Consider the following 288,358-nt stretch of genomic DNA (forward strand, 5'->3'; position numbering starts at 1 on the left):
CTTGTAGGTTTTTTAGATAAATAATTAACTTGCAGTTAAATTGTTTGTTTTCGTTATTCCCATAAACTTTTCTAGCTACAACTTATATTGGTGCAGTGGACATATGACATGAACTGCTGTTTGAAGTTTAAAATCGCAAGGCTTCCACACGGTAGCCTTTGCCATTTGTCATGGGAAAATATATATTTATAGGTGAAAAAGCCACGAAAGTTTACATAATTCCTTTCCAATTGCATTTTCCAGAGAATTTTTCAAGCAACCATTACAGATATATCTTTGTAAAAAAAGTGGGAAAAAAATAGAAAGCATATGAATTTTAATTAGTTGGAAGACCATTTTGGGAAAAAAAAAGAAAAAAGATTATGAAAGACCTAGCTAACCAAAGCCTAATTTTTCTGGGCCATCTAGGCCATGAAAAGTCAAGAAGATTTTAACCCCTATTTATAGATGTAGGCTTGAAGATGCAAAAAAAAAAAAAAAAAAAAAAGATCGACCATAGTGGTTTCTCCCTTTTTTTTGAACATGATAATTGCTAATCTACTTCTACTCTAGGGATGGACTCAAAGGGGTCGATCTCCCAAGTTTAGAGTCCCTGATTTGGCCAACTACACCTAAACGAGTTGGTTTCTTGCAGAAACCTAAGAACTTGATTAATTTTGGACAGACATATATGGTTCAGATTTTGGATAACTTACCTTTGTAAACCATATCATAGATATGGGGAAGCTCTGCAAGATACATTAAGACAATGTAAGAGATGCACTTGCTGCTTCGTAACTGGGAAGCATTAAACTCACAATATAAACACCAATCTCGGAGTTGGACATGGAATTGGCGTTCTCGTCCAGGAGGGTGCGAGACAATACGTCCGAACCGGCTCTTTCCTTGTTCTCCAAAACAGTCTTTTTCTTTTCCGCAATGATATTCAAGAATTGCTGCTTTAGTGTTTTGGTCTCTTTCAAAGCACGATTGTATGTGGTGCCAGGCAAATTGATTGGAATTGAGAACAACCCTTGCATTACGAGACTGAAAGAATCATATATCCTTCGAGTTTGGTCAGCATCTTCAACACCAAGGAGCAATCTGCAGGCCTATGAAAGTGTGTACTTTTGGGAAAGGGGATAAACTTTTACCACTTGGGAAGGATCCCAATAAGTGTTTATATGTTGCCTTGCCAAGGAATCCATGATGGTTATGTACTGCCTCAAGATTTCTGGTTTGAGCATTTCTTTATTAAGAAAAATGCGACCTCCTGAGAGGGATTGTTTGTATGACTGTCCAGCAGAATCCATCCAATTCAATAATTTGAAAGTTGCAGAAGGAATCCAAGGAGTAAGCTGATGGTTTGCAGTGTAGAGCAAAAATTTGTTCCCAGCGGCGCCGCAAACTACAGCCACTTTTTCTCCAAACAATGAAGTTGTGAATATATCTCCCGAGTATTTTTCCATTCTCCTATGAAAAAATTTTTCTGGGCCACTTGCCAAAAACTGGATTGTCTCTCCAATTAATGGGAATCCAAATGTGCCTGGTGGAACTTTGGATCTGTTTGAGTTATAACGCTGACTAAGAATGCCAAGGAAGATGAAGGAGACTAAGACGACTGCAAGGGAGAGGAGATATAGAGAAAACGTCTCCATATTCCACATTTTCAAATCGTACTAAGGAAGAATGATGAACAACTTATAGTATAGTCCTTTCAGCTGGGGCTTTACATATATATTGCGGACAGGTCATGTTGGTTTTGGATTCCGGGATGAAAGGCCTGAATTGTTCGTGTTTGGTGAACTGAGTAAGAAAGAAAGCCAAAAAATAAGCAGATAAATAAAAGCTGTGTGAACTTATTAACTTGCTCTTTTAGTACATTATTGAGTGGAAAACCATATAGGTGGAGAATCTCTACCTAGATTCGTATATGTAAGTTTATTAATATCCGAAAGGCTTATTTAGTAAGTTATGGATCTAGTACAGTTTACATTAGTCCACTATGAAATTATGATTTCCAAGGAAAAAAATTTTGTGGACGAATGTTTTAGATTGTAGAGTTAGAGGTATAAAGGTGGCAGAATATTGCTTTTACTGTAAAACTCAACTTAAATTGTAGAAAAATAATTTCATATTGCCTAATAGGATCTTTCTTTCCGGTGGTATTACATTTTATGGGTGTGAAATATGAACATTTTATTATAGAAAAAGTCCGAATTTGAAAAACTATTTGGAGTTTCAATTACTTTATTTGTCTTGCGCTCTACATGAATAGGAATAAATAAATAAAGTTGTGAAAGACCAAAAAAGGGAAAAAATAAAAAGAACTTGCAGTTATCCTTCTCCAAATGCATTGAATATTTCATTGATTAAATCCTATATTTCATTGACATTTGTAATTCAATTATACATGCATACATATATATATATATATATATATATATATATATATATATATATATATATATATATGTATGTATGTTTGTATAGACGTTGTTAAAGAAAAGTAGGAAATTTAAAGAAAAAAACCAAATTAAGAAAATTTAAATATGAGGGTATTATTGACAATTCATCACCTTTGATATTAGTATATGGCCCTACTATCACTTCAAGGGAGCTAAGTGAGATTTTGAAAAGTTTAGGAGAGCTAGGTGATATTTCATGAAACCTCAAGGGAGGTTTCTGAAATTATCCCTTAAGAAATACCCAATCACCAACTTCGAAAGTTCTCTCAGTACACCTCTGGTCTGCGAAATACTTTATCCTTTGCTGAGCTTTTGCCAGGTGATCTCTGATGCTGCTAGAAATCCTCATCTTTTCTTGGAGCAGTTGAGATGCTGCTAGTATAATGGTATCGAGATGAGGGCCTAGAGGTAAAGGGTTGGGTTTGTAACCATAGAGGGCCTCAAAAGGAGTCATTTGTAAGCTGGAGTGGTAGGAGGAGTTGTACCACCATTCTGCTAAAGGCAGCCATTTCCTCCAATTGTGGGGAAACTCCCGAGTCATGCACCTTAAATTGGCTTCCAAGCATTGATTGAGCCTTTCGCTTTGCCCATCTGACTAAGGATGATAAGCAGAGCTATACCTTAGTTCTGTCCCTGCGAGTTTGAACAATTCCTGCCAGAAAGCACTAGTGAAAATTCTGTCCCTGTCAGTCACTATAGACTCTGGAAGTCCATGCAGTTTGAAAATGTTGTCAAGGAAGAGTTGAGCCACTTGCTTGGCGGTGAAGGGATGTGTTAATACAAAGAAGTGCCCCACTTTGGACAGCCTATCAATTACCACCATCACTGTATTATATTTCTGAGATTCTAGCAGGCCTTCTATGAAATCCATTGTAAGGTGAGTCCAGGCCAAACGAGGAATAGGTAATGGTTGCAGTAATCCGGGATATGGTACATGCTCTGACTTAAATCTCTGGCATACATCACAAGCTTGAATAAACATGATGACATCTTGCTTCATGTTGGGCCAGTAAAATAAAGTTTTCAGCCTCTGCCAGCACCCCTTTTGGCCAGAATGTCCACCAAGAGCAGAACCATGTAGTGCTTGGATCAACTTGTCCCTTAAGCCCTTAGATGACCCTACATAAAGTTTGCCACTGTACTTTAATAGTCCACTGTTCCACGTATATTGTGGTTGAGCAGCTGGATCCAGCAATAGTTAAGAGATGATGTCCTGACACTGAGGGTCAGAGTTGTAACTCTCTTGAAGTTCCTGGATCCATAATGGCTTAGCAGTGGAAATGGCTAAGCAGGACCCCATTGGAACTGTTTGAGTTGTACTCCTTGCATGCAGTCTAGATAGTGCATCAACTACTTTATTTTCTGCTCCTTTTTTTGTACTGAATCTCATAGTCCAAGCCAAGCAACTTTGCCAACCATTTATGTTGTAATGCAGTGGTGAGCTTCTGGTCCAGCAAATATTTCAGGGACTGATGGTCTGTTTTAATAATGAAATGATATCCTATCAAGTAGTGCTTCCTCTTGGTCACTGCCATCACCAATGCAGTAGTTCTTTTTCATAGGTTGATAACCCCAAATTCTTAGGTGATAAGGCCTTACTTAGAAAGGCTATAGGATGACCCTCCTGCATCAGTACTGCTCCAATTCCTCCTCCACTGGTGTCAGTTTCAATAGTGAAAGTTTTGTGGAAATCCGGTAGTTTAAGCACAGGAACCTTGCACATGATGATTTTTAGTGACCTGAAGGCCTCCTCTGCTTCACAGTTCCAAACAAAGTTATCCTTCTTGAGTAATTCTGTGAGTGGTTTGCAGGTGATCCCATAGTGTTTGATGAACCTCCTGTAGTATCCAGTCAATCCCAAAAATCCTCTTAATTCCTTCACTGTTTTAGGCGTAGGCCAGGTCAGGATACTCTCAATCTTGGACTAGTCCATTGAGACTTCATTCTCAGTTATGGTATGGCCAAGGTAGTCTACCTTCTCCTGTGCAAAGAAGCATTTGGATTTCTTTGCAAATAGCTGATATTGCCTCAGGACAGATAACACTATTTTTAGGTGCTCTAAATGCAATTCCAGCGTGGGACTGTAAATCAGGATGTCATCAAAGAACACCAGTACAAACTTTCTTAAGTATGGTTGAAATGTCTGATTCATAAGGGACTGAAATGTTGCAGGTGCATTGGTTAATTCGAATGGCATCACTAGGAACTCATAATGTCCACAGTGAGTCTGGAAAGCAGTCTTATGAGTATCCTTTGGCTTAACTCTAATCTAGTGGTAGCCTGAGGTGAGGTCCAACTTGGTTTTGTACTTTGATCCTGCTAATTCATTGATCAGCTCATCCACATTTGGTATGGGGTACCTGTCCTTGATGGTCATCTCATTTAAACGCCTGTAGTCCACACAAAAACGCCACGTTCCTTCTTTCTTTTTGACTAATAAAATTGGTGAGGCAAAAGGACTATTGCTATTGCTAATGATCCCATGCTGTAACATATATGTGACCTGCTTTTCTATTTCACCTTTCTGGGAGTGAGGTACCTGTAAGGCTTCATTTTGAAAGCTTGGGAGTCAGGTTTTAAGGGAATCTCATGATCTATTTCTCTTGTGGGGGGTAACTCAATAGGAGTCTAGAAGACATCATCAAATTCTGCAATGATCTGCTGCATCTCAGTAGGCAGAAGCACTTCTTTAGACAACTTATTCTGCTCTATTCTCAAAGCCAAACACATCTGTTTATTGTACTCAATGAAACTTCTCAGGTCATTGCCCCTAATGAGATCCAAGTCACAATTTTCTGGTTGTCCCCTTCTTGATGGTGCAGGGAGATATTCAGCTGATGGAAGTCAAACGTAATGGGGCTGAAATAAGTCATTCAATCTACTCCTAATATGATATCCCTGCCACTTAGGTCCATCATCTTGAGATAAAAACAAAACTTATGTTGGGCAATTTCCCATGAAGCCCTGGGACAGATGGCCTTGCTGGTAACACAGGCACCATTTCCTACAACCACAGAGAATGGCTCAACTAACTGATATGGTATATCAAATGCAATCACCTTCTCGCTGCTGAAGTAGCTGTCTGAACTCCCTGTATCAACTAAGATGAGCATATCCTCTCTATCCAACTTCCCTATCAGGGTTATAGTCTCTCTTTAGGGCCTCTGATAATGCATGTAATGATATTTCCATGGTTTGTCCTGGATTTCCAGTAGCCTCATCTTGTTCTCCCAATGCATCATCAAACTCAGATTCCTCCTCTTCATCAGTAACCAAAAGGTTTAGGTGACCAGATTTACACCGATGACCCTACCCAAATTTCTCTCTGCACTTGAAACACAGTCCATGAGTCCTCCTGTATTGCATCTCTTGGGTTGAGATTCTCCAAGGCTCAGGCCCTGGAGTAGGCATTGCCCTGCCTTTGAATGGCGTGTTCCTAAAGGTACTGGTAGAGGGAACTCTATAGTGAGGATTGTGGTTCTGGTGTGGAGAAGAACTCCTGGAAATACCAAATCTGTCTTTAGGCATAGTTTTCCCTCCTTCTTTGAATGTCCTTGTTTGTAGCATTAATGCTTCTTCCTAGAGTGCAGCCAATTCAAAGGCCTCTGACAGAGTTGCAGGTTTAACCATCTTTATCATAGTTTTGATTTCGTCCTTAAGTCCACTAATGAAGCTGGACACAAAATACTCCTCATCTAAATGTTGATTCCTAATCATCATGTGTGTTTTAAGTTCCTCAAACCTCTCTTGGTACTCCTTTACCTTTCCAGACTGCCTCAATTTATTAAATTCCTCCACTACATCCTTACCACTTCTGCTATCAAATCTTTTAAACAGTAAGTCTTCAAATGTTCTCCAAGTCATCCCTGGTTTTTCCAATTTAATTCCCTGAAATCAGTTGTCTACCCTCCCTTCCAAATACATTTCCACTACTTCTATCTTTTGATCCTCAGGGATCTGGTAATTTAGGCAGTACTTATTGCATTTGCGGATCCACTCCCTAGGATTTTCACCAGAAAACATAGGTAAATCAATTCTGGGAGGATTTGGTATCAGAATCTTACCCGCGTCCTTCCTTATTGTCCTGCTATTTTCAAATCCTATCTGTAGCCTTTGATTTAGTGGAGGTGTTGGCAGTAGAGGTGCCTAATCTGTCCTCGGTCTGTCCTCCTCTGGAATCAGTCTTTCTTTGCTGATCATTGCTCTCATGAAGGTACTTAACTCCTACCTCATTTCAGCTACCAAGCTTTCCATCCTTTTGTTGTTTTCTTCTAACTCAGTACAGAATTCACTTTGCATCTGTTGTTGTTGCGTCTGTGAAGCTTGTAGGCCTTCCATTACTTCTTGGAGTCGAACTTCTTGTCTCCTGATTTGTGCCTCAAGTGTCTTGAATCTGGTACTTTCTACCATTGATTCTTGGTATCGTCCAAGGATTCAGCCTGCTCTGATACCAATTGTCAGGCTACTGGCTCCATTGTTGCCCTGATCTGGAGAATTGACCGAGAATTGAGGAAGAAAGTTGCAGAGAGTTGAAGAGGGGAAGAGAGAATGGGGAGCGAGGGAAAGTAGAGAGAGAAAGTGAGAAAGAAGAAAATGAATCCTGTTATTCTGTTATGATACCTTCTTGCCCAATCACATGTGTACAAATAGGATAGACAACAGACTCACTTAATTCTTTGTAACTAAATTTGTTAATGCCTTGCGCGACGTCGTTCCACTAATTCTCAGCTCATATGAGGCCGTCACACTTATTTCTATTACTATCAGATCTAATTTTTTCAATTGAATGAAACGTCATCGTTTTCTACAATTTGGGTGAATTATTGCTTCCTGACAAAGGCCATCACCTTTTGACTACCAGCCTGAACCATTATTATGTTACCAAGTTAACAGTGATCCCTAATCTGAGCCATTATTTTTAAGATCCAAAACTATCCCAAATCTAGAGTGAATAACCCATTTCATAATGGGTCTTTTATTTGTCTATAGCTTGACATGGACTCTATTTTCAGCCCATATTAAAATCAAGGTTAAGTTGAAATCTTATTTAGTTTCAGATTCGGCCAAATGCCCTAATAGGCTTCCAATCAATCTGCCCTTACATGATGACACCAACAGTAATATATTAGAATAAAGGGAACATAATAAAAAGTTTTTTTCATTCATTAGTCATTGGTCGAGAATCAACCACCACTACAAGAAATATATTTTTCAGTGACAAAAATTTATGTGACAACAAAAATCTTGTCACAGATAACCTAATTCAGTGACGACATTAGGTGTCATCACAGATGAGTACAGCACAAGCATAATCAGTGACAACATTGGAAGTTGTCATTCTCAACTCGTCACGAAATAGTTGGCGCGCATCTCATTTGATGCCGCGGGAAATGATTTTATGACAACTCAAGTAAAGTCGTCACAAACGCTCTCTCTACAGTGACAACATAACTTCTTGTCATTGAAAGTCTACCCGGTTCCAATTTTGTGACAACTTTTTGCATCACTGTATACTACAGTATTTTCATCAACTTTCACTAATTGTACTATGACACCCTAATTTTATTTTTTAGCCCCCAATTCTTTTATATTAGCAAAAGCACCGAAGATATGACACCCTAATTTTATAATTTAGCCCCTATTCATTATGTATTAACAAAATGCAAATGATATAATAACAAACTATTTTTAAATATTTGTAATTTTTGCTAAGTTGACATAATAGACATGTCTGAGCATAAAATTTTTTTCATGAATTGTTTATTATTACTTATAACAACCCCCAAAAATCAATAACTGAAATAATTTGAAAATGTGTAATTGAATATAATTTGTAGTCTAATGTTAGCACTGTGAAAGATTAGTATAACGTGTAATACATCGTAAGTAATAATTATTTTCATATGGAATGGGTATATACGAAATTAAAATTATTCAGTAAAATATCTGTCGTGCAATAAGATTGAGAGTTGTAACACATTTAACAGAATATTTGATTACATGTTTCTTTTAATTTATTATAAAAACTAAGTAATAGACAAAGAGTAGGATAAGCATGAGTAAGAAGTGCTATACTGTATATAAGCAATTCTATGCATGTTAAATTTTTGAAACATGTTTTATTGTGTAAGTTTTATTGTAAGGTAATTTCTTAAATAATTTGTATATTGAGTTGTCCAAACCCAAAAAGATGTATATAGACACAAACAAGCACACATATATATACATGCACAAAAAAGAAACCAATATCAAATAATTTATTTGATATTTATAGATGAGATTAAGGAAAAAAAAAGAGATTAAGAATGAAAAAAGAAACCTGAAAAAAAAATTTTGACCAGGGAAAAAAAAAAGAAAAAAGATGTATGAAGCTAAAGGCGCGAATCCTGGAATCTCAAAGACGTGCTTAGATGCCAAAAAAAAAAAAGAGCGCCAGTCTGAAATCTGAAAGAGGCGCGAGGCGGGTGGCTGAAATCTCTACAAAACGACGTCGTTTTTGGTTGTTCACAGACAAACAAAAGTCTCGCCGCTTCTCTCTTCCAACACTTAGACAAATTTCATTCTCAGTATTTCCTTCCTATGGTGAACACCGAAAAACTCTGGACCTCAAACACCTTCTGCTTCCGCAAAATGCTCCTCTAAAGCACCATTGACGAGTGCCAATCTTCAGGTCAAGCTCGCCGAAGAAGCGAAGTCAAAACACTTCCAAGCTCCCTCCTCGTTCCGCGACTTCAGCTTAGACTTTTCTCCGACCCCCTCTTCAGCTAATTGTGCGGTATGTGTTTTTTTTTTTTTTTTGCTTTCAAAAGCTGCTCAGCCTTCTATTGTAAAGACTAATTTATGAACTAGATTGTTAATTAGCAGTGGGGAAGGTAATACTCTTGGCCAAATCGCATCCGAAACAATTGCGATCTGGAGTATGAACAGTGTTAGGGCATTGTGAGTTAAATTTTCTTCTAGACCTTGTGTATTATGTTGTGGAAGTAAAGCTAGCTTATGGCTTACTGTTGACCCACATTTGACATATATGACATATGATATATCTACATGGGCATTTTAGGAGGCGTGAGGTTTTGGGAGGCTGGCAAGGGGTTTGAAGTGCGCAAATCAAAGGGAGGGCTTTATAACTATATCTGGAACTTTATTAACTTAACCAGATCGAGAAAGGAGTTTGTAGCACTTATCTAATAAATTACATGGCTATGATACTTAAGAAGACATGCTTAATATACAAAGTTATTTTATCTAAGGGTTTGGAGCTGAAATTGTAGATATATCTTAAATTTTAGTCATGAAGAATCATGTGGTTAGTTGAGATTGAATGATACATTTTAGAAATGCACTCTTATCATCTGCAATTGAGTTGGATATTTGAGCTATCTGCTTCGCTTGAGAGCAGATTACTGTTCTTGTTCCTCATGTTATCGGCTTCAATACCATCTATGAGAGTCAAGGAACTTCATCAATGATAAGAATATAATGCCTTAATTTTCCTCCTTACTAGAGTTAAATGCAACAACATTTTAAGTGAACATAACTTTTCAAGGCCATGGTAATTAGACCTCTGGAGAGGTCACAAGTATTAAGGAACTACTCTTTTGCTCGCTGCCGCAAGAACCAAATTTATGAGCTTGATATCCATCTCGTAAGCTAATTCCTCTATGTATAAGCTCATATTATCATGCATGTCATGCTTTCCATCTTGTATTACACAAATTTGGAAGCAAAGCTAGAAGCAACATTGGTGCCTGATCTCCATTTTGTTTTTTAGATGTATATAAGCGGCTTGTCCAGGATGGTAAGAAAGCTGGTTTCTTTCAGTTGCTGGCTACGCAAACTGTCAGTGCTGTATGGCATGTAAGTATGAGCTATAGTTTTTTTCTTTCATTTCCTTTCTTTTGAGAAGACATGGTTTCATTAGTTTAGTATTATATTTCTGATCATATATCACTATCGGAATTGGTAGTAGTTGTATTCATGGAAGTTAAACATTTATGTTCCTAACAGGTGCATGGGTCCTTATTGTAAAATATATATTAATTAGCTAAATACAGGTTCTCTTCTTGGTTTCTTAAAATCAGCTAATTATAGTTTCTTTTAAGCTAAAAGCATCTGAGTAACAGAATCGATTTTATGCAGAAAGGCTATTTATGAGGAGCAGTCTTCTAGTTAGTTTTGAAAACAGCTTTTTAGGTTGGAGAAATTTTAAAAGTGAAACGTAATTCCAAATTTTTGGAGTTCACCTTTTGGATGATCACCTTTTCTAATCAGCTTCAGAAAAGCTGAATCGAACAAGGGCAGCTTATTTTTCTTGCATGGTCTAATTAGTTTTGATAACCTGTGCATGCTAACAATTTCAACAACATGATTCTGTAGGGTACTGGCAAATAAAACTTGATTGCTTGTGTTGGCCATCTTCTATGATTTGGCTATATACTTGGCTTTCCTGAATCAGGAATATTGGTCGATGCAATATGTTGTTGTTTCTTGAGCTGCATGGAGCACATTTTGGTGCCATCCATTTGGTCCTATTTACTGATTTTATTGTGATATAAGAAAAGAATATAGTTGTTATCTTTGGAAGATAACTTAACAAATTGATATGGAAATCCGGATGTTTCCATACAATCAAAAGTTGCAATGTTGGAAAGAGTTATAGGACGACAATTGCAGGCTCGAGGAAAAGATGGACTAAAACCACAGTGGAATGTTAGTAATTTAATTAATATATGGTCTTGCTGCTTATGGAAGAGCATGACCAAAAAGGGTAGAATAGAAGTAAAGGGCGGATGTACAAGGGTGAGATTGAATGGGATAAAGTCTTGGTTGTGTTCTTGGCTTCCTGATTATCACCATGTTTAACATCATGGAAAATTTGTCAAATGCAATAAAGAGAAGAAGGCATGTTTTCAATTTATATTTGTATTTAATATGTGTTTCCACATTCCTTTATATCTTTGATGCTCTGATCTCGGGCTGTTATGATGACCTGTGTTTGATGCTTATATTCTTTGATAATAGTCCCCAGGTCATTTTCTTCCTAATTGCATTATCCTTTGTATTATTGCCATCTGAAAGCAAATGCATCTTTGTTACCCCAATTTTGGTGATAATACTTCTCCCTTCCCTTGAGACGCAACATGTCCACTAGCCATATGACCTTTCATTTTCCCCCTTTTTTTAGATAATAAATAATCTGAATATCACCTCATTACATAATAAAATGTATCTGTTGTGTCGCAGGGATTGTATCCTGGGTACATGATTTTCTTTGTTCAGTCTGCTTTGTTTATTGCTGGTTCAAGAGGTATGAATATGGTCTTTACTTTGGCATATTGTGCTTAGGAATGTATTTCATCATTTGCCTGGATGTCTAATTTCTTTTGTGGTATAAATAAATTGTTTGCTCTTCATAGTTATTACAATTCAGGCACTTGAATTCTGGTTCTACAAAATAGAGATTCATTTTTAATACAATTGGGTTGCTTGATGTCAATTTAGTTGCTTGATGGCACTTGAAATCTGGTTCCACCAAATCTGATTCCACCAAATCTGATTCCTGTTTAATGCAATTGAGTTGCTTGAGGCTGATTTAGGTGCTTGAAATCTTGTTCATGTTTAATTACAGCCATTGAGGTGCTGGATGTTGCAACCAAAACTTTAGTGTTTTTAATGCAAATGTGTTTGAACGTTGGGATGTATTCCACTTTTTTCTTTGTCGAACTCATCTAAATTTTTCTGTATCAGAATTTTTTTTTGTGCTAAGGAAAAAGAGGCACCTGTGATTGTGTGTGTGTGTGTGTTTTTTTTTCTTGATATACTGTGTGGTTCACGATCATCTAGGCTCTCAATGATTTTAGGATTTCATTGTTGTTATTGTTATTGTTATTGCATATATATTTGTGAACATGCAGATATTTATTGTGTTTGTATTGTTATTCTATATTTCACAGAATATACATTCAATGTCTTATTTGCTATAATTTCACTTTATTTTTGTGTTAATCAATTTACTTAGATTGCTATAATTTCAAATTAGAGTGACATTAGTTTTTATAATATGGTGCCTATCTAGAAGTGTAGTTCCAGTTTTAACACCAGTGCTCATTGCTTCAATTTTGGTAACGTGTAGGTTCTAACACGATTCCCAAGAAGAAGAAGCCAGTCATTGCTGTGAAGATGGTTTTTGAATTCAAGACTACAAGGCCTATCGTGCTCATGTTTTGTTCTAGATGGGAATCGTGCTCATATTTTTGTATAGAACTTTACTACTCTCTATTGTGGATGGGAAATCACTAGTATTGTAACTGAATGGCTTATTTTGGATGGTGCATGGTTTATGACTCATTTGAGGCAACATTTACATATATATGTATTTGGGTTGATCTTCTATTGGAAATGAATGTTGGCTTTCTTTTCGTATGTTGGCTTTTTTTTTCTCCTTGCTACTCAATGAACGTTTTGTGATTGTTGGCAGCTATGTTGCGTAATTAACATTAGATTATTGCTTTTTACAAAAAAATAAATGACAATAAAAAAGTTGTCACCGCCAACAAGTTTCACTAGTGACACCAGAAAGTCGTCACTTTTTATGGATGGAAAACAATGACAACAAAAGTTGTCACTGAACGGAAGCATAATGTGACAACTCCAAGGGTTGACTATGACAAGAATTTAGCTAGCTTAGTGACAATAAAAGTCGTCACACAATGTACAACAATGAGTGACGACAAGAGTCATCACAAAAGCAAAATCGTTTGTGACGACTTTCAACAGTCGTCACATGGACCCCCTTTTGTGACATAGAACTAGTGACAGCTCTGTAACAACAGTAAAAGTCGTCACTGACTTGTTTTGTGACGACTTCTGAATTTTTAGTGACGACTTTCGCCTGTCACAGAAACGCAATTTTCTTGTAGTATGCACCTTTAGCCCAGCTTTTCACGTACATGCTGAACTATAGAATGAAAAGAGTCAATACATCCCTAGATTGACAAAGGGAAAACCAAAATAGAGTTAAGAAACAAAACATATTTTTTTAAGATGATATGCTCAGTACATGTAAGTTTTCTTTGTGTATGATATGCTGCAACTCTTTGTAGCAGAAAATTTAAAAATTTCGCAAGGATTCTTGGTCATGATACAAGAATAGATGTGCTTAGACTTGGAGCTTTGATTAAAAAAAAAAAGAAATTACAATTCATATCGTACTTTTTTGAACCGTTGAAATGCGTAGAGAAAACGTAATTTTGTCTTTCAGAAAAAGAGTGTGCAGCAGCTATTATAGGAGATAAAATAGTTTAATGATAAAGGAAAATACAAGATAAGATATATGACCAGAAAACGTCCATTATAAAACGTGACACTTCCGTTAATTTCTTGTTAGAAGTTTTACCGGGTAAAAGGAGTACAAGAAAATTAGTAAAATTGTTCCTTGTGTGTGGTTATCCCACCTTGTGTGCTTCATTGTTAAGATAAAGTATTATTTCAAATAATTATTTAGAATAATTACTATAGCACTTTTTGTGATGTGATGTATGTGAGATAAAAAATGATTGGGAATATAAAAAGGTTGATTAGAAAAATGTATTTTTATGATGCAAGAGAAAATTTTATTTGGAAAAATTTACTATCCAAACATAAGATAAAAAAGAAGGAAGAGAAGCAAACTGCCAGTTAAGTTTTCAAATTTCAATTGTGTTAATCTAGTCCTCAAATTTAGAAGGAAGCATTTTGTTCTATGTCCCGCTATGGATATATGCCAATCCGTCCTTATGCATATACCTCAATAGGTAGGCTGAGAGTAAAGGTGTCAAAATGGGTGACTTATGTGGGTTTGAATTAGTTAAAATAGGTAATACATATAAATAAGTTAACTCATTTATACTCATTTAATTAGATAGGTATAAATGGGTAAGTCAAAAATTGAATTGGGTAATCCAATTACTCATTTATAACCCATTTATTTTAACTTTTTGTAAACTCATTTAAATTCATTTTTGCAAACTAAATTATCAATTTACACCACATTTTGCACCCATCATTAGTTTTAAATATATACTTATAATAATCAATAAGTCTAATTACCAATTTTTTCCCGTCCGTACTCTATGTAGTAAAATTACATATTATTTAATGATTGAACAATAATAATATAAAAATTGAACTAAGTACTATAAAAGTTAATATAAAAACATTAAAAAATCTTGAAACCCTAGCATTTTTTTGTGTGTAAATTTAAAATTTGATTTTGGAAAGGTAAGAAAAGAGGCTAAAACTTGTCATAAATTGATAATGCTGAAAAATGAGCAAGTTAATAAACTAAGAGAAAATAAAATGATAAGATAAAACCAACAAATAATAATAATAATAATAATAATGAAACAAAAGTAGTTAACATCATAATAAAATGAAAAATCTGAAAAACAAAGGTGGGGAAAGAGAGGAGGTTTGATGGGTTACAATTCTAAATGGGTTATTGGGTTTGATAGATTAGCCAATAATACCCATTTAAATGGGTATTATTGGGCAATGACGGAGCCAAGGGGGGGTTGAGCCTAAGTTGTGAAAATTTTAATTCATAATATGTAAATATATGTATAAAACAAAGTTGGTCCCCCCTAATTTTTTACAATTTTAGTTTATATTATGAGACTTTATATATATATATATGTGTGTGTGTGTGTGTGTGTGTGTGTGTGTGTATGTATATGAATTAGCCACCTTTGATTTAATTTTTTCTTCAAAAAAGTTATTTATTATATATATATATATATATATATATATATATATATATATATATATATCTATGTGTGTCTATATATATATATATATATCTATGTGTGTCTATGAATTAGCAACCTTTGATTTAATTTTTTCTTCAAAAAAGTTACTTATTTTTTATTGTACTAATTATTTAACATTCAAAAAATTAAACATATAATTTGATGATCCATAGTAAATTGACCCAATTTGATGTGTTATAATAAAAGACTCAATTCATAATTATCAATGGACTAAAACAAAAATAATTACTTTAGTGGTCCATATACAAATATACAACTTAGCCTCATTGATAAAAATTAAAAATTAGTGATCTATCCTCTTGTTAACCCATACACAAATATACAAATAATTATTTGAAGGCCTGGTGAAGACAAGAAATTGAGTGATATATTTTGTTGCTGACAAATTGATTATATTCGTTCTCACTTTTCCTATATCAACTGCAACTATAGAACATGCATTTTCAATTATGAATATAATCAAAACAAAGGTCTAAAACAAGATAAAAGATAATTTCTTGGATGATTGTCTAACAATGAACATAAAAAAAGGAAGTTGTTCAAACATTTAGCACTGATTCAATTATAGGTGAATTTAGTTCTATGAAAGAACGTAAAACTCAATTTACTTTTAAGAAAAGAGGTTGAAATTTCAAGGTATGCTAACATAACTTTTATTTTTTATTAATTGAAAATAGTTATATTATATTGTATAGTTATATTTTTGTTTTTGCACAAGTGGCATATTAGAGCATCTTCTCATAATGTAAAATTTGGGTAGTTTGTGATGTTATAAGATATTTAATCAAAGGTTATTTCTTGTCCTAATTTTTGTTATGATTATGCTGCATATTTATGAAATAGACATACCTTTATAATTAAAATTAAAATTTGATATTTTAAGATGTCATATATTTAAATAAATGAAAATTATTTTGAACATAACATATTAAGATAATTTTGTTCAGAAAAATTTTGGCCTCCCTCCCAAGGAAAATATCTTGGCTTCATTCTATAGTTTATAGAATGGACATTTTCAATTATGAAGATAATCAAAACAAAGTTCCAAAACAAGATAAAAGATCATTTCTTGAATGATTGCCTAACAATGTACATAAAAAAAGGAAATTGTTTGAAAATTTAGTATTAATTCAATTTTAGATAAATTTAGTTCTATGAAAGAACATAAAACTCAATTTACTTTTAATAAAAGAGGATGAAATTTCAAGGTATGTTAACATAACTTTTATCTTTTTTTAACTGAAAATAGTTATATTTATATTGTATAGTTAGATTTTTGTTTTTGCACAAGCAACATATTGGAGCATATTCTCATAATATGCAACTTAGATGGTCTGTGATGTTATAAGATATTTAATAAAATGTTATTTTTTGTCTTAATTTTAGTTATGACTATGCTACATATTTATGAAATAGACATACCTTTATAGTTAAAGTTAATATTTGATATTTTAAGATAGCATATTTTTAAATAAATAAAAATTATTTTAAACATAACATATTAAGATAATTTTGTTCGAAAAAATTTTGGCCCTCCAAGGAAAAAATCCTGGCTCTGTCACTGTTTACACGCTTGATAAAATTGTGAACTGTGTCAGAGGTAAACAAAGTCTTTCACCTTTTTACATAGCTAATGTAGACACCAAATTTTGATTATTTCATTTTTTATCATTTATTTTTTTTTAATTAATTGGGTTAGATTCATCATTTTCATTTTTGTAAGATGTTAAAAGTGGCTTTAATTCTCTTAAAATTTGGTTTGAAAATTGTTAATTTATTTTCAATTGATTTTTGAAGAAAAATGAAAATGAAAAAGAAAGGAAAAATGAGTGGATAGGTGGAAGTGTGCATGTTGGACAAGTGTACAAAATAATCATTAGACAAGTGTCTAAGGAATTATAGGACAAGTGTATAGGAGGGTAGGTGTCAAGGACACTTGGTGGGCTGAGGGATTTTTTTGAAACAAAAAACAAAAAAAGAAGAAACAAGCTACGGGGAAGTGGAACGGAAAAAGGGGGGCAGAAACAAAAAGGAGGAAAATAGTGAAGGCTTGGGAGAGGAAGGAAGAAAACTGAAAGAGAATGGCGGCGGACGGCTGCTAAAGGGTAAGAAACTAAAAGAAAAAAAATCGAAAAGGCTTTGGGGGTTTTTAGGCTGAGAAATAGGGGGGGCTTGGTCTGAAAAGGAAGATGAGAGCTTCGTGAGGAGGTAGCGGACAAAGGGCTTTCGAAAAAGGAAAGAAACAGAGGGGCGGCGGAGGCTGGATGAAAAACAGAAGAAAAGAAAGAAACCGAGGGAGATGGCCGATTAAAAAACAAGGGGGCTAAAAACAGAGGGGCGGCGGAGGCTGGATGAAAAACAGAAGAAAAGAAAGAAACCGAGGGAGATGGCCGATTAAAAAACAAGGGGGCTAAAAACAGAGGGGATGTCTACGGAGGCTTTTGGCCAAGAGGAAACACAGAGGAAAGAAAACAGAAATGGCGGCCAAAAGGAAAAGAGAGAGAGGTCTGAAACGAAACAGAGGGGAAATGAAACAAGCTGAGGGCGGCTGGGGTTCTTGGCAATGAAAGCTTCAGCGAAGTGTAAAGGAAAAGAAACTGGGCAAGAAACAGAGGAGCCACCGCTACCCGGAGTCGTCATCACTGGAATTTTCCGCTGCCGCCGTCGGAATCCATCGCCATCACCTCATCTGAATTCAGCACCGCCACTGGCAGCTCACTGTAAGTTATCCCTTTCATTTGTATTTCAATTTTTCCTCGAGCATAAGTTTTGGAAAGTTTCAAATGGGTCTGCCGTGACTTTGTGGTTGCGTTTTCCTTGCTGATAATCTGTAATTCTTTGTTTGCATATGCTTCCTGTGTTTGATTGGGCTGAACCCTTTGCTTTTCTGATAATTTTGGGGCCAGTTACAACATAAATTGAGCGAAAATCTGTTGAATTTTTTAATGCCTTTAACCTGTTCGACAAAATGCCTGACTGAAATTCCTTATTGAAAGAACCGGCTAAGATTTCGATGTGTTGCAGTCTTGCATTTTTCTGTTGCTTTATGCTTCCCACCGTATGAATTTGAATTGAAATGGCATGTGAAGGAGCTTGTGTGATTTTTGTTTTGATTGGGAATGGTCAGACTCAAGTTTTTTTTTTGATGTTCTGTCCGCAAGGAAGGACGAAAATGGCCACTGACGTTGAATCTGTTTGGGGAAGATGACTACTTGTCTCAATTTTTAAATTTCAGTACCTCCATTTTCTTTTGGTTTGTGATTTCGCCCCAAAGCTTTTAGAACTTACTGTTTCGGCCCCCCAAACCTTCATAATTCATTCAATTAAGTCCCTATTTTGTTATGATTGAACCCCAAGTTCCCCCCTTATTCTGGTATGGCCCAAAATCTGGGAAAATTGAACTAATTTTATCCTTTTAAGTTTAATCCTCTGTTTGCATATTTTATGCGATTGTTGGATAGATTAATTCTAGGTATTTAATTCATAACCAAAGCTTAATCATTTTTAGCTGGGTTGTATCTTGTTGGGTTTAGTATTATGGTTTAGGTTGTGGGTCATAACTTTTGTTTGGGTTTAATTAATATTTGTTTGGGTTTTTTGGGCTTAAGAAGGTTAAAATTCAAAACTTTTGGTTGGGTTGTTGTTTCATTTGGTTGGGCTTTATTTGGTAAAAAGTGGGTTGACTCATTTCAATATCTTGGACTTCTAATTGGGCCAAGTGGTCTTGGCCCAAGAAAAGTAATAAAATGACCCATTCCTTTTTGTTTTGGACTTCCGTTGGGCCTGGAAGGTTTTAGCCCAAGCAAATGAGGAAAAACGGCCCAAGTGGCTTGATCCATTAAGAAACCAGAGAACGAATTTGCAGATCAGCCCCTGTACTTTTCTTCAATTTCACTAGGGCCCTACAAACTTTCAATGCTGTCAATTGGGTCCCTAAATTAATTGCAAATAGGTCCCTGAACTTTATTTTTCTTTAATGTTGACCTCCAAACTTTGTTAATTATTGCAATCAAGTCCTCCATTGTTTTAATTTCTTGCATGTAGATTGTTTATATGATTTAATTCATTTAATTTCATGATTCATTTTTATCTTTTGTGATTATTTTCTTGATTAAAGTGATGCCTTGATGCTTTTATTATTTTGGAGGGTAAGTAAGTTGATTTCACTCCATTAGAGCTTCATTTCAAGGGAGGTATAATTTCTTTTATCCCTTTTGTCTCTCCTATATGGTCCAATGTGCTAAGTGTGAATCGCATGCCTAATTTGCTCTCATTACCATTCTTTAGTTCCATTATTTCATTCATTCTTGCTTTTATTAAATTATTCTTTTAAATGGGGTATGTGTACACCTCTTGGCTTGTAATAGATAGGGCTGTGGCGAGCAATTTGGTCCATTTTCCCCTTCCCCTTTTTGTTTTAGTTAGTGAATGTAATAGGTTCATTAGTTGGTTGCATGCCTACGTGTTAAGTGTTTAATCGCTTTATTAGGTCCTTGCATCTAGTCGAGCATGCTAAATGTTACGTGCTACGTGTTTATGAGTATTTAGTATGTCTACTTGCTTTCCATAGTGTGGATGAATGGAATGGATGAATGTACGTCACCACACTAGTCCAACGCTAGTTGTGGCTTCTTTTATCGTTTCCACTAGTCCAACGCTAGTCGGAATTCATAGAATGGGCTAGTCCAACGCTAGACCCTTAGGGATTTTCCCTCGATAGTACATCATTTGCTTGTTCACCACATATCACGCATTTTCCTTAGTTTTATCATTTGGCATGATCCTCGAACCCCTTTTCCTCTCATTTTAGGTTTTGCATCCCATACTAGCTATAGGGTTCATTTTGCTTGAGTGTCCCCTTCCGATAAGGGAAACGAGCGAGTGTGGCTACTCGATAGCCTTAGCACGCTAGTTTTGCCTTCTAATCAAAGGGAAAATTGAAGTCGAAAAAGTTAGGAGTCATTCCCATACCCGACCTGATGCATTCCTTTAGGTTCATTCATTCTCATTTATCACTTACTCATTTTTTTCCAATTCACATTTCCTCGTCACTTTTCCTTTCCTTATTGTTCAATTTGATTTCTACTTCACAAAATTGCACCTAATTACACCTATATGCACTTATCACTATATTTCATACACTTGCACACAAACACTTGGATTTTTTCATACAATTTCACACGTTCACCTTTTTATACACTTGCACACTTGCACTTTAGCCATCATTTGCATTAATCGACCTCTATAAGGTTTTCCTTTATTGGCCGCCACAATTCATGTGGTTGGGACCAAAAACCTTACAAGAGACATTTTAGAATGTAGGTTTGCATTTTTCCTTCATTGTACATTCATGTAGTGCATCCAAATGTAATAAATTCTTTGGTTAAAACAAGAAAATCTTTGATTAAATCATGCAACTAGCCTTGGCTAGGTCAAAGGGGTGCCTTGGATTTTATCCTTGCCTTCCCCTTTGTCAAATGTGACTCCCGAACCTTTTTTTTTTTTTTTTGGTTTACGTAGACTAGGAGTCGTTTAAAAAGGGTTTCTCACGCTTTTTCCTATTTTTCTTAAAAAATACATTTTTTAGGTGACTTGGTACACCTTAACTCATTACCAAGTGGCGACTCCGTATTTAGTTTTAAAAACCCTTTTTAAACTATAATTTTGGGTCAAATCGTCGCATTCTCAAAACCCCATTTAGACCCATTTTTCTTTTAAATCACGATTCATTTTCCAATCACAAAATACATTTTTTTAAAAACCATTTTATTTATTTATCAAAAAATGGGGCGCGACAGCTAACTGAACTATTTTTTCTTTATAATTAACTCACAGAATTCCTGAAACAAATAACATTACATTACACCCCATTCCGTCTACTTTTTCATCAGTTCAAAGGGATGGAAGTCATGATAACCTATGTAACGTAGCAATGCATCAGGGACAATGACAACATTTTAGTTACATCAATTATTGCTCAAATCAATTCTGTGGGTTAAGTGAGATTTTGAAATAGGTTGGAGATCTTTGGAACAGTTTACCGGCATAAAATTTTGAAATTTATTTTTTATTTAAAATGTTATGCACAGCCCAATCCCACAATGAAAAATATAAAAATATTTCAATCATGACTATTCTTTTAAGCATGCGGGCCATAACAAACAATCAGAGTAGGGTACACTCAAATTGGTATCGTTCTTTACTTATTTTTTTTCTTCTAAAAATTGTCTTGGTATGCAATTGGAGTAGAACATAGTACTAAGTTAAGTTGACAATTATTATAATTTACTATAAATAATCATTATTATATGAATAAGAGAAGATTAGATGTGCAATTTCTTGATAACAATTTCACAAGGGGAGAAAAAATTTGAAGCCCGAAAATATTAGACACTGATAAATAGAAAGACAAATATTAAAGTAGATGAAGTCCTTTCATGATGAAATTGGTTGTACATAAAATTTTAAATTAAAAAAGGGAATTTTAAATTCAGGGTAAAGTACGCGAGAGGTTAACGAACTATTTCAAAATGTTACATAACCCAGTGAATTCATTTAAGGAAGAGGAATATAGCAAAATATCAAAATTGCTCCTACTAAGCTGGTGGTCTTGGCTTCAAAGATCTTCAAAGCTTTAACAAAGCTTTGCTAGGCAAACAGATTTGGAGGCTCCTCACATGCCCCAATTTGTTGCTTAGCAAAGTTTTGAAAGCCAGGTACTACCCTAAAACAACCCTCTTCAACTGCGAAATCAAAGGAAATGCATCATGGATATGGAAAAGTTTAATGTCCGCAAGAGAGGTGGTGCAATGCGGAGCTAGGAAACAGATTGGAAATGGGAACAACACCAGAATTTGGGAAGATGCTTGGTTGTTGGAAGGAAAGGGTGGTAAGATTGAATCCACAAAACCCCCTGGTTGCAATATCACAACAGTTAGTGAATTGATAGCCTCCTTTAGGTGGAAATCAACTCTCATCTTCAGGCTCTTTAGTTCACAAAATTGCACCTAATTACACCTATATGCACTTATCACTATATTTCATACACTTGCACACAAACACTTGGATTTTTTCATACAATTTCACACGTTCACCTTTTTATACACTTGCACACTTGCACTTTAGCCATCATTTGCATTAATCGACCTCTATAAGGTTTTCCTTTATTGGCCGCCACAATTCATGTGGTTGGGACCAAAAACCTTACAAGAGACATTTTAGAATGTAGGTTTGCATTTTTCCTTCATTGTACATTCATGTAGTGCATCCAAATGTAATAAATTCTTTGGTTAAAACAAGAAAATCTTTGATTAAATCATGCAACTAGCCTTGGCTAGGTCAAAGGGGTGCCTTGGATTTTATCCTTGCCTTCCCCTTTGTCAAATGTGACTCCCGAACCTTTTTTTTTTTTTTTTGGTTTACGTAGACTAGGAGTCGTTTAAAAAGGGTTTCTCACGCTTTTTCCTATTTTTCTTAAAAAATACATTTTTTAGGTGACTTGGTACACCTTAACTCATTACCAAGTGGCGACTCCGTATTTAGTTTTAAAAACCCTTTTTAAACTATAATTTTGGGTCAAATCGTCGCATTCTCAAAACCCCATTTAGACCCATTTTTCTTTTAAATCACGATTCATTTTCCAATCACAAAATACATTTTTTTAAAAACCATTTTATTTATTTATCAAAAAATGGGGCGCGACAGCTAACTGAACTATTTTTTCTTTATAATTAACTCACAGAATTCCTGAAACAAATAACATTACATTACACCCCATTCCGTCTACTTTTTCATCAGTTCAAAGGGATGGAAGTCATGATAACCTATGTAACGTAGCAATGCATCAGGGACAATGACAACATTTTAGTTACATCAATTATTGCTCAAATCAATTCTGTGGGTTAAGTGAGATTTTGAAATAGGTTGGAGATCTTTGGAACAGTTTACCGGCATAAAATTTTGAAATTTATTTTTTATTTAAAATGTTATGCACAGCCCAATCCCACAATGAAAAATATAAAAATATTTCAATCATGACTATTCTTTTAAGCATGCGGGCCATAACAAACAATCAGAGTAGGGTACACTCAAATTGGTATCGTTCTTTACTTATTTTTTTTCTTCTAAAAATTGTCTTGGTATGCAATTGGAGTAGAACATAGTACTAAGTTAAGTTGACAATTATTATAATTTACTATAAATAATCATTATTATATGAATAAGAGAAGATTAGATGTGCAATTTCTTGATAACAATTTCACAAGGGGAGAAAAAATTTGAAGCCCGAAAATATTAGACACTGATAAATAGAAAGACAAATATTAAAGTAGATGAAGTCCTTTCATGATGAAATTGGTTGTACATAAAATTTTAAATTAAAAAAGGGAATTTTAAATTCAGGGTAAAGTACGCGAGAGGTTAACGAACTATTTCAAAATGTTACATAACCCAGTGAATTCATTTAAGGAAGAGGAATATAGCAAAATATCAAAATTGCTCCTACTAAGCTGGTGGTCTTGGCTTCAAAGATCTTCAAAGCTTTAACAAAGCTTTGCTAGGCAAACAGATTTGGAGGCTCCTCACATGCCCCAATTTGTTGCTTAGCAAAGTTTTGAAAGCCAGGTACTACCCTAAAACAACCCTCTTCAACTGCGAAATCAAAGGAAATGCATCATGGATATGGAAAAGTTTAATGTCCGCAAGAGAGGTGGTGCAATGCGGAGCTAGGAAACAGATTGGAAATGGGAACAACACCAGAATTTGGGAAGATGCTTGGTTGTTGGAAGGAAAGGGTGGTAAGATTGAATCCACAAAACCCCCTGGTTGCAATATCACAACAGTTAGTGAATTGATAGCCTCCTTTAGGTGGAAATCAACTCTCATCTTCAGGCTCTTTAGTTCACATGAAGCTGCTCATATACTCAAAACACCTATAAGCTCGACAGGGAGACCAAATTGCTACTTTTGGACTTATAGCAAAAAAGGAAACTACACGGTCAGCTCGGCATATGCAGCACTCACAAGTCTTGCCACGCAGCCTATGGGGCAATTATATGGCAAGGGGGAAACAAGCTGGTCAGGGGGAAATAAGAAAATCTGGAAACAGCTATGGGGTCTTCCAGTAAAGCACAAACACAAGGTGTTTTCATGGAAGTGTCTCCATCAAGTGCTACTAGGTCGAGAGGCAATCTTTCGGAGAACGGGAAAAGGTGACCTAATGTGTAAGCAATGTGGTGAAAACAGGGAGACAGTGGAGCACATTTTCTTCCAGTGCAGGACCGCAAGGATGATCTGGAAGATGGCTCCGTTGCAATGGGATGGTCTGCAGCAGTTTACAAGTGACTTCAGGAAATGGTGGAGTACGTTAATGGAAGTCACAGATAGGAAGGAAGGAAGGGAACATATAGCATTAACAGTGGACATTCTTTGGCAAATTTGGAAGGCCAGGAATACAGTAGAGTTCGAGGACAAAGAAAGACATCCAATGAAAGTGATTACAAAGGCAGTTATGGAATGGGAGGAATATTTGAAATCCCAACAGACTGAACAACAAGTGAGCATCTCAGAAACAGATATAGCTGATGCACAAGAGCAGAGGGTGGTCGAAGATACCAACACACTGACCATTAGTGTACATGTGGGACAGCATCTCGAGGGTTTGAACATGGGAATCGGCATTACGGCAAAAAACAGATTGCATCAACTAAGTGCAGTGTGGCTGATGAAAGAAAGAAGCACTGGATCACCAGTACTGGACAACCTTGTGGCTATACGGTTGGCACTTTGCAAGCTTCAGGAACTTGGCTGCTTCAGTATCAAACTTCAGACACCAAGCCTACAGGTTTACAAGCTTCTCAACTGTCAAGTTTCATGCAACATGCTACTAGCAGCCCACATACAAGACATAACAGATCTTAGCTTAATGTTTACGATATGCTCATTTGAGTTTCAGTCCGCTAATGATAGCATTAATCGTCTCAGTCATAAACTGAGTCAGCAGGCAATGCATTTACATTTTGATGAGGAATTCTTCAATCCTCAGTGTTTCAGTACACTTTTGTGAAGAAAAACTTGAGCCTTTGCTCGAATAGTGTAATTTCTCTATTAGTAGAAATAAAAACTTCTACCGTTTCGGGAAAAAAAAAAGTTGGTGTGTTTCGCGAATTTAACTAAGGATCCCTTTTGTCCTATGAATATATGATCAATTTCGCAAGTTTAGCGGGTTAATTGGAATGAAGAAAATAATTCAGCGGATCAAGTGATGCTTTGAAATAGTTTAGTAAGACTCTGTAACCACAAAATATTTTTAAACCAATTGGGCTATGTAGCATTAATGCCTCCATCACCATTACGCTTAACAGCATTTAATCAGTAAGCCAAATATTCTATCAAAAAAATTAGTAAGCCAAATAACTTAACAAATTACCTCGAGCATCAAGAGAGACATATAAAAATAATTTAATAAAATTTGAACCGACATCTCTCCTGGTGTAAAGGGTTTGCGAATAAAAAAAAATGACATGCAAAAATAATTACTTGTACATGAAAGGCCCATTTTTTGCAACTATAAAATACTTGTGATTACAGAATACTATTGCAAGTTTTCTCTTTCTTTTTTTTTTCTTTTTTCTCTTTTGGATTTATCGATAACATCAAATATTACTTCATCTCCCACTCTTACTCTTGGTCATCTGAATTCTGGCATGATATATACGACTTGTATGTAAATAGTTTTCTCTTTTATATTCTTATTGTTCAATAATTAAATATGTAATTTTGCGACATAGAATACAGATGAAAAAAAATTGGTAATTAGGTTTATTAAACATTACAAATAAATATTTAAAACTAATAATAGGTGCAAAGGGTGGTATAAATTGATAACTTAGGTTGCAAAAATGAATTCAAATGAAATTACAAAAAGTTAAAATAAATGGATTATAAATGGTTAATTGGGTAATCCAATTCATTTTTGACTTACCCATTTATATCCATTGTCGCGCCCCATTTTTGATAAGAAAGATAAATGGTTTGAGAAAGATGTTTTTGATTCAATTTTGATTGGAAAATGATTTTTGTGAGTTGAAAAGACATGGGTCTCAATGGGACTTGGGAAGCGACGATTCGACCCAAAAAATAGTTTTTAAAAAGGGTTTTGAATGAGAAATTGGAGTCGCCACTTGGTAATGATTAAGGTGTACCAAGTCACCTAAAAATAAATTTTTAAAGACAAAGTAGTAAAACCCTTTTAAAAACGACTCTTAGTCCACGTAAGCCAAAGAAAAAGATTCGGGAGTCACGTTTGACAAAGGGGAAGGCAAGGATAGAATCCAAGGCACCCCTTTGACCTAGCCAAGGCTAGTTGCGCGACTTAACCTTACCTTTCCTAATTTTCTACCCAATGTATGTTCGCACGTTGGATATGACTATATGAATGCAAAACGGAAAGGAAAATGCAATCCTAAATTCTACGATGTCTCTTGTGAGGCTTTTGGTCCCAAACCACATGAATTGTGGCGGCCAACAAAGGAAAACCTCATAGAGGTCGATTAATGCAAATGAGAGTTCAAATTCAAGTGTGCAAGTGTATGAAAGATGCAAGAAATGTAAGTGCAAGTGTGCGAATGTATAAAAATGTGCATGTGTGAAATTGCATAAAATTCAAGTGTTTTTTGTGTGCAAGTGTGTGAAAATAGAATAATAGATATATAAGGTAAAGTGGAATTCCATTTGTGAGGTGGAAATGAGCACGTGATAGGAAAAATGTAGTGAGAAAGTATGGTTTTGAGAAATGTGAAAAATTGTGGTTAAAAGTATGTAGGTGATAAAAATGAAAGTATGACCCTAGAGGAATGCAACAAGTCGGGTACGGGGGTTGACTCCTAACTTTTCGACTTCGATTTTCCCTTTGATTAGAAGGCGAAACTAGCGTGCTAAGGCTATCGAGTAGCCACACTCGCTCGTTTCCCTTATCGGAAGGGATTTTCACGCAAATGAACCCTAACTAGCATGAGATGCAAGTCCTAAAATGAAGGGGAAGGGGTTTGAGGAACATACCAAATGACAAACTAAGGAAAAATGCGTGATATGTGGTGATCATGCACTTAATGAAAAAGGAAAAAAAAGAACCTATTGGGTCTAGCATTGGACTAGCCCATTCTATGAATTCCGACTAGCGTTGGACTAGTGGAAACGATAAAAGAAGCCACAACTAGCGTTGGACTAGTGTGGTGACGTACATTCATCCATTCCATTCATCTATACTACAAAAAGCGAGTAGACATGCGAATCACTTATAAACACGTAGCACATAACACTTAGCATGCTTGACTAGATGCAAAATCCTAATAAAGCATTTAACATATAACACATAGGCATGCAACCATTACATTTGCTAACTAAAACAAAAGGGAAAGGGAAAATGGACCAAATTACTTGCTATGCCCTATCTATTACAAGCCAAGAGGTGTACACATACCCCATAATGAACAATTTAAATAAAAGTAAAAGTAAATGAAATAAATGCAAGGAATTAAGAAAGCCAAGTAGACATGCATATTCGCGTAACACGTAGGAACATGTAAGAGAGAAGTAAAGAGGATAAAAGAAAGTTATACCTTCCCCCGCTTGTGAAGCTAGTAAATGGAAAAGGTTCTAATTTGGGCTAAAACCATTAAACAGAGGATTAATGCACCAATTTAATAGTAAATCAAACAACACAAATTCTTCAAAAACAAAACTTAAGGAACCCCTAGGAGCTATAAAATTGAACCATTAAGTCCTTCAAATAATCAAACAAATCCATATTCATCAAATGGGATTCCAATTTGGAAAGAAAAGGAACTTTGAAGGATTAAATCGATTAATCTTTTCAATTGCTGGGGCCATAATAGAATAAGAAGGGACTTGAGGGGTCAAGGCGAAATTTGTGAAAATTATTTCATGCATGCAAACCAACATTCACGGCCAAAGCTTCTGCAATTCCATTTTCTTTCTACAATTTCTGATATGCGTAAGTTGCAGCAATTCATCACTAGTGAACTATAACACATTTCTCAAGTAAAATCCAAGCAAACTATCACACATTTCTCTACTTTGCAAACATGAAACTTGTAAATTTACATTTCTTAAACTAAAGACACAGCCATGGTAGTTCAAAAAGGAAACAGCAACAAGAAAAGAATGGGTTATGGCCGGAAAACCAAAACTGCGGCAGAATTTCTTGAGTGAACTTTGCAGCTTGTTTCATGTGGTTGGGTCCTAAATAAACTCTATCAATGCCACAAATCCAATAACGGATGCAAGACTCTCACTCATGTTGTTCACTTTACTCAAACACAACCATCTATTACCCGCAAAAGATTTAAACAAATCACCCAAATACAAAGTGCAGCCAAGTAATGCAAGGATTTGTGGCTACTTCATTAGACCAGAAATTCACTCTCAAGTGTTGTTAGCAACACACAAATGCACATGTTCACTCTCAACTGGTCCCATGAGGCTACTTCATACGGAAGAAAGAAATAAACAAACAACCTATATGCCAAGCAATAAGGTGATCACTGCTGCAACAAGGATGAAGCAAAACCTGTTGTTCAAAACAGTTTTGCTCAAGAAGGAAAATTCAGATTTTAGATGTAAACACGCAGCTTTTGTTCAACAAATTTCGACCAAAACCATAACCTATAACTAAACAACAAGATATATAACTAAAAAAAAACAAATCAGCAAAACACATAAGCAAGACTGATGCAAAGCTGGGGACACATTTAAACACTTTCTTTGGGGAACGAACACAGCTGCAACCAAACCAAAAGTTTCGACATTACTATGAAACCAGCAACTTGACACTCACGGGTTTCTTTCTGTGCAAATTCAGCTTTCATATGTGCAGGGAGACAACAAAACAGATTCCTTAAACCTCAACCAAGGTCTAGCAATACAAAGGCGTTCGAACATCAACTAACTTCAAATCAAACAAAATTCAAGAAAAAGCATCCTAAGGTCCCAAATTAAAAGAACAAACACAATGCAAAGAATCCCCTGCAACCTGCCGGCCTCACTCATTCAGCTTCAAAGAAGAAAAAAAAAACAAAACAAACGAAGAAGCCAACAGTTTTTTGATTCACAGGTTTTGCAACCAGAAAATTCCAATCAAAATTTTGATAGCAAACAGATTCATATAGTAAACCATTTCAGATGCTTTGACAACTAGCAACTTCATATAGCCATAACAAAAATTCAACCAGCAGTAAAGATTCAACCAAGACCGAACCAAAAAAAGTCTTTGTATTATCAGTTATCATTCAAGACAGAATCACTGATCACATTCATCAAATTTCTGGTACCGAAAATGCAAAGCTGACCGCCTTTTTTCCGATTCACCAATTTTCACAAGACAAATTCAAAAACACAGCTCATGCATATCCACAAGACTTGATTTTTCATTCATAAACAAAGAAAACAGAATCTTGGGGACATGAAACAGAAAAAAGGCAGAAAGAAAGACGAAAAAAAAAAAACAAAATTTTCCGTAAGCTAAATCTCGACACTCACGTAATTCTCGCTGGTTTCTTGATGAAAATCAGAGCTGATGATGGGGTTGGGCTCTTTCTTTGATTCTCCTCAGGATCTTCCCCTTCCTCCTGGTCCTTTCTTACGCTGCTTCCCCCTTTGGCTTTTCTTGCTCTCAGCTTTTTCCCAAGAAAAACTCCCTCAATCTCTCGGTCCTCTTCGGATTTTCAGCCGCCAATCCTCTCTATTTTCTCCCCAGATTTTTCAGCCGTTCCCCTCTCTAAAAACCTCCCCTCCGGCTGAACCTTCTTGTTGCCTTTTATATGGAACCCCAGGCCACTAAACCCTCACCCCAATGGTGAGGATGAAGGCTTGTCCTTCCCTTTCCATCCAGCCATCCGATGGCTATCCGTGGCTGTCCTTTGCACGTTGCAAAAAATTGCAGCGTGCATGCTCCGCTATTTTTTTTTTTTTGAAACTAATTAATTAATTAAACAACAAAAAAGATAATAATAAAACAATAATGATTAATAACGAAAACAACTTAATTAACGTTAGATAAAAATAAACTAGAAACAACAAAAACGCAACTTTCCATTTTTTCATTTTTCTCAGTTTTTCGCTATTTTTCTTTTTTCCTTTCTTTTCAAAATAAATTAACAAAATAAATCAAAATGCCAAAAGATTGAATTTGAACGTATTTTTGTGACCAATTTTCCCTTTTCTTTCTTTCCATTTTTCCAAGCCAACTAAAGCCTATTTTTTTTTAAATTTTTCTTCTTTTTCCTCTTTTTTTTTTTCTTTTTTATGATTTTTCATTTCATTTTTCCTTCAAGAAAGCATTGAATAAAAGCAAAAATGACTAAAACATGTTTTTGATGTTTTCCTTTTCTTTTTTCTAAAAACTTCTATGCTAATCTTAAACTTAAAAGCTAAAACTAAAAACTAAAAGTAGATAAGAATAAATAGCAAATGAAAACAAGTCAACTAAAAGGGCGAAAATGAATAAAACTAAAATATCATAACAACTAATAGTGCAAAACACACAATAACGAACTAAAATGCAAGCAATCTAAAATGAAAATCATGAAATAGATGCTACATAAAATTATTCAAAATTTGGTGTCTACAGTTTGCCCCTCTTTGTCTGAGTTTTGAAAAAACTTGAGACAAAGAAGTAGACACCAAATACTTGCCTGTGTTATTGGGCTGCAAAAGATTCCAACGAACAGGAATTCTAATTCGGGACTGACCCGAACATGAAAAATAAAACGGGACTGACCCGAACCAGAATTTAAAACGGGACTGACCCGAACAGAAATTTAAAACGGGACTGACCCGAACAGGAATTTAAACGGGACTGACCCGAACAGAATTTAAACGGGACTGACCCGAATAGAATTTAAACGGGACTGACCCGAACAGAATTTAAAACGGGACCGACCCGAACAGAATTTAAAACGGGACCGACCCGAACAGAATTTAAAACGGGACCGATCCGAACAGAAATTTAAAACGGGACCGACCCGAACAGAAATTTAAAACGGGACCGACCCGAACAGAATTTAAACGGGACTGACCCGAACAGGAATTTAAACGGGACTGACCCGAACAGAATTTAAACGGGACTGACCCGAACAGAAATTTAAACAGAAATTTAAACGGGACTGACCCGAACAGAAATTTAAACGGGATTGACCCGAACAGAATTTAAACGGGACTGACCCGAACAGAAATTTAAACGGGACTGACCCGAACAGAATTTAAACGGGACTGACCCGAACAGAATTTAAACGGGACTGATCCGAACAGGAATTTAAACGGGACTGACCCGAACAGAATTTAAACGGGACTGACCCGAACAGGAATTTAAACGGGACTGACCCGAACAGAATTTAAAACGGGACTGACTTGAACAGAATTTAAAAAAGGACTTCACTAATGAATTGAGTGTTTTTTTTTTTTTTACCTGAGAATAGTTCAACTTTTACACCAAGAAGGAAATTTGGATCTTTGTGATTGAAGTGAGAGCTGATGTTGTTTCTTGTGATCGAATTTTGCAAATAACATCGATCCTTGCTTACTGGGAAGCTTTGTCTGTCATTGATTTAGGCGCCAAAGAGAGAGCGGCTGCTTTTGTTTGTAAATGCAACATTCCTGCAAGAAAAGAAGAAATAATGGACTTGCCACCATTATTTGATCCGGTTTGCCTTGAGAATCGTGTAAACATGAGTCTTGTGATGCTTTTACTTCTGCTTTGCGACGTTTGCCTTAGTCGAACTTGAAACCTTTCAAATTCTGAGACTGATAAAATACGGATTTACCACGTCATCCAATCCAGGTGGTAGCTTTGTTGCATGTTACTCACTGTAGCTGATGATTGAATCCCTTATCTTTGCCCAAACCTTAGGGTTTATCATTCATTTGAATTCAATGGTGAAAGAATGATGCGTGAAAATTTATCACATAACAATCAATGTATATGCAAGATTATTTCCTATGTCAGGCAAAGATGAACATGCAAAAGAATGCAGACAACCATAGATAGTAGAATGCAAATGAATTAAAGAAACCAGGAGATTTACATTTTGTAAAAAGGTGTTTATACAGAAAATACAAGTTTAGCCAATGAATATCATATTCAAGACTTCGGATATTTTCGCTTCGGAATCCGATACTGGCAGAAGTTTCACAAATATGAGGAAAACCCTCAATGAACCAGGTCACCAACTGTCCTTTCTCGAGCTTGACTGTGAAAACCTACCTTGGCGCCCTTTCGGGTTTTCACCAAGGTTGCCCCTACCCTTTTATTTTTGCTTTTGTTGTTTTTCTTTTCTCTTTTCCTTTTTCTTTTCTTTCTTTCTTTCTTTTTTCCTTTTTTTCCTTTTTTTTTCTTTTTTTTCTTTCTTTCGCTTTTCTTTTTCTTTCGAGGTGCCCTTTCGGGTTTTCACCTAAAGAAGACTGAAATATCTCGACCATGATCGACTCAGAAACATGAATTAAAGATTTCTGGCATCAGTAAAATGTACTTCCCTTGTAAAATTAGGCGAAGACATTACGGACATCACCTGCCAGTTGGTTAACAAATTTTCTAATAGAAATGCAGCAAGTGACGAAAGCCAGGACTTTGGGCTTTTATAATGAGGTCAGGTGGGGTGTTTTTCAAGAAAAGTTGAGACTTGAAAGCAAATTTTGATATAAGAGGTGAAATAACTTGAGATTGCACTTTTTTGAAAACAACTCCAAAACTGAGGAAAATTTGCCCCGGTTTGATCGAATTTTCTCTCTTTGCATTTTTCATCACTTTTGCATTTTTCTTTGAAAACTAAATTTGCCCCAGTGTAGGGTTTTCTCTTCCCCTTTTTTTTTGTTTTTTTTTTGTTTTTTTTTCTTTTTTTTTTTTGAAATAAATTTGTCCCAGTGTGGGGTTTGCAATTCTCAAGGGTTATCAAACGAAATTTGTCAATTCTGATGGCTCAAAGGGGACAAGTAGAGATAAAATATTTTTAGTGTAAAAGAAGATGGTCTGACTTGCATTTCGCCATTTGCATGAATTTCTAAAGAAAATTTGCATGATCAAATAAAAAACTTTTTGCACATATCTGAGTTGATGGGTTGAGGGAATGCCCGTCCATCCATTTCCGCCAAGATGAGCGCTCCGCCAGGTAATACCTTTTGGACAATGAACGGCCCTTGCCAATTTGGAGCAAATTTGCCTTTAGCTTCATCTTGCATTGACAGAATCCGCTTCAGTACCTTATCACCTTCTTCAAATGTCCGCTGATGGACCTTTTTGTTATAAGCCCGGGCCACACGTTTCTGATAGCACTGACCATGACAGATGGCGTTGAATCGCTTTTCATCTATCAAAGTCAATTGCTCATGGCGCTGCTTGTTCCAATCAGCCTCTTCCAATTTAGCTTCCATAAGGATTCGTAGCGACGGAATTTCAACCTCAGCTGGTAATACAGCTTCCATCCCATACATGAGTGAATACGGCGTTGCCCCAGTTGATGTCCGGATAGAAGTCCGATACGCCATTAATGTATAAGGCAACTTTTCATGCCAATCGCGATGCTTTTCTGTCATTTTGCGAATAATTTTCTTCAGATTCTTATTTGCGGCTTCTACAGCTCCATTCATCTGAGGCCTATAAATGGCAGAATTGCGATGTTTGATTTTGAATTGCTCACATAGTCCATCTACCATGTCATTGTTCAGATTCCTGGCATTGTCTGTGATAAGTGTTTCGGGTACTCCAAATCGACAAATGTATGATCTCTCAAGAAATTGGCAACCACCTTCTTCGTGACATGTTTGAATGACTCCGCTTCAACCCATTTGGTAAAGTACTCGATCGCCACCAATATAAATCGATGTCCATTTGAAGCAGGAGGATCGATTGTACCAATCACGTCCATACCCCACATTGAACAGGGCCACGGGGCGGTCATGCTATGCAACTCAGTGGGTGGAGCGCGTATAATGTCACCGTGCATTTGGCATTTGATACATCTCCGGACAAAGTCTATACAATCATGCTCCATAGTAAGCCAGAAGTATCCGTTTCTCATGATTTTCTTTGCTAGCAAATGGCCATTCATATGAGATCCACAAACGCCACTATGCACTTCTTTCATCATGTATTGAGTTTCGCCTTCATCAATGCACCTTAAAAGGTTCAAATCTGAGGTTCTTTTGTACAACACTTCACCATTCAAGAAATATTTTGAAGCCATTCTACGCAGAAAATTCTTGTCTTTTGTACCAGCATGCAGAAGGTAAGACCCAGTTTTAAGAAACTCTTTAAGATCATTAAACCAAGGAATAGTATCCGAGGACTCGTTTGCAACCCAGCAGTGGGCAGGCTTATCTTGAAGTTGAATTTGGATTGGTTCGATCTTCAATTCATCTGGATATTGGATCATGGAAGCCAAGGTGGCCAAAGCATCAGCAAATGCGTTTCGGGCTCTCGGGAGATGTCTAAACTCCAAATTTTGAAACTGCTTGGCCAAGGTGAGCAGACTACAATGGTAGGGTAGAATTTTCGAATCTTTGGTTATCCATTGCTTCAAAGTTTGGTGCACGAGCAAATCTGAATCACTAAAAGCTATCAACTCCTTGATTTCCATCTCTAAAGCCATTTTGAGACCAAAAATGCAGGCTTCATATTCAGCCATGTTATTCGTGCAAGCGAATTGCAATTTGGCAGCGGCAGGGTAGTGCTTCCCTTCGGGTGACACCAAAACAGCTCCAATTCCAGCTCCGAGAGAATTCGAAGCTCCATCGAAGAAAAGCCTCCATTCAGGACTTTGTTCACTTATATCATCTGCAGCGCCTACAAATAGGACCCTCTCGTCAGGGAAATAAGTACGGAGTGGTTGATAATCATCATCCCTTGGATTTTCCACCAAATGATCAGCTATAGCTTGCCCCTTGACAGCTTTCTGTGAAGTGAAAACAATATCGAATTCTGAGAGAATTATCTGCCATTTCGCCAAATGCCCAGTCAACATCGGATTCTCCAAAAGATACTTCAAAGGATCAGACCGGGAAATAAGATACGTGGTATGGCTCAACAGATAGTGTCTCAACTTCTGGGCTGCCCAGGCCAATGCACAACAGCTTTTCTCAATGAATGAATAATTAGCCTCGTACTGCGTGAACTTCTTGCTTAGATAGTAAATGGCTTGTTCTTTCCTTCCAGAGTCATCGTGCTGACCTAGAACACACCCTACTGCTCCATCGAGTACGGATAAATACATAATCAAAGGTCGGCCCGGTTTGGGCGGCACTAAGACTGGTGGATGCAACAAATAATCTTTAATCTTGTCGAAAGCCTGTTGACACTCCTCATTCCAATACAACGGCACATTCTTTCTCAATAATTTGAACAACGGCTCGCATGTGGCAGTTAGTTGGCCGATGAACCTCCCAATGAAATTGATCTTCCCTAAGAAGCTTTTAACGTCCTTCTGAGTTTTCGGCACTGGCATATCTCGAATTGCTTTGATTTTCGCCGGATCTATTTCTATGCCCTTCTTGCTAACAATGAATCCCAACAGCTTACCCGCAGGTGCTCCGAAGGCGCATTTTGCAGGATTTAGCTTCAAATTGTACTTCCGTAACCTCTCGAACAATTTCTTCAGATCAACCAAGTGGTCCTCTGCCCTTTTAGACTTGATTATAATGTCATCCACGTAGACCTCCATTTCTCGGTGGATCATATCATGAAATAGGGTTGTCATGGTCCTCTGATATGTTGCTCCGGCATTCTTTAAACCGAAAGGCATGACTCGGTAGCAAAAGGTGCCCCAAGGGGTAATGAAAGCAGTCTTCTCCCTATCCTCCTCTGCCATCAAAATTTGGTGGTAGCCAGCAAAACAATCGCAAAAGGTTTCAATCTCATGTCCGGCCGTATTGTCTAAGAGAATGTGAATATTTGGTAGAGGGAAATCATCTTTAGGACTGGCTTTATTGAAGTCTCTATAATCAACACAAACTCGCACCTCTCCACTCTTTTTTGGAACAGGGACTGGATTTGAAAGCCAAATTGGGTAATGGGAAACAATGATAATGTTGGTTTTGAGTTGTTTTTCAATTTGCTCTTTTATTTTGAGGCTTATATCTGGTCTGAATTTTCTGGGTTTTTGTTTTACGGGTGGAAAAGAAGGGTCTGTGGGTAACCTATGCACCACCACATCAGTTGAAATGCCAGTCATATCATCATAGGACCACGCAAATACATCCTGGAACATGGTCAAGAATTCAAGCATCTCCTTTCTCTGCCTTTCATTCAAATGAATACTTATTTGCACCTCCTTAACTTCATCCTCAGTGCCAATGTTAACCTTTTCTATTTCTTCCAGGTTCGGTTTTGGTTTTTCCTCATATTGTTCAAGGTCCTTTGCAAAAGAATCGAATACCTCCTCATTATCACTCTCGCTTTGGAGTTCGGATTCACAGACCTCCAAGTCGTGAGTGATATAGAAATTGCCATTATCGTATTCCAGAATTGTGATATCCAAAGGGTCAAATAATTTTATTTTTGGCCATCTGAAAGAATTAACGAATGTGGGATGATAAGCAAATAAGCATACAACAAACAAATGAACAAGCAATATGAATATAAACAAGCGAATAAACAACACAACATGACAGGAACAACTTGTGCATTTTCATAAAGACCTTTGATTTGAAAGCAAATTGAAATGAAAACTTAACAACATTTACATGCGCAAATGTTAGTCAAAAAGTAAAATTATTTTCATTGGCTATTTACAGATGCAAAAGTATTTTCATGAATTCACATGAATGATAAACCCCTTTCATTTTACCGAAACTCCTTCCGAACGGGCAGAAAATCAACTGTCCAATTGGGAATTGATCCTTCGGGGATGTCAGGAAATTCAGCTTCGCCTGGAACACTATCTTCAAATGTTGCCCCAACGAACAATTGGGCCAAACTTGCTTCAATTTCATCGACTGGATTAACCTCTGATGTGATAACCTCTGTTGGTCGTGGAAAAGTATACCGCAGTGGTGGAATGTCAAAAACCCTTTGCCTGTCCTCTTTCTCTGCTCTTTTGCGCTCCTTCATCTCTTTGATGTCCTTGGCGGTTGGTTGGAAACCCAAACCGAATGTATCCCTTTTTTCCATAATCTCCACTGGCTTCAGGATCCCTTGCAGTTCACGCCCCAATCCTCTGTCTAATTTGTATCCTCCACGAATCATTTCCTTAGTCATCATTACACTTGCTTTTGAGAGAGCTTGTTCCTCCGTTGTGATCCAACTTACGGAGACTATATCGGATGTGCTATGAGGGGACATGGTGGCACTTCGACTTCCCTCCTCTTTAGATCCAGAATCGGTGATTACCAGGCAGTCCTCTTCGGCAAAGATAGTGATTAGTTTGTCATTTACTACGAATTTCAGCAATTGATGCAACGAAGATGGCACAGCCCCAGACTTGTGAATCCATGGCCTTCCAAGTAAAATATTGTAAATGCTCGGGAAGTGCATTACTTGGCAAGTTATTTGAAATTGGGCGGGCCCCATCTCGATTACTAAATCTGCCTCTCCTATCGGCTCCCTTTGAGCTCCATCAAACCCTCGAACGATAGTCCCTGAAGGCCTCAGCTTAATGTCTTGCAATCCTAGCTTCTCCAAGGTACTCCAAGGACAGATATTAAGCGCGGACCCGTTGTCAATTAGCACCTTCGGCAGCATTTTCCCGTTGCACCTCACTGTTATGTACAACGCCCTATTATGTCCAATGCCCTCTGTCGGCAATTCATCGTCAGAAAAAGCAATTTGTTTGTTGAATAATACGCTCCCAACCACGTTTGAAAAATTATCAACAGAAATGTCCCTCGGAATTTGAGCTTTAGTTAATACGTCGATCAATGCATCCCTATGCACGTCTGAAGAGAAAAGTAAATTCAATAGTAGTTTCAAATGGACTTACAGTTTTCCCCGATCTGGATTTACTTTTCTGTATGGTAGGTGGACTTACAGTCTTCCCCGATCTGGACCTACCATACAGTTTTCCCCGATCTGTATGGTAGGTTCATCGTAATTCCACGGTACTTGTTGCAGACTCAAAACGGGCTCCTGCTCAGGGAATTCGATGAATACCGGCTTCAAAGCTTCACTTTCTGCTGGCGTAAGATCCAAGACAAAAGGTTTGTTATCTTCTCCGAATGGTAATTCTATGACGAATGGTTGGTCTGTGACCCCAAATACTTCAGCTTCCCTCGCCAATTTTTTGACTTGTTCTTTGTACTCCGCATCGTCCAGAATGACCCCAACGTGCTCTGGCAAGGGGTTTTGATTTACGTTCGGCCCTTGTGGCTCCCTTTTCCGGATTACAATCTCCCCGGCTTCAACCATATCTTGGATTTTATGCTTAAGCGCCTTGCAATCAAAGGTGGCATGTCCGGGGGCCCCAGAATGATAAGCACAGACAGCTTGTGGATTATACCACGCGGGCATGCCATATGGGTAGGTAGGAGGGGGTACCGTACCAATTTTCCCGGCGGCCTTTAATTGGTCATACAATTGGTCTAAAGGCCTACCTAAATTGGTAAATGTACGGCTAGGGGGTCGGTTGTAAGGTTCAGAAGGTTGTAAACAGGTCTACTTGGAGGCGAAAATCTTGGGTTATATGGAGGGCGTGGTCGGTTTTGGGGTGGATTTGGTTGAGAAATTTGAAAAGGGGCTGAAGGTGGGTTTGGATAGCTTGGGCGAGGTCGAGGGTGGTGGATGTTGGTAGTATATACAGGGTACGGGTTCGAATAGTAATGATAAGGTGGTTGGTAAGTTGGATTGTGTTGATATCGGGGTCTAGGCGAAGGGTTTTGGTTCCAAATAAAGGTTGCGTCCCCCTCCTTCTTTTTGAACGGTGACTTTTTCGCATTGCTTCCTTGCCCTTGTAAAGCGTCCAACTGAGATTTGAGGGCGGAGACATTGACAATCTTCCCAGCTCTCACAAAGTCATCAAACTCCTCAAGTTTATTTACAATTGCAGCAAACGAACATCCGGTCATACGGAAAATCTCTTCGAAGTACGGCGGATCATGGGCTTTTATGAAAGTACGTATGATTTCATCCTCGGTCATTGGTGGCTCGACCTTTGCAGCTATTTTTCTCCACCTCTTGGCATAGGTCTTGTGGTCCTCAGAAGGCTTCCTTTTCGTTCCTTCTAACGTAGTTCGGGTCGGAGCCAACTCGCAGTTGTACTCGTACTGTCTCACAAATGCATTAGACAAATCAATCCAGGTTTTCACGTCTTCAAGCTTCAGGTTAGAATACCAGTCCAGCGCATCCCCTTCCAGACTCTCGGGGAACAACCTTAAAGGCAAATTCTCATCGTCTACGGGCTTTCCCAATTTGTTGGCAAATAGTCGGAGATGTGTCTTGGGATTACCCGTCCCATCATATTTGTTAAATTTAGGAGTTTTGAACCCCTCAGGCAGTTGCACGCTCGGAAACAGGCACAAATCATCATAATCCAACACCCCTTGCTTGCTTAAACCTTGGCTTTTCCGGATAAATTCATCAAAACGATCCAAGCGTTTAAGTAACTTCATATCAATCTGGGCAGACGACTCTCCCATTTCTGGCTTATTTTGAAAAGTGTGCTCCGGCACCACGGGCTCCGCGGCAGTCTGATAAAAAACTGGTGGGTTCAAATGCATGGTCGGATCGCCTTGAGGCTGAAATCCTTGACCATAAGGAGGGTAGAAAGGAGGATTTTGAGTAAAAGCATATTGCGGGTTAAAAGTTCCCTCAAACGTGGTTTGAAATGGAGGAATAACAAATGGTTCGGATTGTGGTTGTGTAGTGGGTACAGGCTCAGGTTGCACTCCGCTACTAACGAGCTCGTCAATCAACTTCTTCTGAGCGGCCATTTCCGATGCCATTTCCCCAAATTTTGTGAGTAACTCTGTCAACTGAACCCCAGGACTTGCAGCTTCCGGTTGGGTAGTTGCAACGGCCTTATCGGATGATTCTGGTTGAGTACTCATGTCTACACGATTCCTTTGGGCTTTACTTCGGGATCGCGTAATAATGGGGCTTTTTCGAAGAGCTATTTTGAAATTTTTACCTGAGAATGCAAAAGATTGCTTTAGATAAACCAATCGTTACTGAATTTCTGCAATTTATTCAAAAGAGAAAAAGAAAAGGAAAAAGACATGAGTTAGTAACTATTTGAACAATTTGGATGCATGTCCTATTTGGGGAACCCTTTTTGTGCCAAGGGTAGGCCTAGCATGATGCAACACCTTCGAAATGGGACCCGTAATACAAACCTGTTTTTGACAATAATCCAAAATGAGAGCAAAAGAAAAATCCTTTTCATTGATAAACTTGCCAATATTTACATTATGTCACGAAGACGATTCCGTACAAGATTGCCAAAACTTCTGAACCTATCTAATACAGAGTCCTTTGTTTCCCTAGCATATGGAATTCTAACACATTCAGTTTGGTCATATAATTCTGCACATTTCCTTTTCAGCTCTTGACGCCTTCCTCGTTCATTTTCATACAATTGCTTGTTTTGCTCGGCCATCCCTTTGTATGCTTCGACAGACTTACTTAACTGCAGAATTTCCTTATCCTTTGCTTCGATAATGGCTTTCAACTTTTTTCACCTCCTCAGATGGCTCATCTTGTGTTTCTTGTGCAACGGATTCTCTTACCCAGTCTTCGTATTGCGGAGTGGTCAGTCCCCTTTGTTTGAGTTCCGGAACGTACTTGATGCGTTTGTCGTCGGACAACGTCTCCCAGGCCTCATTAAGAAGGAACTTCATCGGAATTTCTCTCGGACATATCCCTTTGTCGAAAATGATTGTGAATGTAGTCAATTCAACTGCAGATGGCACATCTTGAACTCGCCCTAATTGTCGGAGGAACCTTCTTGGATTGTATGCCATGATACCCTGAGTACCCAATAAAGGAACAAGCTCGGATGCCTTGGTGCGAAGAACTGGCTTGACACAATTGGTCCAATCCAATACCCATCTCACATTTTGATTAGTCACATTTGTCAAAAAGTGCACAAACTCGGATGCATTACATGGCAAACTACTGCTATTGATCCTCTTGTGATGTGTGATTACCCAATTATATTCGGCCATTGGTAGACTCTCGGGAATAGACGGTCGTCTCATGAAATGCTCCATCCCCCACACATGTAAAATCAAATTTGAACCACAAAAGAACTTTTCCCCTCTCTGACAGGTAGTGCAAGCTACGAAGATGTTGGCCAAAATAGTTGGAACAATGGAACACTGTTTATCTTTTATTCCAAGAAACAAGTCATACAAGATTTTAGTGAGCTTGAAGGCTATCTTTTTGTCTTTCCTAGGGAAAAAGTAGGTTCCAGTCATGACCAATCCATATACCCAAACTCTCTTTCGCTCCCATATTTCCTTGGAAGTAAACGAGAAATCTCCCTGGTACCTTTCAAAACCATCCCTTAATGCGAATCGATCAAATAAGAACTTTGCCTCTATATTTTGGCCCGACCCTTGAACTACTGATTCCTTTAATCCGGTAAAACGACAAAATTCGGCTTTGTTAGATGCTAGTGGAAATATCACGGCAGCTCCCTGAATTGGCAAATTAAGAAATCCGGCAACCTCTTCAATGGTTATGGTCATTTCCTTTTCACCAAGTCGAAATGCGGAACAAGTGGAATCCCACAAATGCACCAAGGCTTCCACCAAGTAGCCATCGGATTTAATGTCTTTGAAATCCCCAACGGGTCCTAATCGATCGGCTATTTGGTTAAGCTCACTGGGTGAAAGTAACGTGGGCCATCTTTGTACCTCCGGCGACACTACTAACATCTGTTGCACTCGGCGAGGACTTTCCATCTAGAAACCAAAACCTGGGTCAAATACCTTACCTACAGGTCCCATTTCTCAGGTTAACAGGAATTTAAACATGCATATCCCAAAAATTGGGTTAAATACCCATGGGATTAAGGTTGGCTTGTTCCTAATGTGGGATTCCCTAAGTGGCATTCCCTTTCTATGGTTTATGCGTGATGCCAGTTTATTAAAGCAGTAAAATATGCAGTTTGAAACGAAACATAACCTAATGGACCCTTCATTTGCCAGGGTAGGCCTAAAATGATATGACATTATTAACTTATGAATGAATTATACCAAAACTTTTAAAATGTGCAATATCCTATCTAAACGGGTAGGCCCTAAAAGAAAGTCATGCCAGACTTCTTATTTCCTAATGTTTGTGAATGCAAAAGACAAAAGACAAGGAAAGTTAGTTCAACACATAATCACATAACACGTTGGTCAATAAAACAATAAAAAGCAACAAAGATAGATAAGGAAAAAGGGGTGGGACCCCTTCCCTCGTGAATAGTGTCCCTAGTTCAGGATAAGGCCGACTCTACCCTAGGCAATTCTATCATGGATGCATGAGGTTAGGGCTCACTAATGCATCTAGACTCGATAGGTCATAGGTCCCCGAGCCTTCAGACTTAGAAACCAAGGGTCATCAATCCCAAGGTTCTTTGTCGGTGGCTCGAGCGATTCCCCAGACATTGCTACGCACACGTCGTGTCACGGCCACATGTCTGAGTGAATCTATCAAAAATCCTCAATCTTCGACTAAAAGCTATAGGCTATTAACCCGAAGCTTAAAGCGGAAGATTAAGTGACCCCTCGGATCGTGCTACGCACACGTCGTGTCACGATCACACGTCCAAGTAGGTCGCCTAAAATCCTAACAGGGTGGAGTGGCGTGACAAGCCACTAAAGAAAAATAAAAGGGATAAAAGAAGTAAAGCGTATGCTCGTATGCTAGTGCTCGTTTGGAGGGGAAGGGTCAAGAACCAACGCGAGGCTCTAGGGTGACCCATACCTCCCAAAAATGCTATGCAAGCGCGAGATAACAAGTAAACATTCATTCAAGCATACATTCGTGAGTCGAGGGATTTGTTTGATTATGTACATAAGACAAAAGGTCCTAAAATGAAAAATGCAATCCTAATATCCACATGCCATGCATAGAAAGGGTAGAAAGAGGAAACGAATGGTTAAGTCAAAATGCTTGGACCCACTTAAGAAGTCCCCAGTGGAGTCGCCAACTGTCGCGCCCCATTTTTGATAAGAAAGATAAATGGTTTGAGAAAGATGTTTTTGATTCAATTTTGATTGGAAAATGATTTTTGTGAGTTGAAAAGACATGGGTCTCAATGGGACTTGGGAAGCGACGATTCGACCCAAAAAATAGTTTTTAAAAAGGGTTTTGAATGAGAAATTGGAGTCGCCACTTGGTAATGATTAAGGTGTACCAAGTCACCTAAAAATAAATTTTTAAAGACAAAGTAGTAAAACCCTTTTAAAAACGACTCTTAGTCCACGTAAGCCAAAGAAAAAGATTCGGGAGTCACGTTTGACAAAGGGGAAGGCAAGGATAGAATCCAAGGCACCCCTTTGACCTAGCCAAGGCTAGTTGCGCGACTTAACCTTACCTTTCCTAATTTTCTACCCAATGTATGTTCGCACGTTGGATATGACTATATGAATGCAAAACGGAAAGGAAAATGCAATCCTAAATTCTACGATGTCTCTTGTGAGGCTTTTGGTCCCAAACCACATGAATTGTGGCGGCCAACAAAGGAAAACCTCATAGAGGTCGATTAATGCAAATGAGAGTTCAAATTCAAGTGTGCAAGTGTATGAAAGATGCAAGAAATGTAAGTGCAAGTGTGCGAATGTATAAAAATGTGCATGTGTAAAATTGCATAAAATTCAAGTGTTTTTTGTGTGCAAGTGTGTGAAAATAGAATAATAGATATATAAGGTAAAGTGGAATTCCATTTGTGAGGTGGAAATGAGCACGTGATAGGAAAAATGTAGTGAGAAAGTATGGTTTTGAGAAATGTGAAAAATTGTGGTTAAAAGTATGTAGGTGATAAAAATGAAAGTATGACCCTAGAGGAATGCAACAAGTCGGGTACGGGGGTTGACTCCTAACTTTTCGACTTCGATTTTCCCTTTGATTAGAAGGCGAAACTAGCGTGCTAAGGCTATCGAGTAGCCACACTCGCTCGTTTCCCTTATCGGAAGGGATTTTCACGCAAATGAACCCTAACTAGCATGAGATGCAAGTCCTAAAATGAAGGGGAAGGGGTTTGAGGAACATACCAAATGACAAACTAAGGAAAAATGCGTGATATGTGGTGATCATGCACTTAATGAAAAAGGAAAAAAAAGAACCTATTGGGTCTAGCATTGGACTAGCCCATTCTATGAATTCCGACTAGCGTTGGACTAGTGGAAACGATAAAAGAAGCCACAACTAGCGTTGGACTAGTGTGGTGACGTACATTCATCCATTCCATTCATCTATACTACAAAAAGCGAGTAGACATGCGAATCACTTATAAACACGTAGCACATAACACTTAGCATGCTTGACTAGATGCAAAATCCTAATAAAGCATTTAACATATAACACATAGGCATGCAACCATTACATTTGCTAACTAAAACAAAAGGGAAAGGGAAAATGGACCAAATTACTTGCTATGCCCTATCTATTATAAGCCAAGAGGTGTACACATACCCCATAATGAACAATTTAAATAAAAGTAAAAGTAAATGAAATAAATGCAAGGAATTAAGAAAGCCAAGTAGACATGCATATTCGCGTAACACGTAGGAACACGTAAGAGAGAAGTAAAGAGGATAAAAGAAAGTTATACCTTCCCCCGCTTGTGAAGCTAGTAAATGGAAAAGGTTCTAATTTGGGCTAAAACCATTAAACAGAGGATTAATGCACCAATTTAATAGTAAATCAAACAACACAAATTCTTCAAAAACAAAACTTAAGGAACCCCTAGGAGCTATAAAATTGAACCATTAAGTCCTTCAAATAATCAAACAAATCCATATTCATCAAATGGGATTCCAATTTGGAAAGAAAAGGAACTTTGAAGGATTAAATCGATTAATCTTTTCAATTGCTGGGGCCATAATAGAATAAGAAGGGACTTGAGGGGTCAAGGCGAAATTTGTGAAAATTATTTCATGCATGCAAACAAACATTCACGGCCAAAGCTTCTGCAATTCCATTTTCTTTCTACAATTTCTGATATGCGTAAGTTGCAGCAATTCATCACTAGTGAACTATAACACATTTCTCAAGTAAAATCCAAGCAAACTATCACACATTTCTCTACTTTGCAAACATGAAACTTGTAAATTTACATTTCTTAAACTAAAGACACAGCCATGGTAGTTCAAAAAGGAAACAGCAACAAGAAAAGAAATGGGTTATGGCCGGAAAACCAAAACTGCGGCAGAATTTCTTGAGTGAACTTTGCAGCTTGTTTCATGTGGTTGGGTCCTAAATAAACTCTATCAATGCCACAAATCCAATAACGGATGCAAGACTCTCACTCATGTTGTTCACTTTACTCAAACACAACCATCTATTACCCGCAAAAGATTTAAACAAATCACCCAAATACAAAGTGCAGCCAAGTAATGCAAGGATTTGTGGCTACTTCATTAGACCAGAAATTCACTCTCAAGTGTTGTTAGCAACACACAAATGCACATGTTCACTCTCAACTGGTCCCATGAGGCTACTTCATACGGAAGAAAGAAATAAACAAACAACCTATATGCCAAGCAATAAGGTGATCACTGCTGCAACAAGGATGAAGCAAAACCTGTTGTTCAAAACAGTTTTGCTCAAGAAGGAAAATTCAGATTTTAGATGTAAACACGCAGCTTTTGTTCAACAAATTTCGACCAAAACCATAACCTATAACTAAACAACAAGATATATAACTAAAAAAAAACAAATCAGCAAAACACATAAGCAAGACTGATGCAAAGCTGGGGACACATTTAAACACTTTCTTTGGGGAACGAACACAGCTGCAACCAAACCAAAAGTTTCGACATTACTATGAAACCAGCAACTTGACACTCACGGGTTTCTTTCTGTGCAAATTCAGCTTTCATATGTGCAGGGAGACAACAAAACAGATTCCTTAAACCTCAACCAAGGTCTAGCAATACAAAGGCGTTCGAACATCAACTAACTTCAAATCAAACAAAATTCAAGAAAAAGCATCCTAAGGTCCCAAATTAAAAGAACAAACACAATGCAAAGAATCCCCTGCAACCTGCCGGCCTCACTCATTCAGCTTCAAAGAAGAAAAAAAAAACAAAACAAACGAAGAAGCCAACAGTTTTTTGATTCACAGGTTTTGCAACCAGAAAATTCCAATCAAAATTTTGATAGCAAACAGATTCATATAGTAAACCATTTCAGATGCTTTGACAACTAGCAACTTCATATAGCCATAACAAAAATTCAACCAGCAGTAAAGATTCAACCAAGACCGAACCAAAAAAAGTCTTTGTATTATCAGTTATCATTCAAGACAGAATCACTGATCACATTCATCAAATTTCTGGTACCGAAAATGCAAAGCTGACTGCCTTTTTTCCGATTCACCAATTTTCACAAGACAAATTCAAAAACACAGCTCATGCATATCCACAAGACTTGATTTTTCATTCATAAACAAAGAAAACAGAATCTTGGGGACATGAAACAGAAAAAAGGCAGAAAGAAAGACGAAAAAAAAAAAACAAAATTTTCCGTAAGCTAAATCTCGACACTCACGTAATTCTCGCTGGTTTCTTGATGAAAATCAGAGCTGATGATGGGGTTGGGCTCTTTCTTTGATTCTCCTCAGGATCTTCCCCTTCCTCCTGGTCCTTTCTTACGCTGCTTCCCCCTTTGGCTTTTCTTGCTCTCAGCTTTTTCCCAAGAAAAACTCCCTCAATCTCTCGGTCCTCTTCGGATTTTCAGCCGCCAATCCTCTCTATTTTCTCCCCAGATTTTTCAGCCGTTCCCCTCTCTAAAAACCTCCCCTCCGGCTGAACCTTCTTGTTGCCTTTTATATGGAACCCCAGGCCACTAAACCCTCACCCCAATGGTGAGGATGAAGGCTTGTCCTTCCCTTTCCATCCAGCCATCCGATGGCTATCCGTGGCTGTCCTTTGCACGCTGCAAAAAATTGCAGCGTGCATGCTCCGCAATTTTTTTTTTTTGAAACTAATTAATTAATTAAACAACAAAAAAGATAATAATAAAACAATAATGATTAATAACGAAAACAACTTAATTAACGTTAGATAAAAATAAACTAGAAACAACAAAAACGCAACTTTCCATTTTTTCATTTTTCTCAGTTTTTCGCTATTTTTCTTTTTTCCTTTCTTTTCAAAATAAATTAACAAAATAAATCAAAATGCCAAAAGATTGAATTTGAACGTATTTTTGTGACCAATTTTCCCTTTTCTTTCTTTCCATTTTTCCAAGCCAACTAAAGCTTATTTTTTTTTGAATTTTTCTTCTTTTTCCTTTTTTTTTCTTTTTTATGATTTTTCATTTCATTTTTCCTTCAAGAAAGCATTGAATAAAAGCAAAAATGACTAAAACATGTTTTTGATGTTTTCCTTTTCTTTTTTCTAAAAACTTCTATGCTAATCTTAAACTTAAAAGCTAAAACTAAAAACTAAAAGTAGATAAGAATAAATAGCAAATGAAAACAAGTCAACTAAAAGGGCGAAAATGAATAAAACTAAAATATCATAACAACTAATAGTGCAAAACACACAATAACGAACTAAAATGCAAGCAATCTAAAATGAAAATCATGAAATAGATGCTACATAAAATTATTCAAAATTTGGTGTCTACATCCATCAAATTAAATGGGTATAAATATGTTGGTTCACTTATACTCATTACCTATTTTAACTAATCCAAATCCATTCTTTTTTTTCAACAAACGATAATAGCTTTATAAATATTAACACTTGATACTTCAAGGATTACTTACAAAAGGGGCAAAAGCCTTTTCATCTAATCTATTTGCCTCTATCAACCAACTTGGGAAGTGTCTTTCCCAACCTATGTCATTAACTAGCTTTGATGCAATATCAGCTAGCCTATGACTTGCTGTATTAACCATTCTTGGCACCCAAGAAATTGTGCAATAGTCAAAATCTAATGTTAGATCCTCAATGTCTTCCAAGATGGTTGCTAGTATTCCATCTTGTACATTGTTGCCTTTGATATCCAAATTCATTCAAATCACCCATTTTGATACCTTTATATACCTTTATTAGGAGGGAGTGCCCGCGCATCGTTCGGGTGTTTGGTCCTTGTGGGGAAGGAGGTTTTTTTGTTGAACAAACAATAGTACATTGTAAGAAAAAATAAAACTTAGTATGAAAAGATAAACGATATAATCAATCAATTCACACAACGTTACAATAAAACTGTGTCAAATTGAAGGTCGTTGATAATGCAGAAAGGCAGAGCAACACAGAAACCTAACTTTATTCCAGAATCTCCATCGAGAGCTCTTACTTGCTATTGCTGCAAACCTATAAGATTATAACCAATCCAGACCAATTGGGGTTAGGCAACGCGATAAGAGTCGCTAATTGTAGGTACTTAGAACACACAGACAAAATTAAGGGAGAAACTGAAGAATTGGGGCGGTGAAATCTAACTTCACGCTGAACCACCAGGAGTAGCTGGGACTGAAAAATATTCTGAGCTGATTAGTATGAAACCAGGTAGAATTATCCCAATCCTAGAATGCGAATAGGGAGAAACTGATAATCAATCGTTTAGGCATTAACATTAGGGGTGGCAATTTCTGACACGACCTGAAAACATGACACGAACCTAACATGAAATTAATAGATTTGGGTTAAGGTGTCGCTGGTTTGGGTCAGAATCGGGTCGAACCCGATGGACCCAAAAAGAAAATGGGTCGAATTTGGGTCAACCCGTGGGTGACCTGATATGACTCGATAACCAGTTTTATGAATTAAAAATAATTTCATAAACATAAAAATTATTTTATCTAACTAAACTAAGTTATTCTTTTTTTCCAAAGGCATTAATCTCTTAGTCCAAAATGAATTTATTTAACTTATGTGAAGTTGAAATTATTATATTTGGACAAATAATGTATTATATTATTTTTTCCTTTTATACTATTTTAATTTATTTTATATTTGGTTTGGGATAAAACACTTTTACAGTGTTTTAATTTATTTTAGATTAGGTTTGGGATTATTTATTTAAATTTTTATTACTTGATTATGTAATTAGTCTTGTACAAAATTGATTTTATTAGAAATTACAGTGATAAATTAATAAATCAAAATTAAGTTTCGAGTCATTTCGAGTCAATCCGCCAACCTGCCAATCCGAAATTTTTGGAGTTCGTGTTAGGTATTCTGACCTCTTTCGGGTTGGCAGGTTAGGTTCAAGTCAGCAGGTTTTCTGTTATACCCGAGTTTCAACCTGACCCGTCAACCCGAAACGGACCCGATTGCCACCCCTAATTAACATACCAACGATTGGACAATTAAATTGGATGTAATTAATGACGAAATAATAGGTAATTTCAGAGTTGATCTCGGATGGAAGAGAAAATGATAAGGCAAATCGTTGTAGACAAAAGCAAAAAGGGAAAACTTAACTCCTGAAACTGAAAGGGGATAAACTGACCAACATTTGTGGCTCATAAATGCAGATTATAAATGATAGAGAAATGGGGTTCCTACTACTGATAGAGAAATTGTTAGCTCATTTCCTAAATCGGATTGCCATTCAAACGCTTCAGACAAAGCAACATCTCTAACGGTTATTTGCGGCTGAAAAGGGGAATTATTGGTAGTTAAGGGATATTTCGGTAATTACACCAATACACAAGCATATATGGGTTGTACAAAATGCAAAAACGGTTATACACTAATTAAACATTCCATCAATACCCAAATGGCTCATTAATGACAACTTTAAATGTATTAAAATGTGGTCATTTCAGTAAACATACCCAAATACATGATTCCTTAACTTGTACCTAAAGCTTTTAAACTAATACACAATATTTCACATTTTCAGAAATCTCCCACCTATACGGTTGAAATTCAACCTATTCTTTGACCAAAACTTAATCTTATATAATATAAGGATATACGAATAAAGTGAAGATATGGATTCGCATTGTGTTGTAACCATGTTAGATTGAAATTAATATCAATAACATCCATAGATTAATTATCTTTATCCTTGCCTTTTGGTTACTCAAATTCTCCACTAGTCTACTAGCTAGTCATCAATTATTTTGCGCCGTAACCACCAAATATTTTTAAATCAATTGGGCCAGCTAATATTAATGCCTCCATCACTATTGCGATTAAGAATGTTTAATTAATCAGCAGGCTAAATAACTCAACTTTAATGATTGTAGGTTAACTTTAATGATTGCGCTTAAGAATATTTAATCAGCCGGCTAAATAACTCAAATTTAATGATTGTGGGTTAACTAATGTTTATACCCCAAAAAAAAAAAGGAAAAAGTCACAGCTAACCTTTCCACTTCTCTGGTATATCTTCAACTCTGTGGAATCATTGAGCACCCCATATTTTCAGGTTAAACTTCTTCGATTTCTGCCATTTACATCTGATCATGTGATTATGCATATCTTTCCATGCATGCAAGTTTCATGTTGTCATTAGAACATTTCTGTGTAATCTTTTCCGGGCTCCCTAATAGAGGCTTTCTTTCTTGTTTACTTCTTGATTGATATGTGATTGTGCTGTTTTTCAATTTCCGGTATTTGGGGTTTCCATGTTTCGCTTTGTGAGTTCTTGTACTATTCTTCTTGATTATTTTTGGAAGTTTCGTTTTCTTGTTCTTATTGCTTGCAAGTTTGATTCTGATGCCTAACATAATTGCTAGTGAATGTGAGAGAAGGCTTTTGTCGATTGAGTTTTTGGAGATGATTGAATTTAGTATGTTGCCTTATTGTATTTCATTCTAATCTACTACTCTTACTTTCAAGTGTATGCAACACTTTGGTTTGAATTATTGTTTTTTTGGTGTCAAATTCTACCAAATTGTATTTCATGGTCAACTATTAGTTTTGTTGGGTGCAGACGAGATAATAAGAGTGATAGCTATAACTTTGATTGTTCAGATAATACAGCATTTTATGAACTGCGGTTCTTAATGCCTGGTTTCATGTTTCCTCTTGGACAATCAAATGAGTGCACAATACATAAAATATGGTATCCAAGGCTTCAAAAATTATGTTATTTATAGTTGCTTCTCCATTTTTGTGCAGGAAAGAATGTCTGTAATTGGTTCTGATAATGGAGAAGGAGAATCACATGATTCTCAGAAAGCGAAGGTAAAATATCTGAAGCATTGAAGATAATGTGATGTAACGTTGAAAACCTCATATTTGACTTAGTTATTGAACCTATGCTTTCACCCTTTCTGAGGCGTCAGATTTCTACTTTTCCATGGCATAGTTATCTTATTATCCTGCTATTTTTTCCTAGTTCAAGGTTGATCCTGCAAAGCCTGCATCTCTTACTTGGCAACGAAAACTAAATACAGAGGAGATTGCGCTTTCCCAAGTTGATTTGACTATGAAAGACCTGATCAGTATGGTAAAGTTTTCCCTACATATATGCTGCTCCATCTATCCGCATTTTTTCGAAATTAGCCAGTCTGTGGACTTTGTGGATGGGAATAAATGGTGATGAAATGTAAGAAAACTGCTATGCTTTTCCATAACCAAATCATGTCTGTTGATCAATCATGTAGTTCCTAGAAGTTTTAGTCTCAATAAAAATGTTAGTGTGACTTTTTTTTTCTTTTTTGTGGGCAGTCTTATTCACTGGGGAAAGCAAAGGGGGATGGGGAGGAGGGGCCCTGTCCTTCAAGACTTATAAATCTTCTTGTAGCCCCTTAAATAGTTAGAAGTTTACATTTATTTTGTCCATGTAGTAATTAGAATTTCCCTTCCGTACCAACACCCCCCCCAGCAGGGGCACCCAAGATTTTGGAAATCCTATATATACCCTTTAAACATTGAATATTTTCACATATATCCTTGAAAAAATTAGACTTTGCCTCCCAATGTTTTACAAAAATGTAAAAGCACTCCTTCTATGTGTACATCTTGACTAGTTTGGCCTCCCCCCTCCCCTCAAATCCCAACTTCTAGTTCTGCTAGTGCTCTTACTGATTCTTATGCATCGATAATAGAATCCAGTTGTATCTAAAACATGTTAAGTATCCAAGTGTCAGCTAGTGATTTTTACCCAAAACCAAATATGGGAACCTGATGCTTTGTTGCTAAGGAAAAGTAAGTATGTCAATGTTTGATGTCCTGTTTTCTTGATTTTATGATACAATATACTACACACTTGCCAGACAAAAAACATCGAATGGTTGGTTGATCAGTCATGTCGATGAAATCCAAGATTTAGTCATTATTATTATTATTATTTTTGGATACAAAGGAGAGGCAACTGCCTTTTAACACGGTCTTGAACGTGGGGCTGTAACCCCAATTACATCGGCTCCTAATAACTCCCTAAGTCCAATTGGTGGTTCTTCTATCAGTCCATTTGGTAGCCGTAGCTGGATTGCTTCCTTTGCTAGCCAGTCTGCACATCTGTTTCCTTCCCTCCAAATGTGTTGCAGTTTGCATGACCATTCTCTGCTCTTCATGGTTCTTATCTGCTTAACCAAATTATAGTAAGGTGATGTTGCCGCTGCTTCTACTATCAGGTCCAGTCCCACTTTTGAATCCGACTCTATGATTACATCTCTATGTCCTTTCCCCCAAGCCAGTTGCATTGCATTGAGGATTCCCCAAAGCTCTGCTGCTATGTTGGTTGCTGTCCCTATACTCTCTGCGAAACCTCCCAACCATATCCTTTTCTCATCCCTAATGAGCCCTCCTACTCCTGCTCTTCCAGGGCTTCTTTCTGAGACACCATCTACATTGACTTTGATAACTCCTTCAATTGGTGGGATCTATCTTATAAAACATTCCTGTTTGAGGAATCTGCCTCTCCCGTTGATTAGTATCTGCTTTGCTTGTTCTGCCATTTTCCTCAAAGCTGATGGGGAGATCTTAAGGGAGTAGCTCTCTTCTTCAATAGCAAATTTGTTTGTAGCCTTTCAAGCATGGTATACAGTCAATTGGAAAATCAGCTGCCACATCACTCTCCCCCAGCTCCTATACCATCTTGCGTTAAGTTTCAATCTAACCAATCAGTCGTGCTTTTGCACAAAAAATCCTCCCAATAATGTGGGAACACCAAACTTTTCCAGATGGATTTAATCCAAGTACAGTCCCTGAGTGCATGAAGTGTGGTTTCAGCATACTCTTTGCATATTGGGCATTTATCTTCCAGTGTCAGATGCCTTCTTTTCTTTTCTCTTTGTGCAAGTAATCTGCCATGTCGAACCAGCCACATCAGGAATTGCCACCTTTCTGGACCTTTGTATTTCCAAGTCCTCTCCCGCCCTTTGTTTCTCTGATCCAATTCTTCTTCTTCCAATGTGAGCTCATATGCTGAAGCTGATGTGAAGTTTTCTCTTACTTCTGGGCTCCAGCTCGTCGTATCTAGATTGTCCTCACCTTGTTCCACACAGTAGCCTTTGAGTTTGGCTAGGGTTTCTTGTGTTAAGACTGCCTCCAGCTCTTCCCATTTCCATCCTACTCCTGTCCTCCAGTACTCCCCTACCTTCCTTTCCCGAGTCTCTTGGTTCAACTCCACTTCCACTTCTTCCATCAGTGGTATATCTTTCAGCCATCTATCTGTCCAAAAGTCAACAGATTCTCCATTTCCGATCCTCCGCTTCCTTCCTTTAATTGTAACTTTACTAGCTTCACAAATGCTCTTCCAAATGTGAGATTCACCTGCTTTCTTTGGGAAGAGATCTCTCTGGCCACCGCAATATTTCTCCCTCAATACTTCCTTCCAAAGCGTTTCCTCTCTTTCCAGAAATCTCCAGCTTGTTTTTGCTAGTAGCGCCCTATTCACTCTGCTCAATCTTCGGATACCTAATCCTCCTCTGTCTTTAGGTTGTGTCACCTTCTCCCACCCCACATAGTGAATTTTTCTTGCATCTGGCCTATTCCCCCAGAGAAACCCTCTAGCTATTTTTTCAACCTCCTCCACCACTGAGCTTGGGAGCAAGCTTGTTTGCATAAAGTAGTTTGGTATTGCCGTTATTACTGACTTAATTAGAGTTGCTCGGCCTGCAAAGGACAGGTGTTTCCTTTGCCATCCTGCCAATCTACCCCTTACCTTGTCTAGCAGTTCTGTATAGGTCTTCTTAGTCACCCTTTTATGCAGAATTGGCATGCCCAAGCACTTCCCAAGGTCCTGTGTTTCTTTAATCCCTGTCAATCTACACATTTCCCTTACTATCTGTCGTGGGACATTTGAGGATGCAAACAGCTTTGATTTGCTTACATTCACTTTTTGCCCAGATATGGTACAGAACTCCTGCAAAACGTTTCCCACTTCCACTGCTTGTTCTACACTTGCTTCTGCGAAGAGAAAAAGGTCATCCGCAAACATGAAATGAGTGATTTTCTGGCCCTGATCTTGATGCCTTCATCCCTTTCCATCTCTTGTCACCTGCTGCTTTGTTTATTAGGTGGCTCAGTCTCTCTATACATAGTATGAATAAGTAAGGGGAAATGGTATCCTCTTGCCTAATCCCTCTATTTGGGGTGAACGGTTCTGATCTTTGTCCATTCCACAGTATCTTCATGTTTTCCGCCTGCACACAATTCATGATTAAGGCAACCATATCTTGGGGAAGTCCCACAAATTCCAAAGTTTGCTATAGAATATCCCATCTCACACGGTCATAAGCTTTTTCCAAGTCCACCTTTATTGCAGCATAACCTTTTTTCCCTTTCCTTCTCCTCATTGAGTGGATCATTTCCTGGGTGATTATTATATTATCTTATTGTGAATCTTCCAGGACAAAAACTTACTTGACCAGGGCCAACCAAGTTTTTTAGCAAGGGTCCCAGGTTGTATACAATAATCTTGGTAATGACTTTATAGCACACATTGCACAAAGAGATTGGTCTCAGATGAGCCACTATTCTGGATAGGGCACTTTAGGTATTAATGCAATATAAGTGAAATTCATGCCCACTGGAAGTTTTTTCTCTCTAAAGACTTGCTGAATGCGCTTAACGAACAAGCCACTTACTTGATTCCAACACCTCTGGTAAAAACTCGTAGGTATCCCATCCGGGCTTGGTGATTTATCTCCCTTTAGCTCAAATAACGCCCTTATTATCTTCCCTTCATCTACTGATCTGGCCAGCCTTCTCACCTCTCTACTTGACAAAGTTGCGAAGCTATGAAATTGACTGACATTGCCATGTTGGTCTCTATCACTGTACAGTTCCTTGAAGAATTTACCACAATACTTCTCACAGTATCAGGGTCCTCCTGCCATCTTTCTTGTTTATCCCTCAGACTCTGTATTGTATTCTTTCTCCTGCGGATGATAGTTGACAAATGAAAGAACCTTGTATTTCCATCCCCATATTTTAACCACTTAACCTTTGCCCTTTGATGGCACATGATCGCTTCTTGTTCCAGGATAGTATTATACTCCACAATTAGTTCCTTTTCAAGTTTTTGCAAGTGGGCAGATGGTGCCAATGAAAGGCTCCTCTGGATTCCTTTAAATCTAGCCTGACATCTTTTCCTCCTAAAAATATTACCAAATACTTCCCTGTTCCGGTTCTTGATTCTTTCCGTAAAGGTCTTCACATTTTTCAGTAGATCCTCATTATTATTCCAGTTTTGATCCACTTGAGTATAGATATCATGGTGAGTGTACCAGGCATTCTCCACCCAAAATGGACTACTACCCCACTGAACATTCTCTTTCTTAGTATCCACTCTTATAGGATGATGGTCTTGTAAGGCCCAAAGACAACCTAAGAGGGGGGTGAATTAGGTTGATTAAAAATACTTTATTGAGTTTATGTACTTTTTCTTTAATAAAAATTTACCTTCTTTTCTAGTAGTGATCAGCCAAGTAAATTTAAAGAAGAGAGCAATGTTGATCAGAAATAAGAGTGTATATAAGCAATGAGAATTTTATTAAACAAAAGGAATAAGATAGAGTATCAAACCGATTGTCTACCAAGCTTTCCTCAAACTTGAAGACCAATCACAAAGATGAGCACCTTCTCTTTGATGAAAAAAAATCAACTCAATGTACAACGGAGGGATCACTTCCTCCTTGCCCTAAGCCTCACTTAGTCAAACTAGAAAGTTTTACTATCACTCAGATAACCCTCAACAAAGCTACACTATTGAAAATTTCAAACACAAGAGAAATGCTTACAAGAATTTCACACTACTTGGAGAACAAATCTTGCTTAGGAGACAATTTTCTAGCTAAAATATCTCTTGAGATCTTGTAAACGAAGTATGCAAAAGTCGCTCGCTGGTTCAGAATCGTTTGTATTTAAAGGGGACCAAAAATGGGCTTCATTATTGCTTCCAACGGATAGAAGGCAGATGAAGAGTCAGCTAGCCGTTAGGACTGTCGGACATCCGACAGCTTAATCATCGTCCGATCCCATCGTCCGAAAATCAGTCAAGTTGTCGTTCGGACGTCCAATAGGATTTTATCGTCTGACAGTTTCTGCGTCCGAACGTCGTCAGAGAGTCATCAGAACTTTGTGAAATTTTTCGGACGTCCGACGTGATCGATGTGCCTCCGAAGCGTGCGTCCGATCCTCCCGGATGTCCGATGCTTCCTCACGAGCGTCCGACATAGTTTCCTTCTTGATGTTCTTCATCCTTTCGGACGTCCGACATGAGTGCCCTGTTTTTGCTTCTTCTTTTGGTTGATTTTCTTTCGTTGACACCTTTGTACCTGATTCTCTAAAAAATAAAACACTTATATTTGAAGAGAATTATATAAACATTTCAAAGTGCTTTGTGATTATCAAAATCAAGAATAACATTCTTCCCCTTTTTGATGATGACAAAGCAATGATTTGAAATGAAATTTGATGATTACAAATAGGCTCCCCCTTTCTCATTTGACAAAAGCTCCCCCTTATTTAGTCAATCGTAGAACAAAAATTGAAAAACTCCCCCTCACTTGGCTACTTCACAGATTTATTCAATCATCCAAAAACAGTTAAGCAACCGACATTCTACCAACTGTTCAGCCAATTCAACGCATCCCGCACATATCCATATTCATATCTTCATATCTCTCCCCTTTTTTGTCATCACAAAAGTCAAAAGGCAAAGAGACATTACAAGAATCAGTAACATGAAAAGGAACTAAACATTCATAGCAAAATAGCTTACGAGCATCACAAACATTACATCCACATATCCAGTTTTGAACATTACAAGCACTAGAATCAAGGAAACAAAAAAAGTCCGAGGCAGCCATCTAACATCCAACAAATAGAAAACAGTCAAACAGAATGCAAATGATCCTAATAGGTCTAGTGATCCTAAATGGTAAACTAAGAGGACCCAAGCGTCCTTCGAGTAAGCAGATACTGAGAGAGATCCTCCTCCTCAGTGTCTTCATCATCTTCAGCATCTTCACCAACTGGTTTCTTGCCTTTGTCAGATGTGGAAGGATCATGAGGTGCCACGGGAGTAGAGGTGAGGTCGATGGGAGCAGGACTCATAGAGCGAATAGGAGCTAATGAACTGGGATCAGTAGAGCGTGGCACTTTGCCATGAGAAACTTCCTCAACTATAGGTGGGGGAAAGTGAAGATTCTATTTATCCAGGAAGTCTGCTTGTTGCTCGGATGACATGGTGAGCATGAGACCATGTTCAAGAAGTAGAACATGTTGTTTAAGATTTCGAAGGAGCTCAACCACTTCAGAATTTGAAGAAAAAGATGCCTTAGTGGCAGTTTTCTTAGGATGAATAGAAGTCGGTGCAACAGAGGATGGAGTGTGAAGGGGATCATGTGCAGCCTTAGATCTAGGTTCATTAGACGTGGCCCCCTTATAAGCCCATATATTATCCCTAAAAACAAGATTCTTGTGCTTAAAATAAGCCTTAGTAAAGGTAGAAGAAAAATTTTCTTTGGGACAAACACCAAGGATGGGTACTTTGTAAAATTCAAAAATCTTCTGAAGAAATTTTTCATAAGACAGTTTTCTACGAGAATCAGTGGTAAAGCGAAGTAAAAACTTGCACATGACAAAACCAAAGTCAATGTGTATTTTTTCTCGAAAACAATAAAAAAGATACAGCTCCATTTTATTGGCATCTGTCCTATGACCATCGGTAGGCACAAGCAAATTTTAAATGATTAAGAAAGCAATGAGATTCACAGGAGCAAGGTCATTTAGTTTTGCATCAGCAGGGGCAGAAAACTTCTTTTGAAAATAAGACAACATCTTAGCACTATCAAAGTGATTATCAGCAGTGGAATGCTCTTCATAAAAAAAGAAATTGGCAATTTTACTTTTGCATCCTGGTTCAATAACAGTATTTAAAACAGCATTCACAATCTCAGGATCAAACACTAAATCTACCCCATTTACCCTGGACAAAATTTCAGTGTGGTCAGTGCCTTTCCTAAGATTGACAATGAATTGATATAGCATTTCAGAGTAATAAACGTTAGGCATTGAAATGATATGTGACCATTTCTGGAATCCAAAGAGACACAGAATGGACTCTAAACCTATCTTGCGAAATTCAGAGGGATTTATGGTACGTTGAGGAATGAAACTTTTTTGGAATATCCAGAAGTGTTTTTCTTTGGCAGCATCATCAAAGAATGGGGAGACTGTGGTTGATTGGGAGGGCGGTTGAGATGTAGTCCCTTGTCCGGATTCAGGCTGAGCAAAAAGCTGTGAAGTTTGAGCCTTTACTGCTCCCTTTTTCACACGTTTGGAGGATCTTTTGACCCTAAGAGAATCAACATCCTCATTCCTGAGTGTGTGTTTGCGTCCGGCAGGCACTTTTTCTCCTCTTAGATTCACCATTGTGTGAAATGCGTGAGATGTATGATGCTAATGATGCACACAGTAGTATGGGAGCGAATCACACAAGAATTTTGGGGTAAACGAGCCTTGAAGATGATTGAACAGAATGGCTATGGGAAAATAAGGTTTTGAGGGAAATTTGGGAACTGTCAAAATATGATGAGATTTGGTGAAAAGATCAAGAAGATGAACTCGCAATGATCAGGAAAAGTTTTTGGTTGAGTCAATTTTGGAATAAGTGCTTCAGAATAGCATGAATTGAGAGTGAAAAGGAGAGACAGTTTTCGTCCGAGAGAGAAGAGAAGAAGAAGGGTCTGAAGAAAATGAGGAGGGAAGTTACTTTAAAAAGTGTACCGTTGCACTGTCGGACGGCCGAACGAAGTCGTGCGTCCGACAGTTTCGTCCGAACAGGTGCTTTCTGGGAAAATAGCTGAAGAACATTATCGGACGTCCGAAAGCTTTCAACAGAAAAAAGTTTTAAGATAATTTTTCGATTATCCCTAATTTTGATCTTAGATGAATGAATTGATCCAATGGCAAAGCTTTTGTGAAAATATCAGCAATTTGATCTTTAGAACAAACATAATTCACACAAACTTCACATTTTTGAACAAGATCGCGAATAAAGTGGTGCTTTATATCTATATGTTTTGTCCTAGAATGCTGAATTAGATTTTTGGTCAAATTGATAGCACTAGTATTATCACAGAATATAGGCATGCTGTCATATAATAATCCAAAATCATTCAAGGTATGTTTCATCCATAAAAGTTGAGCACAACATGCACTACCGGCAATATATTCCGCTTCGGTTGTAGACAAAGAGATTGCATTTTGTTTTTTGCTAAACCAAGAAACTAAGTAATTACCAAGAAAGTGACAAGTTCCACTAGTACTTTTTCTGTCCACACGACAACCACCAAAATCCGCATCCGAATATCCATATAGAGCAAATTCTCAAGATCTAGCATACCAAAGACCATAGTCTAATGTATCTTTCAAATACCTAAAAATCCTTTTAACAGCGTTCAAATGTGATTCTTTTGGACAAGATTGAAATCTAGCACACAAGCAAACAGCAAACATAATATCTGGTCTACTTGCGGTTAAATAGAGTAGGCTTCCAATCATACCTCTATAATGCTTTTCATCCACATGTTTACCTTCTTCATCTTTGTCAAGTTTTGTAGAAGTGCACATTGGATTTTCAACTTGCTTTGAGTCCTCCATGCCAAATCTTTTCAGCAATTACTTGGTGTATTTTGCTTGATTTATAAAAATTTCCTCTAGGGCTTGGTATATTTGAAGTCCAAGGAAGAAATTTAATTCTCCCATCATACTCATTTCAAATTCACTTTGTATAATGGTGGAAAAATCCTTGTATAGATACTCATTAGTAGCACCAAAAATAATATCATCTATATATATTTGCACAATAAGAAGATCATTTAATACTTGCTTAGTAAAAAATGTGGTGTCCACAATACCGCTTTTGAAACCATTTTTAATCAAGAAACCATTCAATCTTGCATACTAAACTCTTGGAGCTTGTTTTAGTCCATATAATGCTTTTGAGAGTTTAAACACATGACTTGAAAATTTTGTATTTTCAAAACCGGGGGGTTGATCCACATATATTTCTTGATCAATAAAACCATTTAAGAAAGAACTTTTAACATTCATTTGAAACAATTTGAAACCTTTGAAGCAAGCAAAAGCAAGAAGCATTCTAATCGATTCTAATCTAGCTATGGGAGCAAATGTTTCATCAAAATCAATTCCTTCTTCTTGTGCATATCCTTTAGCAACTAATCTAGCTTTATTTCTTACAACTACACCTTTATCATCCAACTTATTTCTAAAAATCCACTTCGTGCCAATGATAGGTTGATTTTGAGGTCTATCAACTAGTGTCCAAACCTTATTTCTCTCAAATTGATTAAATTCCTCTTGCATTACCAAAATCCATTTTTCATCCTTTAAGGCATCATTGATATTTTTAGGTTCAAAAAGAGAGACTAAAGCAAAATTGTCTATCAATTTCTTAGATGAGGAACGAGTCTTTACCTTCTCGAATGGATCACTAATTATAAGCTCTCTTGGATGATTTTGGCTAAATTTTCAAGTTTTGGGAAGGTCTTTGAATGAATCATCATTCTTGTCTTCATCTTCCTTTTCTTGATCTTCATGAGCTTCATCCTCCATTTCCTTTGCTTCCGGTTTAGAGTTTCCTTCATCTCCAATTGTTAGCTTTTTCATTCCTTCACGAACACCTACATCATCATCCTCACACGAACTTTTGGAATTATCATCATTAGTTTCATCAAATGTTATGTGTATAGTTTCTTCTATTACAAGAGTTCTTCTATTAAAGACTCTATATCCTCTTTTGTTCTCACAATACCCCAAATATATTCCTTCATCAGATTTTTTTTCAAACTTACCAAGATGTTCCTTTAAATTCAAAATAAAACATTTACAACTAAAAATTTTGAAATATCCAACCGTAGGTTTCTTATCAAAAATCAGTTCATAAGATGTTTTATTCAAAATAGGTCTCAAGAGGATTCTATTCATCACATAACATGCGGTGGTTACCGCTTCAGGCCAAAGATATTTTGGCAAACTACATTCACTCAACATAGTTCTAGCAGCCTCTTGGAGTGTCCTATTTTTCCTTTCTACAACACCATTTTGCTGTGAAGTCTTTGCAATAGAAAACACATGTGTTATGTCATTATGATGACAAAATTCTGGAAAACCACAAAACTTGAATTCCGTCCCATTATCACTTCTAATCCTAACCATTTTTAAACCAAACAGATTTTGCACTTTAGCAAACAATGAAGTAAAGTTCTTGAAGGCATCATCTTTATGAGCAAGAAATATCACCCAAGTATATCTAGAATAATCATTAACAATCACAAAACAATATCTCTTACCTCCCAAACTAGTAATTTGAGTAGAACCAAATAAATCAAGATGCAAGAATTACAAAGGTTTAGAAGTTGATACACACTTTTTTGGTTTAAAGGAAATTTTTGTTTGCTTCCCAAATTGACATGCATCACATTTTTTGTCCTTTTCAAAACTGATTTTTAGCAAGCCTCTAACCAACTCCTTTTTCAAAATTTCCTTTAATAATTCCATGTTAAAATGACAAAGTCTCCTATGCCACAACCAAGGATCTTCATTTGAAGCTTTAAGACATTGGAAGGTAGATGAATAAAGTTTATCAAGAACAACAATATAAATATCGTTAAACCCCTTACTTTTGAACACAACATTATATTTAGAGTCAAGCACAATGCATTCATACTTTTTGAACAACACATTCAAGTCTTTATCACATAATTGACTAACACTAAGCAAGTTATAACCTAAATTATCAACTAAGAGTACATTATGAACAAAAGTTTCACCATCCTTACCAACATCACCTATTCCAATTGTCTTAGCTTTCACGTCATCACCAAATTTCACCTTTCCACTTGATTTTGATTTTAGTTTTATGAACAACGAAGGATCACCGGTCATATGCCTTGAACAGCTACTGTCAATGAACTATTTGGACTTGTTTGAGCCTTTTCCCTGAAAAGAGAGAGTGTTTGGTACCCTTTAACTTTTGGGTCCACAATTGTTAGCATTGTGTCTAACTAACCACATGCATCTCATTCCTTTGTTCAGATTTCTTTTCACATAACAATCTCCTTTCAAATGCCCTCTTTGACAATAAAAACTACACATAATGGAAGAGTCTTTAACATGTAATGGTTTGATAAATCTCAATCCACTCCTTCTATATGTTGTGAAATCATGTGCATTTTTGTTGTGTGCTAATGTTCTTTCATGAGTAGTAAGAAAGGTGGTAGACATGTTCTTTTTTTGATAATCTTGTTTTCTAGCTTTTAAGGTCTCATCCAAATTGTCCATCCTTTTATTCAAATTACCATGTCTTTTCTTTAGCATTTCACAAACACTTGTCTTTCTATCAAGTTCATTTTGAACATCAAATTCGGCTCTTACAAGGCACTCATTGTCAGCCTTTAGTTGTTTATTTTGTTGAAAAAGACTTACATTTTCTTAAATAAGAAAAATAATTTTCTGTTTTAGCTGCTTGTTTTTATCATAAGATTCCTTCAAGGCATTATGCAATTTTTAACAAAGGATTCAAGATCATCATCATTTTCATCATCACTTTCAGATTGAGATTGTATGGAAATTACCTCATTATCTCCAATAGTCATGAAGGCCATTTGAGCTGATTCTTCTTCTTCTTCAATTTCGCCTTCGGAGTTACATTCATTCCATGTAATTTGGAAGTTGTTGAACCTTGGCTTTCGATCAGCTTTTCCATTTTTCTTTTTCTTTAGGAAGCATTCGTTTGCATGGTGTCTAGGCTGTCCACATCCGTAGCATTTGTCCAATTATTTTTTGTTGAATTATTGTTTTCCTTTGTTCCTTGCATTTGAAGACTGATTCTGGAATTGATTGTTAGGTCCTCCCCTTCTAAACTTTCTTTTATTCAAGATTCTCTTGAAACTTTTTGTAATGAGAGCAAGATCGTTGTCATCACCATCTGAGTCTTCATCATCCAACTGAGCTGGATCATCTTCACCTTGAGCTGTCTTTAGAGTTATGTTTCTCTTTGCTCTCGCGTCCTCTTCCTCCTGCACTTTAGTTTTCAACTTCAACTCATAGGAGGTTAGTGAGTTAATGAGAGATTCAATAGACACAGAATTCAAATCCTTAGCCTCCTCTATTGCAGTCACTTTACTTTCCCATTCTTTGCCCAACGCATTGAGAATTTTCCTGTTTTTCTCTCCCAGGGTGTACTCTTTGCCCAACACCTCGAGATCTTTGATCAAGTCATTGAACCTGCAATACATTTTGTCAATATTCTCAAGGGGTTCTATTTTAAATGATTCATACTTTGTGATCAAGATAGACTTTTTCTGTTCTCTCACGTTGTCACCACTCTCATGAATTTCTCTTAACTTATCCCACATTTCTTTGGCAGATTTACATCCTTTTACTCTAATTGATTCATTTGAATCTAAGGCACTATAAAGAACATTCATGGATTTGGCATTCAATGTGAGATTGGTTCTATCTTGAGCATTCAACTCAGCTCTTGTTTTTGGCCGAAACAAACCTGTATTGCATCAAGAACGTTAGCATCATGCGGTCCTTCATTCACAATAAACCATAGCTCAATATCAATGGATTGCAAAAAGATAATCATTCTTTCTTTCCAACTAATATAATTGGAACCAGTAAACATGGGAGCCCTAGTGACAGATTGCCCATCAACAAACATGGCATGATTGGTCGTCATCTTTACTCCAAGCCGCTTAAGCTTAATCTCTAGGAGACCAAGCTCTGATACCAATTGTAAGGTCCAAAAACAACCTAAGAGGGGGGTAAATTAGGTTGATTAAAAATACTTTATTGAGTTTATGCACTTTTTCTTTAATAAAAATTTACCTTCTTTTCTAGTAGTGATCAGCCAAGTAAATTTAAAGAAAAGAGCAATGTTGATCAGAAATAAGAGTGTATATAAGCAATGAGAATTTTATGAAACAAATGGAATAAGATAGAGTATCAAACCGATTGTCTACCAATCTTTCCTCAAATTTGAAGACCAATCACAAAGATGAGCACCTTCTCTTTGATGAAAAAAAATCAACTCAATGTACAATGGAGGGATCACTTCCTCCTTGCTCCAAGCCTCACTTAGTCAAGTTAGGAAGTTTTACTATCACTCAGATAACCCTTAACAAAGCTACACTATTGAAAATTTCAAACACAAGAGAAGTGCTTACAAGAATTTCACACTACTTGGAGAACAAATCTTACTTAGGAGACTATTTTCTAGCTAAAATATCTCTTGAGATCTTGTAAACGAAGTGTGCAAAAGTCGCTCCCTGGTTCAGAATCGTTTGTATTTAAAGGGGACCAAAAATGGGTTTCATTAATGCTTCCAACGGATAGAAAGCAGATGAAGAGTCAGCTAGCCGTTGGGGCTATTGGACGTCCGACAGCTTAATCATCGTCCGAAAATCAGCCAAGTTGTCGTTCGGACGTCCGATGGGATTTTATCGTCCGACAGTTTCTGCGTCCGAACGTCGTCAGAGAGTCATCAGAACTTTGCGAAATTTTTCGGACATCCGACGCGATCGATGTGCCTCCGAAGCGTGCGTCCGATCCTCCCGGATGTCCGATGCTTCCTCATGAGCGTCCGACAGAGTTTCCTTCTTGATGTTCTTCATCCTTTCGGACGTCCGACATGAGTGCCCTGTTTTTGCTTCTTCTTTTGATTGATTTTCTTTCCTTGACACCTTTGTACCTGATTCTCTAAAAAACAAAACACTTATATTTGAAGAGAATTATATAAATATTTCAAAGTGCTTCATCAAAATCAAGAATAACAGGTCTGAATGAGTTCTGGAAGTCCAAGTTCCACATCCCATTGCATAACACTCTGTCCAGTCTTTTCCTAGCATTGGCACCTCCGTCTCTGCAGTTGTTCCACGTAAGAGCTGGACCACTAAATCCCAAATCAATCAACTCGCATCTCCGAATACATTTAATTAAACTATTGTGGGTAATTCCCTACAAAACGTTGCCCTCCTCTCTTCTCACTTGCATCAGTAACTTCATTAAAATCCCCCACCAGTAACCATGGGAACCTGACTTTCTCTCCAAGTTCCTGCAGGTATTTCCATAGTAGCTTCCTTAACTCTACTTCTGGTGAGGCGTATATTGCCGACATCAGCCATTCTTGCCCCTCTCTACTTTTAACCACAATATTCATGATCTGCTAGTTAGTGGACATCACTTCTACTTCCACCTCCCGTTCATTCTAGAACATCCATATTTCTCCTGAAAAAGCCTGCTTCAACAGAGGCCATCTTGTTGAAATTAAATTTTCGTAGGATTCTCCTTCCTTTATCACTACTAGTTCTTGTTTCTACCAGGATCAAGATCATAGGATCATTATCCCTTATTATCTCCTTTAGATTCCTCCAGGATTGCTTGTTCACAGCTCCTCTGCAGTTCCAACATATGATTTTTATATCCATATAAAAAAATTTCGATTTGTGAATATTCGAAGTATGGGTTCAAGCACCCTCCTCCATTTCACCAACTGAGCTCTCCTGCTCTGTGCTTGCTCTGCTTTCTGCATTAGACACCACCTTTTGGGATTGGTTTTGTTCCCTAATGTCTGTCCTAACAAGGGCCGGAAACTCATGATTTGTTAGGTTAAATCCCTTTGTACCACAATGTTTACCTGGATCCAGGTTTTCTACTTTCTCTTGCTCCAGTGTGTCCGTGGTTTCCGTCCTCTGGTACCAACTTTCACTCTCCTTTCCCTGCCTACATTCCACCCCTTTTTTGTTGACTACGGGGTTAAAAGTTTTACAGGTTTCTGCTAGGTTCTCCTTTCCGACGAATTTAATAGCATTTTGGCCTACTTCGCTCTTGTTGAGCTTTGCTTTTTTAGGGCAAGAACTTCTACCTCTCTGTTTGGCCTTGAGATCTCCTTTCCTAATTTGCTCAATGCTGATCTTGTTCCTTTAAACACTATTCCATCAGGTGGGCTTGGAATAGCATTAATGATATCCCTCAGGACATTTCTTTATGTTGCCTTCTCTTATGATGGCCCATCTGCTTCCATATCATTTAGGGCCATAAACCTAGACCTCGAACCATTTCCCCAGCTACTTGGGCCTCCATGTTCCAAAGGCGACTTCTTTCCAAATTGTGCCATGCTAATTTCCCCTTGTTCATGCTTCTCTTGTACTCCACCCTGGGCTTTACCTCCTCTTTTGGATAGGTTGGCCTTCTTTCCCTCATGGGTTTCTTCAGATGGCCTAACAAGGTTGGATTTTACCGGCCTACTTCCTTCCTGGGTTCTGGTATTTTGTGCCTTACTCCCTAGCCTGTTTCTTCTCTACTTTGCTAGCATCCAGGGCCCATACCGTTTATCCTCCGGCGCTATCCTTGCCTCTGTCTGGTGGTTGAACCTCTGGATCCTTGCCGGAGTTTCTATGGCAGTTAGCAGCAATGTGACCATATTGGCCACAGTCAAAGCAGATTGCGTCTAGTCCTTCATATTCCACAGCTTGCAGGTCTTTATTCACCCAAATGAAAGGTATTAATGGCTTTTTTAGGTCCACTTCAATGCAAAGCCTTGCGTATTTACCCCTGGGTACCTCCAATGTTTGGCTGCCCACTTTTACTGCCTTTCCTACCACGTTCCTCACCTTCATGAGGAAGTCTTCAACATAATATTTAATCAGCAAACCTGGCAGTCTGATCCAGGCTAGCATTGTCTTAATGTCCTCTTGCGATGGTTTAAAATCTGGCTTCCATTTGCTTATGGTGACATAATTACCCTGGAACATCCATGGTCCTCTCTCTAAGACTTTCTAATAATCTTCCTTCTTTAGAAACCGAGTTATAAAGTAGCCATTCTTTAGATCTATTATTTCAAAATACTGGTCTAGCTTCCATAGTTCCCTCAACTTCATTTCGAGAGTTTGGAAGTTAACCGTTCGTCCCAGCACTTTGACGATTAGACTTTTCCTCCAAGGCCTCCAGATGTTAGGAATTTTCCCTTCCTCAGTTATCACTCTCGGGAATTTCAAGGCTACAATTTCTGCCTCTTTCCCCAAGTCTTTTTCTTCCTCTAGGCTTTCTTCAGCTATTTCCATTTCCTCCTCAGAGCCATCATAGAAATCTTCTTGCTTGGTTTCTCCTTCAATGCTTCTCAGAAAGACCTCCCAGACCAAGGCGGTGCTGGAGGAGTAGGCGTGGGGAATGATGGCTTCCATCCCTCCTTGGATCTAGGGCTCGAGTTGGGGACAACTTCCCATGAAGATCTGCGTTTAAACTTCTTTAGTTCATGTCGGGCGCTACCATCTATAATCTCTACATCACGATCTTCTCTTTGATCTGGGTTGTTCAGTTCTTCCATATTGGATTACATTCTTTTTAGTGTCTCTCTCTACACTCTCTCTCTACATTCTCTCTCTATTCGCTAAAGACACTCTCTCTCTACACCTGTTGGTTGTCTTGTAGGCTCCAATGTGGATTCGGCTGTAGGGACTCCTACGACAAGAAAAAGCCTCAGGACAGGTAAAAATGCTCCTACAGATGATTTAAGCTCAACATGATGGACTAAATTGACCATTAACTATCATAGCCACCAATAAAATTATGCAGGGAAAATTTATCAATGCATTAACAAATCGGTCTCTCTCGTCATGCCATGGTGTTCCTTTAGGTGGAATAGGGTATGTCATCACTGTCAACCATTAACAACTTCTTTGCACTTCTCTTACTTGTGATAGGCACCATGAAAAGCCATCAAGTTTAGATTATAATTACTTATCGCATTTATTCTCCCTGGACACTATATGGAATTTTAAAAGATTCTTCTCTTCATCTCAAGTTGATGGCCTCTATCTGCTATTTCCAACATGTTTTGATATTTTTGGTCAGATATTTTTTCATTTTTGGGAAAGATGGAGTGGGAAACGACAAGGGAAATTGGTAGTCTTGGTTGATTTTCTGTAACCACAATTCTTTTAATTAGCCATGTTCTTCTTAAATTCATATTCAAATTATTATTAAGAAGATAAAATCATGCAACCTTGTGTTACTCCAGACTATTTTAGGGGATGCCTATACGTGTTTCCATGTCATGCTTAGTAAAAGATGTTTGAGCAAATTGGTTATCCCCATTTCTGGAATATAAATGGAATAATATGTTAAAAGAAAACAATTTGCAGTGCTGGAAGCATCTGAAGAACTTATACAGGTGAATTTCTACGTTGGCAACTATTTCCCAGGATCTGTGAAGAAAAACTAGTTTTGGCAAACCAGTTTTCTGTAAGTATATTTAACAACTTGGTTTAGATGTGTAAGGTTTCAACTCTATAACGATTCTCGTTATTTATTGACCAAGGTTAGTACATTACGCTTCATGTGTCCTTCTATGGACCTTTTAGACTTAGGTTGCATTTGGTCCAAGATTAGTACATTTATGCTTCATGTGTCCTTCTATAGACCTTTTAGACTTAGGTTGCATTTGGTAAGATTAATATATGATTTTTGAAATTTAAAGACTGAAATTTAAGTATAGAAGCCCAAATTTGAAAAAGTCATAAAGTGGAATGTGTTTGATAATTTTCTGAATTTGAGAACTGAATCGAAATTTTACGTTTTATACTTTACCTTTGTATTAAATTAGGTTTTTAAATGCTACTTTTTAATATCGAATACTAGCATGGGAATTGTGTTTGTGCGTGTGTGTGAGAGAGAGAGAGTGATGCGGATACGGGTGTGCAGCAACTTCAATCTTGGGTCAAGGATCCTTTGGTTAACATTGGTGGTCCGATGACAAGATTAAGATCCAAGAAGGTGAAGGAAGCTTTACAAGCCTTGATCATTCACCATACAAGCAAGGAGCAAGCAAAGTTTGAAGATTTGATGGGCCATGAAGTTACCTTGTTCACTTGTACGTTTGAAGTGAAAGAAAGATCTCATACTTGTTAGCTTAGTTGGTAGTTGTCTTAAGACTGCCTAGTTTAGTAGTTATTAGTCGTTGAATATTTTATTACTTATTGGGCCTTATCGGGAAGTTTTAAAGAGCGGACTCTTTATGCGAACCGAATTCCTATTCCAGGTTTATTTGGGCCTGATTTGCCTTAATTTTAGCCTATAAAAGGCACCTATTGTATGAGTGAAGGACAGAATATTACAACCAGAAATCGTGAGGAATTTTCCTTCAAGTTCTTAATCGAACTTACTCTTGAATTCTTGAGTTTATGGCTTAGGATTCAAATCAGACTTTATCGATTAGCTTGTTCCCTAATCGTGGTGTCGCTTCATCCATCCTTATTTGCTTAAGGTTGCTGATTACCTTTGTGTGTCAGAGGTCTTGAGTTCATGAGAACAATCGAGTTCAATTTCTGTTGGGAGAAAAGATCCAACTCTGATAATTACAAGGTTGGGAGGTTCTAGGAGGGTCTTCCCCTAGGGTTGCCTATATCAGTTGGTATCAGAGCATCAGGTTAATTCTCTTTTAATTGAAGTTGTTCATATCTTGCTAGTTTGTCAAAAAAAAAACTGTAGCGATTATTGTTCATCGTTACTGTTCCGAAATACTATTCATCGTTTCTGTAGCGTACTGTTCACGTTACTGTTCATCCGAGAAAAAAAAAACTGTTTGGGTATTGTCTTTTTGTGTTTTCTGTCCAATTTTTGTTCTTGAGTCTGTTATACTTTTGTTCGGCTTGTTAGGGTTTAAAGAAAAAAAAAAAGAGTCACGTACCTTATATTGTTTTTTAGTGTCCAATTTGCTAGAGTATTGCTAGAGTCCGTTTTCTTGAACTTGTTGGTGTGATCTGAATTTGTATTCCTTGAAGAGCCGAAAAAAAAAAAAGAAGAAGAAAAAAAAAAACGAAAGGGAAAAAAAAAAAAGAAAGAAGAGAAGGAATTGGCTCTCACACAAAGGAAATCAAGTTTCCCAAAATCTTGAGTTTCCAATTCTTGATTGGTCTCCAATTCTTGATTAGTCTCCAAATCTTGATTGGTTTCCCAAAAAAAAAAAAACCTTGAGTCTCCAAATCTTGTTTGGTTTCCAATTCTTGAGTCTCCAACCTTAATTGAATTTCAACAACCCCAAACGACCTAACCAACCCCAAACACCCCCAAATCAGTTTCCAAAACCAAACCTAAATCGCCACAAACACCATTTACCATCCAAATACTGGCCAGAAACTCAGCAAAAACAGCCGCTCAAAAAAAAAAAAAAGAGGTTCTAGCTTCGGGTAGTGTTTCTAGGATTTACAAAATTCTGCTTTGTGTCTTATTACTTGCTTATAGGGTAATTAATTCTGGAATTTTTGAGAGTTTGAGTTGTTTTAAGAACTTTGAGAAGGAAAATTGAGAGTGAGTGTGTTTCCTTGAGAGATACACGAGTGCTTTGCAAGGTAGACTAGGATACACTTGTTTTGCAAGTTTGACAATATGTCTCAAGAGGGAAACATGCCTGAGCCGTCTGAAACCGACGTGTCACTCAAACTGGTGCTCCAAACTCTTCAAAAACAAGTGGAGAGACAAGAATTTGTGACGACACAACTATCCGACAGGTTGGATGCCATTGAGATGCGAGGTACTGGAGATATTCCCAATAGGGCTTCAAGTGATCAGAGTGTTGAGCATGATGCAGATGATGAGGGGTATCATTCTAACACCTCATTCCGATCAAGGAAAAGCCACAGGGAAGCGAGGGAAGGTCGAGACCGACCTAGGAGAACCGATGACAATCTTGGTTCCATCAAGACTAAGATGCCTATCTTTCATGGAAAAAATGATCCTGAAGCTTACTTGGATTGGGTTAGGCGAGTTGAGCAAGTGTTTGAAGTCCACAATTACTCTGAAGAGAAAAAGGTGAAACTTGCAGCTATTGAATTTCAAAATTATGCATCGATTTGGTGGGAGCAAGTATGTGCCACAAAAAGGAGAAATAGGGAACATTCGATTGACACTTGGACTGAAATGAAGCAAGCAATGAGGAAACGATTTGTACCCTCCCATTATACTACGGACTTGTACGATCGGCTCCAACGAGAGAACGAATCTCTCAAGAGGAGGGGTTCCTTGCAATCTACCTCTTTAAAGCCGGTTTATACAAGAGATGATAAGAAGATTCATTCAACATTTTCTAGGCCTAAACCTAGAGTTGAATCACCTCATGAGAAGTCATTTTGGGAGACATATCAACGTCTTCTACACCGAAAACAAATGGAGTCACATGGATGCTATCAAAGTGAGTTTTCTAAGAAGGAGGTAGCTGACCCTATTCCCAACCAAGGAGTATCTCATCCTATTGAACCATTTGTTGAGGAGGTTGATAATGAGAAAACAATCGAGAGCATTAACCAAGATAAAGAGATGGAAAAATCTGATGAGATGAGTGGGAAAAAGGAAGAAAAAAGAGAAAGTGAGTTGATTTTGAGCAAAAATGTGAGAGCTTATTGTTTTTCTAACGAACTTACCTTTGCTTTATTTAGTGTTTCTTCATTTGTGCAGATTAAGCAAAGTCAAGTGAAGTTAGTCATGCCATGCTCCATTCCAAAGTCACTTGTACAATTCACTAGTTTCCATGGAGTTTGTCTTTTAGGAATTAAATCTATTTGGGATCACCTCATGGAACAATTTCAATTCAAATCTGTCCATACCAAAGGGGAATCAATTCAAACCAACCATGAAGGGAGAATTCCAAACTTTGACTCTCATTTACTACCTATGGTTCATTCATCATCTTTACCTTCTTTTGAGTATAATTTCCATCCTAACACTTGTATTTCTGATGCAGATTTTGAAGGAAAATGTAAAAGGCTAGTAATGCCTTCTCAAGTTGAATCAATTGGTGGAAGGAATAATGAAGTGGCAAAGGGAGTATTCACACTTAAAACTTGTTCTATACCTTCTTACCATTTAGTTGATGATATACCATTACTTCTTTACCCAATTTCTAATTTGTTTCAAGTTGAAGGTTATTTTGTTTTTGTAGGTTGTAAAGCTGTCCAAAATTTTCCAGTTTTGATTAAAGACTTGCAACCTGATTTCGTGCTTATTCCAACTATAGCTGATGAGAAATTGTGTGGCATGCACGATCCCAAAGCTGTCATCCACGAGTTGTTTAGTGGCTCATCCATGCAACAAGTTGCTCCCAATTTATCCATGCAAGATGATTCAAATCAATGCCAACTAGTGCTGGATTTTACACCTTTGCACAATCAAGGTGTCAATGTGAAGAATTATGACCAAAGGCTAATTAGAGAGTTTTGGATTGCCACTTGGGATTTTCACACGCCTTACACAAGCTCTTTCCTACCTTGGCGCATGTCCTTGTTTGAGAGCTTTCCGAAGCTGACCAAACGACATGCAACATGGCTCGTAGTCATTCATCTATTTCCAACATTGCTGTCCTTTAAGCGCACCATCGATTTGTGGACAAATCACTTTCAAGAGGAGACTTTGAAGATTCGAGGACGAATCTTTTCGAGGAAAGAGGGAATGATGCGAATACGGGTGTGCAGCAACTTCAATCTTGGGTCAAGGATCCTTTGATTAACATTGGTGGTCCGATGACAAGATTAAGATTCACGAAGGTGAAGGAAGCTTTACAAGCCTTGATCATTCACCATACAAGTAAGGAGCAAGCTAAGTTTGAAGATTTGATGGACCATGAAGTTACCTTGTTCACTTGTACGTTTGAAGTGAAAGAAAGATCTCATACTTGTTAGCTTAGTTGGTAGTTGTCTTAAAACTGCCTAGTTTAGTAGTTATTAGTCGTTGAATATTTTATTACTTATTGGGCCTTATCGGGAAGCCTTAAAGAGCTGACTCTTTATGCGAACCGAATTCCTATTCCAGGTTTATTTGGGCCTGATTTGCCCTAATTTTAGCCTATAAAAGGCACCTATTGTATGAGTGAAGGACAGAATATTACAACCAGAAATCGTGAGGAATTTTTCTTCAAGTTCTTAATCGAACTTACTCTTGAATTCTTGAGTTTATGGTTTAGGATTCAAATCAGACTTTATCGATTAGCTTGTTCCCTAATCGTGGTGTCGCTTCATCCATCCTTATTTGCTTAAGGTTGCTGATTACCTTCGTGTGTCAGAGGTTTTGAGTTCATGAGAACAATCGAGTTCAATTTCTGTTGGGAGAAAAGATCCAACTCTGATAATTACAAGGTTGGGAGGTTCTAGGAGGGTCTTCCCCTAGGGTTGCCTATATCAGTTGGTATCAAAGCATCAGGTTAATTCTCTTTTAATTGAAGTTGTTCATATCTTGCTAGTTTGTCTTTTTTCCAAAAAAAAAAAAAAAAAAAAAACTGTAGCGATTATTGTTCATCGATACTGTTCCGAAATACTATTCATCGTTTCTATAGCGTACTGTTCACGTTACTGTTCATCCGAGAAAAAAAAATTGTTTGGGTATTATCTTTTTGTGTTTTCTGTCCAATTTTTGTTCTTGAGTCTGTTATACTTTTGTTCGGGTTGATAGGATTTAAAGAAAAAAAAAAAAGAGAGTCACGTTCCTTATATTGTTTTTTAGTGTCCAAGTTGCTAGAGTATTGCTGGAATTTTTCTTTTGAGTATTGCTGAAATTCTGTTTTGCCTATTTCTTGAGTATTGGTTGTTGTTCTTGCAAACCCTAAACACCACAACGTAATTTGGGGAAGTTCTTGAGTTTCTTGAACAAATTCGTGAAGTTCTTGGACCACCAAGTCATGTTTTGAAAATTCTTGAACAATAAATCAAGAACCAGGGCCTTCTTGAAATTTGCATAACCTTTCATCCGTTTTCTTGAACTTGTTGGTGTGATCTGAATTTGTATTCGTTGAAGAGCCGGAAAAAAAAGAAGAAGAAGAAGAAAAAAAAACGAAAGAGAAAAAAAAAAAAGGAAGAAGAGAAGGAATTGGCTCTCACACAAAGGAAATCAAGTTTCCCAAAATCTTGAGTTTCCAATTCTTGATTGGTCTCCAATTCTTGATTAGTCTCCAAATCTTGATTGGTTTCCCAAAAAAAAAAAAAAACTTGAGTCTCCAAATCTTGTTTGGTTTCCAATTCTTGAGTCTCCAACCTTAATTGAATTCCAACAACCCCAAACGACCTAACCAACCCCAAACACCCCCAAATCAGTTTCCAAAACCAAACCTACACCGCCACAAACACCATTTACCATCCAAATACTGGCCAGAAACTCAGCAAAAACAGCCGCTAAAAAAAAAAAAAGGTTCTAGCTTCGGGTAGTGTTTCTATGATTTACAAAATTCTGCTTTGTGTCTTATTACTTGCTTATAGGGTAATTAATTCTGGAATTTTTGAGAGTTTGAGTTGTTTGAAGAACTTTGAGAAGGAAAATTGAGAGTGAGTGTGTTTCCTTGAGAGATACACGAGTGCTTTGCAAGGTAGACTAGGATACACTTGTTTTGCAGGTTTGACAATATGTCTCAAGAGGGGAACATGCCTGAACCGTCTGAAACCGACGTGTCACTCAAACTGGTGCTCCAAACTCTTCAAAAACAAGTGGAGAGACAAGAATTTGTGACGACACAACTATCCGACAGGTTGGATGCCATTGAGATGCGAGGTACTGGAGATATTCCCAATAGGGCTTCAAGTGATCAGAGTGTTGAGCATGATGCAGATGATGAGGGGTATCATTCTAACACCTCATTCCGATCAAGGAAAAGCCACAGGGAAGCGAGGGAAGGTCGAGACCGACCTAGGAGAACCGATGACAATCTTGGTTCCATCAAGACTAAGATGCCTATCTTTCATGGGAAAAATGATCCTGAAGCTTACTTGGATTGGGTTAGGCGAGTTGAACAAGTGTTTGAAGTCCACAATTACTCTGAAGAGAAAAAGGTGAAACTTGCAGCTATTGAATTTCAAGATTATGCATCTATTTGGTGGGAGCAAGTATGTGCCACAAGAAGGAGAAATAGGGAACATTCGATTGACACTTGGACTGAAATGAAGCAAGTAATGAGGAAACGATTTGTACCCTCCCATTATACTACAGACTTGTACGATCGGCTCCAACGAGAGAACGAATCTCTCAAGAGGAGGGGTTCCATGCAATCTACCTCTTTAAACCCGGTTTATACAAGAGATGATAAGAAGATTCATTCAACATTTTCTAGGCCTAAACCTAGAGTTGAATCACCTCATGAGGAGTCATTTTGGGAGACATATCAACGTCTTCTACACCAAAAACAAATGGAGTCACATGGATGCTATCAAAGTGAGTTTTCTAAGAAGGAGGTAGCTGACCCTATTCCCAACCAAGGAGTATCTCATCCTATTGAACCATTTGTTGAGGAGGTTGACAATGAGAAAACAATCGAGAGCATTAAGCTAGATAAAGAGATGGAAAAATCTGATGAGATGAGTGGTAAAAATGAAGAAAAAAGAGAAAGTGAGTTGATTTTGAGCAAAAATGTGAGGGCTTATTGTTTTTCTAACGAACTTACCTTTGCTTTATTTAGTGTTTCTTCATTTGTGCAGATTAAGCAAAGTCAAGTGAAGTTAGTCATGCCATGCTCCATTCCAAAGTCACTTGTACAATTCACTAGTTTCCATGGAGTTTGTCTTTCAAGAATTAAATCTATTTGGGATCACCTCATGGAACAATTTCAATTCAAATCTGTCCATACCAAAGGGGAATCAATTCAAACCAACCATGAAGGGAGAATTCCAAACTTTGACTCTCATTTACTACCTATGGTTCATTCATCATCTTTACCTTCTTTTGAGTATAATTTCCATCCTAACACTTGTATTTCTGATGCAGATTTTGAAGGAAAATGTAAAAGGCTAGCAATGCCTTCTCAAGTTGAATCAATTGGTGGAAGGAATAATGAAGTGGCAAAGGGAGTATTCACACTTAAAACTTGTTCTATACCTTCTTACCATTTAGTTGATGATATACCATTACTTCTTTACCCAATTTCTAATTTGTTTCAAGTTGAAGGTTATTTTGTTTTTGTAGGTTGTAAAGCTGTCCAAAATTTTCCAGTTTTGATTAAAGACTTGCAACCTGATTTCGTGCTTATTCCAACTATAGCTGATGAGAAATTGTGTGTCATGCACGATCCCAAAGCTGTCATCCACGAGTTGTTTAGTGGTTCATCCATGCAACAAGTTGCTCCCAATTTATCCATGCAAGATGATTCAAATCAATGCCAACTAGTGCTGGATTTTACACCTTTGCACAATCAAGGTGTCAATGTGAAGATTCATGACCAAAGGCTAATTAGAGAGTTTTGGATTGCCACTTGGGATTTTCACACGCCTTACACAAGCTCTTTCCTACCTTGGCGCATGTCCTTGTTTGAGAGCTTTCCGAAGCTGACCAAACGACATGCAACATGGCTCGTAGTCATTCATCTATTTCCAACATTGCTGTCCTTTAAGCGCACCATCGATTTGTGGACAAATCACTTTCAAGAGGAGACTTTGAAGATTCGAGGACGAATCTTTTCGAGGAAAGAGGGAATGATGCGAATACGGGTGTGCAGCAACTTCAATCTTGGGTCAAGGATCCTTTGATTAACATTGGTGGTCCGATGACAAGATTAAGATCCAAGAAGGTGAAGGAAACTTTACAAGCCTTGATCATTCACCATACAAGCAAGGAGCAAGCTAAGTTTGAAGATTTGATGGACCATGAAGTTACCTTGTTCACTTGTACGTTTGAAGTGAAAGAAAGATCTCATACTTGTTAGCTTAGTTGGTAGTTGTCTTAAGACTGCCTAGTTTAGTATTTATTAGTCGTTGAATATTTTATTACTTATTGGGTCTTATCGGGAAGCCTTAAAGAGCTGACTCTTTATGCGAACCGAATTCCTATTCCAGGTTTATTTGGGCCTGATTTGCCCTAATTTTAGCCTATAAAAGGCACCTATTGTATGAGTGAAGGACGGAATATTACAACCAGAAATCGTGAGAAATTTTCCTTCAAGTTCTTAATCGAACTTACTCTTGAATTCTTGAGTTTATGGTTTAGGATTCAAATCAGACTTTATCGATTAGCTTGTTCCCTAATCGTGGTGTCGCTTCATCCATCCTTATTTGCTTAAGGTTGCTGATTACCTTTGTGTGTCAGAGGTTTTGAGTTCATGAGAACAATCGAGTTCAATTTCTGTTGGGAGAAAAGATCCAACTCTGATAATTACAAGGTTGGGAGGTTCTAGGAGGGTCTTCCCCTAGGGTTGCCTATATCAGTTGGTATCAGAGCATCAGGTTAATTCTCTTTTAATTGAAGTTGTTCATATCTTGCTAGTTTGTCTTTTTTCCAAAAAAAAAAAAAAAACTCTAGCGATTATTGTTCATCGTTACTGTTCCGAAATACTATTCATCGTTTCTGTAGCGTACTGTTCACGTTACTGTTCATCCGAGAAAAAAAAAATTGTTTGGGTATTGTCTTTTTGTGTTTTCTGTCCAATTTTTGTTCTTGAGTCTGTTATACTTTTGTTCGGGTTGTTAGGGTTTAAAGAAAAAAAAAAGAGAGTCACGTTCCTTATATTGTTTTTTAGTGTCCAAGTTGCTAGAGTATTGCTGGAATTTTTCTTTTGAGTATTGCTGAAATTCTGTTTTGCCTATTTCTTGAGTATTGGTTGTTGTTCTTGCAAACCCTAAACACCACAACGTAATTTGGGGAAGTTCTTGAGTTTCTTGAACAAATTCGTGAAGTTCTTGGACCACCAAGTCATGTTTTGAAAATTCTTGAACAATAAATCAAGAACCAGGGCCTTCTTGAAATTTGCATAACCTTTCATCCGTTTTCTTGAACTTGTTGGTGTGATCTGAATTTGTATTCGTTGAAGAGCCGGAAAAAAAAAAGAAGAAGAAGAAAAAAAAACGAAAGAGAAAAAAAAAAAAGGAAGAAGAGAAGGAATTGGCTCTCACACAAAGGAAATCAAGTTTCCCAAAATCTTGAGTTTCCAATTCTTGATTGGTCTCCAATTCTTGATTAGTCTCCAAATCTTGATTGGTTTCCCAAAAAAAAAAAAAAACTTGAGTCTCCAAATCTTGTTTGGTTTCCAATTCTTGAGTCTCCAACCTTAATTGAATTCCAACAACCCCAAACGACCTAACCAACCCCAAACACCCCCAAATCAGTTTCCAAAACCAAACCTAAACCGCCACAAACACCATTTACCATCCAAATACTGGCCAGAAACTCAGCAAAAACAGCCGCTAAAAAAAAAAAAAAGGTTCTAGCTTCGGGTAGTGTTTCTATGATTTACAAAATTCTGCTTTGTGTCTTATTACTTGCTTATAGGGTAATTAATTCTGGAATTTTTGAGAGTTTGAGTTGTTTGAAGAACTTTGAGAAGGAAAATTGAGAGTGAGTGTGTTTCCTTGAGAGATACACGAGTGCTTTGCAAGGTAGACTAGGATACACTTGTTTTGCAGGTTTGACAATATGTCTCAAGAGGGGAACATGCCTGAACCGTCTGAAACCGACGTGTCACTCAAACTGGTGCTCCAAACTCTTCAAAAACAAGTGGAGAGACAAGAATTTGTGACGACACAACTATCCGACAGGTTGGATGCCATTGAGATGCGAGGTACTGGAGATATTCCCAATAGGGCTTCAAGTGATCAGAGTGTTGAGCATGATGCAGATGATGAGGGGTATCATTCTAACACCTCATTCCGATCAAGGAAAAGCCACAGGGAAGCGAGGGAAGGTCGAGACCGACCTAGGAGAACCGATGACAATCTTGGTTCCATCAAGACTAAGATGCCTATCTTTCATGGGAAAAATGATCCTGAAGCTTACTTGGATTGGGTTAGGCGAGTTGAACAAGTGTTTGAAGTCCACAATTACTCTGAAGAGAAAAAGGTGAAACTTGCAGCTATTGAATTTCAAGATTATGCATCTATTTGGTGGGAGCAAGTATGTGCCACAAGAAGGAGAAATAGGGAACATTCGATTGACACTTGGACTGAAATGAAGCAAGTAATGAGGAAACGATTTGTACCCTCCCATTATACTACAGACTTGTACGATCGGCTCCAACGAGAGAACGAATCTCTCAAGAGGAGGGGTTCCATGCAATCTACCTCTTTAAACCCGGTTTATACAAGAGATGATAAGAAGATTCATTCAACATTTTCTAGGCCTAAACCTAGAGTTGAATCACCTCATGAGGAGTCATTTTGGGAGACATATCAACGTCTTCTACACCAAAAACAAATGGAGTCACATGGATGCTATCAAAGTGAGTTTTCTAAGAAGGAGGTAGCTGACCCTATTCCCAACCAAGGAGTATCTCATCCTATTGAACCATTTGTTGAGGAGGTTGACAATGAGAAAACAATCGAGAGCATTAAGCTAGATAAAGAGATGGAAAAATCTGATGAGATGAGTGGTAAAAATGAAGAAAAAAGAGAAAGTGAGTTGATTTTGAGCAAAAATGTGAGGGCTTATTGTTTTTCTAACGAACTTACCTTTGCTTTATTTAGTGTTTCTTCATTTGTGCAGATTAAGCAAAGTCAAGTGAAGTTAGTCATGCCATGCTCCATTCCAAAGTCACTTGTACAATTCACTAGTTTCCATGGAGTTTGTCTTTCAAGAATTAAATCTATTTGGGATCACCTCATGGAACAATTTCAATTCAAATCTGTCCATACCAAAGGGGAATCAATTCAAACCAACCATGAAGGGAGAATTCCAAACTTTGACTCTCATTTACTACCTATGGTTCATTCATCATCTTTACCTTCTTTTGAGTATAATTTCCATCCTAACACTTGTATTTCTGATGCAAATTTTGAAGGAAAATGTAAAAGGCTAGCAATGCCTTCTCAAGTTGAATCAATTGGTGGAAGGAATAATGAAGTGGCAAAGGGAGTATTCACACTTAAAACTTGTTCTATACCTTCTTACCATTTAGTTGATGATATACCATTACTTCTTTACCCAATTTCTAATTTGTTTCAAGTTGAAGGTTATTTTGTTTTTGTAGGTTGTAAAGCTGTCCAAAATTTTCCAGTTTTGATTAAAGACTTGCAACCTGATTTCGTGCTTATTCCAACTATAGCTGATGAAAAATTGTGTGTCATGCACGATCCCAAAGCTGTCATCCACGAGTTGTTTAGTGGCTCATCCATGCAACAAGTTGCTCCCAATTTATCCATGCAAGATGATTCAAATCAATGCCAACTAGTGCTGGATTTTACACCTTTGCACAATCAAGGTGTCAATGTGAAGAATCATGACCAAAGGCTAATTAGAGAGTTTTGGATTGCCACTTGGGATTTTCACACGCCTTACACAAGCTCTTTCCTACCTTGGCGCATGTCCTTGTTTGAGAGCTTTCCGAAGCTGACCAAACGACATGCAACATGGCTCGTAGTCATTCATCTATTTCCAACATTGCTGTCCTTTAAGCGCACCATCGATTTGTGGACAAATCACTTTCAAGAGGAGACTTTGAAGATTCGAGGACGAATCTTTTCGAGGAAAGAGGGAATGATGCGAATACGGGTGTGCAGCAACTTCAATCTTGGGTCAAGGATCCTTTGATTAACATTGGTGGTCCGATGACAAGATTAAGATCCAAGAAGGTGAAGGAAGCTTTACAAGCCTTGATCATTCACCATACAAGCAAGGAGCAAGCTAAGTTTGAAGATTTGATGGACCATGAAATTACCTTGTTCACTTGTACGTTTGAAGTAAAAGAAAGATCTCATACTTGTTAGCTTAGTTGGTAGTTATCTTAAGACTGCCTAGTTTAGTAGTTATTAGTCGTTGAATATTTTATTACTTATTGGGCCTTATCGGGAAGCCTTAAAGAGCTGACTCTTTATGCGAACCGAATTCCTATTCTAGGTTTATTTGGGCCTGATTTGCCCTAATTTTAGCCTATAAAAGGCACCTATTGTATGAGTGAAGGACAGAATATTACAACCAGAAATCGTTAGGAATTTTCCTTCAAGTTCCTAATCGAACTTACTCTTGAATTCTTGAGTTTATGGCTTAGGATTCAAATCAGACTTTATCGATTAGCTTGTTCCCTAATCGTGGTGTCGCTTCATCCATCCTTATTTGCTTAAGGTTGCTGATTACCTTTGTGTGTCAGAGGTCTTGAGTTCATGAGAACAATCGAGTTCAATTTCTGTTGGGAGAAAAGATCCAACTCTGATAATTACAAGGTTGGGAGGTTCTAGGAGGGTCTTCTCCTAGGGTTGCCTATATCAGAGAGAGAGACAGGATGTACTTGTGTTTGTGTTTCAAAATGAATGCATGTCTAAAAGAAATGAAAGGCATTTTTGTTAGTGCAATAGAGAGCGCAAGACCTTCTGCCTCACTTTCTATGTAACTCTCAGTCCTACTTTTTATCAGATTGTTATTTCTCCTTGATAAATATCATATTTTAATTCTTTTTATTTCCTTAAAATTCAATAACTATTAATTGAGTAAAAAAATAAATGCAACAGTTTCAAAAAAATAATATATAGTAGAAATTAAAAAACATAGCAGAAAATTCATTAAAAATCTCATTTTGTGTGTATTTTGATTTTTTGAATTAAAATATAATATGTATGAAGAAAAAATAACAATATAATAAAAAATGAGATAGGGAGTGGGATAGAAGATTCATAGCAAGTAGAGAGATTGTATTTAGAACTAGTGTAATTGAAGAAAACAGATTGTTGAGAGAGAGGGGAGAGAGAGAGATTTTGTGTGTGTGTGTGTGTACGCATACGTGTCCATAAAGGAGAGAATGCGTACGTTTGTAAGTCAAGTGAGAGAGAGAAAGAGAGTATACATATAATAATTGTGAATGAATACTGTTATACAAGTTTGGCAATCCAACAAATTAAGCATGCGTTTGATAAAATTGAAATATGTAAACTAAAATCTAAAATCTAAAATCTAAAAGCTGATGTTTAAATTCATTGAGTTATTGAGTCATTTATAACAAGTTAAAATAGAACGTAATCACATTCCAAACATTACTTACAATAAAGAATGGAGGTTTCAAAATAGAAATAACGGAAAGCACCTTCTCTTTAACCTAGCCGCCGACATGACCATAGTGACCTTGGCTGTTTCCGGCGAACCTCCAATGGCAGCAGTGGGTGCCCAGCCTCCTGGAGGGGGTGGGCAGCTGTCCGGCTCCCCTGGCTTCCGGGCGAAGTCCTTCTCCGACCTGTTTTCTTCTTCTTCCCAGCATCGAATGCATGTTGAAGCGACACTATCAACCCATCGTGCGGAACCAACAATTTCTTTCGCCCGTGACGCTATTGAAGCTATAGCCCAACCGTTCCAATTTGCTCTCGTGGGCAAATTCTCTCGCACCAGACCTGCCATGGCAGACATCAGAAAATTCTTCCTGTCACTGGACTTAAAGGGATCTTACTCCATTGGCCTGCTGGATGGCCGACATGTTCTGATTAGGCTCCATAATGAGGCTGATTTCATGCGTATTTGGACGCGAAATATCTGGTATATCCAAGGCAGTGCAATGCGTGTATTTAAATGGACGACTTCCTTTCATGTAGACAAGGAATCCTCGCTTGCCCCTGTATGGTTTACCTCCCTAAACTGCCGGTATATTTATTTGATAAGCAATGCTTATTTCAGATTGTTTCTTGCCTGGGGCATCCTCTGTTCATCGATGCCGCAACCGCCGCTCTATCTAGACTGAGTGTAGCTCGCGTATGTGTTGAAATTGATTTACTGAAGGAGCTTCCTTCCCGTATTTGGATTCAACTTGGAGAGGGCCATGGGTTTTGGCAGCCGCTTAATCCCGAAACCGTGCCGAAATATTGTTGTCACTGCTTTCGTCAAGGCCACAGCCAGTCTGAGTGCCATGTCAAAAACCCAGAGCTGCGCCCAGTTTGTGAGGAGAAGAAACCGGATGAGGGGAAGGGGCTGCCTTCACGTGATGGTGTGTTGCAGGTGGTGCTCGATCAGGGTGCTGATCTAGGGATTACTCCTGCACCAGCAGGGGCTGCATTAGGAAATATTCCTGCGGGAAATGAGGACCTTGTTGGGCAGCCTGTGATGGAAGTCGCTGGTGGGGCAGCACTGGATGATGGGTGCGAGGGCGAGGAGGTTCGATAGGGGCTGGACGACATAGGTGCGGCTGCCGACCTGGTGGAGGATGCAATTGTTGCAACGGCTGATACCATTATCATAGACCTTGCTACGTGGGTAGTTTGTGAAGAGGAGAACGCGGGTGCTACTAGGGCAATCTTGAGTGACGGTTCAGCTGCCCTTGGAGAGGAGGAGGACATGGAGGTGCCTACAGGTGTCTCTACTAGCACTATCACTAGTGCAAGCTGTCTCTCGCCGCGGGGGTTAGGTGGACAGTGCAGTAGGGGGTGGAGTCGCTATAGATGACTGAGGACTTGCACCTTGACCAAGTCTCCACCCTTGATCCTAGGTTTCAAAAGGTGAAGGGGCGAGGAATCAGGGCCATGATCCCATCGGATAGAGAACTGAGGTCGGTAGCCAAAAAATCCCAAAATTCTTTTCATGTCTTATCTCATGATTAGTGTATGTTTTTGGAATATTCGGGGGATATCTAAGCCTCCTAATCTTAGACGACTCAAAAAACGGATTCACATACACAAGCTTTCAGTAGTGGCGATCTGTGAACCCAAATTATCAAGGGAAGCAGTCGAATCTATTCACCTACGCTTAAATTTTGACTTTGTGGTGTGTAACTCGTCAGGGGATATTTGGGTTTTCTTTAGGGTTCCTTTTGTTGGCCAACGGGTTGGGGAGTCGGATCAGCACCTTTCTATTCGTTGGGCACACCCTCAGTTCCCTACTCCTATTCTAGTAGCCTTTGTTCATGCGAAATGTCTGATGTCTGGCAGCGTCTCTGGGAGGGTCTATTGCGGGATAGGCCAGGGCAAGGGCCTTGGTACGTTGTTGGGGATTTCAATCTTATTCTCTCGGCTAGTGAAAAGAAAGGGGGGAGGCACTTCAGGCCCGGGGAGGGAGTTGAACTGTCTCGGTTCATGAGTGACGGTGGGTTGTTTGATGCTGGTTTCTCTGGGCCTAGTTTCACTTGGTGTAATAATAGGTTCGGGCGTGCCCGCATTTGGAAACGTCTGGATAGACTTTTAATCAATGAGGAGTGTGTAAACTTCTCCTTGTCTATCTCTATTTCCCACTTGGTGCGGGCTCCATCTGATCATGCCCCGCTGTTGCTATCTTTCATTCCTAAACCCATCCCCCGTTGTCGTTCTTTTCGATTTTTGAACGTGTGGCTTTCTAAGGAGGGATTTCTGGATGTGGTAAGAACTGCGTGGCAAATTGAGGTGTCCGGTTCCCCTTTTTGTGTGGTCTGGAGGAAATTAAAGAATGTTTCTCGTGCTCTTCACACATGGAACAAGCAGGTATTTGGCGATATCTTTGAGAATGTTAAACAGGGAGAGGTGGTGGTAGCGGTGGCTGAGCTTAGGGTACAGTTTGACCTATCTATTGAGGCCCAATTGGAGCTTCAACGGGTCCAGGCCTCTCTGCATAGGATACTTGCGGTTGAAGAGTAGTTCTGGAGCCAGAAGGCTAGGATTAAGTGGTTGCAACATGGGGATCGTAACTCCAGGTATTTTCATTCGGTAGTCAAGCAACGCCGGTTCCGGGCGACAATTCATAGGATACAAGACGCCAGGAGGGAGTGGGTGATGGACACTGACGGGATAGGACAGGAAGCTGTCAACCACTTTAGTCGTCTATTTTCAGCCGATCCGGTATCTGAGTTCCAGCTTCTTCATGTCATCCCTAATCTGAGTGCTGATATTGATAATGTGGGTTTGGAGGTGGCCCCCTCCTTGGAAGAGGTCAGGAAGGTGATTTTCAAGATGGATGGTGACAGTGCCGCAGGTCCAGACGGGTTTTCGGGGAAATTCTTTACGACTGCCTGGGAGGTGGTGGCTCAAGATGTATATAGGGTGGTGTTGAGTTTTTCTGTGGTGCAGAGCTCCCACGTTTTTATGGCGACGTCCATTGTGCTTCTTCCCAAGGTCTAGAACCCGAAGGACTTCTCTCAGTTCCGTCCTATTAGTGTCTGCAATTTCTTGAATAAAGTTATATCGCGTATTCTGGTGGGGCGGCTGGCAGACATACTACCTCGGATTATTTCTCCCCAGCAAAGTGGCTTTGTCAAAGGAAGGTCCGTATCGGATAATTATTTGGTGGCACAGGAGTTGATGGCTGATATGGGTAGGAGGTGCAGAGGGGAATCTGGCCCTTAAGCTGGATATGGCTAAGGCGTATGATAGGGTCCCTTGGCGCTTCCTTATCGCAGTCTTGCGCCGATTTGGATTTGGCGAGGGATTCATTGACATGGTGTGGAGACTAATTTCCAACGTCTGATTTTCTGTACTTATAAATGGGACACCATATGGCTTCTTCAAGTCTTCTAGAGGGTTACGCCAAGGGGATCCATTATCGCCGGCTCTATTTATTATTGGCTCGGAGGTGATCTCCCAAGGCTTAGATTCTCTCGTATTTCAGTCGGGATTTGTGGGCTACAAGGTCCCGTGGCATTGCCTATCTGTTACTCACTTGGCCTTTGCAGACGATGTTATAATTTTTGCCAATGGAGGGGCAGCGTCCTTAAAAAGAATCATGCAGATCCTGGCGTGATACCAAAACGACTCTGGCCAATTAGTTAACGTGCAAAAGAGTGGCTACCTAGTCCATCCTTGGACAACAGCGGCTCGAAAAGGTGTGATTGAGAAGGTAACAAATTTCCGAAAACCTGATTTCCCGATCCGTTATCTGGGTGGCCCGGTGTTTGTTGGCAGAGCCAAGGAGGCTTATTTTTCGGACTTGTGTAATAACATCCTGGATAAGGTGCTTTCGTGGAAATCACGGCTTCTGTCATTTGGAGGGAAAATTGTCTTGATTAAACATGTCCTGTCCAGCATCCCGACTCATCTGTTGGCGATGAGTGTCATGCCAAAGGGTATCTTTCGGGTGATTGAGAGAGTATGTGCGGACTTCATGTGGGGCACCAGGGACGAGAAAAAGAAATTTCACTGGATCCGGTGGAGGGACTTGTGTTACCCCACCGAGGAAGGTGGGGCGGGGTTTCGCTCACTGAGTAGCACGTATAAGGTTTTCTCTTGTAAATTGTGGTGGAATTTTCGCTGCGGTAACTCTTTGTGGGCGAGATTCCTTCAGTCCAAGTACTGCAAGGAGCTCCACCCCTACCAGGTTTCCGTGTCTCCCTTAGGTTCGGCAACCTGGAGACGTCTTCTGGATATTAGGGGGCTGGCGAATTGTATATTGGTTGGCACCTGGGTGCTGGTCGATGCCACTTCTGGTATGATAATTGGACTAGGCATGGGGCCCTCTACCTTAGAGTGGAGGTTAGAGGGGATGTCTCGTTTCCTTACGTGTTGGCGGATGGGGACTGGATCACATGGAGGCTGGCAGAAATTTTGCCAATCGACATGGTCCAGCAGGTGCTGGCAGTGGCGGGACCGTGTGGGAATTTTCCTGATCGAATGATTTGGACTGCGACAAGTTATGGTCAGTTCTCGTTATCCTCCGCTTATAACGAACTCTGGGAGACAAAGCCGCCTTCTCTCTTATTCCGACAGGTATGGCATGCAAGTGTGCCCTTAAAGGTGTCATTCTTTATGCTCCGCTTATTGCTTAATCGCCTGCCGCTGGATGACGTCCTGGCAACGCGCGGGTTTCAGCTTCCCTCAAAATGCTCTTGCTGTCAGTTATCTAGTATTGAGTCCCTTCATCACTTGTTCTTGGAGGGCGAGCTAGCTGTTGAGGTGTGGAGGTTTTTCGGGCCGACGTGTGGGTTAGCTCCGAATACCGGACATGTCCGAGGTTGGATAGGTAGTTGGTGGCTCAGACAAGTGAAATCGAAGCAGCTTGGGTTTGTGTTTCGACTTTTACCCATTATTTGCTGCTGGCACATGTGGAAGGCTAGGAATAATGCTGTGTTTAATGGAACAGTGCCGAATCCTATTGGTGTCTGCCAGGCCATCTTCCAGGACTTAAAGGATGCGTTTTGGTTACAATTCGGGGAGTTGCAGCGGGTGATGGAGTGGCCTACGTTCGGCCAGACGCTTTCTTTATCTGACAAATTCGGTGGTGTGCTCCGGGCCCTAGCATGGTCAAACTCAATATTGATGGGTGCTCGAAGGGTAACCCAGGAGTGGGTGGAGGTGGAGGGATCCTACGAACTTGTACGGGGTGCATGGTATTTGCGTTCTCCGGTTTCCTTGGGAGGTGTACCAGTGTGCAAGCAGAGGCCAGGGCGTTGCTAAGAGGGCTTCAGTTATGTGTTCAACAGGGTTTCATGGGCAATTTGGTGGTTGAAACGGACTCCTTGTTGTTGCAGCGGACTCTATCCCAAAGTTACCAATGTCCGTGAGTTATCAAGGGAGAGGTGGAGAAGATTGAACAGATGACTCAGGGCAGGCTTCAGATCCATCACTGCTATAGGGAGGCGAACAAGGTTGCGGATGTACTGGCCAGTACAGGCTCCGCTCACCCTCTTCATTCGGTCTGTGTTTATGAGAGTGTAGCTGGGTTGTCTACAATGGCTAGGGGTGAATATCGGTTGGATAAATTAGGTTATCCATCGTTTCCAGATTTAGGGTCCCAACCTATAAATCCGTGCTATAATGCTTTCCTTCTTTTGGTTGAATAATAATAAATAAATTATTATGAAAAAAAATATATATATATATTTGAGTACATAATATATTAAGTGATAAGTGAATAGTAAATCACTTATTTTTGGACCAAATTTTACCTAGAAAATTCAGTGCCATTTAATTAATTTAGATATTCTATTTTTTATTAACAAACACAACTGAATATGTTAAAATCTGAAATCATTAAATTTAAATACTAAATTGAATTATGAAATAGGGCGCAAGTCAAACAGTGCCAAGCTTTGGACTTTTCTGTAATAGCCGTTGCTACAATCAAAGTCCTCCTCTTAAAAGGTGTTATCCTCTAAAAAGTTGAACAAAGAGATGTGTGTGACCAGCTACATGCTCAATAATCGGTTCAAGTATTCATCTATCCACTTGAGCTTGTTAGTAAAATAATACATCTTATAATAAATAATAAATATCTATATCGTAAATATATCAAATAAAAAACAGTTCAATAACCAATTGCAGATAAATTCATGACATCTCAGTGATCCTATCAACAATCTGGACATCCAGTCCTAACTATTCATCCTTTCAAGTGGGTAAAATAGAAGTAGGGGAATGTAGCTGTTTGTCCCGTTAGGTAGGCCAAATATGTAGAAAACGGAGGCAATAGTTCCATTGACAGTTAACAAACAAACCATGAGTTTAACACACAAAGCATCAAAAGATTTGGAAGTTCAAAGAATATTCAAATTAACCAAGTCACATCTATTCCCCTTAAATCAGAAATTGTTCTTCATGACTGAGCTAACTGAAATACCACAATTACCATCAGGTCAAATTGAAATTTTTTTTACTAAGCATGACAAATTTACATAAAATTGTTGAAACTTGTTAACAGGTATCTTGGGAGGAAAACATCTAGTCACAGTATTATGAGTGACTAACTAGTATTTATAGGAGTACAAATCTAACCAACTATTTACAAGAATGCCCTTACTAATTTATTATCACTACAAGAAAATTGGTCATCAGTGACAACTTTTCTCTGTGACGAAAAAAAGTTGTCACAAAAGTGGATCCTTTATTGACGACTTTCTAACTCGTCACAAACCTCTAATGGGAGCCAACTCATTTGCGACGACTTAGTAAATTCCCGCCAAGATTTAGCAGAGCGCGGGAGTGTTTAGAACATACAATAGTGACGACATTAAGAACATCATCACTATTACTTGACCTATTTACGGACGACTTTTTGTTGTCATCACTGATCACTAAAAAAAGTTATTAGTGACAACATTTTGTAGTGATGATAATAAGTCATCACAAAAGGAGATTCTTTAGTCGTGACACCTAAAGTTGTCACAATTGCATCAAAGCAACTAAATGTTTAGTGACGACCCATTATTTTCGTCACAAACTACACTGCAAGAAATATGGTCATTAGTGACAACATTTTTTAGTGACGACACAAAACGTGGTTGTTTAGTGACGACAAGGAAAGTTGTCATAATTGCTCAAAGCAACTAAGTCTTCAGTGGCGACCTTGAAAAACGTTGTCACTAAAATGATCTATATAGTGACAACTTCTAATATCGTCACTGTCACTCTACCGATTCGGATTTAGTGACAAGAATTAATCGTCACTATTTAAAGTACTTATTTCTAAGTCACTTTCATTAATTCTACTGTGCCACCCTAACTTTTGCGATTTAGCCCTGTAGTAGGGCAAATTTCCCAGTAGCCACGTGTCAGTTCGGGTATGATGACCTGTCAGCTCGACCAACCAATCCACGTATGACACATGTCAGCTCGGCTCTGTCACACGCGAGGTCGGCAATAGAGATCGTACAGCTCGGACACCTTAACTCGGTATAGAGGGAGGTCAGCTCGGCCACGGCCGTCGCCTCTTTATGAAGTGGGCCAAATGGGCTGACGCCTCTGAACCTTTAGGGGCAGTAGTATGAAACCCTAGAAAGACTCCGAACCCTAAGGGGACTCCAACTCCCATATGGAAACTACTACCCGTTAAGCCTATAAATATAGCACTACGCGACAACTCAAGGTACGCCATCCACAGTACCCTCCATACTATTGCCTTATTCTTAAGCTCTACTAACTTGATCGTCGGAGCTATTCCGGGGACTCTAGTCCCGCCATTGTTCTTTCTCCGCAGGATAGTCTGTTCGGTTTTCCCCTCTCAGCTCGGCTGAACTCAGCCAGCTCGGTTCGTAGCAGCTCAGCTCGGGTTGCGTTCTTGGCAGCTCACCAGGCTAGCTCGCCAGCTCGCTCCCTCTCAACTCGTCGTTGGAGCTACTCCAAGGAGTTAGCTCCCTCCGTTTATTTTTCTCTCTGCAGGATAGGTCGTTCGTTCTCTCCCTGTCAGTTTGGCCCATCAGCTCGCTCCCTCCCAGCTCGCTCAGCCCGTCGCAGCTCAGCTCAGATCTTATTTTTGGCAGCCGCATCAAGCCCCAAATGTTATAAAAAATTCCGTTAATTCCATTTATGATACCTTAACTTTTACAATTTAGCCCCATATGTAGTACACCAATTTCTTTAATTCTATTATTACTCCCTAACTTTTGTAATTTAGCCCCATATGTAATTCACCAATTTCATTAATTCTACTATGGCACTCTAACTTTTGAAATTTAACCCCCATATGTAATACACCAATTTTATATTTCTATTATGGCACCCTAGCTTTTACAATTTAGCCCCTATTTTTTTATTAGGAAATTGCGAATGGTATCTTGATAAACTATGCATAAATATTTTATAATTTTCTCAAACTTAAGTAATAATTTGTTATAAACTCTAAAGATATATCTTTCATTACAATAGTTATAAGGCAGACAGGTCTTTTTATCAATGGAATAAGAAATTTATACCAGATTTATCCTTTGTACTACATGCCAAGTAGTATTAGCAAAGGAATAACAAAGTACAACAAAGTAATTAACAAAATAGCCTTCAGGGAGTGTAGTTTATGGGCAAATGAGCATTATCTATTCAAAATACCAACTTTTTATGGGCATTTTACTCTCAAACATATAATTTATGATAAATTTATAAATGTTTGTAAGTAAAATTCAAAAAGTGTTACACTGATTTCTTACAAAACGAAAACTGGCAGGTTATCTTTTCAACATAAATTAAATTTTTTTAAAAAAAGAAATGGCCCATAAAGTACCAACTCTTTGTGGGTTTCCTCCATTACATGAACAAATATTCTGCTCTTTATGGGCATTTCATTCTGAATCATTTAATTTATATTCAATACATAAATGTTTATAAGTAAAATTCAAAAAGTGTTGCACTAATATTTTTATGAAAGGGAAACTGGTAGATTTTGTATTTAATATAAATTAAATATGTGAAAGCAAAAAAAAAGAAGAAATTACCCATAAATCTATGTCTTGCAAATCTATACTAGTAAAATAGTTTCAAACAAAATTAAACATTAAAATAAACTGTAATTTATACACATTAAAATATCTGTAATTTATACACATTTTGCAACTACTACTTTGTATTTTCTCTGTAATGAATTTTTTAACTATTGAGAACTTAAGTTTTGTCTTGCAAATCTATACTAGTACAATAGTTTTAAACAAAATTAAACATTAAAATAAATGTTTGAAAAAGAACAAAAGTACATTTATCACTTGCAGTAATGTAACAAAATTTTCTCAACCATTATCAATATTTTCAGAAAAGTATTAAAAACTAGCAATTGACAATATTAAAAACTAGCAATTTAATTAGTGACGACTTTTCTTGTCATTATAATCTTGAATAAATTAGTGATAACATTATGTCATCACTAAATTTTCTTTGATTTTGACTTAACAATAATGTCTTATTAATAGCATTTGATTATTTTTAATGAAAGTCTGTTATAACCATAGAATTTGACTTTCGTTATTTTCAATTAATGATGTACTTTAGTGTTGCAATTATAAAAAATTGCAGGGCTAAAATATTTGCAAATTATAAAAGTATATTTTCACTTATATGTAATTAACAAATTTTGCCACCTATATTGATGAAAATTTGTGTTTTTGTACTAAAAATAAAGAATAATACTATAGCAATAAAATCTATGCTTCAAACCAAATTAAAAATAAAAAAAAGCATGATGATTGGTCTCAAATGTTGGGAAAATGATTATTTTTATTGAAACTATGTTATAACCATATAATTTGAGTTTAATTATTTTCAATTACATGATGTTCTTTAGTGCTGCAATTATAAAAAATTAGTATAAAATATTAGCAAATTATAAAAGTACATTTTCAATTATATGAAATTAACAAATTTTGCCACCTATGTTGATGAAAATTTTTATTTTTTGCTAAAAAATAAAGAATAATACTATAGCATTAAAATCTATGGTTCAAACCATATTACAAATCCAGAAAAAAACATGATTTTTGGTATCAAATGGAGGGAAAATGAGTGAAGTCAAAATTTTGATCAAATCATAGTGAAAGTGCCGCGCAACAAAAACAATATCCAAAACAAAGCAAAGACCAAAGCAGCGGAACACATTCTGAAAACAAAAGCAACGGAACACTTGAGCAACACAAACTTTCACCGAGCTGAAACAAACAAGCTTCTGCACTGAGCACAAAACAGAGCTTTCGCACGGCACCTGATACTTTCACCCACACAACAAATCCATTCTCTGGCTTCTCACTAGCATCACCATGGCTGTCCAGCATTAAAGGGCAAGGTTTTCATTGGAAAGGTTCATTTTTCTCTCTCCTATACATTTTCCCCAATTTTTCCAAATCCCTAATATTCTACAATATTTTTTGCAAATTTCTGCCCAAAATCTTTTAGCAGCGCTTGATTATTAGATGCTATCATAGCTATATTGTTATTTATTTGATCATTTTCTCCAATTGCTTTATGGCCCTAATTTTGATAATAGCTTTTGGCATATCCTCTAGTTTTCTTCGTCAACCATATTATCACATCACTAAATGACTTTCTGATCTTAGCCGGTGACCACAATTTCATTTAGCTATGGTTTGTTTTTCAATTTACTTGACCGAGCTCAGGTAGGACATTAGGAACTGTGATGAGTCAATTTCAGGCTAATTGTAAAGCGCATAGCCATCAGTGGAAGCTTTAAGGACTTTCACTAACCTGGAATTGGATGTTCTCATATTTAGTTCAAAGTCACGTATTCCTTAAAAGATATGAGCAATTTGAAAACCTGTCTTTCTTGTTAGTAAACTGATTATGCTCAAAGTCCCCTTTTTCCTCAAGATACTCCAGATTCTAAGTTTGTTAAAAGGAGATGCTAAATTTATCTTTAATGGATGTTAAAGAGGCTGGTGGAGAAGGTCTATGCCTTGTATTCAAGTCCTTACAGATGCATGCCTTTTTTCCTTTTTGCCCCCTCTTCTCTTTTTACGAGACTTTTCTGCTACCAATAGAGTGGTGCACAGAAGCTAGAAGTACCTGTTCAGTGGTATGCAGTTGTCATTGTGCATTGCCCTTGCTTCTGTTTTCATTTTTTTTCCCTCCCTTGTAACGTTTTCTTTGACTTTGAATCTATGTATTCTGTGCATTACTGAACACTTACAATCTTCATGGTCAAAATTTGTATATGTTACGAGGTTTGATTGTACAAAAATAGAGCATATGAGTTTTGACTGCATGCTCTTTTTTTGCCATGCAAAAAAAGATTGATCTTATATGGCTCTGTAAGTATAATGGGAGTAGATTGGTCAGTATGTGAGGAACTAAAGCAGAGAATTAGATAAGGAAGAACTGGCCCTGAGTGGGAGACAGATGTTGACTCCATTTTTGTTAAATTCTCCAGATAAAAGGTAATCTGATGGTTCGAATGGTAATCTGATGAATGTAGGCAGACAGATAGTTGATTTTCATGGAGAGATGGTCCTATTGGAGAATTACAGTGCTCTTAACTACACTGGTATTTGCCTGTTGTCTATTTCTTACACCTTGTTGATGTATTTTAGAAAGCGGTGAATGATATGGTGCCTTTTTGACAACTAAGTTCAGTGAATTATTTGGTTTTGGATGATGATATGATAAACATTGCTACTCAAGGAGGAAATCTTATTATTGCATTCCAATGTTATGATAAGTTGTTCGTCTCCTGTCTGTGTTACCCTCTGTCATTCTAAAGTATTTGGGATCCCTGCATAGGTTCAATCTTTCTTAATAAAATTTAATTCCAATGCTATTTATATATCAGTACTGAGCACCTTTTTAAATGCTGAACTCTTAGAAGTAGCTTATGCTGAAAAAGGGATAGCAAACAATAGTTGTTTAGCCTCATTGTTTGCTTTAGGTTGGAGTGGCAGATTAGTTTTTCTTTATTATGAGCAATCAGTACGAGATATCTATCAATCGTAATCAGAACCGGGCTCCCCATTGTTTGGTCTTCATTCCGTTGGGGATCTTGTGTTCCATTTCTAGTACATTTCAAGGAACTGCAGTACATAATTAGAGCTGCTGACCCATTATAATTAGCAGAATTATTAGTGAGTACACCTTTTAAATTGATGAATTTGCCTATTGATGTGAAATGCCAATATGACTAGGTGCTACAAAAGGTAGCAAGATGTGGAAGTCCATTTAATGAAACCATTCTCATTAATGACTTCTAAAAAAATAACAATAATTTTTTGGTTAATTCTAGAATGTTTTAGTTCTTACATAACCAACAAAGGTGAATCTTGGTGTTTTTTTAGCAATACATTACATACAACATTTTCAGAATGTATGATGCTTTTTTATTTGGGTCAAAAGTCAACTTCATATATGTAACACAGTATCATTCAATGTCTGATGCTGGATATTGGAAAGATATGTATCAAACATTTCAAACTGGAGGAGCTACTTGTTCATCTTATTATGCCAAAAAAAAAAAATTCTCCAGATATACTTTTCTGGTTGTATCTCAAGGTTCAGGGTGGGAAAAATGGCATTTAAAATAGAAAACAGAAAAAAGAAAACATAACTCTAGTAAGTTGACTGTGTGAGTTATTTTACATCTGAACATGTGAATAAATTTCTGCTGCGAATCAATTTCCTAGCCTTAAATGAACCAACACATGAGATAGATGAAAATATCTTCTAGAAATTATTATTGCTTCAATCAAACTCACATACTTTAATCTCTCGCTCTCTCTCTCTCTAGAATTAAATCTGAAAACTTAATTCCTACCACTAATTATACAAGACATTAGTGGCTTACCATATAATTGGGAATATTCTTGATAAACAGGGTTGGTGACAAAAGCACTGGACGTTTTCTCCCAGTTGCATTTCAGACCAGATATAAGGAGGTTCTTGTAAAGGCACATACTGCTGCATCTGGAGCGGTGCTAAGATTGCAAATAGCTCCTGTTCTTGGTAGGAAAAGGAAACCAATTGAGTGGTCTGAGTTTTAGGTACTGTTCCTTCTTACCATTATTCAGGCTTGAAATTTATATTTGTTGATAGGTTGCAATTTTATCATTTATTTTATAATTAATTTCCCCTATTATCTAACCCGATGTGAATTAATTGTTAGATTCTACTCACTTTTAATATTTTGCATTTATTTCAGAGAGTAGACCGAAAATATAATAACAAGTGCCAATTTGATAGAAAAAGAGTCCAAGTAATAAAGCTTATTCCAGGGGTATTTTTGGAAAAGGAGAACTTTTGCCCATTTTTGGTATTTTACTGAAGAGGGCAACGGACGGAAAGTCTTCTTCCTTTCGTGCGGCGGACGCCGCACAGTAGGAGTAAGCAATTGGATAGAATAGGAATTGAGCAGAGAATGAGCACTACCTTTTTGTCTTCTTTAGTTTTTCGTCTTGTAGGGTAGCATGGAGCTTTGACTTTTCCTTCCTTTGCTTCTTAGTAGTAGTGGCCTTCTCGGATGTCAGGAGGAATTGAAGCATTGAATCAATTTCCTGTAGCTTTTTCGTTTGATTTTTCCTTGTGGTCTGTAGTGGATTCCTCTTGCCACATAATGGCCGTAACTATCACTTCAGTTCTGCATGGGTTTTTCTCATCAACAATGAGTTAAACCCCTTTTTTCTAGTCAAGGGACAACGGATGCTTTGGGTCGCCTAAAATTGTGAGATCGATTTAATTTTATCTTTTTCTTTTATTTATTGGTATTCGCATATATCCTGGTTACAGTGCTTATGATTGTTTAATTAATTGATTGTCTTGGATCCGAATAATTAGTTAATTTGATAATCTATTGTCAATTGGGACGTTAAATCCGTAATTGTTTAATTGTCTCAAAATAATGATAACTGGCATGATTGGATTTGTGTCAGGGGAATACGCGGGCTAATCTAAAATAACCCTGGTAGTGCGTTAGTTGGTTAGAATATGACTCCTCTAATACGTAAGGCAATTGGGAAATTAAATCTTATGGGCGTACCTAGGATTATTTCTCAATTAGAGCAGTGATTAATGGGCGTACCTTAATCACCGACACAATAAGGAGGGGTTGACCGCCATCGCTTGTTTGGTAGTTATAACCTATTTATTGATAAATAATTGGGATTGTCTTTGCTTCGATGATCAATTAGATGCACCATTGCTGAAGTTATTTTTTGGCTAGATCCTTAATTATCACTCATTTGATTTTAGTAATTTATTATTTAATTTTTAGTAGTTTCTTAGATTTTATTTGAATTTATTTGATTGTCACTTTCTGCACAAAAACACCCCCTTGTCACTGTGAATTTGGAAAGGAACAAGTACTCCCAGTCCTGTGGATTCGACCCTACTTACCACTATTTACAGAAATTTACTTTAGTTGAGCAGGTTTTTATTATTGCATAGACTTCGACAACCTGTCAATTTTTTGCGCCGTTATTTGGGACTGGTGCCAGATTGATTTGTTTCTTTTTGAATTCATCTTGTTTTCATTTTTTTATTTTTTTTCTCTTTTTTTTTATAAAGTTTATGACTGCTAACATTCCTTATTTTGATGATAGACTGGATTTTATTCCTGAATGGGGTTATGAGACTCATATTTTTCCTAATGATCAATGGGCTGTTGCAAATTGTGGAACTTATTTTGACTCAAGTTATTCAACCGACACATGTCACGCATTTCAAGATAATCCAAGTGCTCAAATTGATATTTTGGGAGATTTTCCACCTCGATTTCAAACGTGGTATGACCCTTACCCAAACAGGTATGATCAAGGATGGTGGGACAATTCCAATTTTAATTATGCGACCGGGCCAATGAATTTTTAACAGCAAGAGTCTCAACAACCATCATCCGTGTCAGGTATGTCTCTTGAACAGATGATGGAATTGCTAGCTGCTAATGCATATCGAATTCAGCAGGAGACACAAGCGATGGTGGATCAAATTCAACTATTGACATCCGGGATGGCGGATCAAATACATCTTTTGTCATCCAAGATAACGCGATTAGCTTCTCACCTTGAAGAATTGCCCTCACAAACCAATATCAACCTTGAAGAGGATGAGAGTGCAGTTATCCCGCCAAATGACATGGAACTGCAGGAGTTTCAAGAAAACGAATTTAAAGATGCAGTTGAAAAAGAAGTTGAAGTGCAAGAAATGAGACTCCAGGATCAACTCATTCAAGTGAATGAATCCAGTGAACAATCTCCGAATGCGGTGACATCTCCTCCACTCCTTCATCAATATTTTTCTGACTCTTATTTTTCAATTCCTGTTAATGAAATTGACTTTATTATACCAGAAAATTTTGAATTTCATGACAGGAATAAATTAAGAGTGGCGATGGCAAGATATCTTGAACCAATAAATGCAAGTGAGGGAGGAGTGAATGGAGAATGCAAATTATCATCGACTTGTTTGGCGCCAGTTACTAGTCCATGGAAGACCGTAGCTCGTGTGCTCAAGGATTACTCAATTTACGAGGGTTATCAGGACTATATAGAGGATGAAGCATTAAGACGAGCCACAAGATTTTATCCTCCATGAATAAAACATAATAATGTCTAGCCAAAGACATTAAAGAAAGGCGCTCATTGGGAGGCAACCCAATTTCTTTTAGTTATTTGTTCATTTTTGCTCATTAGTTTAAATATATTTTTCCTTGGATTTTGACTGATTTATGGCTTCAATTTTCGTTTTTTATTATATGGAGAGCTCCAGATTCCGTGCCTTCATGACGTGCCCGCGTCACGTTCGCGGGAAAGGTAAGTATTCAAAAAGAACAAAATTCAAGAACGATTATTGATTTTCTGTTAATCTCTACTTTTGAATTCTAGAAATAAATTTTGTCAATAGAAAATAATAAAAAAAAAAGAGATGATATATGTAAAAAAAAATTCACAAAAAAAAACAAAATTTTCAAGTAAGTAACAAGAAGAAAAAAAAAGAGTCTTTCCGTAAAAACAAAAAAAATGAAAAAGCAAAAAGAAAAAAAAGAAAAAAAAGGGAAAAAAAAAACACAAATACTATTTTCTTTTTCTTTTCCTTTCTTTCCTTTTCTTTTTCTTTCTTTCTTTCTTTCTTCTTCTTTCTTTCTCTTTTCTTTCTTTCTTCTCGCCTATTTCTTCTCTTGTTCGACCGAATCCTTCGATCCACCGCCACCAGCCGTGACCACCGCCGCACGCCGCGGCACGTGGTTGCCCAATTCCCTCACCACCGTATGCCTCCTCGCTCTCTCTTTCTTCGCTCACAATCACCGCCGAAAGTCTCCCACAGCAGCCGCATGATGCGGCCCAACATAGCTGCCACGTACCGCCCTTTTCTGTCACCCCCATGTCTTGCACGCCGCCCCTCTTCAGCGACAGCTCCCCATCTCCACCTCGCCCTGCCCCTTCCACCTCGGCTAGCGTGCCGCTAGCTCGGCCGCACTAGCAGCGCCGCGCGCCAACGCGTCGCCTCTCCTCCCTGCTCGTGCCTCTCCCACCATCTCTCTCTCTCTCTCTCCAGCCAGACGCAGCCTCCCCCCAACACACCCGTGACCACCGCCACTCGGAGAAGCACGTCGTCGTCGCGCTAGCCCCGCCTCTGGCTCGACGCTGCCACCGTCTAGCCAGCGCCGCTACCCCTTCTCAATTCAAACATCAGTGGAGGTATTTGAATTTCAACCCTCACGTCTTGGTAGTAATAGCTACTGTTTGGGTTTGGGACTTAACTTGTCGGAATTTTACACTTGGCTATTGATTTGGGACCACTAGTGAGCTGTGATTTGCCTGTTCAATGTGAGGGTTTTTGTCTGCTTGGTTCGGGGTCATTTGCGTGGGTTCTTTGCTGAGATTTTGGGTACGATTAATTCTGATATTGCCTATTGAATTGGGAGATTGTGCTGCCTGGTTTCCCTGTTGAGGTTGGTCAAATTTTGTTTAAGTGTTGGGGACATTCTGGCGATTGGTTCATATTGCTAATTTGGGGACCATTGTCTGTGTTTTCGATCGTTTTATTTGTGAACGTAGTTGTCAAGCTGCTCGAAGCCCTTCTTTGGTCGATTGTTGACTTCAGTGGCCGGGGTTGAGTACATATCTTGTTGGTATTTTTCTTTGGGTACTCTTTCTTTGCTGGTGGGTGACTACATACTTGGTGCTATTGCTTTACTACTGCGTTGCTCTGCTCTAGAAATTTCTCTGATTTTGGACTGCGTTTTGTACCCGTGGTACTGGTTGGAGTATTTTTCCTTGAATTTGTTAAATCTAGCTGGTTGGATATCTGCTTGAATGCAAAAGGTTGTGCCTGCACTGATATTGCTGGATTTTTGAACTGCTATTACTAGAGTTAGCATATTATTGGGGCAATTGTTATGGTTTGACTGGTGGGGGCATTTGTTGCAATTTTAGAGTGTATTTATTGAGAGTGTGGATGACCCAACTTTGCTTGTTGACTGACTGAATTGGGTAGTCCCTGTGCTTATTGACGTGACTTTGCTAGTTTCCATTTGTTGATAATAGTTTCTGGTTGTTGGTTTTGGAGTGCAACTGTTGCTTTGTCGACCATATTTGGGTTTGGGTAGCCCGTATTCGCTTTTGATTGTTGAGTTGCGAGGCACCGGTGACTACTGAATTTCACTTGTTGGATCCTATTGTGTCTCTGCTAATTGCATCTGCTGGTTTCTGTAATTGTTGGAGACTTTGTTGAGATTTTGGGTGGACAGAGTTTTGCATTTGCTGGTTGAATTGAGTTGAGATGTCTCAGCACTTGGGTGCATACTTCCGCCGCATCGGTTTCCCTCTACCGTTTCTGCCTACCCCTTCGCCACTCGAGAGGGAAGTTTCATTGTTCTCTTCACTTTAATTACTTTATTACCTCCATTGAGGACAATGTAGGATTTAGGTGTGGGAGGGAGCAGTTATGGTGTTAGTTTTTCTAGTTTTTTAGTTTTCAGATATTTTTCTTTTATTTTTTAGTTTGTTATTTGTCTAATTTTCGTTTACTTTTTGTCATTTATCTGTCTAGCTCCCCTATGACTGCCAAAGTTTGATGTTGGATTGTTGCCTCTATTTCTACTTCTGCCAAGTTTTAATAATAAGAATGTATCAAGTTAATGTGGTTGAATCCAAGAACATCTCTTTAGTGAATATCGATGATTGTTTTACTCTTATAATTTTTGGTTAATTTTCCTAAGTATAGGGAATGATTGTTGGCATTTTCATGTGAATTGGTCCGGTTATTAACCTTAGTTCTCCATGTTTGAAAATGAGGCTAGCTGATGTAAATTCTTTTTTGATTTTTGTGTTATTTTGAGTTTTTGCGTTATTTAGCTGATAATAAGAGTTGACTGTACTCCGCTAGTCTTTCCTACCGAGTAACCGGGGATCTTCATCAAAAGTGTCGATTCTCGCGTCAAAAATAGTAATTGTTATGAGTACGTGGTCACGTGGCGATAGAAGCTGAGTAACCGAGCTCTTTCATCTAACAAATGTTAGAGTTCGCGTCAAAAAACTTACATGGCCAGCGACAAAGTCTTTTGTTACTATTGAGAAAAGAAAAAAATCAAAAAAAAAGAAAGAGAAAAGTAGAAAAATGTGAAAAAAAGTGAAAGTTGTGTTAGCGTATAATAAAAGTCAGCTTGCCAATTTATGGATTTAATGTTGAGATTTTGGTTAATAGTTGGACCATTTGCTGATAAATGTTGTGTGTCATTCCTTTTTCTTAGATTAGTTAACCTGAAATTAGAAGAGTTTGTGATTTAGAAACTAACCGGAGTGATGTTTCTTGGACTTGACCATTGATGCTTGATTATATATTTTTCTTGATATCTTGGCAGTATGGTAGATAGAGCAATAGCCATTGTCAAATATTGGTGTTTGTTTACTGTTCTCATGCTTGAGGACAAGCATGGTTTAGGTGTGGGGAAAATTGATAGATTGCAATTTTATCATTTATTTTATAATTAATTTTTCCTATTATCTGACTCGATGTGAATTAATTGCTAAATTCTACTCACTTTTAGTATTTTGCATTTATTTCAGAGAGTAGAACGAAAATATGATAACAAGTGCCAATTTGATAGAAAAAGAGTCCAAGTAATAAAGCTTATTCCAGGGGTATTTTTGGAAAAGGAGAACTTTTGCCCATTTTTGGTATTTTACTGAAGAGGGCAACGGACGGAAAGTCTTCTTCCTTTCGTGCGGCGGACGCCGCACAGTAGGAGTAAGCAATTGGATAGAATAGGAATTGAGTAGAGAATGAGCACTACCTTTTTGTCTTCTTTAGTTTTTCGTCTTGTAGGGTAGCATGGAGCTTTGACTTTTCCTTCCTTTGCTTCTTAGTAGTAGTGGCCTTCTCGGATGTCAGGAGGAATTGAAGCATTGAATCAATTTCCTGTAGCTTTTTCGTTTGATTTTTCCTTGTGGTCTGTAGTGGATTCCTCTTGCCACATAATGGCCGTAACTATCACTTCAGTTCTGCATGGGTTTTTCTCATCAACAATGAGTTAAACCCCTTTTTTCTAGTCAAGGGACAACGGATGTTTTGGATCGCCTAAAATTGTGAGATCGATTTAATTTTATCTTTTTCTTTTATTTATTGGTATTCGCATATATCCTGGTTACAGTGCTTATGATTGTTTAATTAATTGATTGTCTTGGATCCGGATAATTAGTTAATTTGATAGTCTATTGTCAATTGGGACGTTAAATCCGTAATTGTTTAATTGTCTCAAAATAATGATAACTGGCATGATTGGATTTGTGTCAGGGGAATACGCGGGCTAATCTAAAATAACCCTGGTAGTGCGTTATTTGGTTAGAATATGACTCCTCTAATACGTAAGGCAATTGGAAAATTAAATCTTATGGGCGTACCTAGGATTATTTCTCAATTAGAGCAGTGATTAATGGGCGTACCTTAATCACCGACACAATAAGGAGGGGTTGACCGCCATCGCTTGTTTGGTAGTTATAACCTATTTATTGATAAATAATTGGGATTGTCTTTGCTTCGATGATCAATTAGGTGCACCATTGCTGAAGTTATTTCTTGGCTAGATCCTTAATTATCACTCATTTGATTTTAGTAATTTGTTATTTAATTTTTAGTAGTTTCTTAGATTTTATTTGAATTTATTTGATTGTCACTTTCTGCACAAAAACACCCCCTTGTCACTGTGAATTTGGAAAGGAACAAGTACTCCCAGTCCCTGTGGATTCGACCCTACTTACCACTATCTACAGAAATTTACTTTAGTTGAGCAGGTTTTTATTATTGCACAGGCTTCGACAACCTGTCATTTGTGCTTTACTCTTCTATTATTTCTACATTGCGCATCTTCCCTTTACAAATATATGATGCCTGATCCTATGTTTTTTGAACATGTAGTGTGCTGTTAGCTAGCAAAATCAGCCTATGAAATTGATTATTTATGTTATGGCTTTATCTTTTGTTTGCCAAACTTTTGCATGTATACTGTGGCTGCAGATTCTATTTAGTTTGTTGCCTTACTAATGCATTTGTACTTGAGATGGTTGAATTTTGCTAAAAATGTGTTTTACACCTTGGATCCCATTGCTGGTATTTGAGGAGTTTAAATTTAGTTCATATTACATTGCATTTGTTTTCTATATAATGTGGTGGTCATATTCTTTATAGTAGGATAAAGGGCTGCAACAATATGGATAGGAGTTGGATGTCTATTAAGAACTACCTAGACCCCAAGTATTTAGATGGAGTTGATGAATTTATTAAGTTTGCTTTTCTAGGCAAGGATCCTAATTGTAAACTGCCATGTCCTTGCAAAGTATGCAATAATTTTGAGGATCAAACTAAGGAAGTCATGGCCAATCACTTGTGTCGAGGAATTGTTGATAGTTATACTATGTGGATATATCATGGCGAAGGGTTTGAATCTGATGATGAGAATGATGACATAGAAATAAATGACAACGATAGTGACTTTGACAGTATGGAGGAGCTGTTAAATGATGTAGGAGTTGCTAACTTTGGTGAGAGTTGGAGACATTCACCGGAACTTGATACGGGTGCTTGTACCGAGAAAGAAGGAGAAGCAAGTAGGTTTCTCAGATTATTATTGGAGGCTGAAAAATCTCTATACCCGGGCTGTGAAAAGTATTCAAAACTCTCGTTTATTGTCCATATCCGCCACTTGAAAACAATGAATCGATGGACTTGTAAATCTACTGATATGTTGTTGAAGTTCTTGCATCAAGTATTTCCTACAGCTTTGATTCCCAGTTCATATTACGAGGCAAAAAATTTCATCCGTGAGTTGGGGCTGAAGTGTGAAAAGATCCATGCCTGTGAAAATGATTGTGCACTTTTTTGGAATGAAAATAAAGGCCTTGATCATTGTCCAAATGAAAAATGTAAAGCACCGCGGTATAAATCTCCAAATTCCAAAATACCTAGAAAGGTGTTGCGTTATTTTCCATTAAAACCAAGGCTGCAAAGACTGTTTGTGAACAAAGAGATTGCTCGGGATATGAGATGGCATAAGGAGAGACGTGTAGATAATGAGAACATGATGCGACACCCTGTTGATTCATTAGCTTGGAAGGATTTTGATAGAAATCACAAGTCCTTCGCTGAAGATCCTAGAAATGTGAGGCTAGGACTTGCTAGTGATGGCTTTAATCCCTTTGGAACCATGAGCAATTCATACAGTATATGGCCTGTTATCCTTGTTCCTTACAATCTACCTCCTTGGAAATGCTTAAAAGATCCATTTTTTTTTCCTATCAATGATTATTCCTGGTCCCAAAGCACCTGGAAATGACATTGACATATTCTTTAGACCACTAGTTGATGAGTTAAAAGAGTTATTTGCCACTGGTGTGGAGACATATGATGCCTTCAGGGAGGAGAAGTTCATGTTACGTGCAGCACTTTTGTGGACAATAAACGATTTTTCAGCATATGGCTATTTGTCGGGATGGAGTACAAAAGGGTACAAGGCATGTCCTGTGTGCTTAGATGAGACGACTAGTCTATATCTTAATAATGGTCACAAATGTTGTTACATGGGCCATCGCCGTTTTCTGCCTATTGATCATAAATGGCGTCAAGAAAAAAAACAATTTAATGGAGAAAGAGAACATAGACAGCCTCCTAGGACCCTATCAGGTGAGGAAGTCCTCCAACAACTTCTTCGTATTGAGCAAATTGAGTTTGGCAAGGCACCTGATTTGCTGCAACAGAAGAAAAGAAAACGCATGCAGAACAGTTCAAATTGGAAGAAGATGAGCATATTCTTTGAACTTCCATATTGGAGTACCAATAAAATTAGACATAATTTGGATATTATGCACATTGTCAAGAATGTATGTGAATCTTTGGTAGGTACATTAATGAATATCCCTTCGAGAACTAAGGACACATGGCAGGCTAGGGAGGATTTAAAAGAAATGGGATTAAGGGAAGAGTTGCATCTACAACCGGGAGGTGGCGCATCTAAAGTTATGCCACCTGCATGTTACACTTTATCACGCCTAGAGAAAAAGAATTTCTGCCAGTTTTTGAGCACTATCAAGTTCCCAGATAGCTTTGCTTCAAACATTCCTCGGTGTGTGAAGACCAAGGAGTGTCAACTTTTAGGAATGAAGAGTCATGACTACTATGTGTTCATACAACGACTTCTTCCACTAGCAACTAGAGGAATGCTGTCAAAAGATGTATCTCAGATTTTAGTAGAGATCAGCAATTTTTTTTGAAAAATTTGTTCTCGAACTCTCTATCTAGATGAGCTGGAAATGAAGGAAAAAATATTATTTTAATACTATGCAAACTTGAGAAAATTTTTCCTCCAAATTTCTTTGATGTAATGGTCCATTTACCCACTGAATCCAAGATTGCTGGACCAGCCCAATACCGGTGGATGTTTCCATTTGAGAGGTACATGCCTCTTATTTTTAATAATGCCTATTTCATTTACCTCCAATTTTCTTATTTTCTAACAACTCGGGCTGAATTTTTTTTGGATAGAAAAATGGGTCAATACAAAGGCTATGTGAATAATAGGGCACGACTTGAAGGCTGTATAGCTGAGCGCTACTTGGATGATGAATGTCTTATATTCATTTCCAGGTATTTGCATGATGTTCCGACCAGGTTTAATCAAACAGAACGAAATATGGAGAAACACGAAGCTGCTGGAAAATTATCTATATTTTCTAGCTTGGCTCGGCCCTTTGGGGCAGCACTGATTGGTTATCTAAGTGAGGTTGAATTGCAAAGAATACACCTATTCATCTTGAAAAATTGTGAAGAAGTAGATGATTACATGAGGTAATAATATACTTTAATGCTAAATCTATGCCGTGTTCTATAATATGTTCTTCATTGCTTGTAATTAAAGTCATTTGATAGAATATGTAATTACTTCTACTACTACAAATTTAGGGAGCATAGACAAATTCTTGAAAAGCAAAATTTATCGAGCGTACAGCAAAGGCTAGACTCGGAGTTTCCAAAGTGGTTTGAAGAACGTGTAAGTATTGGAAGAGATGTTAAAAACTTGTCAATTTCCTTTACATTTTATTTTAGTAAACTATTAAAGAATCTGGTATGGCTGATGTAGGTCATGTATACACATGCACGTGGAGAATGTACTGATGAATTGTTGTCCTTGGCTAGAGGACCTGATTTTCGAGTCAATACATTTGCTGGCTATAATGTGAATGGATTTAGATTCCACATTAAGGCTCAGGAAAGAGAAAGAAAGACACAAAATAGTGGAGTTATGGTAAAGAGGGAGCATGCTGATAAAGAAACATACTTCTATGGTATAATTACTGATATAGTTGAGGTTGAATACTCATTTACTCAAAATCGAGTAGTTGTGTTTAAATGTGATTGGTGGGACTTGAGAAATAATTCAGGAATCAAAGTAGACAAGCAGAGCAATATCACTAGCATCAACATGTCAAAAACATGGCACTCAGACCAGCCTTTTATATTAGCATCCCAAGCTGAACAAGTTTTCTATCTTCAAGATATGAAGCTTGGAGGTAATTGGCATGTTGTAGAGTTAGTTAGTCCACGCTCATCTTATGATGTTCCTGAGAAGCATGAAGATGATTTGATTGATAACGAAGAGGCTTACCAAGAAGAGTATCATGAAGATTTGATTGGTGTACAAGAAAATCTTGAGTTGGTCAGTTTGAAGAGAGGAGATGTGCAAACTGAAGAAAGGATAGAGGCTGGTGCTATGTTTTTTATAGAATTGTCAGCTAGCCATGCAAGGCAATTGGATGACAATTTTATTGATAATGATGAAGAAATTAAGCAACAATTCAATTCTGAAGATGAAAATGAACAATTTGTACAAATCGATGACTATGAATCAGATTAAACAATGTTGTTCATTGAATTTCTTAATCAAATTTTTTCTTGTATTTTTTTTGTAGTTTATGATATGCTGTCATGGCTGCTTGTGTTGTTTACGATTTTGGTGGTGCTTGCATTATATGATTATGTAGATAGATGGTTGGACCGGGGAAAAAGGGAAAATTTACTTTACGACAAAGTCGGGATGCTGGGCGAGGAATTGTGGAGCAAACTGAAGAAAATGTAAGCCGTCAGGTAAAGAAACAAGAGTCATTTGCAGATATTTTCTTTTTTCCTAAACTAGCAATTATCATCCTAAACTAGTTACTATTGATAAGCGCATTCTTATGTTATTGTAGCAAGCTAGTGAACCAAAAAATAGTGCAATTCCCAAGACAAGCAATGTCACTGAACCTATATTAACAAAAAAGTCTTCTAGGATCCGTCTATTTGATGAATCTGAGGTTAGTTATTATTTTTTTCAATCTGCCATTTAGATAAACTGGTTTATGACAAAGCAATTGATTCAACTTTTACATGTCGCTGTATAATGGTGGCTTAAATTGCTGGATTATAGATTCCTAGTGCATCCTCTGCTAGAGAAAATGCTACAAGAAATTCAGGTACACAAATTGAGAGTAGACAGATTGCTGAAAAATCTTCAGCCAATGGAATGACATCACAAGAAGCTGCTGGGATGCAAACTGATGGAACTCCTACTTCACAGCATGTTGGATCTAATCAAGCTATTGGTTGTGAAAGCAATGAAACTGAAAGTATACAAGACCTTGAGTCAAACGGTTCAGGTATGTCAGTTTTACGTGTAATTCTACTCTAATTAACTAATTACTGCCATGGCTACTATTGTTAGCACTTATGGTCTTGTTTACTTTGTATCTACTAGACCAAGTGACGTTAAAAAGAAAAAGAGGATATACGCGTAATATTGCACTATCAAATGAAAAGAAAGCTGGGAAAAAGGTGAACATTACTGTTTCTGAAATAAGTGGAAGACTAGTTGGAGAAGGTGCTCAGCGATACATTTCAGAGGCAAGCTGCGTTATTCGAAAGTATGGCAAGTGGAAAGCACCTAAATGGGACAAGCTTCCTAAAGATGATAGAGATCAACTGCTAAGAATTACTAATGTAAGAATCTGCTATCATAGTATTTTTTGGTTTTCTAGACGCAATTTAAATTAGTCCATTAATTTTTTCTGATTTTGATATGTCCTTCTATTTTTAATTCAGAATAGTTTCACTTATGATGCAGGAGAGCATGTGAAACCAGCTTTAATTAAGCAATTAAATTCACAGTATAGAAGTCAACGTTATAATTTTCACATGCTATTCAAAAAATATGGCTCTAAGGAGGAAGCTCTTGCACGTCGACCAGAATATGTGGAAGAATCAAATTGGATTTACCTTTGCGATTACTATTGTAGTCCAGAATTCAAGGTATGTGTAGCACATACTTGTTAATTTGCTACATACTTTGCCAATGTCTCTTTTTTTATCTAGATCTGAGATAGAATTGACAATTGTAGGTCTTAAGTGAGCGAAATAAGCTGAACAGATCAAAGCAGCAAACTGCCCATACAGCTGGAACAAAATCATTTTTACGTCATAAGGATGACCGGGTCAGTAAACGTGTAAAGTAGTTCATTTATGATGTGTGGTTGGGTTATTTAACCTATTTTGCTAATAGGAAGCTAAGGAGGGAAGGACAGTTGGACCAATTGAACTTTATGACATGACACATTTTAGTCGAAAGAAGAATGCTATGGTTGACGAGACATCAGCTGAAAAACTGGTAAGAAAAATGTCACTTTCAACTGAATACCAATGCTTCATGTCTCTTATGCATATATCAATAATAGAAAACCTGTGATTGTAGAGCAAAATGAAGGAGTTACAGCTAGAAGCTCAATCTAGTGGTGTAAATCGAACCGAAGAAGACATCTATATTGAGGTGACTGGGCGTATAACTGGATATGTACGTGGTCGTGGCCCCTCCAAGGCTAGTTTAATTACATAAAAACTTGCAGAGATAGAAGAATTCAAGAAAAGGGCAGAACAAGCTGAGAAACGATCAGCTAAATTGGAAGTTCAAGTCCAATCTCAACAGCAGCTGATGCAAAGGCTTGAGAATCAACAAGCTGAAATGCAAAACTAGCAGCTTGAAATGCAGGAACTCCTTAAGGCTTTACGAGTAGAATTGCAGTCCAAGAACCAAGGCAATGGAAATGCATCTGGTAGTAATAGCTGGTAATGCATTCTTCTCATACGAATAATTGAATTACAATACTAATGTGAACTGTTGCTATTCTGATCCTTTAACTTATTGATTTTGGGGCTGATGTTATGCATCATTATGGACTATTTTTGATAATAGCATTTTTTGGGGTTGATGTGGCCTGTTTTTGGGTAACTTGTGGTCACTATGGACTGTTTTTTGGTAATAGCTGGTAATAGCATTTTTTGGGGCTGATGTTATGCATCATTGTGGACTATTTTTTGTTATAGTTGTGTAGTTTATGGTTATAGTTATGGCTGATCTGTAGTTTTTGGTAACTTGTGGTCACTGTGGACTGTTTTTTGGTAATAGCTGGCAATAGCATTTTTTGGGGCTGATGTTATGCATCATTGTGGACTATTTTTTGTTATAGTTGTGTAGTTTATGATTATGGTTATGGCTGATTTGTAGTTTTTGGTAACTTGTGGTCACTGTGAACTGTTTTTTGGTAATAGCTGGTAATAGCATTTTTTGGGGCTGATGTTATGCATCATTGTGGACTATTTTTTGTTATGGTTGTGTAGTTTATGGTTATGGTTATGGCTGATGTGTAGTTTTTGGTAACTTGTGGTCATTGTGGACTATTTTTTGGTAATAGCTGGTAATATCATTTTTTGGGGCTGATGTTATCCATCATTGTGGACTATGTTTTGTTATGGTTGTGTAGTTTATGGTTATGGTTATAGGGCTGATGGTTGTGTAATAACATTTTTTGGGGCTGATGTTATGCATCATTGTTATATGAACTTATTCTTTGGGAAATATCTAAGTATCATGTATATAGTGCTGTTAGTTTATCAATAGAGAGGTAAAAATCTGATTGTTCATCTGCAATAGTATATTATTTCCAAGTACAAGCGACAGACCATGCATGGATAGCAATCTTCTTTTTGCCTATGTAGTGACTTGAAAGAAATGAATATAATGCAAAGGAGGCGTTTGTGAACTTTAATTGGTTTTACCTGTTTAGATGGTCTTCACTTTCACATGGTGAGGCAAATAACTCATTCTCTTTGTACAGTTTAATCCTACAGAGGCATCGTTTCCTTCATGATTTATGAAGCATAAACTCCTAAAATCAAAGAGGGCTAGTACCTCCTGTATTCACACCTCGTACAATAAGTTGCTTTCTGTGTTGTAATATATAAACAACCAAAAGTATAAAAATTAAACAATAATTACTGTGGGAGTCCAATTTAATTGTTCAATAAGTTGAGCTATTTAAAGAAGAAGAAAGAAAATAAAAAAAAACTCTTTTAAAGACCTCTTTAGTTGAGCTTATGCAGTGTTGTATTTGTATAGATTGGACTGTGATTTCTAACTTCTTGCTGGTGTTGTAATATGTGGGCCCAAATTATATGAGATTCTTAATGAATTGTAATTTTTGTCTTAATAATCTAAGTCTCATTACTTGTTCTTTATTATTGTACTCCTCCACTTACCTACTTCTTTACTCTTTTATGACAGATAAATGATATTCATACTAGCTTTTGGAAGATATCTATGGTTATGGTTGAAGAATATTGAAGACAAAATTGCCTTTTGCTCATGGAGTGGTTCATTTAGATGTTCTTCAATTTCTTAAATTGTGATTGCTTTTGTAAATGTACCTTATGTACAAGTGATATTTTGAACAAATGTTATTTTTGTAGGCATTAGTTGGGTAATGTACACTTGAATTTGGCATTTGAGAATGCTATATTATTACCATGTAATCTAATGCAAATACTTTTGGTTATCAATCGTTCATGTTTATTTGTATGGTTTGTTTAAAATCAATGATTTAGCAATGATTACAGGCCAAATTATGACTATTAAGCTATTGAGAAATTATCTAATGACAAAAAAAAGTTGTCACAACAGAGACTGTCACTAAATCTAAGCTACATTTGTGACGACAATTGTTGTCAGTAAAATAGTTATATACAATGGCTTTCGCTGCTTTTTAGTGACGACCTTAAGTAGAGCATTTTTGACAAAAGGTCAATTCGTCAATAAAACACTTCCAGATTGTTGTCATTAATGACAACTATTTATTGACGACATTTTAGGTCGTCACTAAATAGTTGTCATTAGTGACGACAATCTGAAAGTGTTTTATTGACGACTTGATCTTTTATCAAAAATGCTCTACTTAAAGTCGTCACTAATGACAACTATTCACTATTTACTTTTACCGACGGGGATTTAGTGACGACTTTGTGACGATCAAAAAGTCGTCAATAAAAGGTATTTGTGACGATATTTGTATGTTCTGTGATGACTTTGTGTTGTCACTAATGAACAATTTTCTTGTAGTGTATCTACAAGAATACTGATATTCTTCTAACACTCCTCCTCAAATTGGAGCATATATATCATAAGCAGTCAACTTGTTATAAATGTATTTCACCCTAGAGCCCCTTAAACTCTTAGTAAACAAATCAGCCAATTGATCTACAGACGGTACATAAGATGTCTTGATGACTCCATCAAGCAATTTCTCTCGAATGAAGTGACAATCAATTTCAATATGTTTTATCCATTCATGAAACACTGGATTAGACGCAATATAGACAACAATCTAATTATCACACACTAAATTCATAGGCTATTTATACTCAAACTCAATTTCAAGTAACATACTCTTCAGCCAAACCAACTCACAAACAGTGTGAGCCATAGCGCGGTATTCAGATTCTACACCTGATCTGGAGACAATTGTTTGCTTGTTACTCTTTCACGACACTAAATTACCACCAACAAACACACAATATCATGTGGTCGATCTTCGATCTGAGGCAGAACCAACCCAATCTGCATCACTATATCTTTCAATATCAGTGTGTCCATGATTTTGATACAGCAATCTTTTTTCAGGAGCACTCTTAAGATGCCTGAGAATCCGTATAATAGCATCCCAATGATTAGTACGAGGAGTATCAAGAAATTGACTCACAACACTCACTACAAACGAAATGTCAGGTCTCGTTACAATGAGATAATTTAATTTACCCACAAGTCTTCGATATTGCTTAGGATCATCAAGTAATGCACTTTGATCTCCTACTAATTTCACATTGGGATCCATAGGAGTATCCACAGGTCGGCAACCTAACATCCGAACTTCATTCAACATATCGAGTACATATTTCCTTTGACATAAATAAATCCCATATTTAGACCGATCTACCTCAATACCCAGAAAATATTGTAGATGGTCTAAATCCTTTGTCTGAAAGTTTGCCTGTAGATTGGATTTAAGTTTCTGAATCCCCACAACATCATCACATATAATCACAATATCATCCACATAAACAACTAATAAAATTTTACCAGTATTAGAATACGAATAAAATACAGAGTGATCTACTCCACATCTTGTCAGACCGAACTCCATGACAACACTACTAAACCGGTCAAACCAAGCCCTCGGAGACTGTTTCAATCCATATAAGAATTTTTTCAAACGACAAACCAACCGCGGATTTTCCCCCTGAACAACAAATCCAGGAGATTGTTCCATATATACCTCTTCATCCAAATCTCTATGCAGAAATGCATTTTTCACATCCAACTGATGCAATGGCCAATTATAAATTGCTGCCAAAGAGATAAGAAGACGAACAGAGATAATCTTTCCAATAGGGAAAAATGTTTCGAAGTAGTCGATTCCATACACCTGAGCAAATCCTTTAGCTACCAGACGAGCCTTCAATCTATCAATAGAACCATTAGGTTGTACTTTTATAATGTACACCTATTTACAATCAACAACCGGCTTACCAGAAGGAAGAGGAACAAGATCCCAAGTACCATTTTTCTCCAAAACAAGCATGTCTTCCTGCATAGCTAACCTCCAACCAGGATCATTGAGAGCATGAGTAATAGACGTAGGAATGGATACCGAATCAAGAGATGCAACAAAAGAAGAATATGACAAAGAGAGACGAGAATAAGAGACACAATTAGAAATAGGATGAGAAATACAATGTCTCTTACCTTTACGTAAAGCAATAGGAAGATCTGACTCACAGGAGGGCGTCATACCTAGATCTGAAGATTGAGAGTTAATTGGTAAAGTGCGTAGCATATCAGGAGTTTTCTCATTCATGGAACAATGAAAATAAACCTGAAGATTATGATGAGATAATCGAGTGGTGAAATCTGGTAAACTCGATAACTCAGGTAATAAAGATGAAGGGACTGGTAAAACTGGAGAAGGAAAAGAGAAACACTGGTCCAACTCACAAGACATACCTTGCTTCATAAAATAAGGAGTGAATTCAAAGAAAGTAACATCCGTACAAGTGAAAAAATGATTTAAAACTAGACTGTAACATCTATACCCCTTTTGCGCTCGTGCGTATCCTAAGAAAATACATTTAATGGCACGAGAATCTAATTTATCCACCCTGAGAGCAAGCTGATAAACAAAACACACACCTAAAAATATGAGGAAGTAATTTAAATATAGGATCATAAGGAAAAAGAATGGAGTGAGGTAGTTGGCATCCAAGAATATTGGATGACATGTGATTAATTAAATAACATGCAGTTAAAACTGCATCTCTCCAAAATTGTTTGGGCACATTCATGTGCAACAAAAGTGTCCGAGCAATTTCTGTAGACACCAAAATTTCATTGTAATTTCTTTTACTATTTATTTTTTGCTTTTTATTTTGTCGTGTCAGTTTAATTCGTTTTTTAGTCTTTAGTTTTTTTTAGTTATTATTGTTATTTTTATCTTTGGAGTTTTAGCATAGAGTTTCTAGAAAAAGAAAAAAAAAGAAGGAAAAAAAACATTCAAAAGTATGCTTTAGTTGATTTTTATTCAAATTCAACGCTTTTTTGAAAAAAAAGAGAGAAAAAGAGAAAAATGAAAAGAAAAATGAAAAATTGCAATTTTGTTGTTTATTATTTCTAGTTTATTCATTTTTATCCGATGTTAATTAAATTGTTGGTTTTCATTTAATTTTATTACCATTTTGTTAAATTACTTAAAAAAAAGGGAAAAGAAAAAAAAGAGAAAAAAGGAAAATTAGCATTTCATTTTTATCTTAATTAGCATTTCTTCATTAGTTTTTTTTATTAATTAGTTATCTATATTAATTAGTTATTATTTAAAAAAAAAAATAGAGCCGCGGCATGCAAGCTGCATATTTTTGCAGCTTGCAAAGGACAATCACAGATGCCCCATCGGAGGGCTGGATGTGAAGGCAAGGACAAACCCCTCATCAGCACCCTTCATGCGAGGGTTTAAGAGATTGGGGAGTTCATATAAAAGGAACGAGAAGCAGCAGCCGCAGGGGTTTTTGGAGTGGACGGCTAAGGAAAAACTGAGAAGCGAGAGAGCTGGAGTTGGCTGCTGAGTGAAAGAAAGGCTGTGAAAGAGTGAGGAACCGAGAGACCAAGAGAAGACACAGGAGAGAACTAGAAGGGATTTTTGACGGCTGATGAAAGAAAAAGGGAGAGCGGCTGGGGTTTGGAAATAGGAAGAGGAACCAGAAACCAGAAAAGCAAGCAAGAAAAAGCTGCTGAGAGGCTTCGGGTAGAAAAGGAAAGCTTGGGCTAGAGAAAAGGCAAAAGCTTGGGGAGCAAAGAGGGATGTAGAATCTGGAAAAAGGGAAAGAGAGAGCGAGAGGGAACAATCTGGAATTCTTGGAGTTAGAAGAAAGCCTGAGAAACAGCGGAAAGGAGAAAACTTTGCAGGTCTCCATCAGTAGCTTGAATCCATTCATCTTACCAAGAGGTAATTTTTTTTTGAACTTTCTTCCGTTCTTTTGTTTTCTGCACGGCGTGTTCTTCTTTGGTTGTTTAGTTCCACTCCTCTTTTATAGCCTTGACGTTGGAAGTGGTAGAAAGTGCTGTGCTGGTTCAAAGATTATGTCTTTGGTTGAATTTTGTTAGTCGTGTGTGCCCAGAATGTCATGGTTGTGAAGTTACAGAGCATTATCCCAGATTTTAATGATCTTTGTTTGGGGTTTCAACGTACGAATGGTGAATTGCAAAGAGGAGATTAGAAATTATGTTGGATCTTCATGAACGAATTTGGTTTTCGTTAGCCTTTTTGCAACTCAGTTTTTCTGTTTCGTTTATGTGTTCAGCATAGAATTCTGATGAGGTATTTTAGGAGTCTTTTTACAGATTTTTCCTTGATAAGTCTATGAGGTTTGTTTGAATCATAGGGTGGTTATGTTTATGCTTGAAAGTTTGCCGCAACAGATTTTGTAATTCTGGTTCGGTTACAGCAGTTTAAAAGAAATCAATCTTTTGGGTTGTTAAAGGTTTTCCATAATGGCTTAAGCTACCTCTTGGGTTTTGTTTGTTGCTCCATGGCATCACATGTGTGTTTGCTGTCGTTTCGAGTGGCAAAGTGAGAGGATTGTATGGGGGTTTTGTTTGGGTTTTGATGGTGTTTGAAAGCTGGATTTTGTAAAGTGCCAAATTGCAGAAAGCCTGCTGCATTTTTTTTTCTGTTTCCTTCTTTTGCTGTTTAGTTTTCTTTCTACCTTTGATGATTAGCTCCATTTTCTTGTTTCAAATCCTGCTATGAAGTTGCATGTTTAGTCAATGATGGATAGGTAGAATTCTGGTTTCTTGTTGAATCTGTTTGCATGATTGAAATGGAAAGAAAAGTTGCGGTTGAAAACTTGCAGCAAACTTGAAAACAAAAGAAAGCATGCTTCATTTTTACTTGCAGAAGTTTATCATTCACGTAAATTGCAGGACGTTGCCTTAAAGATTCTTGTACAGATGTCTAGTATCTTGGTTGCTTTATGGTCTAGGCTTTAGCATGTTTATTTGGATGTTCTGGTTTGATGTTTTGAGCAAGGTTTAGGATTTCTTCTGTTTCTTTCCTTGTTTTTCTTGCTTGGGATACTCTTCGTTAGATCATATAGTGATAGGCAATCATGCTTGGGTTGGCAATTTAGATTTCATGTGAGTTTGGGTTGGCAAACAAATGAGTTTTGTGCTTTTTCTGGTATGAAATACGCATGGTTTGAAGCTGTCCAAGCTTGCGGCAGAAATTTGCAGAAGTAAAGAAGATTTCAGTTTTCTACGTAGCATGCATGAAATATGTTCTAAAGTTTGCACTTTAACCCCTCAAGTTTCCCCTTATGCCATTATGACCCGGAAAATTGGGAAAACTAATCAATTTGGTCCCTTGATTTTGCAGCAATGTCACAAAGACCCAATTACATTTCAATCCCTTGCAATTGAATCCTAAGTTGATTGTAATTTGAGTCGTTATTTGGCTTTTTGGACCTTTGAAGTTTTTAAGCGTTGCATTTGAACATGAATGATTGGTTAAAGGTCGTTTTGAGCTCCCATTAGTTGATATATTTGGGAATTTTGATGAGTTATTCCATTTTTCCTTGGTCATTATGCATTTCTTTAATTTATTGCAATTGAACAAGGATTCGATGTTGGTGGAATCAAGTTGGTTTACATATGTTTTACCACTAAATTGGTGCATTAATCCTTTGCTTTGATGGTTTTAGCCTAAGTTATCCTTTTTTTTGGTGACCCTAGTCCAAATTGAGTCCTTTTACTCTATCAACGTCATGAATGGGGAGGTATAATTTCTTTTATCCTTTTTTTTGTCTCTCCTATGTGATCCAACGTGCTAAGTGAGAATTGCATGCCTAAATTGCTTTCCTTGCCTTGCTTTAGTTCCTTTATTTCATTTACTCTTGCTTTTTGTTAAGTTATTCTTTTATGGGGTATGTGTACACCTCTTGGCTTGTAATAGATAGGGCTTGGAGGAGCATTTGATGAAGACCTATTGAAGACGTGTGCTTAGCTAGCCAATGTAATAGGTCTATTAGCTTGGTAGCTTGCTTTTGTGGCTATGTGTTAATTTGCTTTATTAGCTTCTTGCATCTAGTCGAGCATGCTAAGTGTTATGTGCTATGTGTTTATGAGTGTTTGGCATGTCTACTTGCTTTCTATAGTCGCAGATGAATGTGATGGATGAATGTACGTCACCACACTAGTCCAATGCTAGTTGTGGCTCATTAACCCGTTAGGAATTCATAGAATAGGCTAGTCCAATGCTAGATCCAATAGGCCATCTCCTATCGTGAGTCCATACTTGCATGTTTCATTACATTTCATGCATTTTTCTTAGTTTTTATCATTTGGCATGCTCCTCGAATCCTTTCCCCTTTCATTTTAGGTTTTGCATCTCATACTAGTTATAGGGTTCATTTGCTTGAGAGTCCCCTTTCGATAAGGGAAACGAGCGAGTGTGGCTACAAAATAGCCTTAGCACGCTAGTTCTCCCTTCTAATCAAAGGGAAAATTAAAGTCACAAAGTTAGGACTCCCCGTTCCCGTCTTGATGCATTCCTATAGGATTCATGCATTTTACTCATTCGCTATCACATACACTTCTACTTTATATTCTAACCCTTTTTCCACATTCTCACTTCACACTACTTTAATTTTGCACGTTTTCACTCAACTACTCACACTTTATACAATATCACTCGCACACATGCACTTTATGCTACTTTCACATTATCATTTTTACTCACCTTACCTTGTAAATACCATTTGCACACTTTCACTTACACTATTATTTTTATCACTTTTTCACTTCACGCAAACTCACATTTTCACATGGCATGCATTCATTTCACTCATTTTTACGTCATTTAGGATTATATGTGACCTCTCCAAAAGGATCATTATTGGGTTTCACAATTAATGTGATTGGCACCACTCAACCTTTGAAGAGAAATTTCCCCCATCTCCCCCTAGGTCTAGGTTTTTTACATTCATATAGTCATATCCAACATGCGCTACATACCTTGGGTAGAAAAATAGGAAACGTGGGGCTAAGTCACGCAACTAGCTTTGGCTAGGGTAAGGGAGTGCCTTAGGCTCCGCCTTTGCCTTCTCCTTTACCAAACGTGATCCCCGATCCCTTTCTTTAGTTGCGTAGACCTAAAAGTTTTCAAAAAGGGTTTTGTTTATTTTTTCATTCAATAAACAAAAAAAAAAATCATTTTTGGGTGACTTGGTACACCCTAACTCTATACCAAGTGGCGACTCCATTTTTTCATACAAAAAAAAAACCCTTTTGAACTTTACTTGACCAAAACCGTCACATTTCACAATCCCACGGTCTTTTCTTTTACTGCTACACACGTTCACATACACTTCCACACTTTCACACCATTATTATCAAAAAGTGGGGCGCGACAAGTTGGCGACTCCACTGCGGAAATCCTAAGTGGGTCCAAGTATTTGATTTAGCCATTCTTTTCCTTTTTTCTACCCTTTTATGCATTGCATTTTGGATATTAGGGTTGCATTTTTCATTTGAGGACCTTTTTGTTTTGCGTGCACATCAAACTACCGCCTCATTCATGTATGTATGATTGATTATTTGGAAGTATGTTTTATTTGTTTTATCTCGCGTTTGCATTGCATTTTGGGGGGGTGTGTGTCACCTTTAGAGCCTCTCGTGGTTCTCAACCCTTTCCCTCAAAATAGGGAACACTTCATTACGTGCACGTTTACTTATTGTTATCCCATTTTATTTTATTTTTTCGTGGGCGCTATCCCACACCGCCTTGTAGGATTAGGATTGATTGCCTTGGGTAGGCGGATGGTGTGCGCTACCTAAGGGATCACTCGAGCCACCGATTGAAGGCCTTGGGAGTGATGACCCTTGGCCTTTGGGTCTGAAGGCTTGGGGATCTTTTAAACCTTATCGAGTCTAGTCGCATTAGTGAACCCCAGCCTCATGCATCCATGTTAGAATTTTCCTAGGTTAGAGTCAGCCTCACCCTCTTTTAAGCACATTAGGCACGAGGGAAGGGGTTCCACCCCTTTTACTTGCTTTTATTGTATTTCTTTTCTTAATTGCTCCCAATATGTTGTGTGTACTATCAATTGCACTAACCATTCTTGTGTTTTCTTGGCTTGCATTCATTTGCCTTAGTACTAAGAGGCCTTTTTGGTACTCTTTTAGTGACTCACCCACTAGATAACTCACATGTTTAAATTTCAGTCATTATACTTAATAAATACATTTCATTTTAGACCTTTTCCCCCTCGATGCATTATTTATGTCCTTTAGGCCATATTTGTCACATATTTACATCGCTTTAATAAATGGTATCATGCATTAAACCTTATAAGGAACGTCAATTAGGCAATTTCCATGTTAGGGAAGCCAACCCTAATCCCATGGGTATTTAACCCTATTTTTGGGATCTGCACGTTTATTTTTCCGCAAATTAACCTAAGGGATAAAATCCCAAGGTAATGGTATCTAAGTGAATTCCCCGTCCAGATGACGCGGTGTCGAATGCTCAACCAAATCCCTCGAGAGCTGAATCAGTGGAGGAACAACCTATCCTATGAAATTGGGGGGCAATTTCAATATGTGGGACATCTACCGAGCCTGGTCGATATAATACCCAATGTGTCCGCTATCCAAGCATTGATCAATTATTGGGATCCTGACGCCTCGATTTTTCGGTTTGGAATGTGCGAGCTTACCCCAACCCTAGAAGAGTTAGAGGGATTATTGCAAGTGCCGGGAAAGGGCAGTCCTATGATATATCCGAGCGGGGGAACCAGAGAGCAGTTTTGCCGATTTTTAGGATTAAGGAACAATAGCCTAGATCAACACCCCGATGCTAGATCTTGTCCACTGAGGTTTCTATATGACCGGTTTGGGGAAAAGAAGTCCTTTGAACGCCATCAGATTGATTTCTTTATAACAAAGGGGCAATGGGAAGAGAAACGTGTACAAGCTTTTGGGTTGGTTTTGATCAATTTATTGCTATTCCCTCAAAGGCATGGAAAGGTGACATTTGCAACCATTAATATGATTCAAAATCTTTTCTTAGGAATTCAGGAAGCAACACCAACTTTGATACCCGTTATCATAGCAGATATCTTCTCAGCCCTTACCAATTGCCAAAGGAAAGGGGGTTTCTTCTACGCTTCAAATTTGGTACTTCAAATGTGGATCATGGAATATTTGGCGAAGAGATTACTAAACCCGTTGGGTTCTTGCCTCCCAGTTGAGAATTGGATTGATTCGCATCGAGAGAGAGTCGGCCGCTACTACCGCGTGATGTCGTCAAGCCAGTTTATCGAAGAGTTCAACAATTTGACACCAGAAAAGGTGCAGTGGGTTTTAGATTGGACCAAAGTTAGGGACCCAGCTTTTAGGACCACTCAACATGATTTCATCCCTTTAGCTGGAGTCAATGGTCTAGTAGCCTATATTCCGCAAAGGGTTATGAGACAGTTTGGCTACCCGCAAAGTATTCCTATGGTACAAGGGGTTGAAGATCTCAGATTGGGTACGGTTACCGAGAGTCGAAGCATGGTATTAGAGGCTTGGGGAAATCTGCGAGGACTTGAAAATTTGCAGTTGGAAATGGTAAACAAGATGGCACCTGCAGTTATGCCTGGATACAACAAATGGATCGAACAAAAGGTTGAACATGATAGGGCAAGGCAACAATCATCATCAGCCAGTCCCGAAGAACAAATGGAGAGGCTAAGGAAAGAATTAGAGGAATCTCAAGCCCAGCTTATAATGGCCAACAGAGTTCTAGAAGATACCCAAGTGCAGCTGAGGAGGGAGAAGAAGAAGAACGAGAAGCTAGAGGATGCCATGGATGCCTTTGATAGGATTAGGGAAGGAGCTCGTAAGCTCAGTTTAGGGAGCTCTAGGGAATCACAAAGTACAAGTCTTTTGAGACATAGGGATTTTGTAAACATGGTTACTAAGACCATTGAAGAGGTTGTAAAGAAAGATTGAACTTTTCCACATTTTATGAGAAGCTTTCCATTTCAAGGTTCTAAATTCACTTACAGGTTTGGAAATGGGATTTTACCCCGAAGGCTTGCATCATGCTAGGCCTACCCTTGGTACAAAAAGGGTCCCCCCATAGGACATGCATCCGAATTAGTCAAATAATTACTAACTCATGCCTTTTTCTTTTTTCCATTTTGAATAAATTGCAGAAATTCAGTAACCATTGATTTATCTAAAGAAGTCTTTTGCATTCTCAGGTAAAATTTCAAAATAACTTTTCGGAAAAGCCCCATTATTACGCGATCCCGAAGTAAGGCCCAAAGGAATCGTGTAGACATGAGTACTCAGCCAGAATCGTCCAATAAGGCCGTTGCAACTACCCAGCCGGAAGCCGCAAGTCCTGGGGTTCAGTTGACTGAATTACTCACCAAATTTGGGGAAATGGCATCCGAAATGGCCGCTCAAAAGAAGTTAATCGACGAGCTCATTAGTAGTGGAGTGCAACCTGAGCCTGTGCCCGCCACACAACCACAATCCGAACCATTTGTCATTCCTTCAATTCAAACCACTTTTGAGGGAGTTTTCAACCCGCAATATGCTTATAATCAAAATCCTCCGTTCTATCCTCCTTATGGGCAAGGATTTCAGCCTCAAGGCGATCCAAACATGCATCTAAATCCACCAGTTTTTTATCAGACTACCGCAGAGCCTGTTGTGCCGGAACACACTTTTCAAAACAAGCCAGAAATGGGAGAGTCGTCTGCCTCAGTTGATATGAAGTTACTTAAGCGCTTGGATCGTTTCGATGAATTTATCCGGAAAAGCCAAGGTTTGAGCAAACAAGGGGTGTTAGATTAGGATGATTTGTGCCTGTTTCCAAACGTACAACTGCCGGTGGGGTTCAAGACCCCTAAGTTCAACAAATATGATGGAACAGGCAACCCTAAAACACACCTGCGTTTGTTTACCAACAAGTTGGGCAAACCGGTGGATGATGAGAACTTGCCATTGAGGTTATTTCCAGAGAGTCTAGAAGGGGATGCTCTCGATTGGTACTCAAATTTAAAGCCAGAGGAGGTGAAGACCTGGCTCGATCTGTCCAACGCTTTCATCAGACAATACGAGTATAACTGCGAGCTAGCACCAACCCGGACTACTTTGGAAGGAACGAAGAGGCGACCATCTGAAGATCATAAGACATATGCCAAAAGATGGAGAAAGATAGCTGCGAAAGTGGAGCCACCGATGATTGAGGATGAAATTATTCACACATTCATAAAGGCGCATGATCCTCCATACTTGGAAGAGATTTTCCGTATGACCGGATGTTCGTTTGCTGCAATTGTAAATAAACTTGAGGAGTTTGATGACTTTGTGAGAGTCGGGAAAATTGTCAACGTCTCTGCCCTGAAATCGCAATTGGAAGCTTTGCAAGGGCAAGGAAGTAGTGGGAAAAAGCCGCCGTTCAAAAAAAAAAAGGGGGATGCAACCTTTATTTGGAACCAAAACCCTTCACCCCGACCCCGATACCAAAGAAATCCAACCTACCAACCACATTACCCTTACTACTCAGACCCGCACCATGTATATACTACCAATATCCACCACCCTCGACCTCGCCCAAGCTATCCTAACCCACCTTCACCTCCTTTTCAAATTTCTCAACCAAATCCACTCCAAAACCGACCTCGCCCTCCATATAACCCAAAATTTCCTCCCCCAAATAGACCTATTTACAACCATCCTCAACCTCCTGAACCTTACAACCGACCCCCGAGCCGTACATTTACCAATTTAGGCAGGCCTTTGGATCAATTGTATGACCAGTTGAAGGCTGCCGGGAAAATTGGTACGGTACCCCCTCCTACCTATCCATATGGCATGCCCGCCTGGTATAACCCGCAAGCTGTCTGTGCTTATCATTCAGGGGCCCCCGGACATTCAACCATTGATTGCAAGGCCCTTAAGCATAGAATTCAAGACATGGTTGAAGTCGGAGAGATTGTAATCAGAAAAAGGAAGACACAAGGGCCGAATGTAAATAGGAACCCCCTGCCGGAACACGCTAATACCATTGGGGTCATTCTGGATGACACGGAGTACGTGGAACAAGTCAAAGAGATGGCAAGGGAAGCTGAAGTGTTTGGGGTCACAGACCAACCATTTGTCATAGAGTTGCCATGTGAAGAGGATAAAAAGCCTTTTATCTTGGATCTCACGCTAGCTGAGAGTGAGGCTTTAGAGCCAGTAGTCATCGAATTCCCGAAGCAAGAGCCTGTTTTAAGTCTGCAACCAGTGCTGTGGAACTATGATGAACCTGTCATACAGATTGGGGAGAAGTCAATTGCAAAGAAGGAAGTGTCAGTGGTTACCAGATCGGGGAAGACTGCAAATCCGTTTGAAACTACTATTCCGATTCAAGCAAATAATTCCGAGCCGCCTGCCAAACCAACAATCACCGAGAAAGAAGCCTTGGATTTTCTTAAGAGGCTCCAGAGAAGTGAATACAATGTAGTCGAGAAGCTAAGCAAGTCGCCCGCTCAAATATCCATGTTGGATTTACTCTTTTCATCAGACACGCATAGGGATGCATTGCTTGAAGTGTTGACTAAAACTCAAATCCCCAAGGACATTTCAGTTGATAATTTCTCACATGTAGTTGGGAATGTGTTATTCACCAAGCAAATTACTTTCTCAGACGATGAATTGCCGGCGGAAGGCATTGGTCATAACAAGGCTCTGTACATAGTTGTGAGGTGCAATGGGAAAATACTGCCGAAAGTTTTGATTGACAATGGATCTGCGCTTAATATCTGTCCTTGGAGCACCTTGGAAAAGCTAGGATTGCAAAACATCAAGCTGAGGCCTTCAGGGACCGTAGTCCGAGGTTTTGATGGAGCGCAAAGAGAGCCAATAGGAGAAGTGGACTTAGTAGTCGAGATGGGACCCGCCCAGTTTCAAATAACCTGCCAAGTCATGCAATTTCCCAGTGTTTACAATGTTCTGCTTGGAAGGCCGTGGATTCATAAGTCTGGGGCTGTGCCTTCTTCATTACATCAATTGCTGAAATTCGTAGTAAATGACAAGCTGATAACTATCTTTGCCGAGGAGGATTGCCTTGTAATTACTGATTCCGAGTCCAAAGAAGAGGGTAGCCGAAACGCCACGGTGACCCCTTATAGCACGGCTGATATTGTCTCCGTAAGTTGGATAACAAAAGAGGAGCAAGCTCTGTCAAAAGCTAGCGTCATGATGGCTAAAGAAATGATCCGTGGAGGATATGAATTTGACAAAGGGCTGGGACGAGACCTGCAAAGAATTCTGAAGCCGGTGGAGATTATGGAGAAAAGGGATTCATTTGGTTTGGATTTCCAACCGACTGCTAAGGACATCAGAGAGATGAAGGAACGCAAGAGAGCGGAGAAAGAAGGAAGGCGAAGGGCCCTTGACATTCCACCCCTGCATTATACTTTTCCACGACCAACCGAGGTAATCATGTCAGAGTTTAACCCGGTCGACGAAATCGAAGCAAGTTTGGCCCAATTGTTCGTTGGGGCAACATTTGAAGACAGTTTCCCAGATAAGGCCGAGTTTCCCGATATCCCTGAAGGATCAATTTCCAATTGGTCGGCCGAGTTTCTGCCCATTCGAAAGGAGTTTCGGTAAACCTAAAGGGGTTTGTCCTTCATGCGAATTCATGAAAATACTTTTTGCATCTGTAAATAGCTAATGAAAGCATCTTTACCTTTGACTAAATTTTGCACATGTAAATATTGTTTCTGCTTGCTTTCCTTAGAATTTGCTTTCAATCAAAGGTTTTATGAAAATGCACAAGTTGTTCTTGTCATATTATTTTGTTTATTCGCTTGTTTACATTCATATTGGTTGTTCATTTGTTTGTTGTATTTTTGTTTGCTTATTATCCTATATTCGTTAATTCTTTCAAATGGCCAAAAATAAAACTATTTGACCCTTTGGATATCACAATTCTGGAATTCAATAATGGCAATCTCTATATCACTCACGACTTGGAGGTCTGTGAATCCGAGCTCCAAAGCGGGAGTAATAATGAGGAGGTATTCGATTCTTTTGCAAAGGACCTTGAACAATATGAGGAAAAACCAAAACCAAACCTGGAAGAAACAGAAAAGGTTAACATTGGCACTGAGGATGAGGTTAAGGAGGTGCAAATTAGTATTCATTTGAATGAGAGGCAGAAAAAGGAGATGCTTGAATTTTTGACTATGTTCCAGGATGTCTTTGCATGGTCCTACGATGATATGACTGGTATTTCAACTGATGTGGTAGTGCACAAATTGCCCACAGACCCTTCTTTTTCCCCCGTGAAGCAAAAATCCCGAAAATTCAAACCAGATATGAGCCTCAAAATAAAAGAGCAAATTGAAAAACAGCTCAAAACCAACATTATCATTGTTTCCCATTACCCCATTTGGCTTTCGAATCCAGTCCCTGTTCCAAAAAAGAGTGGAGAAGTGCGAGTTTGTGTTGATTATAGAGACCTCAATAAAGCCAGTCCTAAAGATGATTTTCCTCTACCAAATATTCACATTCTCCTGGACAATACCGCCGGGCATGAGATTGAATCTTTTTGTGATTGCTTCACCGGATATCACCAGATTTTGATGGCAGAAGAGGATAGGGAGAAGACGGCCTTTATTACCTCTTGGGGCACCTTTTGCTACTGAGTAATGCCTTTTGGTTTAAAGAATGCCGGAGCTACCTATCAGAGGACCATGACCACCCTGTTTCATGATATGATCCACCAGGAGATGGAGGTCTACGTGGATGACATCATAATAAAGTCTAAGAGGGCAGATGACCATTTAGTTGATTTGAAGAAGTTGTTTGAAAGGTTGCGGAAGTACAATTTGAAGCTAAATCCTGCGAAATGCGCCTTTGGAGCACCCGCGGGTAAGCTGTTGGGATTCATTGTCAGCCAGAAGGGCATAGAGATAGATCCAGCAAAAATCAAAGCAATTCGAGATATGCCGGTGCCGAAAACTCAGAAGGACGTGAAAAGTTTCTTAGGGAAGATCAACTTTATTGGGAGATTCATTGCCCAATTAACTGCCACATGCGAACCGTTGTTTAAATTATTAAGAAAGAATGTGCCGTTGTATTGGAATGAGGAATGCCAACAGGCTTTCGACAAGATTAAAGATTATTTGTTGCATCCACCAGTCTTAGTGCCACCAAAGCCGGGTCGACCATTAATCATGTACTTATCTGTGCTTGAAGGAGCAGTAGGGTGTGTTCTGGGGCAACACGATGACTCCGGAAGGAAAGAGCAAGCCATTTACTATCTAAGCAAAAAGTTCACGCAGTACGAGGCTAATTATTCGTTCATCGAGAAAAGCTGTTGTGCATTGGCCTGGGCTGCTCAAAAGCTGAGACACTACTTGTTGAGCCATACCACTTATCTTATTTCCCGATCTGATCCTTTGAAGTATCTTTTGGAGAAGCCGATGCTAACTGGACGTCTGGCTAAATGGCAGATAATTCTCTCAGAGTTCGATATTGTTTTCACTTCACAAAAGGCTGTCAAGGGGCAAGCTATAGCTGATCATTTGGCGGAAAATCCAAGGGATGATGATTATCAACCACTTCATACTCATTTCCCTGATGAGAAAGTCTTATTTGTAGGCGCAACAGTTGATATAAGTGAGCAAAACCCTGAATGGAGGCTTTTCTTCGATGGAGCTTCGAATTCTCTCGGAGCTGGAATTGGAGCTGTTTTGATTTCACCCGAAGGAAAGCACTACCCTGCCGCTGCCAAATTACAATTTGCTTGCACAAACAACATGGCTGAATATGAAGCCTGCATTTTTGGTCTCAAAATGACTTTAGAAATGGAAATCAAAGAGTTGATAGCTTTTAGTGATTCAGATTTGCTCGTGCACCAAACCTTGAAGCAGTGGATAACCAAAGATTCAAAAATTCTGCCCTACCATTGTAGTTTGCTCACTCTGGCCAAGCAATTTCGAAATTTGGAGTTCAAACATCTCCCGCGAGCCCGAAACGCATTTGCTGATGCTTTGGCCACCTTAGTTTCTATGATCCAGTATCCAGATGAATTGAGTATCGAACCAATCCAGATTCAACTCCAAGACAAGCCTGCACACTGTTGGGTTGTAGACAAGTCCTCTGACAATATTCCTTGGTATAATGATATTAAGGAGTTTCTCAAAACTGGGTTTTACCCTCTGCATACTAGTACAAAGGACAAGAGTTTTCTGCGTAGAATGGCTTCAAAATTTTTCTTAAATGGAGAAGTGTTATACAAAAGAACCTCGGATTTGAACCTTTTAAGGTGCGTCGATGAAGATGAAGCTCAATATATGATGAAAGAAGTGCATAGTGGTGTTTGCGGACCTCACATGAATGGCCATTTGCTAGTGAAGAAAATCATGAGAACCGGATACTTTTGGCTTACTATGGAGCGTGATTGTATAGATTTTGTCTGGAGATGTATAAAATGTCAAATGCACGGTGATGTTATACGCGCTCCACCCACTGAATTGCATAGCATGACCGCCCCATGGCCCTGTTCAATGTGGGGTATGGACGTGATTGGTACAATCGATACTCCCGCTTCAAATGGACATCGATTTATATTGGTGGCGATTGAGTACTTTACTAAATGGGTTGAAGCGGAGTCATTCAAACATGTCACGAAGAAGGTAGTTGCCAATTTCTTGAGAGATCATATAATCTGTCGCTTTGGAGTACCCGAAACGCTTATTACAGACAATGCTAAGAATCTGAACAATGACCTGGTAGATGGACTATGCGAGCAGTTCAAGATCAGACACCATAATTCTGCTATTTATAGGCCTCAGATGAACGGAGCTGTAGAAGCCGCGAACAAGAATTTGAAAAATATTATCCGCAAAATGACTGAAAAGCATCGCGATTGACATGAAAAGTTGCCTTATGCATTAATGGCTTATCGGACTTCTATCCGGACATCGACTGGGGCAACGCCATATTCACTCATGTATGAAATGGAAGCTGTATTACCAGCTGAGGTTGAAATTCCTTCGCTACGAATCCTCATGGAAGCTAAATTGGAGGAGGCTGATTGGATAAAGCAGCGCCATGAGCAATTGACTTTGATCGATGAAAAACGGCTCAATGCTATCTGTCATGGTCAGTGCTATCAGAAACGTGTGGCCCGGGCTTACAACAAAAAAGTCCATCGGCGTGCATTCGAAGAAGGCGATAAAGTACTAAAACGGATCTTACCAATGCAAGATGAAGCTAAAGGCAAATTTGCTCCAAATTGGCAAGGGCCTTTCATTGTCCAAAAGGTATTACCTGGCGGAGCACTTATCTTGACAGAAATGGATGGACGAACATTCCCTCAACCCATCAACTCAGATATGTTCAAAAAGTTTTTCATTTGATCATGCACATTTTCTTTAGAAATTCATGCAAATGGCGAAATGCAAGTCAGGCCATCTTCTTTTACACTTAAAACATTTTATCTCTACTTGTCCCCTTTGAACCATCAGAATTGACAAAATTTTCGTTTGACAACCCCTGAGAATTGCAAACCCCACACTGGGGCAAAGTTATTTTGAAAGAAAGATGACCAAAAAGGAAAAGAATCCCACACTGGGGCAAATTTAGTTTTTAAAGAAAAATGCAAAAGTGAGGAAAATGCAATGAAAAATACAAAGAGAGAAAATTCGAGCAAATTGGGGCAAATTTTCCTCAGTTTCGTTCAAAATCGGAGTCGTTGAAAAAAAAATGCAATCTCAAGTTATTTCACCCCTCGTATCAAATCTGCTTTCAAGTCTCAACTTTTCTTGAAAAACACCCCACCTGACCTCATTACAAAAGCCCAAAGTCCTGGCTTTCGTCACTCACTGTATTTCTATTAGAAAATTTGTTAATCAACTGGCAGGTGATGTTTATAATGCTTTCGCCTAATCTCTCAAGGGAAGTGCATTTTACTGATGCCAGAAATCTTTAATTCATGTTTCTGAGTCGATCATGGTCGAGATATTTCATTGTTCTTTAGGTGAAAACCCGAAAGGGCGCCTTGAAAAAAAAAAAAGAAAAAGAAAGAGAGAAAAAGAAAAGAAAAAAAAAAGGGTGAGGGTAACCTTGGTGAAAACCCGAAAGGGCGCCAAGGCAGGTTTTCTCAACAGACGAGCACGAGAAGGAACAGCTGGTGATCTGGTTCATTTAGACTTTTCCTCATGTTTGTGATACTTCTGCCAATATTGAATTCCGAAGCAAATATATCCAAAGTCTTGAATATGATATTCGTTGGCCGAATTTGTATTTTTCTTTACAAATATTCTTTTGCAAAATGTATCTTTATAAACCTCTTGGTTTCTCTCGATTATTTGCATTCGACTGCTTGTGATTGTCTACATTCTTTTGCATGCTCATCTTTGCCTGACATAGGAAATTATTTTGCATATATCATTGATTTTTATAGGATAAATTTTTCATGCATCATTCTTTTACCATTGGATTCGAATGGATGATAAACCCTAAAGTTTGTGCAAGGATAGGGGATTCAATCATTTGTCAAAGTGGGTAAAATACAACAAAGCTGACACAGGGATTTGGTGACGTGGTAAATGGGTACTTTATCGGTCTCAGAAATTGAGAGGTTTCAAAATTACAAGTTCGACTAAGGCAGACGCCACAGAGTAGAGGCAAAAGCATCACAAGACTCATGTTTACAAGATTCTCAAGGCAAACCGGATCAAATGATGGTGGCAAGTCCATTATTTCTTCTTTTCTTGCATGAACGTTGCATTTACAAACAAAAGCGGCCACTCTCCTTTTGGCACCTAAATCAATGACAGACAAATTTTCCCAGTAAGCAAGGATCGATGTTATTTGCAAAGCTCGATCATAAGAAACAACATCAGCTATCGCTTCAGTCATAGAGATCCAAATTTCTCTCTTGGTACAAAAGTTGAACTACTCTCAGGTAAAAAACTCAATTCATTGTTTTAACTTCCCCAGTGAAGTCCCATTTTAAATTCTTGTTCGGGTCAGTCCCGTTTTAAATTCCTGTTCGGGTCAGTCCCGTTTTAAATTTCTGTTTGGGTCAGTCCCGTATTAAATTCCTGTTCGGGTCAGTCCCGTTTTAAATTTCTGTTCGGGTCAGTCTCGTTTTAAATTCCTGTTCGGGTCAGTCCCGTTTTAAATTCCTGTTCGGGCCAATCCCGTTTTAAATTCCTGATCGGGTCAGTCCCGTTTTAAATTCCTGTTCGGGTCAGTCCCGTTTTAAATTCCTGTTCGGGCCAGTCCCGTTTTAAATTCCTGTTCGGGCCAATCCCGTTTTAAATTTTCTGTTCGGATCAGTCCCGTGTTATTTCATGTTTGGGTCAGTCCCATTTTAGAATTCCAGTTCGTTGAGATCATTTTGCCGCCAAGTAACACAGGTAAGTATTTTGGTGTCTACTTCTTTATCTCAAGTTTTTTCAAAACTCAGACAAAGAGGGGCAAACTGTAGACACCAAAATTTCATTGTAATTTCTTTTACTATTTATTTTTTGCTTTTTATTTTGTCGTGTCAGTTTAATTCGCTTTTTAGTCTTTAGTTTTTTTTAGTTATTATTGTTATTTTTATCTTTGGAGTTTTAGCGTAGAGTTTCTAGAAAAAGAAAAAAAAAAGAAGAAGGAAAAAAAAACATCCAAAAGTATGCTTTAGTTGATTTTTATTCAAATTCAACGCTTTTTTGAAAAAAAAGAGAGAAAAAGAGAAAAATGATGAAAAATGAAAAGAAAAATGGAAAATTGCAATTTTGCTGTTTATTATTTCTAGTTTATTCATTTTTATCCGATGTTAATTAAATTGTTGGTTTTCATTTAATTTTATTACCATTTTGTTAAATTACTTCAAAAAAAAGGGAAAAGAAAAAAAAGAGAAAAAAGGAAAATTAGCATTTCATTTTTATCTTAATTAGCATTTCTTCATTAGTTTTTTTATTAATTAGTTATCTATATTAATTAGTTATTATTTCAAAAAAAAATAGAGCCGCGGCATGCAAGCTGTATATTTTTGCAGCTTACAAAGGACAATCACAGATGCCCCATCGGAGGGCTGGATGTGAAGGCAAGGACAAACCCCTCATCAGCACCCTTCATGCGAGGGTTTAAGAGATTGGGGAGTTCATATAAAAGGAACGAGAAGCAGCAGCCGCAGGGGTTTTTGGAGTGGACGGCTAAGGAAAAACTGAGAAGCGAGAGAGCTGGAGTTGGCTGCTGAGTGAAAGAAAGGCTGTGAAAGAGTGAGGAACCGAGAGACCAAGAGAAGACACAGGAGAGAACTAGAAGGGATTTTTGACGGCTGATGAAGAAAAAGGGAGAGCGGCTGGGGTTTGGAAATAGGAAGAGGAACCAGAAACCAGAAAAGCAAGCAAGAAAAAGCTGCTGAGAGGCTTCAGGTAGAAAAGGAAAGCTTGAGCTAGAGAAAAGGCAAAAGCTTGGGGAGCAAAGAGGGATGTAGAATCTGGAAAAAGGGAAAGAGAGAGCGAGAGGGAACAATCTGGAATTCTTGGAGTTAGAAGAAAGCCTGAGAAACAGCGGAAAGGAGAAAACTTTGCAGGTCTCCATCAGTAGCTTGAATCCATTCATCTTACCAAGAGGTAATTTTTTTTTGAACTTTCTTCCGTTCTTTTGTTTTCTGCACGGCGTGTTCTTCTTTGGTTGTTTAGTTCCACTCCTCTGTTATAGCCTTGACGTTGGAAGTGGTAGAAAGTGCTGTGTTGGTTCAAAGATTATGTCTTTGGTTGAATTTTGTTAGTCGTGTGTGCCCAGAATGTCATGGTTGTGAAGTTACAGAGCATTATCCCAGATTTTAATGATCTTTGTTTGTGGTTTCAACGTACGAATGGTGAATTGCAAAGAGGAGATTAGAAATTATGTTGGATCTTCATGAACGAATTTGGTTTTCGTTAGCCTTTCTGCAACTCAGTTTTTCTGTTTCGTTTATGTGTTCAGCATAGAATTCTGATGAGGTATTTTAGGAGTCTTTTTACAGATTTTTCCTTGATAAGTCTATGAGGTTTGTTTGAATCATAGGGTGGTTATGTTTATGCTTGAAAGTTTGCCGCAACAGATTTTGTAATTCTGGTTCGGTTACAGCAGTTTAAAAGAAATCAATCTTTTGGGTTGTTAAAGGTTTTCCATAATGGCTTAAGCTACCTCTTGGATTTTGTTTGTTGCTCCATGGCATCACATGTGTGTTTGCTGTCGTTTCGAGTGGCAAAGTGAGAGGATTGTATGGGGGTTTTGTTTGGGTTTTGATGGTGTTTGAAAGCTGGATTTTGTAAAGTGCCAAATTGCAGAAAGGCTGCTGCATTTTTTTTCTGTTTCCTTCTTTTGCTGTTTAGTTTTCTTTCTACCTTTGATGATTAGCTCCATTTTCTTGTTTCAAATCCTGCTATGAAGTTGCATGTTTAGTCAATGATGGATAGGTAGAATTCTGGTTTCTTGTTGAATCTGTTTGCATGATTGAAATGGAAAGAAAAGCTGCGGTTGAAAACTTGCAGCAAACTTGAAAACAAAAGAAAGCATGCTTCATTTTTACTTGCAGAAGTTTATCATTCACGTAAATTGCAGGACGTTGCCTTAAAGATTCTTGTACAGATGTCTAGTATCTTGGTTGCTTTATGGTCTAGGCTTTAGCATGTTTATTTGGATGTTCTGGTTTGATGTTTTGAGCAAGGTTTAGGATTTCTTCTGTTTCTTTCCTTGTTTTTCTTGCTTGGGATACTCTTCGTTAGATCATATAGTGATAGGCAATCATGCTTGGGTTGGCAATTTAGATTTCATGTGAGTTTGGGTTGGCAAACAAATGAGTTTTGTGCTTTTTCTAGTATGAAATACGCATGGTTTGAAGCTGTCCAAGCTTGCGGCAGAAATTTGCAGAAGTAAAGAAGATTTCAGTTTTCTACGTAGCATGCATGAAATGTGTTCTAAAGTTTGCACTTTAACCCCTCAAGTTTTCCCTTATGCCATTATGACCCGAAAAATTGGGAAAACTAATCAATTTGGTCCCTATGATTTTGCAGCAATGTCACAAAGACCCAATTACATTTCAATCCCTTGCTATTGAATCCTAAGTTGATTGTAATTTGAGTCGTTATTTGGCTTTTTGGACCTTTGAAGTTTTTAAGCGTTGCATTTGAACTTGAATGATTGGTTAAAGGTCGTTTTGAGCTCCCATTAGTTGATATATTTGGGAATTTTGATGAGTTATTCCATATTTCCTTGGTCATTATGCATTTCTTTAATTTATTGCAATTGAACAAGGATTCGATGTTGGTGGAATCAAGTTGGTTTATATATGTTTTACCACTAAATTGGTGCATTAATCCTTTGCTTTGATGGTTTTAGCCTAAGTTATCCTTTTTTTTGGTGACCCTAGTCCAAATTGAGTCCTTTTACTCTATCAACGTCATGAATGGGGAGGTATAATTTCTTTTATCCTTTTTTTTGTCTCTCCTATGTGATCCAACGTGCTAAGTGAGAATTGCATGCCTAAATTGCTTTCCTTGCCTTGCTTTAGTTCCTTTATTTCATTTACTCTTGCTTTTTGTTAAGTTATTCTTTTATGGGGTATGTGTACACCTCTTGGCTTGTAATAGATAGGGCTTGGAGGAGCATTTGATGAAGACCTATTGAAGACGTGTGCTTAGCTAGCCAATGTAATAGGTCTATTAGCTTGGTAGCTTGCTTTTGTGGCTATGTGTTAATTTGCTTTATTAGCTTCTTGCATCTAGTCGAGCATGCTAAGTGTTATGTGCTATGTGTTTATGAGTGTTTGGCATGTCTACTTGCTTTCTATAGTCGCAGATGAATGTGATGGATGAATGTACGTCACCACACTAGTCCAATGCTAGTTGTGGCTCATTAACCCGTTAGGAATTCATAGAATAGGCTAGTCCAATGCTAGATCCAATAGGCCATCTCCTATCGTGAGTCCATACTTGCATGTTTCATTACATTTCATGCATTTTTCTTAGTTTTTATCATTTGGCATGCTCCTCGAATCCTTTCCCCTTTCATTTTAGGTTTTGCATCTCATACTAGTTATAGGGTTCATTTGCTTGAGAGTCCCCTTTCGATAAGGGAAACGAGCGAGTGTGGCTACAAAATAGCCTTAGCACGCTAGTTCTCCCTTCTAATCAAAGGGAAAATTAAAGTCACAAAGTTAGGACTCCCCGTTCCCGTCTTGATGCATTCCTATAGGATTCATGCATTTTACTCATTCGCTATCACATACACTTCTACTTTATATTCTAACCCTTTTGCCACATTCTCACTTCACACTACTTTAATTTTGCACGTTTTCACTCAACTACTCACACTTTATACAATATCACTCGCACACATGCACTTTATGCTACTTTCACATTATCATTTTTACTCACCTTACCTTGTAAATACCATTTGCACACTTTCACTTACACTATTGTTTTTATCACTTTTTCACTTCACGCAAACTCACATTTTCACATGGCATGCATTCATTTCACTCATTTTTACGTCATTTAGGATTATATGTGACCTCTCCAAAAGGATCATTATTGGGCTTCACAATTAATGTGATTGGCACCACTCAACCTTTGAAGAGAAATTTCCCCCATCTCCTCCTAGGTCTAGGTTTTTTGCATTCATATAGTCATATCCAACATGCGCTACATACCTTGGGTAGAAAAATAGGAAACGTGGGGCTAAGTCACGCAACTAGCTTTGGCTAGGGTAAGGGAGTGCCTTAGGCTCCGCCTTTGCCTTCTCCTTTACCAAACGTGATCCCCGATCCCTTTCTTTGGTTGCGTAGACCTAAAAGTTTTCAAAAAGGGTTTTGTTTATTTTTTCATTCAATAAACAAAAAAAAAATCATTTTTGGGTGATTTGGTACACCCTAACTCTATACCAAGTGACGACTCCATTTTTTCATACAAAAAAAAAACCCTTTTGAACTTTACTTGACCAAAACCGTCGCATTTCACAATCCCACGGTCTTTTCTTTTACTTCTACACACGTTCACATACACTTCCACACTTTCACACCATTATTATCAAAAAGTGGGGCGCGACAATTTCGATTAAATGTCCAATTTTTCTTTCAACAACTCCATTCTGTTGTGGAGTGTGAGGATAAGAGAACTGATGAAGAATACCGGACTTAGTCATAAAGGTATCAAAAGGACTGAAAAAATATTCTTTCGCATTATCACTGCGAAGTATACGTACAGGCACACCAAATTGATTCTTTAATTCTGTAACAAATGCAAAAAAAAATGGAATATAGTTCTGAACAATCTTTTATTAAATAAAGCTATGTAACTCTAGAAAAATCATCAACAAATATTATAAAATATTTAAAACCTAACTTTGAAGTGACTCGACTAGAACCCCAAACATCAGAATGAACTAACAGAAAAGGTTCCGAAACCCGTTTATTGACCCTAGGGGCAAAAGAAACACGATGATACTTTCCTAATTGACAAGATTCACATTCTAATAAAGACAACTGACTCAAGGTAGGGACCAACTTCTTCAAATTTTGTAGAGACGGATGACTCAAATGACAGTAAATTTCAAAAGGAGAAACAGTAGCAGAGCATGTAATCAGACCAATAGAATTGAGAAAATAAAGACCATTATGCTCATGTCCTCCACCAATCGTCCTCTTTATCTTCAAATCCTGAATGACAACAAAATCAGGAGAAAAAGTAACTGAACACTGTAGAGATTTAGTAAACTTACTAACGGACATTAGATTAAAAGGCAAACTAGGAACGTAAAGAACAGAAGGCAGCGAAAGAGATGAGTTAATTTCTACAGTGCCTAATCCTTTAACTTTAGTTGTAGATCCATCAGTTAAAATAACATGAGGGAAGGAAGTAGATTCTTAAAAATTATAAAAATTTCTAAAGGTACCTGACATATGATCAGTAGCTCCGGAATCAATGATCCATGAGTCAAAATTAGATGATGTGGAGAGACAAGCCATAGCATTACCTTTTTGTGCTAAAAAAATAGAGGTAAAAGATGCGTGATTTGCAGTTTGGTACTGCAGAAATTTGACATAATCTTCCTTAGATATGGTAAAAGTCTTTTGGGACCCTTGTGCTAAAGAACTTGATTCAACTTGGTCAGTGGTAACCGTATTAACAAACGAGGTGGTTTTCCATTTAAATCCCAACAAGTATCACGAGTGTGATTCTTTAAACCACAATGATTGCACTCACGGGTGTCTCGACCTCCACGACCCCTATGACCTCCTATATTTTTTCCTCCACGAGAGCCACGTCCAAAATTAAGTTGCTCTATCCGATTGTTGTTAGCAATTCAAGCAGATTTGTCGTTAATTAGAGCACCGTCACCCTGTGCATTGTCCTTAGATGCAGAACGTAAGACCCGAGCATACGCCTCTGCAAAGCATGATAATTGTTCACCTGCTAGAATTTGAGATTTGATTGGTTCAAATTCTGGCTTGAGACCAGCCAAGAATTTGAGCACAAGCATTTGTTCTCTTTGCCTCTGCATAGCCATAATATCACTTGAGAGAGGCATTACAGCATTTAATTTTTCTGAGACTCGCTTAAGATCAACAAAGTATTTAGTTACTGTCTTGTCATTTTGTTGCAACTGAAAATACTCCAAAAAAATATCATACATCCGTGAGAAATTACTGCAATATAATAACTGGACATATCCCAAACTTCTTTTGTTGTCTCACAATAAGAACACATGTAAGCAATTCGTGGCTCCATAGAATTCCATATTGCTCCAAAAATTTGGACATCCTCTTGAATCTACTTTAGTTTCTTGCTGTCCTCCGTAGGAGAATCATCTGTGAGATAACGTTGTTTTCCTAAGCCTGTGAGATAAATCTTAACAACTTTTGACCACTGTTGATAATTGGTGTCGTTCAACTTCCAATTTGTGATTTGAGGCATCACCATTGGCATAATATTAGTAGACATTACAATACCTTTTGATAAACTTTTAGCCATAGCGAATAGCACTTCAAACCCAAAAAAGGGTCAAAACTCGAGACCAACAGTGCCGCGTGAACAGTAACCGCGTGAACAGTGCAGCATGAACAGTACTTTTGCTAGATGTTTAACCCTAACCCTAGGACTTTAGCTCTAATACCATATTAACAGGTATCTTGGCAGGAAAACATCTAGTCACGGTATTATGAGTGACTAACTAGTATTTATAGGAGTACAAATCTAACCAACTATTTACAAGAATACCCTTACCAATTTATTATCTACAAAAATACTGATATTCTTCTAACAAAACTATAGGAAAGTCAAGTAAAAAAGAGTTAAACAATAGGGGGATAAAGTGAAATTTGCTGTAGATTTTTATATCTTGACAAATGTAGATCATGTTAGTTTTGAAAAGGACTTGTATATACATTTTAGTTGACTCGGTTCTTCAACTCAAAGTTAGAAGAAATTCTTGAAAGTGCACTTCAACCTTGCTTAATGTGAGACAATTTTGCACTTGTACCTGCGCATAACCTTCTTATTGCAGGTATTTGTTTCACGCCCAAGTGGTGAAAAACATTCGACTGTGCTATTCCCAGGATGCCCTGACTTATCCAAGTAAGCAGCATATTGAATATCTTGCTAATTTTGTGAGTGCAATGTCTACTTGGAGAAGTTCTTCAGATAGGACTGCCATTTTGAACTTTAAAACAAACTGTGAAAATCTTGAGCACAAGCGAAGGTGATATATTATATACATTAATGAAAATAAATTATAGAATTGCATGGGAATTCAATGGACATGTCAAATTGGTTTTCCTGCAAAAATCGTATGTTAGTGATTAAATACAAATCTTAAATAGACATTCCGGCCTTACAGAGATAGCTCAGCTTCAGGGATAGGATCTTGGGATTGGAACTTAGATGGAAATAGCTCTACATACCATGCATTGTTCCCAAGGGCTTGGACAGTATATGATGGTAATCCTTTCATTAGCGGGTAAACTTTCAGAATCTGATGACTTCCAGCATCAAATGTCAATCTTATCTTGAGTTCCTCTACATGATGCAGGTGAACCAGACCCAGATCTTAAAATAGTATGTCGCCAAATTTCGCCCTTTATCCCCCATAATTACAAAGAGAGCAGCTACCCAGCAGCAGTGTTTACTTTTACGGTAGAAATGAGCTTCTCAGCCCTTCAATTCCCTTCTTTAAAAAGGCAATCTATAGCTTTGCTATCGAAGGATTGAATTTGCTTCCTTTTTGTTTCTGGAGTAGTTGTCTACAATTCAGGAAAGATGGCTGCGGATGTCTCTTTACTTTTTTCATGGGCGGTATGTAAATGTGCTTTTCACATTTACCTGTTGCATGGTAACTTTTGTAGTCTGCTTGTGGTTAATTTGACTGAATGTTTTCACAAGTGTAATATTGGTGCATGGATTAATTTGACTTGATTAAGTTTTTAGCTGAATTTTCTTCTTCATGTGGTCCAGAACTCTGTTGGTGGGGATTCTGGTTTATCTGGACATCATTTCAACTCGCAATTTCGGTATGTTAGAATGATCTCTCTTCTTAACTTTGCATGCTATATTTCTGGGAAGAAGTGTTCTTTTTTCCCTTTCTTAGAACAGTTGGAATTACATCTTATGGGATGTGTGTAGCTTTTTGACAAAAAAAAAATGGAGAGAAGAAAAGGAAACTTGTTGCATTTCTCCATGTTTGTTGGGGTTGTTGAGCCGCAAGGTTTGACCTTGTGTGGCAAAATTCTTCGTTCCACATCAGATGCTGCGTAAGGAAGTTTTCTTCTTTTCATCCCACATCAAACAATGGCAAGGAAAAGTCGGCTGCTGAAGGTTATAAATAAGGAAGCCTATTGAAGGAATTAATTGCACCACTCAAGAGAGTTATATGGGCTATTAACTTCTTGAGTCATCTAGCCCATTTAGTCAAATATTTTAGACTCTCTTGTATTGTGTTTAGGAATATTTCCTAAACCTTTTATAAGTGCCTTTTGGCCTAGGAACCACTTTCCTACAGCTTTTGTATTTTTTCTTCATAGTAGAAATATTGCTCCTCCCTCGCCCGTGGACGTAGGTCAATTTGATCGAACCACGTAAATCTTCTGTGTCTTTTATTTGCTTTATTATTTGTCTTTATTGGATTACCACAACCCTTTTATATGGTCGGTTTTACCGCCTAATTATTATATGGCTGGTATCTACCGCCTATCTATTATATGGTCGGTTATACCGCCTACTTTGTTTTAACTTGAGTTTGTCTATTTCCTGGGCCGGTCCTAACAAACTGGTATCAGAGCTGGTTGATATATTTTGCAAGACAGGTTCATCTGGTGTGGCCCGTTCATCTGGTGGGGCCCGTCCATCCTGTAGGGCCCACTCATCCTGTGGGATTCATTTATTCGTGGGGCCCGCTCACTTTGTGGCGTTCATCCCGTAGGGCCCGCTTATCTCGTGGGGGCCGCTCACCCTGTGGGGCCCACTCACAAGACTTGCATATTTGTTTTGCCAGTTTTTTTTTGAGACAAACTTCAGGTTACAGATTTTGTGGCAACAATGACGATAACAAAGACGGTTGTCGAGAAATTCAACAGAAATGTCAACTTCGGCATGTGGCAGCTCAAGATGGAGGCCATTCTTGTCCAAGATGGAGTTGATCTAGTGATTCATGGAATCGAGAACAAACCAGAAGATGTAAAGGATGCGGATTTCGCTGATATGGATAAGAAGGCTAGATCCAGCATAATTTTGAATCTCTCCGATGAGGTATTGCGTGAGGTAGCAACGGAAACTTCAGCCAAGGCTATGTGGGATAAATTGAAAGCCTTGTATATGAAGAAGACAGTCGAGAATCGGCTATATTTGAAGCAGAGTTTGTATATGCTTCGGATGCCTGAAGGTACATCTATACTCTCTCATCTTGATAAATTTGATTCCATTATTATGGATTTGGAGAATATAGATTCAAAAATTGATGATGAAGATCAGACCCTATTACTTTTGTGTTCCCTTCCCCAGTCCTTTAAGTATTTCCGTGATACTATGATTTATGAAAAGGAAACAATTTCATATCGGGAAATTAAATCTGCACTAAAATCTAAAGAGCAGATAGATAGGGATATTACTGGGAAAACTAGTAGGAGTCAAGCCGATGGCTTGTTTATTAGGGGTAGATCTGAAAAGAGAAACACAGAAAATAGAAATAGATCCAAATCCAGACATAAAAATGTGGTGTGCAACTATTGTAAAAAGAAGGGCCATGTTATCTCTGATTGCTTTAAATTGAAAATTAAAGAAAAGCAAAAAGGGAAATTTGTTGAGAAAAATACTGAATCCGCTGAAGCTAGTATAGCAGCTGATGAGAATGATGGAACCATATTCTGTGCAACGGAAAATATTTTTAGGTCTAACAATGAGTGGATTTTAGATTCGGGTTGTTCGTATCATATGTGTCCCAATAGGGACTGGTTTTCAACATATGAATCAACTGAAGGTGGAGTTGTCTTAATGGGTAACAACGCCGTTTGTAAAGTTGTTGGTAAAGGTACAATCCGGATTAAAATGTACGATGGTATTGTGAGGACGCTCACAAATGTTAGACATGTTCCAAATTTGAAGAAAAATCTCATCTTTTTTGGCACTCTTGAATCTATCGGGTGCAGGTATTCAGGTGGAGATGGAGTTCTCAAAATCACTCGAGGTGCTCTTGTTGTTATGAAGGCACACAGATCTGGTACTTTGTATATTTTGCAGGGATCTACTGTGACAGGTGCTGCTGCTATTTCAACATCATCTTTGTCAGATACAAATATCACCAAATTATGGCATATGCGTTTGGGGCACATGAGCGAAAAAGGCTTGGGCATACTGAGCAAAAGAGGGCTTCTTTATGGACAAAGTACCGGGCCATTGGAATTCTGTGAACATTGTATTTTTGGGAAGCAAAAAAGAGTCAGCTTTAGTTCACCAGCAATTCACAAGACAAAAGGTACTCTTGATTACATTCATTCGGATCTATGGGGTCCTTCTCGTGCTCCTTCTAAAGGTGGTGCCAGGTACATGTTGACTTTCATTGATGATTATTCAAGGAAAGTTTGGGTCTATTTTCTTAAGTATAAAAATGATGTTTTCCTAACTTTCAAGCAATGGAAAGTTTTGATTGAGAAACAAGCAGGAAAACATGTTAAGCGGTTGAGAATAGATAACGGCATGGAATTTTGTGGAGGTGAATTTAATGAATTTTGCAAAAATGAAGGAATTGTTCAACATCACACCGTCAGAATGATGCCTCAACAAAATGGTGTGGCCGAACGTATGAACAGAACGCTTTTGGAGAGAGCAAGATGTATGATCTCCAATGCAGGGTTGACAAACGACTTTTGGGCAGAGGCGATCAATATGGCCTGTTATATTGTCAACCGTTCTCCTTCTGCATCTCTTGATTTCAAAACTCCTGAGGAAGTTTGGTCAGGTACTCCTGCTGATTACTCCAATTTAAAAGTTTTTGGGTGTCCAGCATACATGCACGTGAATGATGGAAAATTGGAGCCTAGGGCTAAAAAGTGCATTTTTCTTGGATATGCTTCTGGGGTGAAAGGATACAGATTATGGTGTCCTGATCCCAAATCCCCAAAATTTGTAATCAGTAGAGATGTTACTTTTGATGAATTGTCTATGTTATCTTCCAAGAAGGAGTCTTCTAGTCCTTGTACTACTGATAGTACACAGAAGCAGGTGGAGCTTGATATTGGCAGTTCTGGTCCTTCTCAATCCAAATCTTCTATTCAGCAAGTGCCAGTAGATGCACTTGAATCTACTATTGAAGATAGTTCAGAAGAAGAGGAGTATTCCATAGCTAGAGATAGACAAAGGAGAGACATTCGACCACCACAAAGATATGCAAATTTAGTTGCATATGCTTTGTCTGTTGCAAAAGAAACTGATGCAACTGGTGAGCCTTCCACCTATTCAGAAGCAGTTTCTTGTGATGATTCTGCAAAGTGGTTGATTGCGATGAATGAAAAAATTGAATCTCTTCATCAGAATGAAACTTGGGTTCTTGTAAAGCCGCCGTCAGTTAGAAAATTGTTGGTTGCAAGTGGGTCTTCAAGAAAAAGGAAGGTATTCCAGGGGTTGAAGATGCAAGATATAAAGCACGATTGGTTGCAAAGGGCTATAGTCAGGTACAAGGTGTTGATTTTAATGATATATTCTCACCTGTTGTTAAACATAGCTCTATTCGTGTTTTGCTTGCTTTAGTTACCATGTATAATTTGGAGTTAGAACAGCTCGATGTTAAGACAGCTTTCTTACATGGCGAACTTGAAGAACAAATTTATATGAGACAACCCCAGGGTTTTGAAATTGAAGGTAAGGAAGACCATGTTTGCTTATTAAAGAAATCCTTATATGGATTGAAGCAGTCTCCAAGACAGTGGTATAAGAGGTTTGATTCCTTTATGTTGGGTCATGATTATTTAAGGAGCATGTATGATAGTTGTGTTTACTTCCGGAAGTTAAATGATGGTTCTTTCATTTATTTGCTGCTTTATGTTGATGACATGCTCATTGCTGCCAAGAATTTGTCAGAAATTCACACTCTAAAACTGCAGTTAAATAGTGAATTTGAAATGAAAGATTTGGGAGCAGCTAAGAAAATTTTTGGCATGGAAATCAATCGAGATCGAAGAGTAGGGAAGTTGTTCTTGACCCAGAAAAATTACCTTGAGAAAGTCTTGGAGCGTTTTGGCATGAAAGATGCTAAACCAGTATCTACTCCTCTTGCTAGCCATTTTCGGCTATTTGCTGCTCAATTACCAAAATCAGATGAAGAGGAAGATTATATGGCACGGGTTCCTTATTCCAGTGCAGTCGGCAGTATTATGTATGCAATGGTTTGTACTCGTCCAGATATTGCACAAGCAGTCAGTGTTGTTAGCAGATATATGTCTTGCCCTGTAAAACACATTGGCAGGTTGTGAAGTGGATTCTCAGATACTTGCGAGGTACTTCAAATGTATGTTTGGAGTTTGGAAGAAATAATAGCACTTTGATTGGTTTTGTAGACTCAGACTACGCTGGGGATCTTGACAGGAGAAGATCGCTTTCAGGCTATGTAGTTTGCATTGGCGGTTGTGCTGTTAGTTGGAAAGCTACTCTACAACCTGTCGTAGCTTTGTCTACTACAGAAGCAGAATATATGGCTATGACCGAGGCAGTCAAAGAAGCCTTGTGGTTGAAGAGTTTATTTAGCAAGCTTAGTCTACATCAAGGTGTTACTGTTATTCACTGTGATAGTCAAAGTGCCATACACTTGACTAAAGATCAGATGTATTATGAGAGGACGAAACACAATGATTTGAAGTATCACTTCATTCGGGATATCATTGCTGAAGGAAAGGTCCTTGTTCAGAAAATCAATACCAAGGACAATCCAGCCGATATGTTTACGAAGCCTCTTCCAGTTTACAAGTTCAAACAGTGTTTGGACTTGATTGGTATTCATTGTTGGTGATTTAGACCCATTGGGGCTTATGTGGAGAAGGTGGAGCAGTTTTACTATTGTCGATGGTGGAACTCAAAATTATGCCAAGGTGGAGATTTGTTGAACCGCAAGATTTGACCTTGTGTGGCAAAATTCTTCGTTCCACATCAGATGCTGCGTAAGGAAGTTTTCTTCTTTTCATCCCACATCAAACAATGGCAAGGAAAAGTCGGCTGCTGAAGGTTATAAATAAGGAAGCCTATTGAAGGAATTAATTGCACCACTCAAGAGAGTTATATGGGCTATTAACTTCTTGAGTCATCTAACCCATTTAGTCAAATATTTTAGGCTCTCTTGTATTGTGTTTAGGAATATTTCCTAAACCTTTTATAAGTGCCTTTTGGCCTAGGAACCACTTTCCTACGGCTTTTGTATTTCTTCTTCATAGTAGAAATATTGCTCCTCCCTCGCCCGTGGACGTAGGTCAATTTGACCGAACCACGTAAATCTTCTGTGTCTTTTATTTGCTTTATTATTTGTCTTTATTGGGTTGCCACAACCCTTTTATATGGTCGGTTTTACCGCCTAATTATTATATGGCTGGTATCTACCACCTATCTATTATATGGTCGGTTATACCGCCTACTTTATTTTAACTTGAGTTTGTCTATTTCCTGGGCCGATCCTAACAGGGGTAAAGATGTATGACTCCTTTTTAACTTCAAGTGGGATTTGACTAGAAATGTCATCATATTTGCAGGAAGGACGATGGCGTTCATGGTGTACTCTTGCACCACATGTGAGTTTCTTATATATCTAGACTTGGTTTCGAGGGCTTATGTTTAAGAACTTGTTTTTCTTTGTCTACAGGACCGCCAATGGACTGCCTTCAGTAACATTTGCTATTACAGCTAAAGAAACAGATGAAGTACGAGTCTCTGAGTGCCCTTGCTTTATTGTTTTTGGAGATGCTCGAGGCATTACAGCAAAAGAAATGTGGCATGAAATGAAAGAGGTTTGTTGATGTCCTTCTATCATTTGTATAGGAGTGCATTGTCTTGAGGGTTGACACACAGAAGAGTTATCCGTTGACCATAGTGTCTTGTTTCTATAATTCTGCTGCTATACAATATGAAGTATTGTTCGTAGATTGTATTCTGCTATGTGTCTATGGTAAATCTCACCAAGGACTATATCTTTTTTTTATTTTATTTTAAGTGGTAGGTCTTTAACCCAAATCCCCCTACTTGCAATCCCTCCCACCCTACTATCCAACCCAACCCCTCGCTCCCAACTTTTTCAGTTGTCTAGAATTAGGGCGGTTAGTGAAAACTCCAGCAACATTCTGGATTTTGTAAACACTACTACTTGGATCTGTCAGCTGGACATAGTTGCATTCCAAGTGTGGTAAGACTGAGATATACTTGAGACAGGCTTGTTTTATCAACCTCCTTAATTTTTCACGATGAGCCATTTATATTTTAAACTTCAGAAAAAGGTCCTCCTAACTGTATATATATATTACTTCTATGGTATTTTCCCCTTCACACTCAATTCTGTAGTTCTGTTGCATATTTATTTATCTATATGGTAGTTGAATTCTTTGGTTTGCAATGTAGAGACTGTTCTTCTTTTCTGAAAGTAGTTTCTTGCATCTTTAGTGATGCTCAAAGATATCTGCAAGTGCTGGGATTATAAACATTTGCTTTACTTGGGCTCGGATTCTTGTTTGTCTATCACCATCTTTAACAGGCTTTAGACTGCTTTATGTCTAATAGCATGGATCATTTGACTACCTCATTTTTGAAGAAATGTCAATGCCTTCAAAACCGGGTTCAATTGTTGGAGTAGCTATTGCAGCTTCCTTGAGTGTTCCAGCAGAAACAGTTTGCAGTGTCACATTTTCACTGGTATGCATGGTTCGAAGACTCGGCCGAGACCGCCGTCTCGGACTAGTCCGAGACGATACCGCGACCGAAACGTTCCGAGATACGTGACAGACCGAAACGTCACCGTAAAAGGTTGAAACGGCCGAGTCACACCGAGTCACTTCGAGTCATCCCGAGTCAACTTGAATTTTATTATTTTTACTAATTTTTTAATTATTTTTGTTTGTCATATTTTTTACAAATTTTAGAATATTAAATATTTTAAAAATTTGTGTCTCACCGAAACCGCAACCGATATGCCGAGACCGATGTGGAACGTTCTAGGTCGCGGCGCGACCGTGACCGCGACCGCGACTTTGAACCATGCTGGTATGGGACTGTCCTGAAGTGAACTTCTTAGGTGGAAGGACTTACCACAGGGCAGTAGTGAATGACACGTTTCTAATATTAGTGTTTTCACAAGCTAGCTTCTGTAGTTCTCACAACTCAGATGCGTACATACAGGCGGTATACAAAATATTATGGAGCTTCTGGAAATGCAGCATCTGCAATTGCACGTGATGCTATTATTGGTAATTTTCCAACTGATGCTGAAAGCTTTGTGACATTTTAGTTTTGTAAAACATACAAAAATATTTATATGGAAAAGACAGATGAAAATAGAATTAGCATGTATGCCCTTCTCATTCTCAATACTACTTATTAAACTACTAAGTTTGTTACTTTGCCCTTGAGTTATGAATCTTAGAGCATGAAAATTGGGAGTCGCAAATAGAAGCTTGGCAAAGGCCCATTCTTGAAGAAAAAATCCTTCCTGAATGGTAAGCTTTCATATTTTTGTTGCCTGTGTGTATCATGAAGCTCACTTTCAAGATGGTTCATTTCAGGTATCGTATCACTCTTTTCAATGAACTCTATTACCTTAATACAGGAGGATCAATTTGGACAAGTACATGGGGATAACAAATCTTTATGGTCTAGCGCTAAATTGATTTGGCTGAATGCTCTTAAATATATTTTGTTATACAGATGGATTACCAGCTGTGCATAGTTCATCTGCCACACAGGACAAAAGGTTTTCACTCGGTAGATCATTTTCAGATCTCAAAAACACCATCAGTCATTCCAATCAAAGTGACACTGCTACAAACATCCTAGCAAGAATGTGTTCAACATTTGAGGAGATTCATTCTGCTATGTCGTTGAATTCTGCCTCTGGAACAAATCTGCTTCAAAGCGGGGAGGAAAACGTTGGCCAGTTCCTCTATCTTGAAGGAATTGAGTATCACATGTGTAATGCCTATGATGTTCACTTTTATGCGTCATTTGCCTTACTTATGCTCTTCCCAAAACTTGAACTTAGCATCCAAAGAGACTTTGCTGCTGCAGTTTTGATGCATGACCCCAGTGATAAGAGACTTTTGCATGATGGAAGCTTGGTTTCAAGAAAAGTTCTTGGTGCTGTTCCTCATGATATTGGAATGAATGATCCATGGTTTGAAGTAAATGTCTTCAGCCTTCACAACACTGATAGGTGGAAAGATTTGAACCCAAAGTTTGTTCTGCAAGTTTATAGGGATGTGGTCGTAACTTGTGATAAAAAATTTGCCGAAGCTGTTTGGCCGTCAGTTTATGTTGCAATGGCTTATATGGATCAATTTGACAAGGATGGGGATGGGATGATTGAAAATGAAGGGTTTCCCGATCAGACATATGATACATGGTCTATGTCTGGAGTGAGTGCATACTGTGGTGGGCTATGGGTTGCTGCCCTGCAAGCTGCTTCAGCACTGGCTGGTGAAGTTGGTGACAAGGGTTCTGAGGACACTTTTGGTTCAAATTTCAGAAGGCAAAGAGAGTGTATGGAAAATTATGGAATGGATCGTACTTTGACTATGACAATAGTGGTTGCAGTGCCGGTTCTTCAATTCAAGCAGATCAGTTCGCTGGACAGTGGTAGGTTTCGTACATAAATTTTCTTCACATATTCTATATGCTGTGATTGATTGTCAAATGAATGTGTTTGGTTGTCGAGTGAAGAAGAGTTATGAAACAAGTATACTACTGTAATCTAGTGAAGGTTGTGAAGGGCATGAATACATAGTGTAAAATGTAAATTTTCATTCTGTATGTTAGTTGAAGATGAAGAAACTGCTTCTTTCATGAACAATCAACACCTAATTTGAGAAAAATTTTGGTAGGTATGCTCGTGCTTGTGGTCTATTACCTATAGTTGATGAAGAGAAAGCAAAAATTGCCCTAGAGACCATTTACAATTTCAATGTCTTAAGGGTAAAAGATGGAAGGATTGGAGCTCTTAACGGGATGCTGCCTAGTGGAGAACCAGACGTGTCTCACTACCAATCAAGGGAAATATGGAGTGGAGTTACATATGCTGTTGCTGCAGCCATGATGCAGGAAGATCTAATCGAGATGGCATTTAAAACAGCAGGTGGAGTCCATGAAGTTGCTTGGGCAAAAGAAGGTTTTGGGTGTGTTAACACCGTCATTTCTTCTCCCTTAACGATGAAAGTTCCTAGAATTTAGAAACTTCTGACTCTGTTTGTCTTCGTTTTTTTTTTTACCTCAAAATTGTCTTTCTTTCCGGTTCTGTACCCTGTCTCTAGCTTAAGTAAACTCTGACTTTTGTTTTTGAGAATACAACATTTTTCGTTGCCTTACAACCTCAATTGAAAAAACATTTCTGGGCAGCCTCAAAAGGCATTTTTTCCTTTTTTTTTTTGGCAGGTTTTTATATTTGTTATTGGCATTGGCATTTCATAAAATATTGGGCTTATTAGTTGTTGGATTAGCTGTTTTTGAAGGTGTTTTTAAAAAATTTTACTGTAGCAGAGTTTTTAGAAAATATTTTGAAAAATTTAAGAGTAGTAGAGTTTTTAAAATATATTTTGGGATATTTTTTAAACATTAAAAAAATTTAGACTATTTTTTAGAGTACCTTTTAGAGTAATTTTTAAAAATTTTTATAGTATTTGAAAAACAAAAGAGATTACAGAGGTGGTTTGAAGATGAACTATCTTTTGATGGAGGCATAACAATCTTGTTACTCTTCCAATGCTCACATTGTTTCTCAGAATGATATGTATCCTATATGCACCACAAACTTTACATACCACGGTGTGACATTCTCAACTTCAGGCAGATGCCTTAAATTTTGTGCATATTTGCCTTTATTTCTTGATGATGGCTTGGATAGATATTCCTTACCTAAGCTGCATTTAAGTATGTTAAGACATCACTTACACAAGAAGGGTATAGAGATATGGAAAATCTGTTTTGTTTGTTTCTGGATCTAGTACTTCTGATCCCTATCTAAATTTTGTTAAGCTTTATGTTGAAACTACACCACTTACATAGACGATTTTGGGACTGTGCTTGTCAATATATATTTCTCATGTACCATTTGAGTTAGAGTTTGTATACAAAAATCACAGAAGTACTGCATAAACAAAAAATCTGTTGTAGGCGATTAGTCGATTGTAAGCATTTGTAGGTAACTTCCGTTGTATGGTAGGTCCAAATGTGTTTTTTTTTTTTTCTTTTTGAGCAGTCCAAATGCGTTATCTCCATAAGTTTCTCTCTAGCTTTACTCCACAAATACTGAGGTGGAACTTCTTTTGGCTCATGTGTGAAGTTGCTTGTGCTCCTCGACAGCTTCTCTTTTCAAACACCAGAGGCTTGGAGCATAGATGGCAAGTACAGATCCCTGGGTTACATGCGGCCCCTGGCAATATGTGCAATGTGACAGGTTGTCGAAGCCTGTGCAATAATAAAAACCTACTCAAACTAAAAATAATTTCTGTAGATAGCGGTGAGCAGGGTCGAATCCACAGGGACTGGGAGTAATTATTTCTTTTCAAGTTCACAGTGACAAGGGGGTGTTTTTGTGCAGAGAGTGACAATCAAATAAATGCAAATAAAATCCAAGGAACTACTAAAAATTAAATAATAATTTACTAAACACAAATGAATGATAACTAAAGTTATAGCCAAGAAATAACTTCAGCAATGGTTCACCTAATTGATCATCGAAACAAAGGCAATTCCAATTATTTACCAATAAATAGGTTATAACTACCAAACAAGCGATGGCAGTCAACCCCTCCTTACTGTGTCGGTGATTAAGGTACGCCCGTTAATCACTGCTCTAATTGAGAAATAATCCTAGGTACGCCCATAAGATTTAATTTCCTAATTGCCTTACATATTAGAGGAGCCCTATTCTAACCAAATAAAGCACTACTAGGGTTATTTTAGATTAGCCCATGTATTCCCCTGACACAAACCCAATCATGCCAATTATCACTATTTTGAGACAATTAAACAATTACGGATTTAACGTCCCAATTGACAATAGATTATCAAATTAACTAATTATCCGGATCCAAAACAATCAATTAATTAAACAATCATAAGCACTGCAACCAAGGTATATGCGAATACCAATAAATAGAGAAAAAGATAAAATTAAATCGATCTCACAATTTTTTAGGTGAATCAAAGCATCCGTTGTCCCTTGAGTAGGGTGAGGAAATTAGTTCATAGTTGATGAACAAAATCCACAAGAAATTGAAGCAAAAGCTGCGGCCATCAATTCGGAAGTTGGGTGAATTCAATTCGTCTATTCAATGAAGAAAGAAAGCTACAAAAGGTAATTCATAGTTTTCCTTCGGTCTGGACATCCGCAGGAAGCAAACCACTAAAAGACGAAAAAGGAAAAGTCAAAAAGAAAACAAGCCTAAGCTACTGAACGGAAAGTTCCCTTTCAATTTCTATCTAAATCCTATTCTAATGCTCTCCTTGCGCGGCGGCCCCCTTGCGGAGAGGACGAAGCCTCTGGAGGAAGAAGAAGCAGAGGACCCCTGCGGCGCTCCAGCCCTCCAGTAAAATAGAAGCCTCTGCCCTGCTCTCTTCTTTTGAAATTACCAAAATGGGCAAAAGTCTTCCTTTGCCAATAATACCCCTGGGATAAGCTCTGTTATTTGGGCTCTTTTCTTGTTAAATTGTCACTTGTTATCATATTTTCGTTCTACTCCCTGAAATAAATGCAAAATATCAAAAGTGAGTAGAATCTAGCAATTAATCCACAATAGATCAGATAATAGGGAAAATTAATAATAAAATAAATGACAAAATTGCAACCTATCAATTCCCCCCACACCTAAACCATGCTTGTCCTCAAGCATGAGAACAGCAAACAAGTACCAATATTTGATAGTGACTATTGCTCTATCTCACAAATTGCCAAGATACCAAGAAAAACAATAATCAAGTATCAGTGATTAAGATCCAAGAAATATCACTTTGGTTAGCTTCTAAACCACAAACTCCTCTAATTTCATATTAACTAATTTAAGAAAAATGAATGACACACAACATTTATCACCAAATGGTCCAACTATTAACCAAAATCTCAACATTAAATCCACAAATCGGCAAGCAGACTTTTATTATACACTAACACAAACTTCACTTTTTTTTCATATTTTTCTATTTTTCTGTTTTTTTTTATTCTTTTTTTTTCAATAGTAACAAAAGACTTAGTCGCTAGCCATTTGAGCCTTTTGACGCGAACTCCAACATTGGCCAGATGAAGGAGCCCGGTTACTCAGCTTCTATCGCCACGTGACCACGTACTCATAGCAATTACTACTTTTTGACGCGAGAATCGACACTTTTGGTGAAGATCCCCGGTTACTCGGTAGTAAATACTAGCGGAGTACAGTCAACTCTTATTCACAGCCAAATAATATCAAAAATTCAAAATAACACAAAAATCAAAAGAAAACTTGCATCAGTTAGCCTCATTTTCAAACATGGAGAACTAAAGTTAATAACCGGACCAATTCACATGAAAATGCCAATAATCATTCCCTATGCCTAGGAAAGTTAACAAAAAATTATAAGAGTAAAACAATGATCGATATTCACCAAAGAGATGTTTTTGGATTCAACCACATGAACTTAATACTCTTTTATTATTAAAACTTAGAAAAAGTAGAAATAGAGGCAATAATCCAACATCAAACTTGGCATCCCATACGAGCTAATCACTAAAAAAAAGAAAAAGAAAATGAACGAAAGACACTAGTACCATAACTGCTCCCCCCACACCTAAATCCTACATTGTCCTCAATGGAGCTAATAAAGTAATTAAAGCGAAGAGAACAATGAAACTTCCCTGTTGAACAGCTAAGGGATAGGAGGGAACAGTGGAGGGAAGCCGAGTTCTGAGACATCCTTGCCACTTGGCGGGTGATGTTCGTCACTCTCTCAACTACGTGATGAATCTGAGCTCGCAAGTGGTGCGACTTAACATCAGAGGCCATCGGTGGGGGGGGCGCAGAAGAAGAGGGCTCGGGTCTTACCATTTTCTCCAAATGTCATTTCAATCAACAAGAGACAAAAATTGCCCACAGATAATGTAAACAGCAAATTCAAAACAATAACAATTTAATAGCCACCGGTGCCTCCCAAATATCAATAGAGAGTGACACAACTTGCCCACCCTAAATATCTCCAATTGCACAAGAACAACCCAGTCACACATGCCCAGCAGTCAATCAAGTATCCAACCAAGTAGAACTGACACATGCAAGGGGAAATATTCCAACCAGTATCATTAGTGCAAAACATAGTCCAAAATCAATGAAATTGCTATAGTAGAGTAGAGCAGTAGTAAAGCAATAGCCCCAAGTATTAATCTAGTCACAAGAAAGATTCTAAACCTCTAAAGAAGAGCAATAGGCGACTAGAATTCCAATGAATAGAGCAAGTAGAGGAACCGTAGGTGGGAACCCAGTCCACCGAAGTCAATAAACAAACCCAAGAAACAAATAAGTCCGCAAATGAGTCAACAAATTGCACAAATGATCAGACCAAAATCACAGACACTGTTCCTCCAAATCAGCAATATAAACCAACATCCAAAATGTCCTCAAAAACTCGATTAAAAACTACCAATGCCAACAAGGAATGCAGTTGCCGAATTAAATCAACCAAAATTTCAACAAGCACAACACTGGCCGAGATTCTTCCCAAAATATCACAGACAATTGTTAAAATTCCAGCCCACCCAAGAACTTCAACAATTGCACCCAAAAGCTCAACAATTGCCCCCAGCAGTCAACAAGTCAACAAGTCAGGCAACAGTAGTGCAGTGATTCGGCAATAACGACTCAATATATACCCTCAACTGGCAATCAGGCATCTACCCACAAAAGCAAGTGAAATTATCTCAACGACCTAATGGTTCAAAACACAGAATTCACTTCCACCCAATGAAATAGTTGAAGTCACTAAGATGAACACGTTAGTTAACCGTCACAGAAAATTCTAACAAGCAAACCAGCTCCTAACAGGGCAAATTAAGCAGCACAAGCTCCTGATTCAATAGGCAATGTTAGAAATAACTCAACCAGAATCCCAAAAGAAACCTCAACGAACTTAGTAGTTGAAAGCAAGGGTCAGAATATTTCTCAACAATTCAATTAGATGCACCCAACTGGAGGAAGCATAGAAACTTCCCAATTTAACAAACAAGTGCAATATTTCAACTTACCCAAAATTTCAACAAATGGCTCCAGTTGCCCAGTCAAAATCTTAATTCAAAATCAGCAATTTCAATGAAAACGGCTTAGATATTGGACACTACAAACGCAGCCAACCAGATAGAGGTACCAAATCAATGTCCAATTACTCCACCAGTACCACAGGTATAGCAAAATAGCACAATAATACGACGAAAAATAGCACAATTGCTAGCACTGGTGCACTGCACAGTTAAGGCAGAAAATCCAATTGCCACTCCAATCTACTGACAAACCCCCAAGTGAATCCAATACATACCAAAATTTGGGGATTTAGTAGCAAATACCTTTCCCAGTGGCCGAATGAAGAAACTGGGGCGGTAGTGGCTAAGAAAAAGAGGCGTTGTGTAGGACGCGAGAGAAAGGTGGCGTCCGTGGGCTGGAGCTGTGAGGGAGCGCGACTACGCGTGGGCATGGGCGGCGGCGCGCGATTACAGCAGCGACGGCGTTGGCTTGGGCAAAGCGCGCGACAGTGAAGAAGAGCTGGTGGAGCGTGCGGTCGGAGCTGGGTGGCGTGCGGAGGGATCGCGGCTGAAAGAAGAGCTACGGGGTGGCCTGCGCGTGGTTGGTGAGCGGCGGCGGCGCACGAGCTGGTCGTCGCTGGCGGAGGCGCGAGATAGGTGCTGCCTCTGGTGCTGCTGGCGGTAGCTCGCGGTGGAGGCGTTGAGGGGCGGCGGCGGCAACGCTCCTCGTGCTCGCGATGGATCGATGGCGAAGAGGAAGCTGGTGAGGGGGTAGCCGCGGCTGGGGTGGGTTGAGGGAGGAGGCGGCGGAGAAGAAAGAAGAAAGAAAAAAGAAGAAGAAGAAGAAGAAAGAAAAGAAAGAATAGGGAAGAAAGAAAAAGAAAAAGAAAATAGTATTTGTGTTTTTTTTTTCCTTTTCCATTTTTTTCTCTTTTTAGAAAATTTTTTTTTTACAGGAAGACTCTCCCCCCCCCCTTTTTTTTAAATTACTAAAAAAAAATTTTTTTTTTTTAAAAATTTTGTTTATATATATAACTTTTTTTTTATTGACAAAATTTATTTTTGAAATTCAAAAGTAGAGATTAACAAAAAATCAATAATCGTTCTTGAGCTTTTTGAATACTTACCTTTCCCGTGAACATGACGCGGGCACGTCATGAAGGCACGGAATCTGGAGCTCTCCATATGACATGACGCGGGCATGTCATGAGGGCAGGAACCCCTTCTGACGATTCTGACCGTGAGCTCTCCAGACGTCATGACGCGGGCGCGTCATGACAGAAAGACACCTACAAATCATCAAAAACGAAAATTGAAACCCGAAATCAGTCAAATTCAAGGAAAACATATTTAAACTATCACACGAAATCAAAACAAACAATTAAAAGGAATAATTGGGTTGCCTCCCAATGAGCGCCTTTCTTTAATGTCTTTGGCTAGACATTATCATGTTTTGCTCATGGAGGATAAAATCTTGTAGCTCGCTTCAATGCTTTATCTTCAATGTGATCCTGGTAACCCTCATAGATGGAGTAATCTTTGAACACACGAGCTACGGTCTTCCATGGACTAGTTGATGGCGCCAAATAATCAAACAGTGATCTCAATTCTTGATCCACTCCTTCATCAAGAGCACTCAATGGTTCAAGATATTTGACCATAGCTACTCTTAACTTATTTCTGCCATGAGACTCAAAAACTTCCGGTATAACAAAGTCAATCTCATTAACAGAAATCATGGAGTAAGAGTTAAGAAAATGCGAGTTAGGGAATGGAGGTGGTGTCACCACACTTGATGATTCTTCACTGGATTCTTTCACTTGAATGGGTTGCGGTTGGGGTTCCATTTCTTCCTTTCGGCTTCTTTTTCAACTGCATCTGTAGATTTCTCATTTTGACACTCTTGCGTCTCCTCATCACTAGTCAAGCAAATTGCACTCTCATTTTCTTCTAGATCAACAATGGTTTTCGAGGGCAATTCTTCCATTTGAGAAACCCATCGATTTATTCTGGATGTCAATAGACATAGTTGATCTGCCAGATAACTCATTGCATCCTTCATCATCTCATTCCTCATTTGTGTCTCCTGTTGGAATTGGTATGTATTAGTAGCTATTGGTTCAACTATTTTTTCAAGAGACATACCTGACATAGATGACGATTCTTGAGACTCATACTGCTGAAAATTCATTGGCCCCGTTGTATAATTATAATTGGAGTTATCCCACCATCTTTGATCATACCCGTTTGGATTAGGGTTATACCACGTTTGAGACCAGGGTGAAAAATCTCCGTAATTATTGAATGGCACACTCAGATTATCTTGATATTCGGGGTACATACCGGTTGAATGATCCCTGGCATAACAAATTTTACATGTTGCAGCAACCATTCTTTCTCTAATAGAGTTTAGTGCCTCTGAATATGCAGACTTAGCAAAAAAACTAGTCTCATCGCCTTCCCCGGAAGTAAAATCCATTATATCACCAAAATACGGAGTGTTAGAAGCCATAAGCTATATAAAAAAAAAGAAAAATAAATTAAAATAAAAACAAGGTGAACTCAAAAAGAAACAAATTAATCTGACACCAGTTCTCGGCAACGGCGCCAAAAATTGACAGGTTGTCGAAGCCTATGCAATAATAAAAACCTATTCAAACTAAAAATAATTTCTGTAGATAGCGGTGAGTAGGGTCGAATCCACAGGGATTGGGAGTAATTATTTCTTTTCAAGTTCACAGTGACAAGGGGATGTTTTTGTGCAGAGAGTGACAATCAAATGAATGCAAATAAAATCCAAGGAACTACTAAAAATTAAATAATAATTTACTAAACACAAATGAATGATAACTAAAGTTATAGCCAAGAAATAACTTCAGCAATGGTTCACCTAATTGATCATCGAAACAAAGGCAATTCCAATTATTTACCAATAAATAGGTTATAACTACCAAACAAACGATGGCAGTCAACCCCTCCTTACTGTGTCGGTGATTAAGATACGCCCGTTAATCACTGCTCTAATTGAGAAATAATCCTAGGTACGCCCATAAGATTTAATTTCCTAACTGCCTTACATATTAGAGGAGCCCTATTCTAACCAAATAACGCACTACTAGGGTTATTTTAGATTAGTCCACGTATTCCCCTGACACAAACCCAATCATGCCAGTTATCACTATTTTGAGACAATTAAACAATTACGGATTTAACGTCCCAATTGACAATAGATTATCAAATTAACTAATTATCCGGATCCAAAACAATCAATTAATTAAACAATCATAAGCACTGCAACCAAGGAATATGCGAATACCAATAAATAGAGAAAAAGATAAAATTAAATCGATCTCACAATTTTTTAGGTGAATCAAAGCATCCGTTGTCCCTTGACTATGGTGAGAAAATTAGTTCATAGTTGATGAACAAAATCCACAAGAAATTGAAGCAAAAGCTGCGGCCATCAATTCGGAAGTTGGGTGAATTCAATTCGTCTATTCAATGAAGAAAGAAAGCTACAAAAGGTAATTCATAGTTTTCCTTCGGTCTGGACATCCGCAGGAAGCAAACCACTAAAAGACGAAAAAGGAAAAGTCAAAAAGAAAACAAGCCTAAGCTACTGAACGGAAAGTTCCCTTTCAATTTCTATCTAAATCCTATTCTAATGCTCTCCTTGCGAGGCGGCTCCCTTGCGGAGAGGACGAAGCCTCTGGAGGAAGAAGAAGCAGAGGACCCCTGCGACGCTCCAGCCCTCCAGTAAAATAGAAGCCTCTGCCCTGCTCTCTTCTTTTGAAATTACCAAAATGGGCAAAAGTCTTCCTTTGCCAATAATACCCCTGGGATAAGCTCTGTTATTTGGGCTCTTTTCTTGTTAAATTGTCACTTATTATCATGTTTTCGTTCTACTCCCTAAAATAAATGCAAAATATCAAAAGTGAGTAGAATCTAGCAATTAATCCACAATAGATCAGATAATAGGGAAAATTAATAATAAAATAAATGACAAAATTGCAACCTATCAATTCCCCCCACACCTAAACCATGCTTGTCCTCAAGCATGAGAACAGCAAACAAGTACCAATATTTGATAGTGACTATTGCTCTATCTCACAAATTGCCAAGATACCAAGAAAAACAATAATCAAGTATCAGTGATTAAGATCCAAGAAATATCACTTTGGTTAGCTTCTAAACCACAAACTCCTCTAATTTCAGATTAACTAATTTAAGAAAAAGGAATGACACACAACATTTATCACCAAATGGTCCAACTATTAACCAAAATCTCAACATTAAATCCACAAATCGGCAAGCTGACTTTTATTATACACTAACACAAACTTCACTTTTTTTCATATTTTTCTATTTTTCTGTTTTTTTTTATTCTTTTTTTTTCAATAGTAACAAAAGACTTAGTCGCTAGCCATTTGAGCCTTTTGACGCGAACTCCAACATTGGCCAGATGAAGGAGCCCGGTTACTCAGCTTCTATCGCCACGTGACCACGTACTCATAGCAATTACTACTTTTTGACGCGAGAATCGACACTTTTGGTGAAGATCCCCGGTTACTCGGTAGTAACTACTAGCGGAGTACAGTCAACTCTTATTCACAGCCAAATAATACCAAAAATTCAAAATAACACAAAAATCAAAAGAAAACTTGCATCAGTTAGCCTCATTTTCAAACATGGAGAACTAAAGTTAATAACCGGACCAATTCACATGAAAATGCCAATAATCATTCCCTATGCTTAAGAAAGTTAACAAAAAATTATAAGAGTAAAACAATCATCGATATTCACCAAAGAGATGTTTTTGGATTCAACCACAGGAACTTGATACTCTTTTATTATTAAAACTTGGCAAAAGTAGAAATAGAGGCAATAATCCAACATCAAACTTGGCATCCCATACGAGCTAATCACCAAAAAACAAGAAAAAGAAAATGAACGAAAGACACTAGCACCATAACTGCTCCCCCCACACCTAAATCCTACATTGTTCTCAATGGAGGTAATAAAGTAATTAAAGCGAAGAGAACAATGAAACTTCCCTGTTGAACAGCTAAGGGATAGGAGGGAACAGTGGAGGGAAGCCGAGTTCTGAGACATCCTTGCCACTTGGCGGGTGATGTTCGTCACTCTCTCAACTACGTGATGAATCTGAGCTCGCAAGTGGTGCGACTTAACATCAGAGGCCATCGGTGGGGGGGGCGCAGAAGAAGAGGGCTCGGGTCTTACCATTTTCTCCAAATGTCATTTCAATCAACAAGAGACAAAAATTGCCCACAGATAATGTAAACAGCAAATTCAAAGCAATAACAATTTAATAGCCACCGGTGCCTCCCAAATATCAATAGAGAGTGACACAACTTGCCCACCCTAAATATCTCCAATTGCACAAGAACAACCCAGTCACACATGCCCAGCAGTCAATCAAGTATCCAACCAAGTAGAACTGACACATGCAAGGGGAAATATTCCAACCAGTATCATTAGTGCAAAACATAGTCCAAAATCAATGAAATTGCTATAGTAGAGTAGAGCAGTAGTAAAGCAATAGCCCCAAGTATTAATCTAGTCACAAGAAAGATTCTAAACCTCTAAAGAAGAGCAATAGGCGACTAGAATTCCAATGAATAGAGCAAGTAGAGGAACCGTAGGTGGGAACCCAGTCCACCGAAGTCAATAAACAAACCCAAGAAACAAATAAGTCCGCAAATGAGTCAGCAAATTGCACAAATGATCAGACCAAAATCACAGACACTGTTCCTCCAAATCAGCAATATAAACCAACATCCAAAATGTCCTCAAAAACTCGATTAAAAACTACCAATGCCAACAAGGAATGCAGTTGCCGAATTAAATCAACCAAAATTTCAACAAGCACAACACTGGTCGAGATTCTTCCCAAAATATCACAGACAATTGTTAAAATTCCAGCCCATCCAAGAACTTCAACAATTGCACCCAAAAGCTCAACAATTGCCCCCAGCAGTCAACAAGTCAACAAGTCAGGCAACAGTAGTGCAGTGATTCGGCAATAACGACTCAATATATACCCTCAACTGGCAATCAGGCATCTACCCACAAAAGCAAGTGAAATTATCTCAACGACCTAATGGTTCAAAACACAGAATTCACTTCCACCCAACGAAATAGTTGAAGTCACTAAGATGAACACGTTAGTTAACCGTCACAGAAAATTCTAACAAGCAAACCAGCTCCTAACAGGGCAAATTAAGCAGCACAAGCTCCTGATTCAATAGGCAATATTAGAAATAACTCAACCAGAATCCCAAAAGAAACCTCAACGAACTTAGTAGTTGAAAGCAATGGTCAGAATATTTCTCAGCAATTCAATTAGATGCACCCAACTGGAGGAAGCATAGAAACTTCCCAATTTAACAAACAAGTGCAATATTTCAACTTACCCAAAATTTCAACAAATGGCTCCAGTTGCCCAGTCAAAATCTTAATTCAAAATCAGCAATTTCAATGAAAACGGCTTAGATATTGGACACTACAAACGCAGCCAACCAGATAGAGGTACCAAATCAATGTCCAGTTACTCCACCAGTACCACAGGTATAGCAAAATAGCACAATAATACGACGGAAAATAGCACAATTGCTAGCACTGGTGCACTGCACAGTTAAGGCAGAAAATCCAATTGCCACTCCAATCTACTGACAAACCCCCAAGTGAATCCAATACATACCAAAATTTGGGGATTTAGTAGCAAATACCTCTCCCAGTGGCCGAATGAAGAAACTGGGGCGGTAGTGGCTAAGAAAAAGACGCTGTGTAGGACGCGAGAGAAAGGCGGCGTCCGTGGGCTGGAGCTGTGAGGGAGCGCGACTACGCGTGGGCATGGGCGGCGGCGCGCGATTACAGCAGCGACGGCGTCGGCTTGGGCAAAGCGCGCGACAGTGAAGGAGAGCTGGTGGAGCGTGCGGTCGGAGCTGGGTGGCGTGCGGAGGGATCGCGGCTAAAAGAAGAGCTGCGGGGTGGCCTGCGCGTGGTTGGTGAGCGGCGGCGGCGCACGAGCTGGTCGTCGCTGGCGGAGGCGCGAGATGGGTGCTGCCTCTGGTGCTGCTGGCGGTAGCTCGCGGTGGAGGCGTTGAGGGGCAGCGGCGGCAACGCTCCTCGTGCCCGCGATGGATCGATGGCGAAGAGGAAGCTGTGAGGGGGTAGCCGCGGCTGGGGTGGGTTGAGGGAGGAGGCGGCGGAGAAGAAAGAAGAAAGAAGAAAGAAGAAAGAAGAAGAAGAAGAAGAAAGAAAAGAAAGAATAGGGAAGAAAGAAAAAGAAAAAGAGAATAGTATTTGTGTGTTTTTTTTTTCCTTTTCCATTTTTTTCTCTTTTTAGAAAATTTTTTTTTTTACAGGAAGACTCTCCCCCCCCCCCTTTTTTTTTAAATTACTAAAAAAAAAAATTTTTTTTAAAAATTTTTTATATATATATAACTTTTTTTTTTATTGACAAAATTTATTTTTGAAATTCAAAATTAGAGATTAACAGAAAATCAATAATCGTTCTTGAGCTTTTTGAATACTTACCTTTCCCGTGAACATGACGCGGGCACGTCATGAAGGCACGGAATCTGGAGCTCTCCATATGACATGACGCGGGCATGTCATGAGGGCAGGAACCCCTTCTGACGATTCTGACCGTGAGCTCTCCATATGACATGACGCGGGCGCGTCATGACAGAAAGACACCTACAAATTATCAAAAACGAAAATTGAAACCCGAAATCAGTCAAATTCAAGGAAAATATATTTAAACTATCACACGAAATCAAAACAAACAATTAAAAGGAATAATTGGGTTGCCTCCCAATGAGCGCCTTTCTTTAATGCCTTTGGCTAGACATTATCATGTTTTGCTCATGGAGGATAAAATCTTGTAACTCGCTTCAATGCTTTATCTTCAATGTGATCCTGGTAACCCTCATAGATGGAGTAATTTTTGAACACACGAGCTACGGTCTTCCATGGACTAGTTGATGGCGCCAAATAATCAAGCAGTGATCTCAATTCTTCATCCACTCCTTCATCAAGAGCACTCAACGGTTCAAGATATTTGACCATAGCTACTCTTAACTTATTTCTGCCATGAGACTCAAAAACTTCCGGTATAACAAAGTCAATCTCATTAACAGAAATCATGGAGTAAGAGTTTAGAAAATGCGAGTTGGGGAATGGAGGTGGTATCACCACATTTGATGATTCTTCACTGGATTCTTTCACTTGAATGGGTTGCGGTTGGGGTTCCATTTCTTCCTTTTCGGCTTCTTTTTCAACTGCATCTGTAGATTTCTCATTTTGACACTCTTGCGTCTCCTCATCACTAGTCAAGCAAATTGCACTCTCATTTTCTTCTAGATCAACAATGGTTTTCGAGGGCAATTCTTCCATTTGAGAAACCCATCGATTTATTCTGGATGTCAATAGACATAGTTGATCTGCCAGATAACTCATTGCATCCTTCATCATCTCATTCCTCATTTGTGTCTCCTGTTGGAATTGGTATGTATTAGTAGCTATTGGTTCAACTATTTTTTCAAGAGACATACCTGACATAGATGACGATTCTTGAGACTCATACTGCTGAAAATTCATTGGCCCCGTTGTATAATTATAATTGGAGTTATCCCACCATCTTTGATCATACCCGTTTGGATTAGGGTTATACCACGTTTGAGACCAGGGTGAAAAATCTCCGTAATTATTGAATGGGACACTCAGATTATCTTGATATTCGGGGTACATACCGGTTGAATGATCCCTGGCATAACAAATTTTACATGTTGCAGCAGCCATTCTTTCTCTAATAGAGTTTAGTGCCTCTGAATATGCAGACTTAGCAAAAAAACTAGTCTCATCGCCTTCCCCGGAAGCAAAATCCTTTATATCACCAAAATACGGAGTGTTAGAAGCCATAAGCTATATAAAAAAAAAAAGAAAAATAAATTAAAAATAAAAATAAGGTGAACTCAAAAAGAAACAAATTAATCTGACACCAGTCCTCGGCAACGGCGCCAAAAATTGACAGGTTGTCGAAGCCTGTGCAGTAATAAAAATCTACTCAAACTAAAAATAATTTCTGTAGATAGCGGTGAGCAGGGTCGAATCCACAGGGACTGGGAGTAATTATTTCTTTTCAAGTTCACAGTAACAAGGGGGTGTTTTTGTGCAGAGAGTGACAATCAAATAAATGCAAATAAAATCCAAGGAACTACTAAAAATTAAATAATAATTTACTAAACACAATGAATGATAACTAAAGTTATAGCCAAGAAATAACTTCAGCAATGGTTCACCTAATTGATCATCGAAACAAAGGCAATTCCAATTATTTACCAATAAATAGGTTATAACTACCAAACAAGCGATGGCAGTCAACCCCTCCTTACTGTGTCGGTGATTAAGGTACGCCCGTTAATCACTGCTCTAATTGAGAAATAATCCTAGGTACGCCCATAAGATTTAATTTCCTAATTGCCTTACATATTAGAGGAGCCCTATTCTAACCAAATAACGCACTACTAGAGTTATTTTAGATTAGCCCACGTATTCCCCTGACACAAACCCAATCATGCCAGTTATCACTATTTTGAGACAATTAAACAATTACGGATTTAACGTCCCAATTGACAATAGATTATCAAATTAACTAATTATCCGGATCCAAAACAATCAATTAATTAAACAATCATAAGCACTGCAACCAAGGAATATGCGAATACTAATAAATAGAGAAAAAGATAAAATTAAATCGATCTCACAATTTTTTACGTGAATCAAAGCATCCGTTGTCCCTTGACTAGGGTGAGGAAATTAGTTTATAGTTGATGAACAAAATCCACAAGAAATTGAAGCAAAAGCTGCGGCCATCAATTCGGAAGTTGGGTGAATTCAATTCGTCTATTCAATGAAGAAAGAAAGCTACAAAAGGTAATTCATAGTTTTCCTTCGGTCTGGACATCCGCAGGAAGCAAACCACTAAAAGACGAAAAAGGAAAAGTCAAAAAGAAAACAAGCCTAAGCTACTGAACGGAAAGTTCCCTTTCAATTTCTATCTAAATCCTATTCTAATGCTCTCCTTGCGCGGCGGCCCCCTTGTGGAGAGGACGAAGCCTCTGGAGGAAGAAGAAGCAGAGGACCCCTGCGGCGCTCCAGCCCTCCAGTAAAATAGAAGCCTCTGCCCTGCTCTCTTCTTTTGAAATTACCAAAATGGGCAAAAGTCTTCCTTTGCCAATAATACCCCTGGGATAAGCTCTGTTATTTGAGCTCTTTTCTTGTTAAATTGTCACTTGTTATCATATTTTCGTTCTACTCCCTGAAATAAATGCAAAATATCAAAAGTGAGTAGAATCTAGCAATTAATCCACAATAGGTCAGATAATAGGAAAAATTAATAATAAAATAAATGATAAAATTATAACCTATCACAATGCAATGGGCATTGATGGAGCAGCCAAGACTTCCCAAAAAGGAGATGAAGCTAGAGGTTACGGAAGCAAGCTTGTTAAAGGAGCATGATGGTTTTTCACGAGTTGCACATGTTCTCAAGTTAGCAGAAGAGCAGGATAAGAGAAGTCTTTTACAGATCATTTTCGATTATGTATGTAAAAGAATGTTAGCAAAACTATAAAAATGTAGAATGATGAATGGATCGTCCTGTCTAGGTGAGATTTATTGATGATACGATATTTGTATATATACTTGTCCAATGTTCAGCATACAATTTCCAGAGTTTCAATTCTGTGTGAGCAAATTATTTACTAGGAACCAAAGAGAAAGGTCCCTCAAGCACTACTGGTGATAGAAATTTACTGATACGAGGCTCATAATGCTCAACATAGTTCAACATTTAAACAGAGGATGACAGAAAACATGTAAGAATCTTTATATTCCAGAAACATACTCACTGCTATGCTGTTATGAGGAAATTTCACAGGAAATGGTATTGCAGTTAAGGTAAAGATTTTCCAGAGTGTACTCTGCAATAAGGGAGAACTCTTAAGCCTACCAAATAAGGGAGAACTCTAAGAATTGTTGACTAAAGTACCAGCAGGTTTCTAAAGTTTTAAGAACTGTTACGTCCCATGTTAAGTTTTTGGACCAATGTTGATAACTTTAGTTTCTGTTGATTTGATTTAAGTAGTTGAGGTTCTATTATTGTTGAGAAACTTGTAAGTTTTAATTTTGAGTGAATTTTATAAGTCACAATAAAGATGTATTGTATTGGTGGAAGTAAGGACTCTCATGCTTGACTCCAAACTTATCGATTACGGGTTTGGGCGTGACATTATACTAGCTATCTCGGATACATGACGTATATGTAAAACTTAGAATTCAAATTAAAAGTAAGATTAGTCGTCATTATCTATAGTATACACAGTTATCTCTCGTTTGGTACGCAAGAATCGCCTAGAATAGAAAGGTCTTTCCAACTTATTCATTCCATTTTCCTGTCAAGTATAGATCTTTTGAGTTGGAATTCCTGGAAAACTCATCCCAACTTTTTCATAAAAATTTCATTCGTCATAAAATTCTAAGAAAAGCTCTTTCCTCCTTTATCCTAGAACGTCCAAAATTATTGTAGTCAAATTTATCCTCATAGATCTCTTTGTTTTATTAACAATTAGTAGGCTTTTTGTTAGTTTAATTAATAATTGACCATAATTACAAACTATTCCAGTTATTTTTAAAATATTTTTTCTTTGCTAATTTTAAGATATTATTCTTTAAACTTCTATGCAAATATGTAAGGATTCCTTTTTGGCACTTGACATAAATGGTAAAAACTAATAAATAGAGAATATGAATGTTTAACTTCACGTAATTTAATTTTTTGTAAGCTAGTGATTACATTGTTATTTAAAATCCAAAAATGATATAATATTATAATCAAATGATTTCAATAAGTACATATGCCATTCATAATGTACAAAAAAAAAAAAAAAAAAAAAAGAGTCAATGTTCCTCATATAAAGTAGGGAAAATCGTTCAAAATGTCTCTCACATTTTGCAAAATAAAAGATTTCTGGGTAATTAAGTCAATTTTATACATATTTATTCCATTTTGACATCTAAAAATTGATTGTACCAGATACTGGAAATGGGATGAACATTTGATTCTAACATGCATACCAGACATTAGAATGAAATTTTTTTTTTCCCATATCGTTCTAACTAGAAAAGCATTTTGAGTGGAAAGACTTTTCCATTCTGGGCATTCCGTAATCCGTATACCAAACAAGGGTAAGAAAAGATTGATCCATTAAAAATCAATCATGCGGTAAGGAGATTAGATAATGATAGATTTGAAAAAATTAATGGCTACGACTGGTATGTAATTGTGAAAATCACAACATCTACCAAATCCTTATATTCCAGTTCACAATTTTACAATGTCAGTTTCTTGATGGGTAATAACTAAATCCTATCTTTATACTTTTTAGTGTTAAAGCTACATGCAGCAAATTAAAGCTCAACTTTGCATTTTTTTTTCTTTTTTCTTTTGCTACACTAATTTTGATATTCAGTACTTATTTGAGACACACATGTAGAGTGTGCGTTAAGCATTAGCAAGAATAAGATTTGTATAAATATATCAGTCATTTTTTGAGATTCGGTAAATCTAATTTCTTGAATCCACAATTTCTCCGTTTATCATTGTAAGAGCTAAACTTTTCTTTGGACTTAAACCAATTTTTAATAAGATTTGATTGTTGGAAAACATGTACAAATCTATTGGACTATAATGATTCATATAAGCGAAAGATATGTTAAAACATGAATATTATCTTTGTTTTGTATGGATTTTTCAGATCTGTTAATTTCAAATCTGTGTATACTTGTATCATCTTTGATTTGATATATTCTCTGCCATTACTATGTTTGCATTCTCACGCCATATGCCCTTATCTTCAGATAATATACATACATCATTTGATTCAAAACCCCACGCAATTCATTATTTTACCCAAACATAAAAACATAATCAATTTGCATTAGAGGTGTGATTATTACGCAGTAGTTCGACTTTATTGGTCTAATTCATTGATGCATCTTCCATGATCTTCACAATTTCACGCAAAGCATTATAAGATAAATTTGGCTAATAATAATGGACATGCTTAGTAACACCTGACTAATTATTTGTATCAAAATACCGAACTTGCTTTCAATTATAGAATAAATATACTTTCCGATTCATTAATGTACGCGTTAGAATCTAATCGAATCAAATCTAATAAATTCATCGCTCAATCGATTAATTTTGATCTTAATGGATCCAAAAAATGGAACTCCCAACGGATTCAGACAAAACTATGTTTGGATTAAATAGGTCGAAATTGGTTCTCGAAAATGAAATGTACTTTTTCCATCTTAATTGGGATTTTTAGCTGGCATAATAGTGTGTGAAGTCAACATCAAGATAAAGTTAACTATGTGCTTAACCACCATTTTGGTTAAACGATATGAACCAAGGAGTTGATTAGTCAACATGCAAAAATAATTGGATCTAATCCTACTTAATTATCATTCAACTTTAAGGAGAAGATTGGTATCTACTCAAGCAAATATATATATTTCTTTAGCTCCATCGGTAATGCTTGTGTTTCTTTAGACTTGAGGGAATCATTACAGATGCAATATTCAAGCAGAAGGTAGACATTAGTACTACATACTGATCAAGCTGAAGCCAAAGGCCAGTCTCTTTTTGATGGTTTGTTAAGCAGCAGATTCCTATTGTGATGAGATTCATAGGAGCGGTAACAAAGCAGAAAATAGAAAAGGTTGATGAAACTCAAGATGGCAAGCAGCCAGTAGTGGTAGTCAAGGTGACCTTCATTCAGGTTGTTGGCCAACCAGCTTGCTTTACCACCGCAACCAGTAATGCTATTGACAATATTCACCAGAAGACTCCCAAACAGGTTAGCCAGAGCCGATCCAAATGTATAAATTGCTGCTCCAATACTGGACATGCTCTTAGGGAACTCCATGTAAAAGAATTGCAACTGTCCAATTGCATTCAGAGCTTCGGCCAATCCGAGAAATACAATCTGTGGCAGTAGCAGCATTGCAGACATGTCCACGACGGCATCTGGCTCGCCCTGAACCCCTCATCAACTGCTTTTTTCAGCCTTATGCTCTCCACAATAGCTGCTAATACCATGGATATACATGACATTATCAATCCCATCCCCATCCGTACTATAGGACTTAGTCCTTGTGGATTACGAGTATATCTTGCCAAGAAGGGTGCTAGTAGACGATCGTAAAATGCAATCCAAATTGCCATGGTAATCACCATGAACAAAGTAAAGGATCCAGCTGGAACTTCAAAATTCAATATGTGCCTATCCATTGAACTCAGTTGAAGTGTTAGAAAAGAAGTCTGATCAATGATAACTAAGAATATTAGGCCTGTGGACCACATGGGAACAACTCCAAGGAGAACTTTAAGTGATTCAACTTGTTCCACACTGCAGAGGGTCCATTGATCTAAAGCTGTTCCATCCGAAGTTAATTCTGTGTCTGGATCTTGAATAATACAAGCCTTATTTAGACACCTGTATATATAGATATAAACTATCAACTAAAATAACTAACGTTCCTGCTTGAAATGGTTTCAAAGTGATTTTCTTGTAAACTTATACTGATCATGCAGAAAGTGTTTCTCCTATCTTGCCCTGAGTGGAGCAAAATGGAGACAGCACCTCCTAATTTTGATTACTACTTTTTTAGTGAAGATTAAGATTTTTTTTAAGATTTTCTTTTAATATTTTAATAACTACAAAATTTTCTCTAGAAAAGTCATTAGTTGGCAGTGGCAGAAGATGCAAAAATCAGCATAACCAAAAGTTGCCAGAGTTTAAGGAACTTATGTGATGGCAATTGATACTGTGGCAGCTATACCTGAACTGCTCAGTGGGTGCTAGAAGCTCTGGCTTCCTGGTCTTATGGTAGCACTTGTAATTGTCTTTCGAAGGGCAATCAATTTTTCTCTTTCTGAATGCTGCCACGAGAACTGGGAAAAATCCGATTAACAAGCTTTCACTAGGTTTTGATTTGATGTAAAGAGAGGAGCCAACTAAGAACATCAGAGCAGAGATAACATTAAGATGGCAGGGATTCCAAATCCAACTGACCACCCCAAACGATCCTGGATATAAACAATTACAGTCATGGCAACAACAGTTGAGATTGTGGCAGAAGCATAATACCAGTTGAAATAACTTTGTATAACCCTCTCATTGTTGGGATTCTTTTTGTTGTCGAATTGGCCTGCACCAAAAGCAATAGAACAAGGCCTAATACAACCAGCTCCTACAGAAATTAGCAAAAATGAAGACAATAAGGAAACAATTCGAACTCCATTTGGTGCACTGCAATTGTGCAACTGGTCACAAGGTAAAGGCTTCAACGGTGGAACCATAGAAGTCAGCCACAGAATAACCATTCCCTGCAGAAACAGACCATATTTTGATTCCGAACAACCCAAATGGGGGACTAAGAATTAGATCCATAAGTCTTATTCTAGTTACCCAATTTTTATCATATATAAGTGGCAGGAAAAAAGAAAAATGTCCAACCGCGCAGAGCAATACTAGATATGACAGAAGCTCAGATCATCATGGCGTGTTTGTTCTTTATTACATAAACGTCCAATAGCAACCATTCCTATCATACTTCTATTGGTAAATGTTCGCCATGAATGGGCATTTTACAGTCCCAAGTCTTAAGAAGAGCGTTTTCTACATTTTCATTCATCAAATGGTTTATCAAGACCTGTTTCATAATCTGTTCAAGATCAATAAAAATTTTCCACAGCTCTAAACTTTCTTGTTGCTGGACTTTATAGTCAATAATTAAAGGCACCTGATGCATGATAAGTAGATTCTGATGCATAATAGTTAGATTCAATTGTCCCTGGAATTGTCCCCCTTTCCGCTATACTTAGATAAGCTACAACAAATTTAACATTTCTGATCATTCAAATTAAGTACTATATTTGTTACTGATCATTCAAATTAAGTATTATATTTGTTAGTCATAAATTTTCTAATCCTCTGGTAAACCATAAAGAAGATTATCTCAAGAAACAGAAACAGAATGACTTTAAACTGTAATTGCATACAAAACTTGCAAATATTGGTCCAAAACTTAGTACAGATGAGCAATTCCAGAATTTTATGTGGGGAAAAGAAACAAAAAGCAATATGTTAAATTACACAATAAGTAAAAGAGACTCACAAGAAGGCTGGACATGGATCCAAGAGCAATGACCCGGAACCCACCAAAATAAGAATCAGCCAAGAAAGCACCAAAAAGGGCCAAACCATCGGATAGAGCAGCCCAGATAAAGAGTATAGTGGATGCTGTGGCAGTTTCAAAATGGTAAACTTTTGTTAAGTAGAGTATCATGTTTGGCATTAGCCCCTGACTTGCCAACCTCTCAAATGCTACATTCACTGACCAAGAGGAAGAGAGATAGAGAGAGTGAGAGAGAGAGATCAAAACTTTTGTCCAATATGACAGAATGCAGAGCCATACAACATTTCCATGCATACCTAGGATGAAAGGCATGGTCTTGAGACCACCCTTCGTTCTTCTTGGTTCTGGTGAACGATCAGCAAACTCTCTTCTTCTGGATTATTGTCCATCTTCACTTCTTCCATCAACAGCTTTACTGGATTTTAGATTTAATTTTATGTTAGTTGAAATGAAAGTCTTCAATCAAACAAGATACTTCATCAAGGAGGAGTTTTAGTTTGTCTCTATGTTTTTATTGTCTTAGAATTCAAATATATATACTCCAACTTTTGCACTCCTAATCAGAATATTTACCAACCGTATGACTTGGCTTCATTTTTAACGATTGTAATGCTTTTTCCAGGAAAATGCATCTATTAGAGTAGACAATGGATTGCTACAATTACAGCACATGATAATAATTTCTATACATTTTTAAGTGTTCTATTCGTCAAGCACGCCATCATTTGGGCCCTCATTGCAAAACAAAAACTGCGGGAAAGCCTTAGGTGAGAAGCTATATAATCATTATGACTGAAATCTAGCTACTTCAGTAACGTGAAAACTGGAAAGTTGATTATATTAATGAATCAAGAATTAATCTTCTATACACTATCAAATCAAGATGCACAATAATTAATTTTAATTTGATTTTGAAATTAAAATTTTACACGTGTATCATGTATTTAATCATGATAATGTATATATGCTGTCAGTATATATATGCACTAAAATATAGACCCAAAAAAAATTTTAGAAACAGGTACATGAAACGGGTACAAAAAAAAAAGGATTTTAGAGAAAGATTTTATCACCTGTCAGAGGAAAAGCAAGATCCAGGAAAGGCTAACCATGGATTGTTTTGTGCAATGTCTAATGTGACTCACAAGTCACAAGATGTACGGCATGGACAACACATTGTGAAAACTAATACTCCCTTCCTTTTTTTATAACTGACGTTTAAGATTTTGCACATCAATTAAGAAAAGCATTTCATTACTTAAATATGTACACTACTTTCCTTTTGTACCCTCATTAATTATCCAATTCACCCATGGAGGGGCAGATAATTACTAGGGTTGTTACAAAGAGAGAAGCAATAATTACTAGGAGTAGTAATTAAGAACCCTGTATTGGAAAAGAGAGATAAAAGGGTAAAATTGTGAAAAAATAATTAATACTGTATGGGGATAATAAAACGACAGATAAAAGTACACTAGAGCAAATTTCTTAAACGTCAGTTATAAAAAAAATGGAGGGAGTAGTACAATAGAGTGGAAACTCTGAGCACTAAGTATCAATTTTATGCAATTTTGAGCCAAAGTGGCCAACCGCCCAAAACCATTAAAAGATGCAAGAGTTATTGTCCCTTCTTGTTGGGTTGATAGGGCAAATTAATACACGAATTAGTGCATTAATGCACGTATTCTAGTTGACAGTCAAAGTGGCGTTTCCATATCTTTGTTGAACTCAAGACTGTAAATTGTATATCCGCTAGGATGATAACTAGTGCAGACCAGACAACGAGGTCTTGGCTTCAAATTTGGCTGAAATGTGCAAATAATTTATAGGTACTTGAATCCATTGAAAAGGGGTTTTATGTACCTGCCTTGATTTGAATAGTAAGTTAACTAAATAATCACGTAGTAGTACTTTTTTTGGGTAACGTGTTAGACCCACAAGAAAATCTAAAAAATGCTATGCTATAAATTTAAGAATTAATGTTCTCTACACTGTTAGTGTATACATTGTACGTTTTAAATAAATAACAACTATATGAAATTTAAATTTGAAATTTAACTTTTATACATGTGCCATGGATCCATCAATGATAATGTATACACTGTCAGTGTATATAAAATTTGCTTTAAATTTAATCATAGCGAATGATAAAAAGTCATGCCAAGATAAAAAAAACTTCCAAATCAACCCAGACGGTAAGAAATCTGGAAAACATGTCTAATCCAACTAAAAACACGCATACAGAATGCAAATGATTACGCAAATCCAGTCCTGAAGCAATAAAATTAGACTTAGGCACCAGCTTGCCCAAGCTGGTGTAGTATGTTGGTGTAGTATATTCCTATTGCCCACAACTGCTTTGAAAACAAGCTTGGAAAGATGTGTCTACCTTCAAAAAATGGCGGTTTGGGAGTTAAAAATCTGGTCAAATGGAATCAAGCTTTGTTACATAAACTAATTTAGAATATTTGTGCTAAGAAAGATCATTTATGGATTGTTTGGGTGCAAAGGTTTTTACTAAAAGACAAGTGGTTTTGGATGATTTCTGTTCCTATGGATTGTAGTTGGGCTTGGCTCAAAATATTGCAGTTCAGGCCTTTGATTACGCCATTTATTTGAATAGAATAGGCAATAGGGCCACCACATCTTTGTGGTTTGACAATTGGCGTCTCAAAAGGGTCCTTTCTGGTAATGTATTTTCTGGTAATTTACAAAAGATCCTTTCTTTTTGGTAATTTACTTTGATCCTTGGGGTGTAATAAGTTAAATGTAGTGTCTCGAATGATGAGTAAGAGAAGTTAATTTTATTTTGCATCTTTTAATTATACCTAAATTTTCACTTTGATACCTAAATTTCAAAGTATGACATTTAGTATTTGAAGCACCTATTTTATCCTATGTAAGTAAGATCTGCCGCACTTTAGTCCTTAAAATATAATGGGCCAGCCAAAGTCAACAATGGGTTTGAGCTGGGCATTGTATATTATTGGATTAGGATGACCTTGGACTTCAATTGAAGTTCGCCCAAAAATTTATGTATATAAAGTTTATGTTTCATATACTTTCATTTTTAATTATGTATATTATTGAATAACTATTTGTGTATCTATATATATTATAATTTTCATAATCCTAAAATATTATATGCACATTATGGGCTTGTTCTCATTGATTATTTTAGGTGGTTATATATTTTTTTCCAACAAACATTAACAGTTTCATATATAAGAATTAACACTTGATATTGCAAGAGTTAATTACAAAAAGGGGCCACTACCCTAATTTCCTTCTGTGCTAAGTCTATCAACAATATTGGAAAATCTTGTTCCCATTCTACATCATGCACTAACTTTACATCTTGTGCTAAGTTTATGGCTGATTTCATTTTCTAATCTAGTTACAAAAAAGAAATGATAGTTTTCAAAATATGCTTTTAGTTTCCTGAACGTCTTCCAAAATAGTTGCAATGTTGTATTTACAGTCACTGCAGCTATTAATCTGGTCTACAGCTGACTTGCAATCTGTGTGAACTACTATTTTAGTCCACCCTGCATTTTGGCCATCACCATTGCATTTCTTATTGCAAGAGTTTCTTCCTTGCTTGCATCTCCCTTTTTTTGGTTCACTATCCCTTTTGCCTTCACAATCCTTCCCCTCCAGTTTCTTGCAATTATCCCTTAGCCTATTCTAATCATTCTTGCAGAGATTGTAGCATCTGGATACATGTATATCACATTTTTCTTTGATGGCTCTCTTCTGACTTGTGTCTTACTGTTAACATGTAGTGCAGTGTTTTCTTGTTCTGCTTCTCTTGTCTATTTGTACTCTATCCAATCACCTTGTGCTTTCTGTATTGTTCTACTTGGATCCAGATTAGAGTCTTCAAACATTTTTTTGTTCCTAGCTTTCCAAATTTGCCAAAAGATGTTAATGGTAAGGTTTATTTGATCCTGACCTTGTTCCTTTAAGATTGTTTGCATGGCAGTTTCCGACCAGAGCCACAAGTTATGCTATTTGTCTTTCAATCCATCCCATCTCACTAGAGCCAGTTTCTAGACCAGTGCTGCATTTGTACAAAAGAAGAACAAATGTTCTATGGTTTCAACATCCTCCCCACAATAGTCATATCTTCTCTTCTCTTTTCCTAACCTTTTGAATGTAATGTCGTTTACTGGTATGCAATTCTGCAGGCATTTCCACATAAAATGTTTCAATTTGCCCTTTACATTCTATTACCATAACTTTTTCCAAATACTATGTTTTATTATCTCCCAACTAGTTTCAGCATTGATTCTTTCTTTGGCACAGTGCTGATCACAATCCTATTTTGACACTATATATCCAGTCTTTACTGTGTATGTTCCAGTTTTAGAGAATTTCTAGAATACTTTGTCCTTTCTTCGATGTATACTAATAAGAATGCTCTCAATCAGTTCAGCATCTTTTCTGCAAAACCATTGTTATAGAGCCTCTTTTTTCCATTTCTCCCCTTCTATCAGCTCACTTACCCATTCCAACTAGCAATCCTCAAGTTTTTCAAAGGTCACTTTCACCTTTCTCTGATCTGATTATCCATTTGTCCTTCCATATGTTTACTCTACTTCAATCTCTAACTCTCTTCCATAAGCCAGCAAACAGTAGTGTCCTGGAACTGTGTATGCTCTTCCAGCTCCATGATGCTGAGTTTGGGGGTTCTTTCTCTATCCAGTTAGGGTCCTTCATGTATTTTGCTTCATTACCTTGCTTACTAGCAAATTTGGAGCAATTAAGAATCCCCAAATTTGCTCTGCAAGCAAGGCAATATTAAATGCCTCTAAGTCCTTGAAGCCAATTCCCCCTCTTCCCTTTACTTCTGTGAGTTTCTTCCAGCTTGCCCAATGCACACAAGTCTCTTTCTCCCCATCTCCCTACCAGAACCTTGCAATCCTTGATGTGATCTCTCTGCACAATCCTTTAAGGAGTCTAAAGCATGCCATTATATATGTTAGCATGGCCATTATGACTAACTTGATAAGTACCTCATTTCCTCTTTGACTTATTAGCCTCTGTTTCCACCTTTGTAACTTGTTACTGATTTTACTCTTTACAAAGGCAAACGCCTGCTCTTTTGATCTTCCAATGGCCATTGGTAGCCCCAAGTATGTCCCTTTTGATGCCTCTCTCATGCTGTCCAATCCTTCACTCACCTCCTGTTTTGTCTGATTAGTGGTGTTTCTACTTTAGAAAATTGCTGACTTGTCAAAGTTTACCACTTGTCTAGAACCTTTGCCATATTTTGTCAGGATATCTTTCACTTTCAACATCTCTTCTTTGTTTGTTTGCAACACAGTAAGGAGTCATCTGCAAAGAGCAAATGTGAAATAGGAGGGCTATCTCTGCAAATTTTGATACCTATTAGCTCATTTTTTGTCACTACTTTTTTTAGTAGGCTGGACAATCCTTCAACACAGATAATGAAAAGATAAGGTGATAATGGGTCCCTTTGTCTAATTCCTCTATTTGGTCTAATGTGTCCTACTTTTTGGCCATTCAACTTGAAGGAGTAAGAAATAGTAGACAAACAGACCATGATCTATTTAACAAAAATTGGACAAAAATCCATTTTCAACATCAATCTTCCCAAAAACTTCTATTCTACTCTATCATAAGCTTTGGACATGTCAAACTTAATGGTCAAGAATCCTATTTTTCCTTTTCTTTTATTTTTTTCAAAAAATGGAGAATTTCATGGGCTATCACTACATTGTCAAGGATTTATCTACCAAGGATAAAAACAGACTGAGAACAACTGATGCAATGCTTAAGAACCCTTTTGGGCCTATTTGCTATGAATTTAGAAATGATTTTATAAAGTACAGTACATAAACTAATAGGCCTATAGTTCACAACAGACACTGATGCTTCAGTTTTTGGGACCAAAAAATTGATGGTTTCATTCACAACTTTGAGCAAGTAACTAGCATGGAAAAAGCTATTTATAGCAGACACAATGTCCTTTTTTATGATATGCCAATAATGTTGGAAAAAATGTGGAGACATACCATCAGTTCTTGGGGCTTTGTTAGGATACATTGAAAGAAGAACTTGTCTGATTTCTTTTTCTTCAACAAGCTTAATCAACTATTCATTCATTTGACCAAAAATAGTGCTTGGGACCTTTGCTAATATATCCTCAAAATTGTTAGGGTTGGTAGTGGTGAAAAGGTCCTTGTAGTACTTACTAAGCTCCTTTTCAATTTCCTGCTCAGTCTTACACTAGGTTCCATCTTGTTTCTACAGAGTACTGATCTTGTTTCTTTACCTTCTTGTCATCACACTTGTATGGAAAAAGGCTGTATTTCTGTCACATTCTTTGAGCCATCTACTTCTTGATTTTTGACTCCAAAACAATTCTTCCTTCTTATATGCTTTGCTCAGTTGAGTTTTTATCTCTGCAATCTAGCCTCTCTCACCTGGTTCATTTCCTGTTTTCACCTCATTGAGTTGCTTTTTTAGTTCCCTGATCCTTACTTTTGAATTCCCTTGCACTCTTTTATTCCATTCCAGAGTGGCTATCCTGCACTCCTTTATTTTTCCTAGTCACTTTGTACATTATGGAACCTGTGTGTACTTTATCCCATGCTCCTTTGATCATATTCTTTGATTCTAGATTTTTAGTCCAGCATTGATCAAAATAAAACCTCATTCTTCTTTTATGTCTATCTAGATTAGTATCCAGATTAGGATCAAGTGGTTTGGGGCTTTATTTTCTACATGTGTACAAGAGGCCTTATCAAACTTTGGCATCTATTCAACATTGCTTAAGCACTTGTCCAATCTCTCCTTCACTTCCCCATCCCCCCCAACAATTGCTCCACATCCATGGCACCCTTTGGTATCCTATATCTATAGGATCATTACCTATGATGAAGCAATTGAAATCCCTTAGACTTCCTTCAGCTCTCTCTCTCTCTCTCTCTCTCTCTCTCTCTCTCTCTCTCCCCCCAATTTCTCCCCATTCGGTCTTATATCATTGAAATCCTCCACCAGCATCCAAGGCTCTCCCAATTCCTTTTTCTTGCTTTCAAGATGTTTCCACTGTTCTTTTCTGATATTTCTATCCACACTCGCATATAGGCATACTAGCTGCCAATGGCAATTAGTTTCCCTGTCTTCTGTTTTTGCTGCTATATACCAGCTAGTGCTGTTCACTTCGTCTATCTTCACATCATTGCTCCAAAACAAGGCCAATCCCCCTGCTCTACCTATAGAGTTTACAATGTATCCATTTTCAAATTTGATTTTCTTTTGCACTTTTTTCATGAAGTTTTCCTAGTTTTTTGTTTCACAAAAGAACACAATATTAAGAGAGTGGAGATTTAAACCCTCATTCAATTGGAAAATTGTCAAGGGGCCTCCTGCACCTCGACAATTCCACACGGACCACACCACAACCTTTATATACACCTTGGAGGTATAAAGGGGTTAGCCTCCAATTCCCCAGTTGATAGTGTGTTGGTTGTTTCCTTTCTCATTGCTTTCACCTTTGGGTTATCTGCAGCATCTTCATCCATTGGTTCTATCTCTTGTTGTAATGACTCCATTTTTCTTTTTCCTCCCAATTCCCCTAGCCATTCCTTATTTGTAATCTTCTTCAGAGGAGTTCTAGTTGTTCTCAACACTCTCTTGAATTATCTTCATTCTTCTTTTCTACTTCCATCCCCTAAGTTTTCTATTGTCTGTCTTTCCTTTTTCTCCTCAAAACCTTCCATTACCTTTGCCATTATCAATGTGTTTTTTGATTGGCACCCATTGTGCTCCACTTCCATATTCTTAATGAGGAGGGGCTCAAGGCTGCTCAAACTTCTAGTGCTCAGGTCATGCAAATACCCAATGGTCCAATTACAAGAGCGCGTGCTAGGAGAATTCAAGAATCACTTCAAGCTCTTGTTTGCACGATTCAAGAACGAGTTGGTGATGACTTGAGGACCATTGAAGGATTACATAATGGAGAAACTACTCTATACACTTTCCTTCAAATGGAAGAACCAAGTGAAGACTAGTTCACGGAGCACTAGCTTGCTAATTAGGGTTTTAGTTACCATTATTAGTTGTTTGTTAGCATTAATAATTTCGGTCAATTTTCACTTCACTTTGGCCGAATTCAGAGTCTTAATTTTAGTCAATTAGTTGTTAGATATTTTCACCCTTAATGAAGGGCAAGGTCGTCCGTTGGACATTCTAGGGTTTGAGTCTTGTAAGGCTATATATAGCCTAGGTTTTCATTCATTAAAGGAGGATTCAGATTTTTTACAAAAAATATTCGTGAGTTTATTCACTCTCTCTTGCCTCAAGAGAATTTCCTTTGAATACTTGAGAATTAATCTCAAGTTGTTCATCGAACTTATCAATCAAGTAGTCTCCTTGATTGTGGCGTTCTTCTATCTATACTTTTGGTTCACTAAATTTGCTAGTCTTGGGTTAAGGAATCTCCTTAGTTCGTGGCTTGTGATTCTAGAAGTGTCAAAGTTCCGCCAATCATCCCAACTTGGTGTTCGTCTAGATCCGTCTCACATCAGTTGGTATCAGAGCTAGTCGACGACATCAAGTATATCCCGTTGAGGTTCTTTGTTTTTCTCCTTTTCTTTTCTTCGTAAGTTTTCTAGTATTTTCTTCAAATCTGGTCGTGTCTTTCCTTGTGTCAATCCGTGTGACAATTACAAAAAAGAAAAAAAGAAAACAGCCGCATCTTATTTGTTTCCTTGTTGCATCGTTTATTGAATTTTTCCCTTTTGATTCTTGTACACTTCGTGCGTTATTTTGTTGCGTGAATTTCCTTGGAATCTGCCTCCAAGCTTAGCCGTGGTTGTCTTTGGATAATCTGGTTAGTACAAAAAAAAAAAAAAAAAATTTTTGCGACGGCTAGGGTTTTCACTTGCAATTAGGGTTTCCTTGGGCGCAAGTTTCTTGCCAAATCTGTCCAAACTTTAGTTTATTCCACCAAGTTGTTTTCATTAATTTTCTAAACTGATTTTTGTGGTTAAACTTGTTTGGGGTTGGAATCTTGAAGAGGGACTACAATAATCTAGGGATTCTTGAGTTTCTTGAAACTAATCTTGAAGTCTCAAAATTTTGATACATGTCTTGATAGTTATTGGAGGATTGAAGGAGAACATTGGAGTGACATTAAATTCTGGAATTTTACCCAAAAATAGCCGAGTAATTGTGTGTTCGTAGAGCCAAAAAAAAAAAAAAAAAAAGGAAACACACAATCGGCTAGGACAAGGCCGAACAAGAAAGAAAAGAAGGAACTTGATTCTTTATTGCCAAGACCTGATTTGCTACACTTTATTCCTTGAATTTGATCCGCAAAAACAGAAATTTAAGGCAAAGGAAGGGTTTAAAAATTCTGACCAACTTCTTCTTGAAAATCTTGAGCACCTTGAGCCTTGATCACTTGTATCACCCGTTGAGACTTGTGAGGATCTTGACCATCTTGATTCTTGAAGATTTGCACCTCTCTTCGTATAAAAAGTTTCTTGTACGTCCTTGCATCCATACGGGGCTTCCTTGGCTTAGGAGTAAACCTCTTGGGAATTTCCTGAGCAGGCCGCTTGGGGAATTCTTGAGTGACGTCGCTTGTATCAACTTGTGAAGCCATTGTTTAGAACCAAGCGTCGAAACTGTCCTTGTGTGGAGCAAAGAGGAGGGGGCCGAATTGTTTGTTCTTGAGGGAGAGTAAGGGACGAAATTTTTGGGGGGCAAGGGTTGGCTTTAAGAAGAGGAAATTCTAGGAAATTTTAGAGGTGAGGAAGCTATCAAATCTGGAAAATTTTTAGGAAGTTCTAGCCGACTTTGAGAGGGATTTAAGAAGAGGGAATTCTGGAATTTTCAGAGGATAGTTTCGGTTAGAATAGGAAACTGCCAAAAAAACTGTTTGGCACTTAGTTAGCAGCCGACTTTAGGAAGGTTAAAGAGAAAGGAAATCTGGTATTTTTTTGGTAACAATTCTGATTTGGTTAGACGACTTTAAGGAAATTTCCAAATAAGTACAACACCTAACTTGTTTCCAAAAATCAATTAGGAAATTAAGTAAAACACTTGGGAAACTCCATCATTGTACTTGGGCATTTTTTTTTGTACATCAATTTTCCTTGTTCAATTTCTTACCAAATCCGCCATTGAGCTTTCCGTTCTACTCTTGTCCTTTGAATTGGGAGCTATTTGATTCAAGTTTGATTGAATTTTCTTGAGAAATTTCTGATTTCTTCAAAGGAAACAATCAAGTGGTTTGAGGAGTGAATTGGTAAGAGCATTAGAGTGACATAAACACTTGAGTGAAAACACGAGAGGAGTGCAACACTTAAGGGAGCGAGTGAGGCATTTTCTACTAACAATTTGTCAAGTTTTGCAGGTTTCACCATGTCTCAGGAAAATGAACTTACCATTGCTCAGTTATCACTTAAAATGGATGCTATGTGGAAGGAAATGCAGAGGAGATTTGACCAAAGACTGGAAACGATCCATGAGCAGATTGATCAACTAAGTTCATCTAGGGTTTCTTCTAGGAAATCTAGGGGAAAATCCACCCTGGAGGAATCTAGTGACTCCAATGCCGATTCGGACCGTGAGGCATACGGGCAAGGGAGACCGAAGAGAAACACAAGAGCAATTGGTGATGCAATCAAAGGGATTAAGATGAAGATTCCTCCATTCCAAGGCAAATCCGATCCGGATACATACCTTGAATGGGAGAGTCAAGTAGAGCTAGTATTCGATTGTAATGACTACACCGATGCACAAAAATTGAGACTTGCCGTAGTAGAATTCACCGACTATGCCATAGTTTGGTGGGAACAAGTGGCTACAAGCAGGAGAAGGTGTGGTGAACCACCTATAACCACTTGGACTGAGCTCAAGAGACTTATGAAGAAGCGATTTGTACTAAGTCACTACCATAGAGACTTGTACCAAAAACTTCAAACCTTGACGCAAGGTCAACGCTCAGTTGAGGACTACTACAAAGACATGGAAATCTCCATGTTGAGGGCTGATATTCAAGAAGATAGAGAGGCTACAATGGCAAGGTTTCTCAATGGTCTGAGGGCTGAAATAGCCGATCAAATGGAGCTTCAATACTATGTGGAGATAGAAGATATGGTGGAGAAGGCTATCAAGATTGAGCAAAGGCTCAAGAGGAGGGGTACAACCAGAAATTATAACCCTCATCCACAAACATTTACTCGACCATTCCAGTCTAGAAGGGAAGAGAGAGGTTCGAATGCTTGGAACCCTCCAAAGTCGAAGCAAGATCAAGGGTCAAGCTCACGGCCACCTGTTACCAAAACCGACTCCAAGGTTGCTTCAAAGCCAACAATTGAAACTTCAAAACCTAGGAATCGTGACACCAAATGTTGGAGGTGTCAAGGAGTTGGACATATTGCAAGCCAATGTCCAAACCCAAGGACCATGCTTGTCCTACCAAATGGAGACATTGTCACTGATGATGAAGAGGAGGATTACAAAGACATGCCTCCCTTGGTTGAAGAGGAAGATGAAATAGAGGAAGTTCCAACTCAAGACAAAGTTGGATTGGTAGCAAGAAGGGCGCTAGCTACTCAAGCTAGTAAAGATGAGCTTCAACGTGACAACATCTTTTACACTAGGTGCCATGTGACCAACAAGGTATGCAGCTTGGTGATTGACCCCGGAAGTTGCACTAATGTTGCTAGTGCATTGATGGTGGAGAAACTAAACTTGTCAACTAGTGAGCACCCCCGTCCCTACAAGCTTCAGTGGTTAAACAACAGTGGAGAGGTACGTGTTCATAAACAAGTTTTGGTTACTTTTCGCATTGGTAGGTATGAAGATGATGTTATGTGTGATGTAGTACCAATGCAAGCTACACATATACTCTTAGGGCGTCCTTGGCAATTTGACAAAAGAGTCATTTTTGATGGTTTCTTGAACAAATACTCTTTTATGCATAATTGTAAAAAGATTACACTTGCACCTCTTACACCTCAACAAGTACATGAGGATCAAGTTAGTCTACAAAAAGAGTATGACTTGCATGCTACCACCAAGAAGGACAACGCCAAAGCTAAGAAATTAGTGTTGGCCGACCCTTCTTCAAGCAAGTTGGATCACTCTCATTCGGTCTTCGAGCCCACACAGGAGAGAAAACCCAGCATGCTTGCCAAGGTGAAAGATGTGAGAAAGGCCTTGCATTCTAATTAGGTTTTATTTATTTTATTGGCAAGGAATCCTTACTCACTAATGCTCTTGATGCTTCTTTGCCTAGTGTTATTACTAACCTCTTACAGGAGTATCAAGACGTCTTTCCTGAGGATATACCTAATGGTTTGCCTCCATTAAGGGGAATTGAACATCAAATTGATTTCATTCCTAGCTCTTCCCTTCCAAACAAGGCACCATATAGGACCAATCCTGAGGAAACCAAGGAGCAACAACGACAAGTGGAGGAGTTGCTTAGTAAGGGTTGGATTCAAGAGAGTCTAAGCCCTTGTGCTGTACCAGTTCTACTTGTTCCGAAGAAAGATGGAGGATGGAGAATGTGCACTGATTGTAGGGCGATTAATGCCATAACGGTAAAGTACCGCCATCCCATACCTCGTTTGGATGACATGCTTGATGAATTACATGGTGCTATCATTTTTACTAAGATTGATTTGAAAAGTGGTTACCATCAAATTCGCATGAAAGAAGGAGATGAATGGAAAACTGCATTTAAAACAAAACATGGACTTTTTGAGTGGTTGGTCATGCCTTTTGGGCTAACCAATGCACCAAGTACTTTTATGAGACTCATGAATCATGTTTTACGCTCTTTCATTGGTAAATTTGTGGTCGTTTACTTTGATGACATTTTGATCTATAGTAAGACTCTAGATGAGCATGTTGTGCATTTACAAATGGTCCTCGATGCACTTCGCAAGGCCAGCCTCTACGCTAACCTTAAGAAGTGTACCTTTTGCACAAATCAATTGGTTTTCCTAGGATATGTTGTTAGTGAGCAGGAAATTCATGTTGATCAAGAAAAGGTGAAGGCTATTAGTGAATGGCCAACCCCTACCAATGTAAGTGAGGTGAGAAGTTTTCATGGCTTGGCAAGCTTCTATAGGCGTTTTGTCAAGGATTTTAGCACAATTGCTGCCCCACTTACGTCAATTGTCAAGAAAGATGTGCAATTTCATTGGGGAGAGGAACAAGCTAAGTCTTTCCAATTACTTAAACACAAGCTCACACATGTACCTGTTCTTAGTTTACCTAATTTTGACAAAGCTTTTGAAGTAGAGTGTGATGCTTTTGGTATAGGTATTGGACCTGTTTTACTCCAAGAGGGTCGCCCAGTTGCCTACTTTAGCGAGAAGTTAAATGGAGCTGCTCTAAACTACTCAACCTATGATAAGGAACTCATGGCCTTAGTGCGAGCCCTACAAACATGGCAACATTACCTTCGCCCTCGTGAGTTTGTCTTGCACACCGATCATAAGTCGCTCAAGCATATCAAGTCCCAAGACAAGTTGAGTAAGCGACATGCAAGATGGATTACCTTCATTGACAGTTTTATCTTTGTGATCAAATACAAGACAGGTAAGACGAATGTAGTGGCTGATGCACTCTTACGAAGGTATGCACTTATCACTACATTAGATGCTAAGTTGCTTGGTTTTGAATTCCTTAAAGATCTTTATGCAGCTGACTCAGATTTTGGTGAGATTTTTGTCTCCTTGCCACGACACTCTCGTGAGCACTATTTCATCTCTCAGGGGTTCTTATACTACAAGGACAAGCTTTGCATTCCCAAGAGCTCCATGCGCACACTCCTAGTACGAGAAGCTCATGGAGGAGGACTAATGGGACACTTTGGCATTGCCAAGACCTTAATGATTCTCCAAGAGCATTTCTTCTGGCCACGCATGAGGAGTGACGTAAAACGGCACATTGAAAGGTGTGTGACTTGTCACCAAGCCAAATCAAAGGTACACCCTTATGGTCTCTATACACCTTTGCCAATTCCACATGAACCATGGGTTGATCTGTCAATGGATTTTGTGCTTGGACTACCTAGGACTAGAAAAGGACATGATTCAATCTATGTGGTAGTTGACCGCTTCTCCAAAATGGCCCATTTTATTCCTTATCTTAAAACAGATGATGCTAAGCATGTTGCAGATTTATTCTTTCGTGAGATAGTTAGATTACATGGCATGCCACGCACTATTGTTTCTGTTAGGGATGCCAAATTCCTTAGCTATTTTTGGAAAACTTTGTGGTGTAAACTAGGTACTAAATTGCTATTTTCTACTTCTAGCCACCCACAAACTGATGGTCAAACCGAAGTGGTTAATAGGACTTTATCTACCCTGTTGCGCGCAATTATAAAAAAGAACATTAAATCTTGGGAAGATTGCTTACCACATGTGAAATTTGCATATAATCGCACTGTTCATTCTGCTACACATTATTCGCCGTTTGAAATTGTGTATGGTTTTAACCCTCTCACACCTTTGGATTTAACTTCTTTACCTGTTCATGAGAGAGTTAACTTGGATGGTAAGAACAAAGCTGCATATGTACGTGAGTTACACACTAAGGTGCGAGCCAACATCGAGAAGCATACACTTCAATACATCCAAAGTGCCAACAAGGGGCGCCGCAAGATGGTCTTTGAGTCTGGCGATTGGGTATGGATACACATGCGCAAAGAGAGGTTCCCAGTCAAAAGGCGTAGTAAGCTATTTTCACGGGGAAATGGTCCATTCCAAGTCCTGGAGCGTATAAATGACAATGCCTACAAACTTGAACTTCCAGGTGAGTATGGGGTACATGCTACTTTTAATGTATCTGACTTGAGTCCTTTTTATGCAGACGATGAGTTTGATTTGAGGACAAATCGCCTTCGAGAGGAGGGGACTAATGAGGAGGGGTTCAAGGCTGCTCAAACTTCTAGTGCTCAGGTCATGCAAATACCCAGTGGTCCAATTACAAGAGCGTGTGCTAGGAGAATTCAAGAATCACTTCAAGCTCTTGTTTGCACGATTCAAGAACGAGTTGGTGATGATTTGAGGACCATTGAAGGATTACATAATGGAGAAACTACTCTATACACTTTCCTTCAAATGGAAGAACCAAGTGAAGACTAGTTCACGGAGCACTAGCTTCCTCATTACTTATTCTGTAGATTCCTCTACTTCATTTCTAGCTTCCTCTTTCTTCCTTTCAATGCTAAACATATTCTTCCTTTCTTCCTATTGGCTCTCCTTTGGCTATGTGGTTGGATCTTGTAAATATGCTGTCATCTTATCCTCGTATACCTTTCTCCTCATGGATCCTTGGTCTTTTCCGTCCTTTTTTTTGCATCCCTGCTATATTTCCACTATCAGCTTTTTCCTTGTCCTTCATTCTGAGTCCAACTACTAAAGCATTGCTTCTGTCAGCTTTCTCCAGTTTCTTTCTTTCTATTGCTTTTGGTGGTTCATTCCATCCTTTTAATAGGGATATCATGATGTTTCTTGCTCTCATCCTTGCTCTGTATTGCTTTTCTCTCTGCATCACTCCTTCTCTTCCCCCCCTTATTACAGGATTTCTCACTGTGTCTTATTACCCCACAGTTATAGCAAAAGTCTGGGCAACGTTCATACCTAAACTCAACCCATACCGCCTGATCTTTGAGTTTAATCTTTGTTCCTTTGATCAACAGTTGTGTCACATCAATTTCTGCCATTATTTTCATCTGACTTTTCTTTTTCCCACCAATTGCTAGGATTATTACATCTCTTACAGATTTAAAGATCTAGCCTAGCTTGAAGCCTACTGCTTTGCTCATCCAGTGAACTGGAAGATTAATTGCACCTATTTCAAAGCATGTTAAAGTATGTTATATCTCTTTCACATCCCTCTAACCATTCCTTAACAATTAACACCTGATTATCCATTATCCATGGACCACCTCTTAGTATCCTTCTTCTATCTTTCTCTTTTTCTAAATGGAACTGAAACAAGTTGGGGCCCAGCTCTATTATCATCATCTTCATAGGGTAGCCCCAAGCATGGTTGGTGAAATTCTTAACCGTTGTGAAGTTTGCAATTTTTTCACCTATCAATTTTCCCGCTAAGCTGCCATTGCAACCCTGTATGCCTTCTTCTATGTCTTCACCACTCAGATCTACACCGTCTATTTCTTTTTTCGATAGCTCAAACTTTTGGAATGTTCTTGCTAGAGATTCTTTCATCATTAAAGAGAGTATTAGAGTGAGCACAAGCACTACTTCTTGGTCACTGAACTTCCTAGCTGGTTAAACCTGCTAAAGAAAGCAATCAGATAAGCAAGTAAGGAAATTAGATGTGGAACTAAAGGCCGATAGTGTACTATTAAGAACTTCAAAAGCTTGAACATAAGATTCAGTGGAGCCGACAGGCCCTAAAAGCATAAACTTCAGAAAATTCAAGAGGAATAAAAGTAAATGCAGGTAAGGTTTCAACAAGAGTAAAAATTCCACATCTTTGTTTAATGGATCATGTTTTGTCTTAGCATTTACTCCAACAATTAATGGTTGTGATCGAACTACAGCACTAATCTAACAGGGGTGTGTTTTTTAATTTTATGGTGAAATCTGGGTTGACTCTAAGATTGTGCAGTGTTAGGATTTTGAAAATTTGAACTTTCGAGACTCCTACACTTAGGAGAGGAGCTCTAAAGTTAGAGATAGAAGCTCTCAAGAAGAGAGAGACTCAGTGTCTTTTTTCCTGATGATTTTATAGGGGTGGCAATTCCTGACACGATCCAAAAACACGACACGAACCTAACACGAAATTAATGGGTTTGGGTTGAGGTTTTGGGAGTTTGGATCAGAATCGAGTCGAACCCGATGAACCCGAAAAGAAAATAGGTCAATTTCGGGTTAACCCGTAGTGACCTGATATGACCCGATGTGACTCGTTTACGAATTAAAACTAATTTAATAAACATAAAAATTATTTTATCTAACTAAACTAAATCATTCTTTTTTTCCAAAGGCATTAATTACTTAATCCTAAATGAATTTATTTAACTTGTGTGAAGTTAAAATTATTATATTTGGACAAATAATATATTATGTTATTTTTTACTTTTATGTTGTTTTAATTTATTTTATATTTGGTTTGGGATAAAACACTTTTATGGTGTTTAATTTATTTTAGATTTGGTTTGAAATTATTTATTTAAATTTTTATTACTTGATGATGTAATTAATTTTGTGAAAAATTGATTTTATTAGAAATTACAGTGATAAAATAATAAATTAAAATTAAGTTTCGGGTCATTTTGGGTCGACCCGCCAACCCGAAATTTTCGGATTCGTGTCAGGTACCCTGACCCGTTTCGGGTTAGCGGGTCGGGTTAGCAGGTCAGCAGGTTCTTTGTTATACTTAGGCCTCAACCCGACCCGCCAACCCGAACCCAATCCGTTTGCCACCCCTATGATTTTAGGTGGTTATAGATTTTGATCTTAGATAGTTTTTTTTTTGTAATTTTGTAATTTATTTTTGTATTTAGATTATAGATTTTTTTAATAGCTAAAAATATTATATTAAAAATTTAAGAGCAACTTTTTGTTGATTTTGATTAAACATTATAACACTCCTAATAATCAGATTTTGCAAAGTTTAAAACAAATGAGAACAAGACATGCATATAACTATATAAATTAGTCGTGTGCTTAGGTCAAATGTGAATTAGGCTCGAAGTCCTAATATCTTTGTGATCCGAGTATGAACCTCGCATTGTGTGACCAAAGTACAACAGCAAGAATATTTTACAATAGCTCACTCCAACACGAACATCCTTTAGCACTCTGCATACAATAGTTTCAGCATTAGAGGTTTTCTATTGGAACACCCTATAATTCCTCTTTTTCCATATATGATATACAATTGTTTCTAGTGCCAGTTTCTTTAATATGTTTACAGAGCATTCCTTCTTCCAATGGCAACTGAGCCATTCAACTTCAGTGTTCCACTCATAAATCCCTCGATATTGCAAGCAACATTGCTGTATTCTTGATCAAATATCGCAGCATACTCAAAGTGAATATGCGGCTTGTATTTGGTCAAGAGTACAGCAATGCTGCTTGCAATATGACATACTATTCCAATGCCATTTCTGATAATGAACTAATCTGAGCATGATACAATTTAATTATGATAAAGAACCAAGCGGAGCCTTGAGTAGTTCTTTTCTTTCTTCTTTCCCTTTTTAATTATTATTTATCTTTCTTACAGCCTTTTTTCATTTAGCTCTATTACACAAGATCCTAGTTAAGAATTCTGATTAAGAGGTTGTACTTTCGTATTCTCTATACCAGTATTAGAACTAGATAAGAATTGGAATAGTGTTTTAAGGATATGTTGATTCATTTTAGTACGATACAATTTTGCTTCTAATAAACAACAAGCATTACTTATATTTTTAATGAGCATTATTTTGAACTGGAAATTTTTTTACAATTCCTTGAACTCGTTTTTCAAATGACATTTTTATTATTTTCAATCACCTTTTTACCTGTTATACATCATGTGGTGAAAAGGTCTATGAGATTGTTATTAACAATAATTTTCTAAATAATCTTCAATTTGAAAGCATATAGTTTCCAGTCTAAAAATTCAATAATGTTATTTTCTTTCCAAAAACCATTGCAGAATTTATTCTTTGCTGGGTCAGACACTTCAGGTGGCACGATAATTTGGGCTATGACGGCGCTTATCAAGAACCCCTACAGCAATGAAAAAGCACAAACTGAGTGCATGGAGAGAGGAAATGATAGATGAAGATGATCCTCAAAAGCTTCCCTATCTCACAGCTATCATCAAGGAGACTATGAGATTGTACACAATTGTTTCTAATTTAGTCCCAAGATACTTAATGGAAAGTGGCATCCTTGGCGGATATGAAATTCAGCCCCAGACTATAGTTTACATAAATGGTTGGGCAATTGGAAAGGGATACTGAGTATTGGGAAAATCTACGAGTTCTTGCCTGAGAGATTCTTGAATAGTACTATAGATATGAAAGGGGAGCACTTTTAGTTGCTCCCATCTGGGGTAGGCAAAAGATGATGCCCTATATACTCCCTAGGGCTAGCATCTATGGAGATCGCACTTGCTAATATTTGAATTCATTCAACCAGGAATTGCCTTCTAGAATGAAGAAAGAAGACATTGATACTCATTGTTTACGTGGTGCCCTGCGACTTGTGGCAAGAACCATCTGCCTTCTTAGCAAGGAAAAACAAATGACAACTTGGGAGAGAGGGGATAGGCTGGTTGGTTAGGAAGGGAGAGATTCTACCTGAGAGGTCACGGATGCAAGCCGTAGCAATTACACTAAAAAAAAAAAAACAAATGTCAACATAGTAGTTGTAAAAAGGGTTACAAACGAATTGAATCGAGTCGAATCGAGTTTTGACCTAATTGAGTTGAGTCTCGACTTAATTTTATCAAGTTCGAACTCGAGCTCAAACTCGATGACCGCTCAGTGTAAAGCTCTCGAGTCGAGCTCGAGTTTAAAACAATAAAAAAATTATTTTAATTTATAAAAAATTGATAAAATAATATTTTTCTTAATAAATATAAAATATTATGGATATATATATGTAATTTTACTATTAAAATAATATATATGTATAAAATTGAACTGGTGAGTTAACGTGTTGAATATTTTTGAACTCAAATTTGACTTGATTTGCTCGAACTCGATTCAAACTTGATATTGACCAAACTCGAGTCGAGTTTTGAATCAAGTTGCTCGCGATCAACTTGACTCGTGTACACCCTAGTTGTGAAGTTGTGTAAGGTATGAATAATTCAAGAAAGAAATATTAACAATACTCTTACGGATTTATTGCACAATATTATTATATTCTAAGCATTCAACTAACATATTAAATACTCTTACGCAGTTTAAATATATTGTAATGTTATAATATCCATGAACTATTGCAGTGCATCAAAAAAATTATTAAGTATTCTTTGAGATATTTATTAAAATTTTAGAATGATTAGATATCAAGAACTATGTATATTTTTATTAATGAAATACAAAAGATACAACAATTCAAAATATTTAGTTTCTAATAAAATTCATAAATTTATCAATATAACAATTAAATCGCACCAATAAAAGTGTGGATAAAAAAATAATTCAAATATATTAAAAAGATAGAAGTTGTTAGAAGAAAGGAAAACCATAAGAAAAACCCAATGAGATTTATCTTCAATTATATAAAAAAGTTAACAGTGCCTTCAAATACGATAGTGAGTGATTAGATTAGCAAGAAAGTGAGGAATGGGCTATATATATATATGCCCCAAAAATTATGCCCCAAATTAAAATGACCAAGTTTTGGCAACACTTTGCTAAGCTTAGTATAACCTTGACTGATAAATATCAAATGTCATATTGTATATTAATATACTCAAAGAAATTATGAGATCTCTAATTCGACTTTTAACCTTTCCTTTTCTTCCTTCTCTCCTGCAATAGTTGGAGTTTGTTGAACAAAAGAAAAGTATTATATATTGTTTGTTTTATTTAAAGAATCACCACACCTGTCAAGACATTTATGAAAAATTCTCGTGTTAAGAATCTAAATTTTTATTTTTTACTCACAATATTATTTTTTTCAAAAAAAGTATATTTTTTTAGAGAACAAAAAAGTGTGAAAGCTTGAAAAAAAAAAGTGTGAAAGCTTGAGTTTGGGTCAATTAGATTGGAGCTAGAAGCCTAACAAACCAAAAGGGCCGAGTGTTGCAAACAATCTTTAAGCCTGAAGGATTCTCCTCAAGCTATGGAAGCAGGTATTTTTAGTTAAGCACGTCTTTGGGTTTGTAGCAGAGTCCAGGCCAGAAGCCCCAATTGAAAAGCCTGCTAACAGTAAAGATGGAGAGGTTAGCACAGGTCGTCTGCCGGATTTTCAAATGGAACCACCCGCGGTGCTTTCAAATACTCCTATAGGATACACTGATTGATGTAATCCCTTACAAACATTATAGGTATGTTTAGACAAGTTAACTTAGTTGATAGTAATTAGTCATTCTCTTATAAAAGATCATGTGCTCAAGTTTCACTGTCGATGTAAGGAATGTATTGGTGTACAATTTATAAAAATTCATGTAAGTGATCTATGGTTCCAAATGTGAGAATTATGTTGGTATGCAATTCGTAAGAACCTATAGTCCCAAATGTGAGAACTATGTTGATTGACGATATGTAAAAACTCTTACAAGTAACCTATCGAATGTGAAAATTGTATTGGTGGTTGATCCGTAATTGAAGCCGACCAACGGTAATAATCAGAGTCAAACCCACCCAAATTTTTATTTACCAAGAAAAAAGAAAACATTATAGGTGTCTGATTATATTAATTGGTTTTGGATTCCAATTTTGAAAATTATTCTTTTTGATCTTCACATTTGCTTTCATAGTTAGATTTTGAAATAGGTAACCCAATAATAGATTTTAGTATTTCTGATTAATTAGTCTTTTACAAAAATTGTAGCATGAACAGCACCACGCTGTTATTTCATTTAAATCTTGTAGCTCCTCCACCATCTTGCAGTTGTTTATTGCTTTGAGCAATTTGGCTTTCTTTTTTGGTTAATTTCTCACTTGAGATATGGCCAAATTATTAGTTTGTCCAAACTACAACAACAGGTCCGTTTGGTTCGTGTGAATTGCAAAAAAAAATTTAAAAAAATCTCAAATATTATTTAATTTGTATCATAAACACAATTTCCAATCATTCTTTTATTTGACATACATTACATCATAAAAAATATTATTGTATTATTTCAAATTTTTTTTCCAAATAATCTCTTATCCAAACACATCTATGTTAAATTCAACTAGTAGACGCAATAAGACGACATATTGGCCATGCATCTCCTCTTAAATTACATACCCCATCAATTCTTGAAAAGTTTTGAAAATATTATTTATGAGATTAACCATTCAATATTATATGAATCATATTCCATTGCACTCATATGAGAATCAAAGCAAGTACTTCTTTTTTTTTTAATTTGGTTAAAACAAGAAAGGAAATGAAAAAGCTAGCACGAAGGAGGATAGGTTGAGCAAGTATTAAAAAAGTTATCTAAAACAAGAATGAACCTCAGAACGGTTGGCATGGCAATTCCCAAAACCCTCATATTTAGAGTCCATTCTTCATAAAGCTTATATTATAATTTGATCTGATAAAAGTCATGGATCCATCAATAATCACCTGCTTGGTAAAAGACCATTTTGTTTTGTCAAGCATCTAAACTGACTAATTTAAATTGAACATAAATGATCAACAACTAAAATGAAGAAAAATATAAGTTGAGGGACTGAGTAAGGACATTTGAGGAAATTTACCTCACTTCCGTGTGGAAAAATCGTTAAAAAAAAAACCTATAAATATTTCTGTTTCCAAGACTAAGCTATAAAAACGTAAGTTCGAAGGTCAATTTAACATGTTGAAACAAAAGGTTTATGCAAACTATATGATATCAAATCTTTGACTTTTGCTGTACATGAAGTCATGAAAGATACTCGTATGCAATTATTATGATTCGAAATCATCTCTGACAAGCATTAGGTCAAGGCTGTAGAATTTATTTCTAAACAAATAGTTTTATATAAACCCAGGGACCATGTGTTGGGATTCTTAACAATAAACACAATAAACAACTCAAGGGCATTTTTTTTTTTGACCTCCCATCTTTCCCCGTTACTTTTCCACTCCCTTGCTATACGGGTGGCAATTTCCGACACGATCCGAAAATACGACACGAATTTAACACGAAATTAATGGATTTGGGTTAAGGTTTCAAGAGTTCGAATTAAAATCGGGTCGAACCTGTTGAACCCGAAAAGAAAACAGATCGATTTCGGGTCAATCCGTGGGTGACCCGATATTACCCGATATGACTCGTTTACGAATTAAAAATAATTTAATAAACATAAAAATTATTTTATCTAACTAAACTAAGTTATTCTTTTTTTTTCAAAGACATTAATTACTTAATCCTAAATGAATTTATTTAACTTGTGTGAAGTTGAAATTATTATATTTGGATAAATAATATATTATATGATTTTTAGGCCCAGAATTCGAATATGAACCTGACAGCAGAGATAGTTTTTAAAACCCTCCACTGACCATTAGACTAATCCCAGGAGATTAACTAAAGGGCATGTGTTGGTTCTTACTTCTAAATATTTTGCACGCTTCTCTCTATGGGTGGTGGTCACAAGTGAGTTCACGATCATGACACATTCGGCTTTAAAATTCAGCAGTCAACCCTCAACACGAAAGACATCCAACAATATTCTACGGATTATTCTTCTTCGATCATTAGTTTTAACCCCCAAGGGTCGGTATTTTGTGGATTCAGATCTCCTACGGTTGCAAGGACCGCATTATGACGGTCCAAGATTGGATTAGAGTGTCACAGCTTGATATACGCCGTCTATTTCAAGATTCACTAGTTTTGAAATGGATGATTGAGATCGAGTAGGGCCACTTCGATTCAATCTCAAACCATCAGTTGTATAGTCCGGTTTCTCTTGCAACTGTAGAGGAGCTAAATCTGTATTTTTCAAACATGATGTACTAATTTTCTGGTAAATTTTCAAAAATAAGTTCTAGCTATACATGAAAATCAATTTTAAGATTTATTTAGTTTCTTACGGACAAATAATACAATAATCCTGCAAAAGTTTTGTAATATCCACCAACTAATGGTTAATAATGCCTCGGGAATCATGGATACTAAATTTTAGACTAATCAAGTACTCATATTCACTTACACAAGCTATTGAAATATACCAATACGCACTATTTTAAGGGATAACCCCCATAGGTTTCTAACAATTTCATCTAGCTTCCCTCTAATTTGAGAAATTATATTGACCTCTCTTGACATGATGAGTTACCAAAAACGACCTTCACTTTCTCACTATTTTACACGGAAAAAAACCTATATTCTTAAAAGAGAAAAAAATCCAAAAAATTTGTTCAAAAAATTTTTGTGATATTTCAAAACAATTGTCAATTGAAAAAACTTATTTGAGTAGATGCTTTGATTGTGGATTTTATTGAAATTAATTAATATAAAAGTGAATGTAAAAATCACAGTATACACAAAGACGTGACTTTTTTTCAGGCTAGTACCCTCCGGGTTTTCGATTGCTAGAGCATCTCCTTATTTTTTCCCTGACAAAATGTGCCTTAGGATTATGATTGTAGTAACATAGATGGAATTGTTAGTGATAGTGTGGATCTAGTGGTAGAAAGAAAAGAATGTTACAAAGTTTTCTATTGCTCTTTTTTATCCCGTCTAGTTGGTAGCCTATGACAGTGATAATGGAGATGGGCTTGGTAGTAATTGTTGACGTAGAATGTAGAAGGGAAAATCGTTTAAAACGTCTTTCACATTTTGTAAAATAACTTTTTTCGTCCCTCACTTTTAAAAATGTAATTTTACATCCCTTACAACTTTGCATTTGTCAAATTTGATCCCTACTTAGGTTTCCGACTAGTTTTTGGTCAGAATTCACCACGTGCCTTGCACGTGATCATATTTTAAGGACAAAATTGTCAAATCAAATTTGATATAATTCGATTCATAATCCCTCACATTTCATAAAATAAATTTTTCACCCCTTACATTTCACAAAATGAATTTCTTCATCCTTCACATTTTTCAAAATGAATTTTTTTCATCTTTTATTGATCGTGTGTGAATAATTTTTTTTAAATGCATGTATATATCTATTTGATTTCACCTGAACAGTACGAATAGCATGTGAAATCAAATAGAGATATATTAGATACTATTCGTACTGTTCAAGTGAAATCAAATAGATATATATATATATATATATATATATATATGGGTTTAAAAAAATTGTTAGTTTTTCACTTATATTGATTTTCTTTTACTCAAAATTTGAAAATAAAGAAAACATTTAATCATAAATATTATCGAGTGTTTCTATCGAATTAAATTTGGACAGAAAAAATAAACAAAAGAAAAGTATGACAAAAAGAAATAAGTGATTGACACTTTCAAATTTTAAGACAATCACAAGATAAGTAATTCAACTATTGGTCTTAAAAATGTCGAGTAGAAATTCAAATTTAAACTGAAATTTGTTATGATTATAGAATTCAAGTTAGCACCCATTAATTAGATGACCTTATTATACAACTCAATAAAAAAATTATTACCAAAAGAAAAAGGTCACAAATATTGAATAGATTCAAATGGTGAAATCATATAAATATATACATGGGTTTCAAACAAAATTATTAGCTTAAAACCCCTATATATATCTATTGAATAGCATGTGTCTAACTATGATTAGCATGTTTAGATGAAATCTAATAGAGATAAATTACATGCTATTCGTATTGTTCAGGTAAAATCAAATAAACATATACGTGGGTTTATAGAAAAAAAGCTATTCACACACATGATCAATGAGGGATAAAAAATTCATTTTGAAAAATGTGAGGGATGAAAAAATTCATTTTTTGAAATGTGAGGAACGAAACAATTCATTTTGTAAAATGTTAGGGATGAAAAAATTCATTTTGTGAACTGTGAGGGACTATGAATCAAATTATATAAAAATTTGATTTGACAATTTTGCCCTTAAAAAATGATCACATGCAAGTCACGTAGTGGATTCCGGCAAAAAACTAGTCAAAAACTTAGGTAGGAACCAAATTTGGTCAATATGAATTTATAAGAGATGTAAAATTATACTTTTAAAAGTGAGAGACGAAAAAAAAACATCTTGTAAAATGTGAGGGACGTTTTGAACGATTTTCCCTTAAAAAAATCAAGCAACTTGAAGCTCAACAAAGACTATTTAAAACCAACTTCTATGGCCATTTTCCAGCCACCTCAAGAAAATCTTCCTCCTGAAGTGATGGAGATAGTATTGATCATTGCTTTACTTTCAGCTCTTCCCATAATTTTCCTGATTCTTCTTCAGAAAAACAGCAGGAAATCATCAACAAAATCTCATCCTCCTCTCCCTGGTCCTCCTGGCATTCCAATCATTGGAAACATGCATCAGTTTGATCCCTCAGCCCCACATAGCTATCTCGGGGAGCTTTCCAGAAAGTATGGCCCTCTCATGTCCCTCAAGCTCGGATCCTTGCCAGTACTTGTGGTTTCTTCAGCAAGAATGGCAGAAGAGGTTATGAAAAATCACGACTTAATTTTCTGTAGCCGACCACCTATGCTTGGCCAGCGAAAATTGTCCTACAATGGCCTGGACATCGCGTTCGCTCAGTACAATGAGCAATGGAGAGAATTGAGAAAGATTTGTGTTCTTCATCTCTTGAGCTCCAAGAGAGTTCAATCATTTCGTCCTATACGCGAAGATGAGGTCTACCGAATGATTCAAAAGATATCCCGGGAATCTGCTTCATCACAAGTAACTGACTTGACTCACACTTTATTGTCTCTCACAAGTACAATGATTTGCCAAATTGGATTTGGAAAAAGGTATGACGAGGAAGGCCAAGAAAGAAAAAGATTCCACTTTCTCTTGCAAGAAGCTCAGGCAATGTTTGTTGCATTCTATTTCTCTGATTATTTTCCTACAATTGGTTGGTTGGATAAATACACTGGGATGCTATCTCGACTGGAGAAAGTTTTCAACAAGCTTGATTTGTTCTACCAAGAACTCATTGATGAGCACCTGGATCCAAATAGGCCAACGTCAATGGATGGAGACATTATTGATCTCTTGATTCAATTACAGAAGGACAGATCAACTACGTTTGATCTGACTGTGAACCACATCAAGGCCACGCTTATGGTAATAAACTAACTCTTTAACATACTATTCCAGTACAGAGTGTGATATACAGGTTCTGTTAGTTCTTTTCTACTTGAAATTGCAATCATATCTTATGAAAAATAATGCTGCTTAATATGAATACTATACAATTTAATTCTGACACAAAGCCAAACACAGCGTTATTTATTTGTTTTTCTATTTACATCCTTAAGTTAATTGGCACTATTACATACCAACTCCAAGTTCAAATTCTGATAGAGAGGTTGTGTTTTGGGTCTCCACCAGAATTGGATAGGATGAGAGTCATAATTTTGTCTTACACAAATGTTGATTTATTTCAATTGGATACAATTGGTCTTGATGAACAAGAAGCATTGGAATCAGCCCTTTTTTAGAAAAAAAGAATTTGTAATATTTCCTAAACATAATGTTTATCCACCTCTTTATTGCTCATACATCACATTCCAAAAATTTTACATTTTACTGTCTGAAAAAAATTTCTAAATGATCTTCAACCCAAACACATGAAAAGTTTTAGGCTTAGGAAATTCATTGATGATTATCTTTTTTGTTTTTCAATAAACAACTGCAGAACGTATTTTTTGCCGGGTCAGAAACTTCAGCAGGCACAGTAATCTGGGCAATGACAGCACTTATCAAGAACCCTACGGCACTGGAAAAAGCTCAAAACGAAATCCAAGAGGTGCTTGGAGAGAAAAAAATGATAGATGAAGATGATATTCAAAAGCTTCCCTATCTCAAAGCAATCATCAAGGAGACTATGAGATTGTACCCAGTTGCTCCTCTTTTAGTCCCAAGATACACAATGGAAAGTTGCATCCTAGACGGGTATGAGATCCAGCCCAAGACTACCGTTTACGTGAACGCTTGGGCAATTGGAAGAGATCCTGAGTATTGGAATCCACACGAGTTCTTGCCTGAGAGATTCTTGAATAGTACTATAGATGCAACAGGGAAACACTTTCAATTGATCCCGTTTGGGGCAGGCAGAAGAGGCTGCCCGGGATACTCCCTGGGAATAGCAGCTGTGGAGCTTGCACTTGCTAATCTTTTGAACTCATTCAATTGGGGATTGCCTTCTGGAGTGAAGAAAGAGGACATTGATACTGATGTTTTACCGGGTCTTGCTATGCTTAAGAAAAATGCCCTGCGACTTGTGGCAAAGAAACGTGTGTCTTCGTAGTAAGAAAAAACATGTCAAATGGGATCAGAATGTGTAGTTCATATACAATGTACGGCCATTTGGAATGAAAGAGTTTCATACGTTTGTATTGGAAGCTCAAACCCGTAAGCCGACGAAGCTTAGAGGGAAGTTTGTATAGATAACGTCACTTTTCCATTAACCTAAGATTGCTTTGGAAAATCATCCTTCCAGCATTTGCTATAATAACTAGTCACTTTGGTTTAATGGAATGATTGCTGTGGGGGTCTCACATCAAATGTTAGCAGAATTGAACTTCGCACTCATTATCGATCTGCTGAAGTCGAGCACTGGAGCATATATACTCTACAAAATGGGGTGTTACCTGCGAATTATGATGCAACTATGGAAGAAACAAATACATTAACAATAGAACGGAGTACTTACTTGTATGGCAAATCATTGAAATAAACCTTCACATATTAATTTATTTCTAGTGTTAAGTCTAACTGAGGCAGCAAGTACGAACGTAAATTTAATATGTTGAAACAAATCTTTTAATTTAAGCAAACTGTGCTTGAAATCTTTGACTTTTTTCGTAAATGAAGTCATGGAAGATGCTTGAATGCAGTTAGATCCTCAACTATTGGGACGTAGGAACAGTTTAGGAAACCAAACAATGTGATCCGGAATCATTTCTGATAAGCATTACGTAAAGAATGCAGAAATTATTTGCAAAGAAAATGTATTTTTCAAACTCAAGGACCATGCATGGGCGCGTTGGGATTCTTGATGATAAATAGGTCAGGACATGTGAGCGGTGGGTTCATACTTCAATGCGAAAATCATTTACTTCGAGTAAATTCCCAAAAAGTGTGACTTTTTAAACTAACTTCCCAAAGGGTGGTGTTTTTTTAGTATCTTCTCAAAGGATGAAAAACGCATCCAGGGAATGCGTTTTTATAAATAAAAATGCAATTGTCAAATGCGTTATTTTATTTTTCATCAATTTATTTTAATATGAAAAAATTGGTCAAATAACGCATTATTAGAATGCGTTTTTTGATCTCACCATACAACGCATTTTGGAAATGCATTATTAACATATGTATAAAAGAGCGAATGCCATGGCTCAAAAGGGATGGTTGTTTTGCTGATGTGTCCAATAGTAATTGGTTGGAGTGTGTTCGTCCGTCTGTGTGTGTGTGGTTTTTTTTCCTCTTCTTTTTCAAACAATCAAATGCAGATGTGATGGATGGGAGAAGGTTACCTGCTCCCAACTTTTCAGTGATGGTAGCGGTTCCTTTTCTCCACTCATTTCATTAACCATCCGACTCCCTCTCTCCAACACTTCCTTTCTCTTCTTTTTTTCCCTCATCCTCACAAAGAAAGCTGCACTTTTTCTCTCTCTTCAATTTCGGAAGCATTTTCTCTCTTCAATTTTTTTCTGATAGATGACAACAGAATCAAAAAGTTGGCTGGAATATTTTTGCTTCAAAAACTCTTCTTAATTCTTTTTTCCAAAGCATCTTTATTAGCCATTTTTCCCCCTTCTATTATTTACCAGATTAATTGTCTAATTTTTCCCTTTTATGATGTTGTGATGTTGATCAAGTTGAGGATCAAAGCCAGTGCTGTCGACTTGAGGATCAAGTTGAGAGGGAGATGGGAACTCTAGGAGTCCTTTCCTTTCCTTTTGCTTCGATCCAAACGGTGCCTTAAGATTTCGGCTCTCTGAAGAATGAGGCTGTCAGAGAGACTGGGATTTCTTCAACCTCTCTGATTTTTAGCCTATGATTTCTTTTTTCATCATCGACCATCAGAAACCAATAGCCCTTCAGATGCAGTTTCTGCTTATGATTAATCACAGAAACCCACCTTAAAGTTTTTGAACCAGACCTTTCATAAATAGCAGCATTACTACTACTACTATTGATTCTGCTCATCTTCTCGAGAAGCCTGCTTGTCTGAAAGCTGTGGTGATTCTTTACCTTTCAGAGCAAATGGGTCAGTGCATTGAGCCAAATCTGACCCGTATCTTGGCTGGGCAACCCGGATGGCATATATGATGGGGAGGAAGAGAAGATGATCCATCACATTGCAACCGGCGTTGCAGCCATGGCGGTGTCACTTTCTTTTTGCCTGACCTAAGATGATACATCTGAGCCTGAACCTTGATCATTTTCCCCCTTCGATGGCATCGTTATTTTTCTGAAAATAAAAGCAAGTTTTTTTTTTCACTATCAAGAAATTGGGCTTTTTTTTTTGTTGGTTGGGTACACTGAGGAATGAAGTTAAATCAATACAAAATTGCAGTTTACTCTGGAAAAAAAAATTGACGTTGTGATGTTGCAGGTACATAATTTGGAAATTTCCTCCACCATCTTCATGCGATTTTGTAAGTTTTGTTTTTCCATTTTGAAGGTAGATTCTATAAGGTTATTTTCTTAAAAAATTGTATTCTTTAACATTGTTTCCCATGCCTCTCGAACCCTCTCAGTTTAAGGAAGAAAATAGAAAAAGTAAATCAGTGTTCCTGAAATAAAGCACTTGCTCTGCATCTCGTTTTACCTTTATGGATTTCTGTCTAAATGTTTGTCATGTGGGGTTTATTTTGTGGGTAGTTTGGTTCACCACTTCTATATATTTCTTGTTCAGTTTTGGAGTATGTGGAAAGCAAATGAGTCTTTAAAATTGCTGGCCCGCCTGGTGGTTTTGGAGAAAGTACCTTACGGAAGTATTTCTAAGAAGGATTTTTCAAGTTGTTTTGCATTTCAAAAGTTCTCCCCTACAATTAAATTTTTTACCAAACAATTTATTTGGATTAACCTGGATTTCAAATATTCAAAATCCTCCGTGAAATCTAATTCCATGAAACTAAACTGATTTTTGTGGGAGTTTTCGTACATTTGATCATTCTTAGTCCCATTTATTGTGGTTTTCTACCAGTACAATCTGGTGTTTGTATCAGTGATGTTGGAGTCCTTGATTGGATTTCAAGAAATTGTAGGTTTATGGTGTACTGCCTTGTATACTAAATCATTTGGTATATAATCTTTTTTTCAAGTTAAATTGGTGTTAAATTGATCCTAATGATGGACCAATGTGATTTTCATGCTAAAAAAGTCTTGTGTCGTTGATGGCTTGATAATTTTTGGGAGTTTAGTAAGCTGTTGTGAGTAGTATTTTTTAGTGATAACGGTATTATTCACTATGCCATTTTAAGAATTGTACCTGACCACATGGATATTTTCTCCTCCTGGTGGTTTGGTGCTTTTTCCTTTTTAAATACCTGGAGGCTTTTTTTGATTGAACTATTTGATGATTTGACTTGTTGCTTATGGTTATACGTTGGTTTGTTTTGACAGCCGTGTGTGTGAAAAATCCCATGATATTATCTGTAAGTATGGCCTGATGTGCTGCAGACAATACTTCTGCAGTAATGCTAAGGAGATTGGATTCATTAAGGTAATGGATTTGAAGTTTTAAGAAAGGAATGATCGTATTGTTACCTTCTTTAAAAAAAAAAAACTAACCGAGCTACTAGGACGTGGATATTGTTTTCATCGTCATGTCAATATTCATATTCAAGTTAGGATCTGATTGTGCATTTAAATTTTCTTGTGCCTGCGGTTCTAGATACGAGTATATGCCAATTTAAGAATTTTGTAGTTGGTTGTTGGCACACTGTGATACTGAGTTATGGGTCTTGCTTTTCCATTTTTGTGTCCTTCTTGAATAAATTACTAAATCATTTTGAATTTTCTTGCATTTGTCATTGCAATATAATTGAAAGAATAGGTCTTTGCCTCCTTGCTAGCGGATTTTGTTGAGCAAGCTGCCATTAGAGATAAATGGATCCCAAGTTGTTATTTGCTTTGAATTTGAACAATTTTGGATGTTCTAATTTGCCATTGAACTTGAATTGGTATGTGAATCAACAAATTCTACCATATACTGTTCTTTAATATGCGGTATCACATATTTTCTTGAGGTTGTCTTTGGTGTGACTATTTTGTGAATGCAATTATGGTGAATTTTTTATTTCTATTATAAGAAATTGATGAATTGCAGGCAATGTTTTTAATTAGTTGGTTAATTCTCTTGAACTGATTATTCTGGATCGTATATGTTTTTTATGTCGATGCCATGATAAATTGGTTAAATTGGTTCTCGTTCATTGTGAGCAAATCTAGATTTGTATTGGAACAGATTGCCTTTCTTTTTTTATTTAAATAAGATGAGAAGATCTTTGTAAGACATTTCTTATCATTTTACTATTGCAATAATTACTGGAAAATGCAGAGCCAAGGTATATTTATGCAAAAACATTAATATTCTGGAGTATTTTCAAAGTGAGACTTATTTTAGCTAATGAATACTTATTAGCGGGTTTACAATTTTGTTAAGCTATCAGAGCTTTATTATGCCAGCAATATACTACATAACCTACCTACAACACCTGCCAAAGGTTTTTTTATTACATTTTAGGCAAGAATAAAACGAGTTTTCCACTAAATTATGGTAAGGTTGAGTATTTGTCCTTGGGAAAAATGCCATATTCACATTTGTACATGAAAAATGCAATTTTTTGTTTTGTTACGTGTGTACATTCATGCCCTGTATCTGGTAACATGAAATAATTGCTTAGAATAATCATTTATGTAAATTGATGGGGTCTGATGCCAAGTTTAACATGGGTAGGGAACTGTAATGTAAGTGTTGATTCCTTAAGTGAGATGACTTCAATTAATGACCTGTTTTAATATACTTGATGATAATGTAAAAAGCGAGTTACATAATGCTATAGGGGTTGGGTAAAGGGAAAAGGAGTTATATTACATTGAGGTGGATGTTTGATAAACGTATTTATTTGGATATGAAAATGATAATAATGCATAGCGTTTTCGTCCAAAAAGGTGATAGTAGTAATTATTTTTCTATTAAGTTTAGTTCACGATGAAATGTAGTACTTAGTTTGCATTAATTATGGTTGACTCCATCCAAATCTGAGTTTGTTTGTATGTAATTTGCAGGTTGATGGTGCTAAAAATTTCTTGTGGATTTGAACAAGATACTTAAATGAGCTTCTATTTCTTCAAATTGTGAGTGGTTTATGGATGGTTGTATACAATTCTTAAAGTTTTTATTACTTGCCATCTACTTGTACATAGTTTTGCAGTCACAATTGATGCTTTTCTCATTCTGGTGATGTTTTATTCTATTTTACTAAGTAGGATGGGAATTAGAGTGTTTAGCAGGTGAATTTGTCAACATTTAATGTCACATACTGTGGTTAACTTATTGCTTTTCTAATGCATGACTGCTAATGCTTGAAATGCATTAGCCTATCTCTATCTTTTTTTTGGGAGGGGAGGGGGGAAATCGAGCATAAACAATAGGTACTTGCTAATTGGAAGTTTAGGATTTTGGCCTTTTTTGGTGGTTTTTTCCTTGGCTAATTATAATCAGCCAATACTTTTTTTTTTGGAAGTACTACCTAATTATTTTTTCGAGTCTTGGCTGATAGCAGTCGGAATTTTGGAGTCAATTTTATCTTTCACGCTGATTTTTACTTTTCCAGGTCTGTTGTTCTGTTTCTCAGAGATCTGGTATTTATAAAGTTCATGTTATGTTCTGAAAATTTTTTCCCTTGAGAATTTTTCTCAGTTTGCTACAGTCAAGAAAAGAAAATATTAACTAGATTTGGCCATGTAGTATGGGTACTGTGTAACTCCACTTTCTCTTTTTGTCTTTCTGCTTCACTCTCTCGTGATCTCCTAGAAATTCCTCACTCAAAGTTACTGGTTTGGTGCTGTCTATAAACTGTATATAGCGGAACCCTTTTTTTTGGTTTCTACATATCCATTTTTCCTGGTTACGAAATGAGGAATTGAGATATACAATCAAGGGATGGTTTTTATACTTTTTTTTTTTTGGAGTGGTGCATGATTCACCTCTCAAGGTCATATACATATCTATACTTATTATCCCTTTTTTCTAATGAGATTCCTTTCGATTGATCAGCATCAAAGGGAATACCCACAATAATAGATTACCTGAAATACACTAATAAGCAAACACTATTTGGTTGGAAGATAGAAAAATCAATTCCAAGTGCAGTACATAAGTTGCGATTGGCCTTTATGTGAGCTACTCTATTCCATTCTGTTATGAGTGCTCTGATATCCGCAACCGCATAATGAAGCACTCTATCGTCAGGAATGATGATATTGGACTGGTAAATCGGACTAAACTCAGGCTTTACTTTTTTTTCATGGTCACTTCTCAGATTAAGAAACTCAATTCCAGATTTAGAAAGCTTTAATTATGTATTGTATGTGAAATTTGGTGAATTTGCTAAACTTTTTCTTATTTAGTCTCTTTTTTGGGTTTTTATTTCTCATGGCTGTCAGCCTTATAAAATCTGATAATGGCCTAGAAAATGATAAGATAGAGGTACTAAATTTGTCTTTTAAGATTTAATTGTGAGTTGCCATATCTGTCTTTGTAAAAATTTGGCTGCTATTTATGCTATTGGGTCACATTAGGTCAAATGTAAGTGGGCAGTTTTTGGTTGGGAACGGTAGTATACATATTTTGCGGAACTGTGTTAACAAAATGGCACTTCTCACATGTGCAAAAACATCTGATCAGAGGTTGTTTTCATTAGGTAGAAATCGAAATGTTGATATTTTGGATAGTTAATTTTAGTGTAAATTTTTGTTTGTTTGAATGGTGTTATTTTCATGACCTTACTATATTGTGTATGGAAGTGGTAATTAGTTTTATGGATCTAGCAAATTCAATGTTTACTTTGTTTTGGTCTCTAATTTGTGGGGAATTTTATTAGGTTGATATATTAATCATGAAGGAAAAAAGCTGCCATAGTTGTTGCCATCTTTTAGTTCGTAGTGGTCTTTAAGATATTAGTTTCTTGTGCAATTTTTTGTGGTGATTGAATTTTAAGGTATTGGCTTAACTACATGAATGGAAATTAATCAATTTGAATGGAAATTGGAGTTGGGAGAGTGAAAATAGCTATTCTATTTTGTTGATTTTAAGTCGTGCAAGATTTTTCACTCAACAGGCTCATGCGCATCAGGTGCTCAATTTCCATTCAAATTAATTAGTTTCCCATTTGAGGATGAATTGGTCAAAAATTGATAGTTTAGATACTAAATGCGTTATACCAGAAAATTTGAGGATGAAATGTATTCATAACTCAAAATTTAGGGATGAAAAGTGACATTTTTCCTTAAATGTTCTATTCATTCACCAAAAAAAGAATTAACTTGCTGCATAACTGTAGTTTTGCCTCTTTAATCATAGACTACGATGTTTAGTAGCTTAGAAATTCTTGTTAGAAAATTCAGTTTTAGTTGACTTAAATCTATATTTGCAAAACATGGTGTTCTCTTAGATTTGTAACATCTCAGTAAGATAAAGCCTGGAAAACTGAACCTTACAACAAATTTATTTTACTTTGTAAAAATGAACTTAATTGAAGAAAGCTTACATAGGAAATTTTGCAAAAAAACATGAAGATGGTGGTCCAATTGATAGGTTCAAAGAGGTGAATGTGTTATAGACCTTCAATTTGTCTTGAAATTTTTATACAGGAAAGAACTTTACGAAAGGGCATATTACTTTTGAAGAAGATTTGGTAAAACTCACTGATTTGTTTTAACAGGATGGATAATCTGTAGTAAATATGACACATCCAGATGTTCCAGTATGAGTTGCCTCTACTTTGAGATAAATGACACATACTTCTTCCTAGAGTTTGAGAATACAATCACTGCTTCGACACATTCAATTTTTTCCCCTTTTTTTGTTCTTTTGGTGTTAGTTTTCTAAGTATATTATTGGTTGTTGTTACAGGAAGGAATATGAAGACTTGAAGTTGACATCTCTAACAAGTAGTTAAAGCTGGTAATATTTATTTGTGTTCTACCATTTATACTATAAACCATATTGTCGTTTTCTATAAACAGTCTCTCACCTAATTTAGCCTATCTTGATTGCATTATTGATAAAGATGTGCTGAGAAATGAGCTTCAGTTATGGATCCAAATGGTGTTTTTTTCTATTCCTCATGAGATTTGCTTCGGTTGTATGATTTCTTCTCAAGTTAAATTGAAAAGTTATTCTGTTTATTGATTTTATTACATGGACGCTTATCTTGGGAGATTGGTATTGATCATCATTTAAGCTGTGAGGAATGAATGAAAAAAAACATACCTAGCAGAAAACCCTTCACCTTTTTTCGAGTTCTTTGGGGCATTGTGATTTCTTTCACTAGCTGGTCCTTATTGAATCATCAAAACAAATCTAATCTTTTTATGTTGGCAAACCTCAATCCTCTCCTCTTTTGAATACCTTTGATTACTCCTTTTTAGAACCCAAGCAGACCATAACTAGGGAAATATACGAGGTTATGATTGTATAGAGACTCGTCCTAAGGATGGCTTTTGAAAACTTATCATTGGTAGGGTTTCAAAAGGCATTCTTGGAGTTGCTGGAGTTATAAGGAATTGATATGGATTTTGGACCATCGGATCAGTAAAAGATTAGGAATAACTTCCAATCTTCTAGCTGAACTTTTCGGATTGAGAGGAGGACTAAGGATAACTATAGATCATTATTGCTACAAACCGGAATTGGAAGTTGATGCTATTAATATTTTTAATCTTTTAAACCAATATGATACTGCTATTTACAATGTGCTATGGTTATATCTGATTGTAGGTATCTTATCGTATTTTGGCAGCAAGTCTTGATCAAAGCATATAAGCAGTGAAGCAAATCAGATGGTAGATTGTTTAGCTAATGTATAGGATGCTAACAACAGGGTATCTTTTATTATGATGTTATGCCCCACCATTTTTAGTTGCAGCTAGATGACTGTTTGGGGATTTTATTCTCGTTTTGTATCTCAATATGATTGCATATTATTTTAAAGTTCCTTTTATGCAAAAAAAATTCCAAAACTACAAAAAGTTAAAACTGTAGCTTATTTTCACTATTTAATAAAACTACAAAAGCATAGCTTATTTTCACTACGAATGCACTTTTATGTAACTTTTCATATTTAATATCTAAATTTGAATAATTGGGCATTTATGGGCACGATTGAAAATTACACCGCACATCGTGCGGTGTTATCCTCCTAGTTTTATAATAAAACGCATTAGATGAATGCGTTTTTTGTTTACAATATGTACCACTTTTTTTCATTTCTTCATTCTGGACTTCGATTATGTAAGGTTTTTGTTTTAAATATTATCTTATTATTTTATCGAAGTTATTATTAATTTAGCTCACTAATGCAAGTCAAGATCCAAAAAAATTGTTATTTCATAGTTGTTATTAATTTAGTTGGTAGAGATTTCATTTCAGGTTTGCAAAAGGCTTAAAGGTTTTGAACTTTGGATTTTACATATGTATACACTAATTTTGTATCTCAAATGTTGGTAGTAAAATTCAAAAAGTATTATAATAATATTATTACGAAAGGAAAACTAGTAGGTTTTGTATTTAATATAAATTAAATACGTGAAAGTAAAAAAAAGAAATTACCCACTTTTTACCAACTCTTTATGGGTTTCTTCTATTAGTTGAATAAAGTACTAGCTATGGGGGCAGGCATTTTACTCTGAATCATATAATTTATGTTAAATATATAAATGTTTGTAAGTAAAATTTAAAAAGTGTTATACTAATATTTTTATGAAAGGAAAACTAGTATGTTTTGTATTTAACATAAATTAAATATTTGAAAGTTAAAACAAAATTAAATTGCCCATAACATACCAGTTCTTTATGAAAAACTTGTAGGTTTTATATTTAACGTAAATTAATTGCGCGAAAGTAACACTCGTAGGTAATTTAATTAGTTTAATCAGTTACTTAATTTGTTGACAAGAAACAAGTTTCTTTTGCAAAATTTGGCCATTAGGTTTCTCCAAATAATTAGGGTATAAAGGCAAATTTTCACAATCTTTTGTTAGCAATGAGCTCCAATTTCCTTCTAAGGGAGGGCAGTGCTTAATTTATATCACCTGTTAAGCAAACACTTGCATATTCAAATATGTCATAAGATGATATAATATCACATCTAATTTCATATACTAAATTTACTTGGTTTTCAATCCAAATTCTCTTATACAATAAGAATTCTTATAACAAGACAAGTACAATAAATCATTTGAGAATGCCTCCAGAGTAACACAACTTTTGCCTTCTGACTCTTTTAGATGGTGGCCGCAAGGGTAGATGCTGATTTTTACCACGACCTTTACAAGTGTCACGCTTATTTCGATCAACATGTTCTTGTGTTTGATGTTGCAAATCAAACTCCAGATGTGTCTGATCATGCTTATCACTTTGCACATGCATCAGATCATGTTCACCAGCTTGTGCATGTGTTGTATCAGCTTCTGTATGTTCATCCCCTTGACCTTGCTCGAGATTGATTTCAGAAGTCCGATCACATGTCTGATTGAACTCATTAGCTGTTTCCTCATTTCCCACGTCTCTAGTCTCTTGATTCAACATATGATCTCCTACAAACTCATCCTGACTTAAAATCTGATTTTGTACACTGTTTTGATCAGTTTGGACGTGTTTTCGCCTTCGTCCCCCTCTATGGATTCTTTGTGAACCTTCTTGTGTGGCTCTTCGAACACGTGCCCGTGGAACTACATGTTGCAACTCTTCATCCATTGAGAGCGGCATTATTGGATTCAATGGTAGGAGTTTCAATCTCATCTCACATCCAATGGCACGCATAGTTGATTGGCACATATCCCGAATATCAGTGAGAGCAGGAACAGAGATGGCCTCATCATGTGGTAATGCTTCAAGTGATCTATAATAGACACGATGCAATGTATCTACCTGAAATGTTATCAAAATAAATTCTAATGCTGCCAATACAAAACTTTAAACAAAGTAGTCAATTAAAAATATCTAAATAATGGTTACCATCATCTCATTAGCTGGTGCAATACCCTGATAACCAGCTGGTAATAGTGGTCTCAATGATGGGTTGCCAATAAGCAATCTTGTACGCTGCTTATACCAAGTCATATACTCTAAGCTAGCCTCACCAGGAACCTCCTCGAGTTCACCTTCTTGTATACTTGAAGCTCGATCCATCCACATTTGGATGTGGCGGTAGTGTTTAAGGGTCCAATCTGTATTTCGTCTACCTCGACGATCCACTTGATGCAAACTCCAATCCGTGTCACATGGTGCCGGAATATGCTGAACAAATCCAAATTGTCGCATACACCTATCTGGTAGGTGTAGCTCTACTATATCCCAACAAATAAGTGCAGTTCGACTACGCTACAATTCAGAACTAGCCAAACAACACTGAGGCAATGTCTCTAAAATGTGTTGAGGATATGGTTGCCATACAAACTATGAATAACAAAATGGAAAATTACAAAATAAACTAAAAAAATTTGGTTGTAACTTGCAATTTACCATGATACATGAAATATGCATGAAATAAATACTTACATGATCATCTCTCAAGCTATCTAGTTGATCTCGATATACAACTAATACATGCATTGCTACTCTAGAAAGGTTAAAATCGACATTCCACCTACAGAATAATCAACAATACACCGTCATTGTTACGGTCATGTATCTAAATTATATACCTAATATATCCTAACACTAATAGGCAAATACAAACTAACCTTGCACCATAAGGACTCTCAGCTGGCAACTCCATTTTAGGCACTGGCCTATCTGGACATAAGGTAGGAAATCGTTCCCATGTCCAAAGCTAAAACAAAAATTAGGATATTTAACAAAAATAGGTCATAATTGTTAGAAACCAAAAAAAAAATTCAAAGAGTTTTAGTGAAAATACCTGTAAAAGAACCAATGGTCCAGCAATCTCTTGTGAGGTACAAAGAGTAGCTCTACATAGTCCACGATATAAAAAAGCAAGAACTGCACTCCCCCAACTATATGTTCGAGTAACAGTAAAATCTCTTAGAAATGACAAATACATTAAGCTGACCATGTTGCCAGATTTATCTGAAAACAGGTGACCACCAATAAGCTGTAAAATACGCATCCTAGCATGACATCTAATATCATCATCTGATGCATCACTAGGAAGTCTGACAGCTAAGGGAGCATCTAAACAACCCAATAATAGTTTCCCTCCCTTAATATCATCTGTTTTAGGTCGAAATCCTAACAAGTCCTCACAAATCGGCAACCAATCCTCTGATTTTGAGTGCATGAAGTTGTAGGTGCAGGTAATATCGGAGATTCAACATCTTGTGTCAGCAAATTTACATATGGAGCCATTTCCTTACTGGTGAAGATGTTATTGCCCTCCTGACAATTGACAACTGATTCTCGTACAATGTATAGATGAACCATAGTATTTGGGTACTCAGCTGCTAAAGAAAATATCAAATCCATTCCCTCTTCGTTCATTATTAGTAATGGGCAAAATTTGAAACCCCACGGTCCATGATCAGGATATTTGCAGATGAGCTTCAAATCTATAGTTATTGTATCCACTCCAATATATGAGTGTATATTACTTAGTAAGTCTCCAAATCTTATCCTGTGGTTGATTGTAACTATCTTGCCAATTGGGCCTATAAATCCCAAATCAGGATAATATTGGATATGACCATCCCAATATAAAGCAAGTTTCAATGGATGTTGAAGATCCATTAAAACATATGCTAACAAGCCTTCAAATGCAATGTAAACTACAGTCAATTCATCTCGAATGTTGAAAAATACTATAAATAAAAAGTATATTTTAAAACCAGTCATATCTTGTAAATGTAGGTAACTTCTAAATACAACAGAAGCAAAAATTCCAACCTTGGAAGCTCAACATATAAAAGTATACTAGTAGAAGAAATGTCATAAACACACGGAAGCCATTTATATTTCAACCAAAAATAGTGTATGAAAAAAAAAAAGAAAAAGAAATTCAGCACTCACTTTGAAGAGAATGAATACTCTGGCAACAATTTATCCTTTGAATCTGCAAAAAAATAAACTTACTTTAAGTTTGAGGGAAAAAAAAATTTCAGCACTTACTTGAGAGGGAAAAAGAAAGAAAGAAAGAAACCTGAGAGTAGATGATCTGTAGAATTTGAGAAAATTCCAGAATCTCTTTGTCTAATACTCTCGCCCCTTGTAGGGTATCTTCCTCTGTCAATAAACCCCAAAGAATCATCTCAGGTTTGCTTTTTGCTCTTTAAAATAATTAAATGCATCCATTACATAAACCCTAAATTTGGGATTTTAAGTATTACCTGATAATATGCCTAATTAGCTCAGCAGTCTCCCAATCACCACCCTTGCTCTTACGTTGGCTGCGAATGTGGGATAAGATGTAAGAAAAAATTGAATGGGTGGTGCATTTTGTTTGCCGCCTGAAGAAGTTAGGGTAGAAAAAGAGAGGGATTGAGGGGAAATTAGTTTTTAGACCCCTTATGAAGTACCGGGGAGTAGAACAGGCTTCTTAGATATGATAAACAACTCATTTAGCAAATGCGTTTTTTTATTAATAAACGCATTTCAGAAATGGGTTTTAAGGACAAAAAACGCATTCATCCTATGAGACTTTTTAAAATAAGGCATTCTAATAATGCGTTATTTAACCAATTTTTTTATATTAAAATAAATTGATGAAAATTAAAATAACGCATTTGACAATTGCGATTTTATTTATAAAAACGCATTTCCTGGATGCGTTTTTCATCCTTTGGGAAGATACTAAAAAATCACCGCCCTTTGGGAAGTTAGTTTAAAAAGTCACACTTTTTGGGAATTTACTCCATTTACTTCCTAGTCACAGTGAGCAGTGGTCAGATCACGATCACGTTATGTGGTTTTAAAATTCACAAGTCAACCCTCAAAATGAATGCCATCCAACAATAATATATCATTCTCGGCAATTGATTATTCTTCTCAAATCAGTATTTTATAAATCATCATTTTATTATTATGGAATTAAAAGAGTTTTGGCCAATGGTTTAAAGGAAATGTTAGTTCAGTTTTTCTGAGAAATGTTCAGTCGAAAAAGTTGAATGAGAATATGTCGGTTTGCAAACATAGTTGCTGCTTTAGAAAGTTTGGCAAACAAGCCAACAACTTGATACAATCGTCATCCGGGAATACCAAGCCTTCTATACTAAAACCAATATAAATATAAAATATATATATATATATATATATATATATATATATGAGGGCAGTTATTTTAATCAGAGTTGTTTCTCACTCCTACGTGGCATGCTTAATTGAACAGAATTAATGGGTTATAGGTCACTTGGATTTTACCTATATTGAATCCTATTTGGATTGTATTATATATTTAAAAATTATCTCTAATTTTAAAATAACTTTAAAAAACAACTGATTTTATCATAATAGTACTTGCTTTTATCAAATTATTACATAGAACTATAGTAAATCTTTTCTAAATCACAATTTTGAAAATTTACATATCTCATAAATTACTTCCTTTCACCACCATATCGTTGATTAATATTCAAATTATTCATCATCTTTTCCCTTATTGTTATTATCTTGTAAAATACAAAATTTTAATTATCTAAAAAATATTTAAAAAAAGAATGTCCACCAAGTTCTTAATATGGGGTACATTATTTGATGTATACTATTATATTACAATGAAAGTACGTAAACAAATTTTTAAAAATTAGTAAATAATTGAACATTTAGAATACATTAAGTTTTTAAAGTTAATATGAGTGAACACGTAGGATTGTTGTTAATTTTTGCATTTAAATTATTCATATTTGTATAAATTCACAATAAATAAAAAAAAGACCGTGCTAAGGTACGGACAAAATTCTAGTTATGTAATAAGTAAGAAGAATAATCAATTGCAAAGTAAGAAGTGTTTCATTTCAAGGGTTGACTAGTGTACTTTTTAAAATCAATTGTCCCATGATCATGGTCTAACCACCTCCTTGAATGTTGGTGATTAACCCTAATTTTGAACTTGTACTACTTAACTATTTATTATTAAGAATCCCAACCGCATACTCCTTGGATTTTTATACAATAGTTTGATTGGAAATAATTTGTACAGCACTGACTTAATGCAAGTTGGAATTGCTTGGTTTTGTAACCCCAACAATTGCATCTTCCATGACTTCGCCTATCGTAAGTCAAAGGTTTTGCATCACATTTTGCTTAAACAATGTATCTAAAACATATCAAATTGGCCTTCGAATTGAGGACGTTAGACAAAACCATAGAGATAAGGTGAAGGTTTTTTTTTTTTTTTTTTGCGACTTTCTTTACAGGAATAGGGTGAATTTGCTCATATGCCCTTCAATATTTATGAACATTTTGATTGTTTTCAACTTATACTTTCTTCATTTTCGATCTCGAGTATTGATTTTCAATTTAGTTTTGGCAGGTTTGTACCTTGACAAATCAACTTGTATTGACCCATGAGTTTCATAAAATTATCAAACTTACAATGTACAAGCTCTGTGAAGAATGGACGGTATTACATGATTACATCACCAGTAATTGAATGGGATATATACAGTCTAGTGGTCAAGGGACTATTGGCTCCGTTTGGATTAGCTGTTTTTTGGATTGTTTTTCAAAAACACCACTGTAGCATTTCGAATCTGAAAAACAAGTCCGTTTGGATTAGTTGTTTTTGGGGTTGTTTTTCAAAAACTATATGAAAAACTTTTACTGTAAATTTTTTTGGATTATTTTTAGAGGTATTTTTGAAACATATTTTTGAGTATTTTTAGAATATTATAATTTTTATATAAATATACATTTATTCATTTATAATACATTTATATTTACAAATGTATAAATGTATATTATTATAAATTATAAATTATAAATGAATATTATATAAATGTATAAATGTATAAATTATAATTTTTATATAAATATACATTTATGCATTTATAATACATTTATAAATAAATATATTTATATAAAAATATATAAATGTATTATATTCTTATAATACATAATATAAATATATTTATAAATGTATAAGTGTATATTATTATAAATGTATAAATTATAAATGAATATTATAAATATATTATAAATTATAAGTGTATATTATTATAAATGTATAAATTAATATATTATAAATATATATTATTATTATGTAGAAATGTATTTATATAATTAATATAAATGTATATGTGCATTAATATTATGTATAAATGTAAAATTAATATTATGTATATTAATATAAATGTATAAATGTATTATATTATATATAATACATAATATAAATGTATATTTAAATGTATAAGTGTATGTTATTAAAAATGTATAAATTATAAATGAATATTATATAAATGTATAAATTAATATATTATAAATATGTTTTAATATTATGTTGAAATGTATTAATATAATTAATATAAATGTATACATGTATTAATATAATTAATATAAATGTATGCATGTATTAATATTATGTATAAATGTAAAATTAATATTATGTATATTAATATAAATGTATAAATGTATTATATTATATATAATACATAATATAAATGTACATTTAAATGTATAAGTGTATGTTATTAAAAATGTATAAATTATAAATGAATATTATATAAATGTATAAATTAATATATTATAAATATGTTTTAATATTATGTTGAAATGTATTAATATAATTAATATAAATGTATACATGTATTAATATTATGTATAAATGTAAAATTAATATTATGTATATTAATATAAATGTATAAATGTATTATATTATATATAATACATAATATAAATGTACATTTAAATGTATAAGTGTATGTTATTAAAAATGTATAAATTATAAATGAATATTATATAAATGTATAAATTAATATATTATAAATATGTTTTAATATTATGTTGAAATGTATTAATATAATTAATATATATGTATACATGTATTAATATTATGTATAAATGTAAAATTAATATATGTATATTAATATAAATGTATAAATGTATTATATTATATATAATATATAATATAAATGTCTATTATAAATATACATAAATATAAATATATTATGTATAAATGTACATTTATATAAATGTATAATATATTATATATTATATTATATATAATTTATATAACATATAATATTTATGTAAATATATTATAAATATATAAAAATATATTTTAAATAAAATAAAATATTTATGATATGTATATGTAAATATATAATATTAGAAATGTATAATATATATAATATACATTAATATTAATATAATTTATATATAATATACATAATTGAAATATACATATTAATATATATTATAAAACAAAATTGCATAAATATATTTATAAATTTATATATAAATAAACGTATTTATATAAATCTATAATATTTATTTCAATTGATATAATATATATAACATTATACATAATTGAAATAAATATATTTATATTAATATAATATATATAATATACATAATTGAATATACATATTAAAATACATAATTGAAATATACATATTAAAATATATAATTAAAATATAATTGAAATATACATATAAAATACATAATTAAAATATACAAATTGAAATATACTTATTAAAATATACAAATTAAATATGCATAATTGAAATATATTTGGAGTTGTTTTTGATATATTGTTTGGATTGGTGTTTTTGAAGTTGTTTTTGAAATACACATTTACTGTAACATTTGGAATGTGAAAAACAGTTTTTCAAAAACAGGCTCAAAAACACCAATCCAAACGTACCCTATGTTTTTGAAGGCACTGAAGATGATGCAATTTGAAATTTTGCCACGTCACTTTTTTTCCAATGGAAATTTTAAACCTCACAAGAAGAAGAAAGAGGAGGAAATGATTGACAACAAACAAAGATCTTGCAATTGACTAGTTTTTTATTTTTTATTTTTTAAATTTAACTAGCAAGTAGTAGTATATAACATGGCTGAATTGTCTGAGTCGGGAAAATATGAGGCTGAACATATCCAGGATTATCCAAGTACGCCCATTTTAACTTGGGCTTAATTTTTGGGAGAATTGTAATTTTGGTCCCCAATCTATAGTGTATGCACGGAATTATCCCCAATCTATTTCGAAAATCAATTTTGGTCCCCAATCAATTTTGCACTAAAGTGGACAATTAACGGAATCTCTTCAATTTCAATCGGAACTAAGTCACGTGAGATCACGTGCCGGCACCTAAAATCCTTTTTCAATTTTTTAATTTCTAAAACACATTTTTTCTAGTGGCTTGGCTTTTTGCATGGACACTCCTGTCCCTTTAACTAGATCAATCTCTTCCTTGCCAATTCTTTTCCAATCAAAACTCTGAATTAGAGATCTCAAGGCAAACCCACCACCCACTGTGCTAGGCCAGAACCAGGGCAAGATCTCCTTCCCATCCCAAATGGAATCAGCTTTGATGGCTGAACCTGCAAGTCTTCGAATCTCTTTGGCTTGAAGCTTGTTGGATCATCCCAAACATTTGGGTCCCTGTGAATTATCCATGCATTAACTAGCAAAATTGTGCCTCGCGATATATTGTATTCCCCAATTTTATAGTCATTGGACGACTCATGTGGCACTAGCATTGGTGCTGCTGGGTACAACCGAAGTGTTTCTGAAATAATGTTATGAAGATAAGGAAAGATTGGATAGATCATGTTCGTCGACCAATCGATCAGTCCCTACTTGAGCATCCAATTCAGCTCGAGCTTTCTCTAGCACCTCGGGATGGTTGAGCAAAAAAGACAAGGCCCATTCTATAGTTACCGATGAAGTGTCTGTTCCAGCCGTAAGCATAACCTACCAATAATATACTAGTGGTTCAATTGAATGCTCATTCCAATTCAATGGTGAAGAATGGCTAATAGGGAAAGAATATGCTTTCCAATATAATCCTTTTGATTTCCAGTTACTATCATCCGCTCTTCTCTCTCGGCTGCTTGCTTGTAGGGGTGGCAATTTTCGACACGACCTGAAAACACGACACGAAATTAATGGGTTTGGGTTGAGGTTTTGGGAATTCGAGTTGGACCCGATGAACCCGAAAAGAAAACAGGTCGATTTCGGATCAACCCGTGGTGACCTGATATGACCCGATATGACCCGTTTACGAATTAAAAATAATTTAATAAATATAAAAATAATTTTATCTAACTAACCTAAGTTATTCTTTTTTTCAAAGGCATTAATTACTTAATCATAAATGAATTTATTTAATTTGTGTGAAGTTGAAATTATTATATTTGGACAAATAATATATTATATTATTTTTTACTTTTATACTGTTTTAATTTATTTTATATTTTGTTTGGGATAAAACACTTTTACGGTGTTTAATTTATTTTAAATTTGGTTTGAAATTACTTATTTAAATTTTTATTACTTGATTATGTAATTAGTTTTGTGAGAAATTGATTTTATTAGAAATTACAGTGATAAATTAATAAATTAAAATTAAGTTTCGGGTCATTTCGGGTCGACCCGCCAACCCGTCAACCTGAAATTTTCGGGTTCGGGTCAGCATACCTGACCCGTCACGGGTTGGCGGGTCGGGTTCGGGACAACAGATTTTCTGGCGGGTTGACCCGAACCCGACCCGCCAACCTGATTTGGACCTGAATTGCCACCCCTACTTGCTTGCTTACTTATGAAGTAGTACTGCTGCTCTTGTTGTTTGTACAGGAGAGTTGAACTGGGTTCGTCTCTGGCGTTGATTGTAGATTATCTCCATTACTAATGGAGGTAAGAGCGACACTTGGACTTGGAGGCGAAGCTGAGCTTCTTACTCGTGCTGTGGGTTCTGGGGATTTGAAGACGGCGGCCAACAAGAGGAGTAATTTGGATTGTGAGATTACCCCTTTCATGTCTTTGTTTAATACGACAAAAGGTAAGATAAAACTGAAAATATTAAAAAACGTGTTTTAGAAATTAAAAAATTGAAAAAAAGGTTTTAGGTGCCGGCACGTGATCTCACATGACTTAGTTCCGATTGTAATTAGAGAGATTCTGTCAATTGTCCACTTTAGCGTAAAATTGAATAGATTGGGGATCAAAATTAATTTTTAAAATAGATTGGGGATAATTCCGCGCATACACTATAGATTGGGGATCAAAATTACAATTCTCCCTTAATTTTTTGTGCCCATATCAAACTAAGCCAATCTATGTAGAAGGCTTGGACCTAGTACGTATATTAAAAGGCCTATCTCTGACTAAAGTGAGGATAAATTACTTGTTACCTGTGTGTGGTTTTATATAGGGAAAATGGCATGTTTCATCCTTACATTTCGCAAAAATATTTTTTTCGTTCCTCACTTTCAAAATGAAGCAAATTTGTCCCTGACATTTAAAAATTAAACCTATTACATCTCTGAACCTAATTTTCAATCTGAATCAAACCATTCAATAATCTAGTAATAAATTTCGAAAATAGAATTGATAGATCACTCGGTCAATTTCATCATATTCACATGACAATTATTAAACTAAAAAAAAATTTATAACATAAAAGGCCATTCTTTTCTTGGAATAGTAGGGTTTTTTTTTGGGTAAATCTTTTCATACACCGTTAGTATATCCGCTTGCGAATCTAGATGTGTATCATAAATATAAAATTTGGTGTTTAAATTTAAATTGAAATGATATGGCAGTACATAAAACCGTCAGTGTATACAATGATAATGTAGGAAAGATTAATCTTTCTTTTTTATGTTATAATTTTTTATTTTTTCTTTTTGGGTTCATTAAATTTTACATGAATATCAAGTTGAGTTAATCAAGTGATCTACCAATTACACCCCAAAATTTGTAATCAGGATGATTGGTGGTTTGATTCAGATTGAAATTTGGGTTCAGGGATGTAAGAACTTCAGTTTTTAAATGTTAAGGACGAAATTGCTTCGTTTTAAAAGTGAGGGACAAAAAGAATATTTTTGTGAAATGTGAAGGATGAAACAGATCATTTTCCCTTTTATATAATGTCACATGAACTTTTTAGAGATTTAAAATAGTCATATAATCCCTATGGTTTTATGTAAATTTTAAGATAAAAAAAGATGGAATGCACAACCAATTATAGCATTTATACCAAACGTATTTTGAAAGAGTGTGTGATAATGTCAGATGAACTTTTTAGAGTTTTAACATGGTCATATAATCCCTATGGTTTTATGTAAATTTTAAGATAAAAAAGACGAAATGCACAATCAATTATAGCATTTATACCAAACGTATTTTGAAAGAGTGTGTGATAAAGTTTTAATATTCATTTAACACCCTTATGATTTGTACAAATATCCACTTTACTTACTTGTGGTTTTTGCATTTATCTACATAATCTTCTTATGTTTTTATACAAGGTTTCAGGGGAGGGGGGAGAGGAAAGGGGAAGGAGAGGAGGAAGAGGAAGGGAGGAGGAGGAAAGAGGAAGGAGAGAAAGAGAGAGAGAGGGAGAAAAGAAAGAAAGGAAAAAAAAAAAAAAAGAGTCACCCGCCCCGATGCCGGCACCGGTGGAGTGGCGGCCGGTGGCAGCCGTTGGTGGAGATGGTGGTAGATTGATTTGTGGGGAGGAAGAAGAAAAAAGACAAGAAAAAATTTTTGTTTGTGTTTGGGCATTTGAGGTATGCATTTAAAAAAATTTGGGGAGTTTGAAATTATTATAATTAAAGTTGTTAAAAATCTTGTAGAAAAAAAAGCTAGACAAAAAACTTGAGCTCCAAACAGACAATAGAATATAAGTATACGACTAGGAGCAAGTCACAAAACAAACTAAACACAAGGAGGGAAGAAAAAAAAGAGGAAATTCCACAACCAAAGAATACATGGTCCCAAGTATTTAGATGCCAGCACTTGACACTTGCTACGCATACAAATTTTTTGCCGGAAGTGGCAGATCATTTTTCTTAGGCATTGTAAGACCTGGTAAAACTTGAGTATCAACGTCGTCTTTCTTGATCCCAAAAGGCAATTCCCAGTCAAAAGAGTACAGAAGACTGGCAAGTCCAACTTCCACCATTGCTAGTCCCAGAGAATATCGAGGGCAGCCCCTTCGGCCAGCTCCAAATGGTATCAGTTGAAAGTCTTTCCCTTTCATATCTACACTAATATTCAAGCATCGCTCAGGCAAAAACTCATTTGGATTTTCCCAATACTCGAGCTCTCTTCCAATCGCCCAGACATTTGTGTAAACTATAGAATTGAACTGGATTTCGTGACCATTTATAATGCAATTTGCTAGTGTCTGTCTTGGAACTGAAAGTAGAGCTGGAGGATACAATCTGAAGGTCTCCTTGACAATTGCCTTGAGATAAGGGAGCTTTTGAATATCATCTTCGTTTACTATATCTTTATTTCCAACTGCACCTCTAATCTCTGCTTGTGCCTTCTTCAATATTGCTTCAGGGCTCTTCATCAGTGCTGCCATTGCCCAGATTATCGTAGCTGCAATAGTATCCGACCCCGCACTAAATACATCCTACAAGGAAATATTGAAACAGATTAGCAAAATGGGATTGATCCAAATTCTTAAAAGGAAAAACAAAAATGAGAAATCGTTCAAAACGTTCCCACGTTTCATTAAATGAATTTCTTGATCCCTCACCTTTAAAATATTAAATTTACGTTCCTTACAAATTCAAATTAATAATATTTGATCCTTACCTAAATTTTTGACCACTTTTTAATCCAAAATCACTATGTGACCACATGCAATTATTTTTTATATACAAGAAGGCTAGATTCCACTTTTTAATGGCAAAAATGAATATAGATTAAATCAGATCCTACTTTTTTAGATGCAAAAGTGAATATGGATCAAGTTATTTATTTAACTATAAATGAGATCTAACATTTTTGCTCCGAAAAAAAATAACAATATGTGGGTCACATAATTGATTCAAGATAAAAATGATCGAAAACCTAGGTTGGAACTAAATTTTATCAAATTAATTTTATAAAGGACATAAATTTATAATTTTAAAAGTGAAGGACAAAGAATTTTATTTATTGAAATGTAAAGGGCGTTTTGAACCCAAACAAAAAAGTAGGCCCTTTGAACAGGTAATTAATCACCATGAGCATTGCTTTTGATGTGATCTTGCGTTAGATCAAAGGAAGTTGATTGTTCTTGAAGTAATTGAAGCATGATGTCAATGATATCACCGTTCATGGACTCTGGCCTATTTGGATTTAAGTGTTCGTCGATGAGTTCTTGAAGAAATGAATCTAACTTACTGCAAGTCCTCTCAAGTCGAGAACGCATCCCATTGAGGCTATCAAGCCAACCAATTGAAGGAATATAGTCTGAGAAAAAGAACCCCACGAATGCGGCCTCCATTTCTTGGAGGAGATCATGGAATCGTCTTCTTTGTTGATCTTCCTCATCATACCTCTTTCCGAAAGCAATTCTACAGATAAGCGTACATGAAAGTGATAGTAAAGTCTTACTCAAATTCGTCACTTGAGATGAAGATGCTTCCTTGGATGTCTTTCTGATCATCCGGGAGACTTCATCTTCACGAATACCACGACATGACTGCACCCTTCTGTTGCTGAAGAGATGAAGAACAGAAAACTTTCTCAGCTCTCTCCATTGCTCGCTGTATGGATAGAAGGCGATATCCAAGCCGTTGTAAGAAAGCATTCGGGAATCTAGGAACAGTGGGCGACTGAAAATGTCGAGTCATGGTTTTTCACAACTTCTTCAGCCATTCTTGTGGATGAAACCACAAGCAGTGGAAAGGATCCAAGCTTAAGAGACATGAGAGGACCATATATTTTGGAAAGTTGCCAAAGGTATACATGAGGGGCTGAGGTATCAAACTGAAGCAAGCTTCGAATGACTGGAATCCCCGAGGACCTGGTGGTGGAGGAATTTTTGTTGTTGATGATCTCATCCTGTTCTTTTGAAGAACGCTTAGGACGACAACTAGAAGTGCTGAGATTAAAGCAATCAATATCTCCATCATCTGGCTGGAAGTAAGATATGATGGCCTTTGTAGGATGCAAATTTGATCAGATAGAAGCGAACTCGAATATTTAGACTTTGTTGAGCTTGAATATGAGCTTGAGTTTGAGTTGCGTTGTGGATTTGAACAAAAATTGGGTTCTTTTTTTGGATAATAATTGATGAGAATACCAAGATGTGAGTAGCGGGATACGGATTGAGAAGGCGAATTTGCTTGTATCATGAATATGTTTTTTAATTATTTTTTTATTTCACACACATCATATTAATATAAATATTATATGATAGGTTGTAATTTTATTATTTATTTTATTATTAATTTTTTCCTGATGTGAATTAATTATTAGATTCTACTCATTTTTAGTAATTTACATTTATTTCAGAGAGTAGAACGAAAATATCATAACCAAGATCAATTTGATAGTCATCGAAAAGAATTCAAATGAAAGACATTCAGGGGCATTTTTGAAACAAAAAAAATGTAAGCCCTTTTCGATAATTTAGCCGAAGACAGCAAGGGAAAAAAGGCTGGTGTCTTCGGTTTTGAAGGGAGAGCCGCCGCACAGCATTAGTGGCAATAAGAATAGGAAATAGCTGAGGCCATTTGGAGAGGAACGATTTTTACATGGCAGACATGGAGCACTACTTTGAATTAGCTTTTGACTTTTCTTCCTTTTTAGCTCTTAGTAGCTTTCTTTTCCTCCGTGTGTCAGAGAAAGCAAAAACACTCAATTGCTCCTGTAGCTTGCTTCTCTTATTGAATAGAATAAATTGAATTTTTCCAATTCTTGGAGACGGTGGCTGCAACTTTACATGAATTTTTCGCATCAAATATGAACTAATTTCTTTATTTTAGTTAAGAAATAACGAAGGTTTTGATTCACCTAAAAATTATGAGATCGATTTAATTTTATTTTTTCTTTTTATTTATTGGTATTCGCATATTTTTTTATTACAGCACTTACGATTGTTCAATTAATTGATTTTCTTGAATCCGAATAATTAGTTAATTAGGTAGTCTATTATCAATTGGGGCATTAAATGCGTAATTGTTTAATTGCTTTGAAATAGTGACAACTGGCATAATTAGATTTGTGTCAGAGGAATACGTGGGCTAACCTAAAATAACCCTAGTAGTACGTTATTTGGTTAGAATAGAACTCCTCTAATACGTAAGGCAATTGGAGAATTAAATCTTATGGGTGTACCTAAGCTTATTTCTCAATTAGAGTAGTGACTAACGGGCGTACCTTAATCACCAACACAGTAAGGAGGGGTTGACTGTCATCGCTTGTTTGGCAGTTGTAACCTATTTATTGGTAAATAATTGGAATTGGCTTTGCATCGATGATCAATTAGGTGAACCATTGCTGAAGTTATTTCTTGGCTAGATCCTTAATTATCACCCATTTGATTTTAATAATTTGTTATTTAATTTTTAGTAGCTTCTTAGATTTTATTTGAATTTCTTTGATTGTCACCTTCTGCACAAAAACACCCCCTTTGTTACTGTGAATTTGAAAATAAATAGTTACACCCAGTCCCTGTGGATTCAACCCTGCTTACCACTATTTACAAAAATTAATTTTAGTTTAGCAGGTTTTGATTATTGCACAGGCCTGACACATGTCACTATAGTATTTTTTTTAAATATTCCAAATAATTTACAATCCAAACACACTTATTATACCCTTAAAATGATTGAAATGACGAAAACTATGAATGTTACAAGCTCCTAATTTATTTTATGGCAGCAATAGCACCGTCCATATCAGAATTTCATATCGAGAAGATCTTTCTTATCTTTGGTAGAATTAAAACCTATGGCGAGTAGGCAGCATTGTATCCTTAAAATCATGAAAAATAAAAATTTACAAACTCTATGACTTTAAAAGTTACATGAAACTGTTGGCCACTAACTTAATCAAATTTATTATTATTCTATTTTCTTATCTCTAAATTTTAGATACTGTTGGCCACTGAGTTTTGACACTTGCAAATTTTTAAAATCCTAAGCGATGAGAAGTAATGATCGAGAAACTTTTGTGTATGTTTGTAACTCCATATGATAGTACTAAATCCTAAATGCTTTAAACATTTTTCGTATTCTAGTTTTCAATTTTTTAAAGTTATTTCATATCCAAATAGTATTTAACTATCTTGTAATGCTTTACTAGTTCTCTAAACTTGAAAATTTTGAGTTGGAAGAGCTAGCAATGGCTTATAAGGACTCCCCTCGAATACACTCTTCCCAGCTCTACTTCATTATCTACGTGGCAGTATAATATTCATTGAGGGATTTCACTTGGCATGCCACTAGTTTTAGTTGCCAATGTTTTTACTTTTCCCCAGCATTCTGGATGATTGGCGAGAAGGAACAATTGGAAGCAGATATCTGCTTTTTTTTTTTTTTTGCCATTTTGTCTGAAGCAAGAAATGATCCATCAATCCTTTGGATGAGCTGGTCGCAGAAGTTCTACAAGATTAAGTGGAATTCGACGACTTCTTGTGCATCAACCAATAGGGTAGTAGTAGTACTACTACTACAACTTGCTGCTACTATTGTCCAAGAAAAGATCGGCCTGCAAATATTGGTGGCTATTAGCTGGTTGATGTATTTCAACTTTATCACAATTGTCGTTTTAATGATCCAAGTCCGGTTGTTCTTGTTTGAATACAAGGCTTGACAATTATTTGATCAGGACCTGAGAGAATTATTCCAAGTTTTTGATCAAGTAAGACACAGATTTGCGAAGACACTCAAGCCAATGGACTAAATCCAGTTTGTACCTCTAAACTCGTGACGTATTCTCTCACTTCATACCGCAATTTCAATTTTGGCCACTTTCCTGGCATAAGCATTTACAATTGTCCCCAATTCAAACCTTCTGTTTATTACAATAAAAGATTTGGATATTACACGGATACACATAGGCATGTCAACATGTCAGATCTTATCCAAATCTAATTTAGATCCATTATACTTGAGTAGTGTTTTGATTTAATTTGTCAAATTCAAACTCTACTTGGACCCGGACTTTGTAAGAGAGTTATGGGTCTTGATAGGATTTAATTTTCTATAATCCAAATCCAAACACACACACACACACACATATATAGTAGATTTATAAAAGAGTAAAAGCAAATAAATGAAAGATTGAATGAAAATGCTGATGAACCTTTGAAAATAATTAGCTTTAGTTAATAATAGTTCTTTCTTTGAGTACATAATATTGCATTCAACATCTTGAATGTTAATTTTATTATTTGAAAATAAAAATTGGATGATATTTATGTTATTTTTAAACTATTTAAAACATTTTTACTTTAATTCTTTATTGTGTGTTTAGAAAAGTATCCATGGGCACCTGTTGAATACTCAAACCCATGAGTGTCGGATTTGGATTTTTTTTTTTAGACCCATAAGAGTCTGGATTTAACTAAAGTTTGGATGTGAATAAAAAAATCCAATCCGAATCCTATCCATTGACATGACTAACTACACACCATGCACCATTATTGAATGGGTCAAATATCATTCCCCCCCCCACCCCCCTTTTACTACCCTTTTATGGATTTTTTAGATGTGGAATACGCATAAATAGGGTTTTATTTGGCATTTTACACCGCTCTAATAAATTCAAATGTCTGGACAGATTGTAATCTATTATTATGGATTTTTTAGATGTGGAATACGCATAAATAGGGATTTATTTGGCATTTTACACCCTCATAATGATTTCTTATAAATTGTTTCTTTAATTTCTTACAATTTTTCAACCGCAGAATATCACTTAAGTTATAAAAGGGTTTTTTTAGGGAAAATCATAAAAGGTTAAGGTACAAATTTCTAAATGAATAAAAGGACTTGGTTACAACTTTAGGTGTTAATGAAAGTAAAGGAAAATAAACTTGTTCGTAGAATAATTTTTTTAAATCGGGGTGCGGCGTGCCCAACCTGCAATACAACGCCAGACAACTCCCGAAGACCCCCAACTAGCAAGTATTATAATTTGCTTTCCCCCTAAAATAAAATTCACTTAATATTCCCCTGACCCACGAGCCCAGGTACCAAATGATGTATTAAATTGGTAAGAACAGTTACTACACAGTTTGTTCCAACAAATGAACCAATACATCATGAGTAAATTTTATATGCACTGACGATATATATATTATCACCGTTGGATTCATAATGCATGTACAAAATTTGAATTTCAAATTTAAATTTTATATAGTTATTATTCATTCAAAATTGATGGTGTATATAAAATCACTGTATAGAAGATTAATCCATATTTTATACTGTTCATACTTGGGGAGAGATTTAGGATTATATGGGACAAATATAATAAGAGATATTATACATTTGTATATCATATGAATTTTTTTAAAACACAATTAAAAGTTCATCGTAAAAATATGAGTTTGAAAAAGTTATGCATACAAATTTGTATGTAAACAGTGAGGACATATTTGATAGTTATGAAAGAAAGAAAAGATAAATTACCTGTCAAAATTGTAGTTGGATTTTTTGCGATATTTTAAAAAGATTGTTACAATAAAATAAGATCTTGGTGAAACAAATAAATATATAGGTGAATTTTACTAATACTTAAAATTAACTTCCTCCAATGATATCACAGGTAAGAGAAACTTCTGGAGATAACACGTTCATTGGATTAAAGCCTTTTTTATTAGTTAAGGGCCTCGTTATGCCCTTTTCTCAGTGACTATCTGAGGATCCCGTCTCATGTGATATACGTGTGTGCCTCATTTATTATATATATATATATATATATATATATATATGTTATGTAGAACACATTTTATTGATACAGAGCTTCCATGCAACTTAGAGCTCAACAAAGTCTATTTAAAACCAACTTCTATGTCCATTTTCCAGCCGCCACAAGAAAAAACTTCCTCATAAAGTGATGGAGATTGTCCTGATCATCGCTTTACTTTCAGCTCTTCCCATAATTTTCCTGATTCTTCTTCAGAAAAACAGCAGGAAATCATAAACAAAATCTCATCAACAAAATTTTCCTAGCAAAGGGAGGACTTCTAAATAGTTCGCTACTGGTGGAAGAATTCAAGTAGTACTTTTTTTCGTCTGAACCAGAAAGAAAAGAAAGGAGAAATAAAGAAACGGGAAAGAGAGAGAGAGAAAGGAAGAAGAAAACAAAAGATGATGGGCTAAAATAAAGCAGAAAGGGAGTGTTTTGTTTTGCTGCCACGTGGGTCAACTTCCATTTTTTGTTTGACTGTTTGACTTCTTCTCTTTCACGACAGAGAGTAAGTTTAATTTGTTTGGATAGGAGTTTATTTGGATGATTTATTTGAGATAATTACTGTAACACTTTTTGTAATGTGATGTATGTGAGATAAAAAGATAATTGGAAAGATAAAAAAGTGGTTGAAATTTGTGAAAAAAATTATTTTACTTGAAATCATTTCAATCCATACAAACTCTTATCTTTTGTCTGAGAAAAGAGGGAAAGAGACGGGAAAGGCTGGGAAAGAAAGCAAAAGACTATTTACAAAATGTCAAAAATAGCCCTCAATAGTTAGCTACTCTTTTAGGGCTAGTTATTTTTCTCTGCGCAAGATAGTAATTTCATGTAAAAGACAAAAATGACCTCAACAGTGATATACTATTAGGAGAAGTAGTAAACATTCCCATGGCATAAAAGGAAGAAAAATTTTCTCCCTCCCCTAACGCCACCACGTGGCTTAATGTGGGAGTAGAAATCTTAACTCTTTCTATATATGTAAGATAAGATATATATATATATATATATATATATATATATATATATATATATATATATATATATATTATGTAAAACACATTTTATTGATATAGAACTTCTATGCAACTTGTAGCACAACGAAGTCTATTTAAAACCAACTTCTATGTCCATTTTCCAGCCACCTCAAGAAAACCTTCCTCCTGAAATAATGGAGATAGTATTGATCATCGCTTTACTTTCAGCTCTTCCCATAATTTACCTGATTCTTCTTCAGAAAAAAGGCAAGAAATCATCAACAAAATCTCATCCTCCTCTCCCTGCTCCTCCTGGGATTCCAATCATTGGAAACATGCATCAGTTTGATTCTTCAGCCCCACATATCTATCTCTGGGAGCTTTCCAGAAAGTATGGCCCTCTCATGTTCCTCAAGCACGGATGCTTGCCAGTACTTGTGGTTTCTTCAGCAAGAATGGCAGAAGAGGTTATGAAAAATCATGACTTAATTTTCTGTAGCCGACCACCTATGCTTGGCCAGCGAAAATTGTCCTACAATGGCCTGGACATCGCGTTGGCACCGTACGCTGAGCAATGGAGAGAATTGAGAAAGATTTGTGTTCTTCATCTCCTGAGCTCCAAGAGAGTTCAATCGTTTCGTCCTATACGCGAAGATGAGGTCTACCGTATGATTCAAAAGATATCCCAGGAATCGGCTTCATCACAAGTAACTGACTTGACTCACACTTTATTGTCTCTCACATGTACTATGATTTGCCGAATTGGTTTTGGAAAAAGGTATGACGAGGAAGGCCAAGAAAGAAAAAGATTCCACTTTCTCATGCGCGAAGCTCAGGCAGTGTTGGTTGCCTTCTATTTCTCTGATTATTTTCCTACAATTGGTTGGCTGGATAAATACACTGGGATGCTATCTCGACTGGAGAAAGTTTTCAACAAGCTTGATTTGTTCTACCAAGAACTCATTGATGAGCACCTGGATCCAAATAGGCCAACGTCAATGGATGGAGACATTATTGATCTCTTGCTTCAATTACAGAATGACAGATCAACTCCGTTTGATCTGACTGTGGATCACATCAAGGCCATGCTAATGGTAATAAACTAACTCTTTAACGTACATTCCAATACAGAGTGTGATATACAGGTTCTGTTTAGTTTTTTTCTACTTGAAATTGCAATCATTTCTTGTGAAAAATAATGCTACTTAACAATAGGATACAATTTAATTTAATTTTGACAAAAAGCCAAACACAGCGCTATTTATTTGTTTTTCTATTTACATCCTAAGTTAATTGGCACTATCCTTAAGTAAATTTGCTTCCTAGCCTCCGTGATACGCGAATCATCAGCATCTATCTCTTCCTTAACTACTACTTTCCCCCAAAATCATCATCACCATATTATCAGCATCCCTTTATTACTTCCTCTCTCTTTCCTCCCCAAAAGTTGTAACCAGTTTATTCCTCCTTTTTGCCTTCATCGGTACCTACTTCTGAGATCCATCTCCACCGAAACCATCACCACTCTTCTTTGTGGTTTCTTTCCCTCTTTCATTTCCTTAGATGCTTTAGGGGTTTTTTTTTGGGTGAAGCTCATAATTATTTAAGGAAAACCAAAAATAAAGCCAAAATAACAAAGCTAATCCAATCAGAAATTTACCGAAAAAGAAAACTGAAGGCATGGGGCGGGGGTTTTTGGAAATTTTACATGGCTGAGATAGAATTTGGTAGGAAAGCAAAAAGAAACCTGACCTGAAAAATTGTTGCTATTAGATTTTGATGTGTACTTGTATATAGTTCAAAAGAGGAATTTTAAAAAATTGAGAGAGAGAGAGACGGTAGTGCAGAGCGGTGAAGTCAAACAAGGTGATAGACGGAAGGTGATCCCCAGCCTATCATGGTAAAACTCAAGTGAGGAATGGAGTACATGAACTTGCAGCTAGTTAATGCTGAGGATTATATTGAGGCCCAGTTTACTGGAAATCTTGGAGAGATTCTTGATCAGATGTAACAATATTCTCTACATGCTTTGAAATAGCATGTAGAGATTCTTGATCAGATGTATATTGAAGGATGTTTCTAGTGAGTTGTGATGATGTGGCAATTTCACCATCACTCAATCTACAAGTCGGCCCGTAGACCGGTTCTACACAAGTTTTTGCCACTATTACATAACAACTCTAAGTTCAAATTCTGATAGAGAGGTTGTGTTTTGGGTCTCCACTAGAATTGGATCGGATAGGAATCTTAATTTTGGCTTACACAAATGTTGATTCATTTCAATTGGATACAATTGGTCTTGATGAACAACAAGCATTTGAATCAGCCTTTTTTAAGGAAAAAAAAAAAGAAATTATAATATTTCCTAAACATAATGTTTACCCATTTCTCTTTATCGCATATACATCACATTCCAAAAATTTTACAGCTTTACTGTTCGAAAAAATTTCTGAATGATCTTCAACCGAAGCACATGAAAATATTTAGGCTTAGGAAATTCATTGATGATTATCTTTTTTTTTTTTTCAAAAAACAACTGCAGAACGTATTTTTGGCCGGGTCAGAAACTTCAGCAGGTGCAGTAATCTGGGCAATGACAGCCCTTATCAAGAACCCTACGGCACTGGAAAAAGCTCAAAACGAAATCCAAGAGGTGCTTGGAGAGAAAAAAATGATAGATGAAGATGATATCCAAAAGCTTCCCTATCTCAAAGCAATCGTCAAGGAGACTATGAGACTGTACCCAGTTGCTCCTCTTTTACTCCCAAGATACACAACGGAAAGTTGCATCCTAGACGGGTATGAGATCCAGCCCAAGACTACCGTTTACGTGAATGCTTGGGCAATTGGAAGAGATCCTGAGTACTGGGAAAATCCACATGAATTCTTGCCTGAGAGATTCTTGAATAGTACTATAGATGCAACAGGGAAACACTTTAAATTCATACCGTTTGGGGCAGGCAGAAGAAGCTGCCCAGGATACTACCTGGGACTAGCAACTGTGGAGCTTGCACTTGCTAATCTCTTGAACTCATTCAATTGGGGATTGCCTTCTGGAGTGAAGAAAGAGGACATCGATACTGATGTTTTACCTGGTCTTGCTATGCTTAAGAAAAATGCCCTGCGACTTGTGGCAAAGAAACGTGTGCCTTCGTAGTAAAAAAAAAAAAGTCAAATGGGATCAGAATGTGTGGTTCATATACAATGTACGACCATTTGAGGAATTCTTGCTGTTTTGGTCTTCAATTTGGTATCATCAGATTTGAAATGAAAGAGTTTAATATGTTGAAACAAATTTTTAAGCAAACTGTGCTATGAAATCTTTGACCCTTTTTGTAAATGAATTCATGGAAGATGCTTGAATGCAATTAGGTCCTCAATTATTGAGACTTGGGGAACAGTGTAGAAAACCAAACAATGTGATCCAGAATCATCTCTGATAAGCATTACGTAAAGAATGCACAAATTATTTGCAAGGAAAGTGTATTCTATAAACTCAAGGACCATGAGCGCAGTTGGGATTCTTGATGATAAATAGCTCAGGACATGTATGGTTCATGTTATCACTAATTAGTCAATATCAGTGATGATTACTGATATGGTTTTAGTGATGACATTGCTCCAAACATTTGTGACAAAAAACAAAGGCGTCACTAACTCTCTGTCTGTCATTGACAAAATATTTCATCAATAAATATTGATATTCATTGACGACTCTCAAAGTTGTCCCTGTACACTTCTATCGATGGACATTCAGTGATGACCTTGAAGTTGTCAGCAAATTTCATCACTGGCCATTTTTCCCGTTCTGTCTGACAAGAATTGAGTGACAGCTCATTAGTGGCAACTTTTTCTTTTTTTGTGACAAAAATTGATTGTTACTAATGATCAATGTTTCGAAATGCGTATTTGGGGTGCGTCCCAAGGTGAGCCCAAGGGCGAGGCGTTTCCAAATTGCCCCTGGGCAGTCAAATGGGGCATTAGTGTCATAGGGCGTTCGCTCCAAGGATCAGGGCAAACGCCCAAGCGTTCTGGTGATTTTTTTTTTTAGGCGTAAAAAATGTATGTCTTTAAAATTCATTTTTGCCCTTTTTTAAACTCCAAAAGAACATCTAAACTGGATTTTCTCTTCACATGCTTAAGGAAGTTGAGACCCTCAAGCTGAATTTGCAAGTTCTGAAAACTTTTCTTATGTTAGCTTACAAATTTAAGTTGGCAAACATGGATGTTAATTTGGAATTTAATGATGCAAAAGAGGTGAAACTTCAAAACTTTGTGCTTCACAATAAGGATACTCTAAAGGAATAGGAGAAGGACACTTGCTTTGATAGTCAAACCTCACAAATATCATTTGCTAGTGCCCTCAAAAAGAGTTTTCGCAACTGTAATACACACACACACACACACATACATACATATATATAATAATATTTTTGTTTTTTATATTTTTAAAATATTTAAAAATAAAAATTGTGGGCCTATGTCCCACGCCATGGGGCTTTTGCCCTATTTGAACGAACATAGAACATCCTGCCTAATGCTTTCACCTTTTAAAATACCGCTAATGACCAATTTTGTTGTTGTGACAAGCTTGATTTGTTCTATCAAGAATTCATTGATGAGTACCTGCATCCAAATAGGCCGATGTCAATGATGCAGACATTATTGATCACTTGCTTCAATTACAGAAGAACAGATCAACTCCATTTGATTTTACTAGCACTGCAAACGAATCAAGTCTCGAGTCCGAGCTCGGTCAACTTCGAGTTCGAGTCGAACTCGAGTTTGAACTTGAACTCACAAATAATAAGCTCATTAGTTCGCGAGCCGGCTCGGGTTCGATTATATATATATATATATATTTTTTTTTTTTATTGTAATAGTAAAATTACATATATATCCCTAATATTTAATTATTTGCTAAGAAAAATTATTATTTTATTCATTTGTAAAAATAAAATAATTATTTTTTTAATTTTTTTTAAGGTTGAACTTGACATTTTAGCTTGTCGAACTCGAGTTAATTTGAGTTCGAATTTCATAAAATTAAGTTGAGGCTCGAGTTGATTAGACTGAAACTCGACTTGACTCGACTCATTCGCACTCCTAGATTTGACTGTGGATCACACTAAGGCCATGCTCACGGTAATTAACTAGCTCTTTAACATACTATTCCAATACAGGGTGTGATTTACAGGCTGTATTTAGTTTTTTTCTCTACTTGAAATTGGAATTGTGTCTTATGAAAAATAATGCTACTTAACATGAATAAGATAAAATTTAATTCTAATAAAAAGCCAGCACAGCCTTATTTATTTGTTTTTCTATTCACATCCTTAAGTTAACTAGTAATAGGTCACGTGCTTTGCACGTGATTATAATATCATAAAATATAATATTTCGTATATATTAAAATTTATTTGTGAAAATTTTTAAAAAAATTTTAATATTTGCATATTTTCCTATTTTCTATTTTATTTTTGTTTTTATTTTTTTTAATAAGTAGGAGGTCTTGGGTCTAGGACCCTCTACTTATAATCCCTTCCATCTTACCATCCAACCCAACTCTCTCCCTATTTTCTTTTTTAATAAAATTTTCATCTTCTTTATTTAATTGTCCTTAAAACCATTATTTTAAAAGGAAAAAAGGTTCACTAAATGTTGTATCAATTCATATAAAATGTCTAGAGAATTTTTAACAAATGAGGGTACATTCGATCTCTTTCAATTTATAATAACGGTTTTAAGGAAAATTAATTAAAGAAGATGAAAAATTAACATTTAAGAAAATAAAGATTTGACCAAATATGAAATGATTTGACAAAGGTATCAATATTTTGAATGGTATATGTACACTATTGATAATAATAATTATTTCTTTTGGTTTTTCTCTTTTCCAAGACAAATAAATTATGATAAGACAACTAATTTTTTTTTATTTTTAACCAGATATATGAACAATTTTTTATTTTTTGTTTGGAGTTAGGATGACCTGAATTTGCATGCTAACCAAACGTTAATTGTTTGCCAACCATTGGGGTTGACCCAAAGATTAGAAAAGACTTCTTAGAGTTCTCTCTAATGTTAGGTTCAAGATTCAAATCTTATACCTAACAATTAGGGATGAAAAGAGCGTAAGGAGGGATGGAAAGGTAAAAATGAAATAAAATAAAATAAAAATAATTGTTCACAAAAATATTAGTTGCATGCATTATGATTATTATTTTTCATGTTACATAAGTTGAATTTGTCAATTGCTTGATGAAATTCGTCAATATGAAATCATATGCACTATTTTTTTGAAAATTGAAGAGATATATATTCTTTGAAGTTGAACTCTTTGTATTATTTTGTGTACTATTTTTGTTAATAATGGAGTGTAAATGATCCACCACATATCAATTTTTTCTGTCTAATTGTTCATTTCTTGAGAATTAAAATATTATTGGTCGAGATAATTGAGTTTTTCTTTTTTTTCTTTTCTTTTCTTTTATTTTTGAATTTTTTTGGACAGAATCCAACATAAAGTACAAATGACAAAGATTATATTATTGTAAGAACACCTTGTTTTGGTATCAATAGTAATATTTTTGAAGATTTGAAAATTTAATTAGGTTGTGGCTGATCAAGAATTTTTAATGGAAATGAAAAGGTGAAAACAGAATGCAAAGAGACACATTATTTTTTTTTTTTTAATTTGTAGTCTTTTATTGATGAGAATAAATGTTACGCACAGAGAAACATCATTTTTAAGTACAGGATTGAACTATAAAGACAAGAAATGAACCAGAAATGTTTAGTGCTGAGTTGAAAAGCAAAATAGCTCAAATTCTCCTTTATCCTCAGCCCTTCATACGCTTAATTTTTCGAATTGAAGGCATCCCTAATCTGTTAAGGCGAATTGCTCCACGAGCCATAGTTGGGAACAAGTGGAAGGAGTCGTATAACTTGAGTTGATGCTCTGGATGAGAGACGCCCACATTGGACAATGCATCAGCGACCGTGTTAGCTTCTCTATAACAATGTGAAAAACGATCAGGATCTTCCACGAACTGCCAAATCTGCCTAATCTCTCGTCGAATCTTCCAAGGGCAGTGAATACATTTCTGGAGAATTCCAATTAATACCAAAGAATCTGATTGAATATAGAGATTCTCAAAACCCCTATGTATGCATGTTTGAATGCCAATAAGAAGAGCCCGGGCCTTTGCACTTAGACATGTAGTTTCTCCAAGATATGCAGAAAAACCAATCAAAGGAATGCCATGTGAATCCCGAAGAACCCCACCTCCTCCACCCAATCCTGGATTACCCTTAGAATAGCCATCGGTATTTAGTGTAAACCGACCAGTTTCCTTTGGTTCCCAACGAACAAGTTTGTACGTGACATAAGTGTGAGATGAATACGGCCAATCATACAAATGATAGAATGAATGAGCCATGAAAACTTGTTTGAAATAAATTTCCACAATGGTCTGGATTTCCAAGGAAATGGCAAGACAAATGGCGGGTGATCTCATATGGACATCCTCAAATAATGCTTTATTTCTTGCTTTCCAAATTTGCCAACATACTATACTGGGAAGAATGCGTCCAATGAAATGCTGTATCTCTGAATCATATGAGTGCAACCACCAACCCACTATACAGGAGCGTAAAGAAGAGCCTGGAAAAGTCAATCCACATGAAGCTCCAAAATAATTCCAAACTGTTGAAGCTATATGGCCTTTGGAAAATAAATGTTCAATTGACTCCTCAGATGCGGAATCGCAGCAGAAACACTTTGATGGTAAATGTAAACCAAGTTTACATAACCTATCCGATAAAGGCAGCCTCTCCAGCAACAATCTTAACATGAAGAATGAAATTTTGAGGGGGATCTGAGGATGCCAAATGCTATCAAAAACCATAGACTTGTTTCGTACTTGCCTAATCTCCCGAAATGCCGAAGCTAGAGAGAAGTTTCCAGATGTTGTGGACATCCAAATGATTTCAGCTTCACCCCAGTCTTCCGGGACTGGATGCTCTAAAATAGAGGGGACCAGATCCGTCGGCAATGTCTGATATAATCTAATCACATCCCAGTGTCCATTGATGATAAAATCACCAAACTACAAATTAGAGACAACCGTCGTACGGAGAAACAAGGCACCCCCTCCCAACCAATTGTCATACCAAAAATGACAAGCTCCATTTTTTATATCCGATAGCATAGATAGCTCCACTTGTCGACTTACATTGACCATCCTTCTCCAGATTGCGAAGTCCATTGACCTGATTTCCACCTGACAAGGATGTAGTAGTCTACAATACTTAGCTTTCATGAACGAAGCCCACAACGAGCATCCCTTTCTGAAATTCCACCAAAGCTTGAATGAGAATGCTGTGTAGATGTCCTGTAACCTCCGGAAACCAACTCCTCCCTCATCTACCGGATAGCACATCTGAGACCACCGTATCCAGTGAAATTTTGACTCCTCGGAGGATGACCCCCATAGGAAGGTCGAGAAAGCTTTTTCTATAGTTCTAAATACCTTACCCGGGATAGCCGCTGCTGACAACAGATGTACTGGCATCGTTGCCAACACATGTTTGATTAGAACTATTTTACCTCCAAGAGAAAGCATCCTTGATTTCCATGACCTTATTCTCCGCAAAGAGACACATTAGTTTGGAGTGTTATATTTTGTTTATTATCTTCAAAATTCAACTTTAATTAAGGTTACAATCTTTTTTCATAACTACAATAGTTATTGCTATTGATAAGTGCATATTTTACATGTTTTTAAGTGTGTTTTATTAGTTAGTTTTAGTGTGTTTTAACTACTTTTATTTAGTTTTAGTGTGTTTTAACTACTTTTATAGCTAATTAATTAGGATTCTAGTGAAAATATGCATTTTGTAGTTTAAGTAGTAAAAATTGCATTTCTATGGATTTCTATGGTGAAAATTTCATGTTTTTTATAGGTTTAATGATTCAATCATCAATTGGAGTGATTTGAGAAGATAATTGGATGATTGATGATGGTTTGAAATGATAAAAAGAGAATATGAAGTGCAAAAGGGAAATGCAATCAAGAATAAAAGGAATCAAGTTTCACAGTTTTGACCACCTTGTGGTATTTCGACAATATCTTGAGTTACAAGCATCGGATTGAGGTGATTCGTGAACCATGTGAAGCTTAGAGATATATCTACATTTGGTATGGAGATATCGAAATCCAGTTCAGTCATTTTCCTTGTTAGAAAGTCGAAATACAGAAGTGCATTTTCATGGCCGAAAGCTGAAACAGAGTTCTGACCAATCGAGGGTATTTTGGTCATTTATTAGTCCACAAAACTCCAAATTAGATGATTCTTTACGCATTGGAAAGCTAATTCAAAGGGCTACAACTTTCATATTTTGCACAAGAGTTCAACCTCCATCATCAAGAAAAAATTAGTGAAAGTTGGGAAAAATAGAGCACATAAATCCGAGTTTCGATATGTACTAAACCTAACCTCAGATAAACTTCTGTAAATCAGAGGCTACATCTGAGAGGAGGATCCAAGCTCGGACCCCATGTTATAGGCCTCAGATCCTAATGTGCAGTAAAGATAAAAATGAAAAAAAATGAGATCAGAGGGCTATTTTAAGTGATTCAACCTCGGATCTTGCCCTTGGCTCTGCAACTTGTACTCTGTTCATACATGCTTTTTGGCCAATTTATCTGCAAGAAATTCGACTGGAACTGACCAAGCAAGTATATAGAATTCAAGAAGTATCTTTTGGTGATTCCAAGGAGCAATTTACATCAACTTTAACAACTCATCTTGAATTTGAATTCCTCTATAAATAGAGGCCTCGAAGGACATTTTCACAACTTTGGAATGCTAGAGAAACTCACCAAAAATGTAGTCTTCACTAGAGTTTCCTTAGTTCATTAGTTAGGTTAGTATAGTATAGAATAGTTTAGGAAGTTATGTGTGTTATCCACTCTTGTATATTGGCTAGATTAGGATGAAGATGGAGGTGAAGAAGAAGGAGATAAAGCTCATGTGACAAGGGTTATCTCTTCTCCAACTCTTTATCTTTTGTATTGGATTCTTAAGTATGGTTAATATGCAAGTTTTGGATTTGTGTTTCAATATGATTTTCTAAAGTTTATGCCTAGAGTTATGGATGAACTTGCTATATCTTATTAGTGATGTTTACTTGGTTATTTGATGATAGCAAGTTATTTATCACTTTTGTTTATCTAATCATGATTAACTGCCCATTAATTATGATAATCTTAAGGTGTTATGTTTGTAATGAAAATTGAAATTTAGCACTAGTTCAAGGAAGTGATAAACCTAGGGACTACACTCACGAAAGTAGAGATGCACCTTTGTGGCTTTGGTGACTTGTTTCATGTAATTTCTTAGAAGGAATGAGCTTGTAGTTAGTTTCATAACCACGAAAGTAGGTATGAATTAACTATAGGTACAGTTGGTACACCGGCGAAAGCGGGTATCATGTACATTAGGAAATTATGCCATAACTAGTCAAGATAATAGCATTCGAGTAACCGGTAATGTCATTTGCAAGAGTAGTTAGGAATTTCATATATCTAAGAGCTTTTTATTGCTATTTTTATTACTTTTATTTGATTTTTATAGTGTAGATTTAATTTCTTGCACTTATGATAGTCTAAATAATAAAAGAGTTCGAAAATCATAGGTAATTGACAATCTTCCCTATGGGATCGATGCCTAATAACCCTATGTTCAATAAACAATTTGTATACTTGCGAAAAATCACGTGTGGGGTATTTAGGAATTATAAATATAAAACTTCATTGTGAAATAAGTTAATTGATATATGTATACCCCGCGCTCATCAAGTTTTTGGTGCTGTTGCCGGAGAAGATTTGCTCAATATCTGTACTAAGAATAATTTTATTAATTTAGACATTTTTTCTTGCTTTTCTTGTTTTTGTTTTATTAAGTGTCTTAATTGTTATGTTTAGTGTCTTATTGAGTCTTTATTTGTATGTCTTTATATGTGTCGAGTTATCTATTTTTCTTGATTAAACTTGTTTTTGAGTTACCTTGAAAGCATGTTTAGGGGTTCAAGGAAAGTAGAATACATGGGCGCACAATGCTTGAGAAAATGGAAGATCGGTTATGGATGATCATCAAGTGCAAAGTTCGTTGAATAGAGGTAATCAAGAAATTATCAAAGGTATGTCATTCGAAGATGGTTTGAGGTGCTTAAAAACTAAATGTGATGTTATAACGTTAAAAGTTCAATTGAACACTATTACGAATATGCTTGAACAAAAGAGGAATGCTAATGCTGTCAATTCTTATCATGTAATTTGTGACTTGTGTGGAGGTTATCATGATACTCATACATGTATCCAAGCATAAACTGTGGATTATTATGATGAATTTGGGCATTATAATTCTTGTTTTGATCAATGTAACCCTAATTGAGATAGTTCTTATGCTTACGGTTGGGATAATCAATGTGTATATAGTGATTTTTCATGTCTTCATGATTACCAATCTGAATGTGTCCAATATGAATCAAAACCATCTTGAGAATTGGCAATAGAAAGATTAGCTAATGCATATTTACCTTGGGAATTAGAAGTGAACCATTAGCTAATAATCCTAATGCATCTTGAGAGTTAGTTATAGAAAAATTTTCTAATCAATTTGATTTAATTATAGAAAAGCTAGCTAATGCGACCTCCGATCGTTTTGCTAGAATTGAGGAAAGATTAGATGAATTATCTTCTCACTTTGGTAGAATACAAGAGCAATTGCATAAGTTGTGTGAAGTTATTTTTTCTAACGATATGCACTATGACCCTATCATGAATGGTGATTATGTTACAAGTGAAAGTGGATTACATTTTGATGAAAATGATGAATCTCAATTGTGTTTCAATGAGAAAATGTCCATTTCAGATGATAATACCTTCAGAGCTAATCTTGAACCTCAAGAAGTGAGCCTTAACAACTCATTTTTAACCTCTCTTGAGGAATGTATTGTGAATATAGGTTTTAAAGGTATTATTGCCCAAGACAGACATACAAACATTCCTTTGGTGAGTGTTCAAGTGATATACGTTCAAGGTAATATCTATGAAATACTTGAGATAAGTAAGTCACTTCCACATCTCATATCACTAGAACACATGCCTTTTGTTGTTAAGCCACCTTTTAATGATCCACCATGACCTATAATGGTAGATTATTCGTTAACAAAACCTCCTTGAAAAGTGAGGTAAAATAGTCAAGCTAATGACTATAAAGAATCGCTTGTTGGGAGGCAACCCAACGATTCTAGTTTTTTTAGTAGGTTTTAGTTATTTGATTAGTATTTTTGTATGTTTTGTAGGTAACAATGACAAGAAGTCATGCAAATTATTTCAAGTACAAAAGAGCTTATAAGAAGTGGAGACTGCCGTGAAAAAGGGAAGCTTAACCTTTATTTTTGAGTTAACAATGTTTAATTTCATGATATGAGATTAAGTTAGTCATTTGTATGAAGTTGAAGTGCATTTAAGTGATTAAGTATGTTCATGATCTATTTGCACTATTTTGAACCATTTGAACACCATCATATGCATTGGAAGTGTCGAGGGGACTATTTGATCCAAGAACATGAACCCTAAATTTGCATTCTACATGTTTCTTATTTGTTTTGAGGTGTTGAGATTCATGTTTAAGTCACTTTTCATGTGCGTAAAGTGCTGAATTGTTGAACATTTCGTTGTAGAGCACAAATTGAAGATTGTGTTTTGAATTGGGGTCAAATTGAAAATTGTAGAAAATTCTGCAATAAGTGCAGATTCAATGGATCCGAGACCTGGGATCTACTTCTGCAATCAGAGAACAAATTTGATTTTTTTTATCTGAGTTCAATCATCATGATCCGACCTCGGATCCTTTCAAAAATAATTCAAAAACGAAAGCTCGGTTCACTTTTCCTTATTCTTCCCTCTCTTCCTCCTTCAACTCCACACACACACGCATACCTCAAACACACACTACTCACTAAATTCCTCTTTTCACCATCAAATCTTCAAACTAACTTCACCAAAACACTCCTCTTACCTTCTAGAGTGGTTTTCATGGTTTAATTCTTTCAAAAACATCTCCAAATTTGAATTTAAGATTCAAGTAGGTAGGGTTTCATCTTCTCATATTTTGCAATTGTGCCCAAATTGGAGTGAGTTTCTTGAGGGTTTTCACATCATTTTCATCTCTAATCGTCAACAAACCATTTTGAGGTAACAAATCTTCACCTAACTGTAGACACCAAATTTTTGTCAATTTTCAATGTTTTCTTGAATTTTTTTTCTATTTAATGAATTATTTATTTTCTTGCATTTTAATGTGCATTTTTCTCATTTTTTGCGGGTTTGTTTAAAAAAAAAGGGGAAGAAAGAAAAAAACAAAACACAAAAAAAAACAACAAAAACTAAAAAAAAAAGGAGGAAAATTAAGAAAATAAAAAAAATCATTCTAATCATTTTTTTTCCACCAAAATACATTTAACCCATTTCACACTCAATGGCCATGGACTTGTCTTTTCATTAGTTGAGAAATCATCATTTTGGAAAATTCAACACACAAGCTCCATTTTTGGCTACAAGTCCCTCTCGGCTCTCTCTTGAAAAAAAAGGAGAAAAAAAAACACACAACTATAAAGGGGAGGCTCTCGGCTCTCTCTCTGGTCTCGACCAAAAAGAAGGAGAGAAGCCACAAAAGTAAATTTTTCCCTCCCTCTCTCGGCGGACTCAAAACGGACAGAAAAAAAAAAGAAGGGGGGACACTCTCTCGGCCTTTTCTTTTGCTCTGAACAAAACCAAGACTCCAATTTTTTTTCCCTCTCAATACATCTCTCGGACTTCCTCTCTCCCAATATTTCCACAACACCCTTGCAGACAACAAAAGGGAGGCAGCGACTGGTTGGGCTATTGGAGCTTGGCAATCTCATCAAAAACTTTGGCCAAGGGACCAAGGTCTTCATTGAGGTATTTCTTGTCCTTTTTTCCAGCCTTTCTTTTTTTTTTATTTAACTAGATTAAATGTATGTGTGATTGTTTGTGTGTTGTTTTATTTTGCTGGTTTTGTTGTTATTGTATCGGTGAAATTTTGGGAAGATCATAAACCAGATTTAGGAAAAGGAAATGTTTCTTGTGAATGCATGTTAATTGTTTGAAAAAAGGGAAAATCGTCCAAAACATCCCTCACATTTTGTAAAATGACTTTTTTCGTCCCTCACTTTTAAAAATGTAATTTTATGTCCCTTACATATTCACATCGGTCAAATTTAATCCCTAACTAGGTTCCGATCATTTTTTGGCCGGAATCCATCACGTGCCTTGCACGTGATCATTTTTTAAAGGTAAATTTGTCAAATTATATTTTACATAATCTAATCTATAGTCCTCCACATTTTATAAAATAAATTTTTTCGTCCCTCACATTTTATAAAATGATTTTTTCATCCTTCACATTTCACAAAAAGAATTTCTCCATCCCTCACATTTCAAAAAATGAATATTTCCATCCCTCACTAATTATGTATGTGAGGGAAACCCTAAAAAAAATGTGTGTGAATACATTTTGTTTAACACACAAGTATATGTCTATTTGATTTTGCTTAATAATCCGAATAGCATAAATATATGTATGTGTCTATTTAATTTCAATTAACAATACGAATACCTTATATTATACGTGATCATTTGATTTCATCTGGTATTAGCTAGTAAATAATCTTGCATTCATTGTCAAGTTGGCCAATAAAGCTATTTTCAGTCAAAATACAATAAAAATATGCAAATTAAGGTTCTATTGATAAATATTAGTCATAATCATACAAAAAAAGAAGATAGCCCACAAGTTGGACCCAATTACATACATGTGTTTATACTACTATTATTAAACAAAATCAAATAAACATGTTTATGTGTTTAAACAAAAGTATTCACACACATAATAAGTGAGAAATGAGAAATTCATTTTGTGAAATGTGAGGGATGGAGAAATTCATTTTGTGAAATGTGAGGGATGAAAAAAATCATTTGATAAAATGTGAGGAACGAAAAATTTTATTTTATAAAATGTGGAGGATTATAGATGAGATTATGTAAAATATAATTTGACAAATTTACCCTTAAAAAATGATCATGTGCCTTGCACATGATGGATTCTGGCCAAAAAATGATCGGAAACCTAGTTAGGGACTAAATTTGTCCGATGTAAATATGTAAGGGATATAAAATTACACTTTTAAAAGTGAGGGACGAAAAAAGTTATTTTACAAAATGTAAGGGACGTTTTGGACAATTTTCCCTTGAAAAAATGCCAAAATGAAAAAAAAACTGAATTTTAGGGACTGTTTTGCCTTAATGTAATCTTTTGTTGTTGTTTTCTTGTTAGCTAAGATTATAGTTGTAAATGTGGAGATTATAAGTGTAGACACCAAATTTTTGATTTTTTAACTTTATTTGTTTAATAGATTTATTTGTTTCAATTCTAGGGTTTTTATTTTATTTTATTTTGTTCTAGTTTATTTTATTTTATTATTTATTTTTTGTCTTCATACTAAATTTCAGAAAAAAAAAAGAAAAAAGAGAGAAAAAGAAGTAAAAATGACAAGTAGAGGGGGCATGCATGGGACAAGTGTCCCTCTTGTATTTTGGACAACAAGGCATTTAAGGGGGTTAGGTGTTAGATTTTTGGTGACGGGGAAAAAAAAGAAAACTGGAGGGAGCCGATAGTAAGAGGGGCTTGGGGAGCAAAAACAGGAAAAAGGGCGAAAAGCCGAGAGGGGTTTTAGGGCTGGAAGAAAGGAGGAGATTAACGGCTGGGGGGACTGGAAAAGGGGACGGCTGAGAGAAATTAAAAAGGAGGGGAGATTGGTGAAGAAAAGACAGAGGGTAAGGAAAAGAAACAGAAGAGGGGCGGCAGACAGATAGAGCTAAAAAAACTGACTAAGGGAAGGCTAAAGGAAGAGACAGAGGGGCTTGGTGGAAGAAAAAGAAGAACAGGGGCGGAGCAGAGAGCTAACGCGAGAGAGAAAAACAACAACGGAGGAAAAAGGCAGAGGAAAAAGGAAAAAGCAGGGGTGGTGGGCAAGGAAAAACTATCGAACAAAAAGAGAAAAAGAAGGAAAGGAGGGCTTCGGAGACTATGGAGAAAGAGAGAAAGCTAAAGGAAGGAAGAAAGAGGGCTTCGGCTACGGGGAAGGGTTGAACGGATATGGAAAAAACCTAAAAATGGGGAGGAAATTTCAGTTTGAACGATCGAAAAGGAGAGAAATTTCCAATCACCACCGCCGCAATCCAAGCTCTGCCACGGCATCTCCACCTCGTGCGCCACTTAGCTGACTGACGCACCTCCCATTCCCGCGCGGCCCTTCTCCGCCCCAGATCTCCTCTCTTCCTCACGCCGCCCGCCCAAGCCACCATCAGTCCGCATTCGCTGCTGTTGCTGTCTGCCATCGTCACCACCATACACAACCTCCTTGGCCGCTGCCGCTCTCTGCAAATCTAGATGAAAGCTCTCAAACGAAGTCAGACTTCGTCATCTTCCAATTCCAGAATGAAAGAGTCAAGAAGAAAGGGACGCCATTCTGGATACGGTAAGCCACCATCATCCTTCAAATTTCAGTTTTATACAAGCTTTCGAAGCCTATTTTATTTTTCACGTTGTGGCTTGTAGCCATTTCTCTGTTTGAGTTATTCACTAATTGGAAGTATGTATGCTTTGAATGTCGATAGGACTGGAGTTTCTTGTGTTTTGACATAATTTTGGGGCTGAATATAGCTTTAATTGAGTAGAAAATTAGTAAAAACTCTAATGCCCTCAACCTGTTCGACGAAATGCTTGGCTGAAAATTTCTCATTGAAAGAACATTTGGTTGCATTTTTTTTCGTGTGAAAGAGCCAGCTAGTTCAGCAGGTTCATTTCTTTGCGCCTGAAAATTTTTGATGTGTTGATATCTTGCACCTTTTTCTGTTTTTCCGTTCCCTTATGCTTCCCATCGTATGAATTCGAATTAATGATAGGAAAGGGAGTTTTGGTTTCTCGTTGTCTATTACCAAATTCTGGTATGGCTTTGATTGCAAAGAAAGTTGCGATGGCAACTGATGTTGAATCAATTCGGTGGAGAAGATGATCACTTGTCCAAAATTGCAATTTCAGTCCCTTTATTCTCTTTGGCTTTGTGGTTTAATCCAGAGTTGAGAACTTCCTAATTTGATTCCCAGATTTCTATAATTTTTTTCGATTGGGTCCTTATTTGCATTGCATTGGAACCCCTCAAATCCCCTCTTGTTCTGATATGACCCGGAAGATTGGGAGGAGTGAACTTGTTTCTCCCTTTTAGATTTTAATCATCTTTTAATCTGCTTAAGTAGTCTTTCAGCTAGATTAATTCTTGTTTTTAGATCATAATTGTGGCTTGATTATTTTAGTTGATTTGCTAATCTGGTTGGGTTTAGTTTTGATTTAGGTTGTGGGCAATAATATTTGTTTGGATTCGTAAAAGTGGATTTAATTTGTTTTGTTTGGGTTTCTGGTTTGGGCTTAGGAGGTAAAGCCCACTCTTTTGGTTGGGTTTGTTTTATGGGTTAATTCCACTTTGTCCTCCCAAACTTTAGGCGATTATCCACTTAAGTCCCTAAACTTCAAAATGGGATACTTAAATTCCAAAACTTATAAATACCTCCCACTTAAGTTCCTGAACTTATAAAATGGAACACTTAAATCCCTAAATCCTTATAAAATGGGACACTTCGACCACCAACAGCATTCAGGATTTGTTAACAATTTTCCTTAAGTGGGAGGTATTTATAAGTTTAGGGATTTAAGTGTCCCATTTTGAAGTTTAGAGACTTAAGTGGGTAATCGTCCAAAGTTTGGGGGGACAAAGTGGAATTAACCCTTGTTTTATTGACTAGGAGATTCGCGCGGTGTGAAATTAATAGGTAGTATGCCCAGTGTAAAGCCCATTATAATAGTTTTTTTAAAAACAAAATAGATAATCCATAATTAGGAGTAATGACTAAAATAAGTTATAAAACTATATTGGCCAAATATGTTGAATCAAGGCCAACTATATTAATCAAGAATACAGTTAAAAAAAAACTTCTATAAATTATTACAAGTTGTATGCATGATTGGATACTAAGTGTTTACTAACTATGGCTCAAGCTTGCATTTCTCAATCTCTTTACAATGCCGAATATCGTTTAAGAGTTTATTTGTCCTCCTCTTCCCAGAGCTTATTCGAATAATCTCCTACTGCCATGTTTTTATCCTGCACAAGAGGTAATGCAATTTTATGTTTAAGCCATATGAATTTTATGTATCATTAAAGATATAATCTAGACAGAGTCATAAATGAACTACTCTGATGGAACTAAAAGGAATATAATATTACAGTATAAATTGAGTTAGAATTGGCCCAGCAAGAAGCAAATAAAAACTACTTTCTCCGCTATAAAATATGCAATTTGCTGGTAGCTATGCTTGATATGCACATGCAATGGTGATGACGTTCTTTATTGCCATGGCGTTGTATGTGTCAAAATCAACTGTAAATTAAGCTCTTGTATGCTGAAACCAAAACTTTACACATTAGACAAAATTAAGAATGACACCATGTAAAAATAGGAACGAAATATGTGATAAGTTTTGAAGCCAAAAATATTGAAATTTGAGAAATAAAAATGAAAGAACTAACATTTCCATGGGAAACAAATATGAAAAAGAAATTATTGATTAAGTAAAGAGGCCAATCGATCTCACAATTATTGATCACTATACCAGGGAAAGATAAATGATAGCAAATAGTAAAATAGTTCATATCCACACTGTTTGTGGTTGCAAAACCATACCTTGCTTCTTGATAAGAATTCATGAGAAAAGTCTTGTAGTAGCCAGCCAACTCAAGCAGTTCATCAACTTTCTCACTTTTCTTCCCAAAATTTCAAAAGCAAATTCAGTAAGCACTATATGATTGATAGCAACAAGTGATTATTCAAAAAACAACGAGTGAAGGAAATGCAAAGGGATTTAGAAATTTGAGGGATGAAAGCAAATGATCCTAAGAGGGTTCAGCACATGCAGTCCTCAACCAAGAGACGTTGAATTTAGGCGAAAACTTGCTATTCATCAAGAATGACAGTAATACCTATACATTATTTGGAAACAAGCGCAATCAAGTCATCCATGTGGTTTCCATCATTTGATAGAAAGGCAATGAGCGGACAGAATGACTTGGAATTCAAGAAAAAATCAAGCTAACAAGAATACTTAAAACCAAGAAAAAATGTAAGCCACCGACCAACTTGATATGAACTATTTAAACTATCAATGAAATAGCAAGTTGAAGTTCCCATGGATTACATCATCTTCATTAAGAAAAGGCATAAGATCATTACATGCAATCTTGGACCAATCAGTAAAGTCAAGATCAACTGAAAGCTTTTAATGCAGAAATTATTAATACAATTCCATAAGGCTTCCACAAATATGCCTTTTTGAAATAGAAACAGGGTTGCAATGTAACAATTCTTAGATCTCGATTAAATTCGGAATTTGTATTATAGGTCCAATTAAAAACAAAAGCAAAAATTTTTTTGGTCGAATAAATTGAGGAATTTGTATCAGTTAAGTTTCTTTAGAAAAAGTAACAAGTAACCGAGGATAGCATAAGGTAAATAAGTACCTATTTAACTCAAATTCTGAACTACATCAATTCAAAAGAAAACCATGACTTGCATTCCGAATCCAAAGCTAGTCCGAGGGTCTTGTAAAGGGTTTGACTTGGCATCTGGACTGTTATATCCTTCAATTTTAGTTTGTAAAGAACCACATTGATCATCTTCCAGTAGCTCAAAGACAATAGTGCCAGGCTAATTGTGATATTTCCATCACCACATACCTCGACTAATTTTTTCACCATAAGGTGTCAGTTTAGATTCTTTATCCACTTCTTCACCTTGAAATCCATAAACAGCCTCCAATGACTTACCCAAAATCCATCAATAGTTGTGCAAAGAATAAACTGCTAAATAAATTTGAAAAAAAAAAAAGAAAGCAAAGAGAGAACAAAAACACTGAAACAATAACTCCTGCACATACCTTGAAGGCTGAAATAAGAAAAGTAGCCTCCTTATTTCGTTCTTCCTTCATCTAACAAAAATTTAGTGTAAACAAGCGTCCGCCAAATGAAGAATATAATTAAAACAACCTCATGGTAATAACATGAGAATGATTCAGAGAAAATTATTGAACTTATTCTCCATATTCTTCAACATTATTAACAGTTGTAAATGAAATATACAACCCACCATTTTTTCCTTGCTTTTTTTTACATTAAAATAAAAGTCTATAGTTACATGAAGCAAGATGATATGTAGATTAATATCACAAGTTTTCCTATCCTTTCTGAGTAAGACCCTTTTGATTTCACAGCCCTTTCAAGAATTCAATATTTTCATTTAATGGTTCACAAACCTTACATGGTTTGAAATTTAACTACTTCAACCATTAACAGCCTAGAATTTAACCCTAAGCATTGAATAAATTATATAGATAGCATGCTTAGCAAAGCAAACATGACATTCTAGTCGTTAATCAAACAATTTTGATCCAAATCCAAGAAAAAAAGGCCCCAAGATGGAATTCCACTCACCTGAGCTATAAAAAGTTGTCCAAAAAGCGCATTAGCTGGCTGCAAAAAGAAAAAAAATGACAAAATCATTACCAACTAACTAAGAGAGTTTAACAGAAACAGTCAATCCACACCCTCTTACTTTGAATTTTTTACTTATAAAGAGTTATTGGCAATATCAACTGGAAAACAAAAATTTCTATGAACATGAAAAAAAAGAAAGAAATTAAACCATTTCATCTAAGGAAATAATCACAAGTTTCAATGCAAAAAAGCGAAAGCATAAAATATTGGATCTTAAGTAAGGATAATTACTGAATGTAGTTGCTTAAAAAGACTTGACAACCTCTTAATCATGACTTACACTGGAATTTTAGGAAATACTTCAATAAGAGGTAGAGTGTCCTCTCCATAGTCCATTTCTTGAACATCTATCAAAGAGGAGTAAAGATAGGAGAAGATTACAATTGACTTCGGGTAAAACGAAAGAAAAAAAAATAGAAAAACAGAGATCCAAAAAGTATTTACTTGAGCAAAGAAATTCCAATCATTCATACTTGGTATCAAATCCCTATTCCTCAACCCGTAGCAAACATATAAAACTTATTAGAGAATAAAATAAAATTTAATCAAGAGAAAAAAGTATACATAGAACAAGAGTGGAGAAGCCAGCAGTTTTTAGAGAGAAAGAAAGGAAGATAAGAATAGAATGGACTTTTCAAATAGAAACTTTGAGTTGGAGAGGATTGAGATATGGAAAATTATTTGATGGGAATTGATTAGTCTTGCTAGCATTGAGCCAAACTCCTCTATTGCAGATACAGGAATTTGAGGGAAGGCCTCTGCTTTTGTAACTCCCAGTACTTTAACTCGCCAGCAAAGAGGAAAACAATAACTTTTTGCACAGAAAGGAGATGGGAGAAATTTTTTTTTTTTACACAAAAGATAGGAGAGAGATGGCTCTGAGGTCTTTCTGTCAATTTTTCTCATAAAAAATCTGAGGTAAGATGACTCCAAAACACCTCTCCAAAAATAGTTGGATGTGTCAAAGAAGTGATTGTATTCTCAAATTCTAGGAAGAATTGTATGCCATTTATCTCAAAGTAGAGGCATCTTGTCCTCATATTTGAACATCTAAATGTGTTATATTTAGTACAAATTATCCATCCAGTTAAACAAATTAGGAGTTCTACCAAATTTTCTTCAAAAGTAACATGCCCTTCCTTTAAGTTCTTTCCTGCATAAAAAACTTCAACATAAATTGAAGGTCTGCATCACATTCACCTTTTTTAACCTATCAATTGGAATACCGTCTTCATGTTTGTCACAAAATTTTCTGTTTAGGCTTATCTCAATTAAGTTCATTTTTACAAGTAAAAAAACTATCATAAGGTTCAGTTTTCCAGACTTAATCTTACTAAAATGTTACAAATCTAAGAGAAAATAATGTTTTGTAAATATAGACTTAAGTCAACCAAAACTGATTTTCCTAATAAGAATTTCCAAGCTATTAAACATCGTAGTCCATGATTCAAGAGGCAAAACTACAATTATGTAGCAATTTAATTCTTTTTTTGATCAAGGAATAGAAAATTTAAGGTGTTTTATTAAAATCGTAACTTATTATTTCAAGCAGGTGCTTAGAATATAATATTTGAGAATCCTCGTCTTGGACAAATCTTTAACCACCTACAAATAGGAAAACCATTTAGATTGCCATTGTAACAAAAAAATATATTGCTCAAGATACTCAGTTTAATATCCACTTAAGGTTCATAAAACGAATATTCAAGAGGTTTTACCAAGAGACAATTTATGTACTAAAACAAAAAATTTCAACACAAAGCAATCAAAAGAGTAGCATCACACGATCTTTTGTAACTCAAAGTTTTGGCCAATGACCAATGTGACCTGGAAGTTCCTGATTCTCAGAGAAGAAATTTATTCATTCTTCAAATGTTGAAAACCCAATGAAGAAAAAGGAATTGGAAGAACTGGAGCAAATAGAAAGACATTTTGAAGATGAAGAAATCTATTTAAAACAAGTGAATCTTTTTTGTTACCATATGGATTTCTTTTCTGAGCAAGAGATCAACAAAACACCTGCACGAAAGACACCAAAAAAATGACTAAAAAGAAAACTCAAACGAGGTTTGAAAAGACCAAAGGCCAAAGAAAAGTATACCATCATTTGAGGTCTGAAAAGAGCAATTTAAAGTAAAAATTAAATTAGAATGATAGGACAAAGCTTACGTTTTTCCCCTCAGCAGTTGTCTTTCACGGGTGGCCAATTTTCCTCCCTGTTGCAGAAGAAATCCAAGAAAGGCAAAAACGGAAAGAAAAATGGAACAATAAAACACCAAATAGGTACAAAAAATAAAGTAAATAAATATCTACAAGCCAGCTAATCATCAATTATTCACCATCTCCGACCATATTAAAAGGTTTTTGTTGAAACTAAAAATAAAAATTTAATGATAAAACTGAAACGAAACAAAGACGTTAATCATGGAAAGAAAGGTGAAGAAAAATATCATATCTGTATTCTACAAATTCATATAGACAGTGGAGATGAAATATTAACCTTTCACTTCCTCGTTGTTTCAGAAAAGGATAAAAAAAAAAGAAGGGGGAAGAATTGATTGTTTTTAGCCAAGGAAATATCAGGCAAAATGGCAAAGAAATAGAAAAAATCAGCTATAATTACTTGAGGTATGGAGAGAGGGAGATGAAGGAGAACAGGAGGGAGAAATCGACAAAGGGAGGAGAGGAAGATTACCAGTCGCTTTGCATTCTTGAGCCCATCATCCATCAACTCTGTCAGAAGAAAAAAAATTTGGACCCCAATTGAAATTATAACCTGTTTCAAGTACAATCAAATGCCAGAAATTCAGGGGAGAACTATGGGTCTCACGAAGATGGAATTTTGTCTGGAGGATAACAGCAATACGGATCGGTCTTCAAGAGTTCTTGACCCTGACTGATAGTTGTGCGTTTGACTGAGAGAGAGAGAAAAGCGGAAGAAAAAGGATTGAAGATCCATCAGCATACGATGCCGTTTGATTGATCAAAAGTAAAAAGGGCAAAAAACCCATAAATCCTCAAACCATATGCAAAAAAAAGTTCCAAAGGTAAAAAGTTCTTCAATATAAAAGACTTCCAAAGGTAATAAGTAGATCAACAATTAATCGCAAAAAAGTTGACAAATAATTGGGATTTATTTGGCAACCAAAAAAAGTGGTAATAATTGCAAAAAGCTAGTAATTAAATGTTATTTGCTAGGCAATAAAAAGTGACGATTCACTTCCAAAAAAAAATTATCAATTGATTGCAAAAGTTGGTAATTAGATGTGGTTCATTTAGCAACAGAAAAAAAGTGTTAATAATTGCAAAAAGCTAGCAATTAAATGTTATTTATTAGGCAATAGAAAGTGAAATTGCTAATTAATTAATTAAATAACAATTAATTGCAAAAATTGATAATTAAATATAATTTGTTGTACAACCCAAAATAAAAGAGGACATTTTTTATGACATTTGAAAAAAAATTTATAATTAAATGCATTTTTTGTGCAACCACAAAAAAAGAAGCCAATTTTTTAATAATTCCAAACAACTGTTATTAAACATGATTTGTTGGGTGACCAAAAACTTGACATTATTAATTAGTTATTAACAATTAATTGCAAAAATTTGGTAATTAGATGTGATTTGTTGGACAGCCAGAAAAAAAATTTGATAATTAAAGGTGGTTTTTTGGGCAACCACAAAAAAGAAGTCAATTTTTTGCTACTAATTGCAAAAAAATTGTTAATTAAACGTGATATGTTGAATGACAAAAAACAGGACATTAAATTAGTTATTAACAATTAATTGCAAAAAATTGGCAATTAGATGTGATTTGATGGACAACAAAAAAAAAGGAATCCAAAATTTTTGTTAATGTGATTTGTTGGATAAAAAAGAAAGAAGCAAAATTTTAGCACAATCCTACATGCAATTAGAGGACTAGCACTTTTCATCCAATCAAAACTCGCCACATCACCATCTTTATATGCAATTGGGAGGACTATCACCAATCAGCGAACAGAGGATGACAACTCATCAAATTGGAATCAATTGGAGGACTACCACCAATCAACCAATGGGAGAGCGCCACGTCAGCAATTAGGTTCAATTTGGGCAATTGCATTCACACATTTACTATATATGTTAATAAGTAGAGGCCCATATGTAGTCTCTGGGCTTTGCGGCAGGCTGAAGGGATCTTTGGCCCAAAAATAGACAAAAGTTGGCCCAGTGGCCTTGTCACTTAAGAGACCAGAAACGAAATTGCAAATCAGCCCCTGCATTTTTCCTTAACTATACTGTGGCCCTGGAAGCTTTCCATTTCTTTCAATTGGGTCCCTAACTTAATTGCAAATAGGCCTTTAAACTTTATTTTCTTTAACTTTGACCCCAAAGCTTTGTTATTTTTTGCAATCAAGTCCTTTCTTCTTTTGGCTTCTTAGATGTTGGGTTGCCTATATGATTTAATTGATTTAATTTCATGTTTATTTTTATCTTTTGTGATTACTTATTAATTAAAGTGGTGCCTTGACCCTTTCTTTGTTTTTGGAGGGTAAATAAGTAGTTTTTGGAGGGCTCCAATTCAAGGGAGGTACACCCTATCCCTTATTTCTTACTTTATTTGACTCTATGTGCCCTACGTGACTTTACGTGTTTAATTGCATGCTCTTGAATGTTGTTATTTATTTATTCATTTCGCTTATTGGCTTTAGTTTTTATATATTTGAAAGGCAATTTCATGCCAAGATTGTAATAGTTAGGTTAGTATATCATTTTACTTAATTCATTCCCCTTTAGATTGTAGTAGGGCTCCCCAAATGTAATAGTTAGGGCTTTATTTGCTTCATTGAGTATTGTGTGATTTACATGCTTACGTGCTATGTGTTACCGCCTTCTTAGGGTCTTGCATCTAGATATTATGCTCACGTGCTATGTGCTATATGTGGTTTAGGTGTTTACTTGCTTTATCATGTTTTTATGTGATTATGAATAAATGAATGACGTCACCACACTAGTCCAACGCTAGTTGTGGTACCTTTTCTCAAATTTCTCACTAGTCCAACGCTAGTTGAGACCCTTTTTTTTCCGATTTCTCGCTAGTCCAATGCTAGTGAGTACTCATAAATAAAGGGTTAGTCCAACGCTAGACCTAATAGGGCCGCCCCTCGTTAGTACATATTCGCATGCCCTCAATACATCCTCATTCATTTTTTTTCTTTTTAGTTTTACACTTTTGCATGACCCTTCACTCCCTTTCCCTTGCACATTTAGGATTGCATTTTCATTTAGATTAGCTCATTTGCTTGTATAGGTTAGGGAGTTACCCTTTTGGTAAGGGGGATGGACGAGTTTGGCTACACATAGCCTTAGCACGCTCATTCTTTTTCTAACCAAAAGGAAAATTAAAAGTCACGACTTAGGGTCTCCCCGTACCCATTTTGCATTCCTCTAGGGCTCATACATTTTATTTTGTACATGATCACTTTCCACATTTTCACTTCACACAACTCTTATTTTGCACATTTTCACTTTACCACTTATACTATTACTATCACTTGCACACATGCACTTCATACTATCACTTTACATACCTCACCTTGCACACCCATTTGTACAACTTCCACTCACACACTATTGTCTTTTATTACTTTTTTTTTTTTACTTCACAAACTCATGTTTTTCACATTGCATACATTCATTTCACTCATTCTTACATCATTAGCATTATTCGTGACCTCTTGGAGGGCTTATCCTTGACTATCACGACTCATGTGATTAGTTCAATCGAGCCTCTAAGAGATATTTGTCCCATTCGATTCATCACTAGATTTAGGATTGCATCCATGTTAGTTACATCCACATGCGATACATCTTTGGATTAAAAATAAAGAAAATTTTTGACTAAATCGCGCAACTAGCCTTGGCTAGGTTGAAAGGGTGTCTCGGATTCTTATCCTTGCCTTCCCTTTCTTCAAATGTGACTCCCGAATCTTTTTCTCTGATTTTTGTAGACTTGGAATCGTTTAAAAAGGGTTTTCTACTTAATTTTCTTTAAAAATTCATTTTTAGGTGACTTGATACACCTTAACTCTATACCAAGTGGCGACTTCATTTTTTCATTCAAAACTCTTTTTAAACTATATTTTGGGTCGAATCGTTGCATTCGCAAGTCCCATTTAGACCCACATGTTTTTTTCATTTTTTCTTTTTAAATCAAAAAATCATTTTGCTAAACTAATTTATTTTTCTTTCAAAAAATGGGGCGCGACAATAAGGAGTGTTTTGGCATAAATTTTATGATTTTTGGGTGAAGATTTGAGTGTTTTAAAAAATAAAAAACTGGACTGACTTTTTGCTTTTCGGCCACCTTCGAGTCATCTTTTGTAAAAATTAACTTCGGAAATGGAACCTACGGGAAAAATGGAGTGGGGAGGTGCATTTTGAGAAATTTTGGTAACCGGAGAGGACGCCGGCGGTGGCGGTCTGGTGGCAGCGGCGCCACCGGTGGCCAACTGAAGTGAGCTTCGGATGGCCAGAGGAGAAGAAGAAACGAATGGGGAAGAAAGAAAAGAAAGGAAAGAAAAGAAAAAAAGAAGAAAAAAAGGAAAAGAATTGGGTTAATTTTTTAGTAGGCTTGAGTTTATTTTTTTGGTTGGATTTTGGGAATGGATCCTTGTTTATTTCTTTTGGGTTTCGGTTGGGTTAGGAGGTTGGAACCCATGTATTTTTTGGTCGGTCTTGAGTGATAACAAGACGGGCTGGCATGTGTGTTTTGGTTTGGACTTTCGGTTGGGTTTAGGCAGTTTTCGGCCCGAAGAAATAAATAATGGCCCAATAGCCTATTTTCTTAAGAAGATCTGATTACGATTTGCACTTTGGCCCTTGATCTTTGGAGCAGTTTTATTGTGGCCCAAAACATTTTAAATTCCTTTCACCTAGGTCCTTAAATTAATTGCACTTTAGTCCCTGAATTTTATCTTTCATTTAATTTCGACCTCTGAACTTTGGAAAATATAATTTTTTTCCCCAAAAGTTTTTCAAATTTTACAATTCAGTCCCTGATGAATTTTGACTCTCTTTATTATGATTGCTTCTTTTCTTTAATAGCTGATTATGTTACTTTTGAGTATGTTTAACTTGTAATTTTTAGATATTTTTAAATTTATTTACGTTTGACATATTAAGGTGAATTTTCATTATAATTATTACTTTTTCAATTAAATTGGTGCCATGATTCTTTTGTTCATTTTGAATATAAATAGGGCAATTTGACTCCGTTTAGTCACCACTTCAAAAGGGAGGTACCCCATTATTATTATTTCAATGTCAATTATGTGTTCTTATGTGCTCCTACGTGTTCCTATGTGTTTATATATTTTCATATGTTTTGTTTATTTGATTTACATGTTCATTCGAATTTTCTTATATTTGTTTAGTTAATTCTTATAATTATTCGAGAGGCATTTAATTACCTCATAAATGTAATAGATAGGATAATTAGATTTGTTTTTATTATATTTTTCCTTTTTAGATTGTAGTTAAGTCCCCTGTTGTAATAGATAGGGTAGATAGGATTTTCTTTATTTTTCCATTTTAGATTGTAGTTAGGCTCCCCGATGTAATAGATAGGTTGTGTGTTTATGTGGCTTACGTGTTATATGTTTTACCCGCTTTCCTTAGGATTTTTGCCTCTAGATATTGTGTTTACGTGTTATGTGCTACGTGTTCTTATGTGTTTATTCGTTTTAATTTATGCTTTATTTGTTTTACTATGTATTATTAATACATGACGTCACCACACTAGTCCAACGCTAGTTGTGGCTTCTCCCTCTATTTACTTGCTAGTCCAACGCTAGTAAGAATTTTTAGAAATGGGCTAGTCCAATGCTAGACCCTTTAGGCCGTCCTGCGCTAGATTCATCTTTGTGTGATAATTCACTACATTTTCATGCATATTTTCATTTTTAAGATCTTTTCTCATTTGCATGATATTCCCTATTATATTATCCCCTATCCTCTATATGTGTTAATCATATCACTTAGAATTGCATTTCATTTAAGAAATTGTATGATAAGTAGGTTCATTTGCTTGTTCATATTAGGAGAATTATTTTTCAAACATGAAAAATGGGTGATTATAACTTTTTAGTTTAAATACCCCATTAATCCCTGTATAAGAAAATTATGTCACGAGTTTTTGCCTCCCATATCCTTTATGTTGCATTCCCTTTTTCTTTGATCACTTATATCTATGTATATAATTTAATTTCTTTTCTTTACTTTTCTTTTTTTCATCATTTGCATACTCGTGACCCTTTCAAGAAAGTATTTTGGCCTTCGCAATTAATGCGATTGTTTTAATTAAACCTTTGAATGGATATTTTGTCTCTTTCGATATTTTATTTGCATCCATGTAGAAAACATCCAAATGTGATAAATTTAAGGGTTAGATTAAGAAAATTTTGACTAAATCACGCAACTAGTTTAGATTAGGTTGAAATGGTGCCTTAGGTTTGAGATAATTGAACCTTTTCCTTCCCTTTCTTCAACCGTAACTCCCAAATTCATTTTCTCTATTTTCAAAGATCTGGAGTTGTCGAAAAGGATTTTATTTTATTTTACTTTATTTTTTGAGTGACTTGGTACACAAAAACTCTATACCAAGTGGCGACTCCTATTTTTTTCTTGAAAACCCTTTTAGACAAATTTTTGGACCTAAATTATCACATTCTTTTTAAGTCCCATTCTAGGTCCTTTTTCATTTATTATTAATAAATCACATCTTTTTATAAACACTTTATTTTTCATCGTGAAAAATAGGGTGCGACAACTTAGCGACTCCTCTGGGGACGCTAGAGAGTCCAAGCACTTGATTTAGTTGTCTTTTCTCTTTTTAACACTTTTTTTTTTATAAAATTTGGATGTTTTAGGTTGCATTTTTCTTTTTTAGAATGTTTTGCATTTCACACTCGTATTCGTTCCTCATATTTCGTGTATGTGATGAATGGTTTATTTATTTACTTATTCGTATCGCGCTTTGCATTTGGGATAGGGAATATTACCTTAGAGCCTTCACGTGCATTTAATGTTAATCCCTTCCCTCAAAAGGAAGCACCTCATACGTGCATGCATTGTTTTTTACCCTATTTTTATTTTCTCGTGGGCGCCATCCCACATTTCCTTGTAGGATTAGAATCGATTTCTTTAGGTATGCGGATGGTGTGCGCTGTGCCCATAGTGGTACCTAAGGGATCACTCAAGCCACCGATCGAAGGCCTTAGGATTGTTGACCCTCCGCCCTTTTGTCTGAAGGCTTGGGAGCCTGAACTTTTTCGAGTCTAAATGCATTAGTAAGTCAAACCTCATGCATCCATGATAGAAATTGCCCAGGTTAGAGTCAACCTACCCAATTAGGAACACTAGGCACGGGGGGAGGGATTACACTCCTCTTTCTTTAATTGCCTTTTATTTTTCATATTATTCTTGTTTGCTCCAATGTGTTATATGTCATATATCATTTGATCTAACCTCTCCTTGTTTTCTCCTCCACTGCATTCATAAGTCTTAGAAAATAAGAGTCCTGGCATGGTACTTTCTAGGGTTTTACCCTATTTGATGTTACACGTTTAAATTCAGTGTTTCGCATTTGCAGCATGAATACATTTCATTTTAGCCTCACCCCGGCATACAAAAAAGAGAGTTCCTTTAGGACACGTTTCATTGGTGTACTGCATATTTAGTTGCTTTGATAAACTGGCATCATGCATCTACCTTAGAAGGGAATGCCATCTAGGGAATCCCGTGTTAGGGACAAGCCGCCCAATGTTTCGGATATATAATCCAATGAGACTTGCACGTTTATATTTCATGTACCATCCAAAGGGGTAGTGCACGAGATAAGGTAGGATCCGATCTTTTCAACAAACGGCAAAACAATTTTTGCACATTAGAATATGGGCATCTAACAATCATCTTTTGGCCATTTTAAACAAAATTGGTAAAAAAATTCCCTTGCGTAAAGGACATTAATTTGAAGAAATTCACAAATAATTTCTCATTATTGAGACAATAAATGTAGAGGCCAAATCTTGATTTTAGGAGGCTCATAGACTAATGCATTGCAATAATTTTTTGAAACTACCAATGGTAATTAATTCAATCGATTTTTGAATAAACCATCAATTTCATCCAATCCATCTTGTCAATTCATTCAATTTTAGGACAATCTAATCATTTTTGAATAAATTATTAACTCCATTTCATTCATTTGGCCAATTTACCCATTTTTAGGGCAATCGAGTCATCATCAATTTCATTCAATTCAGTTGATCAATCTACCTATTTTTAGTGCAATTCGGTCGATTTTGAATAAATCATCAATTTCATCATATCCATTTGACCTGTTTATTCCCTTTAGGGTTTAAGTCTAAGGTTTACTGAATAAATTAGTCAAAACATTGCAATCCTGTCAAGAGTAGGTTCTTTCTCACATCATTTTATGTGTCGATCAAAACAAGCAATCCATTCGGACTTCGTCCTCATTTTTTTTAGGACAAACGTCTCTTCTCACTCTAATTTTACCTAATCAGTTGATCGGATTCATCAGGTATTGTATGGTGCCTACCCTAGAGGATTGCATTTTCATGCTAGGCCTACCTTTGGCATAAAAGGGTTCCCCCATAGGACATGCATACCGATTTTATAGTCTTACTTACTAATTCAGGATATTTTTCTTTTTGTTTTTCCCCCTCTCCTGCATTCAACAAAAATGCTTTAATAATGCTTTAATAAAGTGAAAATATTTTTCTATGTTTGATAAAATTTGAAAATTACAAGTATTACTTGATTCTTAGGCAGACCTTGCAAAAAAAACATGAAAAATCTATTTGGAAGCGTTAGGCTAAAGCCTCTAAGAGATTTCATAATTGTTTTTCAAAGAAAAATTCTGTATATTTGACTTGTTAATATTTTTGTTCCAAAAGAAAATGAGACAAAAGTGTATATATGTAGAGCTCTTTAGAAGTTTTCTCTTCTCATTTGTATTATAATTGAACGAGAAATTTTGTTTTAAACTTTTTCAGCAATAAAGTTTTTGGACACTTATTGTTTTGTGTATATTCATGTATATTTTATTCTTTATATTTGCTCATTGGAGATTTCATGATGAATTTTAAGAAATAAGACCAAATTGAGATTTTTTCAACCTTTAGCCTGAAAATTTACAAGTGTATGCTTTCTAAAATCTTTGCGTACACTAGATTGGTGATCCGAACTGTACAATAAGAGTGCTCAAAATTAAAAGAGGTCACTCGAAAGGCCCAATGAGATACTTTTTTTTCCTTCACTGTACAATTCATATTTTTACCCACCTCTATTAGCCCCAAGATAAAATCAGTCACATTGATTGATAAATTGTAAATTGGGGCAATCTTTGCTTGAAAATGTCCACTGTGTCTAATTATATGCAATTCACATCTAAGTGAAAGCAAAAATGTGCATTATTCTTGTTTGTTTTGAAAATTTGGAATGATACTTCAAGCGTTCGTTTCTCTACCTATACAGATTTTATCATTTGCTCTCTCATTTGAACCTTTGAAAGAATAATTTCGTTTCAAATAAGAGCCTTAATGATCACTACCCTACATTGAAAAATGCTTAGATATCAAGAAAAGAGTAGATTTTCAATGACCATTTTGTTACTTTGGTTATCATGAAGTGTAAGAATGATACTTTGGCCATCATTTCTATAACCTAAACACCATTTATCCCTTGCATCCTTATTTGATCTAAAATGGGTGGTTCTTTTCAAAACACCTATGATCGCACCCCACATTGGGAAAGGAGATTGGAAAATTTTCCAAAAAGCAAAAATGCTAAAATTTAAAAAAAAGAGATAGAGAACCCCAAGTGGGGAAAATTTGATTCTACTATCGATATCTGGGATTCAATTTTGAAAAAGAAAAAAAAAGAAAAGGGAAGGGTTTTTTCCGGCGGATCACTTATGTTTCACAGATATGGATGAACAAGGGTCTTCCTCAGTCAGTTAATTCAGATACATGCAAGAAATTTCGCATTAATGAAAGTTTCCTTTCAAACTTATTGTAGGGAACGAAATAAAAAGTCAGGCCTTCTTCTTTTCCAATCAAACATTCTATCGCTAGTTATCCCTTTTGACCCTTCAGAAAAAATACTTCGTTTGACGACCCCTGAGGATCGCAAACCCTACAATGGGGCAAGTTTGAGTTGAAAAGGAAAAAAAAGTCTCAAGAGGTGAAAAGTGCTAAAACAACAAAGGCAAAAGGAAAAAAAGAAGAAAAGAGAACCTCGGTTAAATATAAACTGGGTAAATTTTGAAATTTTTAAAGGAATGGCAGAAGGCCGAAGAAGAAAAATCAATCGAAGAAAAAAAGAACAAAATGAAAGAGAAAAGAGCCTCAATTGACAATAAACTGGGGCAAGTTCTGATTTAACCCTAAAAGAGGGTTGATACAATAATGCGATCTCAGATAATTTAAACCACTTTTGAAAATCCGCTTTCAAGCCTTAACTTTTCTAAGCACCCCACCAGACCCCATTATAAAAGCCGAAAGTCCTGACTTCTGTTCTTTGCAATATCTCTGTCAAGAAACTTTCTAATTAATTGGCAAGTGATGCGCGTATACTGATGCCAGGAAATTGTTTAGATGTATTTCTGAATTGATTAGCTGTGAAGTTGACAGTACTCATCATCTGAAAATCCGCCAGTGCACCTTTTAAAAGAAAAGAAAAAAGCAAAAATAAATGCAAAGAAAATGCAAAAAGATTCGATGCTGAAAGTCCCTATTGAGTGATTAAAAAAGTCAAACAAAGGTCAAGATCTTTGAGTCCAAATTGGGGTAATTTTTGAAAAATGCGATCTTCAGTGCAATGTTCTTAAAATCTTATCTCTTTAACTATCGTTTTCAAGCCACATTACAAACTCATAAAATCCATCGTTGACTTATCTTTCATGACAACTCGAAATAAGAATTATGCTTCTGAGGAATCCCTCAATCATTCGGGATCATAAGGTTATAGCCTGTTGTCACATGTTTAGCTATCGTTTCTACCCATATGTTACAAGTTTATAAAGCTTATATGTTGACTAAGTTTTCTTAAGGAAGAAGGGTGACAAACTCTTTGCTTTCACTAAGATGTGATGTTGAATGGATTACATACAATTTTGGGCACAAGAACAAGACAAATCTTGACTTCTCATTTTTCTTAGCCACCTCAAAATCAGAAATAAGATCACTTGATTGGTCCTGAAAGACGAGCTAACAAGAAGTGGTGACACATTACTCTCAGCATCGATGCTAAGGTGAGGAAGAAATCTTCTATAATTTGGAATTATTTCGAGAGATTCATCATGAAATTTTTCGTTAGGAAACATAGTTTATTACTTTTTGTTCAAACAAATGGAGAGTCATCCAAACAAATTTTTGCAATTAAATGGGCCCACATTGGGGCAAATTTTTATTGTGAGATTTCATAAAATAAGCCCACACTGGGGCAAAATTTTTAATACACCTGGGAATTTCGTCCGAGAGTCAAATAATATACTTTCGAATCAATCACGCTGCTCTTTTCATGAGTAGTAAGTGCATCAATTTAAGTGCATAGTGTACTTGGATAAGCCCCCTACAAGTATTAATGGTTGAAATCGATGATATAGCATTTGGTGATGTGGAAGGCCGATACCGAAAAGAGAAGAAAGAGGAAACAGGAAAAGGGCCCGACACTGGGGCAAATTTTTTTTGCCAAGATTCTCTCAATCAGGGAAAATCAGGAAAAATCCGAAAAAGAACAAACAATTGAAAAAAAAAAAGATCCCAAAAAATCAATCAAAAATTAGAAAAATCAGAAAAAGCAAAAATTGAAAGATTATCATGGCAGGCTCGAGTTTAATCCCACTGACCAATTCTCACGACAGGCTCGGGTTTAATTCCACTAACCAATGCATCACACTGGGGCAAATTTTTGGATAATTTTCCAGATAAGTCTTATACAGTTTCTTCATACATACCAGCATTTCATTTTTGCAACGCCACTAGCAGTTGGATCAGTCCCACTAGTGAGCACTTCATTTTTTGTTCGGGTCAGTCCCATGATTTAAAGCTTGTTCGGGTCAGTCCCATGATTTAAATTTTGTTCGGATCAGTCCCATGATTTAAAGCTTGTTTGGGTCAGCCCCATGATTAAAAGTTTGTTCGGGTCAGCCCCATGATTAAATGTTTGTTCGGGTCAGTCCTATGATTTAAATTTTGTTCGGGTCAGTCCCATAATTTAAAATGTTATTCGGGTCAGTCCCATGATTTAAAAGTTTGTTCGGGTCAGTCCCATAATTTAAATTTTGTTCAGATCAGTCCTATGATTTAAAATTTTGTTCCGATCAGTCCCATGATTTAAATTTTGTTCAGGTCAGTCCTATGATTTAAATTTTGTTCGGGTCAGTCCCATGTTTAATTTCTAGTTCCGGTCAATCCCAAGTTTAAATTCTGATTCGGGTCAGTCCCATGTTTAATTTCTAGTTCGGGTCAGTCCCAAGTTTAAATTCTGGTTCGGATCAGTCCCATGTTTAATTTCTAGTTCGGGTCAGTCCCATGATTTAATTTCCTGTTCGGGTCAATCCCATATTTAAATTCTAGTTCGGGTCGGTCCCATGTTTAATTTTTGGTTCGGGTCAGTTCCACGTTTAATTTCTCGTTCGGTTCAGTCCAATGTTTAATTTCCTTTTCGGGTCAGTCCCATGTTTAATTTCTCGTTCGGGTCAGTCCCATGTTTAATTTCCTGTTCGGGTCAGTCCCATGTTTAATTTCTTGTTCGAATCAGTCCCATAATAAATTCTCGTTCGGGTTAGTCCCATATTTAAAATTTCTCGTTTGGATCAGTCCCATGTTTAAATTCTTGTTCGAGCCAGTCTCATTTTAAATTTCTTATTTGGGTCAGTCCCATGTTAAATTTCTGATTCGGGTCAGTCCCGTTTTAAATTTTTTGTTTGAGTCAGTCCATTTTAAAATTTTGGGGTCAGTCCTCATTTCAAAAGCGTCAGTCGTTCGAATAGCTTGCATTTGAACTACGTTTGATCTGATTTCCATGGCGGGATACGTAGGCAACTCTACATGAGGTCGGTCACGTTTTTGTAATTTCATTGCATCATTTTGTCCAATAATTTCAACCAAGTGTTGGCTTGTTTGTTTTAACTCATGTGCAGCTAGAAGAGACAGGTAAGTAATTTGGTGTCTACGTCTATGTCTTCAATTTCTTTGAAACTCTAGACAAAGAGGGGCAAGCTGTAGACACCAAATTTTTGTCAATTTTCAGTGTTTTCTTGAATTTTTTTTCTATTTAATGAATTATTTATTTTCTTGCATTTTAATGTGCATTTTTCTCATTTTTTGCAGGTTTGTTTAAAAAAAAAAGAGAAGAAAGAAAAAAACAAAACACAAAAACAAAAACAAAACAACAAAAACTAAAAAAAAAGAGGAAAATTAAGAAAATAAAAAAAATCATTCTAATCATTTTTTTTATACAAAAATACATTTAACCCATTTCACATTCAATGGCCATGGACTTGTCTTTTCATTAGTTGAGAAATCATCATTTTGGAAAATTCAACACACAAGCTCCATTTTTGGCTACAAGTCCCTCTCGGCTTTCTCTTGAAAAAAAAAGGAGAAAAAAAAAACACACAAAAATAAAGGGGAGGCTCTTGGCTCTCTCTCTGGTCTCGACCAAAAAGAAGGAGAGAAGCCACAAAAGAAAAATTTTCCCTCCCTCTCTCGGCGGACTCAAAACGGACAGAAAAAAAAAAGAAGAAAGGGGGACACTCTCTCGGCCTTTTCTTTTGCTCTGAACAAAACCAAGACTTCAAATTTTTTTTCCCTCTCAATACATCTCTCGGACCTCCTCTCTCCCAATATTTCCACAACACCCTTGCAGACAACAAAAGGGAGGCAGCGACTGGTTGGGCTATTGGAGTTTGGCAATCTCATCAAAAACTTTGGCCAAGGGACCAAGGTCTTCATTGAGGTATTTCTTGTCCTTTTTTCCAGCCTTTTTTTTTATTTAACTAGATTAAATGTATGTGTGATTGTTTGTGTGTTGTTTTATTTTGCTGGTTTTGTTGTTATTGTATCGGTGAAATTTTGGGAAGATCATAAACCAGATTTAGGAAAAGGAAATGTTTCTTGTGAATGCATGTTAATTGTTTGAAAAAATGCCAAAATGAAAAAAATGAATTTTAGGGATTGTTTTGCCTTAATGTAGTCTTTTGTTGTTGTTTTCTTGTTAGCTAAGATTATAGTTGTAAATGTGGAGATTATAAGGAGTGTTTTGGCATAAATTTTATGATTTTTGGGTGAAGATTTGAGTGTTTTAAAAAATAAAAAATTGGACTGACTTTTTGCTTTTCGACCACCTTCGGGTCATTTTTTGTAAAAATTAACTCCGAAAATGGAACTTACGTGAAAAATGGAGTGGGGAAGTGCATTTTGAGAAATTTTGGTAATCGGAGAGGTCGCCGACGGTGGCGGTCCGGTGGCAGCGGCGCCACCATGGCCGCCAACTGAAGTGAGCTTTGGATGGCCAGAGGAGAAGAAGAAAGGAATGGGGAAGAAAGAAAAGAAAGGAAAGAAAAGAAAGGAAAGAAAAGAAAAGGAAAAGAATTGGGTTAATTTTTTAGTAGGCTTGAGTTTATTTTTTTGGTTGGGTTTTGGGAATGGAACCTTGTTTATTTCTTTTGGGTTTCGGTTGGGCTAAGAGGTTGGAACCCATGTATTTTTTGGTCGGTCTTGAGTGATAACAAGACGGGCTGGCCTGTGTGTTTTGGTTTGGACTTTCGGTTGGGCTAAGGCAGTTTTCGGCCCGAAGAAATAAATAATGGCCCAGTGGCCTGTTTTCTTAAGAAAATCTGATTACGATTTGCACTTTGGCCCTTGATCTTTGGAGCAGTTTTATTGTGGCCCAAAATATTTTAAATTCCTTTCACCTAGGTCCTTAAATTAATTGCTCTTTGGTCCCTAAATTTTATCTTTCATTTAATTTCGGCCTCTGAACTTTGGAAAATATAATTTTTGTCCCCAAAGGTTTTTCAAATTTTGCAATTCAGTCCCTGATGAATTTTGACTCTCTTTATTATGATTGCTTCTTTTCTTTAATAGTTAATTATGTTACTTTTGAGTATTTTAACGTGTAATTTTTAGATATTCTTAAATTTATTTACGTTTGACATATTAAGGTGAATTTTCATTATTATTATTACTTTTTCAATTAAATTGGTGCCATGATTCTTTTGTTCATTTTGAGTATAAATAGGGCAATTTGACTCCGTTTAGTCACCACTTCAAAAGGGAGGTACCCCATTATTATTATTTTAATGTCAATTACGTGCTCTTATGTACTCCTACGTGTTCCTATGTGTTTATATATTTTCATACGTTTTGTTTATTTTATTTACATGTTCATTCGAATTTTCTTATATTTGTTTAGTTAATTCTTATAATTATTCGAGAGGCATTTAATTACCTCATAAATGTAATAGATAGGATAATTAGATTTGTTTTTATTATATTTTTCCTTTTTAGATTGTAGTTAAGTCCCCTGTTGTAATAGATAGGGTAGATAGGATTTTCTTTATTTTCCCATTTTAGATTGTAGTTAGGCTCCCCGATGTAATAGATTGGTTGTGTGTTTATGTGGCTTACGTGTTATATGTTTTACCCGCTTTCCTTAGAATTTTTGCCTCTAGATATTATGCTTACTTGTTATGTGCTACGTGCTCTTATGTGTTTATTTGTTTTAATTTATGTTTTATTTGTTTTACTATGTACTATTAATGGATGACGTCACCACACTAGTCCAACGCTAGTTGTGGCTTCTCCCTCTATTTACTTGCTAGTCCAATGCTAGTAAGAATTTTTAGAAATGGGATAGTCCAATGCTAGACCCTTTAGGCCGTCCTGCGCTAGATTCATCTTTGTGTGATAATTCACTACATTTTCATGCATATTTTCATTTTTAGGATCTTTTTTCATTTGCATGATATTCCCTATTATATTATCCCCTATCCTCTATATGTGTTAATCATATCATTTAGAATTGCATTTCATTAAGAAATTGTATGATAAGTAGGTTCATTTGCTTGTTCATATTAGGAGAATTATTTTTCAAACATGAAAAATGGGTGATTATAACTTTTTAGTTTAAATACCCCATTAATCCCTGTATAAGAAAATTATGTCACGAGTTTTTGCCTCTCATACCCTTTATGTTGCATTCCCTTTTTCTTTGATCACTTATATCTATGTATATAATTTAATTTCTTTTCTTTACTTTCCTTTTTTTCATCATTTGCATATTCGTGACCCTTTCAAGAAAGTATTTTGGCCTTCGCAACTAATGCGATTGTTTTAATTAAACCCTTGAATGGATATTTTGTCTCTTTCGATATTTTATTTGCATCCATGTAAAAAACATCCAAATGTGATAAATTTAAGGGTTAGATTAAGCAAATTTTGACTAAACCACGCAACTAGCTTAGACTAGGTTGAAATGGTGCCTTAGGTTTGAGATAATTGAACCTTTACCTTCCCTTTCTTCAGTCGTGACTCCCGATTTCATTTTCTCTGTTTTCAAAGACCTGGAGTTGTCGAAAAGGGTTTTATTTTATTTTACTTTATTTTTGAGTGACTTGGTACACAAAAACTCTATACCAAATGGCGACTCCTATTTTTTTCTTGAAAACCCTTTTAGACTAATTTTTGGATCCAAATTGTCGCATTCTTTTTAAGTCCCATTCTAGGTCCTTTTTCATTTATTATTAATAAATCACATCTTTTTATAAACACTTTATTTTTCATCGCGAAAAATAGGGCGCGACACTAACTTTATCATTTGAATTTTGCCATGGTTGAGTATTTTCTATTTTTAGGCATTTTTTAATTTCATTAATATGTGAAGTTAGATGTATTTATTTGAGCTTATTGATGTTATTGGTGATTGTTAGTGATAAATAAATCTTGAGGGTTGTGTTTATTGTATTCATTTGGTGAATTTTAGCTAATTCTATGCTGAATTTGGCTTGGTAATAAAGTTGCATATTAAGTAGCCAATGTAGCATTTTAATTAGCTTTGTGAGAGTTTATGATATTCATGTGAGTAATTTAGATTACCTAATGAATGAAACGGTGCTTGGTTGAATTATTGTTTGAATTCTTAGTTAATTCTAAAATAAGAGATGAATTGAAAATGGCCTTAATTGATGAAATTCATAAATGTACTTATAATCTTTGTGGTTCAATGGTTTTTAGTATTTCAGGAGTTCTCAAGAAGTTCATTTATATTTTGGTTTGGTATGTTTGCCTCCATTTTGAGATTACTTTTGTACTTGAGGGGACTTGATCATTGATGACAAAATGTATAAATAGAACTTACTTTGTTCATGATGATGGGCTTATTTTGTGAAATTAGTTTCCCTTTGTTTTGGATACTGATGCATATACTTGATTAGCGAAGATTAGCCCATTTCATGTTTTTATCCCTTGAACATTGTATGGTTCCATATGCTTGATCCTTTTCCCTTTTTCCTTGATTTGCATGTTTTCTTCTTGTTGGTTGCAAGCTTTTATTCTTAAGAAGTTATTTTATTCTGATTTTGTCTTTTTCAGGGTGCATTAATTGAACTCTCCATTCTTTCTCAAATAAGGTTGGAAATTCATCACATGACCATGGATTTGGATCGCGCAAGTCATAAGGGTGTATTTTCTCTTACTCTTTATTTATTTTCCTTTTCTCACATTGAGGACAATGTGAAGTTTAAGTGTGGGGGAAGGAAATAATTGACTTGTTATTTTATGTCATGTGATGATAATTTGTGGCTTTAAATGTCTTAGAAATGTTGGAATTGTGCTTGAAAATATTGCAATGTTGAACTTTTCTTGAAAAATTGGTTTGTTAGCAGGGAGTTTTGTCCATTTATAAGGGAAAACTCTGTCAAAATTTTTCTAAAATCTGTTTCAATATTTCACTATGACCCAAAAATTTTTGCAATTTTTGTCTTTGTTTTAAAAAGGGCCAATTTGTTCCAACTTTAAGTGCTCTAATTCTTCCACTTGTTGAAACTTTATATGTATTTTGGAAGATTTAGTTCTCATTTGATTTGGAAATGGTTATTATGCAATTAAGATTGTTGCATTTTAGAAAGTATATCCTGTAAAGTAGAAAGAATTATGCCTATAATTTTGCATGTTTAATGAGATTTCTCCTCTTTACTTAATTTTGCAAATAAGTTATTGATATAGTCAATAAAAACTATACTCTTCCTTTGATTATTCTTATACATTTGCTATGAGGGAATGTCTATTTATTGTCTTTTACTAAAATAAAAAAGAGAAAAAAGAAAGAAAAATAAAAGTTTTTGTTCTACTCCAATGATTCTTGTACCGAGTTACCGAAGGTTAGCATCTACAAATGTTGACACTCACGTAAAAGGGTACTTGAATTAAAAGTATGCATAGCAACCTGAATAAGTGAAATGTTGAGTAACCGGAATTCTTCACCTAAAAGTGTCGATATTCGTGTCAAAAGATATTTTCACTATTTGAGTAAAAATTAGTATGAATAAATCCTTCTTAGTTGTAAAATTTCTGAAAAAGATGATCTTGGGAGGAAGAAAGCTATATATTGACTATGTGATTTACTTAATTGTGAAATTAGATTAGGGTGAGAGATTAAATATAAGTTGTTGAATTTAAGGCATAATTATCTTTTGTTTACTTGATATTATGAGTATTTAGTGTGAATTGAACAATTGCATAATGATTATTTGCCAAGTTATGAGGAATTGAATTCGAAAAAGTGCATATAGTGTTTCACCTCTTGAATCATTGTTGTTGATTATGTGTTAATTGATTGAGGACAAGCAATGGTTCAAGTGTGGAGGAGTTTGATAAGTGTATATTTTACATGTTTTTAAGTGTGTTTTATTAGTTAGTTTTAGCGTGTTTTATGTGACAGCCCCACCTCCCCCTAAGACGAACCAAAGGGTTCAGCGGACCGCCTGCCCAACTCTCGTCGGGACTCAGTCGTTCACTCAAACGAATCAAAAATAAAACCTCAAGAAGAGTAAAACAAGGATCCAGTTCATTACAGTCCTTAATCAAAACCCGAATCCAATCACAGAAATAAATAGTACGAAAAGTCAAAACTTAAAGCGGAACTTATATACATTGCTATCTCAAGAGGAAGTACAACCGTCAAATATACCGAGGTTCTCAATTCACCATACAACCAACCCGTGCCAAGCACTAGGACGAGAACCATTACAACAGAAAACCAAGAGCTAGACCAAGCTAGTCTATACAGGCTCTTGTCCTTGCTCGCCCACCCCTGTTAAGAAAAACAAAACTAAAGGGATGAGCTGGAAAGCTCAGTGAGGTTCCGATCACATAGGTAAACAAGAAGTTCAATGCATTCATTACACGTAGCCAATAATTCAAGATACAAAGATAAGATAAAGCGATAAACACATTCATTAAAAGGATACGGGCTCACAAGGAGCCATTCGTTCATTCGTTCGTTCAGTCATTCTCTTATACCTTCAATCATTTGAAAATGCATTTTGTATAAGTAAAACCCCTCGTTCATTCATTCGTTCATTCATTCATTCACCCCATCCTGGACATTATCCAGACTCCACCAACCTCCACCAACGTACAAGGTAATACTCGAGTATACCAAAACATTCACTCAGGTCCCTAATCGCCCGACCGAGTCCGCTTCTGGCTCGAGACGACCGGTAACAAGGGACAGTGACCAATTCAGCCAAAAGGCTTACATTCATGCACAAATAACATTTCAATCGTTCAATCATTGAAAACTTCTCAATCATTTAGGCCGAGTGCGATAAAGTACACACTCGCCTAGAAAACGCATTTTAGCAATCATTGAAAACATTTAACATGTTATCAATCATTCATACAAGCCATATAACCATGAAACATAACAAACAAGAAACACTCACCTATACACGCAAAATAACGTCAACTTCTCAATCACCAATGAAACCTAAAATTAAACAAAGAACACATTACAATCCATCTAGCATGCTTTAGATGCAATCAAGAATTACCCGACTACTCGCGAGTAAACGTATAAAAATGACTGTTAAAGTGTAAAGAGGGTATTTGGATCCATGGACGGGAATAACTAGGGTTCATAAACCAACCGTGAAACCAAACTCAAAAGGTTATGAAATTTCCGACAGAAAACACTTTAACCATCGACAAATCGAAATCCAATAAGGTAAGCTAAAAAGTATTATTTCCGGAATCGTTTATGTGGGTCAAAATCAATAGACTATATGCCTTGATGAAAATCATGAAAAGGTGGCAAAACTACCTCACTTTCACCCTTAAAACTTCACTTAAAAGTTATTCACTTGTGGCCGAGAGAACCTGAGGTCAACCTCTATATTTTGGTAAACAGTAAGTAAACGTTTGGAGTTTCAAACTAAAGAGGTATTAGGTTTTAGAATGGTAAAATGATCACTTTATTTGCCATGCGGAAATATACAGGTTCAAATAGAAATTTAGTCCTTGAGCGAAAATTTGGGCAGCACGCCCTTTGTATTTACCTATTTTTCAGTCATTTATGGCTTCATTGTTTTCCCCAATCAATCCCAACATTACACACAACATAAACAACCACTCAATATGCTCAAGACAATACAAGGATAAAATTTTAAGCTAACAACAAGTGTGGAAACGAAGTTTACAAAAGACAGTTTTGACGGGTTTTTGCGGAATGGCCACATCCGAGGCTACGCTTATCGGATTGAGGTGCAACTTATATCATTTCAAAGATAAGACAGGGGGATACAAGGTTGAAGAAGGCCACTCAGTCCAGTTTGCAATGTATCTAGGTCAAATTTACCAAAACAACTCCAGATTTTCCAATTCGAAGTTTATTATGGCAGTCCTGACTCATTCAGTCATATCTCAGAATATACAACTCCAATTCAAGTGATTCTAAAGCCATTTGAAAGCTAATATACAAGGCTATAAGTCTTAAGAAGACATCAACAGCCAAATCAGTAGTGTTCCTGGTCAAAACAACTAATTACAGAAGCTGTTTAGTATGTTCGGATAGAAACAGGGCAGTAGGAATATTTTGGTCTTTTCATGGTTACGTTGATCCGATTGTGCTGAAATTTTGTAGGCAACTATAAAATATTATTATCTACAACTTTCATATTTTGTGTTAAGTCCAATTCGGCCTCTAACATTGTCAAACAGAAACGGACAGAACTGGAACCTAGAATTTCAGAAATCTGGATTCCAAGCATATAAGTACTAATCCTCGCAAATTGAACTTGAAACACCGCTACTACCTCCTATACATGCTTATATACATCATATGTCATCCATACAACAAATATGAGAAAGAAATTATTCAAACCCTGACTTAAATACATCAACCCCAATCATCCAAATCCACTTGATATAAGCATAACAAGCAAAATTACATGCTACTACACAACTCAAACATGGTGAAGGGAAAAGAAAAGTTAGTCAGCCATTATACCTCAAGACAAGAGCTTTCAAGAGTTATCCTTCACTTCTCTTGGCAAAATTTAGCTCCTTAAGCTTCCCAAGCTTCCAAACTAATGATTAATCGATTTAGTTTTTCTTGTTTTCACTCATTCAAGCTCAAACCAAGATTGATTGAAGTTTCCTTTTCTCTTGTTTTTCCTCCCTCAACTCATGGCTGATATGCAGAAATAATGGAGGAAATAGGTTGGTTTTTTGGTGATAAATATGGTGTAAATTAGTTAGTCAACCATCCAATGAAATACCGCCACTTGTCGCCACCAATTCCATTCCTTTTTTCCCTTTTCTCTCTTGGTATTTAAAGTCAACAATTGTGGCTGATGTATGAGATATTTTGAGGGTTAATTAGCTGTAATAAAATAAGAAGATTAAGGTAATAAAGTAGGGATCAAGTGGTGTGTTCAATCGGTAGTGATCGATACCCGTCGGTTCGGGCCGTTTTTTTCTTAAATCGCGTATACTAGGGTTTTAACTTATAATTCACTAACTTATTATTATCATCTCTAATTTCACATTTAATATCATCTAAAATTCACTTTTAATCACCAAATTGGATCCACACTTCATACCGGATAGTCGCACTACGGATAGGCGTAAAACCCTAATTCGTGCTAACTTAAAAACGGACAACGAAAACCCTTACTTCTATATTCATTTACACTTATTGTGGGGTGATTGGGTAGTAGGGCTGTTATAAACTAATAGTTTCCAAATAAAAGGGCATTTTTAAGAAAAGTGAGGGTTTTACAATTCCACACATTGAATTTAGGGTTTCGGTTGAAATATGAGAAATTTGAGAAAATGGTCAATCACAAATGAAACTAGGGTTTCGATTAAACTTTTAGGGTTTCTAGTCTTTTAAAATAAAACAAAGGTTTTAAATCAACCCAAAGAAATAACTTTAGTTTCTTCTTTAGAACAAAATAATGTTTTTAAAATAAAAATAAACTAAAGAAACTGTAATATCCTCTTTGAGACTAATCAAAAGATGATCCTAAAAGTTGGGGTATCACATTTTAACTATTTTTATAGCTAATTAGCTAGAATTCTAGTGAAAATATGCATTTTGTGGTATAAGTAGTAAAAATTGCATTTCTATGGATTTTTATGGTGAAAACTTCATGTTTTTGTAGGTTTAATTATTCAATCATTAATTGGAGTGATTTGAGAAGATAATTGGATGATTGATGATGGTTTGAAGTGATAAAAAAAGAATATGAAGTGCAAAAAAGGAAATGCAATCAAGAATAAAAGGAATCAAGTTTCACAATTTTGACATCTTGTGGTATATTGACAATATCTTGAGCTACAAGCATCGGATTGAGGTGATCTATGAATCATGTTGAAGCTAAGAGATATGTCTACATTTGGTGTGAAAACATCAAAATCCAGTTCAATCATTTTCCTTGTTTGAAAGTCGAAATACAGAAATGCATTTTCATGGCTAAAAGCTGAAACAGAGTTCTGACCAATTAAGGGTATTGGCCCACAGGGCTTCAAATTAGATGATTCTTCATGCATTGGAAAACTAATTCAAAGGGTTACAACTTTTGTGTTTTGCATAAGATTTCGTTCAACCTCCATTATCAAGAAAAGATCAGTGAAAGTTGGGAAAAATAAAGCACGTAAATCCAAATTCAGATATGTACTAAACCCGACCTTGGATAAACTTCCGTAATCAGAGGCTACATCCGAGAAGAGGATCCGAGCTTGGATCCCCATGTTACAGGTCTCGGATCCTAATGTGCAGTGAAGATAAAAATAAAGAAAAATGAGACCCGAGGGGTATTTCGAGCGATCCAACCTCGGATCCTCAATTTCGGCTCTGCAACTTGTACTCTGTTCACACAAGCTTTTTGACCAATTTATCTGTAAGAAATCTAGCTGGAATTGAGCAAGCAGGTATAAAGAATTCAAGAAGCATCTTTTGATGATTCCAAAGAGCAATTTACATCAACTTTAACAGCTCACCTTGAACTTGAATTCTTCTATAAATAGAGGCATTGGAGGACATTTTCACAACTTTGGAAGACTAAAGAAACTCATCAAAAATGTAGTATTCACTAGAGTTTCCTTAGTCCATTAGTTAGGTTAATATATTATAGAATAGTTTAGGAAGTTATGTGTGTTATCCACTCTTGTGTATTGGCTAGATTAGGATGAAGATGGAAATGAAGAAGGAGGAGATAAAGCTCATGTGACAAGGGTTATCTCTTCTCCAACTCTTTATCTTTTGTATTGGATTCTTAAGTATGGTTAATATGCAAGTTTTGGATTTGTGTTTCAATATGTTTTTCTCAAATTTATGCCTAGAATTATAGATGAATTTGCTATATCTTGTTAGTGATATTTACTTGGTTATTCGATGATATTATTTTGAGTAAGTTATTTATCACTTTTACTTATCTAATCATGATTAACTGTCCATTAATTATGATAATCTTAAGGTGTTATATTTGCAATGAAAATTATAATTTAACACTAGTTCAAAGAAGTGATGAATCTAGGGAGTACACTTACGAAAGTAGAGATACACCTTTGTGATTTTGGTGACTTGTTTCATGTAATTTCATAAAAGGAATGAGCTTGTAATTAGTTTCATAACCACGAAAGTAGGTATGAATTAACTATAGGTATAGTTGGTACACCGATGAAAGCGGGTATCACGTGCATTAGGAAATTACGCCATAACTAATCAAGATAATGGCATTCGAGTAACCGTTAATGTCATTTGCAAGAGTAGTTAGGAATTCCATACATTTAGGGGCTTTTTATTGTTATTTTTATTACTTTTATTTGTTTTTTATAGTGTAGATTTAATTTCTTGCACTTATGATAGTTTAAATAATAAAAGAGTTTGAAAATCGTCGGTAATTGACAATCTTTCCTATGAGATGGATACCTAATATCCCTATACTCAATAAACGATTCGTATACATGCGAAAAATTGCGTGTGGGGTATTTAGGAATTATAAATGTAAAACTTGACTGTAGAATGAGTTAATTGATATATGTAGACCCCGCACTCGTCAGCTAATATTGAAATGCAATAAATCTAATTATGAGGAAGAAAGGTATTTTGGGCAAATAGAAAATAAAAGGTATTTTGGGCAAATAGAAAATAAAAACCAAATCCTGTTTAGTCTCTAATGCTTAACATTTTATTTTGTCATCAACTATTATTTTCCCTTAAATCAATAGCTATGACATAATGAATTTTAATCATCATAATAAATTTAAAACTAAAAATGCATAATATAAAACTTCAATGATCAATTAATAAGGGTATAATTGAATTAATAAAAATTAAGATCACAATAATGCTTACACTTACACTCCAAAGTACCAAAATTCATGTTATGTTTTATATAGTAATATTAATAATGAACCATTATTTTCTCCTAAATCAATAGATGTTATATAATGAATTTTAATCATCATAATAAATTTAAAAGAGCACAATATGAAACTTCAATCATCAATTAATAAGGGCATAATTGACATAACAAAAACTAAGATCACAATAATGCTTACATTTACACTCTAAAGTATTAAGACTCGTAATACCTTTTATATAGTAATGCTTCCTCAATATGAAGTTATATGCACCATTTTTTGAAAAAATGAAGATATATATATATATATATATATATATAGCCTTTGAAGTTGAACTCTTTGTATTATTTTGTGAGGTATTTCTATTGTAGACACCAAATTTTGAATTGATTTATATGCTTCGTTTTAGTGATAAGTCTTGTCTATTGATTTTTGTTTATCTCATGATTTTTGTTTTAAATGGTTTGCATTTTTGTTTTGCCCCTTTAGATGTTATTTTATTTTATTTTTAGTTTTATTTACTTTTTAGTTTTTTAGTTTTTGTTTTTTAAGTTTTAGCGTAGAAAATCATGAAAAATGAAAAAAGGAAAAATCATGAAAAAAGAGGAAAAAGGAAAAGAAAAATAGCATTTTTGTTTTTATTTATCTATTTTAGTCATTTCTACTTAATTTAAATTTTGTTTTTGTTTGGTTCATTTAGAAAAAAAAAAGGAAAAAGAAAAAAAGAAAAAATGATGAAAATGGAAAATGAAAAAAAATTGCATTTTGTTGTTTCTAGTTTGTTTATTTTATCCAATGTTAATTAAGTGGGTTTTGTTATTATTATTGTTATTATTATTATCATTTTGGTTTTGTTAAATATCTTTTGAAAAAAAAAAAAAAAAAAGCTGCGTGCATGCAAGCTGCATTTTTGCAGCTTGCAAAGGAACTTTGAGGCAGCTCCTTAGCTGCAAATACAGAGGAAGTTGTTAAGGGTTTAGGAGGGGGGCTCCCATATAAATAGAAAAAGAGGATTCAGTCGCAAGAGGGGGTGACGGGAAAAAGAGAGAAGAAAGAAACGGCAAAGGAGAGTGACGGCTAAGGGAAAAAGAAAAAAAAAAGGAAAAAAGGAGCGGCAGACAGAACGAGTGAGAGGCTAAAAGGAAGGAGGTAGCACCTGGGTTTCTGGGGGGAGAGTTAGGAGAATCCAAGAAGAAGAGACTGAGAGGGTGGAGGTCTACGGGGTTTGAGAGCGAAGGATTTGGCAGCGGCTAAGCCTGGAGGGACCGAGGAACTGGACAGAAAGAAGGAGAGCATCAGGGGGCTTGGCTACGTGAAACTGAAGATTAAGTGAAGCTGGGCAAGAATTTGTCTTCTGATCATCGCACACTTCAGTCCGCCTTTTAGAAGATTAAAGGTAGTACCTTTCATTTTATTTCCCTGTCCGTAGATTACAAGAGTCTTGTTAGAAATGTTGAAATGTTGTTGCGATGCCGGCTGCTATTGTTTGAATCAAAATCTGGTTTTGTATGATGGATAGTGAAGAAAGTTGCGGCTGGAAAATTGCAGAATGCATGAGTTTCTTTGCATTTTTTGAGTGAGGTTCTTCTATGTTTTGTTTTGTTTAAGTGATAAGGTTCTATACTTGGTTGTTTAGCCTAGAGTCTTGATGTTTGGTGGGTGAAGTTCTCCTAAAAAATTAAGCTTGTGGATTGAACTTTATGTTTGGAATTTGAATTTGCAGCAGATTTATGATCATACGACCCCTCTCTGCCCAGATTTTCCTTTCCTTTGCATGACATGAGTTTGTAACATTGAATGAGGGCCTGAAATTTAGTCTTGTTGCCAGCCATTTGTCATGAAATGCGGCGTGAATCTCAGGAAAATTAGAATTGTAGGAACTTGTGTCTATGTCTTCATTGCACAACTATGAGCTGCATTTGTTTTGGAGCAGTAAAAACAAAAAAAAAAAAACTCTCGCATTCCCTTTTCCCTTGCTGATCGGACAATCTAAATGTGTAACTTCAATTCGGCAACAAGAGCATGCTTTTCATTTAGCCGATAGTGTGAGGCTTTGATATTTGCTATAGTGGAATGGACAGAAATGTCGTGGCTGAAAATTGCAGCAAAGTTTATGTTTTTCTTCAGATTTGCATGATGCCTTTTCAAGTTTCTTTGTTTGTTTGGCTTGGGATAATTGTGTTTATCTGATTAAGGTTTAAATGTTTTGGTTGAAAGCTTTTGGATCAAAAGTTGTGTTTGAGATGGAAGGTGGGTGTGCAAATATGACTTGCGGCTATGTTTTCTTAGTTGCAGAAAGTTTTTCAATAGTAATTCTTGTTGCAGAAATTTCTCTCGTATGCATGCATGAAGTAAATGTTATAAAAATTACTTTTGGCCCCCCAAGTCTCCCCTTAAGCCACTAAGGCCCAAAAACTTTGGAAATTTAATCAATTGGATCCCTTGTATTTTTGCAGCAATGCATTATGGCCCAATTACATTCCATGTTCTTGCAATTAGGTTCTAAGGTGTTTTCATTTGAATCATTAATTGATCTTTATTATTTTTGGGACCTTTGAAACTCTTTTTGACGTTGATTGTGATTGATTAGTGGTCATTTTTGGGTCCTAGAAATGCAAGTTTGAACCATTCATGGACCTTCATTCACTCTTGGATTCTTGAGATATGATGTTTGCTTGGACTTTATTATTTACTTGGGGACCTTTGAGTTCTTAAATGCCTCAATTAGGTTCAAATGATTGAGTAGTGCTTGCTTTTGGGTCTTTAGTAGATGTTATGCTTGGGGATTGGATGATCATGCCTTTTGCTTTGGTCTTTAAGTAGTTTTGACTTCATTGAGTTGCAATTGAGGGAAAGTTTGATGTTTTGGTGGATTCAAATTGTTTAGTTTATATCTTCTCACTAAATTGGTGCACTAACCTTTTGTTTTTGGTGATTTTAGCCTAAGTTAGTCTTTTCTTGGGTGACTCTAGCCAAGTTGAGTTTGTTTACTTCCTTAGTATCACCAACGGGGAGGTATAATCTCTTTTACCCCTTTTGTTTCTCTCCTATGTGGACTAATGTGCTAATTGAAATTTGCATGTCTACTTGCTTTCCTAGCCTTTCCTTATTTCCTTTCATTTATTTCATTTACTTTTGATTTTTATTAATGGGGTATGTGTACACCTCTTGGCTTGTAATAGATAGGGCGTAGCAAGTAATTTGGTCCATTTTCCCTTTCCCCTTTGTTTTAGTTAGCAAATGTAATGGTTGCATGCCTATGTGTTATATGTTAAATGCTTTATTAGGATCTTGCATTTAGTCGAGCATGATAAGTGGTACATGATTTAGGTGATTTGCATGTCTACTTGCTTTTTGTAGTATAGATGAATGGAATGGATGAATGTACGTCACCACACTAGTCCAACGCTAGTTGTGGCTTCTTTTATCGTTTCCACTAGTCCAACGCTAGTCGGAATTCATAGAATGAGCTAGTCCAATGCTAGACCCAATAGGTTCTTTTTTCCCTTTTTCATTAAGTGCATGATCACCACATATCACGCATTTTTCTTTAGTTTTATCATTTGGGCATGTTCCTCGAATCCCTTTCCCCCTCACTTTAGGTTTTGCATCTAATGCTAGCTATAGGGTTCATTTTGCTTGAGTGTCCCCCTCCGATAAGGGAAACGAGCGAGTGTGGCTACTCGATAGCCTTAGCACGCTAGTTTTGCCTTCTAATCAAAGGGAAAATCGAAGTCGAAAAAGTTAGGAGTCATTCCCATACCCGACCTGATGCATTCCTTTAGATTCATTCATTCTCAATTTTTCACTTACTCACTTTTTCAATTCACATTTCCTCATTACTTTTCCTTTCCTTATTGTTCAATTTTGGTTTCTACTTCACAAAAATTGCACTTAATTACGATCTATATACACTTATCACTATATTTCATACACTTGCACACAAACACTTGGATTTCCATACAATTGCACACATGCACCTTTTTATACACTTGCACACTTGAATTTGAACTCTCATTTGCATTAATCGACCTCTATAAGGTTTTCTTTCATTGGCCGCCACAATTCATGTGGTTGGGACCAAAAACCTTACAAGAGACATCTTAGAATCTAGGGTTTTGCATTTCATGTAGCACATCCAAATGTAATAAATTCTTTGGTTAAAATAAGAAAATCTTTGATTAAATCACGCCACTAGCCTTGGCTAGGTCAAAGGGGTGCCTTGGATTCTATCCTTGCCTTCCCCTTTGTCAAACGTGACTCCCGAACCTTTTTCTTTGGCTTACGTGGACTAGGAGTCGTTTTTTTAAAAGGGTTTTACTACTTTGTCTTTAAAAATTTATTTTTTAGGTGACTTGGTACACCTCAATCATTACCAAGTGGCGACTCCAATTTCTTATTCAAAACCCTTTTTAAAAAAACTATTTTTTGGGTCAAATCGTCGCTTTTTCAAAGTCCCATATTAGACCCATATCTTTTTCAATTCACAAAAAATCATTTTCCAATCAAAATTGAATCAAAAAACATCTTCCTCAAACAATTTATTTATTTATCAAAAAATGGGGCGCGACAGTTGGCGACTCCACTGGGGAACATTCGAGAGTCCGAGCAAATTTGATTTAATCAACCTTTTTCTTCTTTTAATCTTTTCATATATCACATTTGGGTGTTTAGGATTGCATTTTTCCTTTTATTAGGATTTTTGCATTTCACACGTACCAACTCCCTCACTTACTCATTTGGCGTACGATTGTTTTGATTGATGAATGGTTTATGTACGTGATTCCGCGCTTTGCATTGCATTTGGGTGGGGGACATCACCTTAGAGCCTCGCGTTGGTTCTTGATCCCTCCCCTCCAAACGAGCACTAGCATACGTGCATACGCTTTAATTTTTCACCCTCCATTTATTTTTCTTTTAGTGGCTTGTCACGCCACTCCACCCTGTTAGGATTTTAGGCGACCTACTTGGACGTGTGATCGTGACACGACGTGTGCGTAGCACGATCCGAGGGGTCACTTAATCTTCCGCTTTAAGTTTTGGGTTAATAGCCTATAGCTTTTAGTCGAAGATTGAGAATTTTGATAGATTCACTCAGACATGTGGCCGTGACACGACGTGTGCGTAGCAATGTCTGGGGAATCGCTCGAGCCATCGACAAGGAACCTTGGGAGTGATGACCTTTGGTTTCCAAGTCTGAAGGCTCGGGGACCTGAGCTTATCGAGTCTAGATGCATTAGCGAACCCCAGCCTCATGCATCCATATTAGAATTGCCTAGGGTAGAGTCGACCTCACCCTAAATTAGGAACACCATTCACGAGGGGAGGGATCCCACCCCCTTTCCTTATATATTTTTGTTGCTTTTTAATTGTCCAACGTGTTATGTGGTTATCTGTTATGAACTAACGTTTCCTTGTTTCTTATCTTTTACATTCACAAACGTTAGGAAGTAAGAGGTCTGGCATGACCTCCTTTTAGGACCTACCCTTGTAAATAGGCTATCGCACGTTTGAAAATTGTGATGCATTTTGTTCATAAATTCATAATGCCATACCATTTTAGGCCTACCTTGGCAGATAAAGGGTTCCTTAGGTCACGTTTCGTTTCGAATTGCATATTTTCTTGCTTTAATAAATGGCATCATGCATCAACCCTAGAAAGGGAATGCCATTTAGGGGATCCCGTGTTAGGAATAAACCACCTTGTGTCTCGGATACTTAATTCAAGGAGACTTGCACGTTTACATTTTGTATCATCCAAAGGGGTAGTGCACAAGGTAAGGTAGAATCCGATCATTTTCATAGAGTGATCTTTGGAATATGAGCATCTAATAATCACTTTTTGGCCATTTTATCAAAAATTGGTAAAAATTCCTTGCGTGAAGGACATTAATTTGAAGAAATTCACAAATGTTTCCTCCTATTGAGACGATAAATCAAATGAGGCCAAAATTTGATTTTAGAAGGCTCATAGGCTAATGCATCGTAATAAGGTTTTTTGAAACTACCAGTGGATGGCTTGATTTTTAATAAGCTCCTAATTCCATCCAATCCACTGGACCATTTCATTCATCAATTTCATCCAGTCTATTTTTATCAATTTGCCTTCAATTCATTTGACCAATTTCCCCTTTTTAGGGTCACCTGGTCGATTTTGAATAAATCGTCAATTCATTTGATCAATTTACCCTTTTAAGGGTCATTTGACCAATTTACCCTTTTTAGGGTCATTTGACCAATTTACCCTTTTTAGGGTCACCTGGTCGATTTTGAATAAATCGTCAATTCATTTGACCAATTTACCCTTTTTAGGGTCATTTGACCAATTTACCCTTTTTAGGGTCACCTGGTCGATTTTGAATAAATCGTCAATTCATTTGACCAATTTACCATTTTTAGGGTCATTCGGCCGATTTTTGAATAAATCACTAATTCAATTTCATTCATTTGGCCAATTTACCCATTTTTAGGGCAATCGAGCCGATTTTGAATAAATCAAGTTTCGTTCAATCTATTTGATCAATTTACCCTTTTTAGGGTGATCTGATTAATTTTGGATAAATTAAATTTCATTCAAATCATTTGACCTATTTCCCTTTTTAGGGTAACCCGGTTGATTTTTAATAAATTGTCAATCCCGTTTGACCAATTAGGGTTTCAATGTCAATTTCAAATGGGGAAACCTAGTCGATTTTGAGAAAACCATCCAGACATTTGATCAGTTGGGGTTTGGACCCGTACTTCACTGAGAAAATTTTGTCAAACAAATTCCAATCTCTTCGATAGGAAGTTCGTCAAAGTCAAACCCGTGCGTTTTTGCAAACTCTTGTATCGATCAAAAGTGATCAATCCATTTGGACGTTGACATCATTTGACAAATGTCTCTCGTCCCTCCAATTGATCAAATTTTTCAAAATTATTTTTCACTTAAATGAGTTGATCAGATCCATCAGGTATGGTATAGTGCCTGCTCTGGAGGATTGCATTTTCATGCTAGGCCTACCCTTGGCACAAAAAGGGTTCCCCCATAGGACATGCATCCAAATTTTTGGATATTTACTAACTCTTGTCTTTTTGTTTTCCTTTTCTTTGTTTTTTATTGGAATAACTAAGCGAGGGTTGAATCTAAAGGCAATTTTTCAAAAATTCTCAGGTAATATTTAAACATAGCTTCTCGTCGAAGCCCCATCATAACACGATCCCGTAGTCAAGCTCAGAGGAGTCGTGTAAACATGAGTCCGCAATCGGAACCATCAGACAGGTTTGTTACTACCGCCCAGCCTGAGACCACAAGTTTGGGGGTTCAGTTGACTGAGATGCTCACTAAGTTCGGTGAGATGACCACTGAGATGGCGGCCCAGAGGAAATTAATCGATAAGCTTATCAGCAGTGGAGTTCAACCTGAGCCCGTGCCCGGCAGGCAGCCTGGGCCAGAGCCATTTGTCATACCTTCAATTCAAGCCACTGTTGCTCCATCTTTCCCTATTCCAACCGAAGGGACTTTCACATATCCCACCATACATTTGCCATACACTTACCCTCCTGATCCTTCATTTTTCCCTACTTACATGCAAGGTCCACAACCCCAACTTACTTCAAACATACCACCAGAGCTACATACTTTCTATCACACTGCTGCTGAGCCATTCCTACCCGACCATATCGTTCAAACCAAGCCAGAAATGGGGGAATCTTCCGCTCCCGTTGATATAAAGCTGCTCAAACGCCTTGACCGTTTTGATGAGTTTATGAGGAGGTGTCAGGGTTTGAACAAACAAGGAGTGCTGGATTATGATGAGTTTTGTCTTTTTCCAAATGTGCAATTGCCTGAGGGGTTCAAAACTCCGAAGTTTAACAAGTATGATGGGACAGGCAATCCCAAGACACACCTCCGATTGTTCGCCAACAAATTGGGTAGGCCAACAGATGATGAAAATCTGCCTTTGAGGCTATTCCCAGAAAGTCTGGAGGGGGATGCACTCGACTGGTATTCCAAGCTGAAACCCGAAGAGGCAAAGACCTGGTTGGACCTGTCCAATGCCTTTACAAGGCAATATGAGTACAATTGTGAGCTAGCGCCAACGCGGACCACACTGGAAGGAACAAAAAGAAAACCCTCCGAAGATCACAAGACTTATGCCAAGAGGTGGAGGAAAATAGCTGCAAAAGTCGAGCCACCAATGACGGAGGACGAAATCATACGCACTTTCATTAAGGCACATGACCCGCCGTACTTTGAAGAAATTTTTCGCATGACTGAATGCTCATTTGCCGCAATTGTTAATAAGCTTGAGGAATATGATGAGTTTATAAGGGCAGGAAAGATTATTAACGTGTCGGCTCTGAAATCGCAATTGGAAGCGATGCAGAATCAAGGCAGCGGTAACAAGAAATCTCCATTCAAAAGGAGAGAAGAGGAGGCTTCATTTGTCTCGAATCGAGGCCCTGCTCCCCAACCGAGATACCGACAGAACTCCACCTATTCACCCCGTTGCCCGTACCAATCACACTTTCAACCTGTGCACCATACCACTGGTAACCACCCTCGACCTCGACCAAATTATCCAAACACACCTACGACACCATTTCATATTTCTCCACATAGCTTTCAAACTAGACCGCGCTCTCCTTATCATCCAAGACCCACCTTACCCGTCAACCATAACTACAACTATCAACAGACCGCTGGCACCCAAGACCCAGCCCGATATAGAACTTTTACCAATTTAGGTCGTCCCTTGGATCAACTATATGAGCAGCTCAAGGCCGCAGGAAAAATTGGTACAATACCTCCTAAAGTCTATGCTAAAGGAGTTCCCCCTGGTTATAATCCTCAATCTTTTTGCGCCTATCATTCTGGAGCTCCGGGACATTCTACTGCTAATTGTTGGGTACTCAAACACAAAATTCAGGACATGATTGAGGCCGGAGACATAATTTTGAGAGGGAGAGAAGAACAAGGACCAAGTATAAGTACAAACCCCTTTCCCAGACACAAGGACACCTTTGAGGCATCCACCTCCAATGACGAAATTTGAAAATCCTGAAGGAGCTCTGCACAATTTGGATGGCTGATTATCCTCCCTCACGAAGGGAATTTCGATGAATCTAGGGGTTGTCATTTACTAAAATTCACAAAAACTTTTTCTTGCATATGTGAATAACTTAACGAAAACATCTTTTGCAATTGAGTTTTGTCTTGTTTCTGCTTTGATTTGGAGTTTCATGAAATGCACAATTTGTTTTATTTGTTTTATTGTCCTGAATTTTTGTTAATTCTTTGAGATGGCCAAAGATGAAATTATTTGATCTTTTGAATATCACTGTTCTGGAATCTGATGTAGCCCTTCATTGAGAACCCCTCCATTAAAAATCCCTTCATTGAGAAATCTTTTCTTTGAGAGACCCCTTCAGGGAGAAAGCCTTCATAAAAAAGAAAAGAAAGAAAAAAAAAAGCCTTCATTGAGAAATTCCTTCATTGAGAAAATCCCTTTCCTGCCAGGTTGTAAGCTGATTGGTTAAAGCAGTGTCATTAACGATTGATTCTGATTAATGAAAAGCAGTTGAATGCTATGTGCCATGACCAACATTGTCAAAACGCATGACCTATGTTCATAACAAAAGGATCCGCCACCGATCTTCTGAAAAAGGAAACAAAGTGCTAAAGCGATGAAAGACGAAGTCGAAGGCAAATTTGCTTCCAATTGACAAAGCTTATTGGGTGTTCAAAGGAGAGATGGAAGGACGGACATTCCCTTAACCTATCAACTTGGACATGTGTAAGATGTTCTTTATTTGATTATGCAAAATCTCTTTTAGGAAATCATGCAAGGGGCGAGGCAAAAGTCAGGCCATCTTCCTTTTCAATCAAAACATTTCATCCCTAGTCATCCCCTTTGAGCTATCAGAACAATAATTTTCGTTTGGCAGCCCCTGAGAATTGCAAACCCCACACTGGGGCGAATTCATTTTGAAAAATGATCAAAAAGGAAAAAAAACCCCACACTGGGGCAAATGTATCTTTGAAAGAGATATGGGAAAAAGAAAGAACCCCACACTGGGGCAAATTTAGTTTTTGAAGAAAAATACAAGAAAGAAGAAAATGCAATGGAAAATACAAAGAAAGAAAAATCCAATCAAGCTGGGGCAAATTTTCCTCGGTTTCGTTCAAAAATTAGAGATAATCTCAAAATGATGCAATCTCAGTTTATTTCACACCTTTCGTCAGACTTGCTTTCAAGCCTCAACTTTTCTTGAAAAACACCCCACCTAACCTCATTACAAAAGCCCAAAAGTCCTGGCTTTCGTCACTTGCTGCATTTCTATTAGGGATTTTGCTAATCAACTGGCACGTGATGTCCATAATGCCTTCGTTAAGTCTATAAGGGAAGCGCATTTTTACTGATGCCAGCAATCTTCAACTTACATTCCTGGAGTCGACTATGGTTGAGCTCTTCCATTATTTCATTAGGTGAAAAACCCACAAGGGCACCTCAAGAGAAAAAGGAAAAAAAAAAGAGAAAAAAGAAGAAAAAGAAAAGAAAAAAACCAACAAAAAGGGTGGGGGGCAGCCTTGGTGAAAACCCGAAGGGGCGCCAAGGTAGGTTTCTGCAATGAGCAAGCACAAAGAGGAACAACTGGTGGTTTGATCCATTTAGATTTCTTCTCATTTTTGTCATACCTCTGACAACATTTAATTCCGGAGCTAAGATATCCAGAGAATCGAATATGACATCCGTTGGCTAAAGCTGTGTCATTTTGTAAAAACATTCTTTTGCAAATACATTCTTAGGAAACTCATTTTTTTCAAATTACTTGCATTTATGGCATTTTTGTAGAATTTAAGCACAAATGGTTATGTGTGCATTCTGGTGCATATTCTTTCTTACATGACATGTGAATTTTCTTGCATACCTCATTCTTTATCATTGAATTTTGGTGAATGACAATCCCCGTGGTTTATTGCAAAAAGTATGCTTGGATTCAGTCATCTTTTGGAAATAGTTGAAATTCAGCCAAGCCAGCTACACAAACTTCATAATAGGGCAAAGCACATACCTGGTCAGTTTGAAAATCGGAAGAGTCTTAGGGTGAGAAATCCAACTCAATCGGCTGCCGCAGCAAAAGTTGATAAAAGCGTCGAAAGACTCATGTTTACACGATTCTCAAAGGAAAACGGATCAAATGGTGGTGGCAATTTCTTTGTTTTTCTCTTTTGCAGGAAAATTGCATGCACAAATGAAAGTAGTCACACCTCGCACTGGAATCGGTGTCGGAAAAGTCCTCCGGTAAACAAAGGCAGATCAAAAATATTGCAAGCAAATCTGATCAAAAGGTGCAACAACATCAACTATGGACCCAAAATTGCAGAAAATTCACCATACTGGGGCAAATTTTTGGGATTTCGTGAAGCCAGAATCTTACGAATCAAGGTCTCAAGGAGGAGCAACCATAATACAAATCAATTGATCGGTTGCACAAATTGGGGGAGACTGGGGCAAATTATTTTGACAAGATTCTCTCAATCAGGATTTCTGGAAAAGTCAAATTCAATTTCTTGTTTTTTGAAAAATCACATTGAATTCTTGTTGGCAATATCTCAGCGCCCGCCGCGCTCTTTTCTATCTTCCCCTTTTGACAATCACACTTAATTTCTTGACCAATTGGACGGCAGGACCGGGTTTTATCCCGCTGACCGCTTACCTCGGCAGGACCGGGTTTTATCCCGCTGACCGCTTGTTTCGGCAGGACCGGGTTTTATCCCGCTGACCGCTTACTTCGGCAGGACCGGGTCGGGTTTTATCCCGCTGACCGCTTACTTCGGCAGGACCGGGTTTTATCCCGCTGACCGCTTACCTCGGCAGGACCGGGTTTTATCCCGCTGACCGCTTACGGCTTACTTCGGCAGGACCGGGTTTTATCCCGCTGACCGCTTATTTCGGCAGGACCGGGTTTTATCCCGCTGACCGCTTTTATCTACGTTGGGACCGGGTTTTATCCCGCCAACCTCGGCAGGACCGGGTTCTATCCCGCTGACCGTCCACACCCTATCAGGCTTAGATGTTATCCCACCGACCAATTCATCATACTGGGGCAAATTTTTAGATAATTTTTCAAACAAGTCTTATACAGTTCTTCATTTTACATTTTCTGTTCAGGTCTATCCCGTGGGTCTATCTCAATTTTACATTTCTGTCTGGGTCTATCCCGTGGGTCTATCCCAATTTGACAGAAACCCAATTTTACATTTCTGTCCGGGTCTATCCCGTGGGTCTTCCCAATTTTACATTTCTGTCCGGGTCTATCCCGTGGGTCTATCCCAAATTTAAATTTCTGTTCAGGTCTATCCCGTGGGTCTATCCCAATCTTACATTTCTGTCCGGGTCTATCCCGTTTAAATTTCTGTTCGGGTCAGTCCCGTTTAATTTCCTGTCCGGGGTCAGTCCCCATTGTTCGAGTCGTTCACAGCCAAATAACACAGGTAAGTATTTGGTGTCTACTTCTTTGTCTCAAGTTTTTCCAAAACTCAGACAAAGAGGGGCAAACTGTAGACACCAAATTTTGAATTGATTTATATGCTTCGTTTTAGTGATAAGTCTTGTCTATTGATTTTTGTTTATCTCATGATTTTTGTTTTAAATGGTTTGCATTTTTGTTTTGCCCCTTTAGATGTTATTTTATTTTATTTTTAGTTTTATTTACTTTTTAGTTTTTTAGTTTTTGTTTTTTAAGTTTTAGCGTAGAAAATCATGAAAAATGAAAAAAGGAAAAATCATGAAAAAGAGGAAAAAGGAAAAGAAAAATAGCATTTTTGTTTTTATTTATCTATTTTAGTCATTTCTACTTAATTTAAATTTTGTTTTTGTTTGGTTCATTTAGAAAAAAAAAAAGGAAAAAGAAAAAAAGAAAAAATGATGAAAATGGAAAATGAAAAAAAATTGCATTTTGTTGTTTCTAGTTTGTTTATTTTATTCAATGTTAATTAAGTGGGTTTTGTTATTATTATTGTTATTATTATTATCATTTTGGTTTTGTTAAATATCTTTTGAAAAAAAAAAAAAAAGCTGCGTGCATGCAAGCTGCATTTTTGCAGCTTGCAAAGGAACTTTGAGGCAGCTCCTTAGCTGCAAATACAGAAGAAGTTGTTAAGGGTTTAGGAGGGGGGCTCCCATATAAATAGAAAAAGAGGATTCAGCCGCAAGAGGGGGTGACGGGAAAAAGAGAGAAGAAAGAAACGGCAAAGGAGAGTGACGGCTAAGGGAAAAAGAAAAAAAAAGGAAAAAAGGAGCGGCAGACAGAACGAGTGAGAGGCTAAAAGGAAGGAGGTAGCACCTGGGTTTCT

The 288,358-nt window shown here is 36.5% G+C and overlaps 7 protein-coding genes, 7 long non-coding RNA genes and 2 pseudogenes across 16 annotated transcripts; 8 read left to right on the forward strand and 8 right to left on the reverse strand.

Moving 5' to 3' along the window:
- Nucleotides 1-740: 740 nt before the first annotated feature.
- Nucleotides 741-2,988, reverse strand: LOC113693352 (beta-amyrin 6-beta-monooxygenase-like). The gene is made up of 3 exons (XM_027211906.1): nucleotides 2,689-2,988; nucleotides 1,134-1,658; nucleotides 741-1,091 (listed from the first exon to the last, which is right to left on the reverse strand). Exons 1-3 carry the CDS (start codon nucleotides 2,986-2,988, stop codon nucleotides 741-743), a joined length of 1,176 nt encoding a protein of 391 aa, XP_027067707.1.
- Nucleotides 2,989-3,042: 54 nt separating this feature from the next.
- Nucleotides 3,043-5,560, reverse strand: LOC140008841 (uncharacterized). Its single transcript, XM_072053736.1, has 5 exons — nucleotides 5,380-5,560; nucleotides 5,085-5,281; nucleotides 4,423-4,528; nucleotides 4,047-4,328; nucleotides 3,043-3,629 (listed from the first exon to the last, which is right to left on the reverse strand). Exons 1-5 carry the CDS (start codon nucleotides 5,558-5,560, stop codon nucleotides 3,043-3,045), a joined length of 1,353 nt encoding a protein of 450 aa, XP_071909837.1.
- A 4,641-nt stretch (nucleotides 5,561-10,201) lies between these two features.
- Nucleotides 10,202-12,780, forward strand: LOC140008135 (uncharacterized). The gene is made up of 3 exons (XR_011815537.1): nucleotides 10,202-10,304; nucleotides 11,691-11,754; nucleotides 12,580-12,780. It is a non-coding gene; the product is annotated as an uncharacterized lncRNA (long non-coding RNA).
- A 38,719-nt stretch (nucleotides 12,781-51,499) lies between these two features.
- Nucleotides 51,500-163,883, forward strand: LOC113693353 (uncharacterized; annotated as a pseudogene).
- Nucleotides 163,884-166,849: 2,966 nt separating this feature from the next.
- On the reverse strand, nucleotides 166,850-168,704 carry LOC113693357 (protein NRT1/ PTR FAMILY 1.2-like; annotated as a pseudogene).
- An 11,216-nt stretch (nucleotides 168,705-179,920) lies between these two features.
- On the forward strand, nucleotides 179,921-187,687 carry LOC140008842 (uncharacterized). Its single transcript, XM_072053738.1, has 7 exons — nucleotides 179,921-181,315; nucleotides 181,499-181,711; nucleotides 181,825-182,114; nucleotides 182,400-183,473; nucleotides 183,837-184,336; nucleotides 184,394-184,482; nucleotides 187,517-187,687. The coding sequence occupies exons 1-7, from the start codon at nucleotides 179,921-179,923 to the stop codon at nucleotides 187,685-187,687; spliced, it is 3,732 nt and encodes a 1,243-aa protein (XP_071909839.1).
- Nucleotides 187,688-195,488: 7,801 nt separating this feature from the next.
- LOC113691408 (6,7,8-trihydroxycoumarin synthase-like) lies at nucleotides 195,489-197,686 on the forward strand. The gene is made up of 2 exons (XM_027209536.2): nucleotides 195,489-196,388; nucleotides 196,963-197,686. The coding sequence occupies exons 1-2, from the start codon at nucleotides 195,489-195,491 to the stop codon at nucleotides 197,572-197,574; spliced, it is 1,512 nt and encodes a 503-aa protein (XP_027065337.2). The 3' UTR covers nucleotides 197,575-197,686.
- Nucleotides 197,687-199,520: 1,834 nt separating this feature from the next.
- On the forward strand, nucleotides 199,521-206,489 carry LOC140008136 (uncharacterized). Its single transcript, XR_011815538.1, has 5 exons — nucleotides 199,521-199,930; nucleotides 200,901-201,000; nucleotides 202,569-202,637; nucleotides 205,417-205,467; nucleotides 206,284-206,489. It is a non-coding gene; the product is annotated as an uncharacterized lncRNA (long non-coding RNA).
- Nucleotides 206,490-209,953: 3,464 nt separating this feature from the next.
- Nucleotides 209,954-211,009, reverse strand: LOC113693356 (uncharacterized). The gene is made up of 4 exons (XR_011815539.1): nucleotides 210,849-211,009; nucleotides 210,662-210,744; nucleotides 210,532-210,574; nucleotides 209,954-210,272 (listed from the first exon to the last, which is right to left on the reverse strand). It is a non-coding gene; the product is annotated as an uncharacterized lncRNA (long non-coding RNA).
- Nucleotides 211,010-219,434: 8,425 nt separating this feature from the next.
- LOC113693359 (cytochrome P450 71B37-like) lies at nucleotides 219,435-219,998 on the reverse strand. The gene has a single exon (XM_072053739.1). It carries the CDS (start codon nucleotides 219,996-219,998, stop codon nucleotides 219,435-219,437), a length of 564 nt encoding a protein of 187 aa, XP_071909840.1.
- A 639-nt stretch (nucleotides 219,999-220,637) lies between these two features.
- Nucleotides 220,638-221,216, reverse strand: LOC113693360 (6,7,8-trihydroxycoumarin synthase-like). The gene has a single exon (XM_027211911.1). It carries the CDS (start codon nucleotides 221,214-221,216, stop codon nucleotides 220,638-220,640), a length of 579 nt encoding a protein of 192 aa, XP_027067712.1.
- Nucleotides 221,217-227,421: 6,205 nt separating this feature from the next.
- On the forward strand, nucleotides 227,422-230,617 carry LOC113692491 (6,7,8-trihydroxycoumarin synthase-like). The gene is made up of 2 exons (XM_027210905.2): nucleotides 227,422-228,404; nucleotides 229,853-230,617. Exons 1-2 carry the CDS (start codon nucleotides 227,460-227,462, stop codon nucleotides 230,465-230,467), a joined length of 1,560 nt encoding a protein of 519 aa, XP_027066706.1. The 5' UTR covers nucleotides 227,422-227,459; the 3' UTR covers nucleotides 230,468-230,617.
- Nucleotides 230,618-240,898: 10,281 nt separating this feature from the next.
- On the forward strand, nucleotides 240,899-244,227 carry LOC140008929 (uncharacterized). The gene is made up of 2 exons (XR_011816247.1): nucleotides 240,899-241,325; nucleotides 242,916-244,227. It is a non-coding gene; the product is annotated as an uncharacterized lncRNA (long non-coding RNA).
- A 1,147-nt stretch (nucleotides 244,228-245,374) lies between these two features.
- Nucleotides 245,375-247,088, reverse strand: LOC140008930 (uncharacterized). 2 transcript variants are annotated; one of them, XR_011816250.1, is made up of 3 exons: nucleotides 247,037-247,088; nucleotides 246,204-246,283; nucleotides 245,375-245,623 (listed from the first exon to the last, which is right to left on the reverse strand). It is a non-coding gene; the product is annotated as an uncharacterized lncRNA (long non-coding RNA). The 2 variants fall into 2 exon arrangements; XR_011816249.1 differs by having other exon boundaries at nucleotides 246,204-246,278; nucleotides 247,037-247,086.
- A 74-nt stretch (nucleotides 247,089-247,162) lies between these two features.
- Nucleotides 247,163-250,530, reverse strand: LOC113692159 (uncharacterized). 2 transcript variants are annotated; one of them, XR_011816248.1, is made up of 6 exons: nucleotides 250,238-250,530; nucleotides 250,048-250,087; nucleotides 248,349-248,415; nucleotides 248,006-248,044; nucleotides 247,453-247,503; nucleotides 247,163-247,337 (listed from the first exon to the last, which is right to left on the reverse strand). It is a non-coding gene; the product is annotated as an uncharacterized lncRNA (long non-coding RNA). The 2 variants fall into 2 exon arrangements; XR_003448875.2 differs by having other exon boundaries at nucleotides 247,163-247,309; nucleotides 250,238-250,515.
- A 13,228-nt stretch (nucleotides 250,531-263,758) lies between these two features.
- On the forward strand, nucleotides 263,759-267,941 carry LOC140008137 (uncharacterized). The gene is made up of 2 exons (XR_011815540.1): nucleotides 263,759-264,103; nucleotides 267,739-267,941. It is a non-coding gene; the product is annotated as an uncharacterized lncRNA (long non-coding RNA).
- The last annotated feature ends 20,417 nt before the right edge of the window (nucleotides 267,942-288,358 follow it).

The sequence above is a fragment of the Coffea arabica genome, chromosome 6c, assembly GCF_036785885.1.
Source record: "Coffea arabica cultivar ET-39 chromosome 6c, Coffea Arabica ET-39 HiFi, whole genome shotgun sequence".
Lineage (NCBI taxonomy): Eukaryota > Viridiplantae > Streptophyta > Magnoliopsida > Gentianales > Rubiaceae > Coffea > Coffea arabica.

Bases quoted from the DNA above. Each gene is read 5' to 3' on its own strand.
- LOC113693352 (XM_027211906.1), bottom strand. From the start codon at position 2,988: ATGACTCGGGAGTTTCCCCACAATTGGAGGAAATGGCTGCCTTTAGCA. The intron at 1,659-2,688 runs GTATTTCTTAAG...ATTCTTCCTTAG, and splicing joins CTTTCGAAGTTGGTGATTGG to TACGATTTGAAAATGTGGAA. The intron at 1,092-1,133 runs GTAAAAGTTTAT...ACACTTTCATAG, and splicing joins ATTGGGATCCTTCCCAAGTG to GCCTGCAGATTGCTCCTTGG.
- LOC140008841 (XM_072053736.1), bottom strand. From the start codon at position 5,560: ATGCTCATCTTAGTTGATACAGGGAGTTCAGACAGCTACTTCAGCAGC. The intron at 5,282-5,379 runs GTTTTTATCTCA...GACTTCCATCAG, and splicing joins AATTGCCCAACATAAGTTTT to CTGAATATCTCCCTGCACCA. The intron at 4,329-4,422 runs GTAGACTACCTT...CGCCTAAAACAG, and splicing joins GCTTCTTTGCACAGGAGAAG to TGAAGGAATTAAGAGGATTT.
- LOC140008842 (XM_072053738.1), top strand. From the start codon at position 179,921: ATGTCTCAGGAAAATGAACTTACCATTGCTCAGTTATCACTTAAAATG. The intron at 181,316-181,498 runs GTACGTGTTCAT...AATTGTAAAAAG, and splicing joins GGTTAAACAACAGTGGAGAG to ATTACACTTGCACCTCTTAC. The intron at 184,337-184,393 runs GTGAGTATGGGG...CTTTTTATGCAG, and splicing joins CTACAAACTTGAACTTCCAG to ACGATGAGTTTGATTTGAGG.
- LOC113691408 (XM_027209536.2), top strand. From the start codon at position 195,489: ATGGAGATAGTATTGATCATTGCTTTACTTTCAGCTCTTCCCATAATT. The intron at 196,389-196,962 runs GTAATAAACTAA...AAACAACTGCAG, and splicing joins ACATCAAGGCCACGCTTATG to AACGTATTTTTTGCCGGGTC.
- LOC113693359 (XM_072053739.1), bottom strand. From the start codon at position 219,998: ATGGCAGCACTGATGAAGAGCCCTGAAGCAATATTGAAGAAGGCACAA.
- LOC113693360 (XM_027211911.1), bottom strand. From the start codon at position 221,216: ATGCTTTCTTACAACGGCTTGGATATCGCCTTCTATCCATACAGCGAG.
- LOC113692491 (XM_027210905.2), top strand. From the start codon at position 227,460: ATGTCCATTTTCCAGCCACCTCAAGAAAACCTTCCTCCTGAAATAATG. The intron at 228,405-229,852 runs GTAATAAACTAA...AAACAACTGCAG, and splicing joins ACATCAAGGCCATGCTAATG to AACGTATTTTTGGCCGGGTC.